The following is a 288,358-nucleotide window of genomic DNA, read 5'->3' as shown; positions in this document are numbered from 1 at the left end:
AACACCACTGCACTACCATAAACCCTAAAACACTACCCCCAGCACAACCCCCTACAGTACACAAACACCACTGCACTACCCTAAACCCTAACACACTACCCCACCACGACCCCCTACACTACACAAACACCAATGTACTACCCTAAATCATGACGCCTACACTACACAAACACCACTGCACTACCCTAAACCACTACCACCAGCACGACTTTCTACACTACACAAACACCACTGTACTACCCTAAATCCTAAAACACGACCCCTACACTACACAAACACCACTGCACTACCCTAAATCCTAAAACACTACCCCCAGAATGTCCCCCTACTTCACACAAACACCACAAAACTACCCAAAAACACTACCCCAGCATGACCCCCTACACCACAAAAACACCACTTCAGTACCCTAAACCCTAAAACGCTATCCCCAGCATGACCCCTACACTACACAAACACTTCTGCACTACCCTAAACCCTAAAACACTACCCCCAGCATGAACCCCTACACTACTCAAACACCACTGTACTACCCTAAACCCTAAAACACTACCCCCAGCACGACCCCCTTCACTACCCAAACACAACTGCACTACTCTAAACCCAAAAACACTACCCTAGTACGACCCCCTACACTACCCAAATACCACTGCACTACCCTAAACCTTAAAACACTTACCCCAGCATGGCCCCCTACACCACACAAACACCACTGCAATATCCTAGACCCTAAAACACTACCCCCACAACGACCCCCTACACTACACAAACACCACAGCACTACCCTAAACCCTAAAACACAACCCCAGCACGACCCCCTATACTACCCAAAGAACACTCCACTACCCTAAACCCTAAAACACTTACCCCAGCACGACCCCCTACACTACACAAACACCACTGCACTACCCTAAACGCTAAAACACTACCCTCAGCACGACCCCCTACACTACACAAACACCACTGTACTACCCTAAACCCTAAAACACTGCCCCCAGCATGACCCCCTTCTTTACCCAAACACAACTGCACTACTCTAAACCCCAAAACACTACCCCAGTACGACTCCCTACACTACCCAAACACCACTGCACTACCCTAAACCCTTAAACACTACCCCTACACTACACAAACACCACTGCACTATCCTAAACCCTAAAACACTACCCCCAGCACGACCCCATACACTACACAAACACCACTGCACTACTCTAAACCCATAAACATTACCCCCAGCATGACCCCCTACACTACCCAAACACCACTGCACTACCCTTAACCCTAAAACACTACCCCTACACTACACAAACACCACTGCACCACCCTAAACCCTAAAACACTATCTCCAGCACGACCCCCTACACTACACGAACACCACTGTACTACCCTAAATCCTAAAACACGATCCCCTACACTACACAAACACCACTGCCCTACCCTAAACCACTACCCCAGCTCGACCCCCTACACTACACAAACACCACTGTACTACCCTAAATCTTATAACACGACACCCTATACTGCACAAACACCACTACACTGCCCTAAATCCGAAAACACTACCCCCAGAAAGACCCCCTACACTACACAAACACCACAGCACTACCCTAAACCCTAAACCCTAAAACACTACCCCAGCACGACCCCCTATACTACCCAAAGAACACTCCACTGCTCTAAACCCTAAAACAGTTACCCCAGCACGACCCCCTACACCACGCAAACACAACTGCACTACCCTAAACCCTAAAACACTATCCCCAGAATGAACCCCTACACTACACAAACACCACTGCACTACCCTAAAACACTACCCCCAGCACGACCCCTACACTACACAAACACTACTGCACTACCCTAAACCCTAAAACACTATCCCCAGTATGACCCCCTACACTACACAAACACCACTGTACTACCCTAAACCCTAAAATACTACCCCCAGCATAACCCCCTTCACTACCCAAACACAACTGCACTACTCTAAACCCCAAAACACTACCCCCAGTATGACCCCCTAACTACCCAACACCACTGCACTATCCTAAACCCTAAAACACTACCCCTACAATACACAAACACCACTGCACTATCCTAAACCCTAAAACACTACACCCAGCACGATCCCCTACACTACACAAACACCACTGCACTACTCTAAACCCATAAACACTACCCCCAGCATGACCCCCTACACTACCCAAACATCACTGCACTACCCTAAACCCTAAAACACTACCCCCAGCACTACCCCTACACTACCCAAACACCACTGCACTACCATAAACCCTAACACACTACCCCACCACGACCCCCTACACTACACAAACACCAATGTACTACCCTAAATCACTACCCCTACACTACACAAACACCACTGCACTACCCTAAACCACTACCACCAGCACGACTCTCTACACTACACAAACACCACTGCACTACCCTAAATCCTAAAACACTACCCCCAGAATGTCCCCTTACTTTACACAAACACCACAAAACTACCCTAAAACACTACCCCAGCACGACCCCCTATACTACCCAAACAACACTCCACTACACTAAACCCTCAAACACTTACCCCAGCATGACCCCCTACACCTCAAAAACACCACTTCAGTACCCTAAACCCTAAAACACTACCCCCAGCATGACCCCTACACTACACAAACACTACTGCACTACCCTAAACCCTAAAACACTACCCCCAGCATAACCCCTACACTACACAAACACCACTGTACTACCCTAAACCCTAAAACACTACCCCCTTCACGACCCCCTTCACTACCCAAACACAACTGCACTACTCTAAACCCAAAAACACTACCGTAGTACGACCCCCTACACTACCCAAATACCACTGCACTACCCTAAACCCTAAAACACTTACCCGAGCACGGCCCCCTACACCACACAAACACCACTGCAGTATCCTAGACCCTAAAACACTACCCCCACAACAACCCCCTACACTACACAAACACCACTGCACTACCCTAAACCCTAAAACACTACCCCCAGCACGACCCCATACACTACACAAAACCACTGCACTACTCTGAACCCATAAACATTACCCCCAGCACGACCCCCTACACTACCCAAACACCACTGCTCTACCCTTAACCCTAAAACACTACCCCTACACTACACAAACACCACTACACCACCCTAAACCCTAAAACCCTATCTCTAGCATGACCCCCTACACTACACGAACACCACTGTACTACCCTAAATCCTAAAACACGATCCCCTACACTACACAAACACCACTGCACTACCCTAAACCACTACCCCAGCTCGACCCCCTACACTACACAAACACCACTGTACTACCCTAAATCCTATAACACGACACCCTATACTGCACAAACACCACTACACTACCCTAAATCCTAAAACACTACCCCCAGAAAGACCCCCTACACTACACAAACACCACAGCACTACCCTAAACCCTAAAACACAACCCCAGCACGACCCCCTATACTACCCAAAGAACACTCCACTACACTAAACCCTAAAACACTTACCCCAGCAAGACCCCCTACACCACACAAACACAACTGCAGTACCCTAAACCCTAAAACACTATCCCCAGAATGAACCCCTACACTACACAAACACCACTGTACTACCCTAAAACACTACCCCCAGCACGACCCCTACACTACACAAACACCACTGCACTACCCTAAACCCTAAAACACTATCCCCAGTATGACTAGCTACACTACACAAACACCACTGTACTACCCTAAACCCTAAAATACTACCCCAGCACGACCCCCTTCACTACCCAAACACAACTGCACTATCCTAAACCCTAAAACACTACCCCCTACACTACACAAACACCACTGCACTATCCTAAACCCTAAAACACTACCCCAGCACCACCCCCTACACTACACAAACACCACTGCACTACTCTAAACCCATAAACACTACCCCCAGCATGACCCCCTACACTACGCAAACACCACTGCACTACCCTTATCCCTAAAACACTACCCCTACACTACACAAACACCAATGCACTACCCTAAACTCTAAAACACTATCCCCAGCACGACCCCCTACACTACACAAACACCACTGCACTACCCTAAACCACTACCACCAGCACGACTCTCTACACTACACATACACCACTGCACTACCCTAAATCCTAAAACACTACCCCCAGAATGTCCCCCTACTTTACACAAACACCACAAAACTACCCTAAAACACTACCCCAGCACGACCCCCTATACTACCCAAACAACACTCCACTACACTAAACCTTCAAACACTTACCCCAGCATGACCCCCTACACCACAAAAACACCACTTCAGTACCCTAAACCCTAAAACGCTACCCCCAGCATGACCCCTACACTACACAAACACTACTGCACTACCCTAAACCCTAAAACACTACCCCCAGCATGAACCCCTACACTACACAAACACCACTGTACTACCCTAAACCCTAAAACACTACCCCCTTCACGACCCCCTTCACTACCCAAACACAACTGCACTACTCTAAACCCAAAAACACTACCGTAGTACGACCCCCTACACTACCCAAATACCACTGCACTACCCTAAACCCTAAAACACTTACCCCAGCACGGCCCCCTACACCACACAAACACCACTGCAGTATCCTAGACCCTAAAACACTACCCCCACAACGACCCCCTACACTACACAAACACCACTGCACTACCCTAAACCCTAAAACACTACCCCCAGCACGACCCCCTACACTACACAAACACCACTGTCTTACCCCAAACCCTAAAACACTACCCCAGTACGACCCCCTACACTACCCAAACACCACTGCACTACCCTTATCCCTAAAACACTACCCCTACACTACACAAACACCACTGCACTACCCTAAACTCTAAAACACTATCCCCAGCACGACCCCCTACACTACATGAACACCACTGTACTACTCTAAATCCTAAAACACGATCCCCTACACTACACAAACACCACTGCACTACCCTAAACCCCTACCCCCAGCATGAACCCCTACACTACACAAACACCACTGTACTAAAACACTGCCCCCTTCACGACCCCCTTCACTACCCAAACACAACTGCGCTACTCTAAACCCAAAAACACTACCCTTGGTTGACCCCCTACACTACCCAAATACCACTGCACTACCCTAAACCCTAAAACACTTACCCCAGCACGGCCCCCTACACCACACAAACGCCACTGCAGTATCCTAGACCCTAAAACACTACCCCCACAACGACCCCCTACACTACACAAACACCACTGCACTACCCTAAAACAGTACCCTCAGCATGACCCTGCACTACACAAACACCACTGCACTACCCTAAACCCTAAAACACTACCCCCAGCACGACCCCCTACACTACACAAACACCACTGTCTTACCCTAAACCCTAAAACACTACCCTCTTCACGACCCCTTCACTACCCAAACACAACTGCACTACTCTAAACCCAAAAACACTACCCTAGTACGACCCCCTACACTACTCAAATACCACTGCACTACCCTAAACCCTAAAACACTTACCCCAGCACGGCCCCCTACACCACACCAACACCACTGCAGTATCCTAGACCCTAAAACACTACCCCCACAACGACCCTCTACACTACACAAACACCACTGCACTACCCTAAAACAGTACCCTCAGCATGACCCCTACACTACACAAACACCACTGTACTACCCTAAACCCTAAAACACTACCCCCAGCACGACCCCCTACACTACACAAACACCACTGTCTTACCCTAAACCCTAAAACACTACCCCCAGCACGGCCCCCTTCACTACCCAAACACAACTGCACTACTCTAAACCCAAAAACACGGCCCCCTACACTACCCAAAAACCACTACACTACCCTTGTCCCTAAAACACTACCCCTACACTACAAAAACACCACTGCACTACCCTTAACTCTAAAACACTATCCCCAGCACGACCCCCTACACTACATGAACACCACTGTACTACCCTAAATCCTAAAGCACGATCCCCTACACTACACAAACACCACTGCACTACCCTAAACCACCACCCCCAGCACGAACTCCTACACTACACAAGCATCACTCTACTACCCTAAATCCTATAACACGACCCCCTACACTGCACAAACACAACTGCACTACCCTAAATCCTAAAACACTACCCCAGAACGACCCCCTACACTACACAAGCACCACAGCACTACCCTAAACCCTAAAACACTACCCCCCGCACGAACCCTTATACACACCCAAACACTACTCCACTACCCTAAACCCTAAAACACTTACCCCAGCACAACCCTCTACACCAAACAAACACCACTGCAGTACCCTAAACCCTGAAACACTATCCCCAGAATGACCCCCTACACTACACAAACACCACTGCACTACCATAAAACACTACCCCCAGTACGACCCCTACACTACACAAACAGCAATGCACTACCCTAAGCCCTAAAACACTATCCCCAGTACGACCTCCTACACTACACAAACACCACTGTACTACCCTAAACACTAAAATACAACCCCCAGCACGACCCCCTTCACTACCCAAACACAACTGCACTACTCTAAACCCAAAAACACTGCCCCCAGTACGACACCCTAACTACCCAAACACCACTGCACTATCCTAAACCCTAAAACACTACCCCCTACACTACACAAACACCACTGCACTATCCTAAACCCTAAAACACTACCCCCAGCACGACCCCCTACACTCCACACACACCACTGCACTACACTAAATCCATAAAAACTACCCCAGCACAACCCCCTACACTACCCAAACATCACTGCTCTAACCTAAACCCTAAAACACTATCCCCAGCACTACCCCTACACTACCCAAACACTGCACTACTCGAAACCCTAAAACACTACCACCAGCATGACCCCCTACACTACACAAGCACCCCTGCACTACCCTAAACCCTAAAACACTACCCCCAGCATGACCCCCTACACTACACAAACACCACAGCACTACCCCTAAAACACTACAGCCAGCAGTACCGCCTACAATACCCAAACACAACTGCACTACCCTAAACCCTAAAACACTTCCCCCAGCATGACCCCCTACACTACACAAACACCACTGCACTACCCTACTGCACTATCCTAAACCCAAAAAGACTGCCCCAGTATGACCCCCTACACGACCCAAACACCACTGCACTACCCTAAACCCTTAAACACTACCCCTACACTAGACAAACACCACTGCACTATCCTAAACCCTAAAACACTACCCCCAGCACGACCCCCTACACTACACAACCACCACTGCACTACTCTAAACTCATAAACACTACCCCCAGCACGACCCCCTACACTACCCAAACATCACTGCACTACCCTAAACCCTAAAACACTACCCCCAGCACTACCACTACACTAACCAAACACCACTGCACTACCCTAAACCCTAAAACACTACCCCCAGCACAACCCCCTACACTACACAAACACCACTGCACTACCCTAAACCCTAAAACACTACCCCACCATGACCCCCTACACTACACAAACACCAATGTACTACCCTAATTCACGACCCCCTACACTACACAAACACCACTGGACTACCCTAAACCACTACCCCCAGCACGACTCTCTACACTACACAAACACCACTGTACTGCCCTAAATCCTAAAACACGACCCCTACACTACATAAACACCACTGCACTACCCTAAATCCTAAAACACTACACCCAGATTGCCCCCCTACTTTACACAAACACCACAAAACTACCCTAAAACACTGCCCCACCACCTCCCCCTACACTACAAAAACACCACTGGCACTTACCTAAACCCTAAATACCTACCCCCAGCACGACCCCCTACACTACCCAAACACCACTGCACTATCCTAATCCCTAAAACACTACCCCCAGCACAACCCCCTACACTACGCAAACACCACTGCACTACCCTAAATCATGACCCCATACACTACACAAACACCACTGCGCTACCCTAAACCACTACCCCAGCACGACTCTCTACACTACACAAACACCACTGTACTACCCTAAATCCTAAAACACAACCCCTACACTACACAAACACTACTGCACTACCCTAAATCCTAAAACACTACCCACAGAATGTCCCCCTACTTTACAAAAACACCACAAAACTTCCCTAAAACACTACCCCAGCACGACCCCCTATACTACCCAAACAACACTCCACTCCACTACACTAAACCCTAAAACACTTACCCCAGCATGACCCCTACACCACAAAAACGCCACTTCAGTACCCTAAACCCTAAAACACTACCCCCAGCATGACCCCTACACTACACAAACACTACTGCACTACCCTAAACCCTAAAACACTACCCCCAGCATGACCCCCTACACTAAACAAACACCACTGTACTACCCTAAACTCTAAAACACTACCCCAGCACGACCCCCTTCACTACCCAAACACAACTGCACTACTCTAAACCCAAAAACACTACCCTAGTACGACCCCCTACTCTACCCAAATACCACTGCACTACCCTAAGCCCTAAAACACTACCCCCTACACTACACAAACACCACTGCACTACCCTAAACCCCAAAACACTTTGTGGTGATGTGACTCAGTGATGTCATTTGGAACATTAGGTCATGATTCTAAGAATGTGAAGAAGTGGCAGTTATTATCTATGCTTTGGAGGTGCCTGGCACGGCTCTCTTCATCTCCCAATAAATCATCTTGCTTAAATGCTCAACTGCTGTGTCTGTGCCCCATTACTTCACTGGCGACAGAAGAAGGGATGCGAGTCTACATGGAGCTCAAAAAAGAAATCTCACTACATGGACCGGTACCTGCGCTGAACTTACTATGAAGAGAAGCGAGACTTTCGCATGTTTTATTTTTCTTCGCTTGCTGTAATTTGTGCCCTGAATAGAGGCCTCCTTGAGTCTGCGTTCTCCAGATCATTTGTGAGTAACTTTTACATTTAATCTCTGGGGCTTTCTTTGGGTGTTACGAGAGAGCCGCGCCGCGCCGGTACCTCAGAGTCATTTTTTTTTAGTAAGTGATTTATAGCGAGGAAACTTTTAAAGGAGACGACAACAAGTCGCATTTGGGTTCAGACGAAGCGCATTTCTAAGTGAGACTCGGCGCGAGGGAAATCTTACCCCATCAGCTCCATTTGAATTCTCGGGAGCTTGTTGAATCATCACGCCTTGCTACGCTGACGCGCACAACACTCGTGCGTCACTGCAATCACCAGTCGCACGGCACTGCATTCTTTAGTCGACTGAGACGTATTGGACTACACGCTGCGCTGACACGCACAGCATTTGCGTGTCACGTTTTGAATGCTTGGATGGTTGTCATAGCGACATAGCGAGCGGAAAAAAGGCGAAGTGAAGTTGGATTTTCACGCTGATACACACAGCCATAGTGTGTCAGTCAGAAAAAATAAAAGTTGACTCTTTTCTTCTTCTGCCTTACGCTGATACAGACAGCTCATCAAATCTGGTTAACTTCATTTTATAAAAAAAAAATGCAGTAAACGCAATGGGGCACAGTTTTTAACTCAATCAGCTCTGCATATAAATCGAACACACATGTGCATAACCTCAAGCAATTTTAAGCAACACTGCCACCTTGTGGTTAATTCATGGTGGTTTCTCTGTTAATTTTCATTAGTTACCCACAGCTTGTTTGTTTCTTTTGGTTTTAGATCATTCTCATTTTTTCAGTATTTTTTATCCATATTCTCAACATGCAGAGTTTTACACCACCGGCACCTTTCCTACAAGAACCTGGAGAACCACAACTTGAATGGAAGCTATGGATCAGGTCGTTCAAAGCGTATTTAGGTGCAATTGACGGTCAAAGATATAGACCAGAAAGAAAGAAAAATCTGATGTATTATCATCTGGGTGTAGAAGGACAAAATGTTTTTGATCATCTTCCTCCATTTGAACCTCCTGAGGGTCAAGACCCCGATGAATTTGAAACAGCTGTGTTACAATTAGATAAGTACTTCACCAAAACTAAAAACATTGTGGTACAAAGGTACAATTTTTTTACAAGAACACAAAAAGCCAACAAAAGCATAAACACGTTCATTACTGCGTTAAAAGTTCTCGCTGCAAAATGTGAATTTGAAAACTTCACTTCTCAACTAGTTAGGGATCAACTTGTTGCGCGATGTCACTGCAAAAAAGTGCAACAGAGGTTACTTACCTGTAAAGATCCGAGTTTAGATGAAGCTGTGGATATTGCTAAAAGTATTGAAGGTTCAATGGATGATGCTAAACAACTTGAGTCCGCTTTATCCAATACTACGATTTCTGGTGCTGTTTCTAATAAACCCTTTCCTCCTCCTTCCTTTACTAGAGGATCTTCTACTATACCAAGAGGGGGAAGAAATTTCAGAACTTTCAGAGGTGGAAAATCATTCACACCTAATAGACAGTACAACCAAAGAGTAAATTGTTACAGATGTGGATCTAACATGCATGTATCCTCTTTCAGAAATTGTCCAGCTTTAAATCAACAATGTGGTCACTGTGGCAAGTTTGGCCATTTTGCAAAAGTTTGCATGAGTGGAAATAGGAAGAATGTGAGTTGTGTACTCGATGATCATGGCGAACAATCTGTAGAGCAAAATACTGATGAGGTTACCAATCAGGAGTATGTGGTTGTAGTTAAAAGTGGTTCGGAGGAAAAAATACAACATATTCCTGATCCTGAAGTTGATGTAACCATTGATAGCAACCACATACAACTGCTTGTCGACACTGGAGCGCGTATCACTATTGTTTCTTATGATAAGTACATGAAATTTGGGTCTACCAAAAAGTTACTTCCACCTGATATACTCACTGTGGCCTTTGAAGGCAGTAAGATAGATTTACTTGGATATTTTTGGGCAAATATAAGTGTGTTTGGGAAAGACATTAATGGAAAGGTATATGTAGCCAAACGTGGGATTAACGTCCTTGGTCTTGTACACCAAGCTGAGTTTGGACTCACTATTAAACCTGGTTTATCTAATCCAGTTTTCATTGATCAGCAATTTAACATCAATTATTCTAGTTCCAACAATAGTATTAATTCACTATCTGCAGAGTCTCAGCACTTTTCTCATTGGGAACAAAAATACAGTAAAATTTTTGAAGACCGTCTTGGGAAAATTACGAACTTCCAACATTTAATTAAAATAAAGGAAAACGTTACTCCTGTTAAACATAGGTTAAGGAATGTTCCCTTGTCTATTAGAGGTGATCTCTCTAAACATCTTGAATCATTATGTAACCAAGGTATAATTGAGAAAGTTGAGTCCACTCTTTGGCTTTCTCCCATTGTTTTAGCCAAGAAGAGGTCTGGGGACCTGAGGATGTGTGTGGACTTGACAAAGCCATATGAGTTGACGGATTTCCTCTACCGCGTATTGAAGATCTTATTGCCAAAGTGGGTTCCTCCTCATGGTACACCAAACTTGACCTTAAGGCAGCTTATCACCAAGTCGAACTACATCCTCAGTCTCGACATCTCACAGCTTTTGTCACTCCTGATGGAGTATTTCAATTTTGTCGTCTTCCTTTTGGTCTGGCTTCCGCTGCTGCTATATTTCAAAGACTAATGACTGAAATGTTTTATCCCAATCCCAATGTCGTTGTTTTTCAAGATGATATTTTAATCTTTACTCATAGTGAAGCTGAGCATGATCTTGTACTTGATAAAGTATTCAATGTTTTAGCTAATAGAGGTGTAACCTTGCAAAAAAACAAGTGCACTTTCAAGGTCAAAGAAATCGAATACCTTGGTCATGTCATCTCTGAGAATGGTATTAAACCCAGACCTGGCCTTATAAAGAGTATAATTGATGCTCCTCCTCCACAAAACAAAGAACAACTAATGACTTTTCTTGGGCTATGCGAATTCTATTCTAAATTCATGAAAGACTTTGCAAAGACAACAGAGTGCTTTAGGGGATTATTAAAGAAAGGGTCAACCTTTGTATGGTCTGAGGAATGCAAAAAAGGTTTCCAATCCATCAAGGACCATATAGTTAAAGCTCCTGCGTTACAAGCTTTTGTTGAAGGGAGACAAACCATTGTCACTGTAGACGCTTCTGAATATGGTTTAGGTGCTGTCCTTTCTCAATGCTCAAATGGAAAAGAAGGTACTATTGGTTTTGCTTCCAGGACGCTTCGTCCTGTAGAAAGGAAGTATTCCGTGATTGAAAAAGAACTCTTAGCTTGTGTTTGGAGTATTGAAAAATGTAAGCAATATGTATGGGGTAGATCTTTCATCCTCAGAACGGACCATCGTCCCTTGGTGGACATCCTTTCGGGAAAGAAAATCAAGCGCACCACAGCCCGTATAGCACGTCTATCTACAAAACTATTAGAATACAGTTTCGATGTAGAATATATTCCAAGTGGAAAGAACTGCAGGGCAGATTGTCTTTCTAGACTTCCCATCCTGGACACAGATGACCATGATTGGGAAAGTGAAGTAGAGGAGTGTTTTATTGCTGTTATTAATCAAGAGAATTTATCGTTTGCAGAACAGGACTGGGTCATGCAGAGTGACAAAGATCCCACTCTCAAAGAGATATCCTCTTTGATTAAGAAGGGTTGGCCAAGGGAGAAAACCCTTTCACATGACCTTCAGATGTACTGGAAGGTTAATGATGAGCTATCACTACCCAAAACACTTTGTGGTGATGTGACTCAGTGATGTCATTTGGAACATTAGGTCATGATTCTAAGAACGTGAAGAAGTTGCAGTTATTATCTATGCTTTGGAGGTGCCTGGCACGGCTCTCTTCATCTCCCAATAAATCATCTTGCTTAAATGCTCAACTGCTGTGTCTGTGCCCCATTACTTCACTGGCGACAGAAGAAGGGATGCGAGTCTACATGGAGCTCAAAAAAGAAATCTCACTACATGGACCGGTACCTGCGCTGAACTTACTATGAAGAGAAGCGAGACTTTCGCATGTTTTATTTTTCTTCGCTTGCTGTAATTTGTGCCCTGAATAGAGGCCTCCTTGAGTCTGCGTTCTCCAGATCATTTGTGAGTAACTTTTACATTTAATCTCTGAGGCTTTCTTTGGGTGTTACGAGAGAGCCGTGCCGCGCCGGTACCTCAGAGTCATTTTTTTTTAGTAAGTGATTTATAGCGAGGAAACTTTTAAAGGAGACGACAACAAGTCGCATTTGGGTTCAGACGAAGCGCATTTCTAAGTGAGACTCGGCGCGAGGGAAATCTTACCCCATCAGCTCCATTTGAATTCTCGGGAGCTTGTTGAATCATCACGCCTTGCTACGCTGACACGCACAACACTCGTGCGTCACTGCAATCACCAGTCGCACGGCACTGCATTCTTTAGTCGACTGAGCCGTATTGGACTACACGCTGCGCTGACACGCACAGCATTTGCGTGTCACGTTTTGAATGCTTGGATGGTTGTCATAGCGACATAGCGAGCGGAAAAAAGGCGAAGTGAAGTTGGATTTTCACGCTGATACACACAGCCATAGTGTGTCAGTCAGAAAAAATAAAAGTTGACTCTTTTCTTCTTCTGCCTTACGCTGATACAGACAGCTCATCAAATCTTATAAAAAAAAAATGCAGTAAACGCAATGGTGCACAGTTTTTAACTCAATCAGCTCTGCATATAAATCGAACACACATGTGCATAACCTCAAGCAATTTTAAGCAACACTGCCACCTTGTGGTTAATTCATGGTGGTTTCTCTGTTAATTTTCATTAGTTACCCACAGCTTGTTTGTTTCTTTTGGTTTTAGATCATTCTCATTTTTTCAGTATTTTTTATCCATATTCTCAACATGCAGAGTTTTACACCACCGGCACCTTTCCTACAAGAACCTGGAGAACCACAACTTGAATGGAAGCTATGGATCAGGTCGTTCAAAGCGTATTTAGGTGCAATTGACGGTCAAAGATATAGACCAGAAAGAAAGAAAAATCTGATGTATTATCATCTGGGTGTAGAAGGACAAAATGTTTTTGATCATCTTCCTCCATTTGAACCTCCTGAGGGTCAAGACACCGATGAATTTGAAACAACTGTGTTACAATTAGATAAGTACTTCACCAAAACTAAAAACATTGTGGTACAAAGGTACAATTTTTTTACAAGAACACAAAAAGCCAACAAAAGCATAAACACGTTCATTACTGCGTTAAAAGTTCTCGCTGCAAAATGTGAATTTGAAAACTTCACTTCTCAACTAGTTAGGGATCAACTTGTTGCGCGATGTCACTGCAAAAAAGTGCAACAGAGGTTACTTACCTGTAAAGATCTGAGTTTAGATGAAGCTGTGGATATTGCTAAAAGTATTGAAGGTTCAATGGATGATGCTAAACAACTTGAGTCCACTTTATCCAATACTACGATTTCTGGTGCTGTTTCTAATAAACCCTTTCCTCCTCCTTCCTTTACTAGAGGATCTTCTACTATACCAAGAGGGGGAAGAAATTTCAGAACTTTCAGAGGTGGAAAATCATTCACACCTAATAGACAGTACAACCAAAGATTAAATTGTTACAGATGTGGATCTAACATGCATGTATCCTCTTTCAGAAATTGTCCAGCTTTAAATCAACAATGTGGTCACTGTGGCAAGTTTGGCCATTTTGCAAAAGTTTGCATGAGTGGAAATAGGAAGAATGTGAGTTGTGTACTCGATGATCATGGCGAACAATCTGTAGAGCAAAATACTGATGAGGTTACCAATCAGGAGTATGTGGTTGTAGTTAAAAGTGGTTCGGAGGAAAAAATACAACATATTCCTGATCCTGAATTTGATGTAACCATTGATAGCAACCACATACAACTGCTTGTCGACACTGGAGCGCGTATCACTATTGTTTCTTATGATAAGTACATGAAATTTGGGTCTACCAAAAAGTTACTTCCACCTGATATACTCACTGTGGCCTTTGAAGGCAGTAAGATAGATTTACTTGGATATTTTTGGGCAAATATAAGTGTGTTTGGGAAAGACATTAATGGAAAGGTATATGTAGCCAAACGTGGGATTAACGTCCTTGGTCTTGTACACCAAGCTGAGTTTGGACTCACTATTAAACCTGGTTTATCTAATCCAGTTTTCATTGATCAGCAATTTAACATCAATTATTCTAGTTCCAACAATAGTATTAATTCACTATCTGCAGAGTCTCAGCACTTTTCTCATTGGGAACAAAAATACAGTAAAATTTTTGAAGACCGTCTTGGGAAAATTACGAACTTCCAACATTTAATTAAAATAAAGGAAAACGTTACTCCTGTTAAACATAGGTTAAGGAATGTTCCCTTGTCTATTAGAGGTGATCTCTCTAAACATCTTGAATCATTATGTAACCAAGGTATAATTGAGAAAGTTGAGTCCACTCTTTGGCTTTCTCCCATTGTTTTAGCCAAGAAGAGGTCTGGGGACCTGAGGATGTGTGTGGACTTGACAAAGCCATATGAGTTGACGGATTTCCTCTACCGCGTATTGAAGATCTTATTGCCAAAGTGGGTTCCTCCTCATGGTACACCAAACTTGACCTTAAGGCAGCTTATCACCAAGTCGAACTACATCCTCAGTCTCGACATCTCACAGCTTTTGTCACTCCTGATGGAGTATTTCAATTTTGTCGTCTTCCTTTTGGTCTGGCTTCCGCTGCTGCTATATTTCAAAGACTAATGACTGAAATGTTTTATCCCAATCCCAATGTCGTTGTTTTTCAAGATGATATTTTAATCTTTACTCATAGTGAAGCTGAGCATGATCTTGTACTTGATAAAGTATTCAATGTTTTAGCTAATAGAGGTGTAACCTTGCAAAAAAACAAGTGCACTTTCAAGGTCAAAGAAATCGAATACCTTGGTCATGTCATCTCTGAGAATGGTATTAAACCCAGACCTGGCCTTATAAAGAGTATAATTGATGCTCCTCCTCCACAAAACAAAGAACAACTAATGACTTTTCTTGGGCTATGCGAATTCTATTCTAAATTCATGAAAGACTTTGCAAAGACAACAGAGTGCTTTAGGGGATTATTAAAGAAAGGGTCAACCTTTGTATGGTCTGAGGAGTGCAAAAAAGGTTTCCAATCCATCAAGGACCATATAGTTAAAGCTCCTGCGTTACAAGCTTTTGTTGAAGGGAGACAAACCATTGTCACTGTAGACGCTTCTGAATATGGTTTAGGTGCTGTCCTTTCTCAATGCTCAAATGGAAAAGAAGGTACTATTGGTTTTGCTTCCAGGACGCTTCGTCCTGTAGAAAGGAAGTATTCCGTGATTGAAAAAGAACTCTTAGCTTGTGTTTGGAGTATTGAAAAATGTAAGCAATATGTATGGGGTAGATCTTTCATCCTCAGAACGGACCATCGTCCCTTGGTGGACATCCTTTCGGGAAAGAAAATCAAGCGCACCACAGCCCGTATAGCACGTCTATCTACAAAACTATTAGAATACAGTTTCGATGTAGAATATATTCCAAGTGGAAAGAACTGCAGGGCAGATTGCCTTTCTAGACTTCCCATCCTGGACACAGATGACCATGATTGGGAAAGTGAAGTAGAGGAGTGTTTTATTACTGTTATTAATCAAGAGAATTTATCATTTGCAGAACAGGACTGGGTCATGCAGAGTGACAAAGATCCCACTCTCAAAGAGATATCCTCTTTGATTAAGAAGGGTTGGCCAAGGGAGAAAACCCTTTCACATGGCCTTCAGATGTACTGGAAGGTTAATGATGAGCTATCACTACCCAAAACACTTTGTGGTGATGTGACTCAGTGATGTCATTTGGAACATTAGGTCATGATTCTAAGAATGTGAAGAAGTGGCAGTTATTATCTATGCTTTGGAGGTGCCTGGCACGGCTCTCTTCATCTCCCAATAAATCATCTTGCTTAAATGCTCAACTGCTGTGTCTGTGCCCCATTACTTCACTGGCGACAGAAGAAGGGATGCGAGTCTACATGGAGCTCAAAAAAGAAATCTCACTACATGGACCGGTACCTGCGCTGAACTTACTATGAAGAGAAGCGAGACTTTCGTATGTTTTATTTTTCTTCGCTTGCTGTAATTTGTGCCCTGAATAGAGGCCTCCTTGAGTCTGCGTTCTCCAGATCATTTGTGAGTAACTTTTACATTTAATCTCTGGGGCTTTCTTTGGGTGTTACGAGAGAGCCGTGCCGCGCCGGTACCTCAGAGTCATTTTTTTTTAGTAAGTGATTTATAGCGAGGAAACTTTTAAAGGAGACGACAACAAGTCGCATTTGGGTTCAGACGAAGCGCGTTTCTAAGTGAGACTCGGCGCGAGGGAAATCTTACCCCATCAGCTCCATTTGAATTCTCGGGAGCTTGTTGAATCATCACGCCTTGCTACGCTGACGCGCACAACACTCGTGCGTCACTGCAATCACCAGTCGCACGGCACTGCATTCTTTAGTCGACTGAGACGTATTGGACTACACGCTGCGCTGACACGCACAGCATTTGCGTGTCACGTTTTGAATGCTTGGATGGTTGTCATAGCGACATAGCGAGCGGAAAAAAGGCGAAGTGAAGTTGGATTTTCACGCTGATACACACAGCCATAGTGTGTCAGTCAGAAAAAATAAAAGTTGACTCTTTTCTTCTTCTGCCTTACGCTGATACAGATAGCTCATCAAATCTGGTTAAATTCATTTTATAAAAAAAAATGCAGTAAACGCAATGGTGCACAGTTTTTAACTCAATCAGCTCTGCATATAAATCGAACACACATGTGCATAACCTCAAGCAATTTTAAGCAACACTGCCACCTTGTGGTTAATTCATGGTGGTTTCTCTGTTAATTTTCATTAGTTACCCACAGCTTGTTTGTTTCTTTTGGTTTTAGATCATTCTCATTTTTTCAGTATTTTTTATCCATATTCTCAACATGCAGAGTTTTACACCACCGGCACCTTTCCTACAAGAACCTGGAGAACCACAACTTGAATGGAAGCTATAGATCAGGTCGTTCAAAGCGTATTTAGGTGCAATTGACGGTCAAAGATATAGACCAGAAAGAAAGAAAAATCTGATGTATTATCATCTGGGTGTAGAAGGACAAAATGTTTTTGATCATCTTCCTCCACTTGAACCTCCTGAGGGTCAAGACCCCGATGAATTTGAAACAGCTGTGTTACAATTAGATAAGTACTTCACCAAAACTAAAAACATTGTGGTACAAAGGTACAATTTTTTTACAAGAACACAAAAAGCCAACAAAAGCATAAACACATTCATTACTGCGTTAAAAGTTCTCGCTGCAAAATGTGAATTTGAAAACTTCACTTCTCAACTAGTTAGGGATCAACTTGTTGCGCGATGTCACTGCAAAAAAGTGCAACAGAGGTTACTTACCTGTAAAGATCCGAGTTTAGATGAACCTGTGGATATTGCTAAAAGTATTGAAGGTTCAATGGATGATGCTAAACAACTTGAGTCCGCTTTATCCAATACTACGATTTCTGGTGCTGTTTCTAATAAACCCTTTCCTCCTCCTTCCTTTACTAGAGGATCTTCTACTATACCAATAGGGGGAAGAAATTTCAGAACTTTCAGAGGTGGGAAATCATTCACACCTAATAGACAGTACAACCAAAGAGTAAATTGTTACAGATGTGGATCTAACATGCATGTATCCTCTTTCAGAAATTGTCCAGCTTTAAATCAACAATGTGGTCACTGTGGCAAGTTTGGCCATTTTGCAAAAGTTTGCATGAGTGGAAATAGGAAGAATGTGAGTTGTGTACTCGATGATCATGGCGAACAATCTGTAGAGCAAAATACTGATGAGGTTACCAATCAGGAGTATGTGGTTGTAGTTAAAAGTGGTTCGGAGGAAAAAATACAACATATTCCTGATCCTGAAGTTGATGTAACCATTGATAGCAACCACATACAACTGCTTGTCGACACTGGAGCGCGTATCACTATTGTTTCTTATGATAAGTACATGAAATTTGGGTCTACCAAAAAGTTACTTCCACCTGATATACTCACTGTGGCCTTTGAAGGCAGTAAGATAGATTTACTTGGATATTTTTGGGCAAATATAAGTGTGTTTGGGAAAGACATTAATGGAAAGGTATATGTAGCCAAACGTGGGATTAACGTCCTTGGTCTTGTACACCAAGCTGAGTTTGGACTCACTATTAAACCTGGTTTATCTAATCCAGTTTTCATTGATCAGCAATTTAACATCAATTATTCTAGTTCCAACAATAGTATTAATTCACTATCTGCAGAGTCTCAGCACTTTTCTCATTGGGAACAAAAATACAGTAAAATTTTTGAAGACCGTCTTGGGAAAATTACGAACTTCCAACATTTAATTAAAATAAAGGAAAACGTTACTCCTGTTAAACATAGGTTAAGGAATGTTCCCTTGTCTATTAGAGGTGATCTCTCTAAACATCTTGAATCATTATGTAACCAAGGTATAATTGAGAAAGTTGAGTCCACTCTTTGGCTTTCTCCCATTGTTTTAGCCAAGAAGAGGTCTGGGGACCTGAGGATGTGTGTGGACTTGACCAAGCCATATGAGTTGACGGATTTCCTCTACCGCGTATTGAAGATCTTATTGCCAAAGTGGGTTCCTCCTCATGGTACACCAAACTTGACCTTAAGGCAGCTTATCACCAAGTCGAACTACATCCTCAGTCTCGACATCTCACAGCTTTTGTCACTCCTGATGGAGTATTTCAATTTTGTCGTCTTCCTTTTGGTCTGGCTTCCGCTGCTGCTATATTTCAAAGACTAATGACTGAAATGTTTTATCCCAATCCCAATGTCGTTGTTTTTCAAGATGATATTTTAATCTTTACTCATAGTGAAGCTGAGCATGATCTTGTACTTGATAAAGTATTCAATGTTTTAGCTAATAGAGGTGTAACCTTGCAAAAAAACAAGTGCACTTTCAAGGTCAAAGAAATCGAATACCTTGGTCATGTCATCTCTGAGAATGGTATTAAACCCAGACCTGGCCTTATAAAGAGTATAATTGATGCTCCTCCTCCACAAAACAAAGAACAACTAATGTCTTTTCTTGGGCTATGCGAATTCTATTCTAAATTCATGAAAGACTTTGCAAAGACAACAGAGTGCTTTAGGGGATTATTAAAGAAAGGGTCAACCTTTGTATGGTCTGAGGAATGCAAAAAAGGTTTCCAATCCATCAAGGACCATATAATTAAAGCTCCTGCGTTACAAGCTTTTGTTGAAGGGAGACAAACCATTGTCACTGTAGACGCTTCTGAATATGGTTTAGGTGCTGTCCTTTCTCAATGCTCAAATGGAAAAGAAGGTACTATTGGTTTTGCTTCCAGGACGCTTCGTCCTGTAGAAAGGAAGTATTCCGTGATTGAAAAAGAACTCTTAGCTTGTGTTTGGAGTATTGAAAAATGTAAGCAATATGTATGGGGTAGATCTTTCATCCTCAGAATGGACCATCGTCCCTTGGTGGACATCCTTTCGGGAAAGAAAATCAAGCGCACCACAGCCCGTATAGCACGTCTATCTACAAAACTATTAGAATACAGTTTCGATGTAGAATATATTCCAAGTGGAAAGAACTGCAGGGCAGATTGTCTTTCTAGACTTCCCATCCTGGACACAGATGACCATGATTGGGAAAGTGAAGTAGAGGAGTGTTTTATTGCTGTTATTAATCAAGAGAATTTATCGTTTGCAGAACAGGACTGGGTCATGCAGAGTGACAAAGATCCCACTCTCAAAGAGATATCCTCTTTGATTAAGAAGGGTTGGCCAAGGGAGAAAACCCTTTCACATGACCTTCAGATGTACTGGAAGGTTAATGATGAGCTATCACTAGAGGATGGTAAGGTTGTTAGAGGTGACAAACTCATTCCTCCATTTTGTTATCGTGAGAAGATCATTCAAGCTGCACATTCAGGCCATCTTGGTGCAACCATTACAAAGAGAAAGGTCAGAAATGACTTTTGGTGGCCCAGAATGGACATACAAGTTGACGAATTTGTAAAACAATGCTCATGATGTAATACCAGCGACAAGGTTCTTAAACTTGAGGGTGCAGTTGATCCTCCTGTACCTTCTCCTGATAGAGCGTGGCAAAAAATTGGCATGGACTTTCTGGGTCCTTTTCATGTTCTCCCTTCTAATTCAAAGTATTTTTTAGTTATCATTGACCATTTATCCAGGTGGGTAGAAGTTGAACCTATTTCTACACCCGATTCGAAGAGTGTCATCAGTTGTTTAGATGCTATTTTCCGCAGAGAAGGCAATCCAGAGGAGATTCTCACCGACAACGGTGTTCAATTTGTTTCTCATGAGATGACTTCCTTTTTGCATTCTTGCAATATCAAACATACGAGGACTCCACTCTATCATCCACAAAGTAATGGTAAAGCAGAAAGATTTAACAGAGTAGTTGTAGAGTGTGTGCAAGCAGCTTTTAGGTCTAGATCTTGTGTTTTTCAAGCTGTAAAAGATCTTGTGTGGTCATATCGCACTTCACCTCATGTGGCTACCAACTTTTCACCCTTTGAAATGATGAGAGGCAGAAATGCTCCATCTCCAGTCTATCCCTTTTGGATGGTTAATTGATTTCATCTCGGTTGCGACATGAGGTGTATGTGGTAATCGGCTAAGAAAACCTCGAATGAAGCTTCTTTGTTGTCTCAAACGTTTTCAAGTACGAAAGGTACATATAAACTTTGTGTAGGAGACTGGGTTAGAATAAAAAATCCAGTTCCAGTCAAAAAAGGATTTTCAAAGTTTCTCGATTCACAACAGATTATTGACATGCGTAAGAATGCTGTTAAATTATCTAATGGGAATTGGTGGAGCACCTCTCGTGTTGCGAAGGATCCTTCTCCTCCTCTCATTCTGCATGAAGCTGTCAAAATCAATCCTGAAAATTCAAGGGGGGGTAGTGTTAGGAAGAGCAGTAGAATGTGTACTAGACCACATAGATTACAAGATTATATCTGAGTTTATTGTGCTTATGTCCGAGTTTATAATGTTTATGTTCTTATGAAATTTCCTTTCTAGCTTTTCTCTACTCTTGTTTTTCTCTCTTCACTGTCTCATCTTTTGCTCGTTTTGACTTTCTCTTATTTTAACAAAAGGGGGGAGGTGTGGTGATGTGACTCAGTGATGTCATTTGGAACATTAGGTCATGATTCTAAGAATGTGAAGAAGTGGCAGTTATTATCTATGCTTTGGAGGTGCCTGGCACGGCTCTCTTCATCTCCCAATAAATCATCTTGCTTAAATGCTCAACTGCTGTGTCTGTGCCCCATTACTTCACACTTACCCCAGTATGACCCCCTACACTACCCAAACACCACTGCACTACCCTTATCCCTAAAACACTACCCCTACACTACACAAACACCAATGCACTACCCTAAACTCTAAAACACTATCCCCAGCACGACCCCCTACACTACACGAACACCACTGTACTACCCTAAATCCTAAAATACTACCCCCAGCACGACCCCCTTCACTACCCAAACACAACTGCACTACTATAAACCCAAAAACACTACCCCCAGTACGACCCCCTAACTACCCAAACACCACTGCACTATCCTAAACCCTAAAACACTACCCCCTACACTACACAAACACCACTGCACTATCCTAAACCCATAAACACTACCCCCAGCATGACCCCCTACACTACCCAAACATCACTGCACTACCCTATACCCTAAAACACTACCCCCAGCACGAACCCCTTCACTACCCAAACACAACTGCACTACCCTAAACCCTAAATTTACCCCAGCACTACCCCTACACTACACAAGCACCACTGCACTACCCTAAACCCTAAAACACTACCCCAGCACGACACCCTATACTACCCAAACATAACTGCACTACCCTAAACCCTAAAACACTACCACCAGCTCGACTTCCTACACTACACAAACACCACTGCACCACCCTAAACCCTTAAACCCTACCGCCAGCACAACTCCCTGCACTACACAAACACCACTGCACTACCGTAAACCCTAAAACACTACCCCAGCACAACCCCCTACACTACACAAACACCACTGTACTACTGCACTACTCTAAACCCAAAACACTACCCCCAGTACGACCCTCTAACTACCCAAACACCACTGCACTATCCTAAACCCTTAAACACTACCCCTACACTACACAAACACCACTGCTCTATCCTAAACCCTAAAACACTACCCCCAGCATGACCCCCTACACTACACAAACACCACTGTACTACTCTAAACCCATAAACACTACCCCCAGCACGACCCCCTACACTACCCAAACACCACGGCACTACCCTTAACCCTAAAACACTACCCCTACAATACACAAACACCACTGCACTACCCAAAACCCTAAAACACTACCCTCAGCATGACCCCCTACACTACACGAACACCACTGTACTACCCTAAATCCTGAAACAAGATCCCCTACACTACATAAACACCACTGCACTACCCTAAACCACTACCCCAGCACGGCCCCCTACACTACACAAACACCACTGCACTACCCTAAACCCTTAAACACTACCCCAGCACTACACCCTACACTACCCAAACACCACTGCACTACCCTCAACCCTAAAACACTACCCCTAGCACTACACCCTACACTACCCAAACACCACTGCACTACCCTAAACCCTAAAACACTACCCCCAACATGACCCCTACACTACACAAACACCACTGCACTACCCTAAACCCTAAAACACTACCCCCAACATGACCCCTACACTACACAAACACCACTGCACTATCCTGAACCCTAAAACACTACCCCCTACACTACACAAACACCACTGCACTATCCTAAACCCTAAAACACTACCCCCAGCACGACCCCCAACACTCCACACACACCACTGCACTACTCTAAACCCATAAACACTACCCCAGCACAACCCCCTACACCACCCAAACATCACTGCACTACCCTAAACCCTAAAACACTATCCCCTAGGATTTAGGGTAGTACAGTGGTGTTTGTGTAGTGTAGGGGGTCATGTTTTAGGATTTAGGGTAGTATAGTGAGTTTGTGCTGGGGTAGTGTTTTAGGGTTTAGAGTAGTGCAGCTATGTTTGGGTGGTGTAGGGTGTCATGCTGGGGGTAGTGTTTTAGGGTTTAGGGTTGTGCAGTGGTGATTGTGTAGTGTAGGGGGTCGTGCTGGGGTAGTGTTTTAGAGTTTAGAGTAGTGCAGTGTTTGGGTAGTGTAGGGGTAGTGCTGGGGATAGTGTTTTAGGGTTTAGGGTAGTGCAGTGATGTTTGGGTGGTGTAGGGGGTTGTGCTGGGGTAGTGTTTATGGGTTTAGAGTAGTGCAGTGGTGTGTGTGGAGTGTTGGGGGTCGTGCTGGGGGTAGTGTTTTAGGGTTTAGGATAGTGCAGTTGTGTTTGTGTAGTGTAGGGGGTAGTGTTTTAGGGTTCAGGATAGTGCAGTGGTGTTTGGGTAGTGTAGGGAGTCGTACTGGGGGCAGTGTTTTTCGGTTTAGAGTAGTGCAGTTGTGTTTGGGTAGTGAAGGGGTTCGTGCTGGGGTAGTGTTTTAGGGTTTAGGGTAGTGCAGTGGTGTTTGTGTAGTGTAGGGGTCATGTTGGGGGTAGAGTTTTAGGGTTTAGGGTAGTGCAGTGGTGTTTGGGTAGTGTAGGGTGTAGTGCTAGGGGTAGTGTTTTAGGGTTGGGGATAGTGCAGTGGTGTTTGGGTAGTGTAGGGTGTAGTGCTGGGGTAGTGTTTAAGGGTTTAGGGTAGTGCAGTGGTGTCTGTGTAGTGTAGGGGGTCGTGCTGGGGTAGTGGTTTAGGGTAGTGCAGTGGTGTTTGTGTAGTGTAGGGGATCTTGTTTCAGGATTTAGGGTAGTACAGTGGTGTTCGTGTAGTGTAGGGGGTCATGCTGAGGGTAGTGTTTTAGGGTTTTGGGTAGTGCAGTGGTGTTTGTGTAGTGTAGGGGTCATGTTGGGGGTAGTGGTTTAGGGTAGTGCAGTGGTGTTTGTGTAGTGTAGGGGATCTTGTTTCAGGATTTAGGGTAGTACAGTGGTGTTCGTGTAGTGTAGGGGGTCATGCTGAGGGTAGTGTTTTAGTGTTTAGGATAGTGCAGTGGTGTTTGTGTAGTGTAGGGGGTAGTGTTTTAGGGTTCAGGATAGTGCAGTGGTGTTTGGGTAGTGTAGGGAGTCGTACTGGGCGCAGTGTTTTTCGGTTTAGAGTAGTGCAGTTGTGTTTGGGTAGTGAAGGGGTTCGTGCTGGGGGTAGTGTTTTAGGGTTTAGGGTAGTGCAGTGGTGTTTGTGTAGTGTAGGGGTCATGTTGGGGGTAGTGTTTTAGGGTTTAGGGTAGTGCAGTGGTGTTTGGGTAGTGTAGGGTGTAGTGCTAGGGGTAGTGTTTTAGGGTTGAGGGTAGTGCAGTGGTGTTTGGGTAGTGTAGGGTGTAGTGCTGGGGTAGTGTTTAAGGGTTTAGGGTAGTGCAGTGGTGTTTGTGTAGTGTACGGGGTCGTGCTGGGGTAGTGGTTTAGGGTAGTGCAGTGGTGTTTGTGTAGTGTAGGGGATCTTGTTTCAGGATTTAGGGTAGTACAGTGGTGTTCGTGTAGTGTAGGGGGTCATGTTGAGGGTAGTGTTTTAGGGTTTTGGGTAGTGCAGTGGTGTTTGTGTATTGTAGGGGTCGTGCTGGGGGTAGTGTTTTAGGGTAGTGCAGTGGTGTTTGTGTAGTGTACTGCACTACCCTAAAACACTACCCCCAGCACGACTCCTACAATACACAAACACCACTGCACTACCCAAAACCCTAAAACACTACCCTCAGCATGACCCCCTACACTACACACACACCACTGTACTACCCTAAACCCTAAAACACTACCCCAGCACGAACCCCTTCACTACCCAAACACAACTGCACTACTCTAAACCCTAAAACACTATCCCCAGAATGACCCCCTACACTACACAAACACCACTACACTACGCTAAAACACTACCCCCAGCATGACCCCTACACTACACAAACACCCCTGCACTACCCTAAACCCTAAAACACTATCCCTAGTACGACCCCCTACACTACACAAACACCACTGTACTACCCTAAACCCTAAAACACTACTCCCAGCACCAACCCCTTCACTACCCAAACACAACTGCACTACTCTAAACCCCAAAACACTGCCCCCAGTACGACCCCCTACACTACCCAAACACCACTGCACTATTCTAAGCCTACAACACTACCCCTACACTACACAAACACCACTGCACTATCCTAAACCCTCAAAAACGACCCCAGCACGAACCCCAACACTCCACACACACCACTGCACTTCTCTAACCCCATAAACACTACCCCAGCACAACCCCCTACACTACCCAAACATCACTGCACTACCCTAAACCCAAAAACACTACCCCAGCACTACCCCTACACTACCCAAACACTGTACTACTCTAAACCCTAAAACACTACCCCCAGCATTAACCCCTACACTACACAAACACCACTGCACTACCCTACTGCACTATCCTAAACCCAAAAACACTGCCGCAGTATGATCCCCTACACGACCCAAATACAACTGCACTACCCTAAACCCTTAAACACTACCCCTACACTACACAAACACCATTGCACTATCCTAAACCCTAAAACACTACCACCAGCACGACCCCCTACACTACACAAACACCACTGCACTACTCTAAACCCATAAACACTACACCCAGCATGACCCCCTACGATACCCAAACATCACTGCACTACCCTAAACCCTAAAACACTACCCCCAGCACTACCCCTACACTACCCAAACACCACTGCACTACCCTAAACCCTAAAACACTACCCCCAGCACAACCCCCTACACTACACAAACACCACTGCACTACCCTAAACCCTAAAACACTACCCCAGCACAACCCCCTACACTACACAAACACCAATGTACTACCCTAATTCACGACCCCCTACACTACACAAACACCACTGCACTACCCTAAACCACTACCCTCAGCACAACTCTCTGCACTACACAAACACCACTGTACTACCCTAAATCCTAAAACACGACCCCTACACTACACAAACACCACTGCACCACCCTAAATCCTAAAACACTACACCCAGAATGTCCCCCTACTTTACACAAACACCACAAAACTACCCTAAAACACTGCCCCACCACAACCCCCTACACTACAAAAACACCACTGGCACTTATCTAAACCCTAAATAACTACCCCCAGCATGACCCCCTACAATACACAAACACCACTGCACTACCCAAAACCCTAAAACACTACCCTCAGCATGACCCCCTACACTACACACACACTACTGTACTACCCTAAACCCTAAAACACTGCCCCCAGCATGACCCCCTTCACTACCCAAACACAACTGCACTGCTCTAAACCCAAAAACACTACCCCAGTACGACTCTCTACACTACCCAAACACCACTGCACTACCCTAAACCCTTAAACACTATCCCTACACTACACAAACACCATTGCTCTATCCTAAACCCTAAAACACTACCCCCAGCACGACCCCCTACACTACAGAAACACCACTGTACTACTCTAAACCCATAAACACTACCCCCAGCACGACCCCCTACACAACCCAAACACCACGGCACTACCCTTAACCATAAAACACTACCCCTACACTACACAAAACCACTGCAATACCCTAAACCCTAAAATACTATCTCCAGCACGACCCCCTACACTACACAAACACCACTGTACTACCCTAAATCCTGAAACAAGATCCCCTACACTACACAAATACCACTGCACTACCCTAAACCACTACCCCAGCACGACCCCCTACACTACCCAAACACCACTGCACTACCCTCAACCCTAAAACACTATCCCTAGCACTACACCCTATACTACCCAAACACCACTGCACTACCCTAAACCCTAAAACACTACCCCCAGCATGACCCCTACACTACACAAACACCACTGCACTACCCTAAACCCTAAAACACTACCCCCAGCATGAACCCCTTCACTACCCAAACACAACTGCACTACTCTAAACCCAAAAACACTACCCCCTACACTACACAAACACCATTGCACTACCCTAAATCCTCTAACACGACCCCCTACACTGCACAAACACCCCTACACTACCCTAAATCCTAAAACACTACCCCCAGAAAGACCCCCTACACTACACAAACACCACAACACTACCCTAAACCCTAAAACACTACCCCCAGCAAGACCCCCTATACTACCCAGACAACACTCCACTACCCAAAACCCTAAAACACTTACCCCAGCAAGACCCTCTACACCACACAAACATAACTGCAGTACCCTAAACCCTAAAACACTATTCCCAGAATGACCCCCTACACTACACAAACACCACTACACTACGCTAAAACACTACCCCCAGCATGACCCCTACACTACACAAACACCCCTGCACTACCCTAAACCCTAAAACACTATCCCTAGTACGACCCCCTACACTACACAAACACCACTGTACTACCCTAAACCCTAAAACACTACTCCCAGCACGAACCCCTTCACTACCCAAACACAACTGCACTACTCTAAACCCCAAAACACTGCCCACAGTACGACCCCCTACACTACCCAAACACCACTGCACTATTCTAAGCCTACAACACTACCCCTACACTACACAAACACCACTGCACTATCCTAAACCCTAAAAAACGACCCCAGCACGAACCCCAACACTCCACACACACCACTGCACTTCTCTAACCCCATAAACACTAATCCAGCACAACCCCCTACACTACCCAAACATCACTGCACTACCCTAAACCCAAAAACACTACCCCAGCACTACCCCTACACTACCCAAACACTGTACTACTCTAAACCCTAAAACACTACCCCCAGCATTAACCCCTACACTACACAAACACCACTGCACTACCCTACTGCACTATCCTAAACCCAAAAACACTGCCGCAGTATGATCCCCTACACGACCCAAACACAACTGCACTACCCTAAACCCTTAAACACTACCCCTACACTACACAAACACCATTGCACTATCCTAAACCCTAAAACACTACCACCAGCACGACCCCCTACACTACACAAACACCACTGCACTACTCTAAACCCATAAACACTACACCCAGCATGACCCCCTACGATACCCAAACATCACTGCACTACCCTAAACCCTAAAACACTACCCCCAGCACTACCCCTACACTACCCAAACACCACTGCACTACCCTAAACCCTAAAACACTACCCCCAGCACAACCCCCTACACTACACAAACACCACTGCACTACCCTAAACCCTAAAACACTACCCCAGCACAACCCCCTACACTACACAAACACCAATGTACTACCCTAATTCACGACCCCCTACACTACACAAACACCACTGCACTACCCTAAACCACTACCCTCAGCACAACTCTCTGCACTACACAAACACCACTGTACTACCCTAAATCCTAAAACACGACCCCTACACTACACAAACACCACTGCACCACCCTAAATCCTAAAACACTACACCCAGAATGTCCCCCTACTTTACACAAACACCACAAAACTACCCTAAAACACTGCCCCACCACAACCCCCTACACTACAAAAACACCACTGGCACTTACCTAAACCCTAAATAACTACCCCCAGCATGACCCCCTACACTATCCAAACACCACTGCACTACCCTAAACCCTAAAAATTACCCCCAGCACGACCCCCTACACTACACAAACACCACCGCACTAACTGAAACCCTAAATAACAACCCCCAGCACGACCCGTACACTACCCAAACACCACTGCACTACCCTAAACCCTAAACCGTAAAAGACTACTGCCAGCATGACCCCCTACACTACACAAACACCACCCCACTACCCTAAACCCTAAAACACTACCCCCAGCACGACCCCCTATACTACCCAAACACCACCGCACTGCCCTAAATCCTAAAACACTACCCCAACACGACTCCCTACACTACACAAACACAACTGCATTACCCTAAACCCTAAACACTATACCAGCACGACCTCCTACACTACCCATACACCACATCACCACCCTAAACCCTAAAACACAACCCCCTACACTATCCAAACACCACTGCACTACACCAAGCCCAAAAACACTACCCCAGCACGACCCCTACACTACACAAACACCACTGCACTACCCTAAACCCTAAAACACTACCACCAGCATGAGTCCCTACACTACCCAAACGCCACTGCACTACCCTACACCCTAAAACACCAACCCAGCACGAACCCCTACACTACACAAACACCACTGCACTACCCTAAACCCTTAAACCCTACCCCCAGCACAGCCCCCTACACTACACAAACACCACTGCACTATCCTAAACCCTAAAACACTATCCCCAGCACGACCCCCTACACTACACAGACACAACTGTACTACCCTAAATCCTAAAACATGACCCCCTACACTACACAAACACCACTACCCTAAACCACTACCCCTAGCACGACCCCCTACACTACACAGACACCACTGTACTACCCTAAATCCTAAAACACGACCCCCTACACTACACAAACACCACTGCACTACCCTAAATCCTAAAACACTACCCCCAGAATGACCCCCTACACTACACAAACAACACAGCTCTACCCTAAACCCTAAAACATTACCCCCAGCACGACCACCTATACTACCCAAACAACATTCCACTACCATAAACCCCCAAAAACTTACCCCAGCACGACCCCCTACACCACACAAGCACCACTGCAGTACCCTAAACCCTAAAACACTATCCCCAGAACGGCCCCCTACACTACACAAACATCACTGCACTACCCTAAAACACTACCCCCAGCATGACCCCTACACTACACAAACACCACTGCACTACCCTAAACCCTAAAACACTATCCCCAGTACGACACCCTACACTACACAAACACCACTGTACTACCCTAAACCCTAAAACACTACCCCCAGCACGACCCCCTTCACTACCCAAAAACAACTGCACTACTCTAAACCCAAAAACACTACCCCCAGTACGACCCACTACACTGCCCAAACATCACTGCACTATCCTAAACTCTAAAACACTACCCCCTACACTACACAAACACCACTGCACTATCCTAAACCCTAAAACACTACTCCCAGCATGACCCCCTACACTGCACACATACCACTGCACTACTCTAAACCCATAAACACTACCCCCAGCACGACCCCCTACACTACCCAAACATCACTGCACTACCATACACCCTAAAACACTACCCCCATCACTACCCCTACACTACCCAAACACTGCACTACTCTAAACCCTAAACCACTACCCCAGCACCACCCCCTACACTACACAAGCACCACTGCACTACCCTAAACCCTAAAACACTACCCCCAGCATGACACCCTACACTACCCAAACATAGCTGCACTACTCTAAACCCTAAAACACTACCCCCAGCACAAACCCCTTTACTACACAAGGACCACTGCACTACCCTAAACCCTAAAACACTACCCCCAGCAGTACCCCTACACTACCCAAACATCACTGCACTACCCTAAACCCTAAAACACTACCCCCAGCATGACCCCCTACACTACCCAAACACCACAGCACTACCCTAAAACACTACCACCAGCACTACCCCCTACACTACCCAAACACAACAGCACTACCCTAAACCCTAAAACACTACCCCCAGCATGACCCCCTACACTATACAAACACCACTGCACTACCCTATTTGACTATCCTAAACCTTAAAACACTACCCGAGCACGATCCCCTACACTACCCAAACACCACTGCACTACCCTAAACCCTAAAACACTACCCCCAGCACGACCCCCTACACTACACAAGCACACCTGCTCTACCCTAAACCCTAAATCTACCCCAGCACACCCCTACACTACACAAACACCACTGCACTAACCTAAACCCTAAAACACTACTCCAAGCAGGCCACCGTACACTACACAAACACCACTACACTACCCTACTGCACTACCCTAAACCCTAAAACACTACCCCCAGCACAAAACCCTACACAACCCAAACATAACTGCACTACCCTACACCCTAAAACTCTAGCACCAGCACGACTCCCTGCACTACCCACACAGAACTGCACTACCCTAAACCCTAAATTTACCCCAGCACTACCCCTACACTACCCAAACACCACTGCACTACCCTAAACCCTAAAACACTACCCCCAGCATGACCCCCTTCACTACACAAGCACCACCTGCACTACCCTAAACCCTAAAACACTACCCCAGCATGACACCCTATACTATCCAAACATAACTGCACTACCCTAAACCCTAAAACACTACCACCAGTACAACTTCCTACACTACCCAAACACAACTGCACTACCCTACACCCTAAAACACTACCCCAGCACAAACCCCTACACTACACAAACACCCCTGCACTACCCTAAACCCTTAAACCCTACCTCCAGCACAACTCCCTGCACTACACAAACACCACTGCACTACCATAAACCCTAAAACACTACCCCAGCACAACCCCCTACACTACACAAACACCACAGTACTACCCTAAATCACGACCCCCCTACACTACACAAACACCACTTCACTACCATAAACCACTACCCCAGCACGACCCTCTACACTACACAAACATTACTGTACTACCCTAAATCCTAAAACACGACCCCCTACACTACACAAACACCACTGTACTACCCTAAATCCTAAAACACTACCCCCCGAACGACCCCTTACACTACACAAACACCACAGAACTACCCTATACCCTAAAACACTACCCCAGCACGACCTTTATACTACCCAAACAACACTCCACTACCCTAAACCCTAAAACACTTACACCAGCACGACCCCCTACACCACACAAACACCACTGCACTACCCAAAACCTTAAAACACTACCCCAGTACGACTCCCTACACTACCCAAACACCACTGCACTACCCTAAACCCTTAAACACTACCCCTACACTACACAAACACCACTGCACTATCCTAAACCCTAAAACACTACCCCAGCACGACCCCCTACACTTCACAAACACCACTACACTACTCTAAACCCATAAACACTACCCCCAGCACGACCCCCTATACTACTCAAACACCACTGCACTACCCTTAACCCTAAAACACTACCCCTACACTACACAAACACCACTGCAATACCCTAAACCCTAAAACACTATCTCCAGCACGACCCCCTACACTACACGAACACCACTGTACTACCCTGTTGGACTTGGCCCTTTTTGCAGGGTCATCCCTAAACTTTTTGCCTTCCTCCTGTATTTTTTCTGACCTGTTGTTGGCTGTTTTATGACTCTGGGCACCTTACCACTGCTGACCAGTGCTAAGGTGCATATGCTCTCCCTCTGGTAAAATGTATACATTGATTGGTGTCCATGTTTGGCTTATTGGATTTACTGTCAGTCCCCAGTAAAGTGCACCAGGAGTGCCAGGGCTTGTGAATGCCAATGCTGCTAGTGGGCCTGCAGCGCTGGTTGCGCCACCCACAGAAAGCAGCCTTGTAAAATGTGTCTAGGGTCTGCCACCGCAGACCCTGTGCGCGGTCTGGGATCGTCGCGCTGACTACGCAAGTGCCCCCACTTGCCAGTCCCTAAACCTTCCCTTACCTACATATTAGCCACCCCTCTGGTAGGCCCAAGGGCAGTGTGCATTGTAGGCATAAGGTAGGACATGCCCTGATGTGTGTGGCATGTCTTAGTAGTGAATTACAGCCATTTTCGTTTTTCACTATTGAAGGCTACCTGCTCTCCATAGGCCAGAATGGGCTGCTGGAGTCACTACACGCTGTGACCCCAGTGGACTCAGAGAGCATGGTAGAATGTCAAGTTTAGTATGCCTGAACTCAGAATAATAAAATACTTCTTGTAGTCAAGTTTATTTTAATATCCTGGGTTTGTAAATACTACTTTTAGAAAGTTAGTATTTACTGACCTGGCCATTTCAGTCCGCCTCTGCGGTGTGTGTGTGTTCTGGCTAGCAACAGTAAGGAGCAGGGTTGGGGAATCCCCAGAGACAGGCTGGCTGCCAGGTGGTAGGTAGAGAGATTACACCAGGATGGGTGGGAGGAGTACACCTTGACTCTTGAATAGACCTGTGCTCTGCCACCACAAAGCCGGCTCCGCCCCCTGTGGAGCGGCTGATGTCTCTGCCCTGCTGCTGAAAGGAAAGAGCAGAGTCACCATAACAAAGTGCTCCAGAACTGGACTGAGCCAGGCCCAGGCCCCCTGGCGCTAAAGAACAAAAGAATCACTGTATAAAAGTAGGAGCCTGGCTCCTAAGAAATCAGAATCCTGTTTTACCACAAAGAACCTCTGCCCGACTAGAAGGAGAAGAAGACGCTAGAGGAGCTGGCCTGCTGCTTGCCTTGCTGAGAAAGGAGAGGAAGAGACTACTGAAAAGACTTTGCTGCTTTGTGCTTTAAACATTCTCCAAGGGCTTGATCTGAGCTTGCCCCCTGAACTGAACCCCAGGACCAGTGGGTTCTCTGTGCTTTTGCTCGTCCTCCGATTCGAGCCGTGTGTGCATCCCGCTGGAAAGAGACTGCGCCCCTCAACGCCCCTCCTAGGGCCGTGACACTCAGGAGCTTGCCTGCCTCAACCCCGTGAGAGCCTCGCTCCGTCCGGAGCCGCTCTCTGTCCCCGGGCTAGGTTGCCTGCACCCCTGTCACCGCCTGCCACTGGAGCGCGCTGAACGCGCTATCACCCCTCCCGCCGGAAACCGTCCGACGACTGTGATCTACGCCGGGTCATCCAGCTGCACTGACCGTGCCCTGTGACCCCGCTTCGCTATCCCCGGACACCTCAGGCCGCGCCGCCCCCGCTGTGGAGACCCCCCCTGCACCGCCGTGCTGAGGGTCGCTGGCTGCGCCTGCCTACCTGCCCACACCCGCTGATCGAGGACCCAAGACCACTTCCCAAGCTGAGAGTCGCACCGACCTGTGCCGACTCTCCACATCACTGAAGAAGTTCCAGTATCGGGCTCGGGGCCCGCAACGCCTTATTTCCCCGTTCGCAGGAGTCGATCTCTGTAAGTACTGGAACCACAAGTAACATTTGCAAGAGACTACAAAGTATCCATTTGAAGCTACGAACAAAGAACATTTGCCTGCTTTACAACCTGGTGGCATAGCGAAAACGTTATTGGTCTTGTGATAAGTCTGCTGAGATATATATACCTATTTTTACATAAAGAAGCGTATTTTTCTACATATCCAAGTCTGGTGTCCGTTTCTGGGGGGATTGATGTGTTTACTGTATGTATGATTGTAAGTGCTTAACCAACAACGCCTGAGGAATCGCCTTGGCTGCTCACGCCACGCACCTAGAGGGTGAGCAAGGGTCATTCACGAGGGGTTATCCTGCGCCCTGACGTAGAGGAGAGGGTTCCTGCTTGACACAAGGGCAACCTTGCGCCAACCAGAGACCCCCAAGTCTAACATTGTTGGCAGCGGCTGGGATTTCGGATTTGCATTTGTAATTTGCATACAGTGAATTATTAATCACCAGATAGTGAGAGCAGACCAAGTAACGCAGCCACAGGTTTTTATTTTCTGAACTTTGTTGAGACATTGACCATTGCCTCAGCCATGCCTGGCTCACTCCCTGCTGGAAGAGCACTCTCTGTGATTTCTGGAATAGATGAGGTGGATTGGGAGAGACTGGAAGGTTATACAGCGGAGCAATTGAAAGGCTACAGTGTAAAATTCAGAGTTCCCCATGCTGGATTCAAGAAGAAGGTCCAGTACACCAAGGCGTTGAGAGCCTGGAAGGAGTCAAGAGACCCACAGAATGCGGGGGACATCGTTCCACCCGACAACCTTGGGGAGCCCAGCAGAGTCCTGTCGCCAGAGGAGCTGGCAGACAGGGCAGCAGACAGGGCGCATGCAATGGAGATGGCAAAGTTGGCAGGACAAATGGAAATGGAAAAGCAGAAGTTGGCCTTAGAGGCACAGCAACGCCAAATGGATCATGATCTAAAAATGAGGGAGTTGGATCTCAAGATCAAGAGTTTAGACCGCTCTCCCTCTGGTGGCAGCAATATTGAGTTTTACAGTGCTGAGAGAGTAGTACGCACACCCAGAGATGTGACGCCTGACTTGAAGGAGGGGGTTAACATACACCAGGAGGTTCAAGGTAGGCCTGGGCGGAAAATTCCGTTCCGCTCGCGGAATTTGCGGAATTTGCGTAATTTCGCGTTCCGCGGAGAACGCGAAATTGCTCAAAAGTCTGCTTTCCGCGATTTTGCAAAATTTTTGCTTGTTCGCGTTCTCAAAATGCGTGTTCGCGAGATATTTCTCCCCGAGCACGCAAACAGCAATTGTGAACAGGAAAAAAGCATCGCGAACAAGCAATTCCGCGTGTTCGCGGAATTTCTGCGTGTTCGCGGAGATTTTTTACCGTTTCGCGGAGATTTGCGTAAAGCAACTACGCAAATTCCGCCCACCCCTAGTTCAAGGGCATGAGGTAGCTCCAGTAGTGCGCAGTATCCCTGAAGGGAATAGGGTAACTGGCGCAGGGGTTCATAGTCCTAGTGGAGGGAGGGACACTCTACTGACTCTAGCTGAGAGGTACAGGGAGAGGGGTTCCCCCAAAATTGTAGTCCTGGTGGGTGAGTGTAAAGACCGCCCAGAAGAGTGTGGGTTGTGGGACAGAGACAGTCAGATACTGTCTTGCCAGTCTCAGGAGATTGGTGTGGAGTACGTGTGTGAGGCACTGGATGGTAAGGTGAAGGATAGTTTGGTTAACCCTGCTAGGGGGCTGTGTGATCCAATTGTGGGAGAGCATATTGTAAGTCCCTGTTTTCCAGAGCTATGCCAACACCTGTTGGAGAGTGAGTTCTCTGACCGCAGAGAACTCACATTGGAGGCAGACCTTTTGGTGGATTCCAGAGGGTCTGGAGAGGCATTGGGGAGTGACCCTGTGGGGAGAGGCTCAGGTATCTTCCAACCCAGAGTGGTGGAAGTGGTGCAGAGTAGCCCAGCTAGGTCCCCTGGTAGTGGGAGGGGTGTAGGGGCTCACGTCCTGTCTCAGTGGAGAAGGAGTGAGTGTGGGGCTGCGTGCCCCCAGGTGCCTGAAACCCAGTCTCAGAGCCTGGATGGTTCTTTAAGGGAACACCAGGCGGGGAGCCTAGGCTGTCCTGATGGGCTGCCCGTTGAGGGGGATCCCCTAGTGTCTGGTGAGCTGGGAGTGTCTGTAAGCAGGCCTCCATCAGTTCTGGTGCCTGGCAGTACCGCTCCAGTTGGGACGGTGCAGAGGTCCAGATTGAGGGGTGAGAGGGGGAAAGAGTCCCCAGTGGAAAAACCAGTGGGTCAGGGGCCAGCCAGAAGGGCTGCGTCACCCGTGAGTGACCATGGTGACACCACTTCTGTCCTGGGGGATCTTCAGACACTGTCAGATGGACAGGGGTCGGGAGATCAGCGCCAGGCAGACTGTCACACGACACATGAGTTATGTGTCACCCTCAGGGGGAGCATGCGTGCTCCCCGGGAAGTCCTGGTGCGCCAGGCGAGAGTTCAACTGCATGGGTTGGTCCCAGGGTTGGGAAGCCAGGTTCAGGTGTTGTCTGACCTGGAGGGTGGGACTACTGTAATCAGTGTCCTGACCCATGTTGCTTCTGGGGGTACCACGCCAGTTGGGAGTGGGCAGTACTCTGGAAGGGGGTGCAGAGGGAGGGAGTCCTCGCCTCTGACCCCGGCTCAACTGAAGGGTTTAGACCCTAGGTCGGAGGGCCAGGTTCAGGGTGTCCCCCCTGACCTGGACGCCCAGTTGCAGGATAGAACACCTGAACTGGTGGGCGAATTGCGCAGGACATCTGCCCCAGGTGCCCTGGCAATTCTGGAAGGGGGTACCACTCCAGGTGGGAGGGTACAGAGCCCCAAGGAGAAGGACCGGGTGTGGAGAGGCCACCCCAGTCTGGGGTCCTGCTGCCGGGTACAGTCCTGGGGCTGGTGGGTCAGTGCCAGGATGTCATACCTGACCTGTCAAGGGGGAGGATGGACAAAGGGTGCCAAGCACCTGGGGCTACTGCCCCCGCCCCCTGGCGCCACAGAGGATTGAGAGCCCTGAGAGGCATACGGCCTGGGTCTCATCCCTGACTACTGTCAGTGGCCACTGTAGCATTTTGTTGTCTGTCTGTTGGGACACACCTGTGGGCCAGTTAAGGTTAGGTGCTGCACAGGTGGTGTCCATAGGTGAGGAGAAGGGTTCCCCATGGATTGGCTTGGTGGGCCCTGAGAGTATGGACAGAGGGAGTCCCATAGGTTCAGATTGGCGTAGAAATGGAGTCTGCCCCTGCAATTGCGCGCCAGGTCCTTGTTCTATCGCCCCAAGCAGGGAAGACCATCACGGTTGTGATTGGTCTACCCTGCGTTTTGGCTGGAAGGGGGTTGTGTTGGACTTGGCCCTTTTTGCAGGGTCATCCCTAAACTTTTTGCCTTCCTCCTGTATTTTTTCTGACCTGTTGTTGGCTGTTTTATGACTCTGGGCACCTTACCACTGCTGACCAGTGCTAAGGTGCATATGCTCTCCCTATGGTAAAATGTATACATTGATTGGTGTCCATGTTTGGCTTATTGGATTTACTGTCAGTCCCCAGTAAAGTGCACCAGGAGTGCCAGGGCTTGTGAATGCCAATGCTGCTAGTGGGCCTGCAGCGCTGGTTGCGCCACCCACAGAAAGCAGCCTTGTAAAATGTGTCTAGGGTCTGCCACCGCAGACCCTGTGCGCGGTCTGGGACCGTCGCGCTGACTACGCAAGTGCCCCCACTTGCCAGTCCCTAAACCTTCCCTTACCTACATATTAGCCACCCCTCTGGTAGGCCCAAGGGCAGGGTGCATTGTAGGCATAAGGTAGGACATGCCCTGATGTGTGTGGCATGTCTTAGTAGTGAATTACAGCCATTTTCGTTTTTCACTATTGAAGGCTACCTGCTCTCCATAGGCCAGAATGGGCTGCTGGAGTCACTACACGCTGTGACCCCAGTGGACTCAGAGAGCATGGTAGAATGTCAAGTTTAGTATGCCTGAACTCAGAATAATAAAATACTTCTTGTAGTCAAGTTTATTTTAATATCCTGGGTTTGTAAATACTACTTTTAGAAAGTTAGTATTTACTGACCTGGCCATTTCAGTCCGCCTCTGCGGTGTGTGTGTGTTCTGGCTAGCAACAGTAAGGAGCAGGGTTGGGGAATCCCCAGAGACAGGCTGGCTGCCAGGTGGTGGGTAGAGAGATTACACCAGGATGGGTGGGAGGAGTACACCTTGACTCTTGAATAGACCTGTGCTCTGCCACCACAAAGCCGGCTCCGCCCCCTGTGGAGCGGCTGATGTCTCTGCCCTGCTGCTGAAAGGAAAGAGCAGAGTCACCATAACAAAGTGCTCCAGAACTGGACTGAGCCAGGCCCAGGCCCCCTGGCGCTAAAGAACAAAAGAATCACTGTATAAAAGTAGGAGCCTGGCTCCTAAGAAATCAGAATCCTGTTTTACCACAAAGAACCTCTGCCCGACTAGAAGGAGAAGAAGACGCTAGAGGAGCTGGCCTGCTGCTTGCCTTGCTGAGAAAGGAGAGGAAGAGACTACTGAAAAGACTTTGCTGCTTTGTGCTTTAAACATTCTCCAAGGGCTTGATCTGAGCTTACCCCCTGAACTGAACCCCAGGACCAGTGGGTTCTCTGTGCTTTTGCTCGTCCTCCGATTCGAGCCGTGTGTGCATCCCGCTGGAAAGAGACTGCGCCCCTCAACGCCCCTCCTAGGGCCGTGACACTCAGGAGCTTGCCTGCCTCAACCCCGTGAGAGCCTCGCTCCGTCCGGAGCCGCTCTCTGTCCCCGGGCTAGGTTGCCTGCACCCCTGTCACCGCCTGCCACTGGAGCGCGCTGAACGCGCTATCACCCCTCCCGCCGGAAACCGTCCGGCGACTGTGATCGGGTCATCCAGCTGCACTGACCGTGCCCTGTGACCCCGCTTCGCTATCCCCGGACACCTCAGGCCGCGCCGCCCCCGCTGTGGAGACACCCCCTACACCGCCGTGCTGAGGGTCGCTGGCCGCGCCTGCTTACCTGCCCACACCCGCTGATCGAGGACCCAAGACCACTTCCCAAGCTGAGAGTCGCACCGACCTGTGCCGACTCTCCACATCACTGAAGAAGTTCCAGTATCGGGCTCGGGGCCCGCAACGCCTTATTTCCCCGTTCGCAGGAGTCGATCTCTGTAAGTACTGGAACCACAAGTAACATTTGCAAGAGACTACAAAGTATCCATTTGAAGCTACGAACAAAGAACATTTGCCTGCTTTACAACCTGGTGGCATAGCGAAAACGTTATTGGTCTTGTGATAAGTCTGCTGAGATATATATACCTATTTTTACATAAAGAAGCGTATTTTTCTACATATCCAAGTCTGGTGTCCGTTTCTGGGGGGATTGATGTATTTACTGTATGTATGATTGTAAGTGCTTAACCAACAACGCCTGAGGAATCGCCTTGGCTGCTCACGCCACGCACCTAGAGGGTGAGCAAGGGTCATTCACGAGGGGTTATCCTGCGCCCTGATGTAGAGGAGAGGGTTCCTGCTTGACACAAGGGCAACCTTGCGCCAACCAGAGACCCCCAAGTCTAACATACCCTAAATCCTAAAACAAGATACCCTACACTACACAAACACCAATCACTACCCTAAACCACTACCCCAGCACGACCCCCTACACTACACAAACACCACTGTACTACCCTAAATCCTATAACACGACCCCCTACATTGCACATACACCATTAGACTACCCTAAACCCTTAAACCCTACCTCCAGCACAACTCCCTGCACTACACAAACACCACTGCACTACCATAAACCCTAAAACACTACCCCAGCACAACCCCCTACACTACACAAACACCACAGTACTACCCTAAATCACGACCCCCTACACTACACAAACACCACTTCACTACCATAAACCACTACCCCAGCACGACCCTCTACACTACACAAACATTACTGTACTACCCTAAATCCTAAAACACGACCCCCTACACTACACAAACACCACTGTACTACCCTAAATCCTAAAACACTACCCCCCGAACGACCCCTTACACTACACAAACACCACAGAACTACCCTATACCCTAAAACACTACCCCAGCACGACCTTTATACTACCCAAACAACACTCCACTACCCTAAACCCTAAAACACTTACACCAGCACGACCCCCTACACCACACAAACACCACTGCACTACCCAAAACCTTAAAACACTACCCCAGTACGACTCCCTACACTACCCAAACACCACTGCACTACCCTAAACCCTTAAACACTACCCCTACACTACACAAACACCACTGCACTATCCTAAACCCTAAAACACTACCCCAGCACGACCCCCTACACTTCACAAACACCACTACACTACTCTAAACCCATAAACACTACCCCCAGCACGACCCCCTATACTACCCAAACACCACTGCACTACCCTTAACCCTAAAACACTACCCCTACACTACACAAACACCACTGCAATACCCTAAACCCTAAAACACTATCTCCAGCACGACCCCCTACACTACACGAACACCACTGTACTACCCTGTTGGACTTGGCCCTTTTTGCAGGGTCATCCCTAAACTTTTTGCCTTCCTCCTGTATTTTTTCTGACCTGTTGTTGGCTGTTTTATGACTCTGGGCACCTTACCACTGCTGACCAGTGCTAAGGTGCATATGCTCTCCCTATGGTAAAATGTATACATTGATTGGTGTCCATGTTTGGCTTATTGGATTTACTGTCAGTCCCCAGTAAAGTGCACCAGGAGTGCCAGGGCTTGTGAATGCCAATGCTGCTAGTGGGCCTGCAGCGCTGGTTGCGCCACCCACAGAAAGCAGCCTTGTAAAATGTGTCTAGGGTCTGCCACCGCAGACCCTGTGCGCGGTCTGGGACCGTCGCGCTGACTACGCAAGTGCCCCCACTTGCCAGTCCCTAAACCTTCCCTTACCTACATATTAGCCACCCCTCTGGTAGGCCCAAGGGCAGGGTGCATTGTAGGCATAAGGTAGGACATGCCCTGATGTGTGTGGCATGTCTTAGTAGTGAATTACAGCCATTTTCGTTTTTCACTATTGAAGGCTACCTGCTCTCCATAGGCCAGAATGGGCTGCTGGAGTCACTACACGCTGTGACCCCAGTGGACTCAGAGAGCATGGTAGAATGTCAAGTTTAGTATGCCTGAACTCAGAATAATAAAATACTTCTTGTAGTCAAGTTTATTTTAATATCCTGGGTTTGTAAATACTACTTTTAGAAAGTTAGTATTTACTGACCTGGCCATTTCAGTCCGCCTCTGCGGTGTGTGTGTGTTCTGGCTAGCAACAGTAAGGAGCAGGGTTGGGGAATCCCCAGAGACAGGCTGGCTGCCAGGTGGTGGGTAGAGAGATTACACCAGGATGGGTGGGAGGAGTACACCTTGACTCTTGAATAGACCTGTGCTCTGCCACCACAAAGCCGGCTCCGCCCCCTGTGGAGCGGCTGATGTCTCTGCCCTGCTGCTGAAAGGAAAGAGCAGAGTCACCATAACAAAGTGCTCCAGAACTGGACTGAGCCAGGCCCAGGCCCCCTGGCGCTAAAGAACAAAAGAATCACTGTATAAAAGTAGGAGCCTGGCTACTAAGAAATCAGAATCCTGTTTTACCACAAAGAACCTCTGCCCGACTAGAAGGAGAAGAAGACGCTAGAGGAGCTGGCCTGCTGCTTGCCTTGCTGAGAAAGGAGAGGAAGAGACTACTGAAAAGACTTTGCTGCTTTGTGCTTTAAACATTCTCCAAGGGCTTGATCTGAGCTTGCCCCCTGAACTGAACCCCAGGACCAGTGGGTTCTCTGTGCTTTTGCTCGTCCTCCGATTCGAGCCGTGTGTGCATCCCGCTGGAAAGAGACTGCGCCCCTCAACGCCCCTCCTAGGGCCGTGACACTCAGGAGGTTGCCTGCCTCAAATCCGTGAGAGCCTCGCTCCGTCCGGAGCCGCTCTCTGTCCCCGGGCTAGGTTGCCTGCACCCCTGTCACCGCCTGCCACTGGAGCGCGCTGAACGCGCTATCACCCCTCCCGCCGGAAACCGTCCGACGACTGTGATCTACGCCGGGTCATCCAGCTGCACTGACCGTGCCCTGTGACCCCGCTTCGCTATCCCCGGACACCTCAGGCCGCGCCGCCCCCGCTGTGGAGACCCCCCCTGCACCGCCGTGCTGAGGGTCGCTGGCTGCGCCTGCCTACCTGCCCACACCCGCTGATCGAGGACCCAAGACCACTTCCCAAGCTGAGAGTCGCACCGACCTGTGCCGACTCTCCACATCACTGAAGAAGTTCCAGTATCGGGCTCGGGGCCCGCAACGCCTTATTTCCCCGTTCGCAGGAGTCGATCTCTGTAAGTACTGGAACCACAAGTAACATTTGCAAGAGACTACAAAGTATCCATTTGAAGCTACGAACAAAGAACATTTGCCTGCTTTACAACCTGGTGGCATAGCGAAAACGTTATTGGTCTTGTGATAAGTCTGCTGAGATATATATACCTATTTTTACATAAAGAAGCGTATTTTTCTACATATCCAAGTCTGGTGTCCGTTTCTGGGGGGATTGATGTATTTACTGTATGTATGATTGTAAGTGCTTAACCAACAACGCCTGAGGAATCGCCTTGGCTGCTCACGCCACGCACCTAGAGGGTGAGCAAGGGTCATTCACGAGGGGTTATCCTGCGCCCTGACGTAGAGGAGAGGGTTCCTGCTTGACACAAGGGCAACCTTGCGCCAACCAGAGACCCCCAAGTCTAACATACCCTAAATCCTAAAACAAGATACCCTACACTACACAAACACCAAGCACTACCCTAAACCACTACCCCAGCACGACCCCCTACACTACACAAACACCACTGTACTACCCTAAATCCTATAACACGACCCCCTACATTGCACATACACCACTAGACTACCCTAAATCCTAAAACACTACCCCCAGAAAGACCCCCTACACTACACAAACACCACAGCACTACCCTAAACCCTAAAACACTACCCCCAGCACGACCCCCTATACTACCCAAAACACACTCCACTACCCTAAACCCTACAACACTTAACCCAGCTTGACCCCCTACACCACACAAACACAACTACAGTACCCTAAACCCTAAAACACTATCCCCAGAATGACCCCCTACACTACACAAACACTACTACACTACCCTAAAACACTACCCCCAGCACGGCCCCTACACTACACAAACACCACTGCACTACCCTAAACCCTAAAACACTATTCCCAGTACGACCCCCTACACTACACAAACACCACTGTACTACCCTAAACCCTAAAACACTACCCCCAGCACGAACCCCTTCACTACTGTTAGATCTGGGGGTCTCTAGTTGGCAGAGGTAAGTACTTTAGACCAAATAGGGACCCTTGCTTCTAGTCAGGGTACAGGGACAAACACGGTAGATAACCCCTGCTCACCCTCTAGGTAGCTTGGCTCGAGGAGACAGGCTTATCTCCAAGGCAATGTATAACGTATTTGCAAGTAACAACCACAATGACCCCCCCCCCCCGGTACACCACAAATGTAGACCACACAGGTGAGTATGTCAAAAATATAACTTTATCTAGTGTAGCAGGAGAAAAGACGATCACTTACAGGGTAATTGCACATAAGCTTAATGGTTCCACTAGGTTACTAGGAAGTTTCTTCTATGTTAAGAACAGTCTCAAGTCTCTACTCGCTATCATAGGGGGTATTACAGCAGGGCTGTAATACCCAGTCAGCTCTTCTCACTGTGCGCGTCAAGCCGCAGCTTCAGCGTGGGCAGATTCTTCCTTGACAACCCCGGCCTGTCCCGTCCGCCCTTCCGCCCGCTCTCGACAATCCAACGAGCGGCGGAAAGGCAGTGCGGCCCTTCTCTTCCTGGGTTCACAGGCTGGGGGCACGCTGGAGGCACTCGCTGCTCCTTCGATGAAGACGGGTCACGCAGGTGACTCGGGCACCACTCCGCCGGCTTCTCGGGACGTCCTGATGTCACTGGCCAATCCCGGCTTCAGCGAGGGGGGCTCGATCCTCTCAACCAATGAGAGGGCAGCAGCGTCTCAGGATGTCTCGATGACGCTGGCCAATCCCAGCGCGGCGTTAGTGAGGGGGCTCCACCCTCTCAACCAATGAGAGGGCAGCGGGCTCGATCTTCGCGTCGGGAGCGTCGGCAAGGTATGGCGAGATTGCGGGGCGATGTGCGGCCCTCAGACGGTGCAAAACTCTTACGGCAACAGGGATTAGAGGGTGCTGGACACGGCCGGGCCGCCCTCAGGGTCTCCGTTGATGGTGCAAGGCAGGATTCATGAGGGGAGGCCACACAGTCCTCCGATCCTCGCAAAAGCCGTGTGTCGATGCGCACACCGATCGGGAGTTTCAGCAGTCGTTGGCAAGTTTACGCTCCAGGCCGGTACAGCGCGATCTTAATAGCGTAGTTCAGTTTCTGGGGAACCTTTTAACCCTGGGTTCCAGGACAGGAGACCAGCTCTTCTCAGGCCCTTGGAGATTCAGTTGTAGACACAGCACACAGCAAAGTCTTAGTAGTTGCAAGTAGGCAGGGGCACAGCACACAGCAAGCCCTTCTTCTCTCCTTCAGTTGAACAGCAGAATAGGTCAGCCCTTGAAGCACACAGCAAGGCAATCTTCCTTCAGTTCTTCAGCGGTCCTTCTTCTGGCAGAGGTTCCTCTTGGACGTAGAATCTAAAAATCTGTTGTCAGGGGTCCTGTACTTATACCCCTAAAAGTCTTTGAAGTCTTTGTGCAAGTGGGTCCTGAGCCCGGTCTGATCCAGTTCTGGGTGTTGCTGGAGCACTTTGTTTTCCTGGCTTCTTCTTTCCTTTCAGAGTGAGGGGCAGAGTCGTCAGCCGCCCAGCAGGAGGTGGAGCCAGCAGTGTGGCAGGCAGGCACAGCCCTATTCACTCCCAGGTGCTATCTCCTCCCTCCACTCTACTTGCAAATACATTCATTCAGCAAAGGGCTGACTCATCCAACCTCCTGGGGGCTCCCCAGCTCCTGTCACTCTCAAACCAGACAGTCAATCCACAAGCATGCCCAGGCACACAGAAGAGTCAGACAAGAGAACAGCTACTCTCTAAAAAGTACTGTTCTCCAACTCAGGATTTAAAAACAACCTCTCCTAAAAGATGTGTTATTAAATGCTGAGCTCAGGGATATCAAACACTCATGTCTTATCTTGTTCCTATGAGAAGATAGGCTGATGGCCATTGGCACCAGCCTCCCCCATGTTAGCCTATGGAGCAAGATAACCTTGCAGCAGTGAACACACAAAATGGCCGCTGTTCACTACCAGAGCATGATACCTGCACTAGTACATGCTCTACCTTTTACATACACTGCACCCTGCCCAGGGGGGTACCTTGGGCCTTCCATAGGGATGACTGATGTGCAAAAAAAGGGAAGGGTTAGGCCCGGCCGGTGTGGACACTGGCCGTGAGGACATGGCAGTCCAGGGACTGCAGGCAGGCCTGCGGTGGCAGACCTGAGACACAGTTTAGGGCTACTCGTGTGGGTGGCGCAATCAGCGCTGCAGGCCCACTAGTAGCATCTGTCATCACCAGCCCTGGCACACACAGTGCACTTTACTAGGGACTTCATGGTGATACAAATATGCCAATCAGGTATATCCAATCAATACAATATTTTACACAGGGAGCACTTACACTCTGGCACTGATTAGCAGTGGCAGAGTGTCCAAAGCATCTAAACCAGCAAAAATCCAGGTAGCAGAGGCAAAAGATAGGGGAAAAACCCACACCAAGGATGTCAGGTCTAACACGTGTCCCCTCCAGCTGAAAGTGGGAGAACTACCCACCCTCTTGGGAGTTCTCATCACTAAGGCGGAAAAACCTGGACAGACCATCAGCATTGGCGTGTTCGGTACCGGGACGGTGTTCCACCGTGAAGTCCATTCCCTGTAGGGAGATGGACCACCTCAACAGTTTTGGATTCTCACCCCTCATCTGCATTAACCATCTGAGGGGCCTGTGGTCGGTCTGAACACGGAAGTGAGTCCCAAACAGATAAGGCCTCAGCTTCTTCAGGGCCCAGACCCAGGGCCCAGACCACAGCAAATGCTTCCCTTTCAATAGCACTCCACCTCTGTTCCTTGGGGAGTAGCCTCCTACTAATGAAAGCTACCGGTTGGTCCCCGCCCTCGTCGTCCATCTGTGAGAGTACTGCTCCCACACCTTGCTCTGAAGCATCTGTTTGCACTATGAACTCACTGGAAAAGTCAGGTGCCTTAAGCACTGGTGCTGTGCACATTGCAGTTTTCAGGGCATCAAAAGCAGTTTGACAGGCCTCGGTCCAATTCACTTTCCTGGGCTGATTTCTAGAGGTTAGTTCTGTCAAGGGGGCAACAATGGTGCCATATCCCTTGATGAACCGTCTGTAATACCCGGTGAGTCCTAGAAAGGCTCTCACCTCTGCCTGGGTCTTGGGGGGTTCCCAAGCCAGAATGGTATCAATCTTCGCCTGTAGGGGTGCCACCTGGCCGCTCCCCACCTGGTGTCCCAAATACACCACTGATCCCTGCCCTATCTGGCACTTGCTGGCCTTGATAGTGAGGCCTGCCTTCTGCAGAGCCTTCAACGCTTCACAGAGGTCTTGCAAGTGTTCCTCCCAAGTGGAGCTGAACACAGCAATGTCATCCAAGTATGCGGCGCTGAATTGCTCCAGCCCGGTCAGTACCCGGTTGACCAATCTCTGGAAGGTGGCAGGGGCATTTTTCAATCCAAAGGGCATGACGCGAAACTTGAAATGCCCCTCTGGTGTTGAAAATGGTGACCTCTCTTTTGCCCCCTCAGTTAAGGCAATCTGCCAGTACCCTGAAGTCAAATCAAAGGTGCTGAGATATCTGGCAGCTCCCAACCGATCCACAAGCTCGTCCGCTCTGGGGATGGGGTGCGCGTCAGTCTTGGTGACCGCATTGAGCCCACGGTAGTCCACGCAAAACCGAAGTTCTGGCGGGCCACCGGGTGTAGTAGCTTTCTTGGGAACTAAGACCACTGGGCTAGCCCAGGGACTGCTGGAGGGCTCAATTACCCCTAACGCCAACATCTTGGAAACTTCTTCCTTGATGCTGGCCCTGACCTTGTCAGCTACTCTGTAAAACTTCTGTTTCACCGGTAGACTATCTCCAGTGTCCACATCATGGACGCACCAATTGGTGACACCTGGGGTCAGGGAGAACAGGGAGGCAAACTGACCCAACACCTGGCGACAGTCTCTCTGCTGTTCTGGGGTCAGGGTGGGCGAGAGGACCACACCATCCACAGACCCGTCTTGCTCCTTGGCTGCCAGGAGGTCAGGGAGAGGATCGCTATCCTCTTCCCCTCCATCATCTATAGCCATGAGCATTGTCACTTCAGACCTCTCAAAGTGGGGCTTGAGGCGGTTCACATGCAAGACTCTCAGGGGCTGCCTAGGAGTCTTCATGTTGATCAGGTAGGTCACCTCACTCTTGCGCTCTACCACCTCGTATGGCCCGGTCCACTTGTCACGGAGCGCACAAGGCTCCACCGGCGCCATCACCCACACTTTCTGCCCAGGATGAAATTCAACCAGAGTGGTATTCTGGTCGTACCATCTTTTCATCTCTTCCTGGCTGGCTTCTAGGTTCTCCTGAGCGAGCTTCCTGAAGCGCTGTGTCTGGTTGCGGATGGCCAGCACATAGCTGAACACATCCTGGGGGGTTTCCCCACGGGATTTCTCCCACCCCTCCTTCACCAGTGTGAGAGGTCCTCTAACAGGGTGGCCATACAGCAGTTCAAAGGGACTGAACCCTAAGGACTTCTGAGGCACCTCCCTGTAGGCAAACAACAGGCATGGTAACAAGACGTCCCACTTCCGTCTCATGGGCTCCGCTAGGCCCATAATCATACCTTTCAGGGTGCGGTTGAACCTTTCAACCAACCCATTTCCTTGAGGGTGGTAAGGTGTGGTGAACTTATAAGTTACCCCACACTCCTCCCACAGAGACTTCATGTACCTAGAGATGAAGTTGGTACCCCGGTCGGAGACCACCTCTCTGGGGAACCCCACGCGGGAAAAGATCCCCATCAATGCACGGCCCACCACGGGGGCTGTGATTGTCCTGAGAGGGACTGCTTCCGGGTACCGGGTGGCGTGGTCCACCAAGACCAGGATGAACCTGTTGCCTAAGGCAGTCTTGGGGACCAAGGGCCCTACGATATCAATGCCCACCCGCTCAAAAGGGGAGCTCACCACAGGAAAAGGTTGGAGGGGTGCCACGCACTTTCCTCCGCTCTTACCACTGGCTTGGCATGTTTGGCAAGACTTACAAAAGGTACTGACGTGCTTCTTCATCTGGGGCCAGTAAAAGTGGGTGACAAGCCTGTGATAGGTTTTGTCTTGCCCCAGATGTCCTGCGAGAGGCACGTCATGAGCCAGACCCAGTAAGAAGTTCCTGAAGCGCTCGGGTACCACCAGCACACGGGCTGCACCGGGCTCAGCAAACTTAGGCTCACTATAAAGTAAGTCATCCTCCCAGTAAATCAAATGTTCCTTGGACCCTAGGCCTGCTGCCTGGTCTGCAGCCTGCTGCCGCACACCAATGAGAGAAGGGCACTCCTTCTGAGCCTGGCAGAATTCCTCCCTGGAGGGACCACCCTCTTGCTGCCAATGGGTCTGCTCAGGCAATTCCCCCAGTTCGGCCACCTGTTCCCCTGTAGGTTCCAGGGCATCCCCTTCAGGTTCTGCTTCCTCCTGGACCGTGGGAACAGTGGGGGCCGGTTTCCCACGCCCTCTGCCCCTTCCTCTCCTGGCAGGTTCCTGGGCCATTGTTCCAGGCTCCAGTTCTACTGATCCACCCTTACTGGCTGTCATGGCACGTGTGGATACACAGATCCACACTGGCAGACCTAACATTTCCAAGTGAGTTCTGTGCTCTACGTCCTTCCATGGAGAACTCTCCAGGTCGTTACTCAACAGACAATCTACCGGCAAGGCATCACTGACACAGACTTCCAAGGTACCAGAGACCGCCCCCCCATGTAAAGGGAACACGCGCCATCTTGCAGAGGCACACTGAGGTGTCAGCTGCCACTACTGGGCGGAGTACATTGGGAATGACTTGCTCTTCAGGCACCCACTGGCACCGGACAGATGTCACACTGGCCCCGGTGTCTCTCAGAGCCTCTATCTCCCTCCCATTGATGGTCACCTTCTGCCCGTATTTTTTAGTGTTAGCGGGTATCAAGGTATCCTGGACCATCTCTTGGTCTCCTAAAGAGACAAGGGTCATCATAGCTAATCCCTCCTCCCCACTGGAAATCAAATCCCCTCCCAAAGCTACACTAGCTAACCCTGGGACTGGAGCAGCAGCTGGTGCTGGGGGTTTCTTGGGACATTTAGGGGCGATGTGCCCCACTTCCCTACAAGCATAGCAAGTAGGCGGTGGTCTGTTGTCCTGTCTGCCCTTATGGGGCCAAGACTTCTTAGGCTTGGGGGCTTGGGACTCCTTTTCCTGGGAACTGTTTTGGGGCCCTTTAGAGAACTCCTTACTGTTACCCTTGTCCTCCCCACCTTTCTGCTGGGGACCCTGTCCACCCTTGGCTGGGATACTTACCACCCCTTTGTTGACCCTGGTGCTAGTCCAGCGGTCTGCCTCTTTAGCAAGCTCACTGGGATCAGTTAACTTGCTGTCTAAAAGATGCTGGCGCAGCTCTGGAACACATAGACTACTCAAGTGCTCCCAACTAATCAAGTGACACAACCCCACATAATCAGTAACTTTGCTGCCCTTTATCCAACCTTCCAGTGCACGCGTGTACATACTCACACACTCCACCCAAGTACTTGAATCAAGTTTCTTGAAGTTCCTAAACTTCTGGCGGTACTGTTGTGGTGTAAGCCCATACCTGAGGCATAAGGCCACCTTCATAGTGGGGTAGATTAAGGTACCTGCTGCTTCTAAGGGTGCTAAGACATCCCTCCCAGTGGCCTCAAAATGCTTCCACAAACCTGCCCCCCAACTCTTTTCAGGCACTTCATTCATCTTCAAGGCAAGCTCAAAGGATCTAAACCATGCATAGATATCTTCACCCCTCTGATAATTCTGCACCAAATCTTTTGGTATGTATACTTTACCCGCCTGTACTGGTTGTGCGCTGCCACCATTAGGACTGGAATCCACCTGTTTGGCTTTAATGTCCAGCTCTCTCATGCTCAACTCATGAGCCAACTGGAGTTTTCTCTCTTCCAAAGCGAGAGCATTCCGCCTCTCTTTCGCCTTCTTCTCACTGTCAAGGCGCAATTTTCTTTCCTCCGCTTGAGCTTTGAGTTTAAAAAGTTCAATCTCATGGGCCCTAATCCTCTGATTCTCCTCCAGCTCCTCTGGAGAGAGGCCCCTACTGGAAGGGGTGCTGCCAGCCCTAGATGCTGGCCTATTCACTGGCAAATCACTGGATCCAAATCCATGCTCCTGTGCACCGTCCTCTCCAGTCAAATCCTCTGGCGCAACATGTTTGGCCTCCCACCAGGCCCTTAGAGCTTTCTGTAGCTCTTCTTTGTTAGTGCTGCCCTTCACTGGGCATCCTAGCTGCTTGCAGAATTGCTTCAGCTGCTCCTTTTTGTATGTGAGCAACTCCTTTACTTCAAATTGCAATTCCATCTCCTCGCCTACTCCGTTCAGAGACATGATGCTTCCTAGGTCTTCCAAAAATAGGTTTCAAAAAAACTTTGTGCAATATGTAACTGCTAACTAGACTAGTGATGTACAGAGAATCACTGCAGGTCAAGTGCAAATACTGGTTCTAATCCGCACCGCTGACCACCAATGTTAGATCTGGGGGTCTCTAGTTGGCAGAGGTAAGTACCTTAGACCAAATAGGGACCCTTGCTTCTAGTCAGGGTACAGGGACACACACGGTAGATAACCCCTGCTCACCCTCTAGGTAGCTTGGCTCGAGCAGACAGGCTTATCTCCAAGGCAATGTGTAACGTATTTGCAAGTAACAACCACAATGACCCCCCCCGGTACACCACAAATGTAGACCACACAGGTGAGTATATCAAAAATATAACTTTATCTAGTGTAGCAGGAGAAAAGACGATCACTTACAGGGTAATTGCACATAAGCTAAATGGTTGCACTAGGTTACTAGGAAGTTTCTTCTATGTTAAGAACAGTCTCAAGTCTCTACTCGCTATCATAGTGGCTATTACAGCAGGGCTGTAATACCCAGTCAGCTCTTCTCACTGTGCGCTCCAAGCTGCAGCTTCAGCGTGGGCAGATTCGTCCTTGACAACCCCGGCTTGTCCCGTCCGCCCTTCCGCCCGATCTCGACAATCCAACGAGCGGCGGGAAGGCAGTGCGGCCCTTCTCTTCCTGGGTTCACAGGCTGGGGGCACGCTGGAGGCACTCGCTGCTCCTTCGATGAAGACGGGTCACGCAGGTGACTCGGGCACCACTCTGCCGGCTTCTCGGGACGTCCTGATGTCACTGGCCAATCCCAGCGCGGCTTCAGCGAGGGGGGCTCGATCCTCTCAACCAATGAGAGGGCAGCGGCTTCTCAGGATGTCTCGATGACGCTGGCCAATCCCAGCGCGGCGTTAGTGAGGGGGCTCGATCCTCTCAACCAATGAGAGGGCAGCGGGCTCGATCTTCGCCTCGGGAGTGTCGGCAAGGTACGGCGAGATTGCGGGGCGATGTGCGGCCCTCAGACGGTGCAAAACTCTTACGGCAACAGGGATTAGAGGGTGCTGGACACGGCCGGGCCGCCCTCAGGGTCTCCGTTGATGGTGCAAGGCAGGATTCACGAGGGGAGGCCACACAGTCCTCCGACCCTCGCAAAAGCCGTGTGTCGATGCGCACACCGATCGGGAGTTTCAGCAGTCGTTGGCAAGTTTACGCTCCAGGCCGGTACAGCGCGATCTTAATAGCGTAGTTCAGTTTCTGGGGAACCTTTTAACCCTGGGTTCCAGGACAGGAGGCCAGCTCTTCTCAGGCCCTTGGAGATTCAGTTGTAGACACAGCACACAGCAAAGTCTTAGTAGTTGCAAGTAGGCAAGGGCACAGCACACAGCAAGCCCTTCTTCTCTCCTTCAGTTGAACAGCAGAACAGGTCAGCCCTTGGAGCACACAGCAAGGCAATCTTCCTTCAGTTCTTCAGCGGTCCTTCTTCTGGCAGAGGTTCCTCTTGGACGTAGAATCTAAAAATCTGTTGTCAGGGGTCCTGTACTTATACCCCTAAAAGTCTTTGAAGTCTTTATGCAAGTGGGTCCTGAGCCCGGTCTGATCCAGTTCTGGGTGTTGCTGGAGCACTTTGTTTTCCTGGCTTCTTCTTTCCTTTCAGAGTGAGGGGCAGATTGGTCAGCCGCCCAGCAGGAGGTGGAGCCAGCAGTGTGGCAGGCAGGCACAGCCCTATTCACTCCCAGGTGCTATCTCCTCCCTCCACTCTACTTGCAAATGCATCCATTCAGCAAAGGGCTGACTCATCCAACCTCCTGGGGGCTCCCCAGCCCCTGTCACTCTCAAACCAAAACCAAATAGTCAATCCACAAGCATGCCCAGGCACACAGAAGGGTCAGACAAGAGAACAGCTACTCTTTAAAAAGTACTGTTCTACAACTCAGGATTTAAAAACAACCTCTCCTAAAAGATGTGTTATTAAATGCTAAGCTCAGGGATATCAAACACTCATGTCTTATCTTGTTCCTATGAGAAGATAGGCTGATGGCAGGGGCATTTTTCAATCCAAAGGGCATGACGCGAAACTGGAAATGCCCCTCTGGTGTTGAAAATGCCGACCTCTCTTTTGCCCCCTCAGTTAAGGCAATCTGCCAGTACCCTGAAGTCAAATCAAAGGTGCTGAGATATCTGGCAGCTCCCAACCGATCCACAAGCTCGTCCGCTCTGGGGATGGGGTGCGCGTCAGTCTTGGGGACCGCATTGAGCCCACGGTAGTCCACACAAAACCGAAGTTCTGGCGGGCCACCGGGTGTAGTAGCTTTCTTGGGAACTAAGACCACTGGGCTAGCCCAGGGACTGCTGGAGGGCTCAATTACCCCTAACACCAACATCTTGGAAATTTCTTCCTTGATGCTGGCCCTGACCTTGTCAGCTACTCTGTAAAACTTCTGTTTCACCGGTAGACTATCTCCAGTGTCCACATCATTGACGCACCAATTGGTGACACCTGGGGTCAGGGAGAACAGGGAGGCAAACTGACCCAACACCTGGCGACAGTCTCTCTGCTGTTCTGGGGTCAGTGTGGGCGAGAGGACCACACCATCCACAGACCCGTCTTGCTCCTTGGCTGCCAGGAGGTCAGGGAGAGGATCGCTATCCTCTTCCCCTCCATCATCTATAGCCATGAGCATTGTCACTTCAGACCTCTCAAAGTGGGGCTTGAGGCGGTTCACATGCAAGACTCTCAGGGGCTGCCTAGGAGTCTTCATGTTGATCAGGTAGGTCACCTCACTCTTGCGCTCTACCACCTCGTATGGCCCGGTCCACTTGTCACGGAGCGCACAAGGCTCCACCGGCGCCATCACCCACACTTTCTGCCCAGGATGAAATTCAACCAGAGTGGTATTCTGGTCGTACCATCTTTTCATCTCTTCCTGGCTGGCTTCTAGGTTCTCCTGAGCGAGCTTCCTGAAGCGCTGTGTCTGGTTGCGGATGGCCAGCACATAGCTGAACACATCCTGGGAGGTTTCCCCACAGGATTTCTCCCACCCCTCCTTCACCAGTGTGAGAGGTCCTCTAACAGGGTGGCCATACAGCAGTTCAAAGGGACTGAACCCTAAGGACTTCTGAGGCACCTCCCTGTAGGCAAACAACAGGCATGGTAACAAGACGTCCCACTTCCGTCTCATGGGCTCCGCTAGGCCCATAATCATACCTTTCAGGGTGCGGTTGAACCTTTCAACCAACCCATTACCTTGAGGGTGGTAAGGTGTGGTGAACTTATAAGTTACCCCACACTTCTCCCACAGAGACTTCATGTACCTAGAGATGAAGTTGGTACCCCGGTCGGAGACCACCTCTCTGGGGAACACCACGCGGGAAAAGATCCCCATCAATGCACGGCCCACCACGGGGACTGTGATTGTCCTGAGAGGGACTGCTTCCGGGTACCGGGTGGCGTGGTCCACCAAGACCAGGATGAACCTGTTGCCTAAGGCAGTCTTGGGGTCCAGGGGCCCTACGATATCAATGCCCACCCGCTCAAAAGGGGAGCTCACCACAGGAAAAGGTTAGAGGGGTGCCACGCACTTTCCTCCGCTCTTACCACTGGCTTGGCATGTTTGGCAAGACTTACAAAAGGTACTGACGTGCTTCTTCATCTGGGGCCAGTAAAAGTGGGTGACAAGCCTGTGATAGGTTTTGTCTTGCCCCAGATGTCCTGCGAGAGGCACGTCATGAGCCAGACCCAGTAAGAAGTTCCTGAAGCGCTCGGGTACCACCAGCACACGGGCTGCACCGGGCTCAGCAAACTTAGGCTCACTATAAAGTAAGTCATCCTCCCAGTAATTCAAATGTTCCTTGGACCCTAGGCCTGCTGCCTGGTCTGCAGCCTGCTGCCGCACACCAATGAGAGAAGGGCACTCCTTCTGAGCCTGGCAGAATTCCTTCCCGGAGGGACCACCCTCTTGCTGCCAATGGGTCAGCTCAGGCAATTCCCCCAGTTCGGCCACCTGTTCCCCTGTAGGTTCCAGGGCATCCCCCTCAGGTTCTGCTTCCTCCTGGACCGTGGGAACAGTGGGGGCCGGTTTCCCACGCCCTCTGCCCCTTCCTCTCCTGGCAGGTTCCTGGGCCATTGTTCCAGGCTCCAGTTCTACTGATCCACCCTTACTGGCTGTCATGGCACGTGTGGATACACAGATCCACGCTGGCAGACCTAACATTTCCAAGTGAGTTCTGTGCTCTACGTCCTTCCATGGAGAACTTTTCAGGTCGTTACCCAACAGACAATCTACCTGCAAGGCATCACTGACACAGACTTCCAAGGTACCAGAGACCCCCCCCCATGTAAAGGGAACACGCGCCATCTTGCAGAGGCGCACTGAGGTGTCAGCTGCCACTACTGGGCGGAGTACATTGGGAATGACTTGCTCTTCAGACACCCACTGGCACCGGACAGACGTCACACTGGCCCCGGTGTCTCTCAGAGGCTCTATCTCCCTCCCATTGATGGTCACCTTCTGCCCGTATTTTTTAGTGTTAGCGGGTATCAAGGTATCCTGGACCATCTCTTGGTCTCCTAAAGAGACAAGGGTCATCATAGCTAATCCCTCCTCCCCACTGGAAATCAAATCCCCTCCCAAAGTTACACTAGCTAACCCTGGGACTGGAGCAGCAGCTAGTGCTGGGGGTTTCTTGGGACATTTAGGGGCGATGTGCCCCACTTCCCTACAAGCATAGCAAGTAGGCGGTGGTCTGTTGTCCTGTCTGCCCTTATGGGGCCAAGACTTCTTAGGCTTGGGGGCTTGGGACTCCTTTTCCTGGGAACTGTTTTGGGGCCCTTTAGGGAACTCCTTACTGTTACCCTTGTCCTCCCCACCTTTCTGCTGGGGACCCTGTCCACCCTTGGCTGGGATACTTACCATCCCTTTGTTGACCCTGGTGCTAGTCCAGCGGTCTGCCTCTTTAGCAAGCTCACTGGGATCAGTTAACTTGCTGTCTAAAAGATGCTGGTGCAGCTCTGGAACACATAGACTACTCAAGTGCTCCCAACTAATCAAGTGACACAACCCCACATAATCAGTAACTTTGCTGCCCTTTATCCAACCTTCCAGTGCACGCGTGTACATACTCACACACTCCACCCAAGTACTTGAATCAAGTTTCTTGAAGTTCCTAAACTTCTGGCGGTACTGTTGTGGTGTAAGCCCATACCTGAGGCATAAGGCCACCTTCATAGTGGGGTAGATTAAGGTACCTGCTGCTTCTAAGGGTGCTAAGACATCCCTCCCAGTGGCCTCAAAATGCTTCCACAAACCTGCCCCCCAACTCTTTTCAGGCACTTCATTCATCTTCAAGGCAAGCTCAAAGGATCTAAACCATGCATAGATATCTTCACCCCTCTGATAATTCTGCACCAAATCTTTTGGTATGTATACTTTACCCGCCTGTACTGGTTGTGCGCTGCCACCATTAGGACTGGAATCCACCTGTTTGGCTTTAATGTCCAGCTCTCTCATGCTCAACTCATGAGCCAACTGGAGTTTTCTCTCTTCCAAAGCGAGAGCATTCCGCCTCTCTTTCGCCTTCTTCTCACTGTCAAGGCGCAATTTTCTTTCCTCCGCTTGAGCTTTGAGTTTAAAAAGTTCAATCTCATGGGCCCTAATCCTCTGATTCTCCTCCAGCTCCTCTGGAGAGAGGCCCCTACTGGAAGGGGTGCTGCCAGCCCTAGATGCTGGCCTATTCACTGGCAAATCACTGGATCCAAATCCATGCTCCTGTGCACCGTCCTCTCCAGTCAAATCCTCTGGCGCAACATGTTTGGCCTCCCACCAGGCCCTTAGAGCTTTCTGTAGCTCTTCTTTGTTAGTGCTGCCCTTCACTGGGCATCCTAGCTGCTTGCAGAATTGCTTCAGCTGCTCCTTTTTGTATGTGAGCAACTCCTTTACTTCAAATTGCAATTCCATCTCCTCGCCTACTCCGTTCAGAGACATGATGCTTCCTAGGTCTTCCAAAAATAGGTTTCAAAAAAACTTTGTGCAATATGTAACTGCTAACTAGACTAGTGATGTACAGAGAATCACTGCAGGTCAAGTGCAAATACTGGTTCTAATCCGCACCGCTGACCACCAATGTTAGATCTGGGGGTCTCTAGTTGGCAGAGGTAAGTACCTTAGACCAAATAGGGACCCTTGCTTCTAGTCAGGGTACAGGGACACACACGGTAGATAACCCCTGCTCACCCTCTAGGTAGCTTGGCTCGAGCAGACAGGCTTATCTCCAAGGCAATGTGTAACGTATTTGCAAGTAACAACCACAATGACCCCCCCCGGTACACCACAAATGTAGACCACACAGGTGAGTATATCAAAAATATAACTTTATCTAGTGTAGCAGGAGAAAAGACGATCACTTACAGGGTAATTGCACATAAGCTAAATGGTTGCACTAGGTTACTAGGAAGTTTCTTCTATGTTAAGAACAGTCTCAAGTCTCTACTCGCTATCATAGTGGCTATTACAGCAGGGCTGTAATACCCAGTCAGCTCTTCTCACTGTGCGCTCCAAGCTGCAGCTTCAGCGTGGGCAGATTCATCCTTGACAACCCCGGCTTGTCCCGTCCGCCCTTCCGCCCGATCTCGACAATCCAACGAGCGGCGGGAAGGCAGTGCGGCCCTTCTCTTCCTGGGTTCACAGGCTGGGGGCACGCTGGAGGCACTCGCTGCTCCTTCGATGAAGACGGGTCACGCAGGTGACTCGGGCACCACTCTGCCGGCTTCTCGGGACGTCCTGATGTCACTGGCCAATCCCAGCGCGGCTTCAGCGAGGGGGGCTCGATCCTCTCAACCAATGAGAGGGCAGCGGCTTCTCAGGATGTCTCGATGACGCTGGCCAATCCCAGCGCGGCGTTAGTGAGGGGGCTCGATCCTCTCAACCAATGAGAGGGCAGCGGGCTCGATCTTCGCCTCGGGAGTGTCGGCAAGGTACGGCGAGATTGCGGGGCGATGTGCGGCCCTCAGACGGTGCAAAACTCTTACGGCAACAGGGATTAGAGGGTGCTGGACACGGCCGGGCCGCCCTCAGGGTCTCCGTTGATGGTGCAAGGCAGGATTCACGAGGGGAGGCCACACAGTCCTCCGACCCTCGCAAAAGCCGTGTGTCGATGCGCACACCGATCGGGAGTTTCAGCAGTCGTTGGCAAGTTTACGCTCCAGGCCGGTACAGCGCGATCTTAATAGCGTAGTTCAGTTTCTGGGGAACCTTTTAACCCTGGGTTCCAGGACAGGAGGCCAGCTCTTCTCAGGCCCTTGGAGATTCAGTTGTAGACACAGCACACAGCAAAGTCTTAGTAGTTGCAAGTAGGCAAGGGCACAGCACACAGCAAGCCCTTCTTCTCTCCTTCAGTTGAACAGCAGAACAGGTCAGCCCTTGGAGCACACAGCAAGGCAATCTTCCTTCAGTTCTTCAGCGGTCCTTCTTCTGGCAGAGGTTCCTCTTGGACGTAGAATCTAAAAATCTGTTGTCAGGGGTCCTGTACTTATACCCCTAAAAGTCTTTGAAGTCTTTATGCAAGTGGGTCCTGAGCCCGGTCTGATCCAGTTCTGGGTGTTGCTGGAGCACTTTGTTTTCCTGGCTTCTTCTTTCCTTTCAGAGTGAGGGGCAGATTGGTCAGCCGCCCAGCAGGAGGTGGAGCCAGCAGTGTGGCAGGCAGGCACAGCCCTATTCACTCCCAGGTGCTATCTCCTCCCTCCACTCTACTTGCAAATGCATCCATTCAGCAAAGGGCTGACTCATCCAACCTCCTGGGGGCTCCCCAGCCCCTGTCACTCTCAAACCAAAACCAAATAGTCAATCCACAAGCATGCCCAGGCACACAGAAGGGTCAGACAAGAGAACAGCTACTCTTTAAAAAGTACTGTTCTACAACTCAGGATTTAAAAACAACCTCTCCTAAAAGATGTGTTATTAAATGCTAAGCTCAGGGATATCAAACACTCATGTCTTATCTTGTTCCTATGAGAAGATAGGCTGATGGCAGGGGCATTTTTCAATCCAAAGGGCATGACGCGAAACTGGAAATGCCCCTCTGGTGTTGAAAATGCCGACCTCTCTTTTGCCCCCTCAGTTAAGGCAATCTGCCAGTACCCTGAAGTCAAATCAAAGGTGCTGAGATATCTGGCAGCTCCCAACCGATCCACAAGCTCGTCCGCTCTGGGGATGGGGTGCGCGTCAGTCTTGGGGACCGCATTGAGCCCACCGTAGTCCACACAAAACCGAAGTTCTGGCGGGCCACCGGGTGTAGTAGCTTTCTTGGGAACTAAGACCACTGGGCTAGCCCAGGGACTGCTGGAGGGCTCAATTACCCCTAACACCAACATCTTGGAAATTTCTTCCTTGATGCTGGCCCTGACCTTGTCAGCTACTCTGTAAAACTTCTGTTTCACCGGTAGACTATCTCCAGTGTCCACATCATTGACGCACCAATTGGTGACACCTGGGGTCAGGGAGAACAGGGAGGCAAACTGACCCAACACCTGGCGACAGTCTCTCTGCTGTTCTGGGGTCAGTGTGGGCGAGAGGACCACACCATCCACAGACCCGTCTTGCTCCTTGGCTGCCAGGAGGTCAGGGAGAGGATCGCTATCCTCTTCCCCTCCATCATCTATAGCCATGAGCATTGTCACTTCAGACCTCTCAAAGTGGGGCTTGAGGCGGTTCACATGCAAGACTCTCAGGGGCTGCCTAGGAGTCTTCATGTTGATCAGGTAGGTCACCTCACTCTTGCGCTCTACCACCTCGTATGGCCCGGTCCACTTGTCACGGAGCGCACAAGGCTCCACCGGCGCCATCACCCACACTTTCTGCCCAGGATGAAATTCAACCAGAGTGGTATTCTGGTCGTACCATCTTTTCATCTCTTCCTGGCTGGCTTCTAGGTTCTCCTGAGCGAGCTTCCTGAAGCGCTGTGTCTGGTTGCGGATGGCCAGCACATAGCTGAACACATCCTGGGAGGTTTCCCCACAGGATTTCTCCCACCCCTCCTTCACCAGTGTGAGAGGTCCTCTAACAGGGTGGCCATACAGCAGTTCAAAGGGACTGAACCCTAAGGACTTCTGAGGCACCTCCCTGTAGGCAAACAACAGGCATGGTAACAAGACGTCCCACTTCCGTCTCATGGGCTCCGCTAGGCCCATAATCATACCTTTCAGGGTGCGGTTGAACCTTTCAACCAACCCATTACCTTGAGGGTGGTAAGGTGTGGTGAACTTATAAGTTACCCCACACTTCTCCCACAGAGACTTCATGTACCTAGAGATGAAGTTGGTACCCCGGTCGGAGACCACCTCTCTGGGGAACACCACGCGGGAAAAGATCCCCATCAATGCACGGCCCACCACGGGGACTGTGATTGTCCTGAGAGGGACTGCTTCCGGGTACCGGGTGGCGTGGTCCACCAAGACCAGGATGAACCTGTTGCCTAAGGCAGTCTTGGGGTCCAGGGGCCCTACGATATCAATGCCCACCCGCTCAAAAGGGGAGCTCACCACAGGAAAAGGTTAGAGGGGTGCCACGCACTTTCCTCCGCTCTTACCACTGGCTTGGCATGTTTGGCAAGACTTACAAAAGGTACTGACGTGCTTCTTCATCTGGGGCCAGTAAAAGTGGGTGACAAGCCTGTGATAGGTTTTGTCTTGCCCCAGATGTCCTGCGAGAGGCACGTCATGAGCCAGACCCAGTAAGAAGTTCCTGAAGCGCTCGGGTACCACCAGCACACGGGCTGCACCGGGCTCAGCAAACTTAGGCTCACTATAAAGTAAGTCATCCTCCCAGTAATTCAAATGTTCCTTGGACCCTAGGCCTGCTGCCTGGTCTGCAGCCTGCTGCCGCACACCAATGAGAGAAGGGCACTCCTTCTGAGCCTGGCAGAATTCCTTCCTGGAGGGACCACCCTCTTGCTGCCAATGGGTCAGCTCAGGCAATTCCCCCAGTTCGGCCACCTGTTCCCCTGTAGGTTCCAGGGCATCCCCCTCAGGTTCTGCTTCCTCCTGGACCGTGGGAACAGTGGGGGCCGGTTTCCCACGCCCTCTGCCCCTTCCTCTCCTGGCAGGTTCCTGGGCCATTGTTCCAGGCTCCAGTTCTACTGATCCACCCTTACTGGCTGTCATGGCACGTGTGGATACACAGATCCACGCTGGCAGACCTAACATTTCCAAGTGAGTTCTGTGCTCTACGTCCTTCCATGGAGAACTTTTCAGGTCGTTACCCAACAGACAATCTACCTGCAAGGCATCACTGACACAGACTTCCAAGGTACCAGAGACCCCCCCCCATGTAAAGGGAACACGCGCCATCTTGCAGAGGCGCACTGAGGTGTCAGCTGCCACTACTGGGCGGAGTACATTGGGAATGACTTGCTCTTCAGACACCCACTGGCACCGGACAGACGTCACACTGGCCCCGGTGTCTCTCAGAGGCTCTATCTCCCTCCCATTGATGGTCACCTTCTGCCCGTATTTTTTAGTGTTAGCGGGTATCAAGGTATCCTGGACCATCTCTTGGTCTCCTAAAGAGACAAGGGTCATCATAGCTAATCCCTCCTCCCCACTGGAAATCAAATCCCCTCCCAAAGTTACACTAGCTAACCCTGGGACTGGAGCAGCAGCTAGTGCTGGGGGTTTCTTGGGACATTTAGGGGCGATGTGCCCCACTTCCCTACAAGCATAGCAAGTAGGCGGTGGTCTGTTGTCCTGTCTGCCCTTATGGGGCCAAGACTTCTTAGGCTTGGGGGCTTGGGACTCCTTTTCCTGGGAACTGTTTTGGGGCCCTTTAGGGAACTCCTTACTGTTACCCTTGTCCTCCCCACCTTTCTGCTGGGGACCCTGTCCACCCTTGGCTGGGATACTTACCATCCCTTTGTTGACCCTGGTGCTAGTCCAGCGGTCTGCCTCTTTAGCAAGCTCACTGGGATCAGTTAACTTGCTGTCTAAAAGATGCTGGTGCAGCTCTGGAACACATAGACTACTCAAGTGCTCCCAACTAATCAAGTGACACAACCCCACATAATCAGTAACTTTGCTGCCCTTTATCCAACCTTCCAGTGCACGCGTGTACATACTCACACACTCCACCCAAGTACTTGAATCAAGTTTCTTGAAGTTCCTAAACTTCTGGCGGTACTGTTGTGGTGTAAGCCCATACCTGAGGCATAAGGCCACCTTCATAGTGGGGTAGATTAAGGTACCTGCTGCTTCTAAGGGTGCTAAGACATCCCTCCCAGTGGCCTCAAAATGCTTCCACAAACCTGCCCCCCAACTCTTTTCAGGCACTTCATTCATCTTCAAGGCAAGCTCAAAGGATCTAAACCATGCATAGATATCTTCACCCCTCTGATAATTCTGCACCAAATCTTTTGGTATGTATACTTTACCCGCCTGTACTGGTTGTGCGCTGCCACCATTAGGACTGGAATCCACCTGTTTGGCTTTAATGTCCAGCTCTCTCATGCTCAACTCATGAGCCAACTGGAGTTTTCTCTCTTCCAAAGCGAGAGCATTCCGCCTCTCTTTCGCCTTCTTCTCACTGTCAAGGCGCAATTTTCTTTCCTCCGCTTGAGCTTTGAGTTTAAAAAGTTCAATCTCATGGGCCCTAATCCTCTGATTCTCCTCCAGCTCCTCTGGAGAGAGGCCCCTACTGGAAGGGGTGCTGCCAGCCCTAGATGCTGGCCTATTCACTGGCAAATCACTGGATCCAAATCCATGCTCCTGTGCACCGTCCTCTCCAGTCAAATCCTCTGGCGCAACATGTTTGGCCTCCCACCAGGCCCTTAGAGCTTTCTGTAGCTCTTCTTTGTTAGTGCTGCCCTTCACTGGGCATCCTAGCTGCTTGCAGAATTGCTTCAGCTGCTCCTTTTTGTATGTGAGCAACTCCTTTACTTCAAATTGCAATTCCATCTCCTCGCCTACTCCGTTCAGAGACATGATGCTTCCTAGGTCTTCCAAAAATAGGTTTCAAAAAAACTTTGTGCAATATGTAACTGCTAACTAGACTAGTGATGTACAGAGAATCACTGCAGGTCAAGTGCAAATACTGGTTCTAATCCGCACCGCTGACCACCAATGTTAGATCTGGGGGTCTCTAGTTGGCAGAGGTAAGTACCTTAGACCAAATAGGGACCCTTGCTTCTAGTCAGGGTACAGGGACACACACGGTAGATAACCCCTGCTCACCCTCTAGGTAGCTTGGCTCGAGCAGACAGGCTTATCTCCAAGGCAATGTGTAACGTATTTGCAAGTAACAACCACAATGACCCCCCCCGGTACACCACAAATGTAGACCACACAGGTGAGTATATCAAAAATATAACTTTATCTAGTGTAGCAGGAGAAAAGACGATCACTTACAGGGTAATTGCACATAAGCTAAATGGTTGCACTAGGTTACTAGGAAGTTTCTTCTATGTTAAGAACAGTCTCAAGTCTCTACTCGCTATCATAGTGGCTATTACAGCAGGGCTGTAATACCCAGTCAGCTCTTCTCACTGTGCGCTCCAAGCTGCAGCTTCAGCGTGGGCAGATTCATCCTTGACAACCCCGGCTTGTCCCGTCCGCCCTTCCGCCCGATCTCGACAATCCAACGAGCGGCGGGAAGGCAGTGCGGCCCTTCTCTTCCTGGGTTCACAGGCTGGGGGCACGCTGGAGGCACTCGCTGCTCCTTCGATGAAGACGGGTCACGCAGGTGACTCGGGCACCACTCTGCCGGCTTCTCGGGACGTCCTGATGTCACTGGCCAATCCCAGCGCGGCTTCAGCGAGGGGGGCTCGATCCTCTCAACCAATGAGAGGGCAGCGGCTTCTCAGGATGTCTCGATGACGCTGGCCAATCCCAGCGCGGCGTTAGTGAGGGGGCTCGATCCTCTCAACCAATGAGAGGGCAGCGGGCTCGATCTTCGCCTCGGGAGTGTCGGCAAGGTACGGCGAGATTGCGGGGCGATGTGCGGCCCTCAGACGGTGCAAAACTCTTACGGCAACAGGGATTAGAGGGTGCTGGACACGGCCGGGCCGCCCTCAGGGTCTCCGTTGATGGTGCAAGGCAGGATTCACGAGGGGAGGCCACACAGTCCTCCGACCCTCGCAAAAGCCGTGTGTCGATGCGCACACCGATCGGGAGTTTCAGCAGTCGTTGGCAAGTTTACGCTCCAGGCCGGTACAGCGCGATCTTAATAGCGTAGTTCAGTTTCTGGGGAACCTTTTAACCCTGGGTTCCAGGACAGGAGGCCAGCTCTTCTCAGGCCCTTGGAGATTCAGTTGTAGACACAGCACACAGCAAAGTCTTAGTAGTTGCAAGTAGGCAAGGGCACAGCACACAGCAAGCCCTTCTTCTCTCCTTCAGTTGAACAGCAGAACAGGTCAGCCCTTGGAGCACACAGCAAGGCAATCTTCCTTCAGTTCTTCAGCGGTCCTTCTTCTGGCAGAGGTTCCTCTTGGACGTAGAATCTAAAAATCTGTTGTCAGGGGTCCTGTACTTATACCCCTAAAAGTCTTTGAAGTCTTTATGCAAGTGGGTCCTGAGCCCGGTCTGATCCAGTTCTGGGTGTTGCTGGAGCACTTTGTTTTCCTGGCTTCTTCTTTCCTTTCAGAGTGAGGGGCAGATTGGTCAGCCGCCCAGCAGGAGGTGGAGCCAGCAGTGTGGCAGGCAGGCACAGCCCTATTCACTCCCAGGTGCTATCTCCTCCCTCCACTCTACTTGCAAATGCATCCATTCAGCAAAGGGCTGACTCATCCAACCTCCTGGGGGCTCCCCAGCCCCTGTCACTCTCAAACCAAAACCAAATAGTCAATCCACAAGCATGCCCAGGCACACAGAAGGGTCAGACAAGAGAACAGCTACTCTTTAAAAAGTACTGTTCTACAACTCAGGATTTAAAAACAACCTCTCCTAAAAGATGTGTTATTAAATGCTAAGCTCAGGGATATCAAACACTCATGTCTTATCTTGTTCCTATGAGAAGATAGGCTGATGGCAGGGGCATTTTTCAATCCAAAGGGCATGACGCGAAACTGGAAATGCCCCTCTGGTGTTGAAAATGCCGACCTCTCTTTTGCCCCCTCAGTTAAGGCAATCTGCCAGTACCCTGAAGTCAAATCAAAGGTGCTGAGATATCTGGCAGCTCCCAACCGATCCACAAGCTCGTCCGCTCTGGGGATGGGGTGCGCGTCAGTCTTGGGGACCGCATTGAGCCCACCGTAGTCCACACAAAACCGAAGTTCTGGCGGGCCACCGGGTGTAGTAGCTTTCTTGGGAACTAAGACCACTGGGCTAGCCCAGGGACTGCTGGAGGGCTCAATTACCCCTAACACCAACATCTTGGAAATTTCTTCCTTGATGCTGGCCCTGACCTTGTCAGCTACTCTGTAAAACTTCTGTTTCACCGGTAGACTATCTCCAGTGTCCACATCATTGACGCACCAATTGGTGACACCTGGGGTCAGGGAGAACAGGGAGGCAAACTGACCCAACACCTGGCGACAGTCTCTCTGCTGTTCTGGGGTCAGTGTGGGCGAGAGGACCACACCATCCACAGACCCGTCTTGCTCCTTGGCTGCCAGGAGGTCAGGGAGAGGATCGCTATCCTCTTCCCCTCCATCATCTATAGCCATGAGCATTGTCACTTCAGACCTCTCAAAGTGGGGCTTGAGGCGGTTCACATGCAAGACTCTCAGGGGCTGCCTAGGAGTCTTCATGTTGATCAGGTAGGTCACCTCACTCTTGCGCTCTACCACCTCGTATGGCCCGGTCCACTTGTCACGGAGCGCACAAGGCTCCACCGGCGCCATCACCCACACTTTCTGCCCAGGATGAAATTCAACCAGAGTGGTATTCTGGTCGTACCATCTTTTCATCTCTTCCTGGCTGGCTTCTAGGTTCTCCTGAGCGAGCTTCCTGAAGCGCTGTGTCTGGTTGCGGATGGCCAGCACATAGCTGAACACATCCTGGGAGGTTTCCCCACAGGATTTCTCCCACCCCTCCTTCACCAGTGTGAGAGGTCCTCTAACAGGGTGGCCATACAGCAGTTCAAAGGGACTGAACCCTAAGGACTTCTGAGGCACCTCCCTGTAGGCAAACAACAGGCATGGTAACAAGACGTCCCACTTCCGTCTCATGGGCTCCGCTAGGCCCATAATCATACCTTTCAGGGTGCGGTTGAACCTTTCAACCAACCCATTACCTTGAGGGTGGTAAGGTGTGGTGAACTTATAAGTTACCCCACACTTCTCCCACAGAGACTTCATGTACCTAGAGATGAAGTTGGTACCCCGGTCGGAGACCACCTCTCTGGGGAACACCACGCGGGAAAAGATCCCCATCAATGCACGGCCCACCACGGGGACTGTGATTGTCCTGAGAGGGACTGCTTCCGGGTACCGGGTGGCGTGGTCCACCAAGACCAGGATGAACCTGTTGCCTAAGGCAGTCTTGGGGTCCAGGGGCCCTACGATATCAATGCCCACCCGCTCAAAAGGGGAGCTCACCACAGGAAAAGGTTAGAGGGGTGCCACGCACTTTCCTCCGCTCTTACCACTGGCTTGGCATGTTTGGCAAGACTTACAAAAGGTACTGACGTGCTTCTTCATCTGGGGCCAGTAAAAGTGGGTGACAAGCCTGTGATAGGTTTTGTCTTGCCCCAGATGTCCTGCGAGAGGCACGTCATGAGCCAGACCCAGTAAGAAGTTCCTGAAGCGCTCGGGTACCACCAGCACACGGGCTGCACCGGGCTCAGCAAACTTAGGCTCACTATAAAGTAAGTCATCCTCCCAGTAATTCAAATGTTCCTTGGACCCTAGGCCTGCTGCCTGGTCTGCAGCCTGCTGCCGCACACCAATGAGAGAAGGGCACTCCTTCTGAGCCTGGCAGAATTCCTTCCTGGAGGGACCACCCTCTTGCTGCCAATGGGTCAGCTCAGGCAATTCCCCCAGTTCGGCCACCTGTTCCCCTGTAGGTTCCAGGGCATCCCCCTCAGGTTCTGCTTCCTCCTGGACCGTGGGAACAGTGGGGGCCGGTTTCCCACGCCCTCTGCCCCTTCCTCTCCTGGCAGGTTCCTGGGCCATTGTTCCAGGCTCCAGTTCTACTGATCCACCCTTACTGGCTGTCATGGCACGTGTGGATACACAGATCCACGCTGGCAGACCTAACATTTCCAAGTGAGTTCTGTGCTCTACGTCCTTCCATGGAGAACTTTTCAGGTCGTTACCCAACAGACAATCTACCTGCAAGGCATCACTGACACAGACTTCCAAGGTACCAGAGACCCCCCCCCATGTAAAGGGAACACGCGCCATCTTGCAGAGGCGCACTGAGGTGTCAGCTGCCACTACTGGGCGGAGTACATTGGGAATGACTTGCTCTTCAGACACCCACTGGCACCGGACAGACGTCACACTGGCCCCGGTGTCTCTCAGAGGCTCTATCTCCCTCCCATTGATGGTCACCTTCTGCCCGTATTTTTTAGTGTTAGCGGGTATCAAGGTATCCTGGACCATCTCTTGGTCTCCTAAAGAGACAAGGGTCATCATAGCTAATCCCTCCTCCCCACTGGAAATCAAATCCCCTCCCAAAGTTACACTAGCTAACCCTGGGACTGGAGCAGCAGCTAGTGCTGGGGGTTTCTTGGGACATTTAGGGGCGATGTGCCCCACTTCCCTACAAGCATAGCAAGTAGGCGGTGGTCTGTTGTCCTGTCTGCCCTTATGGGGCCAAGACTTCTTAGGCTTGGGGGCTTGGGACTCCTTTTCCTGGGAACTGTTTTGGGGCCCTTTAGGGAACTCCTTACTGTTACCCTTGTCCTCCCCACCTTTCTGCTGGGGACCCTGTCCACCCTTGGCTGGGATACTTACCATCCCTTTGTTGACCCTGGTGCTAGTCCAGCGGTCTGCCTCTTTAGCAAGCTCACTGGGATCAGTTAACTTGCTGTCTAAAAGATGCTGGCGCAGCTCTGGAACACATAGACTACTCAAGTGCTCCCAACTAATCAAGTGACACAACCCCACATAATCAGTAACTTTGCTGCCCTTTATCCAACCTTCCAGTGCACGCGTGTACATACTCACACACTCCACCTAAGTACTTGAATCAAGTTTCTTGAAGTTCCTAAACTTCTGGCGGTACTGTTCTGGTGTAAGCCCATACCGGAGGCATAAGGCCTCCTTCATAGTGGGGTAGGTTAAGGTACCTGCTGCTTCTAAGGGTGCTAAGACATCCCTCCCAGTGGCCTCAAAATGCTTCCACAAACCTGCCCCCCAACTCTTTTCAGGCACTTCATTCATCTTCAAGGCAAGCTCAAAGGATCTAAACCATGCATAGATATCCTCACCCCTCTGATAATTCTGCACCAAATCTTTTGGTATGTATACTTTACCCGCCTGTACTGGTTGTGCGCTGCCACCATTAGGACTGGACTCCACCTGTTTGGCTTTAATGTCCAGCTCTCTCATGCTCAACTCATGAGCCAACTGGAGTTTTCTCTCTTCCAAAGCGAGAGCATTCCGCCTCTCTTTCGCCTTCTTCTCACTGTCAAGGCGCAATTTTCTTTCCTCCGCTTGAGCTTTGAGTTTAAAAAGTTCAATCTCATGGGCCCTAATCCTCTGATTCTCCTCCAGCTCCTCTGGAGAGAGGCCCCTACTGGAAGGGGTGCTACCAGCCCTAGATGCTGGCCTATTCACTGGCAAATCACTGGATCCAAATCCATGCTCCTGTGCACCGTCCTCTCCAGTCAAATCCTCTGGCGCAACATGTTTGGCCTCCCACCAGGCCCTTAGAGCTTTCTGTAGCTCTTCTTTGTTAGCGCTGCCCTTCACTGGGCATCCTAGCTGCTTGCAGAATTGCTTCAGCTGCTCCTTTTTGTATGTGAGCAACTCCTTTACTTCAAATTGCAATTCCATCTCCTCGCCTACTCCATTCAGAGACATGATGCTTCCTAGGTCTTCCAAAAATAGGTTTCAAAAAAACTTTGTGCAATATGTAACTGCTAACTAGACTAGTGATGTACAGAGAATCACTGCAGGTCAAGTGCAAATACTGGTTCTAATCCGCACCGCTGACCACCAATGTTAGATCTGGGGGTCTCCAGTTGGCAGAGGTAAGTACCTTAGACCAAATAGGGACCCTTGCTTCTAGTCAGGGTACAGGGACACACACGGTAGATAACCCCTGCTCACCCTCTAGGTAGCTTGGCTCGAGCAGACAGGCTTATCTCCAAGGCAATGTGTAACGTATTTGCAAGTAACAACCACAATGACCCCCCCGGTACACCACAAATGTAGACCACACAGGTGAGTATATCAAAAATATAACTTTATCTAGTGTAGCAGGAGAAAAGACGATCACTTACAGGGTAATTGCACATAAGCTTAATGGTTGCACTAGGTTACTAGGAAGTTTCTTCTATGTTAAGAACAGTCTCAAGTCTCTACTCGCTATCATAGGGGGTATTACAGCAGGGCTGTAATACCCAGTCAGCTCTTCTCACCGTGCGCTTCAAGCTGCAGCTTCAGCGTGGGCAGATTCGTCCTTGACAACCCCGGCTTGTCCCGTCCGCCCTTCCGCCCGATCTCGACAATCCAACGAGCGGCGGGAAGGCAGTGCGGCCCTTCTCTTCCTGGGTTCACAGGCTGGGGGCACGCTGGAGGCACTCGCTGCTCCTTCGATGAAGACGGGTCACGCAGGTGACTCGGGCACCACTCCGCCGGCTTCTCGGGACGTCCTGATGTCACTGGCCAATCCCAGCGCGGCTTCAGCGAGGGGGGCTCGATCCTCTCAACCAATGAGAGGGCAGCGGCTTCTCAGGATGTCTCGATGACGCTGGCCAATCCCAGCACGGTGTTAGTGAGGGGGCTCGATCCTCTCAACCAATGAGAGGGCAGCGGGCTCGATCTTCGCCTCGGGAGCGTCGGCAAGGTACGGCGAGATTGCGGGGCGATGTGCGGCCCTCAGACGGTGCAAAACTCTTACGGCAACAGGGATAAGAGGGTGCTGGACACGGCCGGGCCGCCCTCAGGGTCTCCGTTGATGGTGCAAGGCAGGATTCACGAGGGGAGGCCACACAGTCCTCCGACCCTCGCAAAAGCCGTGTGTCGATGCGCACACCGATCGGGAGTTTCAGCAGTCGTTGGCAAGTTTACGCTCCAGGCCGGTACAGCGCGATCTTAATAGCGTAGTTCAGTTTCTGGGGAACCTTTTAACCCTGGGTTCCAGGACAGGAGTCCAGCTCTTCTCAGGCCCTTGGAGATTCAGTTGTAGACACAGCACACAGCTACGTCTTAGTAGTTGCAAGTAGGCAAGGGCACAGCACAAAGCAAGCCCTTCTTCTCTCCTTCAGTTGAACAGCAGAGCACACAGCAAGGCAATCTTCCTTCAGTTCTTCAGCGGTCCTTCTTCTGGCAGAGGTTCCTCTTGGACGTAGAATCTAAAAATCTGTTGTCAGGGGTCCTGTACTTATACCCCTAAAAGTCTTTGAAGTCTTTGTGCAAGTGGGTCCTGAGCCCGGTCTGATCCAGTTCTGGGTGTTGCTGGAGCACTTTGTTTTCCTGGCTTCTTCTTTCCTTTCAGAGTGAGGGGCAGAGTCGTCAGCCGCCCAGCAGGAGGTGGAGCCAGCAGTGTGGCAGGCAGGCACAGCCCTATTCACTCCCAGGTGCTATCTCCTCCCTCCACTCTACTTGCAAATGCATTCATTCAGCAAAGGGCTGACTCATCCAACCTCCTGGGGGCTCCCCAGCCCCTGTCACTCTCAAACCAAAACCAAATAGTCAATCCACAAGCATGCCCAGGCACACAGAAGGGTCAGACAAGAGAACAGCTACTCTTTAAAAAGTACTGTTCTCCAACTCAGGATTTAAAAACAACCTCTCCTAAAAGATGTGTTATTAAATGCTGAGCTCAGGGATATCAAACACTCATGTCTTATCTTGTTCCTATGAGAAGATAGGCTGATGGCCATTGGCACCAGCCTCCCCCATGTTAGCCTATGGAGCAAGATAACCTTGCAGCAGTGAACACACAAAATGGCCGCTGTTCACTACCAGAGCATGATACCTGCACTAGTACATGCTCTACCTTTTATATACACTGCACCCTGCCCAGGGGGGTACCTTGGGCCTTCCATAGGGATGACTGATGTGCACAAAAAGGGAAGGGTTAGGCCTGGCCAGTGTGGACACTGGCCGGGAGGACATGGCAGTCCAGGGACTGCAGGCAGACCTGCGGTGGCAGGCCTAAGACACCGTTTAGGGCTACTCGTGTGGGTGGCGCAATCAGCGCTGCAGGCCCACTAGTAGCATCTGTCATCACCAGCCCTGGCACACACAGTGCACTTTACTAGGGACTTCATGGTGATACAAATATGCCAATCAGGTATATCCAATCAATACGATATTTTACACAGGGAGCACTTACACTCTGGCACTGATTAGCAGTGGCAGAGTGTCCAAAGCATCTAAACCAGCAAAAACGAAATCCAGCACAGCATCAAAAATCCAGGTAGCAGAGGCGAAAGATAGGGGAAAAACCCACGCCAAGGATGTCAGGTCTAACAACTACCCAAACACAACTGCACTCCTTTAAACCCCAAAACACTGCCCCCAGTTTGACCCCCTACACTACCCAAACACCACTGCACTATCCTAAACCCTAAAACACTACCCCCTACACTACACAAACACCACTGCACTATCCTAAACCCTAAAACACTACCCCCAGCACGACCCCCATCACTCCACACACACCACTGCACTACTCTAAACCCATAAACACTATCCCAGCACAACCCCCTACACTACCCGAACATCACTGCACTACCCTAAACCCTAAAACACTACCCCCAGCACTACCCCAACACAACCCAGACATAACTGCACTACCCTAAACCCTAAAACACTAGCCCCAGCATGACCCCCTACACTACACAAACACCACAGCACTACCCTAAAACTCTACCACCAGCAGTACCCCCTACACTACCAAAACACAACTGCACTACCCTAAACCCTAATACACTACCCCCAGCATGACCCCCAACACTACACAAACACCACTTCACTACCCTACTGCACTATCCTAAACCCTAAAACAATATACCCAGCACGATCCCCTACACTACCCAAACACCACTGTACTACCCTAAATCCTAAAACAAGATCCCCTACACTACACAAACACCACTGCACTACCCTTAAACCACTACCCCAGCACGACCCCCTACACTACACAAACACCACTGTACTACCCTAAATCCTATAACACGACCCCCTACACTGAACAAACACCACGACATTACCCTAAATCCTAAAACACTACTCCCAGAAAGACCCCCTACACTACACAAACACCACAGCACTACCCTACACCCTAAAACACTACCCCCAGCACGACCCCCTATACTACCCAAACAACACTCCACTACCCTAAACCCTAAAACACTTACCCCAGCACGACCCCCTACACCACACAAACACAACTGCAGTACCCTAAACCCTAAAACACTATCCCCAGAATGACCCCCTACACTACACAAACACCACTACACTACCCTAAAACACTACCCCCAGCATGACCCCTACACTACACAAACACCACTGCACTACCCTAAACCCTAAAACACTACCCTCAGCACGAACCCCTTCACTATTCAAACACAACTGCACTACTCTAAACCCAAAAACACTGCCCCAGTACGACCCCCTACACTACCCAAACACCATTGCACTATCCTAAACCCTAAAACACTACCCCCTACACTACACAAACACCACTACACTATCCTAAACCCTAAAACACTACCTCCAGCACGACCCCCAACACTCCACACACACCACTGCACTACTCTAAACCCATAAACATTACCCCAGCACAACCCCCTACACCACCCAAACATCACTGCACTACCCTAAACCCTAACACACTACCCCCAGCACTACCCCTACACTACCCAAACACTGCACTACTCTAAACTCTAAAACACTACCCCAGCACGACCCCCTACACTACACAATCACCACTGCACTACCCTAAACCCTAAAACACTACCCCCAGCACGACACCCTACACCACCCAAACATAGCTGCACCACTCTAAACCCTAAAACACTACCCCAGCGCTAACCCCTTCACTACACATGCACCACTGTACTACCCTAAACCCTAAAACACTACTCCCAGCAGCACCCCAACCCTACCCAAACATAACTGCACTACCCTAAACCCTAAAACACTACCCCCAGCATGACCCCCTACACTACACAACAGCACTACCCTAAAACACTACCGCCAGCAGTACCCCCTACACTACCCAAACACAACTGCACTACCCTAAACCCTAATACACTACCCCCAGCATGACCCCCAACACTACACAAACACCACTTCACTACCCTACTGCACTATCCTAAACCCTAAAACACTACCCCAGCACGATTCCCTACACTACCCAAACACCACTGCACTACCCTAAACCCTAAAACACTACCCCCAGCAAGACCCCCTACACTACACAAGCACCACTGCACTACCCTAAACCCTAAATCTACCCCAGCACCACCCCTACACTACACAAACACCACTGCACTACCCTACTGCACTACCCTAAACCCTAAAACACTACCCCAGCACAACACCCTACACCACCCAAACATAACTGCACTACCCTAAACCCTAAAACACTAGCACCAGCACGACTTCCTACTCTACCTAAACACAACTGCACTACCCTAAACCCTAAATCTACCCCAGCACTTCCCCAAAACTACACAAAAACCACTGCACTACTCTAAACCCTAAAACAATACCCCCAGCACCACCCCTTCACTACACAAGCACCACTGCACTACCCTAAACCCTAAAACACTATCACCAGCACGACTTCCTACACTACCCAACCACCACTGCACTACCCTACACCCTAAAACACTACCCCAGAGTGCACCGCTACACTACACAAACACCACTGCACTAACCTAAACCCTTAAACCCACCCCCAGCACAACCCCCTACACTTCACAAACCCCACTGCACTACCCTAAACCACTACCCCCAGCACGGCCCTCTACACTACACAAACAGCACTGTACTACCCTAAATCGTAAAACAGGACCCCCTACACTACACAAACACCAATGCACTACCCTAAATCCTTAAATACCACCCCCAGAACGACCCCCTACACTACACAAACATCACAGAACTACCCTAACCCCTAAAATACTACACCAGCACGACCCCTATACTACCCAAACAACACTCCAAGACCCTAAACCCTAAAAAACTTACCCCAGCATGACACCCTACACTACACAAACACCACTGCATTACCCTAAACCCTAAAACACTACCCCCACAACGACCCCCTACACTACACAACCACCACTGCACTACCCTAAACACTAAAATATTACCCCCAGCACGACCCCTACACTACACAAACACCACTGCACTACCCTAAACCCTACAACACTACTCTCAGCACGACCCCTTACACTTCAGAAACACCACTGTACTACCCTAAAACACTACCCCCAGCACGACCCCTACACTACACAAACACCACTGCACTACCCTAAACCCTAAAATACTACCCTCAGCACTACCCCTTATGCTTCATAAACACCACTGCACTACCCTAAACCCTAAAACACTACCCCCAGCATGACCCCCTTCACTACCCAAACACAACTGCACTACTCTAAACCCAAAAACACTACCCCAGTACGATCCCCTACACTACCCAAACACCACTGCACTACCCTAAACCCTAAAACACTACCCCCAGCACTACCCCTACACTACCCAAACACCACTGCACTACCCTAAACCCTAAAACACTACACCCAGCACGACCCCCTACACTACACAAACACCACCACACTAACCAAAACCCTAAATAACTACCCTCAGCACGACCCGGTACACTACCCAAACACCACTGCACTACCCTGAACCCTAAACCCTAAAATACTACTGCTAGCACGACCCCCTAAACTACACAAACACCACCGCACTACCCTAAACTCTAAAACACTACCCCAACACGGCCCCCTACACTACACAAACACAACTGCACTACCCTAAACCCTAAAGCACTACCCCAGCACGACCTCCTACACTACCCATACACCACATCACCACCCTAAACCCTAAAACACGACCCCCGACACTATCCAAACACCACTGCACTACACCAAGCCCTAAAACACTACCTCCAGTACGACCCCTACACTACACAAACACCAGTGCACTACCCTAAACCCTAAAACACTACTACCAGCATGACTACCTACACTACCCAAACACCACTGCACTACCCTACACCCTAAAACACCACCCCAGCACGAACCCCTACACTACACAAACACCACTGCACTACCCTAAACCCTTAAACCCTACCCCCAGCACAGCCCCCTACACTACACAAACACCACTGCACTACCCTAAACCCTAAAACACTATCCCCAGCATGACCCCCTACACTACACAGACACCACTGTACTACCCTAAATCCTAAAACATGACCCCCTACACTACACAAACACCACTGCACTACCCTAAACCACTACCCCAGCACGACCCCCTACACTACACAAACACCACTGTACTACCCTAAATCCTTAAAACACGACCCCCTACACTACACAAATCCCACTGCACTACCCTAAATCCTAAAACACTAGCCCCAGAACAACCCCCTACACTACACAAACATCACAGCTCTACCCTAAACCCTAAAACACTACCCTCAGCACGACCACCTATACTACCCAAACAACATTCCACTACCCTAAACCCTAAAAAACGTACCCCAGCACGACCCCCTACACCACACAAAAACCACTGCAGTACCCTAAAACACTACCCCCAGCATGACCCCTACACTACACAAACACCACTGCACTACCCTAAATCCCTAAAACACTATCCCCAGTACGACCCCCTACACTACACAAACACCACTGTACTACCCTAAACCCTAAAACACTACCCCCAGCACGACCCCCTTCACTACCCAAACACAACTGCACTACTCTAAACCCAAAAACACTACCCCAGTACGACCCACTACACTGCCAAAACATCACTGCACTATCCTAAACCCTAAAACACTACCCCCTACACTACACAAACACCACTGCACTATCCTAAATCCTAAAACACTACCCCCAGCACGACCCCCTACACTACCCAAACATCACTGCACTACCCTAAACCCTAAAACACTACCCCCATCACTACCCCTACACTACCCAAACACTGCACTACTCTAAACCCTAAAACACTACCCCCAGCACCACCCCCTACACTACACAAGCACCACTGCACTACCCTAAACCCTAAAACACTACCCCCAGCATGACACCCTACACTACCCAAACATAGCTGCACTAATCTAAACCCTAAAACACTACCCCCAGCACGAACGCCTTTACTACACAAGCACCACTGCACTACCCTAAACCCTAAAACACTACCCCCAGCAGTACCCCTACACTACCCAAACATCACTGCACTACCCTAAACCCTAAAACACTACCCCCATCATGACCCCCTACACTACCCAAACACCACAGCACTACCCTAAAACACTACCACCAGCAGTACCCCCTACACTACCCAAACACAACTGCACTACCCTATACCCTAAAACACTACCCCCAGCATGACCCCCTACACTATACAAACACCACTGCACTACCCTACTTGACTATCCTAAACCCTAAAACACAACCCCCAGCATGATCCCCTACATTACCCAAACACCACTACACTACCCTAAACCCTAAAACACTACCCCCAGCACGACCCCCTACACTACACAAGCACACCTGCACTGCCCTAAACCCTAAATCTACCCCAGCACTACCCCTACACTACACAAACACCACTGCACTAACCTAAACCCTAAAACACTACCCCTACACTACACAAACACCACTGCACTACCCTACTGCACTACCCTAAACCCTAAAACACTACCCCAGCACAGCTCCCTACACTACCCAAAGACAACTGCACTTCCCTAAACCCTAACGTTACCCCAGCACTACCCCTACACTACACAAACACAACTGCACTACCATAAACCCTAAAACACTGCCCCCAGCACGACCCCCTTCACTACACAAGCACCACTGCACTACCCTAAACCCTAAAACACTACCCCAGCACAACACCCTATACTACCCAAACATAACTGCACTACCCTAAAACCTAAAACACTACCACCAGCACGACTTCCTACACTACCCAAACACAACTGCACTACCCTAAACCCTTAAACCCTACCCCCAGCACAACCCCCTACACTACACAAACACCAATGTACTACCCTAAATCATGACCCCCTACACTACACAAACACCGCTGCACAACCATAAACCACTACCCCCAGCACGACCCTCTACACTACACAAACTTTACTGTACTACCCTAAATCCTAAAACACGACCCCCTACATTACACAAACACCTCTGTACTACCCTAAATCCTAAAACACTACCCCCAGAACGACCCCCTACACTAAACAAACACCACAGAACTACCCTATACCCTAAAACACTACCCCAGCACGACCTTTATACTACCCAAACAACACTCCACTGCCCTAAACCCTAAAACACTTACGCTAGCACGAGCCCCTACACCACACAAACACCACTGCAGTACCCTAAACCCTAAAACACTACCCCCACAATGACCCCCTACACTACAAAAACACCACTGCACTACCCTAAAACACTACCCCCAGCACGACCCCTACAATACACAAACACTACTGAACTACCCAAAACCCTAAAACACTACCCTCAGCATGACCCCTACACTACACAAACACAACTGTACTACCCTAAACCCTAAAACACTGCCCCCAGCACAACCCCCTTCACTACCCAAACACAACTGCACTACTCTAAACCTAAAAACACTACCCCAGTACGACTCCCTACACTACCCAAACACCACTGCACTACCCTAAACCCTTAAACACTACCCCTACACTACACAAACACCACTGCACTATCCTAAACCCTAAAACACTACCCCCAGCACGACCCCCTACACTACACAAACACCACTGCACTACTCTAAACCCATAAACACTACCCCCAGCACGACCCCCTACACTACCCAAACACCACTGCACTACCCTTAACCCTAAAACACTACCCCTACACTACACAAACACACTGCAATACCCTAAACCCTAAAACACTATCTCCAGCACGACCCACTACACTACACGGACACCACTGTACTACCCTAAATCCTAAACAAGATACCCTAAACTACACAAACACCACTGCACTACCCTAAACCACTACCCCAGCACGACCCCCTACACTACACAAACACCACTGTACTACCCTAAATCCTATAACACGACCCGCCACACTGCACAAACACAGCTAGACTACCCTAAATCCTAAAACACTACCCCCAGAAAGCCCCCTACACTACACGAACACCACTGTACTACGCTAAATCCTAAAACAAGATACCCTAGACTACACAAACACCACTGCACTACCCTAAATCACTACCCCAGCACGACCCCCTACACTACACAAACACCACTGTACTACGTAAATCCTATAACACGACCCCCTACACTGCACAAACACCACTAGACTACACTAAATTCTAAAAGTCTACCCGCAGAAAGACCCCCTACACTACACAAATACCACAGCACTACCCTAAACCCTAAAACACTACCCCCAGCATGACCCCCTATACTACCCAAACAACACTCCACTGCCCTAAACCCTAAAACACTTACCCCAGCACGACCCCCTACACCACACACACACACAACTGCAGTACCCTAAACCCTAAAACACTATCCCCAGAATGACCCCCTACACTACACAAACACCACTACACTACCCTAAAACACTACCCCCAGCACGAACCCTACACTACACTAACACCACTGCACTACCCTAAACCCTAAAACACTATCCCCAGTACGACCCCCTACACTACACAAACACCACTGTACTACCCTAAACCCTAAAACCCTACCCCAGCACGAACCCCAACACTCCACACACACCACTGCACTACTCTAAACTCATAAACACTACCCCAGCACAACCCCCTACACTACCCAAACATCACTGCACTGCCCGAAACCCTAAAACACTACCCCCAGCACTACCCCAACACTACCCAAACATAACTGCACTACCCTAAACCCTAAAACACTACCCCCTACACTACACAAACACCACTGCACTCTCCTAAACCCTAAAACACTACCCCCAGCACGACCCCCAACACTCCACACACACCACTGCACTACTCTAAACCCATAAACACTACCCCAGCACAACCCCCTACACTACCCAAACATCACTGCACTGCCCGAAACCCTAAAACACTACCCCCAGCACTACCCCAACACTACCCAAACATAACTGCACTACCCTAAACCCTAAAACACTACCCCCAGCATGACCCCCTACACTACACAAACACCACAGCACTACCCTAAAACACTGCCACCAGCAGTACCACCTACACTTCCAAAACACAACTGCACTACCCTAAACCCTAATACACTACCCCCAGCATGCCCCCAACACTACACAAACACCACTTCACTACCCTACTGCACTATCCTAAACCCTAAAACACTATCCCCAGCACGATCCCCTACACTACCCAAACACCACTGCACTACCCTAAACCCTAAAACACTACCCCCAGCACGACCCCTATACTACACAAGCACCACTGCACTACCCTAAACCCTAAATCTATGCCAGCACTACCCCTACACTACACAAACACCACTGCACTACCGTACTGCACTACCCTAAACCCTAAAACACTACCCCAGCACAACACCCTACACTACCCAAACATAACTGCACTACCCTAAACCCTAAAACACTAGAACCAGCACGACTCCCTACTCTACCCAAACATAACTGAACTACCCTAAACCCTAAATCTACCCCAGCACTACCCCTACACTACACAAAAAACACTGCACTACCCTAAACGCTAAAACACTACCCCCAGCACCACCCCCTTCACTACACAAGCACCACTGCACTACCCTAAACCCTAAAACACTACCCCCAGCACGACAATCTACACTGCCCAAACATAACTGCACTACTCTAAACCCTAAAACACTACCACCAGCACGACTTCCTGCACTACCCAAACACCACTGCACTACCCTACACCCTAAAACACTACCCCAGCGTGAACCCCTACACTACACAAACACCACTGCACTAACCTGAACCCTTAAACCCTACCCCCAGCACAACCCCCTACACTACACAAACACCACTGCACTACCATAGACCCTAAAACACTACCCCAGTACGACTCCCTACACTACCCAAACACCACTGCACTACCCTAAACCCTAAACACTACCCCTACACTACAGAAACACCACTGCACTATCCTAAACCCTAAAACACTACCCCCAGCACGACCCCTAGAATACACAAACACCACTGCACTACTCTAAACCCATAAACACTACCCCCAGCACGACCCCCTACACTACCCAAACACCACTGCACTACCCTTAACCCTAAAACTCTACCCCTACACTACACAAACACCACTGCAGTACCTTAAACCCTAAAACACTATCACAAGCACGACCCCCTACACTACACGAACACCACTGTACTACCCTAAATCCTAAAACAAGATACCCTACACTACACAAACACCACTGCAATACCCTAAAGCACTACCCCCCACGACCACCTACACTAAATAAACACCACTGTACTACCCTAAATCCTATAACACGACCCCCTACACTGCACAAACACCACTGGACTACCCTAAATCCTAAAACACTACGCCCAGAAAGACCCCCTACACTACACAAACACCACAGCACTACCCTAAACCCTAAAACACTGCCCCCAGTACGATCCCCTACACTACACAAACACCACTACACTACCCTAAAACACTACCCCCAGCACGACCCCTACACTACACAAACACCACTGCACTACCCTAAAACCTAAAACTCTATCCCCAGTATGATCCCCTACACTACACAAACACCACTGTACTACCCTAAACCCTAAAACACTACCCCCAGCACGAACCCCTTCACTACCCAAACACAACTGCATTACTCTAAACCCAAAAACACTGCCCCCAGTACGACCCCCTACACTACCCAAACACCACTGCACTATCCTAAACCCTAAAACACTACACCCTACACTACACAAACACCACTGCACTATCCTAAACCCTAAAACACTACCCCCAGCATGACCCCCAACACTCCACACACACAACTGCACTACTCTAAACCCATAAACACTACCCCAGCACAACCCCCTACACTACCCAAACACCACTGCACTACCCTAAACCCTAAAACACTAACCCCAGCACTACACCAACACTGCCCAAACATAACTGCACTACCCTAAACCCTAAAACACTACCCCCAGCATGACCCCCTACACTTCACAAACACCACAGCACTACCCTAAAACACTGCCACCAGCAGTACCACCTACACTACCAAAACACAACTGCACTACCCTAAACCCTAATACACTACCCCCAGCATGACCCCCAACACTACACAAACACCACTTCACTACCCTACTGCACTATCCTAAACCCTAAAACACTATCCCCAGCACGATACCCTACACTACCCAAACACCACTGCACTACCCTAAACCCTAAAACACTACCCCCGGCACGACCCCCTATACTACACAAGCACCACTGCACTACCCTAAACCCTAAATCTACGCCAGCACTACCCCTACACTACACAAACACCACTGTACTACTGTACTGCACTACCCTAAACCCTAAAACACTACCCCAGCACAACATCCTACACTACCCAAACATAACTGCACTACCCTAAACCCTAAAACACTAGAACCAGCACGACTCCCTACTCTACCCAAACACAACTGAACTACCCTAAATCCTAAATCTACCCCAGCACTACCCCTACACTACACAAAAACCACTGCACTACCCTAAACCCTAAAACACTACCCCCAGCACCACCACCTTCACTACACAAGCACCACTACACTACCCTAAACCCTAAAACACTACCCCCAGCACGACACCCTACACTACCCAAACATAACTGCACTACTCTAAACCCTAAAACACTACCACCAGCACGACTTCCTGCACTACCCAAACACCACTGCACTACCCTACACCCTAAAACACTACCCCAGCGTGAACCCCTACACTACACAAACACCACTGCACTAACCTGAACCCTTAAACCCTACCCCCAGCACAACCCCCTATACTACACAAACACCACTGCACTATCATAGACCCTAAAACACTACCCCAGTACGACTCCCTACACTACCCAAACACCACTGCTCTTCCCTAAACCCTTAAACACTACCCCTACACTACACAAACACCACTGCACTACTCTAAACCCATAAACACTACCCCCAGCTTGACCCCCTACACTACCCAAACACCACTGCACTACCCTTAACCCTAAAACACTACCCCTACACTACACAAAAACCACTGCAATACCTTAAACCCTAAAACACTATCTCAAGCACGACCCCCTACACTACACGAACACCACTGTACTACCCTAAATCCTAAAACAAGATACCCTACACTACACAAACACCACTGCACTACCCTAAAGCACTACGACCCCCTACACCACACAAACACCACTAGACTGCCCTAAATCCTAAAACACTACCCCAAGAAAGACCCCCTACACTACACAAACAACACAGCACTACCCTAAACCCTAAAACACTGCCCCCAGTACGATCCCCTACACTACACAAACACCACTACACTACCCTAAAACACTACCCCCAGCACGACCCCTACACTACACAAACACCACTGCACTACCCTAAACCCTAAAACTCTATCCCCAGTATGATCCCCTACACTACACAAACACCACTGTACTACCCTAAACCCTAAAACACTACCCCAGCACGAACCCCTTCACTACCCAAACACAACTGCATTACTCTAAACCCAAAAACACTGCCCCCAGTACGACCCCCTACACTACCCAAACACCACTGCACTATCCTAAACCCTAAAACACTACCCCCTACACTACACAAACACCACTGCACTATCCTAAACCCTAAAACACTACCCCCAGCACGACCCCCAACACTCCACACACACCACTGCACTACTCTAAACCCATAAACACGACCCCAGCACAACCCCCTACACTACCCAAACATCACTGCACTACCCTAAACCCTAAAACACTAACCCCAGCACTACACCAACACTGCCCAAACATAACTGCACTACCCTAAACCCTAAAACACTACCCCCAGCATGACCCCCTACACTACACAAACACCACTTCACTACCCTACTGCACTTTCCTAAACCCTAAAAGACTACCCCCAGCACCAACCCCTTCACTACACAAGCACCACTGCACTACCCTAAACCCTAAAACACTACCCCCAGCACGACACCCTACACTACCCAAACAAAACTGCACTACCCTAACCCTAAAACACTACCACCAGCACGACTTCCTACACTACCCAAACACCACTGCACTACCCTAAACCCTAAAACACTACCCCCAGCAGGACCCCCTATACTACACAAGCATCACTGCACTACCCTAAACCCTAAATCTACCCCAGCACTACCCCTACACTACACAAACACCACTACACTACCCTACTGCACTACCCTTAACCCTAAAACACTACCCCAGCACAACGCCCTACACTACCCAAACATAACTGCACTACCCTAAACCCTAAAACACTAGCACCAGCATGACTCCCTACTCTACCCAAACACAACTGCACTACCCTAAACCCTAAATCTACCCCAGCACTACCCCTACACTACACAAAAACCACTGCAATACCCTAAACCCTAAAACACTACCCCCAGCACCACCCCCTTCACTACACAAGCACCACTGCACTACCCTAAACCCTAAAACACTACCCCCAGCATGACACCCTACACTACCCAAACATAACTGCACTACCCTAAACCCTAAAACACTACCACCAGCACGACTTCCTACACAACCCAAACACCACTGCACTACCCTACACCCTAAAACACTACCCCAGTGTGAACCCCTACACTACACAAACACCACTGCACTAACCTGAAACCTTAAACCCTACCCCCAGCACAACCCCCTACACTACACAAACACCACTGCACTACCGTAAACCCTAAAACACTACCCCAGCACGACCTGCTATACTACACAAACACCACTGCACTACCCTAAATCACTACCCCAAGCAAGGTCCTCTACACTACACAAACAGCACTGTACTACCCTAAATCCTAAAACACTACCCCCTACACTACACAAACACCACTGCACTACCGTAAACCCTAAAACACTACCCCAGCACGACCCCTATACTACCCAAACAACACTCCTCTACCCTAAACCCTAAAACACTTACCCCAGCATGACCCCCTACACTACACAAACACCACTACATTACCCTAAACCCTAAAACACTACCCCCACAACGACCCCCTACACTACACAAACACCACTGCACTACCCTAAACCTTAAAACACTACCCCAGTACGACCCCCTACACTACCCAAACACCACTGCACTACCCTAAACCCTTAAACTCTACCCCTACACTACACCAACACCACTGCACTATCCTAAACCCCAAAACACTACCCCCAGTACGACCCCCTACACTACACAAACACCACTGCACTACTCTAAACCCATAAACACTACTCCCAGCATGACCCCTACACTACCCAAACATCACTGCACTACCCTAAACCCTAAAACACTACCCCCAGCACTACCCCTATACTACCCAAACACCACTGCACTACCCTAAACCCTAAAACACTTATCCCAGCATGACCCCCTACACTACAAAAACACCACTGCATTACCCTAAACCCTAAAACACTACCCCCACAACGACCCCCTACACTACACAAAAACCACTGCACTACCCTAAACCCTAAAACACTAGCACCAGCATGACTCCCTACTCTACCCAAACACAACTGCACTACCCTATACCCTAAATCTACCCCAGCATAACCCCTACACTACACAAAAACCACTGCATTACCCTAAACCCTAAAACACTACCCCCAGCACCACCCCCTTCACTACACAAGCACCACTGCACTACCCTAAACCCTAAAACACTACCCCCAGCATGACACCCTACACTACCCAAACATAACTGCACTACCTTAAACCCTAAAACACTACCACCAGCACGACTTCCTACACTACCCAAACACAACTGCACTGCCCTACACCCTAAAACACTACCCCACTGTGAACCCCTACACTACACAAACACCACTGCACTAACCTGAAACCTTAAACCCTACCCCCAGCACAACCCCCTACACTACACAAACACCACTGCACTACCGTAAACCCTAAAACACTACCCCAGCACGACCCCCTATACTACACAAACACCACTGCACTACCCTAAACCACTACCCCCAGCACGGCCCTCTACACTACACAAACAGCACTGTACTACCCTAAATCCTAAAACACTACCCCCTACACTACACAAACACCACTGCACTACCGTAAACCCTAAAACACTACCCCAGCACGACCCCTATACTACCCAAACAACACTCCTCTACCCTAAACCCTAAAACACTTACCCCAGCATGACCCCCTACACTACACAAACACCACTGCATTACCCTAAACCCTAAAACACTACCCCCACAACGACCCCCTACACTACACAAACACCACTGCACTACCCTATACCCTAAAACACTACCCCAGTACGACCCCCTAAACTACCCAAACACCACTGCACTTCCCTAAACCCTTAAACTCTACCCCTACACTACACAAACACCACTGCACTATCCTAAACCCCAAAACACTACCCCCAGTACGACCCCCTACACTACACAAACACCACTGCACTACTCTAAACCCATAAACACTACTCCCAGCATGACCCCCTACACTACCCAAACATCACTGCACTACCCTAAACCCTAAAACACTACCCCCAGCACTACCCCTATACTACCCAAACACCACTGCACTACCCTAAACCCTAAAACACTTATCCCAGCATGACCCCCTACACTACACAAACACCACTGCATTACCCTAAACCCTAAAACACTACCCCCACAACGACCCCCTACACTACACAAACACCACTGCACTACCCTAAAACACTACCCCCAGCGCGACCCATACACTACACAAATCTCACTGCACTACCCTAAACCCTAAAACACTACCCTCAGCATGACCCCTTACACTACACAAACACCACTGTACTACCCTGAACCCTAAAACACTACCCCCAGCAAGACACCCTACACTACCCAAACATAACTGCACTACCCTAAACCCTAAAACACTACCCCCAGCACTACCCCTGCACTACCCAAACACCTCTGCGCTACCCTAAACCCTAAAACTCTACCCCTAGCATGACCCCCTACACTGCACAAACACCACTGCACTACCCTAAACCCTAAAACACTACCCCCAGCATGACACCCTACACTACCCAAACATCACTGCACTACCCTAAACCCTAAAACACTACCCCAGCACAACCCCCTACATTACACAAGCACCACTGCACTACGCTAAACCCTAAAACACTACCCCCAGCAAGACACCCTACACTACCCAAACATAACTGCACTACCCTAAACCCTAAAACACTGCCCCCAGTATGATCCCCTACACTACACAAACACCACTACACTACCCTAAAACACTACCCCCAGCACGACCCCTACACTACACAAACACCACTGCACTACCCTAAACCCTAAAACTCTATCCCCAGTATGATCCCCTACACTACACAAACACCACTGTACTACCCTAAACCATAAAACACTACCCCCAGCACGAACCCCTTCACTACCCAAACACAACTGCATTACTCTAAACCCAAAAACACTGCCCCCAGTACGACCCCCTACACTACCCAAACACCACTGCACTATCCTAAACCCTAAAACACTACCCCCTACACTACACAAACACCACTGCACTATCCTAAACCCTAAAACACTACCCCCAGCACGACCCCCAACACTTCACACACACCACTGCACTACTCTAAACCCATAAACACGACCCCAGCACAACCCCCTATACTACCTAAACATCACTGCACTACCCTAAACCCTAAAACACTAACCCCAGCACTACACCAACACTGCCCAAACATAACTGCACTACCCTAAACCCTAAAACACTACCCCCAGCATGACCCCCTACACTACACAAACACCACTTCACTACCCTACTGCACTTTCCTAAACCCTAAAAGACTACCCCCAGCACCAACCCCTTCACTACACAAGCACCACTGCACTACCCTAAACCCTAAAACACTACCCCCAGCACGACACCCTACACTACCCAAACAAAACTGCACTACCCTAAACCCTAAAACACTACCACCAGCACGACTTCCTACACTACCCAAACACCACTGCACTACCCTAAACCCTAAAACACTACCCCCAGCAGGACCCCCTATACTACACAAGCATCACTGCACTACCCTAAACCCTAAATCTACCCCAGCACTACCCCTACACTACACAAACACCACTACACTACCCTACTGCACTACCCTTAACCCTAAAACACTACCCCAGCACAACGCCCTACACTACCCAAACATAACTGCACTACCCTAAACCCTAAAACACTAGCACCAGCATGACTCCCTACTCTACCCAAACACAACTGCACTACCCTAAACCCTAAATCTACCCCAGCACTACCCCTACATTACACAAAAACCACTGCAATACTCTAAACCTTAAAACACTACCCCCAGCACCACCCCCTTCACTACACAAGCACCACTGCACTACCCTAAACCCTAAAACACTACCCCCAGCATGACACCCTACACTACCCAAACATAACTGCACTACCCTAAACCCTAAAACACTACCACCAGCACGACTTCCTACACTACCCAAACACCACTGCACTACCCTACACCCTAAAACACTACCCCAGTGTGAACCCCTACACTACACAAACACCACTGCACTAACCTGAAACCTTAAACCCTACCCCCAGCACAACCCCCTACACTACACAAACACCACTGCACTACCGTAAACCCTAAAACACTACCCCAGCACGACCCCCTATACTACACAAACACCAATGCACTACCCTAAATCACTCCCCAAGCACGGCCCTCTACACTACACAAACAGCACTGTACTACCCTAAATCCTAAAACACTACCCCCTACACTACACAAACACCACTGCACTACCGTAAACCCTAAAACACTACCCCAGCACGACCCCTATACTACCCAAACAACACTCCTCTACCCTAAACCCTAAAACACTTACCCCAGCATGACCCCCTACACTACACAAACACCACTGCATTACCCTAAACCCTAAAACACTACCCCCACAACGACCCCCTACACTACACAAACACCACTGCACTACCCTAAACCCTAAAACACTACCCCAGTACGACCCCCTACACTACCCAAACACCACTGCACTACCCTAAACCCTTAAACTCTACCCCTACACTACACAAACACCACTGCACTATCCTAAACCCCAAAACACTACCCCCAGTACGACCCCCTACACTACACAAGCACCACTGCACTACTCTAAACCCATAAACACTACTCCCAGCATGACCCCCTACACTACCCAAACATCACTGCACTACCCTAAACCCTAAAACACTACCCCCAGCACTACCCCTATACTACCCAAACACCACTGCACTACCCTAAACCCTAAAACACTTATCCCAGCATGACCCCCTACACTACTCAAACACCACTGCATTACCCTAAACCCTAAAACACTACCCCCACAACGACCCCCTACACTACACAAAAACCACTGCACTACCCTAAACCCTAAAACACTAGCACCAGCATGACTCCCTACTCTACCCAAACACAACTGCACTACCCTAAACCCTAAATCTACCCCAGCATAACCCCTACACTACACAAAAACCACAGCACTACCCTAAACCCTAAAACACTACCCCCAGCACCACCCCCTTCACTACACAAGCACCACTGCACTACCCTAAACCCTAAAACACTACCCCCAGCATGACACCCTACACTACCCAAACATAACTGCACTACCCTAAACCCTAAAACACTACCACCAGCACGACTTCCTACACTACCCAAACACCACTGCACTGCCCTACACCCTAAAACACTACCCCACTGTGAACCCCTACACTACACAAACACCACTGCACTAACCTGAAACCTTAAACCCTACCCCCAGCACAACCCCCTACACTACACAAACACCACTGCACTACCGTAAACCCTAAAACACTACCCCAGCACGACCCCCTATACTACACAAACACCACTGCACTACCCTAAACCACTACCCCCAGCACGGCCCTCTACACTACACAAACAGCACTGTACTACCCTAAATCCTAAAACACTACCCCCTACACTACACAAACACCACTGCACTACCGTAAACCCTAAAACACTACCCCAGCACGACCCCTATACTACCCAAACAACACTCCTCTACCCTAAACCCTAAAACACTTACCCCAGCATGACCCCCTACACTACACAAACACCACTGCATTACCCTAAACCCTAAAACACTACCCCCACAACGACCCCCTACACTACACAAACACCACTGCACTACCCTAAACCCTAAAACACTGCCCCAGTACGACCCCCTAAACTACCCAAACACCACTGCACTACCCTAAACCCTTAAACTCTACCCCTACACTACACAAACACCACTGCACTATCCTAAACCCCAAAACACTACCCCCAGTACGACCCCCTACACTACACAAACACCACTGCACTACTCTAAACCCATAAACACTACTCCCAGCATGACCCCCTACACTACCCAAACATCACTGCACTACCCTAAACCCTAAAACACTACCCCCAGCACTACCCCTATACTACCCAAACACCACTGCACTACCCTAAACCCTAAAACACTTATCCCAGCATGACCCCCTACACTACACAAACACCACTGCATTACCCTAAACCCTAAAACACTACCCCCACAACGACCCTCTACACTACACAAACGCCACTGCACTACCCTAAAACACTACCCCCAGCCCGACCACTACACTACACAAACCTCACTGCACTACCCTAAACCCTAAAACACTACCCTCAGCATGACCCCTTACACTACACAAACACCACTGTACTACCCTGAACCCTAAAACACTACCCCCAGAATTACCCCCTTCACTACCCAAACACAACTGCACTACCCTAAACCCTAAAACACTACCCCCAGCACCACCCCCTTCACTACACAAGCACCACTGCACTACCCTAAACCCTAAAACACTACCCCCAGCAAGACACCCTACACTACCCAAACATAACTGCACTACCCTAAACCCTAAAACACTACCCCAGCAGGACCCCCTACACTACACAAGCATCACTGCACTACCCCAAACCCTAAATCTACCCCAGCACTACCCCTACACTACACAAACACCACTACACTACCCTACTGCACTACCCTTAACCCTAAAACACTACCCCAGCACAACGCCCTACACTACCCAAACATAACTGCACTACCCTAAACCCTAAAACACTAGCACCAGCATGACTCCCTACTCTACCCAAACACAACTGCACTACCCTAAACCCTAAATCTACCCCAGCACTACCCCTACACTACACAAAAACCACTGCACTACCCTAAACCCTAAAACACTACCCCCAGCACCACCCCCTTCACTACACAAGCACCACTGCACTACCCTAAACCCTAAAACACTACCCCCACCACGACACCCTACACTACCCAAACATAACTGCACTACCCTAAACCCTAAAACACTACCGCCAGCAAGAATTCCTACACTACCCAAACACCACCTCACTACCCTACACCCTAAAACACTACCCCAGTGTGAACCCCTACACTACACAAACACCACTGCACTAACCTGAAACCTTAAACCCTACCCCCAGCACAACCCCCTACACTACACAAACACCACTGCACTACCGTAAACCCTAAAACACTACCAAAGCACGACCCCCTATACTACACAAACACCACTGCACTACCCTAAACCACTACCTCCAGCACGGCCCTCTACACTACACAAACAGCACTGTACTACCCTAAATCCTAAAACACTACCCCCTACACTACACAAACACCACTGCACTACCGTAAACCCTAAAACACTACCCCAGCACGAACCCTATACTACCCAAACAACACTCCTCTACCCTAAACCCTAAAACACTTATCCCAGCATGACCCCCTATACTACACAAACACCACTGCATTACCCTAAACCCTAAAACACTACCCCCGCAACGACCCCCTACACTACACAAACACCACTGCACTACCCTAAACCCTAAAACACTACCCCAGTACGACCCCTACACTACCCAAACACCACTGCACTACCCTAAACCCTTAAACTCTATCCCTACACTACACAAACACCACTGCACTATCCTAAACCCTAAAACACTACCCCAGTACGACCCCCTACACTACACAAACTCCACTGCACTACTCTAACCCATAAACACTACTCCCAGCATGACCCACAAACTAGCCAAACATCACTGCACTACCCTAAACCCTAAAACACTACCCCCAGCACTACCCCTATACTACCCAAACACCACTGCACTACCCTAAACCCTAAAACACTTATCCCAGCATGACCCCTACACTACACAAACACTACTGCATTACCCTAAACCCTAAAACACTACCCCCACAACGACCCCCTACACTACACAAACACCACTGCACTACCCTAAAACACTACCCCCAGCGCGACCCCTACACTACACAAACCTCACTGCACTACCCTAAACCCTAAAACACTACCCTCAGCATGACCCCTTACACTACACAAACACCACTGTACTACCCTGAACCCTAAAACACTACCCCCAGAATTACCCCCTTCACTACCCAAACACAACTGCACTATCCTAAACCCTAAAACTCTACCCCCAGCACCACCCCCTTCACTACACAAGCACCACTGCACTACCCTAAACCCTAAAACACTACCCCAGCACGACACCCTACACTACCCAAACATAACTGCACTAACCTAAACCCTAAAACACTACCACCAGCACGACTTCCTACACTACCCAAACACCACTGCACTACCCTAAACCCTAAAACACTACCCCAGCAGGACCCCCTACACTACACAAGCATCACTGCACTACCCTAAACCCTAAATCTACCCCAGCACTACCCCTACACTACACAAACACCACTACACTACCCTACTGCACTACCCTTAACCCTAAAACACTACCCCAGCACAACGCCCTACACTACCCAAACATAACTGCACTACCCTAAACCCTAAAACACTAGCACCAGCATGACTCCCTACTCTACCCAAACACAACTGCACTACCCTAAACCCTAAATCTACCCCAGCACTACCCCTACACTACACAAAAACCACTGCACTACCCTAAACCCTAAAACACTACCCCCAGCACCACCCCCTTCACTACACAAGCACCACTGCACTACCCTAAACCCTAAAACACTACCCCCACCACGACACCCTACACTACCCAAACATAACTGCACTACCCTAAACCCTAAAACACTACCACCAGCACGAATTCCTACACTACCCAAACACCACTTCACTACCCTACACCCTAAAACACTACCCCAGGGTGAACCCCTACACTACACAAACACCACTGCACTAACCTGAAACCTTAAACCCTACCCCCAGCACAACCCCCTACACTACACAAACACCACTGCACTACCGTAAACCCTAAAACACTACCCCAGCACGACCCCCTATACTACACAAACACCACTGCACTACCCTAAACCACTACCCCCAGCACGGCCCTCTACACTACACAAACAGCACTGTACTACCCTAAATCCTAAAACACTAACCCCTACATCATACAAACACCACTGCACTACCGTAAACCCTAAAACACTACCCCAGCACGACCCCTATACTACACAAACAACACTCCTCTACCCTAAACCCTAAAACACTTACCCCAGCATGACCCCCTACACTACACAAACACCACTGCATTACCCTAAACCCTAAAACACTACCCCACAACGACCCCCTACACTACACAAAAACCACTGTGCTACCCTAAACCCGAAAACACTACCCCAGTACGACCCCCTACACTACCCATACACCACTGCACTACCCTAAACCCTTAAACTCTATCCCTACACTACACAAACACCACTGCACTATCCTAAACCCTAAAACACTACCCCCAGTACGACCCCCTACACTACACAAACACCACTGCACTACTCTAAACCCATAAACACTACTCCCAGCATGACCCCCTACACCACCCAAACATCACTGCACTACCCTAAACCCTAAAACACTACCCCCAGCACTACCCCTATACTACCCAAACACCACTGCACTATCCTAAACCCTAAAACACTTATCCCAGCATGACCCCCTACACTACACAAACACCACTGCATTACCCTAAACCCTAAAACACTTTACCCCACAACGACCCCCTACACTACACAAACACCACTGCACTACCCTAAAACACTACCACCAGCGCGACCCCTACACTACACAAACCTCACTGCACTACCCTAAACCCTAAAACACTACCCTCAGCATGACCCCTTACACTACACAAACACCACTTTACTACCCTGAACCCTAAAACACTACCCCCAGAATTACCCCCTTCACTACCCAAACACAACTGCACTACTCTAAACCCAAAAACACTACCCCAGTATGACCCCCTACACTACCCAAACACCACTGCACTACCCTTATCCCTAAAACACTACCCCTACACTACACATACAGCACTGCACTACCCTAAACCCTAAAACACTATCCCCAGCACGACCCCCTACACTACACAAACACCACTGTACTACCCTAAATCCTAAAACACGATCCCCTACACTACACAAACACCACTGCACTACCCTAAACCACTACCCCCAGCACAACCTCCTACACTACACAAACACCACTGTACTACCCTAAATCCTATAACACGACCCCCTACACTGCACAAACACCACTGCACTACCCTAAATCCTAAAACTCTACCCCAGATCGACTCCCTACACTACACAAACACCACTGTACTACCCTAAACCCTAAAACACTTACCCCAGCACGACCCCTTACACCACACAAACATAACTGCAGTACCCTAAACCCTAAAACACTACCCCCAGCACGATCCCCTTCAGTACCCAAACACAACTGCACTACTCTAAACCCCAAAACACTGCCCCAGTACGACCCCCTACACTACCCAAACACCACTGCACTATCCTAAGCCCTAAAACACTACCCCCTATACTACACAAACACCACTGCACTATCCTAAACCCTAAAACACTACCCCAGCACGAACCCCAACCCTCCACACACACCACTGCACTACTCTAAACCCATAAACACTACCCCAGCACAACCCCCTATACTACCCAAACATCACTGCACTACCCTAAACCCTAAAACACTACCCCCAGCACTACCCCTACACTACCCAAACACTGCACTACTCTAAACCCTAAAACACTACCCCCAGCATGACCCCCTACGCTACACAAACACCACAGCACTACCCTAAAACACCACTGCCAGCAGTACCGCCTACAATACCCAAACACAACTGCACTACCCTAAACCCTAAAACACTACCCCCAGCATGAACCCCTACACTACACAAACACCACTGCACTACCCCAAACCCTTAAACACTACCCCTACACTACACAAACACCACTGCACTATCCTAAACCCTAAAACACTACCCCCAGCACGACCCCCTACACTACACAAACACCACTGCACTACTCTAAACCCATAAACACTTCCCCCAGCACGACCCCCTACACTACCCAAACATCACTGCACTACCCTAAAACACTACCCCCAGCACTACCCCTACTCTACCCAAACACCACTGCACTACCCTAAACCCTAAAACACTACCCCAGCACAACCCCCTACACTACACAAACACCACTGCACTACCCTAAACACTAAAACACTACCCCAGCACGACCCGCTACACTACACAAACACCAATGTACTACCCTAATTCATGACCCCCTACACTACACAAACACCACTGCACTACCCTAAACAACTACCCCCAGCACGACTCTCTACACTACACAAACACCACTGTACTACCCTAAATCCTAAAACACAACCCCTACACTACACAAACACCACTGCACTACCCTAAATCCTAAAACACTGCACCCAGAATGTCGCCCTACTTTACAGAAACACCACAAAACTACCCTAAAATACTGCCCTACCACACCCCCCTACACTACAAAAACACCACTGGCACTTACCTAAACCCTAAATAACTACCCCCAGCACGACCCCCTACACTACCCAAACACCACTGCACTACCCTAAACCCTAAAAATTACCCCCAGCACGACCCCCTACACTACACAAACACCACCGCACTAACCGAAACCCTCAATAACTACCCCCTGCACGACCCCGTTGAAGAACCAGGGCCTTATTTGCCTGGCGGCGCAGGGCACGCCTTAATCTCCTGAGTTCACCTGCTTTGTTGAACAGAGACACAGGACATTCTGTTGAGCGTAGAGGATCAGGTTTATTAGCTGCAGCTAAGTACAGTTGTCCCAGAAGTACACTCAGTATGATCTTAGGAGACTGCCACTTTTCTCCGTGGCGCACAATCTTTTATAGCGCATAGATTCACCAAGAACACTCTCAATGCATACATGATCATCCAATGAAAAGAGTTTGAAAACAAGATATAACCAATGAGAAAAGTTTGAAAACAAGATATCAAATAACCCAAATAAACCTCTCTTCCAACTGTTTTTGTCACCCCTCCCCACAAGTTAATCAGTGGTGGTGTCTACAACTCAACTTGCAGGTGGCAGGACATATTTGTATGCTTTGGAGGACAGTTGTGAAATGAGAGAATACAAGTAGAGAACAGCGAAGGCCAGAAGATGAGATAAAGTCATGAAAGAATGGTGCGAACCAACAGACTGTCGAGACAGGGTTTAGTCAAACCAGACGAGGATTAGTGGACTCAGCCAGTCCCTGACATTAGTTTCGTAAACAGAGGCAGGAGGTTATTTTGACACATCGCAGTAAGATCAGCAAAAAATACTTCGTTCATTGTGCTGCCTGAGTGAGGGCAACAAAATGGCGACAGAATACAGAATGGAGTTAAAACTGAATTACCTCAGACCCTCCTTTTGCCATTACTCAGGCAAATCCTAATTCATTGCTAGGTGAGCATTTTCCATTCTACACATTTCATTTAAGCAGGTATATGTAAACTATCAACAGGGATACAAAGAGAACAAAGCATCGAGTCATAATTAACATTCAGATAGCAGAAGAAAGTAATGACCATTATTACAAACAGGATCATAATTTTTTCACAACCCTAGTCAAAAACAAATCCTAAAATTATTTAGCAAACCTTTTCAGGGCTCTTATGCATTTCAGTGACTATTGTATACTCAGGTGAAACAGTGGCGATCCTTATCAATGCTCTCAGGTTAAATGGGGATACTCTTCAACAGAGGATAGACCTCATTCTGCTTTTACTAAACAGAATACTACTCTAAAACAATGCCAGCAAAACAATAAGAATCAGTCTCCTAACACCCATTCTATGCAATTGCACGGGAACCACTTGTGCAACCATAACTATGCCAAAGTCCGTTCTAAGCCTCTCTGGTAGGCTTCTATCGTCCATCAAATCTGCTTCTGTTGTTTTCTTCTGCATTGGGCCTCTTCATTCAGGCCTTCCTTGAAAATAGTGCTTCTCAGTATCCGTTGGAGTGCCCTCCTGGCAAACACTCACAGCTCACTCGAAAGTCTCAATGTCTCAAGGAAGTGCACCAATATATTTCCTCTGTGGCAGGCACTACAGATATTGTGCTCTTCGTTGGTCATGGGCACAGATCATCTCGTGCAGACCCAAGTACTATTAATCGGAAAGAGCAACAGACTTTCACGCTCAGCAACACTTTCAGGCTCCAACACTCGCTATTCAGTGTCAGAGGATGTTTGGGCTGCTCTTTCATTTAATTTTCCTTTCATCATGTAGTGCCTTAGATCCTCCGGTGCACTGCCCTTCCGTTGGAGCAAAGAAAAGAGGGGGGTTGACCAAAACTCAGGCCAAGGGGCTCAAGGGACTGCACACTGTCAGAGGTTACCAGCACATGACAGGTAGAAAACTGAAGCCTCAAACCAGCCCTGCCATCAACAACAGGGATCCTTCTCTTTCGCTCTTTTACACTGAAACTCTGGTTTTGTGATGTCCAACGCCGTCTGATGGAGCAAGTACGATGCTTTGGAGATACCATTGATGGCGCGCTGGCGATCGCTGTCCATCCTTGCTACTTTCTGGGTGCTGGGACTGTAGGGCCAAGACATCCGTCTTTCATCTGTAGCTGTCACTGATGGGAATTAGGCTTAAATCAGTGTTCTGCAGGTTATTATGACTTAATTCCCGCCGAATCTAGTGACGTAGGAAATGTGACACAGTTGTTTGTTTCCCTCAGTTTAGTATAAAAACAGTTCATTGTATTTAACAATAGGACTGCAGGCAGGTGGCCTGCAATCTTCAAGGGAGTGGCCAGAAGCCATGGGACAACTCTGGTTTAGAATGCACTGTCACTCTCATAAGATGCAAAGGCAAAGGCAGTACTTCTAGTTCAGGGGTCTCCAACGAGTAGCTCGGGAGCCACTGGTAGCTCGCCAGTACCTTCAAAGTAGCTCTCTATGGTGAAGTTAAGCCCAGAATCAATTTCAGAGTAGGTGCCTATTAAAGAAGGCAGCACTGATCATCTCAAGACCCTAAGAGTGACAGCTAGCCAAACGTATCACAGTAACTCATACTAACACTCAAACACACAGTGTGCCAGCCTATAGGATCTGCTACATGACAGTCTGTATCCAATCTCAATATAATTAAGCCACAAGGAGATTGACCATGTTGCAGTCTCTCCTTTATCAGTCACAACATGTGTGTGAACATTGTACCATCAAAAAGGTATGGCAGCAGTAGCCTGAGCTGTAATCAGTGCTGACCCACCAAAATGCGGGACTGCAGGAGTCAGAGTGAAAATGTGTCAGTTAGATGCATGATCAGCTCAAAACCTGAGGAGAACAGGGTATGATACAGACCAGAGAAAACTAAGAGACTTTTAGAACAGATCACCATATTAAATGCTCCTAATAGAGAAAGAGGTTGCTCCAAGGGGAGTGTGAAAAAAGAAAGTGCTCATGAGGTAGGACAGATATAAAGGAGGGGAATCCAAAAGGCAAATTCAATAACCAATCAATTAAACATTCTGATATCATTAGTAAAACTGGACGTGGTTCATAGTGGCACCAGTTTTACAGATAGGCCAGTCCCTTATGGATTTACAAATATTCATTTCATGATTTTCTAATGGGATAAACATCTCTTAAATTACTACATCTGTGTGTTCCTACTTTCCTTATCTAGAACACCTCAAAAGGGGAAACGCATGATACAAATTATCAGGGGCATGCAGATACCTCCCTTTAATAATTGTGCAGCAAGTGCACCATGCAATACACAGGCTAAACAATATCTCCTCATGATCACTGAGAATACCTGTCACCGGTTGGAGGAGCCTAGCGCGCATCCAAGATGGTCGCGTGAGCACAGGGCTCCCCGGACCCTCTCTGCTCCTCGGAATTTATCCTGAGAATATCCTGACGTGGCTTATGGAATCTGGGAGATAAAGACCAGCTGAGCGTATATCTCTTTTCAAAACTCAAATCGGACCTGGGAATCCTGAGTTGTCGTCGTCGGAACTTTTGGGACCCACCCGACGGAGGTGACCGGGGTGAAGGTGACCCGAGGGACCGGGCTGCAATTGAACAACAGCGGCTTCAGCGCGGTGCCAGCTGCCGATCCACCACTTTCGGTTTCGGTTTTGCACTTCAGGAGACCGGCAGGGAGGTGCGCTCGGGGTGGGGAGGTGCTTCCTGGGCCTCTGCATGAGGTTTTCTTTCATCTGCCCCTAGAGCGCCTATCGCCTCGGACCCCCTATACCGACATTTTGTGGACTTCTTGCTGGTGCCTTACACCTCTTGATTGGAGGTCCCCTCGGGTGACCGTGTTCACATGGGGGGCAAAGGGGGTCCCGAGGGCCGCAAGACCAAGGCTTCCCTCCGCGGGGGGGCAGTCCAGAGCAATAACATGGACCGCTACACCCAGGGCAGGGGGCCCTCTGGCGCTGCTGGCCTCCCCTCGGATACTGCGGAAGGAGGCGCGACCGCCACTACGGAACTATCCTTGCAGGACATTATGGGCGCCATTGATGGCATCAGGGAAACCATCGCGACGCAATATGAGGCCCTGGCCCGTAAGATTGACACTGTCGCGATCGATGTCACCCTGATCCGGGCCGACCTCTCCAAAACTAACGAGAAGGTCCAGGCTCTCGACGCACGGACCTCCACCCTCGGTGCGGAGGTGTCGGATCTGCGGGCCGCGCTTGGAGACATCAGGGTGGTTAACGACCATATGGCCCGGCGGCTTGAGGACTTCGAGGGACGGGCCCGACGCAACAACATCCGCGTCATAGGTGTACCGGAGTCCTCTGACGGCCGCCCGGTTGACCTCGTGGTCGAGGAACTTATCCTGAAACAGTTGTCCTCGGCTGGCCTAAGTAAGTTCTTTGCCGTGGAGCGGGCCCATCGAGTTCCGGGCGGTCGGCCACGGCCGGGGGCCCCCCCGAGGCCTATCGTGGCCAAACTGTTCTACTACAGGGACCGCGACGCTATTCTGCAGGCCTCACGGACCCACGGCCCGGTTCGTCATGAGAACTCGACCATCAATTTTTACCCGGACTTCACGCAACTGGTCCAGAAACAACGGATGGGATTCCAAGGGGTGAAGCGTCGTCTCCGTGAGCTGGGCCTAAAGTATTCGATGCTCTACCCTGCAAAACTCCGAGTGGAACAGGGGGATCGGACAGCCTTTTTTGACTCTCCTGTGGCTGCAAGTGACTGGCTGGACTCTCTGCCGGACGGAGGTGGCCGTCCCGGACCCTCTGCGGGCACCGCAGGTGATGGGTCCCCTTTAGAATGACTTTTGGTCCTTGATTTTGCCTTTTTGCACTGTACAGTCGGGTCTTATTTCATTTGCATATTGTGTTTTACCAGGACCGGTGAGGGGGGCGGGCGGGGACGGGTCCCTTACCTCCTCTGGGTTCTTTTCGTAGAATGGGGTTAGTGGGGCGACAGGCACACTGCAAGTTGGGGGGGTTTTTTGGCCCGCAGGGGTGCAGGGTGGGGGGAGTTGGTCCTGGGGTGGGGTTGGGGGGGAGGAGGGTTTGTTTTGCTGTGTGTTTTTTGTTTACAGGGCGAGGTACTGATTTTTGTCCACATTTGGGAACTGTGCTGCAGGCTGGGGGACCCTTGATCTATTGGGGGGGATGGGGGGGGACGGGTTGAGGCTTATGTCATGGAACGTTAATGGGTTGGGGGACCGTATCAAGCGGGGTGTAGTACTGCAATATTTGCGTCGTTTGACTCCTGATGTGGTGTTTCTCCAGGAGACGCATCTGGTTGGCAATGTTTGTCATGCAATGAACAGGGGGGGATACCGCCTCGTGGCCCATTCTGGTTTCACAACTGGTTCCAGGGGGGTGGGCATTCTGCTGCGAACCTCACTCCCGGTGGAGATCACTAAGATAGTCTCGGATGACAGAGGGCGCTATGTGTGTTTGATTGGGAGGTGGGAGGGGCAGCCCCTTGCCCTGGTTTCAGTCTACGTCCCCCCGGGCCTCCAGAACTCCACCTTCACTGACTTGGGTCGAATGCTGCTTGACCTTCCGGACAGCCTCCTGCTCATGGGCGGGGACTTTAATTCTGTGGTTTCGGGTGAACTGGATCGTCACCCACCAAGGACCCTCCCCGCTGCCCAGGCATGGCTGGGTGGGATGCTGGAGACCTTCGGCCTGGTGGATAGTTGGAGATTAATGCATCCGACCCAATGCCAATTCACCTTTCACTCGGGGGCGCATGGGAGTCTCTCTAGGTTAGACTACTTCCTTATGCCCGCGGCGCAGACTGGTCGGATTCGAGAGGTCAGGCACCTGGCGCGGGGTATCTCCGACCATTCTCCGCTGTGGCTTGTTTTTGACACCGGGCAGCGGTCTGCAGGGCGGATCGCTCCCATTAACCCATGGTACCTGCGAGACCCTACGACTCGTGACAGCCTGGTTAAGGCTATGGACCAATACTTCCTGGATAACGAGGGGTCGGTGTCTTCTGCAATGTCCCTGTGGGAAGCCTTTAAAACCGTGATCCGCGGACACGCCCTTTCCCAGATAGTGGTGGCTAAGAGGGTCAAGAGTGAGGCAGTGGTGAGGCTGGAGACTGACATCTTGGGGCTGGAGTCGGCCTTGGAGGCGAATGTTACTCCGGACGGGCTCCATGCCCTCAGCCTGAAACAGTTTGAATATAGGTCCCTGGTCACTGACGCTGCCAAAACTATGTATAGGGAGCAGCAGGGTCGACTGTACGATGCCGGGGACAAGGCGGGAAAGTTGATCGCGTGGCTGGACAGGAAGGAGAGAGTGAATCGTGTGGTCCCGGAGTTGCGTGCTGCTGATGGTGTGTGTGTGACGGAGCCTGACGAGATTGTGGAATGTTTTGCCGACCACCTCCGGGCTGTGTACTCCCCAGTGACTGACAGGGATGAGGACGACTCTCGCCTTCTACTGAGGGATATCGCCTTGCCCTGCCTGTCCGTTGAGGACCGTGAGCGGCTGGACGCCCCCTTGTCGGTGGATGAAATAGCGACCGCGATCCGCTCCCTTCGCTCGGGCAAGGCTATGGGTCCCAACGGTCTGCCCATTGAGCTATATAAATTGCGCCCTGAAAAGCTTGCGCCCTTCCTCAGTCGCATGTTCCGTGAGTCTCTGGCGGCGGGTTCCCTCCCGGCCGATCAGCGTTTGGCCACGATAGTCGTTATCCCCAAGGAGGACAAGCCGCGAGATCGCTGTACTTCTTACCGGCCTATTTCACTGCTAAATGCGGAGCCTAAGATCCTGGCGAAAGTCCTTGCCAATCGTCTGTTGAGCGTCGTGTGCGATCTGATTCATCCGGACCAATGCGGATTCATCCCGCATCGTAACACCGCTCTTAACTTGCGGCGTCTTCATGGCGCCCTTGCCAGGGCGGAGCTCCTCTCCGAACCGGCCGTGCTGGTTTCTTTGGATGCCACGATGGCTTTTGACACCATCGAGTGGCCATTCCTCTGGGCTGTCTTGGCTAAATTTGGCTTTGGGGAAGGATTTATTGGCTGGGTGAAGCTTCTGTACACGGGACCCATGGCTCAGGTGGTGGTGAACGGGCGGGTCTCTCGGCCCTTTGCCCTCGGCAGGGGCACGAGGCAGGGATGCCCGTTGTCCCCTTTGCTCTTCGCTCTCGCCCTGGAGCCACTCGCGGCTTGGCTCCGCTGGGAGCCCTCGCTTCGAGGGATCCGGTGGGCCCCGGGCTTTGAAGATCGGGTTTCGCTGTATGCGGACGATATTCTCCTATATCTCACCTCACCGCGGCAGTCGCTCAACGTCCTCTTTGACGTTCTGACTTCCTTTGGGAATAATTCGGGTCTCACGATCAATTGGTCTAAATCCTGCGTCTATCCGATCTCCGGTGGTCCTCCACTCCTACCGCCTCGGCTTCCGATCCAGGTATCACTGAGCGGCTTTAAGTACCTGGGGATATACGTTTCGCTGGACCCGGTGGCTCGCTATGAGCTGAATCTCCTGCGTCCGCTTCGGCGATTGCGAGAGGATACGGCCCGGTGGTGCAGGCTGCCCCTGTCCCCGCTGGGTCGGGCCGCGCTGTTCAAAATGATGTCCCTTCCCAGGTTCCTCTATGCACTCCAGAATTCCTTCGACGTCATCCCAGTGGCCTACTTTCGGGAGGTAGAGAGCCTGCAGAGGAGACTGGTGTGGGACGGGCGGGCGCGTATTGCTCTTGCTAAGCTTACCCTCCCCTGGTATGACGGGGGCATCGCGCTTCCCGACATTCGCAGGTATTATTGGGCCGCGCAGCTTTCGGCCATCAACCATGCCACGTATGCGCCTGGCCTGAACCCGGCGTATGAGATGGACAAGTTCCTGCTTCCCGGCGGGGACTATAACAGGGCGCTGTACTCCCGCTCGGCTGGCCGGACCCTTACGGGTCCTACTAAGATTGCTGTGCGGACCTGGAGGGCCGCCACTGCGGCCACGGGCTGGGGTGAGCGACTGACATGTGCTACTCCTTTGTTTGCCTCCGATCGCCTGGGGAGCCTCTGGACTACGAAGGGGTTTGACCAGTGGGACACGATTGGTATCAGCAAAGTGGGAGACCTGTGGCATAAGGGCGCGGTTAAGACTTTCGCGGCTCTTCAGGCCGAATATGAGCTTACGGACAGGGAGTTCTTCCGCTATGCCCAGGTTCGACACGCCCTGCTCTCGGTCTTTGGAGAGGGGACCACGATCCCGGTTTCCTCGCCCCTCGAGGACCGCATACTTGACGGACATGTCCCGGACAGCACTATTTCTTTAATTTATAAGAAACTGATTAATCATCGGGCTGACCTCTTGGTGCGCCTTCGGGAGGCTTGGACGGGGGATGGGGTGGAATTGGACGACGAGGACTGGCAGTCTGCACTGTCGTCCCCCAAAGAGGTCGCCATTCCGGCCCGTCTCCGGTTGGTACAGCTTAAGATTCTTCACCGGGTGTATGTGACAGGTCCTCGCTTGGTCTCGATGGGATATTCCGACGATGGGCTCTGTAAGCGGGGTTGTGGGCTCAGTGCCACCTTTCTCCATATCCTGTGGGAGTGCCGCGAGGTGGCGGACTACTGGCGCCGGGTACATACGGTTATGGGACAGGTCACGGGGGTTGTGCTGCTGCCGGAGGTGCGTCGCTGTGTCCTGAATGTGTGGGAGCCCAATGATTATAGCGCGGCTCAGACTCGGTGGGCGGCCCTGGGGAACATGATTGCCAAGAGAGATATAGCGCAGCTTTGGGGTGCCCAGCGGCCGCCCACCGTGTCAGTATGGAAGGAGAATATGGACTGGTGTATGTTCAGGGAGAAGACTGTGTATGTTGCCCGTGGTAAGCCGGGGACATGGGGCAGAATCTGGGGGCAATGGAATGCATATCGCGGGGGTATTTGTACGCCCCCCCTGGTGGACACCGATATCGCCATGTCCCCCTGACCCTTGACGGTTCCTGGCACCTTTTGGAATGACTACATATGGACGTTCAGTTCCCTTGGCCCCCCCCCCCCGTCCCCAGCATCCCGGTACTCCTTCCTTTCGTGTGCTGCTTAATGGTCTGACCTGGAGTACCCCGGAGGAAGCCTGACCTGCGCCGTTTGTCTTTATGCCTCGCCTTTTGTTTTTCTTTTAGTTTTCTGTGTTTTTTTTTTGGATCTAAGTCTCCTGTCCCTCTAGAACTATCCGGACTCACTACGGGGCCGACCCCCGGGAACCGACTGCAGCTTTGATAAATGTATATTTCATTCTGTACTTAGCGGCCGGCCCTGGTGGTTGTAGGCCCGTGCTTGTAATCGAATTATTGTTCAATAAAAACTTTTAAAAAAAAAAAAAAAAAAAAAAAAAAAAAAAGAATACCTGTCACCCTAGTCTAATAATTCTCAGGTCTCTGGTGTCTGATCTACAATTTTTCCTTTCCCTTGTCACCTGTCCGGAGGGGGCACTATACCCACTTAAAATCTCAATCCTGCTACTCAGGACAGCAAATAAGAAACTCTTGGTGTCTCTTATGACTACATGTAGAAGTGCAATATCATAAGGAAAGTTAGGTCACCTTTTGCAAGAGCCACAGATTTATAATTCATCCTTAGGGTCTAATCAGGGAACATCAATCTAGGCTGCTCGTCCCTTAAAGGAAGGAGCAGTAACATGACTAACTGCAGGTGACACACTTTTAATCCTGTATACCTCTTTTGTTTATTTTTTATCAATACCATTATAGCCAAATAGACATGCACTGGCGAAGTGTTGTCTGTCATATTCACAGCATGAAATATCATATCTGTGAAATTTAGTAACCAGAACAAGTCCAACCAACTGTTGCGTAGCGATGGGCATCGTCATGACCATCCCCTCACAACACAGAGGAGCTTGTAACAGTATTAAAAGCAAAAGCGTAAACACAACGCAAAAACAAAAAACGTGCATAAAATAAAAACACACATGCCAAGCCATCAGGTATACTTGCTGTACACCAAGTACAGAAAGCATAGACAAATTTCAATATCATATGTAAATGAACGGTGACGCACAACACTATGTCATGCACTTTATGCACAATGAACCTGCAACCCAACAACTAATATTCTGGCCTGCTTAATTTGTCAGGCTCAAAAATAATATTCCATTTCCTTACTCCCCACTTTTGACAGGAGGTGACCAAAGTGGTGACCGGCTGTCAAAACAACTGACTGTGTCGCTTCTGACACACAGGACCAGCAGGAACAATTCATAGAAAGACAAAATGCACAAAAATAAACACAAACATTTCTTTCCAAAGAAGTTATGCAAAAACACATCTGTTTCAACACACAGCTGACAGCACCCTCCTTTTTGAAATTTGCACATTGATTAGGTCCCACAGGGACATATGGAACACTCGTTCCACCACCTCATGATATGGACCATCGCTGTTTTGTTGGCTGTTAACCCCTGCTTTTTCACTACTCCTCTTCACCTACTGTAACATTCTCAGTCCTTTCTAGTCTTCTCTCACCCTGATTTCCTGCCTATAGCCATTCAGGGCGCTCATTTCACCATTATTCCTTCACAACTGACATCTTTGTCAAACCAACTCACATGTCCAACTGTAGTCTTGTCAGCCCTCGAACCACCCAGAACAATCCATGAATGATCTGTGGGCAGAAGCAAAAAAAATACACAACACACAAAAGAAAAACACTGCACATAACACACAAAAATATCAACTATAACTTTTAATCAGGAAACAAGACATAACACACATTAACAAAACACAAAAAATAAAAAATACAAACCTAGTGGTACTTAACTGTAACCATCTTGTCAACTTTGCAATGACTAAAACATGTAAGCATGTTAAGCCACCTTAATTTTAACTGTCTAAAAGGAAAACATTTTCACAGACACTCTGTGTTCCCTTGCGCCACAATTCCTCCTGTGAAAAATGAATCTTAATTTGCTGATCGTTTTTACCTAGGCATGTAGCCCACAAAATTCTAAGAAAGAGCTTCATCTTACTTATTGTCTGAGGCTAATGCCACATTTGTTAAATGAAGGCAACTACGTGGACATTATTTTTCAAAAGCAGAAATACCAATGTATCATTTTCTTCTCAGCACCCCTTTTTTTTATTTTGTCTTGAACAATATGGGAACAGACAGGGCTCCGTAACGATTCTCGGCTGTCCTATCTTATCAGAAAAGCTAAAAATAGCACCTCAGCGCGGAACCTGCCACTGCGAGCACTCCTGGCCCCCACCTCTTTCCAAGGCTCTCCTGCTGCAAGCATTACACATTTTCATGTCAGAGAAGCTTTCTAAGCAGTGATTTCACCTCCTGGTTTACTCGCTCCTATTTCTAGCCCCCACCTTACAGGCTTCAAGGTCAAAATTTTCCTTCAATTTCTGCATCTCATGCTGCGCTCTTTAGCCCTGTCTCTCTCCTCACCCTGAGGCTTGTCACAGACAAAAAAACCTTCCTAACTCTTCCTAACCTGCAATAATTAACCCTTTTTAAAAACACGTTATATACATTACTTCTTTTAGGGGCTACAATTTATTTCTACTCTTCAATTATTAAAAACATTTACTGTGAATAACTCACAGAACATAATAACATAACATACTAGCTTTAGAACAAATGTTTGTTACTACCCTATGCAACGGTACTTAGTTCATCAACCTTAAAAGGATGAACGTCTCAGTAGGTCTAGCTAGAGTTATAATCTTCAATCTTGATATTAAACCCAAACCTCTGCACTGGGCACATTGGCTCACTGAGACATTAAAAGCAACCCCAAATGGGAACAACCTGCAAATTTATATTATACCTAAATATATGCATTTACTGAAGCCTAAGGCACTTTAAAGCTATTGTAAAGGGCAAGAATGCTGTTAAATAGTCTATTTTACCCAATTTCGACCTTGATATTTGGGGCACTTAAAAATAAATATCCTATAATTGTGCTACATATTAATCATCCTCAGAATGTTCTTTACAGATTGCAGATATTGGACATTAGACATATCTCTTGCAAATCCTTTAGGAACATGAGTTTTTTTAAGCCTGCACCAAGTGAAATTCCATATACAAATGTCCTCACTATGCAGTACAACACAACTTAAATTAAATTATAATGCTAGCAGGTCACAGTATGAGTGTTAAGCTTTATAAATAGTAAAAAAAATAATTTAGAAGTACTTATTTTTAATTATTATTTTTCATAATTAATAATTATTTTTGATAAACCCAATCATTTTTGATAATTTCACATATAAAAGCAAGCTGCATCCCTTGCCTATCATTTAAGATGCATTCATTAAGCACAGAAGCCTAATTTAAAACATGACAAATTTTTGCGCCACTTTTTTTTTTTTAACAGAACTATTATTTTAACATTAGAACCACGAATATTCTTATAAAAATGCTTAAAGAGAGGAAACCCTTAATTGAAATGTCTTCCTGTAATACAAAATAATGAACCTTAGTTTTGGAACCTTTTTAAAACAACATTTTGAAATGCAAAGTTTCACCCGTGTTCAACTGAGGGCGAAGTCCTGGCTGAGTAAACATTCCTGTCTATTAGAGCTGCTTGCTTAGCGACAATAAAAGCTAGTCTCTCAGTGTTGTAACATGAGCACGGTGGCAGTCTTTTTCAAACTAAGACATATCAATGCGTGTTGCGTTTGAGTTCAGCAAAAATTTACTTCAGCTGAAGTGTTTGCCTGTTAATATCTAATACAATGTATGTAAGTAAAAAAGTACTATAAGTTTATTTTTCTACAAAACACACAATTTCGTTTTTGAGGCCATTGTATTCCTAGTGAATGTAAATTTTAATTTTATTTTTTTAAGCATTTAACAGTTTGTACATGTGCATAATTGCTTACTCTATAAATTATAAAGCAACATATAGCTATTTAGCATATCACATGGTTCATTTCTGGAATTTTATTTAATTTCTACTTAATATTAGTTAACTGACATTTTGCTTAACAGACTGAAAACATCAAGAAAAACCACAAACACACATTGAGCTCATTTCAGACATAAACAGAAAGGGGTCAAACACTCAGGACACATACATTTAACCCACAGAAACACACATTTTAACCCACAGATCAACACTTAGGACAGAAACAAAGGACAGCCCACAGACTGTACTTAAACCAAACCATTTGTAAATACTAGTTGCAAGTCATATTTACAAGAAACGCTTCTTAATAGTGTTCCAAAAGACTGCAAAAAAAACAGCCCAACAGACTGCTATATGTCCTGCCATACGATGTTGTCTATCTAAAACCTCAATTGTATAATCATTCTCATTAACTTTAAACTGCTGGGCAGCCTGTATAACAGTCATGCCCCTTTCCTTCCTATCTCTTTTTGCTTGTCTTATTTCTTTCTGTTTGGCTTCCTTGCGCCAAAGGCGGAAAGAGTCAAACATTGCCGGCCGGGCTTTTCTTTTAAACAAAATTGCTTCCAAATTATCTAATATGTCAGGCTCAAAGCTACCATTCTTGGCCACTGTAGAACACCATCGTTCTTTGTGTATCGGATCCATGCCTCATTAAAGGCAATGGGGCCAACACCATGTTTAGAATAAAGCTCATAAGTGGGAGTTCCAACCGGAGGAATTGGACAAGAGTCTTCCAGCCGGGAATCCCTATCACAAACAAAACAACAAAAACTTTCTATACTTACTCAGACCAGGCATGGTTATTTCACTGGACTGTTCACAAACATCAAGGGGTTAAATCAAATAACACAGCACAAACGTACTCACCCCTCGGCTTCGGCTTTTGCAATAGCCGAATCAAAGACCCAAATCAACACAAAATAGTGGGAGCTACCCACCAATACTTAACTAAGTGTCTTCTAACGCCAACAGAGGCCCGTCTAACATCTCGTGATACCATACATCACCAAAAAGGGCCAAAGCAAGGCGGAAGGAGAAACCGCGCTGAAAAAGACCTTCGGACCACTTCGAAATACAGGGGTCGCTTGACGTGGTTCGCGATTCCTCCAGAATTTTCATGCGGGGTTCCTCACGACCCTCAGGCAAAAACTGCTACCTCTGAAGCCGCCTCACAGAGGGCACCAGTTGAAGACCCAGGGCCTTATGGGCCTGGCGGCGCAGGGCACACCTTAATCTCCTGAGTTCACCTGCTTTGTTGAACAGAGACACAGGACATTCTGTTGAGCGTAGAAGATCAGGTTTATTAGCTGCAGCTAAGTACAGTTGTCCCAGAAGTACACTCAGTATGTTCTTAGGAGACTGCCACTTAACTCCGTGGCGCACAATCTTTTATAGCGCATAGATTCACCAAGAACACTCCCAATGCATACATGATTATCCAATGAGAAGAGTTTGAAAACAAGATATAACCAATGAGAAAAGTTTGAAAACAAGATATCACGTAACCCAAATAAACTTCTCTTCCAACTGTTTTTGTCACCCCTCCCCACAAGTTAATCAGTGGTAGTGTCTACAACTCAACTTGCAGGTGGCAGGACATATTTGTATGCTTTGGAGAACAGTTGTGAAATGAGAGAATACAAGTAGAGAATAGCGAAGGCCTGAAGATAAGATAAAGTCATGAAAGAATGGTGCGAACCAACAGACTGTCGAGACAGGGTTTAGTCAAACCAAACGAGGATTAGTGGACTCAGCCAGTCCCTGACATTAGTTTCATAAACAGAGGCAGGAGGTTATTTTGACACGTCGCAGTAAGATCAGCAGAAAAAACTTCGTTCATTGTGCTGCCTGAGTGAGGGCAACAAAATGACGACAGAATACAGAATGGACTTAAAACTGAATTACCTCACCGTACACTACCCAAACACCACTGCACTACCCTAAACCCTAAAAGACTACCGCCAGTACGAACCCCTATACTACACAATCACCACCGCACTACCATAAACCCTAAAAAACTACACCCAGCACGACCCCTACACTACCCAAACACAACTGGACTACCCTAAACCCTAAAGCACTACCCCAGCATGACCTCCTACACTACCCATACACCACAGCACCACCCTAAACCCTAAAACACAACCCCCTACACTATCCAAACGCCACTGCACTACACCAAACCCTAAAACACTACCCCCAGCACGACCCCTACACTACATAAATACCACTGCACTACCCTAAACCCTAAAACACTCCCACCAGCATGACTCCCTACACTACCCAAACACCACTGCACTACCCTACACCCTAAAACACCACCCCAGCACGAACCCCTACATTACACAAACACCACTGCACTACCCTAAACCCTTAAACCCTACACCCAGCACAGCCCCCTACACTACACAAACACCACTGCACTACCCTAAACCCTAAAACACTATCCCCAGCAGTACCCCTACACTACCCAAACATCACTGCACTACCCTAAACCCTAAAACACTACCCCCAGCATGACCCCCTACACTACCCAAACACCACAGCACTACCCTAAAACACTACCGCCAGCAATACCCCCTACACTACCCAAACACAACTGCACTACCCTAAACCCTAAAACACTACCGCCAGCATGGCCCCCTACACTATACAAACACCACTGGACTACCCTACTTGACTATCCTAAACCCTAAAACACTACCCCCAGCACGATCCCCTACACTACCCAAACACCACTGCACTACTCTAAACCCAAAAACACTACCCCCAGCATGACCCCCTACACTACACAAGCACACCTGCACTACCCTAAACCCTAAATCTACCCCAGCACTACCCCTACACTACACAAACACCACTGCACTAACCTAAACCCTAAAACACTACCCCCAGCACGCCACCCTACACTACACAAACACCACTGCACTACCCTACTGCACTACCCTAAACCCTAAAACACTACGCCCAGCACAACACCATACACTACCCAAACACAACTGCACTACCCTAAACCCTAAATTTACCCCAGCACTACCCCTACACTACACAAACACCACTGCACTACCCTAAACCCTAAAACACTACCCCCAGCATGACCACCTTCACTACACAAGCACCACTGCACTACCCTAAACCCTAAAACACTACCCCAGCATGACACCCTATACTATCGAAACATAACTGCACTACCCTAAACCCTAAAACACTACCACCAGCACGACCTCCTACACTACCCAAACACCACTGCACTACCCTACATCCTAAAACACTACCCCAGCACGAACCCCTACACTACACAAACACCACTGCACTACCCTAAACCCTTAAACCTTACCCCCAGCACAACTCCCTGCACTACACAAACACCACTGCACTACCGTACCCCCTAAAACACTACCCCAGCACAACCCCCTACACTACACAAACACCACTGTACTACCCTAAATCACGACCCCCTGCACTACACAAATACCACTGCACTACCCTAAACCACTACCCCAGCACGACCCTCTACACTACACAAACATTACTGTACTACCCTAAATCCTAAAACACGACCCCTACACTACACAAACACCACTGTACTACCCTAAATCCTAAAACACTACCCCCAGAACGACCCCCTACACTACACAAACACCACAGAACTACCCTATACATTAAAACACTACCCCAGCACGACCTTTATACTACCCAAACAACACTCCACTGCCCTAAACCCTAAAACACTTACGCCAGCATGACCCCCTACACCACTGCAGTACCCTAAACCCTAAAACACTATCCTCAGCACGACCCCCTATACTACACAAACACCACTGCACTACCCTAAACCCTAAAACACTGCCCCCAGCATGACCCCCTTCACTACCCAAACACAACTGCACTACTCTAAACCCAAAAATACTGCCCCAGTACGACTCCCTACACTACCCAAACACCACTGCACTACCCTAAACCCTTAAACACTACCCCTACACTACACAAACACCACTGCACTACTCTAAACCCATAAACACTACCCCCAGCACGACCCCCTACACTACCCAAAACCACTGCACGACCCTTAACCCTAAAACACTACCCCTACACTATACAAACACGACTGCAATACCCTAAACCCTAAAACACTATCTCCAGCACGACCCCTTACACTACACAAACACCACTGTACTACCCTAAACCACTACCCCAGCACGACCCCCTACACTACACAAACACCACTGTAGTACCCTAAATCCTATAACACGACCCCCTACACTGCACAAACACCACTAGACTACCCTAAATCCTAAAACACTACCCCCAGAAAGACCCCCTACACTACAAAAACACCACAGCACTACCCTAAACCCTAAAACACTACCCCCAGCACGACCCCCTATACTACCCAAACAACACTCCACTACCCTAAACCCTAAAACACTTACCCCAGCATGACACCCTACACAACACAAACACAACTGCAGTACCCTAAACCCTAAAACACTATCCCCAGAATGACCCCCTACACTACACAAACACCACTACACTACCCCCAGCACAAACCCTACACTACACAAACACCACTGTACTACCCTAAACCCTAAAACACTATCCCCAGTACGACCCCCTACACGACACAAACACCACTGTACTACCCTAAACCCGAAAACACTACCCCCAGCATGACACCCTACACTACCCAAACATAGCTGCACTACTCTAAACCCTAAAACACTACCCCCAGCACGAACCCCTTTACTACACAAGCACCACTGCACTACCCTAAACCCTAAAACACTACCCCCAGCAGTACCCCTACACTACCCAAACATCACTGCACTATCCTAAACCCTAAAACACTACCCCCAGCATGACCCCCTACACTACCCAAACACCACAGCACTACCCTAAAAACTACCGCCAGCAGTACACCCTACACTACCCAAACACAAATGCACTACCCTAAACCCTAAAACACTACCACCAGCATGACCCCCTACACTATACAAACACCACTGCACTACCCTACTTGACTATCCTAAACCCTAAAACACTACCCCAGCACGATCCCCTACACTACCCAAACACCACTGAACTACTCTAAACCCAAAAACACTACCCCCAGCACGACCCCCTACACTACACAAGCACACCTGCACTACCCTAAACCCTAAATCTACCCCATCACTACCCCTACACTACACAAACACCACTGCACTAACCTAAACCCTAAAACACTACCCCCAGCACGCCACCCTACACTACACAAACACCAATGCATTACAATACTGCACTACCCTAAACCCTAAAACACTACGCCCAGCACAACACCCTACACTACCCAAACACAACTGCACTACCCTAAACCCTAAATTTACCCCAGCACTACCCCTACACTACACAAACACCACTGCACTACCCTAAACCCTAAAACACTACCCCCAGCATGACCACCTTCACTACACAAGCACCACTGCACTACCCTAAACCCTAAAACACTACCCCAGCACGACACCCTATACTATCCAAACATAACTGCACTACCCTAAATCCTAAAACACTACCACCAGCACGACCTCCTACACTACCCAAACACCACTGCACTACCCTACATCCTAAAACACTACCCCAGCACGAACCCCTACACTACACAAACACCACTGCACTACCCTAAACCCTTAAACCTTACCCCCAGCACAACTCCCTGCACTACACAAACACCACTGCACTACCGTACACCCTAAAACACTACCCCAGCACAACCCCCTACACTACACAAACACCACTGTACTACCCTAAATCACGACCCCCTGCACTACACAAACACCACTGCACTACCCTAAACCACTACCCCAGCACGACCCTCTACACTACACAAATATTACTGTACTACCCTAAATCCTAAAACACGACCGCCTACACTACACAAACACCACTGTACTACCCTAAATCCTAAAACACTACTCCCAGAACAACCCCCTACACTACACAAACACCACAGAACTACCCTATACATTAAAACACTACCCCAGCACGACCTTTATACTACCCAAACAACACTCCACTGCCCTAAACCCTAAAACACTTACGCCAGCATGACCCCCTACACCACACAAACACCACTGCAGTACCCTAAACCCTAAAACACTATCCTCAGCACGACCCCCTATACCACACAAACACCACTGCACTACCCTAAACCCTAAAACACTGCCCCCAGCATGACCCCCTTCACTACCCAAACACAACTGCACTACTCTAAACCCAAAAATACTACCCCAGTACGACTCCCTACACTACCCAAACACCACTGCACTACCCTAAACCCTTAAACACTACCCCTACACTACACAAACACCACTGCCCTACTCTAAACCCATAAACACTACCCCCAGCACGACCCCCTACACTACCCAAACACCACTGCATGACCCTTAACCCTAAAACACTACCCCTACACTACACAAACACCACTGCAATACCCTAAACCCTAAAACACTATCTCCAGCACGACCCCCTACACTACACGAACACCACTGTACTACTCTAAATCCTAAAACAAGATACCCTACACTACACAAACACCACTGTACTACCCTAAACCACTACCCCAGCACGACCCCCTACACTACACAAACACCACTGTAGTACCCTAAATCCTATAACACGACCCCCTACACTGCACAAACACCACTAGACTACCCTAAATCCTAAACACTACCCCCAGAAAGACCCCCTACACTTCAAAAACACCACAGCACTACCCTAAACCCTAAAACACTACCCCCAGCACGACCCCCTATACTACCCAAACAACACTCCACTACCCTAAACCCTAAAATACTTACCCCAGCATGACACCCTACACAACACAAACACAACTTCAGTACCCTAAACCCTAAAACACTATCCCCAGAATAACCCCCTACACTATACAAACACCACTACACTACCCCCAGCACGAACCCTACACTACACAAACACCACTGCACTACCCTAAACCCTAAAACACTATCCCCAGTATGACCCCCTACACTACACAAACACCACTGTACTACCCTAAACCCTAAAACACTACCCCAGCACGAACCCCTTCACTTACCAAACACAACTGCACTACTCTAAACCCAAAAACACTGCCCCCAGTACGACCCCCTACACTACCCAAACACCACTGCACTATCCTAAACCCTAAACACTACCCCCTACACTACACAAACACCACTGCACTATCCTAAACCCTAAAACACAACCCCCAGCACGACCCCAACACTCCACACACACCACTGCACTACTCTAAACCCTAAAACACTACCCCCAGCATGACCCCCTACACTACCCAAACATCACTGCACTACCCTAAACCCTAAAACACTACCCCCAGCACTACCCCAACACTACCCAAACATAACAGCACTACCCTAAACCCTAAAACACTACCCCCAGCATGACCCCCTACACTACACAAACACCACAGCACTACCCTAAAACATTACCGCCAACAGTACCCCCTACACTACCAAAACACAACTGCACTACCCTAAACCCTAATACACTACCCCCTGCATGACCCCCAACACTACACAAATACCACTTCACTACCCTACTGCACTATCCTAAACCCTAAAACACTACCCCAGCACGATCCCCTACACTACCCAAACACCACTGCACAACCCTAAACCCTAAAACACTACCCCCAGCACGACCCCCTACACTACACAAGCACCACTGCACTACCCTAAACCCTAAATCTACCCCAGCACTACCCCCACACTACACAAACACCACTGTACTACCCTAAACCCTAGAACACTACCCCAGCACAACACCCTACACTACCCAAACATAACTGCTCTACCCTAAACCCTAAAACACTAGCACCAGCACGACTCCCTACTCTACCCAAACACAACTGCACTACCCTAAACCCTAAATCTACCCCAGCACTACCCCTACACTACACAAAAACCACTGCACTACCCTAAACCCTAAAACACTACCCCCAGCACGACACCCTACACTACCCAAACATAACTGCACTACCCTAAACCCTAAAACACTAACACCAGCACAACTTCCTCCACACTACACAAACACCACTGCACTAACCTGAACCCTTAAACCCTACCCCCAGCACAACCCTCTACACTACACAAACACCACTGCACTACCGTAAACCCTAAAACACTACCCCAGCACGACCCCCTATACTACACAAACATCACTGCACTACCCTAAACCACTACCCCCAGGACGGCCCTCTACACTACACAAACAGCACTGTACTACCCTAAATCCTAAAACACGACCTCCTACACTACACGAACACCACTGCAATACCCTAAATCCTTAAACACTACCCCCAGAACGACCCCCTACACTACACAAACACCACAGAACTACCCTAAACCATAAAACACTACCCCAGCACGACCCCTATACTACCCAAACAACACTCCACTACCCTAAACCCTAAAACACTTACCCCAGCATGACCCCCTACACTACACAAACACCACTGCATTACCCTAAACCCTAAAACACTACCCCCACAACGACCCCCTACACTACACAAACACCACTGCACTACCCTAAAACACTACCCCCAGCGCGACCCCTACACTACACAAACACCACTGCACTACCCTAAAACACTACCCTCAGCATGACCCCTTACACTACACAAACACCACTGTACTACCCTAAACCCTAAAACACTACCCCCAGCATGACCCCCTTCACTACCCAAACACAACTGCACTACTCTAAAACCAAAAACACTACCCCAGTACGACCCCCTACACTACCCAATCACCACTGCACTACCCTAAACCCTTAAACTCTACCCCTACACTACACAAACACCACTGCACTATCCTAAACCCTAAAACACTACCCCCAGCACGAACCCCTACACTACACAAACTCCACTTCACTACTCTAAACCCATAAACACTATTCCCAGCATGACCCCCTACACTACCCAAACATCACTGCACTACCCTAAACCCTAAAACACTACCCCCTGCACTACCCCTACACTACCCAAACACCACTGCACAACCCTAAACCCTAAAACACTACCCCTAGCATGACCCCCTACACTACACAAGCACCACTGTACTACCCTAAACCCTAAACACTACCCCCAGCACGACCCCTTCACTACCCAAACACAACTGCACTACTCTAAACCCAAAAACACTACCCCAGTATGAACCCATACATTTCCCAAACACCACTGCACTACCCTTATCCCTAAAACACTACCCCTACACTACACATACACCACTGCTCTACCCTAAACCCTAAAACACTATCCCCAGCACGACCCCCTACTTTACACACACACCACTGTACTACCCTAAATCCTAAAACACGATTCCCTACACTACACAAACACCACTGCACTACCGTAAACCACTACCCCCAGCACAACCTCCTACACTACACAAACACCACTGTACTACCCTAAATCCTATAACACGACCCCCTACACTGCACAAACACCACTAGACTACCCTAAATCCTAAAACACTACCCCCAGAAAGACCCCCTACACTTCAAAAACACCACAGCACTACCCTAAACCCTAAAACACTACCCCCAGCACGACCCCCTATACTACCCAAACAACACTCCACTACCCTAAACCCTAAAACACTTACCCCAGCATGACACCCTACACAACACAAACACAACTTTAGTACCCTAAACCCTAAAACACGATCCCCAGAATGACCCCCTACACTATACAAACACCACTACACTACCCCCAGCACGAACCCTACACTACACAAACACCACTGCACTACCCTAAACCCTAAAACACTATCCCCAGTACGACCCCCTACACTACACAAACACCACTGTACTACCCTAAACCCTAAAACACTACCCCCAGCACGAACCCCTTCACTAACCAAACACAACTGCACTACTCTAAACCCAAAAACACTGCCCCCAGTACGACCCCCTACACTACCCAAACACCACTGCACTATCCTAAACCCTAAACACTACCCCCTACACTACACAAACACCACTGCACTATCCTAAACCCTAAAACACAACCCCCAGCACGACCCCAACACTCCACACACACCACTGCACTACTCTAAACCCTAAAACACTACCCCCAGCATGACCCCCTACACTACCCAAACATCACTGCACTACCCTAAACCCTAAAACACTACCCCCAGCACTACCCCAACACTACCCAAACATAACAGCACTACCCTAAACCCTAAAACACTACCCCCAGCATGACCCCTACACTACACAAACACCACTGCATTACCCTAAACCCTAAAACACTATCCCCAGCACGACCCCCTACTTTACACACACACCACTGTACTACCCTAAATCCTAAAACACGATCCCCTACACTACACAAATACCACTGCACTACCCTAAACCACTACCCCCAGCACAACCTCCTACACTACACAAACACCACTGTACTACCCTAAATCCTATAACACGACCCCCTACACTGCACAAACACCACTGCACTACCCTAAATCCTAAAACACTACCCCCATATCGACCCCCTACACTACAAAAACACGCCTGTACTACCCTAAACCCTAAAAAACTGCCCCCAGCACGACCCCCTTCACTACCCAAACACAACTGCACTACTCTAAACCCAAAAACACTACCCCAGTACGACTCCCTACAATGCACAAACACCACTGCACTACCCTAAACCCTTAAACTCTACCCCTACACTACACAAACACCACTGCACTATCCTAAACCCTAAAACACTATCCCCAGCATGACCCTCTCCACTACCCAAACACCACTGCACTACCCTAACCCTAAAACACTACCCCTACACTACACGAACACCACTGTACTACCCTAAATCCTAAAACAAGATCCCCTACACTACACAAACACCACTGCACTACCCTAAACCACTACCCCAGCTCGACCCTCTACACTACACAGACACCACTGTCCTACCCTAAATCCTATAACACGACCCCTTCACTGCACAAACACTACTACACTACCCTAAATCCTAAAACACTACCCCCAGAAAGACCCCCTACACTACACAAACACCACAGCACTACCCTAAACACTAAACCACTACCCCAGCACGACCCCCTATACTACCCAAACACCACTGCACGACCCTTAACCCTAAAACACTACCCCCCCTACACTACACAAACACCACTGCAATACCCTAAACCCTAAAACACTATCTCCAGCACGACCCCCTACACTACACGAACACCACTGTACTACCCTAAATCCTAAAACAAGATACCCTACACTACACAAACACCACTGTACTACCCTAAACCACTACCCCAGCACGACCCCCTACACTATACAAACACCACTGTAGTACCCTAAATCCTATAACACAACCCCCTACACTGCACAAACACCACTAGACTACCCTAAATCCTAAAACACTACCCCCAGAAAGACCCCCTACACTACAAAAACACCACAGCACTACCCTAAACCCTAAAACACTACCCCCAGCATGACCCCCTATACTACCCAAACAACACTCCACTACCCTAAACCCTAAAACACTTACCCCAGCATGACACCCTACACAACACAAACACAACTGCAGTACCCTAAACCCTACAACACTATCCCCAGAATGACCCCCTACACTACACAAACACCACTACACTACCCCCAGCACGAACCCTATACTACACAAACACCACTGCACTACCCTAAACCCTAAAACACTATCCCCAGTACGACCCCCTACACTACACAAACACCACTGTACTACCCTAAACCCTAAAACACTACCCCCAGCACGAACCCCTTCACTAACCAAACACAACTGCACTACTCTAAACCCAAAAACACAGCCCCCAGTACGACCCCCTACACTACCCAAACACCACTGCACTATCCTAAACCCTAAACACTACCCCCTACACTACACAAACACCACTGCACTATCCTAAACCCTAAAACACAACTCCCAGCACGACCCCAACACTCCACACACACCACTGCACTACTCTAAACCCTAAAACACTACCCCCAGCATGACCCCCTACACTACCCAAACATCACTGCACTACCCTAAACCCTAAAACACTACCCCCAGCACTACCCCAACACTACCCAAACATAACTGCACTACCCTAAACCCTAAAACACTACCCCCAGCATGACCCCCTACACTACACAAACACCACAGCACTACCCTAAAATACTACCGCCAACAGTACCCCCTACACTACCAAAACACAACTGCACTACCCTAAACCCTAATACACTACCCCCAGCATGACCCCCAACACTACACAAACACCTCTTTACTACCCTACTGCACTATCCTAAACCCTAAAACACTACCCCAGCACGATCCCCCACACTACCCAAACACCACTGCACTACCCTAAACCCTAAAACACTACCCCCAGCACGACCCCCTACACTACACAAGCACCACTGCACTACCCTAAACCCTAAATCTACCCCAGCACTACCCCTACACTACACAAACACCACTGTACTACCCTAAACCCTAAAACACTACCCCAGCACAACACCCTACACTACCCAAACATAACTGTTCTACCCTAAACCCTAAAACACTAGCACCAGCACGACTCCCTACTCTACCCAAACACAACTGCACTACCCTAAACCCTAAATCTACCCCAGCACCACCCCTACACTACACAAAAACCACTGCACTACCCTAAACCCTAAAACACTACCCCCAGCACCACCGCCTTCACTACACAAGCACCACTGCACTACCCTAAACCCCAAAACACTACCCCCAGCACGACACCCTACACTACCCAAACATAGCTGCACTACCCTAAACCCTAAAACACTAACACCAGCACAACTTCCTCCACATTACCCAAACACCACTGCACTACCCTACACCCTAATACACTACCCCAGCGTGAACCCCTACACTACACAAACACCACTGCACTAAGCTGAACCCTTAAACCCTACCCCAGCACAACCCTCTACACTACACAAACACCACTGCACTACCGTAAACCCTAAAACACTACCCCAGCACGACCCCCTATACTACACAAACATCACTGCACTACCCTAAACCACTACCCCCAGCACGGCCCTCTACACTACACAAACAGCACTGTACTACCCTAAATCCTAAAACACGACCTCCTACACTACACAAACACCACTGCAATACCCTAAATCTTTAAACACTACCCCCAGAACGACCCCCTACACTACACAAACACCACAGACCTACCCTAAACCATAAAACATTACCCCAGCACGACCCCTATACTACCCAAACAACACTCCACTACCCTAAACCCTAAAACACTTACCCCAGCATGACCCCCTACACTACACAAACACCACTGCATTACCCTAAACCCTAAAACACTACCCCCACAACGACCCCCTACACTACACAAACACCACTGCACTACCCTAAAACACTACCCCCAGCGCGACCCCTACACTACACAAACACCACTGTACTACCCTAAACCCTAAAACACTACCCTCAGCATGACCCCTTACACTACACAAACACTACTGTACTACCCTAAACCCTAAAACACTACCCCCAGCATGACCCCCTTCACTACCCAAACACAACTGCACTACTCTAAAACCAAAAACACTACCCCAGTACGACCCCCTACACTACCCAATCACCACTGCACTACCCTAAACCCTTAAACTCTACCCTTACACTACACAAACACCACTGCACTATCCTAAACCCTAAAACACTACCCCCAGCACGAACCCCTACACTACACAAACACCACTTCACTACTCTAAACCCATAAACACTACTCCCAGCATGACCCCCTACACTACACAAACACCACTGCACTACCCTAAAACACTACCCCCAGCGCGACCCCTACACTACACAAACACCACTGTACTACCCTAAACCCTAAAACACTACCCTCAGCATGACCCCTTACACTACACAAACACTACTGTACTACCCTAAACCCTAAAACACTACCCCCAGCACGACCCCTTCACTACCCAAACACAACTGCACTACTCTAAACCCAAAAACACTACCCCAGTATGAACCCATACATTTCCCAAACACCACTGCACTACCCTTATCCCTAAAACACTACCCCTACACTACACATACACCACTGCACTACCCTAAACCCTAAAACACTATCCCCAGCACGACCCCCTACTTTACACACACACCACTGTACTACCCTAAATCCTAAAACAAGATCCCCTACACTGCACAAACACCACTGCACTACCCTAAACCACTACCCCCAGCACAACCTCCTACACTACACAAACACCACTGTACTACCCTAAATCCTATAACACGACCCCCTACACTGCACAAACACCACTGTACTACCCTAAACCCTAAAACACTACCCCCAGCACATCCCCTTCACTACCCAAACACAACTGCACTACTCTAAACCCAAAAACACTACCCCAGTATGAACCCATACATTTCCCAAACACCACTGCACTACCCTTATCCCTAAAACACTACCCCTACACTACACATACACCACTGCACTACCCTAAACCCTAAAACACTATCCCCAGCACGACCCCCTACTTTACACACACACCACTGTACTACCCTAAATCCTAAAACACTATCCCCTACACTACACAAACACCACTGCACTACCCTAAACCACTACCCCCAGCACAACCTCCTACACTACACAAACACCACTGTACTACCCTAAATCCTATAACACGACCCCCTACACTGCACAAACACCACTGCACTACCCTAAATCCTAAAAAACTACCCCAATATCGACCCCCTACACTACACAAACACGCCTGTACTACACTAAACCCAAAAACACTACCCCAGTACGACTCCCTACACTACCCAAACAGCACTGCACTACCCTAAACCCTTAAACTCTACCCCTACACTACACAAACACCACTGCACTATCCTAAACCCTAAAACACTATCCCCAGCATGACCCCCTACACTACACAAACACCGCTGCACTACTCTAAACCCATAAACTCTACCCCCAGCACGACCCTCTCCACTACCCAAACACCACTGCACTACCCTTAACCCTAAAACACTACCCCTACACTACACAAACACCACTGCAATACCCAAAACCCTAAAACACCATCTCTAGCACGACCCCCTACACTACACGAACACCACTGTACTACCCTAAATCCTAAAACAAGATCCCCTACACTACACAAACACCACTGCACTACCCTAAACCACTACCCCAGCTCGACCCCCTACACTACACAGACACCACTGTACTACCCTAAATCCTATAACATGACCCCTACACTGCACAAACACTACTACACTACCCTAAATCCTAAAACACTACCCCCAGAAAGACCCCCTACACTACACAAACACCACAGCACTACCCTAAACACTAAACCACTACCCCAGCACGACCCCCTATACTACCCAAACACCACTGCACGACCCTTAACCCTAAAACACTACCCCTACACTACACAAACACCACTGCAATACCCTAAACCCTAAAACACTATCTCCAGCACGACCCCCTACACTACACGAACACCACTGTACTACCCTAAATCCTAAAACAAGATACCCTACACTACACAAACACCACTGTACTACCCTAAACCACTACCCCAGCACGACCCCATACACTACACAAACACCACTGTAGTACCCTAAATCCTATAACACGACCCCCTACACTGCACAAACACCACTAGACTACCCTAAATACTAAAACACTACCCCCAGAAAGACCCCCTACACTACAAAAACACCACAGCACTACCCTAAACCCTAAAACACTACCCCAAGCACGACCCCCTATACTACCCAAACAACACTCCACTACCCTAAACCCTAAAACACTTACCCCAGCATGACACCCTACACAACACAAACACAACTGCAGTACCCTAAACCCTAAAACACTATCCCCAGAATGACCCCCTACACTACACAAACACCACTACACTACCCCCAGCACGAACCCTACACTACACAAACACCACTGCACTACCCTAAACCCTAAAACACTATCCCCAGTACGACCCCCTACACTACACAAACACCACTGTACTACCCTAAACCCTAAAACACTACCCCCAGCACGAACCCCTTCACTAACCAAACACAACTGCACTACTCTAAACCCAAAAACACTGCCCCCAGTACGACCCCCTACACTCCCCAAACACCACTGCACTATCCTAAACCCTAAACACTACCCCCTACACTACACAAACACCACTGCACTATCCTAAACCCTAAAACACAACCCCCAGCACGACCCCAACACTCCACACACACCACTGCACTACTCTAAACCCTAAAACACTACCCCCAGCATGACCCCCTACACTACCCAAACATCACTGCACTACCCTAAACCCTAAAACACTACCCCCAGCACTACCCCAACACTACCCAAACATAACTGCACTACCCTAAACCCTAAAACACTACCCCCAGCATGACCCCCTACACTACACAAACACCACAGCACTACCCTAAACCACTACCGCCAACAGTACCCCCTACACTACCAAAACACAACTGCACTACCCTAAACCCTAATACACTACCCCCAGCATGACCCCCAACACTACACAAACACCACTTCACTACCCTACTGCACTATCCTAAACCCTAAAACACTACCCCAGCACGATCCCCTACACTACCCAAACACCACTGCACTACCCTAAACCCTAAAACACTACCCCCAGCACGACCCCCTACACTACACAAGCACCACTGCACTACCCTAAACCCTAAATCTACCCCAGCACTACCCCTACACTACACAAACACCACTGTACTACCCTAAACCCTAAAACACTACCCCAGCACAACACCCTACACTACCCAAACATAACTGCTCTACCCTAAACCCTAAAACACTAGCACCAGCACGACTCCCTACTCTACCCAAACACAACTGCACTACCCTAAACCCTAAATCTACCCCAGCACTACCCCTACACTACACAAAAACCACTGCACTACCCTAAACCCTAAAACACTAACCCCAGCACCACCACCTTCACTACACAAGCACCACTGCACTACCCTAAACCCTAAAACACTACCCCCAGCACGACACCCTACACTACCCAAACATAACTGCACTACCCTAAACCCTAAACCACTAACACCAGCACAACTTCCTCCACATTACCCAAACACCACTGCACTACCCTACACCCTAAAACACTACCCCAGCGTGAACCCCTACACTACACAAACACCACTGCACTAACCTGAACCCTTAAACCCTACCCCCAGCACAACCCTCTACACTACACAAACACCACTGCACTACCGTAAACCCTAAAACACTACCCCAGCACGACCCCCTATACTACACAAACATCACTGCACTACCCTAAACCACTACCCCCAGCATGGCCCTCTACACTACACAAACAGCACGGTACTACCCTAAATCCTAAAACACGACCTCCTACACTACACAAACACCACTGCAATACCCTAAATCCTTAAACACTACCCCCAGAACGACCCCCTACACTACACAAACACCACAGAACTACCCTAAACCATAAAACACTACCCCAGCACGACCCCTATACTACCCAAACAACACTCCACTACCCTAAACCCTAAAACACTTACCCCAGCATGACCCCCTACACTACACAAACACCACTGCATTACCCTAAACCCTAAAACACTACCCCCACAACGACCTCCTACACTACACAAACACCACTGCACTACCCTAAAACACTACCCCCAGCATGACCCCTACACTACACAAACACCACTGCACTACCCTAAACCCTAAAACACTACCCTCAGCATGACCCCTTACACTACACAAACACCACTGTACTACCCTAAACCCTAAAACACTACCCCCAGCATGACCCCCTTCACTACCCAAACACAACTGCACTACTCTAAAACCAAAAACACTACCCCAGTACGACCCCCTACACTACCCAATCACCACTGCACTACCCTAAACCCTTAAACTCTACCCCTACACTACACAAACACCACTGCACTATCCTAAACCCTAAAACACTACCCCCAGCACGAACCCCTACACTACACAAACACCACTTCACTACTCTAAACCCATAAACACTACTCCCAGCATGACCCCCTACACTACCCAAACATCACTGCACTACCCTAAACCCTAAAACACTACCCCCAGCACTACCCTTACACTACCCAAACACTACTGCACAACCCTAAACCCTAAAACACTACCCCTAGCATGACCCCCTACACTACACAAGCACCACTGTACTACCCTAAACCCTAAAACACTACCCCCAGCACGGCCCCTTCACTACCCAACACAACTGCACTACTCTAAACCCAAAAACACTACCCCAGTATGAACCCATACATTTCCCAAACACCACTGCACTACCCATATCCCTAAAACACTACCCCTACAGTACACATACACCACTGCACTACCCTAAACCCTAAAACACTACCTCCACTACGACCACCGACACTACACAAACACCACTGCACTACCCTAAAACACTACCCCCAGCACGACCCCTACACTACACAATCACCACTGTACTACCCTGAATCCTAAAACACGACCCTCTATACTACACAAACACCACTGCACTACCCTAAATCCTAAAACACTACCCCCAGAACGACCCCCTACACTACACAAACACCACAGAACTACCCTAAACCCTAAAACACTACCCCAGCATGACCCCTATACTACCCAAACAACACTTCACTACCCTAAACCCTAAAACACTTACCCTAGCACGACCCCCTACACTACAAAAACACCACTGCACTACCCTAAACCCTAAAACACTACCCCCACAACGACCCCCTACACTACAAAAACACCACTGCACTACCCTAAAACACTACCCCAGCACGACCCCTACACTACACAAACACCACTGCACTACCCTAAACCCTAAAACACTACCCTCAGCACGACCCCCTACACTAAACAAACACCACTGTACTACCCTAAACCCTAAAACACTACCCCCAGCGCGACCTCCTTCACTACCCAAACACAACTGCACTACTCTAAACCCAGAAACACTACCCCAGTACGACCCCCTACACTACCCAAACACCACTGCACTACCCTAACCCGTAAACACTACCCCTACACTACACAAACACCACTGCACTATTCTAAACCCGAAAACACTACCCCCAGAACGACCCCCTACACTACATAAACACCACTGCACTACTCTAAACCCATAAACACTACCCCAGCATGATCCCCTACACTACCCAAACATCACTGCACTACCCTAAACCCTAAAACACTACCCCCAGCACTACCCCTACACTACCCAAACACCACTACACCACCCTAAACCCTAAAACACTACCCCTAGCATGACCCCCTACACTACCCAAACATCACTGCACTACCCTAAACCCTAAAACACTACCCCAGCACAGCCGCCTACACTACACAAACACCAATGTACTACCCTAAATCACGACCCCTAAACTACACAAACACCAATGCACTACCCTAAACCCTAAAACACTACCCCCAGAATGACCCCCTACTCTATACAAACACCACAAAGTTACCCTAAAACACTACCCCAGCACGACCCCTATACTACCCAAACAACACTCCACTACCCCAAACCCTAAAACACTTACCCCAGCATGACCCCCTACTCCACACAAACACCACTGCAGTACCCTAAACCCTAAAACACTACCCCCAGCATGACCCCTGCACTACACAAACACCACTGCACTACCCTAAACCCTAAAACACTACCTCCAGCATGACCCTCTACACTACACAAACACCACTGTACTACCGTAAACCCTAAAACACTATCCCCAGCACGACCCCCTTCCCTACCCAAACACAACTGCACTACTCTAAACCCAAAAACACTACCCTAGTATGACACCCTACACTACCCAAATACCACTGCACTACCCTAAACCCTAAAACACAACCCCCTACACTAAACAAATACCACTGCACTACCCTAAACCCTAAAACACTTACCCCTGCATGACCCCCTACACCACACACATACCACTCCAGTACCCTAAAATCAAAAACACTACCCCCACAACGACCACCTACACTACACAAACACCACTGCACTACGCTAAAACACTACCCCAGCACGACCCCCTACACTACACAAACACCACTGTACTACCCTAAACCCTAAAACACTACCCCCAGCACAACCCCCTTCATTACCCAAACATAACTGCACTACTCGAAACCCTAAAACACTACCCCAGTATGACCCCCTACACTACCCAAACACCACTGCACTACCCTTATCCCTAAAACACTACCCCTACACAACACAAACACCAATGCACTACCCGAAACCCTAAAACACTATCCCCAGCATGACCCCCTATACTACACGAACACCACTGTACTACCCTAAATCCTAAAACACGATCCCCTACACTACACAAACACCACTGCACTACCCTAAACCACTATCCCCAGCACGACCTCCTACACTACACAAACACCACTGTACTACCCTAAATCCTATAACATGACCCCCTACACTGCACAAACACCACTGCACTACCCTAAATCCTAAAACACTACCCCCAGAACGACCCCTACACTACACAAACACCACAGCACTACCCTAAACCCTAAAACACTACCCCCAGCATGAACCCCTATACTACCCAAACAACACTCCACTACCCTAAACACTAAAACACTTACCCCAGCACAACCCCCGACACCAAACACTACACAAACACCACTGCACTACCCTAAAACACTACCCTCAGCATGACCCCTACACTACACAAACACCACTGTTCTACCCTAAACCCTAAAACACTATCCCCAGTATGACCCCCTACACTACACAAACACCACTGTACTACCCTAAAACACTACCCCCAGCACGACTCCTACACTACACAAACACCACTGTACTACCCTAAATCCTAAAACACGACCCCCTACGCTACACAAACACCACTGCACTACCCTAAATCCTAAAACACTACCCCCACAACGACCCCCTACACTACACAAACACCACTGCACTACCCTAAAACACTACCCCCAGCACAACCCCTACACTACACAAACACCACTGCACTACCCTAAACCCTAAAACACTACCCTCAGCACAACCCCCTACACTACACAAACACCACTGTACTACCCTAAACCCTCAAACACTACCCCAGCATGACCCCCTTCACTACCCAAACACAACTGCACTACTCTAAACCCCAAAACACTACCCCAGTATGACCCCCTGCACTACCCAAACACCACTGCACTACCCTAAACCCTTAAACACTACCCCTACACTACACAAACACGACATCACTATCCTAAACCCTAAAACACTACCCCCAGCACGACCCCCTACACTACACAAACACCACTGCACTACTCTAAACCCATAAACACTACCCCCAGCACGACCCCCTACACTACCCAAACATCACTGCACTACTCTAAACCCAAAAACACTACCCCCAGTACTACCCCTACACTACCCAAACACAACTGCACTACCCTAAACACTAAAACACTACCAGCAGCACAACCCCCTACACTACACAAAACACCACTGCACTACCCTAAACCCTAAAACACTACCCCAGCACAACCCCCAACACTACACAAACACCAATGTACTACCCTAAATCACGACCCCCTACACTACACAAACACCACTGCACTACCCTAAACCACTACCCCCAGCACGACTCTCTACACTACACAAACACCACTGTACTACCCTAAATCCTAAAACACGACCCCTACACTACACAAACACCACTGCACTACCCTAAATCCTAAAACACTACCCCCAGAATGTCCCCCTACTTTACACAAACACCACAAAACTACCCTAAAACACTACCCCCTATACTACCCAAACACCACTGTACTACCCTAAACCCTAAAACACTATCCCCAGTATGACCCCCTACACTACACAAACACCACTGTACTACCCTAAAACACTACCCCCAGCACGACTCCTACACTACACAAACACCACTGTACTACCCTACTGCACTACCCTAACCCTAAAACACTACCCCCAGCATGACCCCTTACACTACCTAAACACCACTGCACTACCCTAAACCCTAAAACACTAACCCCAGCATGACTCCCTGCACTACCCAAACACCACTGCACTACCCGAAACCCTAAAACGCTACCCCCAGCACGACCCCCTACACTACACAAATACCACAGCGCTACCCTAAACCCTATATCTATCCCCAGCATAACCCCCTACACTACCCAATGACCACTGCACTACTCTAAACCCTAAACCTCTACCCCCAGCACAAACCCCTTCACTACACAAGCACCACTGCACAAACCTAAACCCTAAAACACTACCCCCAGCAGTACCCCTGCACTACCCAAACATAACTGCACTACCCTAAAACCTTAATCTACCCCCAGCAGTACCCTCAACACTACCCAAACACCACTGCACTACCGTAAACACTAAAACACTACCCCCAGCATGACCCCCTACACTACACAAACACCACGGCACTACCCTAAACCCTAAAACACTATCCCCAGCAGTACCCCCTACACTACCTAAACACAACTGCACTACCCTAAACCCTAAAACACTACCCCCAGCATGACCGCCTACACTACACAAACACCACTGCACTACCCTACTGCACTACCCTAACCCTAAAACACAACCTCCTACACTACCTAAACACCACTGCAGTACCCTAAACCCTAAAACACTAACCCCAGCATGACTCCCTGCACTACCCAAACACCACTGCACTACCCGAAACCCTAAAACGCTACCCCCAGCACGACCACCTACACTACACAAATACCACAGTGCTACCCTCAACCCTATATCTATCCCCAGCATGACCCCTACACTACCCAAAGACCACTGCACTACCCTAAATCCTAAACACTACACCCAGCACAACCCCCTACACTACACAAACACCACTGCACTACCCTAAACCCTAAAATACTACCCCCAGCACGACCCCCTACACTACACAAACACCACTGCACTACCCTAAACCACTACCCCAGCCCAACCCCCTACACTACACAAACACTACTGCACTATCCTAAATCCTAAAACACTATCCCCAGGTCGACCCCCTACACTACACAAACACGACATCACTATCCTAAACACTAAAACACTACCCCCAGCACGACCCCCTATACTACCCAAACAACACTCCACTACCCTAAACCCTAAAACACTTACCCAAGCACGACCCCCTACACCACACAAACACCACTGCACTACCCTAAACCTAAAACTCTAACCCCACATCGACCCCTACACTACACAAACACCACTGCACTACCCTAAAACACTACCCCCAGCACGACCCCTACACCACACAAACACCACTGCACTATCCTAAACCCTAAAACACTACCTCCAACATGACCACCTACACTACACAAACACCACAGCACTACCCTAAACCCTAAAACACTATCCCCAGCAGTACCCCCTACACTTCCTAAACACAACAGCACTACCCTAAACCCTAAAACACTACCCCCAGCATGACCCCCTACACTATACAAACACCACTGCACTACCCTACTGCACGACCCTAACCCTAAAACACTACCCCCAGCATGACCCCTTACACTACCTAAACACCACTGCACTACCCGAAACCCTAAAATGCTACCCCCAGCACGACCCCCTACACTACACAAATACCGCAGCGCTACCCTAAACCCTATATCTATCCCCAGCATGACCCCCTACACTACCCAAAGACCACTGCACTACCCTAAACCCTTAAACCCTACACCCAGCACAACCCCCTACACTACACAAACACCACTGCACTACCCTAAACCCTAAAATACTACCCCCAGCACGACCCCCTACACTACACAAACACCACTCCACTACCCTAAACCACTACCCCCAGCCCAACCCCCTACACTACACAAACACTACTGCACTACCCTAAATCCTAAAACACTATCCCCAGGTCGACCCCCTACACTACACAAACACAACAGCACTATCCTAAACACTAAAACACTACCCCCAGCACGACCCCCTATACTACCCAAACAACACTCCTCTACCCTAGACCCTAAAACACTTACCCCAGCACGACCCCCTACACCACACAAATACCACTGCACTACCCTAAACCCTAAAACTCTATCCCCAGATCAACCTCCTACACTACACAAACACCACTGCACAACCCTAAAACACTACCCCAGCACGACCCCTACACCACACAAACACCACTGCACTACCCTAAACCCTAAAACACTACCTCCAGCATGACCACCTAAACTACACAAACACCACTGTACTACCCTAATCCCTAAAACACTACCCCCAGCACGACCCCCTTCACTACCCAAACACAACTGCACTACTGTAAACCCTAAAACACTACCCACAGCATGACCCCCTACACTACACAAACACCACGGCACTACCCTACTGCATTACCCTAACACTAAAACACTACCCCCAGCATGACCCCCTACACTACCTAAACACAACTGCACTACCCTAAACCCTAAAACACTAACCCCAGCACGACTCCCTCCACTACCCAAACACCACTGCACTACCCGAAACCCTAAAACACTACCCCCAGCACGACCCCTTACACTACACAAACACCACTGCGCTACCCTAAACCCTATATCTATCCCCAGCATGACCCCCTACACTACCCAAAGACCACTGCCCTACCCTAAACCCTAAATCTACCCCCAGCATGACCCCCTACTCTACACAAACACCACTGCGCTACACTAAACCCTAAAACACTACCACCAGCACGACCCCTTACACTACCCGAACACCACTGCACTTCCCTAAACACTAAAACACTACCCCCAGCCTGACCCCCTACACTACCTGAACACCACTGCACTACCCTAAACCCTAATTCTACCCCAGCACAAACCCCTACACTACACAAACACCACTGCACTACCCTCAACCCTAAAACACTACCCCTAGCACTACGCCCTACACTACCCAAACACAACTGCACTACCCTAAACCCTAAATCTACCCCCACCACAACCCCTACACTACCCAAACATAACTGCACTACCCTAAACCCTAAAACACTACCCCCAGCATGACCCGCTACACTACACAAACATCACGGCACTACCCGAAACCCTAAAACACTACCACCAGCAGTACCCCCTACACTACCCGAACACAACTGCATTACCCTAAACCCTAAAACACTACCCCCAGCATGACCCCCTACACTACACAATCACCACTGCACTACCCTACTGCACTACCCTAAACCCTAAAACACTACACCCATCACGACCCCTACACTACACAAGCAAGACTGCACTACCCTAAACACTAAAATACTACACCCAGCACTACACCCTACACTACCCAAACATAGCTGCACTACCCTAAACCCTAAAACACTACCCCAGCACGAACCCCTTCACTACACAAGCACCACTCCACTACCCTAAACCCTAAATCTACCCCAGCATGATCTCCTACACAACACAAACACCACTGCACTACCCTAAACCCTAAAACACTACCACCTACACTACACAAACACCAGTAAACTACCCTAAACCCTAAAACACTACCCCAGCACGATCCGCTACACTACACAAACACCACTGCACTACCCTCAACCCTAAAACACTACCCCCAGCACTACACCCTACACTACCCAAACACCACTGCACTACCCTAAACCCTAAAACACTATCCCCAGCACTATTCCCTACACTACACAAACACCTCTGCACCACCCAAAACCCTAAAACACTACCCCCAGCAGTACCCCCTACACAACCCAAACACCACTGCCCTACCCTAAACCCTAAAACACTACTCCCAGCCTGACCCCCTACACTACACAAACACCACGATACTACACTAAACCCTAAAACACTACCACCAGCATGGCCCATTACACTACCCAAACACCACTGCGCTTCCCTAAACCCTAAAACACTACCCTCAGCCTGACCCCCTACACTACCTGAACACCACTGCACTACCCTAAACCCTAAATCTACCCCCAGCACAAACCCCTACACTACACAAACACCACTCCACTACCCTAAACCCTAAAACACTACCCCCAGCACAACCCCCTTCACTACACAAACACCACTGCACTGCCGTAAACCCTAACACACTACCCCCAGCAGGACCCCTATACTACACAAACACCACTTTACTTCCCTAAATCTACCCCCAGCATGACCCCCTACACTACACAAACACCACTGCACTACCCTAAACCCTAAACACTACCCCCAGCACGACCCCCTTCACTACCCAAACACCACTGCACTACCCTAAAACACAACCCCCTACACTACCCAAACATAACTGCAATACCCTAAACCCTAAAACACTACCACCAGCATGACTCCTTACACTACCCAAACACCACTGCACTACCCAACACCCTAAAACACTAACCCAGCATGAACCTCTATACTACACAAGCACCACTGCACTACCCTAAACCCTTATCCCTACCCCCAGCACAACCCCCTACACTACACAAACAGCACTGCACTACCCTAAACCCTAAAACACTATCCCCAGCACGACCCCCTACACTACACAAAAACCGCTGCCACTACCCTAAACCCTAAAACACTACCCCTAGCACGACCCCCTACACTACACAAACACCACTGCACTACCCTAAAACACTACCCCAGCATGACCCCCTACACTACCCAAACACCACTGCGCTACCCTAAACCCTAAAACACTAACCCCAGCACGACCCCTACCCAAACACCACAGCGCTACCCTAAACCCTAAAACCCTACCCCCACCACGACCCCCTATACTACACAAACACCACTTCCCTACCCTAAACCCTAAAACACTGCCCCCAGCATGACCCTCTACACTACACAAACACCACTGCACTACCCTAAAACACTGCCCCCACCACGACCCCCTACACTACACAAATACCACTGCACTACCCTAAACCCTAAAACACTACCCCCAGCACGACCCCCTACAGTACAAAAACACCACTGGCACTAACCTAAACCCTAAATAACTACCGCCAGCACGACCCCCTACATTACTTAAACACCACTGCACTACCCTAAACCCTAAATAACTACCCCAGCACAACCCCCTACACTACACAAACACTACTGCACCACCCTAAAGCCTAAAAGACCACCCCCAGCACGACCCCCTATGCTACTCAAACACCACCGCACTACCCTAAATCCTAAAACACTACCCCCAACACAACCCCCTGCACTACACAAACACCACTGCGCTACCCTAAACCCTAAAGCACTACACGAGCACGACCTCCTACACTACCCACACACAACAGCACCACCCTAAACCCTAAAACACGACCACCTACACTATCCAATCACCACTGCTCTACCCTAAACCCTAAAACACTACCCCCAGCATGACCCCTACACTACACAAACACCACTGCACTACCTTAAACCCTAAAACACTACCACCAGCACGACTCCATACACTACACAAACACCACTGCACTACCCTACACCCTAAAACATCACCCCAGCACGAACCCCTGCACTACACAAACACCACTGCACTACCCTAAACCCTTAAACCGTACCCCCAGCACAGCCCCCTACACTACACAAACACCACTGCACTACCCTAAACCCTAAAACACCATCCCCAGCACGACCCCCTACACTACACAGACATCACTGTACTACACTAAATCCTAAAACACGACCCCCTACACTACACACACACCACTGCACTACCCTAAACCACTACCCCAGCACGACCCCCTACACTACACAAACACCACTGAACTACCCTAAATCCTAAAACACTACCCCCAGAATGACGCTCTATACTACACAAACACCACAGCACTACCCTAAACCCTAAAACACTACCCGCAGCACGACCCCTATACTACCCAAACAACACTCCACTACCCTAAACCCTAAAACACTTACCCCAGAACGACCCCCTACACCACACAAACAACACTGCAGTACCCTAAACCCTAAACCACTATCCCCAGAGCGACCCCCTACACTACACAAACATCACTGCACTACCCTAAAACACTAACCCCACCACGACCCCTACACTATCCAATCACCACTGCACTACCCTTAACCCTAAGACACTACCCCCAGCACGACCCCTACACTACACAAACACCACTGCACTACCCTAAACCCTAAAACACTACCACCAGCACAACTCCATACACTACACAAACACCACTGCACTACCCTACACCCTAAAACATCACCCCAGCACGAACCCCTACACTACACAAACACCACTGCACCACCCAAAAACCTTAAACCCTACCCCCAGCACAGCCCCCTACACTACACAAACACCACTGCACTACCCTAAACCCTAAAACACTATCCCCAGCACGACCCCCTACACTACACAGACATCACTGTACTACACTAAATCCTAAAACACGACCCCCTACACTACACACACACCACTGCACTACCCTAAACCACTACCCCAGCACGACCCCCTACACTACACAAACACCACTCTACTACCCTAAACCCTAAAACACGACCCCCTACACTACACAAACACCACTGCACTACCCTAAATCCTAAAACACTACCCCCAGAATGACCCTCTACACTACACAAACACCACAGCACTACCCTAAACATTAAAACACTACCCCCAGCATGACCCCTATACTACCCAAACAACACTCCACTACCCTAAACCCTAAAACACTTACCCCAGAACGACCCCCTACACCACACAAACACCACTGCAGTACCCTAAACCCTAAACCACTATCCCCAGAGCGACCCCCTACACTACACAAACATCACTGCACTACCCTAAAACACTAACCCCAGCACGACCCCTACACTACACAAACACCAATGCACTACCCAAAACCCTAAAACACTCTCCCCAGTATGACCCCCTACACTACACAAACACCACTGTGCTACCCTAAACCCTAAAACACTACCCCCGGCACGACCCCCTTCACTACCCAAACACCACTGCACTATCCTAAACCCTAAAACACTAACCCCAGTCCGACCCCCTACACTCCACACACCACTGCACTACTCTAAACCCATAAACACTACCCCAGCACGACCCCCTACACTACCCAAACATCACTGCACTACCGTAAACCCTAAAACACTACCCCATCACTATCCCTACACTACCCAAACACTGCACTACTCTAAACCCTAAAACACTACCCCCAGCACGACCCCCTATAGTAAACAAGCACCACTGCACTACCCTCAACCCTAAAACACTACCCCCAGCACTACACCCTACACTGCCCAAACACCACTGCACTACCCTAAACCCTAAAACACTATCCCCAGCACTATTCCCTACACTACACAAACACCTCTGCACCACCCTAAACCCTAAAACACTACCCCCAGCAGTACCCCCTACACAACCCAAACACCACTGCCCTACCCTAAACCCTAAAACACTACTCCCAGCCTGACCCCTACACTACACAAACACCACGACACTACCCTAAACACTAAAACACTACCCCCAGCAGTACCTCCTACACTACCTAAACACAACTGCACTACCCTAAACCCTAAAACACTATCCCCAGCATGACCCCCTACAGTAAACAAACACCACTGCATTACCCTACTGCACCACCCTAAACCCTAAAACACTACCCCCAGCATGACCCCCTATACTACCTAAACACCACTGCACTACCCTAAACCCTAAAACACTAACCCAGCATGACTCCCTGCATGACCCAAACACCACTGCACTACCCGAAACCCTAAAACACTACCCCAGCACGACCCCCTAAACTACACAAATACCACTGTGCTACCCTTAACCCTAAATCTATCCCCAGCATGACCCCCTACACTACCCAAAGACCACTGCACTACCCTACACCCTAAATCTACCTCCCCGCATGATCCCTTACTCTACACAAACACCACTGTTCTACCCTAAACCCTAAAACACTACCACCAGCATGACCCATTACACTACCCAAACACCACTGCACTACCCAACACCCTAAAACACTACCCCAGCATGAACCTCTATACTACACAAGCACCACTGCACTACCCTAAACCCTTATCCCTACCCCCAGCACAACCCCCTACACTACACAAACAGCACTGCACTACCCTAAACCCTAAAACACTATCCCCAGCACGACCCCCTACACTACACAAAAACCGCTGCCACTACCCTAAACCCTAAAACACTACCCCTAGCACGACCCCCTACACTACACAAACACCACTGCACTACCCTAAAACACTACCCCAGCATGACCCCCTACACTACCCAAACACCACTGCGCTACCCTAAACCCTAAAACACTAACCCCAGCACGACCCCTACCCAAACACCACAGCGCTACCCTAAACCCTAAAACCCTACCCCCACCATGACCCCCTATACTACACAAACACCACTTCCCTACCCTAAACCCTAAAACACTGCCCCCAGCATGACCCTCTACACTACACAAACACCACTGCACTACCCTAAAACACTGCCCCCACCACGACCCCCTACACTACACAAATACCACTGAACTACCCTAAACCCTAAAACACTACCCCCAGCACGACCCCCTACAGTACAAAAACACCACTGGCACTAACCTAAACCCTAAATAACTACCGCCAGCATGACCCCCTACATTACTTAAACACCACTGCACTACCCTAAACCCTAAATAACTACCCCAGCACAACCCCCTACACTACACAAACACTACTGCACCACCCTAAAGCCTAAAAGACCACCCCCAGCACGACCCCCTATGCTACTCAAACACCACCGCACTACCCTAAATCCTAAAACACTACCCCCAACACAACCCCCTGCACTACACAAACACCACTGCGCTACCCTAAACCCTAAAGCACTACACGAGCACGACCTCCTACACTACCCATACACCACAGCACCACCCTAAACCCTAAAACACGACCACCTACACTATCCAATCACCACTGCACTACCCTAAACCCTAAAACACTACCCCCAGCATGACCCCTACACTACACAAACACCACTGCACTACCTTAAACCCTAAAACACTACCACCAGCATGACTCCATACACTACACAAACACCACTGCACTAGCCTACACCCTAAAACATCACCCCAGCACGAACCCCTGCACTACACAAACACCACTGCACTACCCTAAACCCTTAAACCGTACCCCCAGCACAGCCCCCTACACTACACAAACACCACTGCACTACCCTAAACCCTAAAACACTATCCCCAGCACGACCCCCTACACTACACAGACATCACTGTACTACACTAAATCCTAAAACACGACCCCCTACACTACACACACACCACTGCACTACCCTAAACCACTACCCCAGCACGACCCCCTACACTACACAAACACCACTGAACTACCCTAAATCCTAAAACACTACCCCCAGAATGACGCTCTACACTACACAAACACCACAGCACTACCCTAAACCCTAAAACACTACCCGCAGCACGACCCCTATACTACCCAAACAACACTCCACTACCCTAAACCCTAAAACACTTACCCCAGAACGACCCCCTACACCACACAAACAACACTGCAGTACCCTAAACCCTAAACCACTATCCCCAGAGCGACCCCCTACACTACACAAACATCACTGCACTACCCTAAAACACTAACCCCAGCACGACCCCTACACTATCCAATCACCACTGCACTACCCTAAACCCTACGACACTACCCCCAGCACGACCCCTACACTACACAAACACCACTGCACTACCCTAAACCCTAAAACACTACCACCAGCACGACTCCATACACTACACAAACACCACTGCACTACCCTACACCCTAAAACATCACCCCAGCACGAACCCCTACACTACACAAACACCACTGCACCACCCTAAACCCTTAAACCCTACCCCCAGCACAGCCCCCTACACTACACAAACACCACTGCACTACCCTAAACCCTAAAACACTATCCCCAGCACGACCCCCTACACTACACAGACATCACTGTACTACACTAAATCCTAAAACACGACCCCCTACACTACACACACACCACTGCACTACCCTAAACCACTACCCCAGCACGACCCCCTACACTACACAAACACCACTCTACTACCCTAAACCCTAAAACACGACCCCCTACACTACACAAACACCACTGCACTACCCTAAATCCTAAAACACTACCCCCAGAATGACCCTCTACACTACACAAACACCACAGCACTACCCTAAACATTAAAACACTACCCCCAGCATGACCCCTATACTACCCAAACAACACTCCACTACCCTAAACCCTAAAACACTTACCCCAGAACGACCCCCTACACCACACAAACACCACTGCAGTACCCTAAACCCTAAACCACTATCCCCAGAGCGACCCCCTACACTACACAAACATCACTGCACTACCCTAAAACACTAACCCCAGCACGACCCCTACACTACACAAACACCACTGCACTACCCAAAACCCTAAAACACTCTCCCCAGTATGACCCCCTACACTACACAAACACCACTGTGCTACCCTAAACCCTAAAACACTACCCCCGGCACGACCCCCTTCACTACCCAAACACCACTGCACTATCCTAAACCCTAAAACACTAACCCCAGCCCGACCCCCTACACTCCACACACCACTGCACTACTCTAAACCCATAAACACTACCCCAGCACGACCCCCTACACTACCCAAACATCACTGCACTACCGTAAACCCTAAAACACTACCCCATCACTATCCCTACACTACCCAAACACTGCACTACTCTAAACCCTAAAACACTACCCCCAGCACGACCCCCTATAGTAAACAAGCACCACTGCACTACCCTCAACCCTAAAACACTACCCCCAGCACTACACCCTACACTGCCCAAACACCACTGCACTACCCTAAACCACTATCCCCAGCACTATTCCCTACACTACACAAACACCTCTGCACCACCCTAAACCCTAAAACACTACCCCCAGCAGTACCCCCTACACAACCCAAACACCACTGCCCTACCCTAAACCCTAAAACACTACTCCCAGCCTGACCCCTACACTACACAAACACCACGACACTACCCTAAACACTAAAACACTACCCCCAGCAGTACCTCCTACACTACCTAAACACAACTGCACTACCCTAAACCCTAAAACACTACCCCCAGCATGACCCCCTACAGTAAACAAACACCACTGCATTACCCTACTGCACCACCCTAAACCCTAAAACACTACCCCCAGCATGACCCCCTATACTACCTAAACACCACTGCACTACAATAAACCCTAAAACACTAACCCAGCATGACTCCCTGCATGACCCAAACACCACTGCACTACCCGAAACCCTAAAACACTACCCCAGCACGACCCCCTAAACTACACAAATACCACTGTGCTACCCTTAACCCTAAATCTATCCCCAGCATGACCCCCTACACTACCCAAAGACCACTGCACTACCCTACACCCTAAATCTACCTCCCCGCATGATCCCTTACTCTACACAAACACCACTGTTCTACCCTAAACCCTAAAACACTACCACCAGCATGACCCATTACACTACCCAAACACCACTGCGCTTCCATAAACCCTAAAACACTACCCTCAGCCTGACCCTCTACACTACCCGAACACCACTGCACTACCCTAAACCCTAAATCTACCCCCAGCACAAACCCCTTCACTACCCAAACACCACTGCACTACCGTAAACACTAAAACACTACCCCCAGCATGACCCCCTACACTACACAAACACCACGGCACTACCCTAAACCCTAAAACACTATCCCCAGCAGTACCCCCTACACTACCTAAACACAACTGCACTACCCTAAACCCTAAAACACTACCCCCAGCATGACCGCCTACACCACTGCACTACCCTACTGCACTACCCTAACCCTAAAACACAACCTCCTACACTACCTAAACACCACTGCAGTACCCTAAACCCTAAAACACTAACCCCAGCATGACTCCCTGCACTACCCAAACACCACTGCACTACCCGAAACCCTAAAACGCTACCCCCAGCACGACCACCTACACTACACAAATACCACAGTGCTACCCTCAACCCTATATCTATCCCCAGCATGACCCCTACACTACCCAAAGACCACTGCACTACCCTAAATCCTAAACACTACACCCAGCACAACCCCCTACACTACACAAACACCACTGCACTACCCTAAACCCTAAAATACTACCCCCAGCACGACCCCCTACACTACACAAACACCACTGCACTACCCTAAACCACTACCCCAGCCCAACCCCCTACACTACACAAACACTACTGCACTATCCTAAATCCTAAAACACTATCCCCAGGTCGACCCCCTACACTACAAAAACACGACATCACTATCCTAAACACTAAAACACTACCCCCAGCACGACCCCCTATACTACCCAAACAACACTCCACTACCCTAAACCCTAAAACACTTACCCCAGCACGACCCCCTACACCACACAAACACCACTGCACTACCCTAAAACTCTAACCCCACATCGACCCCTACACTACATAAACACCACTGCACTACCCTAAAACACTACCCCCAGCACGACCCCTACACCACACAAACACCACTGCACTACCCTAAACCCTAAAACACTACCTCCAACATGACCACCTACACTACACGAACACCACCGTACTACCCTAAACCCTAAAACACTACCCCCAGCACAACCCCCTTCACTACCCAAACACAACTGCACTACTGTAAACCCTAAAACACTACCCACAGCATGACCCCCTACACTACACAAACACCACGGCACTACCCTACTGCATTACCCTAACCCTAAAACACTACCCCCAGCATGAGCCCCTACACTACCCAAACACAACTGCACTACTCTAAACCCAAAAACACTACCCCAGTACGACCCCCTAACTACCCAAACACCACTGCCCTATCCTAAACTCTAAAACACTACCCCTACACTACACAAACACCCCTGCACTATCCTAAACCCTAAAACACTACCCCCAGTATGACCCCCTAACTACCCAAACACCACTGCAATATCCTAAACTCTAAAACACTACCCCCTACACTACACAAACACCACTGCACTACCCTAAACCCTAAAACACTATCCCCAGCAGTACCCCCTACACTTCCTAAACACAACTGCACTACCCTAAACCCTAAAACACTACCCCCAGCATGACCCCCTACACTATACAAACACCACTGCACTACCCTACTGCACGACCCTAACCCTAAAACACTACCCCCAGCCTGACCCCTTACACTACCTAAACACCACTGCACCACTCTAAACCCTAAAACACTAACCTCAGCATGACTCCCTGCACTACCCAAACACCACTGCACTACCCGAAACCCTAAAACGCTACCCCTACACTACACAAACACCACTGCACTATCCTAAACCCTAAAACACTACCCCCAGCATGACCCCCTACACTACACAAACACCACTGCACTACCCTAAATCCTAAAACACTATCCCCAGGTCGACCCCCTACACTACACAAACACAACAGCACTATCCTAAACACTAAAACACTACCCCCAGCACGACCCCCTATACTACCCAAACAACACTCCTCTACCCTAAACCCTAAAACACTTACCCCAGCACGACCCCCTACACCACACAAATACCACTGCACTACCCTAAACCCTAAAACTCTATCCCCAGATCAACCTCCTACACTACACAAACACCACTGCACAACCCTAAAACACTACCCCCAGCACGACCCCTACACCACACAAACACCACTGCACTACCCTAAACCCTAAAACACTACCTCCAGCATGACCACCTAAACTACACAAACACCACTGTACTACCCTAATCCCTAAAACACTATCCCCAGCACGACCCCCTACACTACACAGACATCACTGTACTACACTAAATCCTAAAACACGACCCCCTACACTACACACACACCACTGCACTACCCTAAACCACTACCCCAGCACGACCCCCTACACTACACAAACACCACTGAACTACCCTAAATCCTAAAACACTACCCCCAGAATGACGCTCTACACTACACAAACACCACAGCACTACCCTAAACCCTAAAACACTACCCGCAGCACGACCCCTATACTACCCAAACAACACTCCACTACCCTAAACCCTAAAACACTTACCCCAGAACGACCCCCTACACCACACAAACAACACTGCAGTACCCTAAACCCTAAACCACTATCCCCAGAGCGACCCCCTACACTACAAAAACATCACTGCACTACCCTAAAACACTAACCCCAGCACGACCCCTACACTATCCAATCACCACTGCACTACCCTAAACCCTAAGACACTACCCCCAGCACGACCCCTACACTACACAAACACCACTGCACTACCCTAAACCCTAAAACACTACCACCAGCACGACTCCATACACTACACAAACACCACTGCACTACCCTACACCCTAAAACATCACCCCAGCACGAACCCCTACACTACACAAACACCACTGCACCACCCTAAACCCTTAAACCCTACCCCCAGCACAGCCCCCTACACTACACAAACACCACTGCACTACCCTAAACCCTAAAACACTATCCCCAGCACGACCCCCTACACTACACAGACATCACTGTGCTACACTAAATCCTAAAACACGACCCCCTACACTACACACACACCACTGCACTACCCTAAACCACTACCCCAGCACGACCCCCTACACTACACAAACACCACTCTACTACCCTAAACCCTAAAACACGACCCCCTACACTACACAAACACCACTGCACTACCCTAAATCCTAAAACACTACCCCCAGAATGACCCTCTACACTACACAAACACCACAGCACTACCCTAAACATTAAAACACTACCCCCAGCATGACCCCTATACTACCCAAACAACACTCCACTACCCTAAACCCTAAAACACTTACCCCAGAACGACCCCCTACACCACACAAACACCACTGCAGTACCCTAAACCCTAAACCACTATCCCCAGAGCGACCCCCTACACTACACAAACATCACTGCACTACCCTAAAACACTAACCCCAGCACGACCCCTACACTACACAAACACCACTGCACTACCGAAAAACCCTAAAACACTCTCCCCAGTATGACCCCCTACACTACACAAACACCACTGTGCTACCCTAAACCCTAAAACACTACCCCCGGCACGACCCCCTTCACTACCCAAACACCACTGCACTATCCTAAACCCTAAAACACTAACCCCAGCCCGACCCCCTACACTCCACACACCACTGCACTACTCTAAACCCATAAACACTACCCCAGCACGACCCCCTACACTACCCAAACATCACTGCACTACTCTAAACCCTAAAACACTACCCCCAGCACGACCCCCTATAGTAAACAAGCACCACTGCACTACCCTCAACCCTAAAACACTACCCCCAGCACTACACCCTACACTGCCCAAACACCATTGCACTACCCTAAACCCTAAAACACTATCCCCAGCACTATTCCCTACACTACACAAACACCTCTGCACCACCCTAAACCCTAAAACACTACCCCCAGCAGTACCCCCTACACAACCCAAACACCACTGCCCTACCCTAAACCCTAAAACACTACTCCCAGCCTGACCCCTACACTACACAAACACCACGACACTACCCTAAACACTAAAACACTACCCCCAGCAGTACCTCCTACACTACCTAAACACAACTGCACTACCCTAAACCCTAAAACACTACCCCCAGCATGACCCCCTACAGTAAACAAACACCACTGCATTACCCTACTGCACCACCCTAAACCCTAAAACACTACCCCCAGCATGACCCCCTATACTACCTAAACACCACTGCACTACCCTAAACCCTAAAACACTAACCCAGCATGACTCCCTGCATGACCCAAACACCACTGCACTACCCGAAACCCTAAAACACTACCCCAGCACGACCCCCTAAACTACACAAATACCACTGTGCTACCCTTAACCCTAAATCTATCCCCAGCATGACCCCCTACACTACCCAAAGACCACTGCACTACCCTACACCCTAAATCTACCTCCCCGCATGATCCCTTACTCAACACAAACACCACTGTTCTACCCTAAACCCTAAAACACTACCACCAGCATGACCCATTACACTACCCAAACACCACTGCGCTTCCATAAACCCTAAAACACTACCCTCAGCCTGACCCTCTACACTACCCGAACACCACTGCACTACCCTAAACCCTAAATCTACCCCCAGCACAAACCCCTTCACTACACAAACACCACTGCAGTGCCGTAAACCCTAACACACTACCCCCAGCAGGACCCCCTATACTACACAAACACCACTTTACTTCCCTAAATCTACCCCAGCATGACCCCCTACACTACACAAACACCACTGCACTACCCTAAACCCTAAACACTACCCCCAGCACGACCCCCTTCACTACCCAAACACCACTGCACTACCCTAAAACACGACCCCCTACACTACCCAAACATAACTGCAATACCCTAAACCCTAAAACACTACCACCAGCATGACTCCTTACACTACCCAAACACCACTGCCCTACCCAACACCCTAGAACACTACCCCAGCATGAACCTCTATACTACACAAGCACCACTGCACTACCCTAAACCCTTATCCCTACCCCCAGCACAACTCCCTACACTACACAAACAGCACTGCACTACCCTAAACCCTAAAACACTATCCCCAGCACGACCCCCTACACTACACAAACACCACTGTACTACCCTAAACCCTAAAACACTATCCCCAGTATGACCCCCTACACTACACAAACACCACTGTACTACCCTAAAACACTACCCCCAGCACGACTCCTACACTACACAAACACCACTGTACTACCCTACTGCACTACCCTAACCCTAAAACACTAGCCCCAGCATGACCCCTTACACTACCTAAACACCACTGCACTACCCTAAACCCTAAAACACTAACCCCAGCATGACTCCCTGCACTACCCAAACACCACTGCACTACCCGAAACCCTAAAACGCTACCCCCAGCACGACCCCCTACACTACACAAATACCACAGCGCTACCCTAAACCCTATATCTATCCCCAGCATAACCCCCTACACTACCCAAAGACCACTGCACTACTCTAAACCCTAAAACTCTACCCCCAGCACAAACCCCTTCACTACACAAGCACCACTGCACAAACCTAAACCCTAAAACACTACCCCCAGCAGTACCCCTGCACTACCCAAACATAACTGCACTACCCTAAAACCTTAATCTACCCCCAGCAGTACCCTCAACACTACCCAAACACCACTGCACTACCGTAAACACTAAAACACTACCCCCAGCATGACCCCCTACACTACACAAACACCACGGCACTACCCTAAACCCTAAAACACTATCCCCAGCAGTACCCCCTACACTACCTAAACACAACTGCACTACCCTAAACCCTAAAACACTACCCCCAGCATGACCGCCTACACTACACAAACACCACTGCACTACCCTACTGCACTACCCTAACCCTAAAACACAACCTCCTACACTACCTAAACACCACTGCAGTACCCTAAACCCTAAAACACTAACCCCAGCATGACTCCCTGCACTACCCAAACACCACTGCACTACCCGAAACCCTAAAACGCTACCCCCAGCACGACCACCTACACTACACAAATACCACAGTGCTACCCTCAACCCTATATCTATCCCCAGCATGACCCCTACACTACCCAAAGACCACTGCACTACCCTAAATCCTAAACACTACACCCAGCACAACCCCCTACACTACACAAACACCACTGCACTACCCTAAACCCTAAAATACTACCCCCAGCACGACCCCCTACACTACACAAACACCACTGCACTACCCTAAACCACTACCCCAGCCCAACCCCCTACACTACACAAACACTACTGCACTATCCTAAATCCTAAAACACTATCCCCAGGTCGACCCCCTACACTACACAAACACGACATCACTATCCTAAACACTAAAACACTACCCCCAGCACGACCCCCTATACTACCCAAACAACACTCCACTACCCTAAACCCTAAAACACTTACCCCAGCACGACCCCCTACACCACACAAACACCACTGCACTACCCTAAACCCTAAAACTCTAACCCCACATCGACCCCTACACTACACAAACACCACTGCACTACCCTAAAACACTACCCCCAGCACGACCCCTACACCACACAAACACCACTGCACTACCCTAAACCCTAAAACACTACCTCCAACATGACCACCTACACTACACGAACACCACCGTACTACCCTAAACCCTAAAACACTACCCCCAGCACAACCCCCTTCACTACCCAAACACAACTGCACTTCTGTAAACCCTAAAACACTACCCACAGCATGACCCCCTACACTACACAAACACCACGGCACTACCCTACTGCATTACCCTAACCCTAAAACACTACCCCCAGCATGAGCCCCTACACTACCCAAACACAACTGCACTACTCTAAACCCAAAAACACTACCCCAGTACGACCCCCTAACTACCCAAACACCACTGCCCTATCCTAAACTCTAAAACACTACCCCCTACACTACACAAACACCCCTGCACTATCCTAAACCCTAAAACACTACCCCCAGTATGACCCCCTAACTACCCAAACACCACTGCAATATCCTAAACTCTAAAACACTACCCCCTACACTACACAAACACCACTGCACTACCCTAAACCCTAAAACACTATCCCCAGCAGTACCCCCTACACTTCCTAAACACAACTGCACTACCCTAAACCCTAAAACACTACCCCCAGCATGACCCCCTACACTATACAAACACCACTGCACTACCCTACTGCACGACCCTAACCCTAAAACACTACCCCCAGCCTGACCCCTTACACTACCTAAACACCACTGCACCACTCTAAACCCTAAAACACTAACCTCAGCATGACTCCCTGCACTACCCAAACACCACTGCACTACCCGAAACCCTAAAACGCTACCCCTACACTACACAAACACCACTGCACTATCCTAAACCCTAAAACACTACCCCCAGCATGACCCCCTACACTACACAAACACCACTGCACTACCCTAAATCCTAAAACACTATCCCCAGGTCGACCCCCTACACTACACAAACACAACAGCACTATCCTAAACACTAAAACACTACCCCCAGCACGACCCCCTATACTACCCAAACAACACTCCTCTACCCTAAACCCTAAAACACTTACCCCAGCACGACCCCCTACACCACACAAATACCACTGCACTACCCTAAACCCTAAAACTCTATCCCCAGATCAACCTCCTACACTACACAAACACCACTGCACAACCCTAAAACACTACCCCCAGCACGACCCCTACACCACACAAACACCACTGCACTACCCTAAACCCTAAAACACTACCTCCAGCATGACCACCTAAACTACACAAACACCACTGTACTACCCTAATCCCTAAAACACTACCCCCAGCACGACCCCCTTCACTACCCAAACACAACTGCACTACTGTAAACCCTAAAACACTACCCACAGCATGACCCCCTACACTACACAAACACCACGGCACTACCCTACTGCATTACCCTAACACTAAAACACTACCCCCAGCATGACCCCCTACACTACCTAAACACAACTGCACTACCCTAAACCCTAAAACACTAACCCCAGCACGACTCCCTCCACTACCCAAACACCACTGCACTACCCGAAACCCTAAAACACTACCCCCAGCACGACCCCCTACACTACACAAACACCACTGCGCTACCCTAAACCCTATATCTATCCCCAGCATGACCCCCTACACTACCCAAAGACCACTGCCCTACCCTAAACCCTAAATCTACCCCCAGCATGACCCCCTACTCTACACAAACACCACTGCGCTACACTAAACCCTAAAACACTACCACCAGCACGACCCCTTACACTACCCGAACACCACTGCACTTCCCTAAACACTAAAACACTACCCCCAGCCTGACCCCCTACACTACCTGAACATCACTGCACTACCCTAAACCCTAATTCTACCCCAGCACAAACCCCTACACTACACAAACACCACTGCACTACCCTCAACCCTAAAACACTACCCCCAGCACTACACCCTACACTGCCCAAACACCACTGCACTACCCTAAACCCTAAAACACTATCCCCAGCACTATTCCCTACACTACACAAACACCTCTGCACCACCCTAAACCCTAAAACACTACCCCCAGCAGTACCCCCTACACAACCCAAACACCACTGCCCTACCCTAAACCCTAAAACACTACTCCCAGCCTGACCCCTACACTACACAAACACCACGACACTACCCTAAACACTAAAACACTACCCCCAGCAGTACCTCCTACACTACCTAAACACAACTGCACTACCCTAAACCCTAAAACACTACCCCCAGCACGACCCCCTACAGTACAAAAACACCACTGACACTAAACTAAACCCTAAATAACTACCGCCAGCACGACCCCCTACATTACTTAAACACCACTGCACTACCCTAAACCCTAAAAGACTATCCCCAGCACGACCCCCTACACTACACAAACACCACTGGCACTAACCGAAACCCTAAATAACTACCCCAGCACGACCCCTACACTACCCAAACACTACTGCACCACCCTAAAGCCTAAAAGACTACCGCCAGCACGACTACCTACACTACACAAACACCACCGCACTACCCTAAACCTAAACACCACTGCACTACCCTAAACCCTAAAACACTAACCCAGCATGACTCCCTGCATGACCCAAACACCACTGCACTACCCGAAACCATAAAACACTACCCCAGCACGACCCCCTAAACTACACAAACACAACTGTGCTACCCTTAACCCTAAATCTATCCCCAGCATGACCCCCTACACTACCCAAAGACCACTGCACTACCCTACACCCTAAATCTACCTCCCCGCATGATCCCTTACTCTACACAAACACCACTGCTTTACCCTAAACCCTAAAACACTACCACCAGCATGACCCATTACACTACCCAAACACCACTGCGCTTCCCTAAACCCTAAAACACTACCCTCAGCCTGACCCTCTACACTACCCGAACACCACTGCACTACCCTAAACCCTAAATCTACCCCCAGCACAAACCCCTTCACTACACAAACACCACTGCAGTGCCGTAAACCCTAACACACTACCCCCAGCAGGACCCCCTATACTACACAAACACCACTTTACTTCCCTAAATCTACCCCAGCATGACCCCCTACACTACACAAACACCACTGCACTACCCTAAACCCTAAACACTACCCCCAGCACGACCCCCTTCACTACCCAAACACCACTGCACTACCCTAAAACACGACCCCCTACACTACCCAAACATAACTGCAATACCCTAAACCCTAAAACACTACCACCAGCATGACTCCTTACACTACCCAAACACCACTGCCCTTCCCAACACCCTAGAACACTACCCCAGCATGAACCTCTATACTACACAAGCACCACTGCACTACCCTAAACCCTTATCCCTACCCCCAGCACAACCCCTACACTACACAAACAGCACTGCACTACCTTAAACCCTAAAACACTATCCCCAGCACGACCCCCTACACTACACAAAAACCGCTGCCACCACCCTAAACCCTAAAACACTACCCCTAGCACGACCCCCTACACTACACAAACACCACTGCACTACCCTAAAACACTACCCCAGCATGACCCCCTACACAACCCAAACACCACTGCGCTACCCTAAACCCTAAAACACTACCCCCAGCACGACCCCTACCCAAACACCACAGCGCTACCCTAAACCCTAAAACACTACCCCCACCATGACCCCCTATACTACACAAACACCACTTCCCTACCCTAAACCATAAAACACTGCCCCCAGCATGACCCCCTACACTACACAAACACCACTGCACTACCCTAAAACACTTCCCCACCACGACCCCCTACACTACACAAACACCACTGCACTACCCTAAACCCTAAAACACTACCCCCAGCACGACCCCCTACAGTACAAAAACACCACTGACACTAAACTAAACCCTAAATAACTACCGCCAGCACGAACCCCTACATTACTTAAACACCACTGCACTACCCTAAACCCTAAAAGACTACCCCCAGCACGACCCCCTACACTACACAAACACCACTGGCACTAACCGAAACCCTAAATAACTACCGCAGCACGACCCCTACACTACCCAAACACTACTGCACCACCCTAAAGCCTAAAAGACTACCGCCAGCACGACTACCTACACTACACAAACACCACCGCACTACCCTAAACCCTAAAACACTACCCCCAGCACGTCCCCTATGCTACCCAAACACCACCGCACTACCCTAAATCCTAAAACACTACCCCAACACAACCCCCTACACTACACAAACACCACTGCGCTACCCTAAACCCTAAAGCACTACACCAGCACGACCTCCTACACAACCCACACACCACAACACCACCCTAAACCCTAAAACACGACCACCTACACTAACCAATCACCACTGCACTACCCTAAAACCTAAAACACTACCCCCAGCACGACCCCTACACTACACAAACACCACTGCACTACCCTAAACCCTAAAACACTACCACCAGCACGACTCCCTACACTACACAAACACCACTGCACTACCCTAAACCCTAAAACACTATCCCCAGCACGACCCCCTACACTACACAGACATCACTGTACTACCCTAAACCACTACCCCAGCACAACCCCCTACACTACACAAACACCACTGTACTACCCTACACCCTAAAACATCACCCCAGCACGAACCCCTACACTACACAAACACCACTGCACTACCCTAAAACCTTAAACCCTACCCCCAGCACAGCCCCCTACACTACACAAACACCACTGCACTACCCTAAACCCTAAAACACTATCCCCAGCACGACCCCCTACACTACACAGACATCACTGTACTACCCTAAACCACTACCCCAGCACAACCCCCTACACTACACAAACACCACTGTACTACCCTAAACCCTAAAACACGACCCCCTACACTACACAAACACCACTGCACTACCCTAAACCCTAAAACACTACCCCCAGCACAACCCCCTATACTACACAAACAACACTCCACTACCCTAAACCCTAAAACACTTACCCCAGCATGACCCCCTACACCACACAAACACCACTGCAGTACCCTAAACCCTAAAACTCTATCACCAGAACGACCCCCTACACTACACAAACATCACTGCACTACCCTAAAACACTACCCCCAGCATGACCCCTACACTACACAAACACCACTGCACTACCCTAAACCCTAAAACACTATCCCCAGTACGACCCCCTACACTACACAAACACCACTGTCCTACCCTAAAGCCTAAAACACTACCCCAGCACAGCCCACTACACAAACACCACTGCACTACCCTAAACCCTAAAACACTACCCCAGCACACCCCCTACACTACACAAACACAACTGCACTAACCTACTGCACTACCCTAAACCCTACAACACTACCCCCAGCACAACACCCTACACTACCCAAACATAACTGCACTACCCTAAACCCAAAAACACTAGCACCAGCATGACTCCCTACACTACCCATACACAACTGCACTACCCTAAAGCCTAAATCTACCCCAGCACTACCCCTACACTACACAAACATCACTGCACTACCCTAAACCCTAAAACTCTACCCCCAGCATGACCCCCTTCACTACACAAGCACCACGGCACTACCCTAAACCCTAAAACACTACCCCAGCACGACACCCTACACTACCCAAACATCACTGCACTACCCTAAACCCTAAAACACTACCACCAGCACGACATCCTACACTACCCAAACACCACTGCACTACCCTAAACACTAGCCCAGCACGAACCCCTACACTACACAAACACCACTGCACTACCCTAAACCCTTTAACCCTACCCCCAGCACAACCCCCAGCACCACCCCCTACACTACACAAACACCACTGCACTACCGTAAACCCTAAAACACTACCCCAGCGCAACCCCCTACACTACACAAACACCACTGTACTACCCTAAATCACGACCCCCTACACTACACAAACACCACTGCACTACCCTAAACCACTACCCCCAGCATGACCTTCTACACTACACAAACACCACTGTACTACCCTAAATCCTAAAACACGACCCCCTACACTACACAAACACCCCTGTACTACCCTAAATTCTAAAACACTACCCCCAAAATGATCCCCTACACTACACAAACACCACAGAACTACGCTAAAACACTACTCTGGTATGACCCCTATACTACCCAAACAACACTCCACTACCCTAAACCCTAAAACACTTACCCCAGAACGACCCTCTACACCACACAAACACCACTGCAGTACCCTAAACCCTAAACCACTATCCCCAGAGCGACCCCCTACACTACACAAACATCACTGCACTACCCTAAAACACTAACCCCAGCACGACCCCTACACTATCCAATCACCACTGCACTACCCTAAACCCTAAGACACTACCCCCAGCACGACCCCTACACTACACAAACACCACTGCAATACCCTAAACCCTAAAACACTACCACCAGCACGACCCCCTACACTACACAGACATCACTGCACCACCCTACACCCTAAAACATCACCCCAGCACGAACCCCTACACTACACAAACACCACTGCACCACCCTAAACCCTTAAACCCTACCCCCAGCACAGCCCCCTACACTACACAAACACCACTGCACTACCCTAAACCCTAAAACACTATCCCCAGCACGACCCCCCACACTACACAGACATCACTGTACTACACTAAATCCTAAAACACGACCCCCTACACTACACACACACCACTGCACTACCCTAAACCACTACCCCAGCAAGACCCCCTACACTACACAAACACCACTGTACTACCCTAAACCCTAAAACACGACCCCCTACACTACACAAACACCACTGCACTACCCTAAATCCTAAAACACTACCCCCAGAATGACCCTCTACACTACACAAACACCACAGCACTACCCTAAACATTAAAACACTACCCCCAGCATGAACCCTATACTACCCAAACAACACTCCACTACCCTAAACCCTAAAACACTTACCCCAGAACGACCCCCTACACCACACAAACACCACTGCAGTACCCTAAACCCTAAACCACTATCCCCAGAGCGACCCCCTACACTACACAAACATCACTGCACTACCCTAAAACACTAACCCCAGCACGACCCCTACACTACACAAACACCACTGCACTACCCAAAACCCTAAAACACTCTCCCCAGTATGACCCCCTACACTACACAAACACCACTGTGCCACCCTAAACCCTAAAACACTACCCCCGGCACGACCCCCTTCACTAACCAAACACAACAGCACTACTCTAAACCCTAAAACACTACCCCCAGTATGAACCCCTACACTACCCAAACACCCCTGCACTATCCTAAACCCTAAAACACTAACCCCAGCCCGACCCCCTACACTCCACACACCACTGCACTACTCTAAACCCATAAACACTACCCCAGCACGACCCCGTACACTACCCAAACATCACTGCACTACCGTAAACCCTAAAACACTACCCCATCACTATCCCTACACTACCCAAACACTGCACTACTCTAAACCCTAAAACACTACCCCCAGCACGACCCCCTATAGTACACAAGCACCACTGCACTACCCTCAACCCTAAAACACTACCCCCAGCACTACACCCTACACTACCCAAACACCACTGCACTACCCTAAACCCTAAAACACTATCCCCAGCACTATTCCCTACACTACACAAACACCTCTGCACCACCCTAAACCCTAAAACACTACCCCCAGCAGTACCCCCTACACAACCCAAACACCACTGCCCTACCCTAAACCCTAAAACACTACTCCCAGCCTGACCCCTACACTACACAAACACCACGACACTACCCTAAACACTAAAACACTACCCCCAGCAGTACCTCCTACACTACCTAAACACAACTGCACTACCCTAAACCCTAAAACGCTACCCCCAGCATGACCCCCTACAGTAAACAAACACCACTGCACTACCCTACTGCACCACCCTAAACCCTAAAACACTACCCCCAGCATGACCCCCTATACTACCTAAACACCACTGCACTACCCTAAACCCTAAAACACTAACCCAGCATGACTCCCTGCATGACCCAAACACCACTGCACTACCCGAAACCCTAAAACACTACCCCAGCACGACCCCCTAAACTACACAAATACCACTGTGCTACCCTTAACCCTAAATCTATCCCCAGCATGACCCCCTACACTACCCAAAGACCACTGCACTACCCTACACCCTAAATCTACCTCCCCGCATGATCCCTTACTCTACACAAACACCACTGCTCTACCCTAAACCCTAAAATACTACCACCAGCATGACCCATTACACTACCCAAACACCACTGCGCTTCCCTAAACCCTAAAACACTACCCTCAGCCTGACCCTCTACACTACCCGAACACCACTGCACTACCCTAAACCCTAAATCTACCCCCAGCACAAACCCCTTCACTACACAAACACCACTGCAGTGCCGTAAACCCTAACACACTACCCCCAGCAGGACCCCCTATACTACACAAACACCACTTTACTTCCCTAAATCTACCCCAGCATGACCCCCTACACTACACAAACACCACTGCACTACCCTAAACCCTAAACACTACCCCCAGCACGACCCCCTTCACTACCCAAACACCACTGCACTACCCTAAAACACGACCCCCTACACTACCCAAACATAACTGCAATACCCTAAACCCTAAAACACTACCACCAGCATGACTCCTTACACTACCCAAACACCACTGCCCTACCCAACACCCTAGAACACTACCCCAGCATGAACCTCTATACTACACAAGCACCACTGCACTACCCTAAACCCTTATCCCTACCCCCAGCACAACCCCCTACGCTACACAAACAGCACTGCACTACCCTAAACCCTAAAACACTATCCCCAGCACGACCCCCTACACTACACAAAAACCGCGGCCACCACCCTAAACCCTAAAACACTACCCCTAGCACGACCCCCTACACTACACAAACACCACTGCACTACCCTAAAACACTACCCCAGCATGACCCCCTACACGACCCAAACACCACTGCGCTACCCTAAACCCTAAAACACTACCCCCAGCACGACCCCTACCCAAACACCACAGCGCTACCCTAAAACACTACCCCCACCATGACCCCCTATAATACACAAACACCACTTCCCTACCCTAAACCCTAAAACACTGCCCCCAGCATGACCCCCTACACTACACAAACACCACTGCACTACCCTAAAACACTGCCCCCACCACGACCGCCTACACTACACAAACACCACTGCATTACCCTAAACCCTAAAACACTACCCCCAGCACGACACCCTACAGTACAAAAACACCACTGGCACTAAACTAAACCCTAAATAACTACCGCCAGCACGACCCCCTACATTACTTAAACACCACTGCACTACCCTAAACCCTAAAAGACTACCCCCAGCACGACCCCCTACACTACACAAACACCACTGGCACTAACCAAAACCCTAAATAACTACCCCAGCACGACCCCCTACACTACCCAAACACTACTGCACCACCCTAAAGCCTGAAAGACTACCGCCAGCACGACTACCTACACTACACAAACACCACCGCACTACCCTAAACCCTAAAACACTACCCCCAGCACGTCCCCTATGCTACCCAAACACCACCGCACTACCCTAAATCCTAAAACACTACCCCCAACACAACCCCCTACACTACACAAACACCACTGCGCTACCCTAAACCCTAAAGCACTACACCAGCATGACCTCCTACACAACCCACACACCACAGCACCACCCTAAACCCTAAAACACGACCACCTACACTAACCAATCACCACTGCACTACCCTAAACCCTAAAACACTACCCCCAGCACGACCCCTACACTACACAAACACCACTGCACTACCCTAAACCCTAAAACACTACCACCAGCACGACTCCCTACACTACACAAACACCACTGCACTACCCTACACCCTAAAACATCACCCCAGCACGAACCCCTACACTACACAAACACCACTGCACTACCCTAAAACCTTAAACCCTACCCCCAGCACAGCCCCCTACACTACACAAACACCACTGCACTACCCTAAACCCTAAAACACTATCCCCAGCACGACCCCCTACACTACACAGACATCACTGTACTACCCTAAATCCTAAAACACGACCCCCTACACCACACACATGCCACTGCACTACCCTAAACCACTACCCCAGCACAACCCCCTACACTACACAAACACCACTGTACTACCCTAAACCCTAAAACACGACCCCCTACACTACACAAACACCACTGCACTACCCTAAATCCTAAAACACTACCCCCAGAATGACCCTCTACACTACACAAACACCACAGCACTACCCTAAACATTAAAACACTACCCCCAGCATGACCCCTATACTACCCAAACAACACTCCACTACCCTAAACCCTAAAACACTTACCCCAGAACGACCCCCTACACCACACAAACACCACTGCAGTACCCTAAACCCTAAACCACTATCCCCAGAGCGACCCCCTACACTACACAAACATCACTGCACTACCCTAAAACACTAACCCCAGCACGACCCCTACACTACACAAACACCACTGCACTACCCAAAACCCTAAAACACTCTCCCCAGTATGACCCCCTACACTACACAAACACCACTGTGCTACCCTAAACCCTAAAACACTACCCCCGGCACGACCCCCTTCACTACCCAAACACAACAGCACTACTCTAAACCCTAAAACACTACCCCCAGTATGAACCCCTACACTACACAAACACCACTGCACTACCCTAAACCCTAAAACACTATCCCCAGCACGACCCCCTACACTACACAGACATCACTGTACTACCCTAAATCCTAAAACACGACCCCCTACACCACACACATGCCACTGCACTACCCTAAACCACTACCCCAGCACAACCCCCTACACTACACAAACACCACTGTACTACCCTAAACCCTAAAACACGACCCCCTACACTACACAAACACCACTGCACTACCCTAAACCCTAAAACACTACCCCCAGCACAACCCTCTATACTACACAAACAACACTCCACTACCCTAATCCCTAAAACACTTACCCCAGCATGCCCCCCTACACCACACAAACACCACTGCAGTACCCTAAACCCTAAAACACTATCACCAGAACGACCCCCTACACTACACAAACATCACTGCACTACCCTAAAACACTACCCCCAGCACGACCCCTACACTACACAAACACCACTGCACTACCCTAAACCCTAAAACACTATCTCCAGTACGACCCCCTACACTACACAAACACCACTGTCCGACCCTAAAGCCTAAAACACTACCCCCAGCACAGCCCACTACACAAACACCACTGCACTACCCTAAACCCTAAAACACTACCCCCAGCACACCCCCTACACTACACAAACACCACTGCACTAACCTACTGCACTACCCTAAACCCTACAACACTACTCCCAGCACAACACCCTACACTACCCAAACATAACTGCACTACCCTAAACCCGAAAACACTAGCACCAGCATGACTCCCTACACTACCCATACACCACTGCACTACCCTAAACCCTAAAGCACTATCCCCAGCATGACCCCCTTCACTACACAAGCACCACGGCACTACCCTAAACCCTAAAACACTACCACAGCACGACACCCTACACTACCCAAACATCACTGCACTACCCTAAACCCTAAAACACTACCACCAGCACGACATCCTACACTACCCAAACACCACTGCACTACCCTAAACACTACCCCAGCACGAACCCCTACACAACACAAACACCACTGCACTACACTAAACCCTTTAACCCTACCCCCAGCACAACCCCCAGCACAACCCCCTACACTACACAAACACCACTGCACTAACGTAAACCCTAAAACACTACCCCAGCACAACCCCCTACACTACACAAACACCACTGTACTACCCTAAATCACGACCCCCTACACTACACAAACACCACTACACTTCCCTAAACCACGTTACCCAGCATGACCTTCTACACTACACAAACACCACTGTACTACCCTAAATCCTAAAACACGACCCCCTACACTACACAAACACCCCTGCACTACCCTAAATTCTAAAACACTACCCCCAAAACGATCCCCTACACTACACAAACACCACAGAACTACCCTAAACCCTAAAACACTACTCTGGTATGACCCCTATACTACCCAAACAACCCTCCACTACCCTAAACCCTAAAACACCTACCCCAGCACGACCCCCTACACCACACAAACACCACTGCAGTACCCTAAACCCTAAAACACTACCCCCGCAATGACCCCCTACACTACACAAACACCACTGCACTACCCTAAAACACTACCCCCAGCACGACCCCTACACTACACAAACACGACTGCACTACCCTAAACCCTAAAACACTACCTCCAGCACAACCCCCTACACTACACAAACACCACTGTACTACCCTAAACCCTAAAACACTACCCCCAGCACGACCCCTTCACTATCCAAACACAACTGCACTACTCTATACCCAAAAACACTACCCCAGTACGACCCCCTACACTACCCAAACACCACTGCACTACCCTAAACCCTAAAACACTACCCCCAGCACAGCCCATTACACAAACACCACTGCACTACCTTAAACCCTAAAACACTATCCCCAACACGACCCCCTACACTACACAGACACCACTGTACTACCCTAAATCCTAAAACACGACCCCCTACACTACACAAACACCACTGCACCACCCTAAACCCTAAAACACTACCCCCAGCACAACCCCCTATACTACACAAACAACACTCCACTACCCTGAACCCTAAAACACTTACCCCAGCATGACCACCTAGACCTCACAAACACCACTGCAGTACCCTAAACCCTAAAACACTATCACCAGAACGACCCCCTACACTACACAAACATCACTGCACTACCCTAAAACACTACCCCCAGCACGACCCCTACACTACACAAACACCACTGCACTACCCTAAACCCTAAAACACTATCCCCAGTATGACCCCCTACACTACACAAACACCACTGTCCTACCCTAAACCCTAAAACACTACCCCCAGCACGACCCCCTTCACTGCCCAAACACAACTGCACTACTCTAAACCCAAAAACACTTACCCCAGTACGAATCCCTACACCACACAAACACCACTGCAGTACCCTAAACCCTAAAACACTACCCCCTCAATGACCCCCTACACTACACAAACACCACTGCACTACCCTAAAACACTACCCCCAGCACGACCCCTACACTACACAAACACGACTGCACTACCATAAACCCTAAAACACTACCCCCAGCATGACCCCCTACACTACACAAACACCACTGTACTACCCTAAGCCCTAAAACACTACCCCCAGCAAGACCCCTTCACTATCCAAACACAACTGCACTACTCTAAACCCAAAAACACTACCCCAGTACGACCCCCTACACTACCCAAACACCACTGCACTACTCTAAACCCTAAAACACTACCCCAGCACAGCCCACTACACAAACACCACTGCACTACCCTAAACCCTAAAACACAATCCCCAGCACGACCGCCTACACTACAGAATCCTCCTGAGGCGAAAAGCCGGGAGCAACGTCAGCTAGAATTTTTAATATTATATCGTGATTACTCTGTATTTTTAAACTCACCTACTTCTTGGGCACTCATCTCTGTAGCCACAGACATCCACAGACATCCCTGCACAGCGGATTTAGCGCTGTTACGGGTGAGTGTTTGTATTTCTGCCGCCATTTCCTGGTCCCCCCGGACACGCCCACTTGGGCTGGCCACTCTCCCCCTTCAATCATCCTCTCCACTTCCTTAAATTATGTACACCCACTGGAAGCGCAGCGGACGAGCGCAGCGGGCGCGACGATTGCGCGCCTTCGGCGCGCTTCAGGCAAGCTCGTCTGCGCTCGTCTGCGCTCGTCTGCGCCGAGACCGGGCCCAGGGCCACTTCCCCTGACCCTGTTGTGCCGTGCCCCGCTCAAACTCCAACTTTGCTCAAATATTCCTCCGCTCAACTTCGAAATCTTAAACCTCCGGCAAATCTCCTACATTCTGTAACTCATCTGCTGCATACTGACCCTATGGTAGGTCCTAATAAATGTCCTACATGTACTACTCCTACTCCTTCGGCCAACTCCCCCCCTCAGATCCGGGCCGCACTTATTAATGTACGCTCCGTTCCTAAACACAAAACCGAGATCCTGGAATTTATTGAGTCACATAACCTTGATCTATTGTTCGTTACCGAGACCTGGGGTGATGACGCCTCAGGCCCGGATTTCAAAGCGGCCACCCCCGAAGATTACTGCGTGCACAGACTAGACAGAATCAAAAGGAAGGGTGGAGGGATAGCCATTTTCTATAGGAATTGCTTCAAAGTTAAAATCACCGATTTTAAATATAATGACTGTGAAGCCTTTTCCTTTTCCATCTGCTTCTCCGGCAAACAATCATTCATAGGAATCTTACTCTATCGCCCGCCTGGATCCAGATCTAAATTCCTAAACAACCTTAACAACTTAATAGAGATCACAGCTGGAGCTCCACATTTTACCATACTGGGAGACTTCAATTTCCATCTGGAATCCACTGGTGACCCTGATACCATCGCGCTAACTAACGATCTATTAGCCGCCGGCCTTCAGCAAACTGTTAATCAGCCTTAGCACAAGGACGGCCATATCCTAGATGGGATATTCACCAGTAATCCGCATATCTTGATCTTAGATGTGATCCCTCTTATCTGGACGGATCATGCAGCAGTCTGCTTCTCCATTAAGCTTAAATCCCCTCCATCTTCTATCACTTCATCCTCTCCTATCTCCTCTAGAGACTGGAAAAATATCAATACTTCTCATCTCGCCTCAATGCTGTCCGACAACATCAGCACTACTGAATCGGACCCGTCGTTAGCCTCTAGTAATTACCTCAACAGCCTAGAAATGGCTTGTTACAAACTAGCACCTTTAAAAACTTCCCAACGCAGCAGAAAGCTCTCTTCCGCCCCTTGGTTTACGGAATCCCTACGTCTTCAGAAACAACACTGCAGAAATTTGGAACGACATTGGCGCCGCTATTACAACCCCACTGATAAAATCTAATAGAAATGCGCCCTCTCCAAATATAAATTTCTCATCACCGCTGAAAAAACGAGGTATTACACCTCCCAAATCAATCAGGCAAAAAATTCTGCAAGAGAACTGTTTCAAGTAGTTACTCATCTTTCCAATCCCCCTGTCCCTCGCCCCGACGTATCTCAAGCCCTCTGTAGCTCCCTTGCTAATTTCTTTGAAGATAAAGTTACCTCTATTTTTTCAGCTTTCACCCTTAAATCTTCCCCCACTACTATTACCAATCAACCTCTGCCTACCAATGCCCCTATTCTCTCGGTCTTCGAGGCGACCACCGAGGAACAAGTCCGACGCCTAATTTCCGGCACAAAATCAGGATCACCCTTAGATCCATGCCCTCCTGCCATTCTCAATCTCATTCCAGAAGCCATATCCCCCGCATTGATGAACATTTGCAATGCTATGTTCACCACCGGACTATATCCTTCAGTCTGGAAAGAGGCCATCATTAAGCCACTCCTAAAAAAAAACACTCTGGATCCCCTTCTCCCAGCTAGCTATCGACCTATTGCATGTCTCCCCTTCCCAGCTAAAATATTTGAAAAAACTATGAATATTCAACTTTCCAAATTCATAGATAATAACAACTTATTGGACGAAACCCAATTTGGGTTTAGACAGGGGCATGGAACCGAAACTGCTTTAATAAAAGCGGCAGATGAAATAAGGATGACATTGGACAAAGGAGGAGCGGCAGTATTAATACTGCTAGATCTCTCCGCAGCCTTTGACACGGTCGATCATGCCACCTTGATCGACCGTGTCTCAGCTATAGGCATTCAGAACAAGGATAAAGAACTTCTTGCCTCCTTCTAAGCTAACCGTTCACAGACAGTAAAAATGGGCCCTTTCACCTCCGATACTTTCACCCTCCCTTGCGGAGTACCACAGGGTTCCTCGCTAAGTCCGACACTGTTTAACATTTATGTTTCAGACTTAGCGAGGGTGATAAAGTCATATGGCATTGCTCTTACGACCTACGCCGATGACACCCAATTGGTGCTTTCCGTACACAATGACGGAGCGACAGTTGCAGCAAACTTTCAAAAAGGAATGCTGGAAATCAGTTCCTGGATGTCATCAAACTGTCTCAAATTAAACTCTGACAAGACAGAGGTGATGACATTCGGGAAACTGGAACCTACGTGGTCCCTCCAATGGTGGCCAACTGAGATGGGGCCTCCACCGGAACCGGTCACCAAGGTTCGTAATCTTGGAGTTACGTTTGACAATAAAATGACTTTCCATCACCAAGTCAACTCCGTGGTCTCCTCATCCTTTTTCACCTTGAAAAAAATCAAAAAACTTTTGCCCTATCTTCCCACTTCAGCCGGCAAAACCCTAATTAGCACTTTGGTTTTTGCCAAAACTGACTATTGTACCGCCCTTCTTTTGAATGCCCAGGATAATGTCCTTAACAGGCTACAGTTAGTTCAGAATGCCTCAGCTAGAATCTTATTGGGCATTCCTAAGTTCACTTCCATCTCTCCGTATATCAAACAACTGCACTGGCTCCCAGTAAGGAGCCGCACAAAGTTTAAGGCATTGTGCATTGCCTATAAAGCCATTAACACCTTAGGCCCACAGTTTCTTAAAAACGCCCTCTGCCCTCTTGAAAATCCTAGAACGCTACGCTCCTCCTCAGCTTGTCTGCTCAAAGTTCAACGAACAAAAAAAGCCAACTGGTGTGACAGATGCTTCACGATCTCCACAGCTAGACTTTGGAACGCACTTCCCCTTCACATCAAAACGACCCCTACGCTTATCAGCTTCAGGAAGAAATTAAAAACTTGGTTATTCTCATATTAAAATTCACCATAGCTAACGTTCTGCATACTGAGCGCCGAGACACCCTCGGGTTGTTGCGCGCTATAAAAATTGCAAGAAACATAAACATAAACATACACTACACAGACACCACTGTACTACCCTAAATCCTAAAACACGACCCCTACACTACACAAACACCACTGCACCACCCTAAATCCTAAAACACTACCCCCAGAACAACCCCTACACTACACTAAACACCACAGCACTACCCTAAACCCTAAAACACTACCCCCAGCACAACTCCCTATACTACCCAAACAACACTCCACTACCCTAAACCCTAAAACACTTACCCCAGCATGACCCCTACACCACACAAACATCACTGTACTACCCAAAAACACTACCCCCAGCACGACCCCTACACTACACAAACACCTCTGCACTACCCTAAACCCTAAAACACTATCCCCAGTACGACCCCCTACACTACACAAACACCACTGTCCTACCCAAAACGCTAAAACAGTACCCCCAGCACGACCCCCTTCAGTGCCCAAACACAACTGCACTACTCTAAACCCAAAAACACTACCCCCAGCACGACCCCCTACACTACCCAAACACAACTGCACTATCCAAAATCCTAAAACGCTACCCCCTACACTACACAAACACCACTGCACTATCCTAAACCCTAAAAAACTATCCCCAGCAAGACCCTCTACACTCCACACACACCACTGCACTACTCTAAACCCATAAACACTACCCCCAGCACGACCCCCTACACTACCTAAACATCACTGCACTACCCTAAACCCTAAAACACTACCCCATCACTACCCCTACACTACCCAAACACTGCACTACTCTAAACCCTAAAACACTACCCCCAGCATGACCCCCTACACTACACAAGCACCACTGCACTACCCTAAACCCTAAAACACTACCCCCAGCACGACACCGTACACTACCCAAACATAGCTGCACTACTCTAAACCCTAAAACACTACCCCCAGCACGAGCCCCTTCACTACACAAGCACCACTGCACTACCCTAAACTCTAAAACACTACCCCCAGCAGTACCCCTGCACTACCCAAACATATCTACACTACCTTCAACCCTAAAACACTACCCCCAGCATGACCCGCTACACTACCCAAACACCACAGCACTACCCTAAAACACTACCGCCAGCAGTACCCCCTACATGACCCAAACACAACTGCACTACCCTTAGCCCTAAAACACTATCCACAGTACACTACACAAACACCACTGCACTACCCTACAGCACTATCCTAAACCCTAAAACACTACCCCAGCATGATCCCCTACACTACCCAAACACCATTGCACTACCCTAAACCCTAAAACACTACCCCCATCACGAACCCTCCACTACACAAGCACCACTGCAATACCCTAAACCCTAAATCTACCCCAGCACTACCCCTACACTACACAAACACCTCTGCACTACCCTTAACCCTAAAACACTACCCCCAGCCCGCCCCTACACTACACAAACACCACTGCACTACCCTACTGAACTACCCTAAACCCTAAAACACTACCCCCAGCACAACACCCTACACTACCCAAGCCTAACTGCACTACCCTAAACCCTAAAACACTAGCACCAGCACGACTCCATACACTACCCAAACACAACTGCACTACCCTAAACCCTAAATCTACCCCAGCACTACCCCTACACTACACAAACACCACTTCACTATCCTTAACCCTAAAACACTACCCCAGCACGACCCCAATTCAGGACACAAGCACCACTGAACTACCCTAAACCATAAAACACTACCCCAGCACGCCACCCTACACTACCCAAACATCACTGCACTACCCTAAACCCTAAAACACTACCACCAGCATGACTTCCTACACTACCCAAACACCACTGCACTACCCTACATCCTAAAACACTACCCCAGCACGAACCCCTCCACTACACAAACACCACTGCACCACCCTAAACCCTTAAACCCTACCCCCAGGAAATCCCATACACTACACAAAGACCACTGCACTACCGTAAACCCTAAAACACTACCCCAGCACAACCCCCTACACTACACAAACACCACAGGACTACCCTAAACCCTAAAATACTACCCCAGCATGACCCCTATACTACCAAAACAACACTCCACTTCCCTAAACCCTAAAACACTTACCCCAGCACGACCCCCTATACCACACAAACACCACTGCAGTACCCTAAACCCTAAAACACTACCCCCACAATGACCCCCTACACTACACAAACACCACTGCACTACCCTAAAACACTACCCCCAGCACGACCCCTACACTACGCAAACACCACTGCACTACCCTAAACCCTAAAACACTACCCCCAGCACGACCCCCTACACTACCCAAACACCACTGCACCACCCTTAACCCTAAAACACTACCCCTACACTTCACAAACACTACTGCACTACCCTACACCCTAAAACACTATCCCCAGCACGACCCCCTTCACTACCCAAACACAACTGCACTACTCTAAACCCAAAAACACAACCCCCAGTACGACCCCCTACACTACCCAAACACCACTACACTAACCTAAACCCTAAAACACTACCCCCTACACTTTACAAACACCACTGCACTATCCTAAACCCTAAAACAATACCCCCAGCACGACCCCCTACACTCCACACACACCACTGCAATACTCTAAACCCCAAAACACAACCCCCAGTACGACCCCCTACACTACCCAAACACCACTACACTAACCTAAACCCTAAAACACTACCCCCTACACTTTACAAACACCACTGCACTATCCTAAACCCTAAAACAATACCCCCAGCACAACCCCCTACACTCCACACACACCACTGCAATACTCTAAACCCATAAACACTACCCCCAGCACAACCCCCTACACTACCCAAACATCACTGCACTACCCTAAACCCTAAAACACTACCCCCAGCACTACCCCTACACTACCCAAACACTGCACTACTCTAAACCCTAAAACACTATCCCCAGCACGACCCCCTACACTACACAAGCCCCACTGCACTACCCTAAACCCTAAAACACTACCCCCTGCACGACACCCTACACTACCCAAACATAGCTGCACTACTCTAAACCCTAAAACACTACCCCAGCACCAACCCCTTTACTACTCAAGCACCACTGTACTACCCTAAACCCTATAACACTACCCCCAGCAGTAACCCTACACTACCCATACACAACTGCACTACCCTAATCCCTAAATCGACCCCAGCACTACCCCTACACTACACAAAAACCACTGCACTACCCTTAACCCTAAATCACTACCCCCAGCACGACCCCCTTCACTACACAAGCACCACTGCACTACCCTAAACCCTAAAACACTACCCCAGCACGACACCCTACACTACCCAAACATCACTGCACTACCCTAAACCCTACAACACTACCACCAGCACAACTTCCTACACTACCCAAACACCACTGCACTACCCTACACCCTAAAACACTACCCCAGCACGAACCCCTACACTACACAAACACCACTGCACCACCCTAAACCCTTAAACCCTACCCCCAGCACAACCCCCTACACTACACAAACACCACTGTACTACCATATGTCACGACCCCTACACTACACAAACACCACTGCACTACCCTAAACAACTACCCCCAGCACGACCCTCTACACTACACAAACACCACAGTACTACCCTAAATCCTAAAACATGACCCCCTACACTACACAAACACCACTGCACTACCCTAAATCCTAAAACACTACCCCCATAACGACCCCCTACACTACACAAACACCACAGAACAACCCTAAAACACTACCCCAGCACGACCACTATACTACCCAAACAACACTCCACTTCCCTAAACCCTAAAACACTTACCCCAGAACGACCCCCTACACTACACAAACACCACAGAACAACCCTAAAACACTACCCCAGCACGACCACTATACTACCCAAACAACACTCTACTTCCCTAAACCCTAAAACACTTACCCCAGCATGACCCGCTGTAACACACAAACACCACTACAGTACCCTAAACCACTACCCCCACAATGACACCCTACACTAAACAAACACCACTGCACTACCCTAAAACACTACCCCCAGCACGACCACTACACTACACAAACACCACAGCACTACCCTAAACCCAAAAACACTACCCCAGCATGACCCCATTCACTACCCAAACACAACTGCACTTCTCTAAACAAAAAACACTACCCCAGTACGACCGCCTACACTACCCAAACACAACTGTACTACCCTTAACCCTAAAACACTATCCCCACACTACACAAACACCCCTGCACTACCCTAAACCCTAAAACACTATCACCAGCACGACCCCCTACACTACACGAACACCACTGTACTATCCTAAATCCTAAAACACGATCCCCTACACTACACAAACACCACTGCACTACCCTAAACCACTACCCCCAGCATGACCCCCTACACTACACAAACACCACTGTACTACCCTAAACCCTAAAACACTATCCCCAGCACGACCCCCTACACTACACGAACACCACTGTACTACCCTAAATCCTAAAACACGATCCCCTACACTACACAAACACCACTGCACTACCCTAAACCGCTACCCCCAGCACGACCCCCTTCACTACCCAAACACAACTGCACTACTCTAAACCCAAAAACACTACCCCCAGTACGACCCCCTACACTACCCAAAGACCACTGCATTATTCTATATCCTAAAACACTACCCCCTACACTTCACAAACACCACTGCACTATCCTAAACCCTAAAACACTACCCCAGCACAACCCCCTACACTCCACACACACCACTGCACTACTCTAAACCCATAAACACTACCCTCAGCACAACCCCCTACACTACCCAAACATCACTGCACAACCCTAAACCCCAAAACACTATTCCCAGCATGACCCCCTTCACTACCCAAACACAACTGCACTACTCTAAACCCAAAAACACTACTCCCAGTACGAACCCCTACACTACCCAAACGCCACTACACTATCCTAAACCCTAAAACACTACCCCCTACACTTTACAAACACCACTGCACTATCCTAAACCCTAAAACACTACCCCCATCACGACCCCCTACAATCCACACACGCCACTGCAATACTCTAAACCCATAAACACTACCCCCAGCACTACTCCCTACACTACCCAAACATCACTGCACTACCCTAAACCCTACAACACTACCCCCAGCACAACCCCTACACTACCCAAACACTGCACTACTCTAAACCCTAAAACACTACCCCAGCACGACCCCCTACACTACACGAGCACCACTGCACTACCCTAAACCCTAAAACACTACCCCCTGCACGACACCCTACACAACCAAAACATAGCTGCACTACTCTAAACCCTAAAACACTACCCCCAGCACGAACCCCTTTACTACACAGGCACCACTGTACTACCCTAAACCCTAAAACACTACCCCCAGCAGTATCCCTACACTACCCAAACACAACTGCACTACCCTAATCCCTAAATCTAACCCAGCACTCCCTCTACACTACACAAACACCACTGCACTACCCTTAACCCTAAAACACTACCCCCAGCACGACCCCCTTCACTACACAAGCACCACTGCACTACACTACACCCTAAAACACTACCCCAGCACGAACCCCTACACTACACAAACACCACTGCACCACCCTAAACCCTTAAGCCCTACCTCCAGCACAACCCCCTACACTACACAAACACCACTGCACTACCGTAAACCCTAAAACACTACCCCAGCACAACCCCCTACACTGCACAAAAACCACTGTACTACCCTAAATCACGACCCCCTACACTACACAAACACCACTGCACTACCCTAAACAACTACCCCCAGCACAACCCTCTACACTACACAAACACCACTGTACTACCCTAAATCCTAAAACACGACCCTCTACATTACACAAACACCACTGCACTACCCTAATTCCTAAAACACTACCCCCATAACGACCCCTACACTACACAAACACCACAGAACTACCCTAAACCCTAAAACACTACCCCAGCACGACCCTTATACTACCCAAACAAAACTCCACTTCCCTAAACCCTAAAACACTTACCCCAGCACGACCCCCTACACCACACAAACACCACTGCATTACCCTAAACCCTAAACCACTACCCTCACAATGACCCCCTACACTACACAAACACCACTGCACTACCCTAAAACACTACCCCCAGCACGACCCCTACACTACACAAACACCACAGCACTACCCTAAACCCTAAAACACTACCCCCAGCACGACCCCCTTCACTACCCAAACACAACTGCACTTCTCTAAAACCAAAAACACTGCCCCCAGTACGACCCCCTACACTACCCAAACACCACTGCACTATCCTAAACCCTAAAACACTACCCCTACACTACACAAACACCACTGCACTACCCTAAACCCAAAAACATGATCCCCTTACACTACACAAACACCACTGCACTTCCCTAAACCACTACCCCCAGCATGACCCCCTACACTACACAAACACCACTGCACTACCCTAATCCCTAAAACTCTACCCCCATCACGACCCCCTACACTTCACAAACACCACTGCACTAACCTAAACCCTAAAACACTACCCCAGCACAACACCCTACACTACCGAAACATAACTGCACTACCCTAAATCCCAAATCATTAGCACGAGCACGACTCCCTACTCTACCCAAACACAACTGCACTACCCTAAACCCTAAATCTACCCCAGCACTACCCCTACACTACACAAACACCACTGCACTACCCTAAACCCTAAAACACTACCCCCAGCACGACCCCTTCACTACACAAGCACCACTGCACTACCCTAAACCCTAAAACACTACCCCAGCACGACACCCTACACTACCCAAACATAACTGCACTACTCCAAACCCTAAAACACTACCACCAGCATGACTTCCTACACTACCCAAACACCAGTGCACTACCCTACACCCTAAAACACTACCCCAGCACGAACCCCTACACTACACAAACACGACTGCACTACGTTAAACCCTTAAACCCCACCCCCAGCACAACCCCCTACACTACACAAACACCACTGCACTACCGTAAACCCTAAAACACTACCCTAGCACAACCCCCTACACTACACAAACACCACTGCAGTACCCTAAACCCTAAAACACTACCCCCAGCATGACCCCTACACTACACAAACACCACTGCACTACCCTAAACCCTAAAACACTACTCCCAGCATGACCCCCTACACTACACAAACACCACTGTACTTCCCTAAACCCTAAAACACTACCCCAGCACGACCTCCTTCACTACCCAAACACAACTGCACAAGTCTAAACCCAAAAACACTACCCTAGTAAGACCCCTACACTACCCAAACACCACTGCACTACCCTAAACCCTAAAACACTATCCCCACACTACACAAACACCCCTGCACTACCCTAAACCCTAAAACACTATCACCAGCACGACCCCCTACACTACACGAACACCACTGTACTATCCTAAATCCTAAAACACGATCCCCTACACTACACAAACACCACTGCACTACCCTAAACCACTACCCCCAGCATGACCCCCTACACTACACAAACACCACTGTACTACCCTAAACCCTAAAACACTATCCCCAGCACGACCCCCTACACTACACGAACACCACTGTACTACCCTAAATCCTAAAACACGATCCCCTACACTACACAAACACCACTGCACTACCCTAAACCGCTACCCCCAGCACGACCCCCTTCACTACCCAAACACAACTGCACTACTCTAAACCCAAAAACACTACCCCCAGTACGACCCCCTACACTACCCAAAGACCACTGCATTATTCTATATCCTAAAACACTACCCCCTACACTTCACAAACACCACTGCACTATCCTAAACCCTAAAACACTACCCCAGCACAACCCCCTACACTCCACACACACCACTGCACTACTCTAAACCCATAAACACTACCCTCAGCACAACCCCCTACACTACCCAAACATCACTGCACAACCCTAAACCCCAAAACACTATTCCCAGCATGACCCCCTTCACTACCCAAACACAACTGCAATACTCTAAACCCAAAAACACTACTCCCAGTACGAACCCCTACACTACCCAAACGCCACTACACTATCCTAAACCCTAAAACACTACCCCCTACACTTTACAAACACCACTGCACTATCCTAAACCCTAAAACACTACCCCCATCACGACCCCCTACAATCCACACACGCCACTGCAATACTCTAAACCCATAAACACTACCCCCAGCACTACTCCCTACACTACCCAAACATCACTGCACTACCCTAAACCCTACAACACTACCCCCAGCACAACCCCTACACTACCCAAACACTGCACTACTCTAAACCCTAAAACACTACCCCAGCACGACCCCCTACACTACACGAGCACCACTGCACTACCCTAAACCCTAAAACACTACCCCCTGCACGACACCCTACACAACCAAAACATAGCTGCACTACTCTAAACCCTAAAACACTACCCCCAGCACGAACCCCTTTACTACACAGGCACCACTGTACTACCCTAAACCCTAAAACACTACCCCCAGCAGTATCCCTACACTACCCAAACACAACTGCACTACCCTAATCCCTAAATCTAACCCAGCACTCCCTCTACACTACACAAACACCACTGCACTACCCTTAACCCTAAAACACTACCCCCAGCACGACCCCCTTCACTACACAAGCACCACTGCACTACACTACACCCTAAAACACTACCCCAGCACGAACCCCTACACTACACAAACACCACTGCACCACCCTAAACCCTTAAGCCCTACCTCCAGCACAACCCCCTACACTACACAAACACCACTGCACTACCGTAAACCCTAAAACACTACCCCAGCACAACCCCCTACACTGCACAAAAACCACTGTACTACCCTAAATCACGACCCCCTACACTACACAAACACCACTGCACTACCCTAAACAACTACCCCAGCACAACCCTCTACACTACACAAACACCACTGTACTACCCTAAATCCTAAAACACGACCCTCTACATTACACAAACACCACTGCACTACCCTAATTCCTAAAACACTACCCCCATAACGACCCCTACACTACACAAACACCACAGAACTACCCTAAACCCTAAAACACTACCCCAGCACGACCCTTATACTACCCAAACAAAACTCCACTTCCCTAAACCCTAAAACACTTACCCCAGCACGACCCCCTACACCACACAAACACCACTGCATTACCCTAAACCCTAAACCACTACCCTCACAATGACCCCCTACACTACACAAACACCACTGCACTACCCTAAAACACTACCCCCAGCACGACCCCTACACTACACAAACACCACAGCACTACCCTAAACCCTAAAACACTACCCCCAGCACGACCCCCTTCACTACCCAAACACAACTGCACTTCTCTAAAACCAAAAACACTGCCCCCAGTACGACCCCCTACACTACCCAAACACCACTGCACTATCCTAAACCCTAAAACACTACCCCTACACTACACAAACACCACTGCACTACCCTAAACCCAAAAACACGATCCCCTTACACTACACAAACACCACTGCACTTCCCTAAACCACTACCCCCAGCATGACCCCCTACACTACACAAACACCACTGCACTACCCTAATTCCTAAAACTCTACCCCCATCACGACCCCCTACACTTCACAAACACCACTGCACTAACCTAAACCCTAAAACACTACCCCAGCACAACACCCTACACTACCGAAACATAACTGCACTACCCTAAATCCCAAATCATTAGCACGAGCACGACTCCCTACTCTACCCAAACACAACTGCACTACCCTAAACCCTAAATCTACCCCAGCACTACCCCTACACTACACAAACACCACTGCACTACCCTAAACCCTAAAACACTACCCCCAGCACGACCCCTTCACTACACAAGCACCACTGCACTACCCTAAACCCTAAAACACTACCCCAGCACGACACCCTACACTACCCAAACATAACTGCACTACTCCAAACCCTAAAACACTACCACCAGCATGACTTCCTACACTACCCAAACACCAGTGCACTACCCTACACCCTAAAACACTACCCCAGCACGAACCCCTACACTACACAAACACGACTGCACTACGTTAAACCCTTAAACCCCACCCCCAGCACAACCCCCTACACTACACAAACACCACTGCACTACCGTAAACCCTAAAACACTACCCTAGCACAACCCCCTACACTACACAAACACCACTGCAGTACCTTAAACCCTAAAACACTACCCCCAGCATGACCCCTACACTACACAAACACCACTGCACTACCCTAAACCCTAAAACACTACTCCCAGCATGACCCCCTACACTACACAAACACCACTGTACTTCCCTAAACCCGAAAACACTACCCCAGCACGACCTCCTTCACTACCCAAACACAACTGCACAAGTCTAAACCCAAAAACACTACCCTAGTAAGACCCCTACACTACCCAAACACCACTGCACTACCCTAAACCCTAAAACACTACCCCCTACACTACACAAACACAACTGCACTACCCTAAACCCTAAAAAACTTACCCCAGCACAACCCCCTACACCACACAAACACCACTGCACTACCCTAAACCCTAAAACACTACTCCCAGCATGACCCCCTACACTACACAAACACCACTGTACTTCCCTAAACCCTAAAACACTACCCCAGCACGACCTCCTTCACTACCCAAACACAACTGCACAAGTCTAAACCCAAAAACACTACCCTAGTAAGACCCCCTACACTACCCAAACACCACTGCACTACCCTAAACCCTAAAACACTACCCCCTACACTACACAAACACCACTGCACTACCCTAAAACACTACCCCCAGCACGACCCCTACACTACACAAACACCACTGCACTACCCTAAACCCTAAAACACGATCCCCTACACTACACAAACACCACTGCACTACCCTAAACCGCTACCCCCAGCACGACCCCCTTCACTACCCAAACACAACTGCACTACTCTAAACCCAAAAACACTACCCCCAGTACGACCCCCTACACTACCCAAAGACCACTGCATTATTCTATATCCTAAAACACTACCCCCTACACTTCACAAACACCACTGCACTATCCTAAACCCTAAAACACTACCCCAGCACAACCCCCTACACTCCACACACACCACTGCACTACTCTAAACCCATAAACACTACCCCCAGCACAACCCCCTACACTACCCAAACATCACTGCACTACCCTAAACCCCAAAACACTATTCCCAGCATGACCCCCTTCACTACCCAAACACAACTGCACTACTCTAAACCCAAAAACACTACTCCCAGTACGACCCCCTACACTACCCAAACGCCACTACACTATCCTAAACCCTAAAACACTACCCCTTACACTTTACAAACACCACTGCACTATCCTAAACCCTAAAACACTACCCCCATCACGACCCCCTACAATCCACACACGCCACTGCAATACTCTAAACCCATAAACACTACCCCCAGCACTACTCCCTCCACTACCCAAACATCACTGCACTACCCTAAACCCTAAAACACTACCCCCAGCACAACCCCTACACTACCCAAACACTGCACTACTCTAAACCCTAAAACACTACCCCAGCACGACCCCCTACACTACACGAGCACCACTGCACTACCCTAAACCCTAAAACACTACCCCCTGCACGACACCCTACACTACCCAAACACAGCTGCACTACTCTAAACCCTAAAACACTACCCCCAGCACGAACCCCTTTACTACACAGGCACCACTGTACTACCCTAAACCCTAAAACACTACCCCCAGCAGAATCCCTACACTACCCAAACAAAACTGCACTACCCTAATCCCTAAATCTAACCCAGCACTCCCTCTACACTACACAAACACCACTGCACTACCCTTAACCCTAAAACACTACCCCCAGCACGACCCCCTTCTCTACACAAGCACAACTGCACTACCCTACACCCTAAAACACTACCCCAGCATGAACCCCTACACTACACAAACACCACTGCACCACCCTAAACCCTTAAACCCTACCTCCAGCACAACCCCCTACACTACACAAACACCACTGCACTACCGTAAACCCTAAAACACTACCCCAGCACAACCCCCTACACTACACAAAAACCACTGTACTACCCTAAATCACGACCCCCTACACTACACAAACACCACTGCACTACCCTAAACAACTACCCCCAGCACAACCCTCTACACTACACAAACACCACTGTACTACCCTAAATCCTAAAACACGACCCCCTACACTACACAAACACCACTGCACTACCCTAATTCCTAAAACACTACCCCCATAACGACCCCTACACTACACAAACACCACAGAACTACCCTAAACCCTAAAACACTACCCCAGCACGACCCCCTACACCACACAAACACCACTGCAGTACCCTAAACCCTAAACCACTACCCCTACAATGACCCCCTACACTACACAAACACCACTGCACTACCCTAAAACACTACCCCCAGCACGACCCTCTACACTACACAAACACCACAGCACTACCCTAAACCCTAAAACACTACCCCCAGTACGACCCCCTACACTACCCAAACACCACTTCACTATCCTAAACCCTAAAACACTACCCCTACACTACACAAACACCACTGCACTACCCTAAACCCAAAAACACTATCACCAACACGACCCCCTACACTACACGAACACCACTGTACTACCCTAAATCCTAAAACACGATCCCCTTACACTACACAAACACCACTGCACTACCCTAAACCACTACCCCCAGCATGACCCCCTACACTACACAAACACCACTCTACTACCCTAAACCCTAAAACACTATCCCCAGCACGACCCCCTACACTACACGAACACCACTGTACTACCCTAAATCCTAAAACACGATCCCCTACACTACACAAACACCACTGCACTACCCTAAACCACTACCCCAGCACGACCCCTTCACTACCCAAACACAACTGCACTACTCTAAACCCAAAAACACTACCCCCAGTACGACCCCCTACACTACCCAAAGACCACTGCATTATCCTAAATCCTAAAACACTACCCCCTAAACTTCACAAACACCACTGCACTATCCTAAACCCTAAAACACTACCCCCAGCACGACCTCCTACACTCCACACACACCACTGCACTACTCTAAATCCATAAACACTACCCCCAGCATAACCCTCTACACTACCCAAACATCACTGCACTATCCTAAACCCCAAAACACTACCCCCAGCACTACCCCTACACTACCCAAACACTGCACTACTCTAAACCCTAAAACACTACCCCCAGCACGACCCCCCTACACTACACAAGTACCACTGCACTACCCTAAACCCTAAAACACTACCCCCTGCACGACACCCTACACTACCCAAACATAGCTGCACTACTCTAAACCCTAAAACACTACCCCAGCACGAACCCCTTTACTACACAAGCACCACTGTACTACCCTAAACCCTAAAACACTACCCCCAGCAGTATCCCTACACTACCCAAACATAACTGCACTACCCTAACCCTAATACACTACCCCAGCATGACCCCCTACACTACACATACACCACTGCACTACCCTACTGCACTATCCTAAACCCTAAAACACTACCCCCAGCACGATCCCCTACACTACCCAAACATCACTGGACTACCCTAAAACCTAGAACACTACCCCCAGCACGACACCCTACACTACACAAGCACCACTGCACTACCCTAAATCTACCCCAGCACTACACCTACACTACACAAACATCACTGCACTACCCTAAACCCTTAAATACTACCCCCAGCACGACCCCCTACACTACACAAACACCACTGCACTACCCTACAGCACTACCCTAAACCCTAAAACACTACCCCCAGCACAACACCCTACACTACCGAAACATAACTGCACTACTCTAAATCCTAAAACATTAGCACAAGCATGACTCCCTACTCTACCCAAACACAACTGCACTACCCTAAACCCTAAATCTACCCCAGCACTACCCCTACACTACACAAACACCACTGCACTACCCTAAACCCTAAAACACTACCCCAGCACGACCCCTTCACTACACAAGCACCACTGCACTACCCTAAACCCTAAAACACTACCCCAGCACGACACCCTACACTACCCAAACATAACTGCACTACTCCAAACCCTAAAACACTACCACCAGCATGACTTCCTACACTACCCAAACACCATTGCACTACCCTACACCCTAAAACACTACCCCAGCACGAACCCCTACACTACACAAACACCACTGCACTACGTTAAACCCTTAAACCCCACCCCCAGCACAACCCCCTACACTACACAAACACCACTGCACTACCGTAAACCCTAAAACACTACCCCAGCACAACCCCCTACACTACACAAACACCACTGCAGTACCCTAAACCCTAAAGCACTACCCCCAGCATGACCCCTACACTACACAAACACCACTGCACTACCCTAAACCCTAAAACACTACTCCCAGCATGACCCCCTACACTACACAAACACCACTGTACTTCCCTAAACCCTAAAACACTACCCCCTACACTACACAAACACCACTGCACTACCATAAACCCTAAAAAACTTACCCCAGCACGAACCCCTACACCACACAAACACCACTGCACTACCCTAAACCCTAAAACACTACCCCCAGCACGACCCCTTCACTACACAAGCACCACTGCACTACCCTAAACCCTAAAACACTACCCCAGCACGACACCCTACACTACCCAAACATAACTGCACTACTCCAAACCCTAAAACACTACCACCAGCATGACTTCCTACACTACCCAAACACCATTGCACTACCCTACACCCTAAAACACTACCCCAGCACAAACCCCTACACTACACAAACAACACTGCACTACGTTAAACCCTTAAACCCCACCCCCAGCACAACCCCCTACACTACACAAACACCACTGCACTACCGTAAACCCTAAAACACTACCCCAGCACAACCCCCTACACTACACAAACACCACTGCAGTACCCTAAACCCTAAAACACTACCCCCAGCATGACCCCTACACTACACAAACACCACTGCACTACCCTAAACCCAAAAACACTACCCTAGTAAGACCCCCTACACTACCCAAACACCACTGCACTACCCTAAACTCTAAAACACTATCCCCAGTATGACCCCCTACACTACACAAACACCACTGTACTACCCTAAAACACTACCCCCAGCACGACTCCTACACTACACAAACAGCACTGTACTACCCTAAACACTAAAACACTACCCCAGCATGACTCCTTTCATTACCCAAACACCACTGCACTATCCTAAACCCTAAAACGCAACCCCCTACACTACACAAACACCACTGCACTACCCAAAACCACTACCCCCAGCACGACCCCCTACACTACACAAATACCAATGCACTTCCCTAAATCCTAAATACTACCCCCAGAACGACCCCCTACACTACACAAACACCACAGCACTACCCTAAACCCTAAAACACTTACCCCAGCACAACCCCCTACACCACACAAACACCACTGCAGTACCCTAAACCCTAAAACACTACCCCCACAATGACACCCTACACTACACAAACACCACTGCACTACCCTAAAACACTACCCCCACAATGACCCCCTACACTACACAAACACCACTGCACTACCCTAAAACACTACCCCCAGCACGACCCCTACACTACACAAACACCACTGCACTACCCTAAACCCTAAAACACTACCCCAGCACGACCCCCTACACTACACAAACATAACTGTACTACCTTAAACCCTAAAACACTACCCCCAGCAAGACAACATTCACTACCCAAACACAACTCCACTACTCTAAACCCAAGAACACTACCCCAGTATGACCCCCTACACTACCCAAAGACCACTGCACTACCCTAACCCTAAAACACTACCCCTATACTACACAAAAACCACTGCACTACCCTAAACCCTAAAACACTATCCCCAGCACGACCCCCTACACTCCACGAACACCACTGTACTACCACAAATCCTAAAACACGATCCACTACACTACACAAACACCACTCCACTACCCTAAACCACTATCTCCAGCACGACCCCCTACACTACACAAACACCACTGTACTACCCTAAATCCTATTACACGACCCTCTACACTGCACAAACACCACTGCACTACCCTAAATCCTAAAACACTACCCCACAGAACGACCCCCTACAGTACACAAACACCACAGCACTACCCTAAACCCTAAAACAATACCCCAGCACGACCCCATATACTACCCAAACAACACACCACTACCCTAAACCCTAAAACACTTACCGCAGCATTACCCCCTACACCACACAAACACCACTGCAGTACCCTAAACCCTAAAACACTATCCACAGAATGACCCCCTACACTACACAAACACCACTGCACTACCCTAAAACACTACCCCCAGCACAACCCCTACACTACACAAACACTACTGCACTACCCTAAACCCTAAAACACTATCCCCAGTACGACCCCCTATTCAACACAAAGACCACTGTACTACCCTAAACCCTAAAACACTACCCCCAGCACGACCCCCTTCACTACCCAAACACAACTGCACTACTCTAAACCCAAAAACACTACCCCCAGTACGACTCCCTAACTACCCAAACACCACTGCACTAACCTAAACCCTAAAACACTACCCCCTACACTACACAAACACCACTGCACTATCCTAAACCCAAAAACACTACCCCCAGCACGACCTCCTACACTCCACACACACCACTGCACTACTCTAAACCGAAAAACACTACCCCAGCACAACCCCCTACACTACCCAAACATCACTGCTCTACCCTAAACCCTAAAACACTACCCCCAGCACTACCCCTACACTACCCAAACATTGCACTACTCTAAACCCTAAAACACTACCCCCAGCACGAACCCCTACACTACACAAGCACCACTGCACTACCCTAAACCCTTAAACCCTACCCCCAGCACAACCCCCTACACTACACAAACACCACTGCACTACAGTAAACCCTAAAACACTACCCCAGAATGACCCCCTACACTACACAAACACCACTTTACTACCCTAAATCACGCGCCCCTACACTACACAAACACCACAGCACTACCCTAAACTACTTTTCCCAGCACGACCCTCTACACTACACACACAACACTGTACTACCCTAAATCCTAAAACACGACCCCCTACACTACACAAACACCACTCCACTACCCTAAATCCTAAAACACTACTCCCAGAATGACCCCCTACACTACACAAACACCACAGAACTACCCTCAGCCCTAAAACACTACCCCAGCACGACCCCTATACTACCCAAACAACACTCCACTACTCTAAACCCTAAAACACTTACCCCAGCATTACCCCTACACTACACAAACACTACTGCAGTACCCTAAACCCTAAAACACTACCCCCACAACAACCCCATCCACTATCAAAACACCACTGCACCACCCTAAAACATTACCCCAGCACGACCCCTACACTACACAAACACCACTGCACTACCCTAAACCCTAAAACACTATCTCCAGCACGACCCCCTTCACTACCCAAACACAACTGCACTACTCTAAACCCAAAAACAGTACCCCAATACGATCCCCTATACTACCCAAACACCACTGCACTACCCTAAACCCTAAAACACTACCCCTACACTACACAAACACCAATGCACTATCCTAAACCCTAAAACACTACCCCCATCATCACCCCCTACACTACACAAATACCACTGCACTACTCTAAACCCATAATCACTACCCCCAGCATGACCCCCTACACTATCCAAACATCACTGGACTACCCTAAACCCGAAAACACTACCCCCAGCAACACCCCCTACACTACCCAAACACCACTGCACTACCCTAAACCCTAAAACACTACCCCTAGCATGACCCCCTACACTACACAAGCACCACTGCACTACCCTAAACCCTAAAACACTACCCCCAGCACCACACCCTACACTACCCAAACATCACTGCACTGCCCTAAACCCTAAAACACTACCCCCAGCACAGCCCCCTACACTACACAAACACCACTGCACTACCCTAAACCCTAAACCACTACCTCAGCACGACCCCCTACACTACACAAACACCACTGTACTACCCTAAATCACGACCCCTACACAACACAAACACCGCTGCACTACCCTAAATCCTAAAACACAACCCCTACACTACACAAACATCACTGCACTACCCTAAATACAAAAACACTACCCCAGCACGAAGCCCTACACTACCCAAATATAGCTGCAATACCCTACACCCTAAAACTCTACCACCAGCACGACTCCCTACGCTACACGTACACCACTGCACAACCCTAAATCCTAAATCTACCCCCAGTATGACCCCCTACACTACCCAAACACCACTGCGCTACCCTAAACCCTAAAATACTATCCCCAGCCCGACCCCTATACTACCCAAACACCACTGCACTACACTAAACCCTAAAACACTACCCCAGCATGACCCCCTATACTACCCAAACACCACTGCATTACCCTAAACCCTAAAACACTACCACAGCATGACCCGCTACACTACCCAAACACCAGTGCACTACCCTAAACCCTTAAACCCTACCCCCAGCACAACCCCCTACACTAAACAAACACCACTTCACTACCGTAAACCCTAAAACACTACCACAGCACAACCCCCTACACTACACAAACACCACTGCACTACCCTAAACCACTACCCCTAGCACGACCCTCTACACTACACAAACACCACTGCACTACCCTAAATCCTAAAACACTACCCCCAGAATGACCCCTACACTACACAAACACCACAGAACTACCCTAAACCCTAAAACACTACCCCAGCACGACCCCTATACTACCCAAACAACACTCCACTACCCAAAACCCTAAAACACTTACCCCAGCAGGACCCCCTACACTACACAAACACCACTGCAGTACCCTAAAACACTACCCCCAGCACGACCCCTACACTACACAAACACCACTGCACTACCCTAAACCCTAAAATACTACCCTCAACACGACCCCCTATACTACCCAAACAACACTCCACTACCCTAAACCCAAAAACACTACCCCAGTACGACCCCCTGCACTACACAAACACCACTGCACTACCCTAAACCACTACCCCTAGCACGACTCTCTACACTACACAAACACCACTGTACTACCCTAAATCCTAAAACACGACCCCTACACTACATAAACACCACTGTACTACCCTAAACCCTAAAACACTGTCCCCAGCACTGTAGGAAGGTGGATATCTGACTATGGTTGCCCCCAACTTTTTGCCTAGTATCTAGCTGGTTTTTCGACTTAGTTGGCCTGAGATCCTGCCATTCAGGGTCTCAGGCTGTCTGCTCTCTCTTTAAAATGGACTCCATGTACCCTAGGTACATACACAATTGGTAAGGATCACCTTATTGGACCCTGTACAGTGTACCCTAGGTACCCAGGGCATAGGTGTACCCTAGGCCTCCCAGGGGCTGCAGCATGTATTATGCCACCCCTGGTCTGGCCTTCCAATCAGACACAACTGGCTGATCACTCAGCTGGGGCAAGGTTGTGTAATCACCCCTTGCTTAGATATAGTATACCTATATCTACCCTTAATATAGACACATGTGTACCTATCAGCCACTCCTATGGCAGGCCTTAACCATCCTGGAGGCAGAGTGCTTGGTAACATGTGAGATGGTGCTCTAGCATGAGCTGAGCCTGTCTGCAGCTTTCGGAACCATGTCCTTATAGCTGTTCTATGATATAACCTACCATATACTCTTAAAGTGCCTTATAATCTTAAACGGTTATGGTAACTATGGTTTGGCGTTATCAAAACATGTCGTGTAAGGTGTCTAACACTTTGGAATAATACCCCCATACCATTTCTGGTGATGAGGATATTATTCCTCCCTTCTAGAGGGAGAGACATGTTAAAATCCTACTTTGCTGTTTAACTCTAACCAAAGCCTCAGCATCACAAAATGGATGCTGCTGCCACAGACACGAGTCTGACCTCCTGCTGCTGGGAGTGATCCCAGCAAGGGAGGCTTGGACAATAGGTTTCCTGCTTGGGGAGGTGCTAGCACCTCCCCAGACAGACTTTAGTGTATTGGGGCAGGGAGGGCTGAAAGGAATGAGACATTCCTGGGGCACACAAGGTGTCCCATGCATAGTCCAGTTCAAACCGGTGCTGGGGCACTCCAGCCCCAGTCCTGGCGCGAAACTGGACAAAGGGAAGGGGGTGTAACCACCCCCCCTCCCAGGTCCCACCCATAAGGCGTGACCTAGCAGGTAACCCAGCCCCCCAGATTTGGATAAGAGTGGTAGCTGGGCCCCAGGAGATTAGATTATCCTGAACCTGCAACTTGAACAGAAACTCTGGACCTTCGACATTCGACGAAAGAAGAAGACTGAAGAATCTCCCTTTTGGCCAAGGAGTGGCTACTCTGTGCAAACAGGCACCATCAAGAGACTACCCCTTTCTTTGCTGAAGTTCTACGAGGGACCGACTGCAGAGCCCGACCAGAGCCTTGACTTCCAGACTTCTCCGACCCTGATCCACATCCACAGCCGAGCTGAGATCCGTGGAGGCGACGAGAGACGTGGGACCGGCTACCTGGGAAAAGTGGCTAGTATCTTCCAGCGCAGCTTCTGAGGCACCCTCGAAGTTGTGCACCGGGAATTGAGAAGCCCCAACCCCAAGCACCATCTGCACTGAAGATCAGCCCCCCACACTCCACGAGTCCTGCGTGGGGCCCTTCTGCATTTTCCTGCTTGCCGCGTCTGTCCGGTTGCTTGCCCGTTGGCTAGTGGCCTTTGTGACGACGCATCCAGAAATCTTCACTGCTGGTTTGGCTCCTCCAGACTGGCTCCCGCTTCCCTGCAAAAGAGAAGCACCCCAGACCTTCCTGGTCTGCACCAGAAGCAAGTCCTCCGTTCTTCGTGGGTTCCGCTTGCCAAGGCTTGGTGAGTCCTAGTCCAACAGCAAGAGCCTTCGTGGGACAGCTCGCCTCCTGGTCCTGGTCGTCCTCGACGTTCCCTGGTCCTCGTGGCTGCAGCGACTAACTTCACCTTCACCTGCAATCTTCACGACATCACCTGGTTCCTTCCTGGTTCCACGTGGTCACTGGCTAGTGACCTTGACTCTGTCCCTTCTGCTTGCAGGTCTCCTCTCTTCTTGATCCCAGCCTTGGGATCCACCGGACACTCTTCACTGACTGCCTGTCAGCAACTTTCCTTCAGGCATCCATAGAAGTCCACGACGAAACCCGACGCAAGTTCACACCTATGCACTCGCAGTCCGTGGGCTAGGTAACTTGGGTACTTCGGTGCTCACGAGGGTAGTGACTATCCTAGGGTCTAGTTTCCGAGTCTCGACTCTCTAGCTGCTTCAGAAGTGTCCTTAAACTGTTAATTGCTAACAACTACTATTTCTATCGACTTTTACGCATTACGCGTGAGTGTTTCCACTCTGCACCTGAATCCCGTGGGCCTCCCACTTCCTAACTGTTGCTAGTGTAGTGTAGCCCCAGCGATTCCCTAGGCCTAGGCCTATCCTATTTCCGTGACAGTGGTCCTTATACCACTTCTTTAGTATATGGTTTGCGTGGCCCCTAGGGCCTAACTGTATTACTTACCTGTGTGACTTAATGTATGCTTAAATAAGACTGTGTTGTACTTACCTCTAATCTCATAAAGAGTGCTGAGGGTTTGACTAGAATAAATACACTTTATTTTATATATATATCTGTTGTGGTGTCCTTTCATTTGGTATTCAAGGGATTATATATGGTATCACAGCTGGCTTCACATGCCATTCAGAGTTTAGCCTAAGACTGCTCTTGTCCATGCTACCACTAGGATAGCTGGTCTATAAGGTTGACTTTACAACCAATCACCATAAGGGTATTTGGACTGATATAAGGTGTACACTAGAACTAGTGACATCATACATCAGGCCAACTTCTCACAAGCACGACCCCCTTCACTACCCAAACATAACTGCACTACTCTAAACCCAAAAACACTACCCCAGTACGACCCCCTACACTACACAAACACCACTGCACTATCCTAACCCCTAATACACTACCCCCAGCACGACCCCCTACACTACACAAACACCACTGCACTACTCTAAACCCATAAACACTACCCCCAGCACGACCCCTACACTACCCAAACATCACTGCACTACCCTAAACCCTGAAACACTACCCCCAGCACTACCCCTACACTACCCAAACACCTCTGCGCTACCCTAAACCCTAAAACACTACCCCCAGCACAACACCCTACACTACCCAAACATCACTGCACTACCCTGAACCCTAAAACACTACCCCAGCACAACCCCCTACACTACACAAACACCAATGCACTGCCCTAAACCCTAAAACACTATCCCAGCACGACCCCCTTAACTACACAAACACCACTGCACTACCCTAAACCACTACCGCCAGCACGACTCTCTACACTACACAAACACAACTGTACTCCCCTAAATCCTAAAACACGACCCCTACACTACACAAACACCACTGCACTACCCTATATCCTAAAACACTAATCCCAGAATGACCCCCTACTTTACACAAACACCACAAAACTACCCTAAAACACTACCCCTAGCACGACCCCCTATACTATCCAAACACCACTGCAGTAGCCTAAACCCTGAAACACTACCCCCAGCATGACCCCCTACACTACACAAACACCACTGTACTACCCTAAACCCTAAAACACTAGCCCCAGCACGACCCCCTTCACTACCCAAACACAACTGCACTAGTCTAAACCCAAAAACACTACCCTAGTAAGACCCCCTACACTACCCAAACACCACTGCACTACCCTAAACCCTTAATCACTACCCCTACACTACACAAACAACACTCCACTAACCTAAACCCTAAAACACTTACCCCAGCATTACCACTACACTACACAAACACTACTGCAGTACCCTAAACCCTAAAACACTACCCCCACAACAACCCCATACACTATCAAAACACCACTGCACTACGCTAAAACACTACCCCCAGCACGACCCCTACACTACACAAACACCACTGCACTACCCTAAACCCTAAAACACTACCTCCAGCACGACCCCCTACACTACACAAACACCGCTGTACTACCCTAAACCCTAAAACACTACCCCCGGCATGACCCCCTTCACTACCCAAACACAACTGCACTACTCTAAACCCAAAAACAGTACCCCAATACGATCCCCTATACTACCCAAACACCACTGCACTACCCTAAACCCTAAAACACTACCCCTACACTACACAAACACCAATGCACTATCCTAAACCCTAAAACAGTACCCCCATCATGACCCCCTACACTACACAAATACCACTGCACTACTCTAAACCCATAAACACTACCCCCAGCACGACCCCCTACACTATCCAAACATCACTGGACTACCCTAAACCCGAAAACACTACCCCCAGCACTACCCCCTACACTACCCAAGCACCACTGCACTACCCTAAACCCTAAAACACTACCCCCAGCACGACAACCTACACTACCCAAACATCACTGCACTGCCCTAAACCCTAAAACACTACCCCCAGTACAACCCCCTACACTACACAAACACCACTGCACTACCCTAAACCCTAAAATACTACCTCAGCACGACCCCCTACACTACACAAACACCACTGTACTACCCTAAATCACGACCCCCTACACAACACAAACACCGCTGCACTACCCTAAATCCTAAAACACAACCCCTACACTACACAAACACCACTGCATTACCCTAAATACAAAAACACTACCCCAGCACGAAGCCCTACACTACCCAAATATAGCTGCAATACCCTACAACCTAAAACACTACCACCAGCACGACTCCCTACGCTACACATACACCACTGCACAATCCTAAATATTAAATCTACCCCCAGTATGACCCCCTACACTACCCAAACACCACTGCGCTACCCTAAACCCTAAAATACTATCCCCAGCCCGACCCCTATACTACCCAAACTCCCCTGCACTACACTAAACCCTAAAACACTACCCCAGCATGACCCCTATACTACCCAAACACCACTGCATTACCCTAAACCCTAAAACACTACCACAGCACGACCCGCTACACTACCCAAACACCAGTGCACTACCCTAAACCCTTAAACCCTACCCCCAGCACAACCCCCTACACTAAACAAACACCACTGCACTACCGTAAACCCTAAAACACTACCACAGCACAACTTCCTACACTACACAAACACCACTGCACTACACTAAACCACTACCCCTAGCACGACCCTCTACACTACACAAACACCACTGCACTACCCTAAATCCTAAACCACTACCCCAGAACGACCCCCTACACTACACAAACACCACAGAACTACCCTAAACCCTAAAACACTACCCCAGCACGACCCCTATACTACCCAAACAACACTCCACTACCCAAAACCCTAAAACACTTACCCCAGCAGGACCCCCTACACTACACGAACACCACTGCACTACCCTAAAACACTACCCCCAGCACGACCCCTACACTACACAAACACCACTGCACTACCCTACACCCTAAAATACTACCCTCAACACGACCCCCTATACTACCCAAACAACACTCCACTACCCTAAACCCAAAAACACTACCCCAGTACGACCCCCTGCACTACACAAACACCACTGCACTACCCTAAACCACTACCCCCAGCACGACTCTCTACACTACACAAACACCACTGTACTACCCTAAATCCTAAAACACGACCCCTACACTACATAAACACCACTGTACTACCCTAAACCCTAAAACACTGTCCCCAGCACGACCCCCTTCACTACCCAAACATAACTGCACTACTCTAAACCCAAAAACACTACCCCAGTACGACCCCCTACACTACACAAACACCACTGCACTATCCTAAACCCTAAAACACTACCCCAGCACGACCCCTACAATACCCAAACATCACTGCACTACCCTAAACCCTAAAACACTACCCCCAGCACTACCCCTGCACTACCCAAACACCTCTGCGCTACCCTAAACCCTAAAACACTACCCCTAGCATGACCCCCTACACTGCACAAACACCACTGCACTACCCTAAACCCTAAAACACTACCCCCAGCATGACACCCTACACTACCCAAACATCACTGCACTACCCTAAACCCTAAAACACTACCCCAGCACAACCCCCTACACTACACAAACACCACTGCACTACCCTAAACCCTAAAACACTATCCCAGCACGACCCCCTTCACTACACAAACACCACTGCACTACCCTAAACCACTACCGCCAGCACAACTCTCTACACTACACAAACACAACTGTACTCCCCTAAATCCTAAAACACGACCCCTACACTACACAAACACCACTGCACTACCCTAAATCCTAAAACACTACTCCCAGAATGACCCCCTACTTTACACAAACACCACAAAACTACCCTGAAACACTACCCCCAGCACGACCCCCTATACTATCCAAACACCACTGCAGTACCCTAAACCCTAAAACACTACCCCCAGCATGACCCCCTACACTACACAAACACCACTGTACTACCCTAAACCCTAAAACACTACCCCCAGCACGACCCCCTTCACTACCCAAACACAACTGCACTAGTCTACACCCAAAACACTACCCTAGTAAGACCCCCTACACTACCCAAACACCACTGCACTACCCTAAACCCTTAATCACTACCCCTACACTACACAAACAACACTCCACTACCCTAAACCCTAAAACACTTACCCCAGCATTACCCCTACACTACACAAACACTACTGCAGTACCCTAAACCCTAAAACACTACCCCCACAACAACCCCATACACTATCAAAACACCACTGCACTACCCTAAAACACTACCCCCAGCACGACCCCTACACTACACAAACACCACTGCACTACCCTAAACCCTAAAACACTACCTCCAGCACAACCCCCTACACTACACAAACACCGCTGTACTACCCTAAACCCTAAAACACTACCCCCAGCATGACCCCCTTTACTACCCAAACACAACTGCACTACTCTAAACCCAAAAACAGTACCCCAATACGATCCCCTATACTACTCAAACACCACTGCCCTACCCTTAACCCTAAAACACTTACCCCAGCATTACCCCTACACTACACAAACACTACTGCAGTACCCTAAACCCTAAAACACTACCCCCACAACAACCCCATACACTATCAAAACACCACTGCACTACCCTAAAACACTACCCCCAGCACGACCCCTACACTACACAAACACCACTGCACTACCCTAAATCCTAAAACACTACCTCCAGCACGACCACCTACACTACACAAACACCGCTGTACTACCCTAAACCCTAAAACACTACCCCCAGCATGACCCCCTTTACTACCCAAACACAACTGCACTACTCTAAACGCAAAAACAGTACCCCAATACGATCCCCTCTACTACCCAAACACCACTGCACTACCCTAAACCCTAAAACACTACCCCTACACTACACAAACACCACTGCACTATACTAAACCCTAAAACACTACCCCATCATGGCCCCCTACACTACTCAAATACCACTGCACTACTCTAAACCCATAAACACTACCCCCAGCACGACCCCCTACACTATCCAAACATCACTGGACTACCCTAAACCCGAAAACACTACCCCCAGCACTACCCGCTACACTACCCAAACACCACTGCAGTACCCTAAACCCTGAAACACTACCCCCAGCATGACCCCCTACACTACACAAACACCACTGTACTACCCTAAACCCTAAAACACTAGCCCCAGCACGACCCCCTTCACTACCCAAACACAACTGCACTAGTCTAAACCCAAAAACACTACCCTAGTAAGACCCCCTACACTACCCAAACACCACTGCACTACCCTAAACCCTTAATCACTACCCCTACACTACACAAACAACACTCCACTAACCTAAACCCTAAAACACTTACCCCAGCATTACCACTACACTACACAAACACTACTGCAGTACCCTAAACCCTAAAATACTACCCCCACAACAACCCCATACACTATCAAAACACCACTGCACTACCCTAAAACACTACCCCCAGCACGACCCCTACACTACACAAACACCACTGCACTACCCTAAACCCTAAAACACTACCTCCAGCACGACCCCCTACACTACACAAACACCGCTGTACTACCCTAAACCCTAAAACACTACCCCCAGCATGACCCCCTTTACTACCCAAACACAACTGCACTACTCTAAACTCAAAAACAGTACCCCAATACGATCCCCTATACTACCCAAACACCACTGCACTACCCTTAACCCTAAAACACTACCCCTACACTACACAAACACCACTGCACTATACTAAACCCTAAAACACTACCCCCATCATGGCCCCCTACACTACTCAAATACCACTGCACTACTCTAAACCCATAAACACTATCCCCAGCACGACCCCCTACACTATCCAAACATCACTGGACTACCCTAAACCCGAAAACACTACCCCCCGCACTAACCGCTACACTACCCAAACACCACTGCAGTACCCTAAACCCTAAAACACTACCCCCAGCATGACCCCCTACACTACACAAACACCACTGTACTACCCTAAACCCTAAAACACTACCCCCAGCACAACCCCCTTCACTACCCAAACACAACTGCACTAGTCTAAACCCAAAAACACTACCCTAGTAAGACCCCCTACACTACCCAAACACCACTGCACTACCCTAAACCCTTAATCACTACCCCTACACTACACAAACAACACTCCACTACCCTAAACCCTAAAACACTTACCCCAGCATTACCCCTACACTACACAAACACTACTGCAGTACCCTAAACCCTAAAACACTACCCCCACAACAACCCCATACACTATCAAAACACCACTGCACTACCCTAAAACACTACCCCCGGCACGACCCCTACACTACACAAACACCACTGCACTACCCTAAACCCTAAAACACTACCTCCAGCACGACCCCCTACACTACACAAACACCGCTGTACTACCCTAAACCCTAAAACACTACCCCCAGCATGACCCCCTTTACTACCCAAACACAACTGCACTACTCTAAACCCAAAAACAGTACCCCAATACGATCCCCTATACTACCCAAACACCACTGCACTACCCTAAACCCTAAAACACTACACCTACACTACACAAACACCACTGCACTATACTAAACCCTAAAACACTACCCCCATCATGGCCCCCTACACTACTCAAATACCACTGCACTACTCTAAACCCATAAACACTACCCCCAGCACGACCCCCAACACTAGTTAAACATCACTGGACTACCCTAAACCCGAAAACACTACCCCCAGCACTACCCGCTACACTACCCAAGCACCACTGCACTACCCTAAACCCTAAAACACTACCCCCAGCACGACACCCTACACTACCCAAACATCACTGCACTGCCCTAAACCCTAAAACACTACCCCCAGCACAACCCCCTACACTACACGAACACCACTGCACTACCTTAAACCCTAAAACACTACCTCAGCACGACCCCCTACACTACACAAACACCACTGCACTACCCTAAATCCTAAAACACAACCCCTACACTACACAAACACCACTGCACTACCCTAAATACAAAAACACTACCCCGGCACGAAGCCCTACACTACCCAAATATAGCTGCAATACCCTACACCCTAAAACACTACCACCAGCACGACTCCCTACGCTACACATACACCACTGCACAACCCTAAATATTAAATCTACCCCCAGTATGACCGCCTACACTACCCACACACCACTGCGCTACTCTAAACCCTAAAATACTATCCCCAGCCCGACCCCTATACTACCCAAACACCACTGCACTACACTAAACCCTAAAACACTACCCCAGCATGACTCCCTATACTACCCAAACACCACTGCATCACCCTAAACCCTAAAACACTACCACAGCACGACCCGCTACACTACCCAAATACCAGTGCACTACCCTAAACCCTTAAACCTTACCCCCAGCACAACCCCCTACACTAAACAAACACCACTGCACTACCGTAAACCCTAAAACACTACCACAGCACAACCCCTCTACACTACACAAACACCACTGCACTACCCTAAACCACTACCCCTAGCACGACCCTCTACACTACACAAACACCACTGCACTACCCTAAATCCTAAAACACTACCCCCAGAACGACCCCCTACACTACACAAACACCACAGAACTACCCTAAACCCTAAAACACTACCCCAACACGACCCCTATACCACCCAAACAACACTCCACTACCCAAAACCCTAAAACACTTACCCCAGCAGGACCCCCTACACTACACAAACACCACTGCACTACCCTAAAACACTACCCCCAGCACGACCCCTACACTACACAAACACCACTGCACTACCCTAAACCCTAAAATACTACCCTCAACACGACCCCCTATACTACCCAAACAACACTCCACTACCCTAAACCCAAAAACACTACCCCAGTACGACCCCCTGCACTACACAAACACCACTGCACTACCCTAAACCACTACCCCCAGCACGACTCTCAACACTACACAAACACCACTGTACTACCCTAAATCCTAAAACATGACCCCTACACTACATAAACCCCACTGTACTACCCTAAACCCTAAAACACTGTCCCCAGCACGACCCCCTTCACTACCCAAACATAACTGCACTACTCTAAACCCAAAAACACTACCCCAGTACGACCCCCTACACTACCCAAACACCTCTGCGCTACCCTAAACCCTAAAACACTACCCCTAGCATGACCCCCTACACTGCACAAACACCACTGGACTACCCTAAACCCTAAAACACTACCCCCAGCACGACACCCTACACTACCAAAACATCACTGCACTACCCTAAACCCTAAAACACTACCCCAGCACAACCCCCTACACTACACAAACACCACTGCACTACCCTAAACCCTAAAACACTATCCCAGCACGACCCCCTTCACTACACAAACACCACTGCACTACCCTAAACCACTACCGCCAGCACGACTCTCTACACTACACAAACACAACTGTACTCCCCTAAATCCTAAAACACGACCCCTACACTACACAAACACCACTGCACTACCCTAAATCCTAAAACACTACTCCCAGAATGACCCCCTACTTTACACAAACACCACAAAACTACCCTAAAACACTACCCCCAGCACGACCCCCAATACTATCCAAACACCACTGCAGTACCCTAAACCCTAAAACACTACCGCAGAATGACACCTACACTACACAAACACCACTGTACTACCCTAAACCCTAAAACACTACCCCCAGCACGACCCCCTTCACTACCCAAACACAACTGCACTAGTCTAAACCCAAAAACACTACCCTAGTAAGACCCCCTACACTACCCAAACACCACTGAACTACCCTAAACCCTTAATCACTACCCCTACACTACCCAAACAACACTCCACTACCCTAAACCCTAAAACACTTACCCCAGCATGACCCCCTACACTATACAAACACCACTCCATTACCCTAAACCCTAAAACACTACCACAGCACGACCCGCTACACTACCCAAACACCAGTGCACTACCCTAAACCCTTAAACCCTACCCCCAGCACAACCCCCTACACTAAACAAACACCACTGCACTACCGTAAACCCTAAAACACTACCACAGCACAACTCCCTACACTACACAAACACCACTGCACTACACTAAACCACTACCCCTAGCACGACCCTCTACACTACACAAACACCACTGCACTACCCTAAATCCTAAACCACTACCCCAGAACGACCCCCTACACTACACAAACACCACAGAACTACCCTAAACCCTAAAACACAACCCCAGCACGACCCCTATACTACCCAAACAACACTCCACTACCCAAAACCCTAAAACACTTACCACAGCAGGACCCCCTACACTACACGAACACCACTGCACTACCCTAAAACACTACCCCCAGCACGACCCCTACACTACACAAACACCACTGCACTACCCTAAACCCTAAAATACTACCCTCAACACGACCCCCTATACTACCCAAACAACACTCCACTACCCTAAACCCAAAAACACTACCCCAGTACGACCCCCTGCACTACACAAACACCACTGCACTACCCTAAACCATTACCCCCAGCACGACTCTCTACACTACACAAACACCACTGTACTACCCTAAATCCTAAAACACGACCCCTACACTACATAAACACCACTGTACTACCCTAAACCCTAAAACACTGTCCCCAGCACGACCCCCTTCACTACCCAAACATAACTGCACTACTCTAAACCCAAAAACACTACCCCAGTACGACCCCCTACACTACACAAACACCACTGCACTATCCTAAACCCTAAAACACTACCCCAGCACGACCCCTACAATACCCAAACATCACTGCACTACCCTAAACCCTAAAACACTACCCCAGCACTACCCCTGCACTACCCAAACACCTCTGCGCTACCCTAAACCCTAAAACACTACCCCTAGCATGACCCCCTACACTGCACAAACACCACTGCACTACCCTAAACCCTAAAACACTACCCCAGCACGACCCCCTTCACTACCCAAACATAACTGCACTACTCTAAACCCAAAAACACTACCCCAGTACGACCCCCTACACTACACAAACACCACTGCACTATCCTAAACCCTAAAACACTACCCCAGCACGACCCCTACAATACCCAAACATCACTGCACTACCCTAAACCCTAAAACACTACCCCCAGCACTACCCCTGCACTACGCAAACACCTCTGCGCTACCCTAAACCCTAAAACACTACCCCTAGCATGACCCCCTACACTGCACAAACACCACTGCACTACCCTAAACCCTAAAACACTACCCCAGCACAACACCCTACACTACACAAACACCACTGCACTACCCTAAACCCTAAAACACTATCCCAGCACGACCCCCTTCACTACACAAACACCACTGCACTACCCTAAACCACTACCGCCAGCACAACTCTCTACACTACACAAACACAACTGTACTCCCCTAAATCCTAAAACACGACCCCTACACTACACAAACACCACTGCACTACCCTAAATCCTAAAACACTACTCCCAGAATGACCCCCTACTTTCCACAAACACCACAAAACTACCCTGAAACACTACCCCCAGCACGACCCCCTATACTATCCAAACACCACTGCAGTACCCTAAACCCTAAAACACTACCCCCAGCATGACCCCCTACACTACACAAACACCACTGTACTACCCTAAACCCTAAAACACTACCCCCAGCACGACCCCCTTCACTACCCAAACACAACTGCACTAGTCTAAACAGAAAAACACTACCCTAGTAAGACCCCCTACACTACCCAAACACCACTGCACTACCCTAAACCCTTAATCACTACCCCTACACTACACAAACAACGCTCCACTACCCTAAACCCTAAAACACTTACCCCAGCATTACCCCTACACTACACAAACACTACTGCAGTACCCTAAACCCTAAAACACTACCCCCACAACAACCCCATACACTATCAAAACACCACTGCACTACCCTAAAACACTACCCCCAGCACGACCCCTACACTACACAAACACCACTGCACTACCCTAAATCCTAAAACACTACCTCCAGCACGACCACCTACACTACACAAACACCGCTGTACTACCCTAAACCCTAAAACACTACCCCCAGCATGACCCCCTTTACTACCCAAACACAACTGCACTACTCTAAACGCAAAAACAGTACCCCAATACGATCCCCTCTACTACCCAAACACCACTGCACTACCCTAAACCCTAAAACACTACCCCTACACTACACAAACACCACTGCACTATACTAAACCCTAAAACACTACCCCCATCATGGCCCCCTACACTACTCAAATACCACTGCACTACTCTAAACCCATAAACACTACCCCCAGCACGACCCCCTACACTATCCAAACATCACTGGACTACCCTAAACCCGAAAACACTACCCCCAGCACTACCCGCTACACTACCCAAACACCACTGCAGTACCCTAAACCCTAAAACACTACCCCCAGCATGACCCCCTACACTACACAAACACCACTGTACTACCCTAAACCCTAAAACACTACCCCCAGCACGACCCCCTTCACTACCCAAACACAACTGCACTAGTCTAAACCCAAAACACTACCCTAGTAAGACCCCCTACACTACCCAAACACCACTGCACTACCCTAAACCCTTAATCACTACCCCTACACTACACAAACAACACTCCACTACCCTAAACCCTAAAACACTTACCCCAGCATTACCCCTACACTACACAAACACTACTGCAGTACCCTAAACCCTAAAACACTACCCCCACAACAACCCCATACACTATCAAAACACCACTGCACTACCCTAAAACAATACCCCCAGCACGACCCCTACACTACACAAACACCACTGCACTACCCTAAACCCTAAAACACTACCTCCAGCACAACCCCCTACACTACACAAACACCGCTGTACTACCCTAAACCCTAAAACACTACCCCCAGCATGATCCCTTTACTACCCAAACACAACTGCACTACTCTAAACCCAAAAACAGTACCCCAATACGATCCCCTATACTACCCAAACACCACTGCACTACCCTAAACCCTAAAACACGACCCCTACACTACACAAACACCACTGCACTATACTAAACCCTAAAACACTACCCCCATCATGGCCCCCTACACTACACAAATACCACTGCACTACTCTAAACCCATAAACACTACCCCCAGCACGACCCCCTACACTATCCAAACATCACTGGACTACCCTAAACCCGAAAACACTACCCCCAGCACTACCCGCTACACTACCCAAGCACCACTGCACTACCCTAAACCCTAAAACACTACCCCCAGCACGACACCCTACACTACCCAAACATCACTGCACTGCCCTAAACCCAAAAACACTACCCCCAGCACAACCCCCTACACTACACAAACACCACTGCACTACCTTAAACCCTAAAACACTACCTCAGCACGACCCCCTACACTACACAAACACCACTGCACTACCCTAAATCCTAAAACACAACCCCTACACTACACAAACACCACTGCACTACCCTAAATACAAAAACACTACCCCAGCACGAAGCCCTACACTACCCAAATATAGCTGCAATACCCTACACCCTAAAACACTACCACCAGCACGACTCCCTACGCTACACATACACCACTGCACAACCCTAAATATTAAATCTACCCCCAGTATGACCGCCTACACTACCCACACACCACTGCGCTACTCTAAACCCTAAAATACTATCCCCAGCCCGACCCCTATACTACCCAAACACCACTGCACTACACTAAACCCTAAAACACTACCCCAGCATGACTCCCTATACTACCCAAACACCACTGCATCACCCTAAACCCTAAAACACTACCACAGCACGACCCGCTACACTACCCAAACACCAGTGCACTACCCTAAACCCTTAAACCTTACCCCCAGCACAACCCCCTACACTAAACAAACACCACTGCACTACCGTAAACCCTAAAACACTACCACAGCACAACCCCTCTACACTACACAAACACCACTGCACTACCCTAAACCACTACCCCTAGCACGACCCTCTACACTACACAAACACCACTGCACTACCCTAAATCCTAAAACACTACCCCCAGAACGACCCCCTACACTACACAAACACCACAGAACTACCCTAAACCCTAAAACACTACCCCAACACGACCCCTATACCACCGAAACAACACTCCACTACCCAAAACCCTAAAACACTTACCCCAGCAGGACCCCCTACACTACACAAACACCACTGCACTACCCTAAAACACTACCCCCAGCACGACCCCTACACTACACAAACACCACTGCACTACCCTAAACCCTAAAATACTACCCTCAACACGACCCCCTATACTACCCAAACAACACTCCACTACCCTAAACCCAAAAACACTACCCCAGTACGACCCCCTGCACTACACAAACACCACTGCACTACCCTAAACCACTACCCCCAGCACGACTCTCAACACTACACAAACACCACTGTACTACCCTAAATTCTAAAACATGACCCCTACACTACATAAACACCACTGTACTACCCTAAACCCTAAAACACTGTCCCCAGCACGACCCCCTTCACTACCCAAACATAACTGCACTACTCTAAACCCAAAAACACTACCCCAGTACGACCCCCTACACTACACAAACACCTCTGCACTATCCTAAACCCTAAAACACTACCCCCAGCACGACCCCTACACTACCCAAACATCACTGCACTACCCTAAACCCTAAAACACTACCCCCAGCACTACCCCTACACTACCCAAACACCTCTGCGCTACCCTAAACCCTAAAACACTACCCCTAGCATGACCCCCTACACTGCACAAACACCACTGCACTACCCTAAACCCTAAAACACTACCCCCAGCACGACACCCTACACTACCAAAACATCACTGCACTACCCTAAACCCTAAAACACTACCCCAGCACAACCCCCTACACTACACAAACACCACTGCACTACCCTAAACCCTAAAACACTATCCCAGCACGACCCCCTTCACTACACAAACACCACTGCACTACCCTAAACCACTACCGCCAGCACGACTCTCTACACTACACAAACACAACTGTACTCCCCTAAATCCTAAAACACGACCCCTACACTACACAAACACCACTGCACTACCCTAAATCCTAAAACACTACTCCCAGAATGACCCCCTGCTTTACACAAACACCACAAAACTACCCTAAAACACTACCCCCAGCACGACCCCCTATACTATCCAAACACCACTGCAGTACCCTAAACCCTAAAACACTACCCCAGCATGACCCCTACACTACACAAACAGCACTGTACTACCCTAAACCCTAAAACCCTACCCCCAGCACGACCCCCTTCACTACCCAAACACAACTGCACTAGTCTAAACCCAAAAACACTACCCTAGTAAGACCCCCTACACTACCCAAACACCACTGCACTACCCTAAACCCTTAATCACTACCCCTACACTACACAAACACCACTGCACTAGGCTAAACCCTAAAACCCTAACCCCAGCAAGACCCCCTACACCACACAAACACCACTGCAGTACCCTAAACCCTAAAACACTACCCCCAGCACGACCCCTACACTACACTAACACCACTGCACTACCCTAAACCCTAAAACACTACCCCAGCACGACCCCCTACACTACACAAACACCACTGTACTACCCTAAACCCTAAAACACTACCCCCAGCAAGACTCCCTTCACTACCCAAACACAACTGCACTACTCTAAACCGAAAAACACTACCCCAGTACGACCCCCTACACTACCCAAACACCACTGCACTACCCTTAACCCTAAAATACTGCCCCTACAGTACACAAACACCACTTCACTACCCTAAACTCTAAAACACGATCCCCAGCACGACCCCCTACATTACACGAACACCACTGTACTTCCCTAAATCCTAAAACACGAACCCCTACACTGCACAAACACCACTGCACTACCCTAAACCACTACCCCAGCCCAACCCTCTACACTACACAAACACCACTGTACTACCCTAAATCCTAAACACGACCCCCTACACTGCAAACACACCACTGCACTACCCTAAATCCTAAACCACTACCCCACAGAACGACCCCCTACACTACACAATTACCACAGCACTACCCTAAACCCTAAAACACTACCCCAGCACGACCCCCTATACTATCTAAACAACGCTCCAATACCCTAAACCCTAAAACACTTACCGCAACATGACCCCCTACACCACACAAACACCACTGCAGTACCCTAAACCCTAAAACACTATCCCCAGAACGACCCCCTACACTACACAAACACCTCTGCACTATCCTAAAACACTACCCCCAGCACGACCCCTACACTACACAAACACCACTGCACAACCCTATACCCTGAAACACTACCCACAGTACGACCCCCTCACTACCCAAACACCACTGCACTATCCTAAACCCTAAAACACTACCCCCTATTCTGCACAAACACCACTGTACTACCCTAAACCCTAAAACACTACCCCCAGCACGACCCCCTTCACTACCCAAACACAACTGCACTACTCTAAACCCAAAAACACTACACCCAGTACGACCCCCTAACTATCCAAACACCACGGCACTATGCTAAACCCTAAAACACTGCCCTACACTTCACAAACACCACTGAACTATCCTAAACCCAAAAACACTACCCCCAGCACGACCCCCTACACTCCACAGACACCACTGCACTACTCTAAACCCATAAACACTACCCCAGCACTACCCCTACACTACCCAAACACTGCACTACTCTAAACCCTAAAACACTTCCCCCAGCACGACCCCCTACACTACACAAGCACCACTGCACTACCCTAAACCCTAAAACACTACCCCCAGCACGACCCCCTACACTACACAAACACCACTGCACTACCCTAAACCCTAAATCTACCCCAGTATGACCACCTACACTACCCAAACACCACTGCGCTACCATAACCCCTAAAATACTATTTCCAGCACGTCCCCCTATACTACTCAAACACCACTGCACTACACTAAACGCCTAAAACACTACCCCAGCATGACCCCCATACTACCCAAACACCACTGCATTACCCTAAACCCTAAAACACTACAGCAGCACGACCCGCTACACTATCCAAACACCAGTGCACAACCCTGAACCCTTAAACCCTACCCCCAGCACAACCCCCTACACTACACAAACACCACTGCACTACCGTAAGCCCTAAAACACTACCCCAGCACAACACCCTACACTACACAAACACCACTGCACTACACTAAACCCTAAAACACTACCCCCAGAATGACCCCCTACGCTACACAAACACCGCTGCACTACCCTAAAACACTACCCCCAGCACGACCCCTACACTACACAAACACCACTGCACTACCCTAAACCCTAAAAGACTACCCCCAGCACGATCCCCTACACTACACAAACACCAATGTACTACCCTAATGCACTACCCAAAAACCTAAAACACTACCCCCAGCACAAACCCTACACTACCCAAACATAACTGCACTACCCTAAACCCTAAAACACTAGCACCAGCACGACTCCCTACACTACCCAAACACAACTGCACTACCCTAAACACTAAATCTACCCCAGCACTACCCCTACACTACACAAACATCACTGCATTTACCCTAAACCCTAAAACACTACCCCCAGCACGACCCCCTTCACTACAAAAGCACCACTGTACTACCCTAAACCCTAAAAGACTACCCCAGCACTACCCCTACACTACACAAACACCACTGCATTTACCCTAAACCCTAAAACACTACCCCCAGCACGACCCACTTCACTACACAAACACCACAGCACTACCCCAAACCCTAAAACACTACCCCAGCACGACCCCTTATACTACCTAAACAACTCTCCACTACCCTAAACCCTAAAACACTTACCGCAGCCCGACCCCCTACACCACACAACCACCACTGCAGTACCCTAAACCCTAAAACACTACCCCCAGCACGACCCCCTACACTATCCAAACATCACTGGACTACCCTAAACCCGAAAACACTACCCCCAGCACTACCCGCTACACTACCCAAACACCACTGCAGTACCCTAAACCCTAAAACACTACCCCCAGCATGACCCCCTACACTACACAAACACCACTGTACTACCCTGAACCCTAAAACACTACCCCCAGCACGACCCCCTTCACTACCCAAACACAACTGCACTAGTCTAAACCCAAAACACTACCCTAGTAAGACCCCCTACACTACCCAAACACCACTGCACTACCCTAAACCCTTAATCACTACCCCTACACTACACAAACAACACTCCACTACCCTAAACCCTAAAACACTTACCCCAGCATTACCCCTACACTACACAAACACTACTGCAGTACCCTAAACCCTAAAACACTACCCCCACAACAACCCCATACACTATCAAAACACCACTGTACTACCCTAAAACACTACCCCCAGCAAGACCCCTACACTACACAAACACCACTGCACTACCCTAAACCCTAAAACACTACCTCCAGCACGACCCCCTACACTACACAAACACCGCTGTACTACCCTAAACCCTAAAACACTACCCCCAGCATGACCCCCTTTACTACCCAAACACAACTGCACTACTCTAAACCCAAAAACAGTACCCCAATACGATCCCCTATACTACCCAAACACCACTGCACTACCCTTAACCCTAAAACACTACCCCTACACTACACAAACACCACTGCACTATACTAAACCCTAAAACACTACCCCCATCATGGCCCCCTACACTACTCAAATACCACTGCACTACTCTAAACCCATAAACACTACCCCCAGCACGACCCCCTACACTATCCAAACATCACTTGACTACCCTAAACCCGAAAACACTACCCCCCGCACTACCCGCTACACTACCCAAACACCACTGCAGTACCCTAAACCCTAAAACACTACCCCCAGCATGACCCCCTACACTACACAAACACCACTGTACTACCCTAAACCCTAAAACACTACCCCCAGCATAACCCCCTTCACTACCCAAACACAACTGCACTAGTCTAAACCCAAAAACACTACCCTAGTAAGACCCCCTACACTACCCAAACACCACTGCACTACCCTAAACCCTTAATCACTACCCCTACACTACACAAACAACACTCCACTACCCTAAACCCTAAAACACTACCCCAGCACAACACCCTACACTACACAAACACCACTGCACTACACTAAACCCTAAAACACTACCCCCAGAATGACCCCCTACGCTACACAAACACCGCTGCACTACCCTAAAACACTACCCCCAGCACGACCCCTACACTACACAAACACCAATGTACTACCCTAATGCTCTACCCTAAACCCTAAAACACTACCCCCAGAACAACACCCTACACTGCCCAAACATAACTGCACTACCCTAAACCCTAAAACACTAGCACCAGCACGACTCCCTACACTACCCAAACACAACTGCACTACCCTAAACCCTAAATCTACCCCAGCACTACCCCTACACTACACAAACACCACTGCATTTACCCTAAACCCTAAAACACTACCCCCAGCACGACCCACTTCACTACACAAACACCACAGCACTACCCCAAACCCTAAAACACTACCCCAGCACGACCCCTTATACTACCTAAACAACTCTCCACTACCCTAAACCCTAAAACACTTACCGCAGCCCGACCCCCTACACCACACCACCACCACTGCAGTACCCTAAACCCTAAAACCCTATCCCCAGAACGACCCCCTACACTACGCAAACACCACCGCACTACCCTAAAACACTACCCCCAGCACAACCCCTACACTACACAAACACCACTGCACTACCCTAAACCCTAAAACACTATCCCCAGTACGACCCCCTACTTTACACAAACACCATTGTACTACCCTAATCCCTAAGACACTACCCCCAGCACGACCCTCTTCACTACCCAAACACAACTGCACTACTCTAAACCCAAAAACACTACCCCCAGTATGACCCCCTAACTACCCAAAAACCACTGCACTATCCTAAACCCTAAAACACTACCCCTACACTACACAAACACCACTGCACTACCCTAAATCCTAAAACACTACCTCCAGCACGAACCCCCACACTACACAAACACCGCTGTACTACCCTAAACCCTAAAACACTACCCCCAGCATGACCCCCTTTACTACCCAACCACAACTGCACTACTCTAAACGCAAAAACAGTACCCCAATACGATCCCCTCTACTACCCAAACACCACTGCACTACCCTAAACCCTAAAACACTACCCCTACACTACACAAACACCACTGCACTATCCTAAACCCTAAAACACTACCCCCATCATGGCCGCCTACACTACTCAAATACCACTGCACTACTCTAAACCCATAAACACTACCCCCAGCACGACCCCCTACACTATCCAAACATCACTGGACTACCCTAAACACGAAAACACTACCCCCAGCACTACCCGCTACACTACCCAAACACCACTGCAGTACCCTAAACCCTAAAACACTACCCCCAGCATGACCCCCTACACTACACAAACACCACTGTACTACCCTGAACCCTAAAACACTACCCCCAGCACGACCCCCTTCACTACCCAAACACAACTGCACTAGTCTAAACCCAAAACACTACCCTAGTAAGACCCCCTACACTACCCAAACACCACTGCACTACCCTAAACCCTTAATCACTACCCCTACACTACACAAACAACACTCCACTACCCTAAACCCTAAAACACTTACCCCAGCATTACCCCTACACTACACAAACACTACTGCAGTACCCTAAACCCTAAAACACTACCCCCACAACAACCCCATACACTATCAAAACACCACTGTACTACACTAAAACACTACCCCCAGCAAGACCCCTACACTACACAAACACCACTGCACTACCCTAAACCCTAAAACACTACCTCCAGCACGACCCCCTACACTACACAAACACCGCTGTACTACCCTAAACCCTAAAACACTACCCCCAGCATGACCCCCTTTACTACCCAAACACAACTGCACTACTCTAAACCCAAAAACAGTACCCCAATACGATCCCCTATACTACCCAAACACCACTGCACTACCCTTAACCCTAAAACACTACCCCTACACTACACAAACACCACTGCACTATACTAAACCCTAAAACACTACCCCCATCATGGCCCCCTACACTACTCAAATACCACTGCACTACTCTAAACCCATAAACACTACCCCCAGCACGACCCCCTACACTATCCAAACATCACTGGACTACCCTAAACCCGAAAACACTACCCCCCGCACTACCCGCTACACTACCCAAACACCACTGCAGTACCCTAAACCCTAAAACACTACCCCCAGCATGACCCCCTACACTACACAAACACCACTGTACTACCCTAAACCCTAAAACACCACCCCCAGCATAACCCCCTTCACTACCCAAACACAACTGCACTAGTCTAAACCCAAAAACACTACCCTAGTAAGACCCCCTACACTACCCAAACACCACTGCACTACCCTAAACCCTTAATCACTACCCCTACACTACACAAACAACACTCCACTACCCTAAACCCTAAAACACTTACCCCAGCATTACCCCTACACTACACAAACACTACTGCAGTACCCTAAACCCTAAAACACTACCCCCACAACAACCCCATACACTATCAAAACACCACTGCACTACCCTAAAACACTACCCCCAGCACGACCCCTACACTACACAAACACCACTGCACTACCCTAAACCCTAAAACACTACCTCCAGCACGACCCCCTACACTACACAAACACCGCTGTACTACCCTAAACCCTAAAACACTACCCCCAGCATGACCCCCTTTACTACCCAAACACAACTGCACTACTCTAAACCCAAAAACAGTACCCCAATACGATCCCCTATACTACCCAAACACCACTGCACTACCCTAAACCCTAAAACACTACCCCTACACTACACAAACACCACTGCACTATACTAAACCCTAAAACACTACCCCCATCATGGCCCCCTACACTACTCAAATACCACTGCACTACTCTAAACCCATAAACACTACCCCCAGCACGACCCCCTACACTATCCAAACATCACTGGACTACCCTAAACCCGAAAACACTACCCCCAGCACTACCCGCTACACTACCCAAGCACCACTGCACTACCCTAAACCCTAAAACACTACCCCCAGCACGACACCCTACACTACCCAAACATCACTGCACTGCCCTAAACCCTAAAACACTACCCCCGGCACAACCCCCTACACTACACAAACACCACTGCACTACCTTAAACCCTAAAACACTACCTCAGCACGACCCCCTACACTACACAAACACCACTGCACTACCCTAAATCCTAAAACACAACCCCTACACTACACAAACACCACTGCACTACCCTAAATACAAAAACACTACCCCAGCACGAAGCCCTACACTACCCAAATATAGCTGCAATACCCTACACCCTAAAACACTACCACCAGCACGACTCCCTACGCTACACATACACCACTGCACAACCCTAAATATTAAATCTACCCCCAGTATGACCGCCTACACTACCCACACACCACTGCGCTACTCTAAACCCTAAAATACTATCCCCAGCCCGACCCCTATACTACCCAAACACCACTGCACTACACTAAACCCTAAAACACTACCCCAGCATGACTCCCTATACTACCCAAACACCACTGCATCACCCTAAACCCTAAAACACTACCACAGCACGACCCGCTACACTACCCAAACACCAGTGCACTACCCTAAACCCTTAAACCTTACCCCCAGCACAACCCCCTACACTAAACAAACACCACTGCACTACCGTAAACCCTAAAACACTACCAGAGCACAACCCCTCTACACTACACAAACACCACTGCACTACCCTAAACCACTACCCCTAGCACGACCCTCTACACTACACAAACACCACTGCACTACCCTAAATCCTAAAACACTACCCCCAGAACGACCCCCTACACTACACAAACACCACAGAACTACCCTAAACCCTAAAACACTACCCCAACACGACCCCTATACCACCCAAACAACACTCCACTACCCAAAACCCTAAAACACTTACCCCAGCAGGACCCCGTACACTACACAAACACCACTGCACTACCCTAAAACACTACCCCCAGCACGACCCCTACACTACACAAACACCACTGCACTACCCTAAACCCTAAAATACTACCCTCAACACGACCCCCTGTACTACCCAAACAACACTCCACTACCCTAAACCCAAAAACACTACCCCAGTACGACCCCCTGCACTACACAAACACCACTGCACTACCCTAAACCACTACCCCCAGCACGACTCTCAACACTACACAAACACCAGTGTACTACCCTAAATCCTAAAACATGACCCCTACACTACATAAACACCACTGTACTACCCTAAACCCTAAAACACTGTCCCCAGCACGACCCCCTTCACTACCCAAACATAACTGCACTACTCTAAACCCAAAAACACTACCCCAGTACGACCCCCTACACTACACAAACACCTCTGCACTATCCTAAACCCTAAAACACTACCCCCAGCACGACCCCTACACTACCCAAACATCACTGCACTACCCTAAACCCTAAAACACTACCCCCAGCACTACCCCTACACTACCCAAACACCTCTGCGCTACCCTAAACCCTAAAACACTACCCCTAGCATGACCCCCTACACTGCACAAACACCACTGCACTACCCTAAACCCTAAAACACTACCCCCAGCACGACACCCTACACTACCAAAACATCACTGCACTACCCTAAACCCTAAAACACTACCCCAGCACAACCCCCTACACTACACAAACACCACTGCACTACCCTAAACCCTAAAACACTATCCCAGCACGACCCCCTTCACTACACAAACACCACTGCACTACCCTAAACCACTACCGCCAGCACGACTCTCTACACTACACAAACACAACTGTACTCCCCTAAATCCTAAAACACGACCCCTACACTACACAAACACCACTGCACTACCCTAAATCCTAAAACACTACTCCCAGAATGACCCTGTACTTTACACAAACACCACAAAACTACCCTAAAACACTACCCCCAGCACGACCCCCTATACTATCCAAACACCGCTGCAGTACCCTAAACCCTAAAACACTACCCCAGCATGACCCCTACACTACACAAACACCACTGTACTACCCTAAACCCTAAAACACTACCCCCAGCACGACCCCCTTCACTACCCAAACACAACTGCACTAGTCTAAACCCAAAAACACTACCCTAGTAAGACCCCCTACACTACCCAAACACCACTGCACTACCCTAAACCCTTAATCACTACCCCTACACTACACAAACACCACTGCACTAGGCTAAACCCTAAAACCCTAACCCCAGCAAGACCCCCTACACCACACAAACACCACTGCAGTACCCTAAACCCTAAAACACTACCCCCAGCACGACCCCTACACTACACTAACACCACTGCACTACCCTAAACCCTAAAACACTACCCCAGCACGACCCCCTACACTACACAAACACCACTGTACTACCCTAAACCCTAAAACACTACCCCCAGCAAGACTCCCTTCACTACCCAAACACAACTGCACTACTCTAAACTGAAAAACACTTCCCCAGTACGACCCCCTACACTACCCAAACACCACTGCACTACCCTTAACCCTAAAATACTGCCCCTACAGTACACAAACACCACTTCACTACCCTAAACTCTAAAACACGATCCCCAGCACGACCCCATACACTACACGAACACCACTGTACTACCCTAAATCCTAAAACACGAACCCCTACACTGCACAAACACCACTGCACTACCCTAAACGACTACCCCCAGCCCAACCCTCTACACTACACAAACACCACTGTACTACCCTAAACACGACCTCCTACACTGCAAACACACCACTGCACTACCCTAAATCCTAAACCACTACCCCACAGAACGACCCCCTACACTACACAATTACCACAGCACTACCCTAAACCCTAAAACACTACCCCAGCACGACCCCTTATACTATCTAAACAACGCTCCAATACCCTAAACCCTAAAACACTTACCGCAACATGACCCCCTACACCACACAAACACCACTGCAGTACCCTAAACCCTAAAACACTATCCCCAGAACGACCCCCTACACTACACAAACACCACTGCACTACCCTAAAACACTACCCCAAGCATGACCCCTATACTTCCCAAACACCACTGCATTACCCTAAACCCTAAAACACTACCGCAGCACGACTCGCCACACTACCCAAACACCAATGCACTATCCTAAACCATAAAACACGATCCCCTACACTCCACAAAAACCACTGCACTACCCTTAACCAGAAAACACTACCACCAGCATGACCCCCTACACTACACAAACACAACTGCACTACCCTAAACCCTAAGACACTACCCTCAGCACGACCCCCTGCACTACACAAACACCACTGCACTACCCTCAACCCTAAAACACTACCCCCAGCATGAACCCCCAAACACTACCCAAATACCACTGCACTACCCTAAAACCTAAATCTACCCCCAGCATGACCCCCTACTCTACACAAACACCACTGAACTACCTAAACTCTAAATGTACTCCCAGCACGACCCCTTACACTACACGAACACCACTACGCTTCCCTAAACCCTAAGACACTTCTCCCAGCATGACCCATTACACTACACAAAAACCACTGCACTACCCTAAACCCTAAAACACTACCCCCTTCCTGACCCCCTAGACTACCCGAACACCACTGTACTACCCTAAACCCTAAATCTCCCCCAGCAGAAACCAATACACTACACAAACAGCACTGCACTACCGTAAAACACTACCCCCAGCACAACCCCCTTCATTACACAAACACCACTGCACTGCCTTAAACCCTAAAACACTACCCCCAGCACGACACCCTACACTACCCAAACATAGCTGCACTACCCTAAACCTTAAAACACTACCACTAGCACAACTCCCTACACTATCCAAACACCACTGCACTACCCTCAATCCTAAAACACTACTCCCAGCACTACGCCCTACACTACCCAAACACCACTGCACTACCCTAAACCCTAAATCTACCCCCACCACTACCCCCTACACTACACAAACACCACTGCACTACCCTAACCCCTAAGACACTAAACCCAGCACGACCCCCTTCACTACACAAGCACCACTGCACTAAACTAAACCCTAAAACACTACCCCCAGCAGTACCCCTACACTACCCAAACATTACTGCACTACCCTAAACCCTAAAACACTACCTCCCAGCATGCCCCCTACACTACACAAACACCAAAGCACTACCCTAAACCGTAAAACACTACCACCAGCAGTACCCCCTACACTACCCGAACACAACTGCACTACCCTAAACCCTAAAATACTACCCCCAGCATGACCCCCTACACTGCACAGACACCACTGCACTACCCTACTGCACTACCCTAAACCCTAAAACACTACCCCCAGCATGACCTCCTCCATTACACAAACACCACTGCACTGCCCTAAACCCTAAAACACTACCCCCTACACTACACAAACACCAGTAAACTACCCTAAACCCTAAAACACTACCCCCAGGACGACCCCCTATACTACACAAACACCACTGCACTACCCTGAACCCTAAACACTACCCCCAGCACTAAGCCCTACACTACCCAAACACCACTGCACTACCCTAAACCCTAAAGCACTATCCCCAGCACTATTCCCTACACTACACAAACACCACTGCACTACCCTTAACCCTAAAACACTACCCCCAGCATGACCCCCTACAGTACACAAACACCACTGTACTACCATAAACCCTAAAACACTACCCCCAGCACGACCCCCTTCACTACCCAAACACAACTGCACTAGTCTAAACCCAAAAACACTACCCTAGTAAGACCACCTACACTCCCCAAACACCACTGCACTACCCTAAACCCTAAAACACTGCCCCTGCACTGCACAAACACCACTGCACTAGGCTAAACCCTAAAACACTTACCCCAGCACAACCCCCTACACCACACAAACACCACTGCAGTACCCTAAACCCTAAAACACTACCCCCACAACGACCCCCTACACTACACAAACACCACTGCACTTCCCTAAAAAACTACCCCCAGCACGACCCCTACACCACACAAACACCACTGCACTACCCTAAACCCTAAAACACTACCCCAGCACGACCCCCTTCACTACACAAACACCACTGTACTTCCCTAAACCCTAAAACACTACCCCCAGCAAGACCCCCTTCACTACCCAAACACAACTGCTCTACTCTAAACCCAAGAACACTACCCCAGTATGACCCCTACACTACCCAAACACCACTGCACTAACCTTAACCCTACAGCACTACCCCTACACTACACAAACACCACTGCACTACCCTAAACCCTAAAACACTATCCCCAGCATGACCACCTACACTACACGAACACCACTGTACTACCCTACATCCTAAAACACAATCCCCTACACTACACAAACACTACTGCACTACCCTAAACCACTACCCCCAGCACGACCCCCTACACTACACAAACACCACTGTACTGCCCTCAATCCGATAACACGACCCCCTACACAGCACAAACACCACTGCACTACCCTAAATCCTAAAACACTAGCCCACAGAACGACCCCCTACAATACACAAACAACACAGCACTACCCCAAACCCTAAAACACTACCCCAGCACGACCCCCTATACTACCCGAACAACACTCCACTACCCTAAACCCTAAAACACTTACCGCAGAACGACCCCCTACACCACACAACCACCACTGCAGTACCCTAAACCCTAAAACACTATCCCCAGAACGACCCCCTACACTACACAAACACCACTGCACTACCCTAAAACACTACCCCAGCATGACCCCTACCCTACCCAAACACCACTGCACTACCCCAAACCCTAAAACATCACCACCAGCACAACCCCCTTCACTACACAAGCACCACTGCTCTGCCCTAAACCCTAAAACACTACCCCCAGCACGACACCCTACACTACCCAAACATAGCTGCACTACCCTAAACCTTAAAACACTACCACCAGCACAACTCCCTACACTACCCATACACCACTTCACAACCCTAAATCTACCCCAGCTCTACCCCCTATACTATACAAACACCACTGCACTACCCTCAATCCTAAAACACTACCCCCAGCACTAGGCCCTACACTACCCAAACACCACTGCACTACCCTAAACCCTAAAAAACTACCCCCAGCACTACACCTTACACTACCCAAACACCACTGCACTACCCTAAACCCTAAAACACTACCCCCAGCACGACCCCCTACACTACACAAACACCACTGCACTACCCTAAACCCTAAAACACTACCCCCAGCACTACCCCCTACACTACCCAAACACCACTGCACTACCCTCAACCCTAAAACACTACCCCCAGCACTATGCCCTACACTACCCAAACACCACTGCACTACCCTAAACACTAAAACAATATCCCCAGCACTATTCCCTACACTACACAAACACCACTGCACTACCCTTAACCCTAAAACCCTACCCCCAGCATGACCCCCTACAGTACACAAACACCACTGTACTACCCTAAACCCTAAAACACTACCCCCAGCACGACCCCCTTCACCACCCAAACACAACTGCACTAGTCTAAACCCAAAAACACTATCCTAGTAAGACCCCCTACACTCCCTAAACACCACTGTACTACCCTAAACCCTAAAACACTACCCCTACACTACACAAACACCACTGCAATAGGCTAAACCCTAAGACACTTACCCCAGCACGACCCCCTACACTACACGAACACCACTGTACCACCCTAAATCCGATAACACGAGCCCCTACACAGCACAAACACCACTGCACTAGCCTAAATCCTAAAACACTAGCCCACAGAACGACCCCCTACAATACACAAACACCACAGCACTACCCTAAACCCTAAAACACTACCCCAGCATGACCCCCTATACTACCCAAACAACACTCCACTACCCTAAACCCTAAAACACTTACTGCAGAACGACCCCCTACACCACACAACCACCACTGCAGTACCCTAAACCCTAAAACACTATCTCCAGAACGACACCCTACACTACACAAACACCACTGCACTACCCTAAAACACTACCCCCAGGACGACCCCTATACTACCCAAACACCACTGCACTACCCTAAACCCTAAAACACTACCACCAGCACAACCCCCTACACTACACAAGCACCACTGCTCTGCCCTAAACCCTAAAACACTACCCCCAGCACGACACCCTACACTACCCAAACATAGCTGCACTACCCTAAACCTTAAAACACTACCACCAGCACAACTCCCTACACTACCCATACACCACTTCACAACCCTAAATCTACCCCAGCTCTACCCCCTATACTATACAAACACCACTGCACTACCCTCAATCTATCCCAGCTCTGCCCCCTATACTACACAAACACCACTGCACTACCCTCAGTCCTAAAACACTGCCCCCAACACTACGCCCTACACAACCCAAACACCACTGCACTAGCCTAAACCCTAAATCTACCCCACCACAACCCCCTACACTACACAAACAACACTGCACTACCCTAACACCTAAAACACTACCCCCAGCACGACCCCCTTCACTACACAAGCACCACTGCACTACCCTAAACCCTAAAACACTACCTCCCAGCATGACCCCCCTACACTACACAAACACCACAGCACTAACCTAAACCCTAAAACACTACCACCAGCAGTACCCCCTACACTACCCAAACACAACTGCACTACCCTAAACCCTAAAATACTACCCCCAGCATGACCCCCTACACTGCACAAATACCACTGCACTACCCTACTGCACTACCCTAAACCCTAAAACACTACACCCAGCATGACCTCCTACACTACACAAACACAACTGCACTGCCCTAAACCCTAAAACACTACCCCCTACACTACACAAACACCAGTAGACTACCCTAAACCCTATAACACTACCCCCAGCACGACCCCCTACACTACACAAACACCACTGCACTACCCTAAACCCTATAACACTACCCCAGCACTACCCCCTACACTACCCAAACACCACTGCACTACCCTAAACCCTAAAACACTATCCCCAGCACTATTCCCTACACTACACAAACACCACTGCACTACCCTTAAACCTAAAACACTACCCCAGCATGACCCCCTACAGTACACAAACACCACTGTGTAACTCCCCTAAACCCTAAAACACTATCCCCAGCACGACCCCCTTCACTACCCAAACACAACTGCACTACCCTAAACCCTAAAACACTACCCCTACACTACAAAAACACCACTGCGCTAGACTAAACCCTAAAACACTTACCCCAGCACGACCCCTTACACCACACAAACACCAATGCAGTACCCTAAACCCTAAAACACTGCCCCCACAACGACCCCCTACACTACACAAACACCACTGCACTACCCTAAAAAACTACCCCCAGCACTACCCCTACACTACACAAACACCACTGCACTACCCTAAAACCTAAAACACTACCCCAGCACGACCCCCTACACTACACAAACACCACTGTACTACCCTAAACCCTAAAACACTACCCCCAGCAAGACCTCCTTCACTACCCAAACACAACTGCACTACTCTAAACCCAAGAACACTACCCCAGTATGACCCCCTACACTACCCAAACACCACTGCACTACCCTTAACCCCACAACACTACCCCTACACTACAAAAACACCACTGCACTATCCTAAACCCAAAAACACTACCCCCAGCACGACCCCCTATACTCCGCACACACCACTGCGCAACTCTAAACCCATGAACACTACCCCAGCGCAACCCCCTCCACTACCCAAATATCACTGCTCTACCCTAAACCCTAAAACACTACCCCCAGCACTACCCCTACACTACCCAAACACTGCACTTCTCTAAACCCTAAAACACTACCCCCAGCACAACCCCCTAGACTACACAAGCACCTCTGCACTACCCTAAACCCTAAAACACTACCACCAGCACGACACCCTATACTACCCAAACATAGCTGCACTACTTTAAACCCTAAAACGCTACCCCAGCACGAACCCCTACACTACCCAAACACCACTGCACTACCCTTCACCCTAAAACACTACCCCAGCATGAACCCCTCCACTACCCAAACATCACTGCTCTACCCTAAACCCTAAAACACTACCCCCAGCACTATGCCTACACTACCCAAACATTGCACTACTCTAAACCCTAAAACACTACCCCAGCACGAACCCCTACACTACACAAACACCACTGCACTACCCTAAACCCTAAAACACTACCCCAGCACGACCCCCTACACTACACAAACACCACTGTACTACCCTAAACCCTAAAACACTACCCCCAGCAAGACCTCCTTCACTACCCAAACATAACTGCACTACTCTAAACCCAAGAACACTACCCCAGTATGACCCCCTACACTACCCAAACACCACTGCACTACCCTTAACCCTACAACACTACCCCTACACTACACAAACACCACTGCACTATCCTAAACCCAAAAACACTACCCCCAGCACGACCCCCTATACTCCACACACACCACTGCACAACTCTAAACCCATAAATACTACCCCAGCACAACCCCCTCCACTACCCAAATATCACTGCTCTACCCTAAACCCTAAAACACTACCCCCAGCACTACCCCTACACTACCCAAATACTGCACTTCTCTAAACCCTAAAACACTACCCCCAGCACAACCCCCTAGACTACACAAGCACCACTGCACTACCCTAAACCCTAAAACACTACCTCCAGCACGACACCCTATACTACCCAAACATAGCTGCACTACTTTAATCCCTAAAACGCTACCCCAGCACGAACCCCTACACTACCCAAACATAACTGCACTACCCTAAACCCTAAAACACTACCACCAGCACGACTTCCTACATTACCCAAACACCATTGCACTACCCTTCACCCTAAAACACTACCCCAGCATGAATCCCTCCACTACCCAAACATCACTGCTCTACCCTAAACCCTAAAACACTACCCCCAGCACTACCCCTACACTACCCAAACATTGCACTACTCTAAACCCTAAAACACTACCCCCAGCACGAACCCCTACACTACACAAACACCACTGCACTACCCTAAACCCTTAAACCCTACCCCCAGCACAACCCCCTACACTACACAAACACCACTGCACTACCGTAAACCCTAAAACACTACCCCAGAACGACCCCCTACACTACACAAACACCACTGTACTCCCCTAAATCACGCGCCCATACACTACACAAACACCACAGCACTACCCTGAACCACTACCCCCAGCACAACCCTCTACACTACACAAAAACCACTGTACTACCCTAAATCCTAAAACACGACCCCCTACACTGCACAAACACCACTCCACGACCCTAAATCCTAAAACACTACCCCCAGAATGACCCCCTGCACTACACAAACACCACAGAACTACCCTCAACCCTAAAACACTACCCCAGCACGACCCTCTACACTACACAAACACTACTGCAGTACCCTAAACCCTAAAACACTACCCCCACAACGACCCCCTACACTATCAAAACACCACTGCACTACCCTAAAACCCCACCTCCAGCATGACCCCTACAGTACACAAACACCACTGCACTACCCTAAACCCTAAAACACTACCTCCAGCACGACCCCCTACACTACACAAACACCACTGTACTACCCTAAAACACTACCACCAGCACGACCCCCTTCACTACCCAAACACAACTGCACTACTCTAAACCCCAAAACACTACCCCAGTACGACCCCCTATGCTACCCAAACACCACCGCAGGACCCTTAATCCTAAAACACTATCCCCAACACGATACCCTACACTATGCAAACACCTCTGCACTACCCTAAACACTAAAGCACTACCCCAGCACAACCTCCTACACTACCCATACACCACAGCACTACCCTAAACCCTAAAACACGACCCCATACACTATCCAAACACCACTGCACTACCCTAAACCCTAAAACACTACCCCCAGGACGACCCCTACACTACACAAATACCACTGCACTACCCTAAACCCTAAATCTACCCCAGCACGACCCCCTACACTACCAAAACACCACTGCACTACCCTAAACCCTATATCTACCCCCAGCACGACCCCCTACACTACCAAATCACCACTGCACCTCCCTAATCCCTAAAACACTACACCAGCATGTCTCCATACACTACACAAACACCACTGCACAACCCTAAACCCTAAACACTACCCTCTTCCTGACCCCCCTAGACTACCCGATCACCACTGTACTACCCTAAACCCTAAATCTACCCCAGCACAGACCCCTAGACTACACAAACACCAATGTACTACCCTAAAACACTACTCCCAGCACGACCCCCTTCACTACCCAAACACAACTGCACTACCCTAAACCCAAAAACACTACCGCCAGCATGACCCCTACACTACACAAACACCACTGCACTACCCTACTGCATTAAACTAAACCCTAAAACACTACCCCCAGCACAACACCCTACACTACCCAAACATAACTGCACTACCCTAAACCCTAAAACACTACCCCCAGCACTACCCCCTACACTACCCAAACACCACTGCACTACCCTAAACCCTTAAACACTACCCCAGCACGACCCCCTACACTACACAAACACCACTGTACTACCCTAAATTGAAGTACTGGGAATTTTAAGCCCAGCGGTGCAGGGGAACACACCCTAAGACTTCGGGTTCTTTCCTGTTTCAGACCTACAGAAACACAGAGTCTTCTGGGTGAAGTCAAAGATCAGTTTATTGGCTGCAGACCAATTACAGGTATCCGAGAAGTACAACAGCATGTATGTTCTCAGGAGACTGCTTAAAGTTACAGAAACGGGCTTCTCCTTAAATACAAAATATCATGCTTCAGGCACACATTCCTTGTTTTACGATATGGTCATTCACATGTATACATTACAAACGAAAAGGCAGAGTCATGATGACCATCCCACATTCCAGTTAAGCCAGCCCACAATTATTTACCCAGCGAGGCTCAGATCCCACATCAGATATCAACAGGCCCCAATAAACACGGGCATCTCCTGTTTGGAAAACAAGCCATAAAGCAGGAAGAGTCAGGTGTGAAAGAGATTAGACGGAGGCTTGTGTGGGATGAAAAGGCTTTATGGTGTGTCAAACCCTGATGCTAATCACAGGTGGCCGTAGGACGGGGAGCTCGTGAGACCGGACTGACCTGGGGCAGCGGAGCCAAGCTGCCCAGGTCACAGAGAAGTCAAAGGAAGGCACATGTGCTTTAAAGGCCCGTATTTGCTTCATAATATGTAGCCTATGTGAGGGCAACCATAAGATGGCCACCGCTCTAAGATGGAACCCACGTAGTCAATGTATAATAACATGTACACAGTGCATTTATCGCTAAAACGTTACACAAAGCACTTGTACATACCGCATTGACCATTCGCGGTTCGCTAATACCGGAATAGACAGGGGTAGGGCCCTGTCTCCCACGCGGTCCCAAATTTCAGTACCACAGACCCTCCTTTTGCCCTTACATAGGCAATAACTATACTCACATCAATCCGAGTCTAGGTCAATATTCACGAAGTCATGGAGATGTGGCTGTAGCATCATCCTATTACTTAGCTCGTCCCTCGATACAGGTTTCCTTACACATAATGTAGCAGAGAGGCCACATATCGCAGGAGCACACTGTATGCACAGACAGAACAGGAAAAGAATGGCTAAGATCATTCCAATGACCATCAGAACTTTCCAACCCCAGGCAGATATCAGTTCCCAGAACCACCCCACCAGTGACCAATCTCCCTTATCCACGTGTATGGATTCAGATATTTTATGCAGTTTGGAGATGGCTTGATAAACTGTTGGAGCGTTATCTGGTATGAAAATGCAACAACTAGATTGGATAACCTTACATACCCCACCGCGGTCTGCAAGTATGATGTCTAGAACCATACGGTTCTGCAAAGTCATGAGGCGATCCGCTTGGAGCTCAGCTGTCAAATTACCAAGGGCACCAGCCATAACATTAACAGTGGATTCAACCACACGAGTCAGCTGTCTCAGGTTCCTACTATTGACCATAGGTCCCCAAAACGGCAGGAAACCCAAAAAGAAGTCTCCTGCTTCCTGACCGGCAGTATCCTCCTTACTAATCACGCCTCTTACCACTCTGGTCTTGTGATAGTCAGAGGCAGCCGTAAATGTCGGCGGTAGCAGATTTGCAATATAACATGTGCCCGAGAAATCAGGGGGCAACCATGTATATGCTCGGTCAATGCAGACAAAATATGTACCCTTGGCAGCCAAAAACGCAGGGGAAAACTGTGATGGAAAAGTGTACGTTTCAGTACAGTCACTTCTCCCCAGTTGAGCTCCTGGATTCTGACCATTACCTTGCAAACAGAACCGACCTATGTGGGGTACGACCCAGATTGGGGATGAAATTTTTCGCTGCCTTTCACCCAGACTAATACTACACCCCGTCGCGTTCCATCCTACATAAGCTCTCAATTCTTCTTTGGGAATAGATGAGTATGTGTCGATATCTCTGCTCATATCGGCAACTCCTTTCATTAAAGCTTTATTATTTGTGCTAGGTCTGATGGAACGCGGTTGTCGCGGGGAGTAGGCGTCTAATGCAAAGAGAAACATGGTCTGGAATGCCCATGACGATCCATTGTAACTAAACGGCAGCACTAGATAAGGAATACCCTTGTTAATGGTATGTGGCATTAAACCACACACCCAGCAATTGGTCGTATTCATGACTAGTTGGTGCTGGTGCAGGAGCTGAATAAACGAGTTGTTTACAAACTCTGATCGTCTAGCTTGTTCATGTTCAGGCAGAGGGTGAAAAGAGTGCGAGGAGACAGTAGGAGGAGGTATAGGCTGTACAGTGGGTGCAATGGGCTCTTGAGAGGAGAAGAATACAAATCCTACGGTAAACACTATCATACTACATAGTATAAACAGACATAATAATAAAAAACGTTTGCTCTTCATTATTTTACATATTTTTGCTTTAAAGTTCATTTCCTCAGCGAGTCTCTCCATCTTGAAAAACTCCATCCTCTAATCGTGCCGCTCGCGGCGGGTGAGTTTCTTCTGCTAAGGAGTACGCCTGTCGGTCCAGGGAACGCCCTAGACCAACCAGAACCGTTGACCTAACGTCTTCGGCCTGTACCCCAAAGTCTTGGCACCGCGACCCTGCGGCTGAACCCGGATGGTGGTTCGAAAAACAAAAATCAAGAAAGTCCTTCAGATGGGAGAGCTATGATATCAAAAACAAAAGGTAAGGAAAAAGAATATTTATTTGTCCATAGGCCTTGGTCTCAAGTTATAATGGAAACGGCCAGGTACTGTCTGATCTTGAAACAAGAGTTCAGGCTCTGTGGTGTCCAATCGAATTGACGGTGGCACAGCTTCTTGCAAAATATCATCACTCTGTTGTGCTGAAGTTGTGCCTCTTACGCGTGCATCACTGAATGGTACAAAACGAGGTACAGTGTCTGTTTCAGAACCGGCGATACCCTCCTGGACCCACTGGTCATACGGTAGAGGCAAAGGTATCCTCTTGATGTGGGCGCCGTGGATCCAATTCTTTTTCCCCTTTACTCGAACAGCTGATCTTGTAGACAGAAGTACGAGGTGAGGGCCAATCCAACGGGGCTCATCGTTGCTCTTCCGCTGGAAATTCTTGATGAGCACCCACATGCCAGGGTCGATAGGGTGTCCTGGAGCCTCAGAGGCCTGGGGGAGAGTATCATGCACCTGTTGGTGTAAAACACGCAATTTAGCCGTCAATTCATACAAGTAATCAAGCAGTACTGGATGTTCGATTTTGCTGAATTTCGTCGGTCTTGGCACACCCCATACATTGGCCGGGCGGCCAAAAATTATTTCATAGGGGCTAAGTCCCACTCGTGAATGCACGGTCACACGGTCATTCTGGTGGATAGGAGCGCTAGAGGCAGAGCGTCAGGCCATTTAAGACCGGAGCTCGCCTGGATTTTGGCCAGCTTGAGTTTTAGAGCGCCATTGTAGCGCTCTACTAATCCAGCTGATTGGGGGTGATTTGCAGCGTGGAACTTTTGCTTTATCCCTAACCCCTCACACACATTCTTCATCACTCGACCCACAAACTCACTCCCATTATCACTCCACACCATTCTCGGCATTCCAAACCTAGGAAAAAATTCCTTCACAAGGGCTTTGGCTGTGGATAAAGCAGTGTTGTCCTTTAGGGGATATGCTTCTATCCATTTTGAAAAAGCGCAAACAACAACCAATACATACTTCAAGTTATTGCACCTTTCCATGTGGATAAAATCTAGCTGCAAAACTTCAAATGGATATGATGGAGGCGCAAAATGACCAGCTGGAGTTGGGGTTCCCCTACCAGGGTTGTATTTCAAACATACCATACAATTCTTGACCACATTCTCCGCACACTTGGGAATTCCAGCATTCTGCCATACTGGAGCCAACAACTTACAGATTCCTTTCATACTGATATGTGCCATTCCATGTGCCATAGTAACCACTGGCAGCACATATGCATCAGGTAACAACCATCGCCGATGTTCTGACAGATCAATCCAACAACCATTCTCATCCAATTTACCCGTACTTTCTCTCCACTTGCTCAACTCTTTCTCTGTGGCTTCAGCCTGAAGGGACTTCACGCTCTCTATTGTGTTTTCACACATTCCAACATCACCAACCCATCTTGCAGGGCCTGCAACATACATTCGAGTCTTCACATCTTTTGCTGTTTCTTTCGCGATTTCATCAGCAAACGCATTACCACGACCAACATCATCATTGACTTTCTTGTGCGCACTGCATTTCATAATCGCAACTTGTAACGGTAGGGTCAGCGACTCAAGGAGATCATTCACCAACTTGCCATTCTGAATCTTAGCTCCATGCGAAGTCAGGAACCCACGTTCTTTCCACAATCGCCCAAAACTATGAGCCACGCCAAAGGCGTACTGGCTATCCGTATATATGTTCACTTTCATTCCTTCAGACAACACACATGCTCTTGTAAGGGCAATTAATTCTGCTGCTTGGGCCGAATTATGTGGCACACGTGCAGTTTCCACAATCGTGTGCAAAGTCGTGATAGCAATGCAGCAGTCGTATCACCATTCAAAAGCTTGAAACACGAACCATCCACCCATAAGGTACCATCACACTCAGTCAGGGGAGTATCTTTAAGATCCACTCTCCCTTTCGTCTCTTCTTCTGTTCTGAACAGACAGTCATGTTGCTCAATCTCATCTAGGTCTGCTGGAATTGGCAATAATGTAGCTGGATTCAACGTGTTGCATCTCTTTATGTGTATATGATTTGCTAACAGTGTCAACTCATATCCGGATAATCGCGCACTAGTTAAGTGCTGTGTCTTGGTGCTGTTTAACAATGTGTCCACAGCGTGTGGAACCATAACAATCAATGTATTATCCATTACTAGTCCAGCAGACTGTCGAATAGACATAGCTGCGGCGGCTGTAGCTCTCAGACAACTTGGCAATGCCCTCGCTACCGGGTCCAAGGTTGACGAAAAATATGCGCATGGACGCGGTCTGTCGCCAAAAGGCTGTGTCAACACTGATAATGCGCAACCTTCTTTTTCATGAACATACAATGTAAAAGGCTTGCTGTAGTCAGGGGTACCCAACACAGGAGCTGAACACAATGCATTACGCAATTCCAAAAAACTTTTCTGACACTCTTCAGACCATGGGATAGGATTCGGTGTGTCTTTACATGTTAATGCTAACAAAGGTTTTGCCAGCAAAGAAAAATTTGGTATCCAGTGCCTACAGTATGAAGTAATGCCCTAGAAAGCACGCACTTCTCTCTGTGTTCTAGGCACACTCAATTATGCAATGGCTTGAATTCTTTCTGGGGTCAGTTTCCTTCCCTCCTTCGATAAGAGATGACCTAAGTAGGTCACTTCTTGTCGACAATATTGCATCTTTGAGAGAGACACTTTGTGACGGAAGGCAGACAAATGATGCAACAATGACAATGTAGCGTCTTTACAAATCTTTTCAGTATCCGCGGCGGTTAGCAAATCGTCAACATACTGAATGAGGGTAGCACCACTAGGTAAAACAAGTGCATCAAGCTGCGCTTTCAAAGCCTGACTGTATATTGATGGACTTTCACAGTAGCCCTGTGGAGCGCGTTTAAAGCGGAAGCTGCGACCTCCTAAACTGAAGCCAAAAATGTCTCTGCTCTCCTCTGCAATTGGGATGCTAAAGAAAGCATTCTTTAGATCGATCACTGAGAACCATGCAGCGGAGGCTGGAATCATAGTTAACAAGGCAGTTATATCAGGGACAACTGGAAACTGTGGCACAACAATTTTATTAACCTCTCTAAGATCAATCACAAATCTGTAAACAGGTGGCTGTGAAGGGTCCGTTCGTTTTAAGACAGGTAAAACAGGACTATTGCAAACGTTGCCTCTTGTCTCTTCAATTACACCCTTTTTAATCAAATCACTGACAATTGCTAACAACGCTTTCTGACCTTCATTGGAGATCTTATACTGGGGAATACGTGGGAATCTGACATTGGCTTTTAAAGTGACCACGTATGGCGGTATTTCCAGGAGACCCACGTCATTGGGACCAGTAGCCCAAAGGACATCCGGAAGGGATGACAACTCAGGTGGCATTGCATTCTTAGACAAATACATCGGGGAAATCACTTTCTTACCTAATGTAAGTTGCACTCCTGAGGGAGAACAATATAGCGTTGCATGCAATCTTTTTAGCAAATCTAATCCTAGCAAATTTTCACCACAACCTGTCGTTAGGATGAGGGGTGCTTTTAGCTCACAAGGTCCAACAGAAAGTGACATAGGACTAGAAATCGGGTTCCTAACTGGGGCGCCAGAAAAACCTACTGAGACATTCATTTCGCCAGACAAAGGCGCGCCAGGGAGTTTTCAATGCATAATTGAACTCTTTGCAGCACCAGTATCCAGCAGAAAGGGCTCCGTTACATTTGCTGTAGTCACCTTAACATACGGTCCACTCTGATCCACTGGCACTGAAACAACTCCCTCTCTCTGTCTACGGCTGTCCTAGTAATCATTACCTTCCACATTGTCGTCTTCTGCATAATAATCATTATTGTAGTACTGAGCTGTATTACCAGTTGCATTGGCTTGCTGATCAAAGCTATTTATCATATTTTGAGGCGGAAGAGGACGCACGTTCTGGGGAGCATTTCCACGCCCCCTACCTCTAGGAGCTTGTCGACCACCTCTGCCTCTTGCGCCATACGCATTACTAGTACGCTGCATTAATTTAGGACAACTATACTTGAAATGACCTTCCTCTCTGCAATATGAACATTGATTGGGACCTACAGGGATGCGTGGTTGATAATACTCATACATTTGCTGGTTATTCTGAAACTTTTGGGGCTGCTGATATATACCTTGGGTTTGCCTATAATTATTCTGTCCTCCACGTGGCGGATAAGCCTGCTACAAGAGGACCTTTGTTTTCAGTTCTTTCGTTTTCTTATCTGTTCTATCCTTCTCATCTTTATCTCTATTTTCATAATACTGTGCAGTAGCCAGTATTTGCGCTGAAGAGGAAACAGCCCAGGAACTTTCTGAATCTTTTAATTTCTTACACAACTCGGGAAGTAGATTCTGCACAAATGTATCCACAAATAACCGTTGGCCACCTTCAGTACTCATGTCTTGACCACTGTGGTCGATAAACGTTTCTTCAAACCTTGTAAAGAAATCGGACACTGTCTCATCTTTCTTCTGCCTACATGCGGATAGTTTATCCCAATTTACGCGCATCGCGGGCATTATAGTCTTCATGTAGGTAATAATTCTACCAGGGAGTTCTGCTACCAAAGGGTCAGGCTTCGCACCACCAACTTGGCCAGCATCTGCAGCAATGATATTAGCCCATGTGTTACCCAATTCTGCAGCGTGATCTACATTACGAATGGATCCCCATAAAGGCTGTGGAACCACATTCCCAAACAACATATCTATGTCAGCCAGATTCATTACACACGATTCTGCAGTTTGTGATAACTCCTTATAATATCCTGTAGGGTTTTTACGGGGGTCAGGCAATGTCTGCTTAAGCGCTAACACCTCAGAACGTTTCCAAGGGACATGCACCCAAACACGCTGAAAATATGGCTGAACAGGTGGGTTAGCAGCCAAATCACCAGGTCTCCAAACTGGAGGAACCTCACGCATTGGATATTGGCGTGCTTTTACCTTTTTCCCCACAGGGAAATCCTGCTCAAACAACGATTGCTGGCAATCATCATTTCTGAAGGATAGTAAAGTCGCAACTGCTTCATCTTTGGGACCCACAATTGTACCTGTTCCAAAATCCAAGCGCAATCGACACATCTCCTGTGGGTTTGGGTTTGAACCATTATCCTCCAATTCCTCACAGAGGAATTCACACATTTTATCAAAGACATACCTCTGTTTTGGGGCATCCCATTGGTGAAAAACGTTAACAACTGATTCCACATTATAGAGTGAAGGGAAACCAATCCACCTACGCGCCAGATGATCTAACACCTCCTTCTAGTCAGAACCAGGCAGCTGACTACGCAATTGCTTACGCTGTAAGCCAGGAGTCGCACTAGATGACCCAAAGAGAGGCGACATTAAACTAGTAACTACATTATCTAGTCGTTGTCGTGCTGAAGGGGAAGTTGAGGCGAAAAGGGGGGGATAGACAGAGGGAAGAAAAGCGGAGTCAGATACAGGTACCTGGGTAGTGTAAGAAGGAGCGCCAGGGGAGGCAGCTGATGTGCTAGGCAAAGTCGCAGGAAGCGCGGGGGCAACAGGTAACAAAACTGGCGGCCCTTGAGAGGGCTGCACTATAGGGGTAGGAGCCAGCTGAGGAGGAGCTGGCGGTTGTGGGAAGGCTTGCGGCATATTTACTGGAGGCTGCACATTTACAAGCTGTGGAGGCGCTGTGGCATTCTGCGCATACAGGGGTGGCGAACTTAGCAAATGGGACATTAGGGAATCTTTCTCTTTCTCTTTTGTCTCATCTTGCACAAGGGGTGACAAAACAGGGTAACATTTATCAATCCCTAGTTTGCGCTGTCTATGCAACTGCTCATTCATTTGTTCCTCCTCATTATCTTTAAATTGCACAGCTGCTTGCATCATTGACATACCTCTTTCTCTCTTATTCCTTTTTGCTAGCTTAATTTCCTTCTGTTTGGCTTCCTTTCGCCATAGGCGGAAAGAATCAAACATCGCCGGCCGGGCTTTCTTTTTAAACAATTTAACTTGCAAATTATCTAAGATATCTGTATCGAAACTACCATTTTGGGGCCACTTTAAAACACCGTCCTTTCTGGTGTATCGGATCCATACTTCATTATATGCAATGGGGCCCACGCCATGTTTTACATAAAGCTCATAAGTTGGAGTTCCAATTGGAGGAACCGGACATGAATCCTCCAACTGGAAATCCCTTCCACAACCCAAACAAAACAATCTTCCAAATACACTAGCACCAGGCATCTTCGCTCACTAGTCTAGTTTCAAACTTCAAAGGATTATCGATTACGATAGTCTCGTGAATACACGAGTCCTCTGGCTTTGGCGTTTGCAAACTCCAAATCAAAATGATCCCGAAGGATACCAAAAATCCCGAAGGATACCAAACAAACTGGGAGACGTTCCACTTATACTTAACTGAATATCGATGATCGATGGCGTCACCAGAAGACTCTCTCGATTGTTTCGCTCTACCAAAATCGTCAAGGGTCCAAAACAGGGCGATTAATCAGGGCAGCAGTCCTTCGTAGCCGTCGGGACGCGGAGAACCTCGCAGAAAAGACTTTCGGACCACGTCGACATGCAGGGGTCGATGAAGTGGCGGCCTTCCTCCGGAATTTCCACACGAAGCTCCTCACGAACCTCTGGCTTGGACTGGTACTGCTGAAATCATCCCGAGTTGGGCGCCAACTGAAGTACTGGGAATTTTAAGCCCAGCGGTGCAGGGGAACACACCCTAAGACTTCGGGTTCTTTCCTGTTTCAGACCTACAGAAACACAGAGTCTTCTGGGTGAAGTCAAAGATCAGTTTATTAGCTGCAGACCAATTACAGGTATCCGAGAAGTACAACAGCGTGTATGTTCACAGGAGACTGCTTAAAGTTACAGAAACGGGCTTCTCCTTAAATACAAAATATCATGCTTCAGGCACACATTCCTTGTTTTACGATATGGTCATTCACATGTATACATTACAAACGAAAAGGCAGAGTCATGATGACCATCCCACATTCCAGTTAAGCCAGCCCACAATTATTTACCCAGCGAGGCTCAGATCCCACATCAGATATCAACAGGCCCCAATAAACACGGGCATCTCCTGTTTGGAAAACAAGCCATAAAGCAGGAAGAGTCAGGTGTGAAAGAGATTAGCCGGAGGCTTGTGTGGGATGAAAAGGCTTTATGGTGTGTCAAACCCTGATGCTAATCACAGGTGGCCGTAGGACGGGGAGCTCGTGAGACCGGACTGACCTGGGGCAGCGGAGCCAAGCTGCCCAGGTCACAGAGAAGTCAAAGGAAGGCACATGTGCTCTAAAGGCCCGTATTTGCTTCATAATATGTAGCCTATGTGAGGGCAAAAATAAGATGGCCACCGCTCTAAGATGGAACCCACGTAGTCAATGTATAATAACGTGTACACAGTGCATTTATCGCTAAAACGTTACACAAAGCACTTGTACATACCGCATTGACAATTCGCGGTTCGCTAATACCGGAATAGACAGGGGTAGGGCCCTGTCTCCCATGCAGTCCCAAATTTCAAAGTACCACAAAATCACGACCCCCTACACTACACAAACACCACTGCTCTGCCCTAAACTATAAAACACTACCCCCAGCATGACACCCTACACTAACCAACCATAGCAGCACTACCCTAAACCTTAAAACACTACCACCAGCAAAACTCCCTACACTACCCATACACCACTGCACAACCCTAAATCTTCCCCAGCTGTAGCCCCTACACTACACAAACACCACTGCACTACCCTCAACCCTAAAACACTACCCCTAGCACTACGCCCTACACTACCCAAACACCACTGCACTAAACCCTAAATCTACACCCACCACAACTCCCTACACTACACAAACACCACTGCACTACCCTAAACCCTAAAACACTACCCCCAGCACGACCCCATTCACTACACAAGCACCACTGCACTACCCTAAACCCTAAAACACTACCCCCAGCTGTACCCCCTACACTACCCAAACATAACTGCCCTACCCTAAATCTTAAAACACTACCCCCAGCATGACCCGCTACACTACACAAACATCACAGCACTACCCTAAACCCTAAAACACTACCACCAGCAGTACCCCCTACACTACCCAAACACAACTGCACTACCCTAAACCCTAAAACACTACCCCCAGCATGACCTCCTACACTACACAAACACCACTACACTACCCTACTGCACTACCCTAAACCCTAAAACACTATCCCCAGCACGACCCTCTACACTACCCAAACACCACTGCACTACCCTAAACCCTAAGACACTATGCCCAGCACGAACCCCTACACTACACAAGCACCACTGCACTACCCTAAACCCTAAAATACTACACACAGCACGACACCCTACACTACCCAAACAGAGCTGCACTACCCTAAACGCTAAAACACTACCCCAGCACGAACCCCTTCACTACACAAGCACCACTGCAGTACCCTAAACCCTAAATCTATCCCCAGCATGACCTCCTACACTACACAAACACCACTGCACTACCCTAAAACCTAAAACACTACCCACTAAACTGCCCAAACACCAGTAAACTACCCTAAAACCCTAATACACTACCCCAGCACGATCCCCTACACTAAACAAACACCACTGCACTACCCTAACCCTATAACACTACCCCAGCACTACCCCTATACTACCCAAACACCACTGCACTAACCTCAAACCTAAAACACTACCCCCAGTACTACACCCTACACTATCCAAACACCACTGCACTACCCTAAACCCTAAAACACTATCCCCAGCACTATTCCCTACACTACAGAAACACCACTGCACCACCCTAAACCCTAAAACACTACCCCCAGCAGTACCCCCTACAAAACTCAAACACCACTGCACTATCCTAAGCCCTAAAACACTACTCCCAGCATGACCCCCTACACTACACAAACACCATGGCACTACCCTAAACCCTAAAACACTACCCCCAGCAGTACCTCTTACACAACCCAAACACCACTGCACTACCCGAAACCCTAAAACACTACCCCCAGCACGACCCCCTAAACTACACAAATACCTCTGTGCTACCCCTGACCCTAAATCTATCCCCAGCATGAACCCCTACACTACCCAAAGACCACTGCACTACCCTATACCCTAAATCTACCTCCCAGCATGACCCCCTACTCTACACAAACACCACTGCGCTACCCTAAACCATAAAACACTACCACCAGCATGACCCCTTACACTACCCGAACACCACTGCACTTCCCTAAACCCTAAAACACTACCCCCAGCCTGACCCCCTACACTACCCGAACACCACTGAACTACCCTAAACCCTAAATCTACTCCCAGCATAAACCCCTACACTACACAAACACCACTGCACTACCCTAAACCCTAAAACACTACCCCCAGCACAACCCCCTTCACTACACAAACACCACTGCACTGCCGAAAACCCTAACACACTACCCGCAGCAGGACCACCTACACTACACAAACAGCACTTTACTTCCCTAAATCTACCCCCAGTATGACCCCCTACACTACACAAACACCACTGCACTACCCTAAACCCTAAAACACTACCACCAGCACGAACCCTTACACTACCCGAACACCACTGCACTTCCCTAAACCCTAAAACACTACCCCCAGCCTGACCCCCTACACTACCCGAACACCACTGTACTACCCTAAACCCTAAATCTACCCCAGCACACACGCCTACACTACACAAACACCACTGCACTACCCTAAACCCTAAAACACTACCCCCAGCACAATCCCCTTCACTACACAAACACCACTGCACTGCCATAAACCCTAACACACTACCCCCCGCAGGACCACCTTCACTACACAAACACCACTGCACTGCCGTAAACCCTAACACACTACCCGCAGCAGGACCACCTACACTACACAAACAGCACTTTACTTCCCTAAATCTACCCCCAGTATGACCCCCTACACTACACAAACACCACTGCACTACCCTAAACCCTAAAACACTACCACCAGCACGAACCCTTACACTACCCGAACACCACTGCACTTCCCTAAACCCTAAAACACTACCCCCAGCCTGACCCCCTACACTACCCGAACACCACTGTACTACCCTAACCCCTAAATCTACCCCAGCACACACGCCTACACTACACAAACACCACTGCACTACCCTAAACCCTAAAACACTACCCCCAGCACAATCCCCTTCACTACACAAACACCACTGCACTGCCATAAACCCTAACACACTACCCCCCGCAGGACCACCTACACTACACAAACACCACTTTACTTCCCTAAATCTACCCCCAGCATGACCCCCTACACTTCCCAAACATAACTGCAATACCCTAAACCCTAAAACACTACCCCCAGCATGACCCCCTACACTACCGAAACACCACTGTGCTACCCTATATCCTAAAACACTATCCCCAGCATGACCCCATACAGTACACAAAAAACACTTCACTACCCTAAACCCTAAAACACTACCCCAGCACGACCCGCTATACTACCTAAACACCACTGCGCTACACTAAACCCTAAAACACTACCCCAGCATGACCCCCTATACTACCCAAACACAACTGCATTACCCTAAACCCTAACACACTACCCCAGCATGACCCCCTATACTACCCAAACACCACTGCACTACCCTAAACCCTAAATCTACCCCCAGCATGACCCCTACACTACCCAAACACCACTGCACTACCCTAAACCCTAAAACATGATCCCCTACACTCCACAAAGACCACTGCACTACCCTTAACCATAAAACACTACCCCCAGCATGAACCCCCAAACACTACCCAAATACCTCTGCAGTACCCTAAACCCTAAATCTACCCCCAGCACGACCCCCCACACTACACAAACACCACTGCACTACCCTAAATCCTAAATCACTACCTCTAGCACGAAACCCTGCACTACCCAAACACCACTGACTACCCTAAATCCTAAATCTATCCCCAGCACGACCCCCTACACTACCCAAAAACCACTGCACTACCCGTAACCCTTAATCTACCCCCAGCATGACCCCTACTCTACACAAACACCACTACTCTACCCTAAACCCTAAAACACCACCACAAGCACAACACTTCACTCAACCTGAACACCACTGCGCTTCCCTAAACCCTAAGACACTTCTCCCAGCATGACCCATTACCCTACACAAAAACCACTGCACTAAACTAAACCCTAAAACACTACGCCCAGTCTGACCCCCTGCACTACCCGAACAGCACTGCACTAAACCCTAAATCTACCCCAGCACAAACCCCTACACTACACCAACACCACTGCACTACCCCAAAACACTCCCCCCAGCACAACCCCCTTCACTACACAAAAACCACTGCACTGCCTTCAACCCTAAAACACTACCCCCAGCATGACCCCCTACACTACACAAACACCACTGCACTACCCTACTGCATTACACTAAACCCTAAAACACTACTCCAGCACGATCCCCTACACTACCCAAACACCACTGCACTACCCTAAACCCTAAGACACTACCCCCAGCACGACCCCCTACACTACATAAGCACCACTGCTCTACCCTCAACCCTAAAACACTACTCCCAACATGACCCCCTACACTGCACAAACACCACAGCACTACCCTAAACCGTAAAACACTACCCCCAGCAGTACCTCCTACACTACCTAAACACAACTGCACTACCCTAAACCCTAAAACACTACCCCCAGCATAACCTCCTACACTAAACAAACACCACTGCACTACCCTACTGCATTACCCTAAACCCTAAAACACTATCCCCAGCATGACCCCCTACAGTACCTAAACACCACTGCACTACCCTAAACCTTAAAACACTAACCCCAGCACGACTCCCTGCACTACCCAAACACCACTGCACTACCCAAAACCCTAAAACACTACCCCCAGCACGACCCCCTAAACTACACAAATACCACTGTACTACCCTTAACCCTAAATCTATCCCCAGCATGACCCCCTACACTACCCAAAGATCACTGCACTACCCTAAATCCTAAATCTACCTCCCATAATGACCCCCTACTCTACACAAACATCACTGCGCTACTCTAAACCCTAAAACACTACAACCAGCACAACCCCTTACACTATCCGAACACCACTGCGCTTCCCTAAACCCTAAAACACTACACCCAGCCTGACCCACTACACTACCCGAACAACACTGCACTACTCTAAACCCTAAATCTACCCCCAGCCCAAACCCCTACACTACACAAACACCACTGCACTACCATAAACCCTAAAAGACTACCCCCAGCACGACCCCCTACACCACATAAACAAACACCACATTACCCTAAACCCTAAAACAGTACCCCCAGCACGACCCCCTATGCTACCCAAACACCACCGCACTACCCTTAATCCTAAAACACTATCCCCAACATGACACCCTACACTACACAAACACCACTGCACTACCCTAAACCCTAAATCTACCCCCAGCATGACGCCTACACTACCCAAACACCACTGCCCTAAACCCTAAAACATGATCCCCTACACTCCACAAAGACCACTGCACTACCCTTAACCATAAAACACTACCACCAGCATGACCCCCTACACTACACAAACACCACTGCACTACCCTCAACCCTAAAAAACTACCCCCAGCATGAACCTTCAAACACTACCCAAATACCACTGCAGTACCCTAAACCCCAAATCTACCCCCAGCACGACCCCCTACACTACCAAAACACCACTGCACTACCCTAAACCCTAAAACACTACCCCCAGCACAACCCCCTTCACTACAAAAACACCACTGGCACTAACCTAAACCCTAAATAACTACCTCAGGCATGGCCCCCTACACTACCCAAACACTACTACACTACCCTAAACCCTAAAAGACTACCCCCAGCCCGAACCCCTACACAAACACCACCGCATTACCCTAAACCCTAAAACAGTACCCCCAGCACGACCCCCTATGCTACCCAAACACCACCGCACTACCCTTAATCCTAAAACACTATCCCCAACACGACACCCTACACTACACAAACACCACTGTACTACCCTAAACCCTAAAGCACTGCCCCAGCACGACCTCCTACACTACCCATACACCACAGCACTACCCTAAACTCTAAAACACGACCCCCTACACTATCCAAACACCACTGCACTACCCTAAACCCTAAAACACTACCCCCAGCATGATCCCTACACTACACAAATACCACTGCACTACCCTAAACCCTATATCTACCCCAGCACGACCCCCTACACTACCAAATCACCACAGCACTACCCTAAGCCCTAAAACACTACACCAGCATGTCCCCCTACACTACACAAACACCACTACACTACCCTAAACCCTAAAACACTACTCCCAGCATGACCCATTACACTACACAAAAACCACTGCACTACCCTAAACCCTAAAACACTACCCCCTTCCTGACCCCCTACACTATCCGAACACCACTGTAATACCCTAAACCCTAAATCTACCCCAGTTCAAACCCCTACACTACACAAACACCAATGCACTACCCTAAAACACTACCCCCAGCACAACCCACTTCACTACACAAACACCACTGCACTGCCTTAAACCCTAAAACACTGCCTCCAGCATGACCCCCTACACTACACAAACACCACTATACTACCCTAAATCTATCCCGAGCATGACACCCTACACTATACAAGCACGACTGAACTACCCTAAACCCTAAAACACTACCCCAAGCACGACCTCCTACACTACACAAACACCACTGTACTACCCTAAACCCTAAAATACTACCCCCAGCACGACCCCCTTCACTACCCAAACACAACTGCACTACCCTAAACCCAAAAATACTACCCCCAGCACGACACCCTACACTACCCAAACATAGCTGCACTACCATAAACCCTAAAGCACTACCACCAGTGCAACTCCCTACACTACCCATACACATCTGCACAACCTTAAATCTACCCCAGCACCAGCCCCTAAACTACACAAACACCACTGCACTACACTAAACCCTAAAACACTATCCCCAGCAAGACACCCTACACTACAAAATCAACACTGCACTACCCTAAACGCTAAAACACTATCCCCTACACTACACAAACACCACTGCACTACCCTAAACCCTAAAGGTCCACCCCCAGCATGACCCCCTACACTACACAAACACAACCGCACTACCCTAAACCCTAAAACACTACCCCCAGCACGACCCCTACACTACAAAAACACCACAGGCACTAACCTAAACCCTAAATAACTACCCCCAGCACAACCCCCTACACTACCCAAACACCACTGCACTACCCTAAACCCTAAAAGACCACCCCCAGCACGACCCCCTACACTACACAAACACCACTGCACTACACTAAACTCTATATATCTACACACAGCACGACCCCCTTCACTACCAAAACACCATTGCACTACCCTAAACCCTAAAACACTACCCCAGCACGTCCCCCTACACTACACAAACACCACTGCACTACCGTAATCCCCAAAACACTACTCCCAGCATGGCCCCCTACACTACACAAACACCACTGCACTACCCTAAACCCTAAAACACTACCCCCAGCGTGACCCCCTACGCTACCCAAAGACCACTGCACTACCCTAATCCCTAAAACACTAACCCAGCGCGACCCCCTACACTACAAAAACACCACTGCACTACCCTAAACCCTAAATCTACCCCCAGCTCAACCCCCTACTATACCCAAACACGACTGCACTGCCCTAAACCCTAAAACACTACCCCCGGGACGACCCCCTACAGTACACAAACACCACTGCACTGCCCTAAACCCTAAAACACTACCCTCAGCTTGACCCCTAAAACTACACAAACACCACTACACTAAACCCTAAAACACTATCCCAACACTACCTACACTACCCAAACATAACTGCACTACCCTAAACCCTAAAACACTACCCCAGCATGACCCCCCTACTCTACACAAACACTACGGCACTACCCTAAAACACTACCACCAGCAGTCTCCCTACACTACCCAAACACAACTGCACTACCTTAAACCTTAAAACACTACCACCAGCAGAACTCCCTACACTACCCATACACCACTGCACAAACCTAAATCTACCCCAGCTGTACCCCCTACACTACAGAAACACCACTGCACTACCCTCAACCATAAAACACTACCCCCAGCAATACGCACTACACTACCCAAACACCACTGCACTGCCCTAAACCTAACCCCAACACTACACCCTACACTACACAAACACCACTGCACTACCCTAAACCCTAAAACACTACCCCCAGCATGACCCCCTACACTACACAAACACCACTGCACTACCCTAAACCCTAAAACACTACCCCCAACACTACACAAACACCACTGAACTACCCTCAACCCTAAAACACTACACCCAGCACGACCCCCTACACTACCAAAACACCACTGCACTACCCTAAACACTAAAACAGTACCCCAGCGCAAACCCCTATTCTACACAAACACTACTGTGCTACCCTATACCCAAAAACACTACCCCCAGCACAACCCCCTTCACTACCCAAACACAACTGCACTACCCTAAACCAATAAACACTACCCCCTGCTCGACCCCCTAGACTACACAAACACCACGGCACTATGCTAAACCCTAAAACACGACCCCCCACACTACACAAACACTACTGCACTACCCTAAACCCTAAAACACTACCCCCAGCACAACCCCCTACACTACCCAAACATCACTGTACTACCTTAAAACACTACCTCCAGCACTGCCCCCTACACTACCCAAACACCACTGCAGTACCCTAAAACACTACCCCCTATACTACACAAACACCACTGCACTACCCTAAACCCTAAAACATGACCCCTAGCACGACCCCCTACACTACCCAAACACCACTGCACTACCCTAAACCCTACATCAACCCTCAGCACAACCCTCTACACTACACAAATACCACTGCACTTCCCTAAACCTTAAAACACTACCCCCAGCACGACCCCCTACACTACCCAAACACCACAGCACTACGCTAAACCCTAAAAAACAACCCCCTACACTACACAAACACCACAGCACTAATTTAAACCCTAAAACACTACCCCTACACTACACAAACACCACTGTACTACCCTAAAACACAACCCCAGCATTACCCGATACACTACACAAACTCCACTGCACTACCCTACACCCTTAAACACTACCCCCAGCATGACCCCCTACCCTACCCAAACACCTCTTCACTACCCTAAACCCTACATCCACCCCCAGGAAAACCCCCTACACTACACAAACACCACTGCACTACCCTAATCCCTAAAACTCTACCCCCATCACGACCCCCTACACTTCACAAACACCACTGCACTACCCTAAACCCTAAAACACTACCCCTAGTACGACCCCCTGCACTACCCAAACACCACTGCGCTACCCTAAACCCTAAATCTATCCCCAGCATGACCCCCTACACTACCCAAAAACCACTGTACTACCCGCAACCCTAAATCTACCCCCAGCATGACCCCCTGCACTACACAAACACCACTGCACTACCCTAAACCCTAAAACACTACCCCCAGCACGACCCCCTTAACTACCCAAACACAAATGCACTACCCTAAACCCAAAACTACTACCCCCAGCACGACACCCTACACTTCCCAAACATAGCTGCACTACACTAAACCCTAAAACACTACCACCTGCACAACTCCCTACACTACCCATACACAACTGCACAACCCTAAATCTACCCCAGCACTAGCCCCAACACTACACAAACACAACTGCACTACCCTAAACCCTAAAACACTACCCTCAGCAAGACACGCTACACTACACAAACACCACTGCACTACCCTAAACGCTAAAACACTACCCACTGCACTACACAAACACCACTGCTCTTCCATAAACCGTAAAACTTTACCCCAGCACGACCCCCCACACTACACAAAAACCACTACAAACAATAAACCCTAAAACACTATCCCAACACTACCTACACTACCCAAACATAACTGCACTACACTAAACCCTAAAACACTACCCCCAGCATGAACCCCCTACTCTACACAAACACTACGGCACTACCCAAAAACACTACAACCAGCAGTACCCCCTACACTACCCAAACACAACTGCACTACCTTAAACCTTAAAACACTACCACCAGCAGAACTCCCTACACTACCCATACACCACTGCACAAACTGAAATCTACCCCAGCTGTACCCTCTACACTACAGAAACACCACTGCACTACCCTCAACCCTAAAACACTACCCTCGGCAATACGCCCTACACTACCCAAACACCACTGCACTACCCTAAACCTACCCCCAATACTACCCCCTACACTACACAAACACCACTGTACTACCCAACACCCTAAAACACTACCCCCAGCATGACCCCCTACACTCACTACACAAACACCACTGCACTACCCTAAACCCTAAAACACTACCCCAACACTACACAAACACCACTGCACTACCCTCAACCCTAAAACACTACCCCAGCACTATGCCCTACACTACCCAAACACCACTGCACTACCCTAAACCCTAAATCTACCCGCAGCATGACCCCTACACTAACCCAAACACCACTGCACTACCCTAAACCCTAAAACATGATCCCCTACACTCCACAAAGACCACTGCACTACCCTTAACCATAAAACACTACCCCCAGCATGAACCCCCAAACACTACCCAAATACCACTGCAGTACCCTAAACCATAAATCTACCCCTAGCACGACCCCCCACACTACACAAACACCACTGCACTACCCTAAATCCTAAATCACTACCTCTAGCACGAAACCCTGCACTACCCAAACACCACTGACTACCCTAAATCCTAAATCTATCCCCAGCACGACCCCCTACACTACCCAAAAACCACTGTACTACCCGTAACCCTTAATCTACCCCCAGCATGACCCCTACTCTACACAAACACCACTACTCTACCCTAAACCCTAAAACACCACCACAAGCACAACACTTCACTCAACCTGAACACCACTGCGCTTCCCTAAACCCTAAGACACTTCTCCCAGCATGACCCATTACCCTACACAAAAACCACTGCACTAAACTAAACCCTAAAACACTACGCCCAGTCTGACCCCCTTCACTACCCGAACAGCACTGCACTAAACCCTAAATCTACCCCAGCACAAACCCCTACACTACACCAACACCACTGCACTACCCCAAAACACTCCCCCAGCACAACCCCCTTCACTACACAAAAAACACTGCACTGCCTTCAACCCTAAAACACTACCCCCAGCATGACCCCCTACACTACACAAACACCACTGCACTACCCTACTGCATTACACTAAACCCTAAAACACTACCCCAGCACGATCCCCTACACTACCCAAACACCACTGCACTACCCTAAACCCTAAGACACTACCCCCAGCACGACCCCCTACACTACATAAGCACCACTGCTCTACCCTCAACCCTAAAACACTACTCCCAACATGACCCCCTACACTGCACAAACACCACAGCACTACCCTAAACCGTAAAACACTACCCCCAGCAGTACCTCCTACACTACCTAAACACAACTGCACTACCCTAAACCCTAAAACACTACCCCCAGCATAACCTCCTACACTAAACAAACACCACTGCACTACCCTACTGCATTACCCTAAACACTAAAACACTATCCCCAGCATGACCCCCTACAGTACCTAAACACCACTGCACTACCCTAAACCTTAAAACACTAACCCCAGCACGACTCCCTGCACTACCCAAACACCACTGCACTACCCAAAACCCTAAAACACTAGGCCCAGCACGACCCCTAAACTACACAAATACCACTGTGCTACCCTTAACCCTAAATCTATCCCCAGCATGACCCCCTACACTACCCAAAGATCACTGCACTACCCTAAATCCTAAATCTACCTACCATCATGACCCCCTACTCTACACAAACATCACTGCGCTACTCGAAACCCTAAAACACTACAACCAGCACAACCCCTTACACTACCCGAACACCACTGCGCTTCCCTAAACCCTAAAACACTACACCCATCCTGACCCACTACACTACCTGAACACCACTGCACTACCCTAAACCCTAAATCTACCCCCAGCCCAAACCCCTACACTACACAAACACCACTGCACTACCATAAACCCTAAAAGACTACCCCCAGCACGACCCCCTACACTACATAAACAAACACCACATTACCCTAAACCCTAAAACAGTACCCCCAGCACGACACCCTATGCTACCCAAACACCACCGCACTACCCTTAATCCTAAAACACTATCCCCAACACGACACCCTACACTACACAAACACCACTGCACTACCCTAAACCCTAAATCTACCCCCAGCATGACGCCTACACTACCCACACACCACTGCCCTAAACCCTAAAACATGATCCCCTACACTCCACAAAGACCACTGCACTACCCTTAACCATAAAACACTACCACCAGCATGACCCCCTACACTACACAAACACCACTGCACTACCCTCAACCCTAAAAAACTACCCCCAGCATGAACCTTCAAACACTACCCAAATACCACTGCAGTACCCTAAACCCCAAATCTACCCCCAGCACGACCCCTACACTACCAAAACACCACTGCACTACCGTAAACCCTAAAACACTACCCCCAGCACAACCCCCTTCACTACAAAAACACCACTGGCACTAACCTAAACCCTAAATAACTACCTCCAGCATGGCCCCCTACACTACCCAAACACTACTACACTACCCTAAACCCTAAAAGACTACCCCAGCCCGAACCCCTACACAAACACCACCGCATTACCCTAAACCCTAAAACAGTACCCCCAGCACGACCCCCTATGCTACCCAAACACCACCGCACTACCCTTAATCCTAAAACACTATCCCCAACACGACACCCTACACTACACAAACACCACTGCACTACCCTAAACCCTAAAGCACTGCCCCAGCACGACCTCCTACACTACCCATACACCACATCACTACCCTAAACTCTAAAACACGACCCCCTACACCACAGCTTTCCAAACTTTTCATGTTGGTGACACACTTTTTGGAGATGCATCATTTTGGGACACAGTAAGGCAGTGTAGCGAGCCCAAACCACTAAAGGGAGGTTCGGGAGGGGTCTCTCCCCAGAAGAAAAGTTTGAAATAAAAGTGGGCAAATGGTGCATTTTCAAGCAAATTTGAGACCATGAGGTTGAATACAGGCCCCTGCAGCGGATGCCTTCGTTCACTGAGCCACCAGACCCGGCATACACATCTCTCTCTCTCTCTCTGTCTCCCTCCCTCTCTCTCTCTCCCTCTGTCTCACTCACTCTGTATATCTCCATCTCTCTCCCTCACTCTGTCTCCCTTCCTCTGTCTCCCTCCCTCTCTGTCTCTCCCTCTCTCTGTCTCCCTCTGTCTCCCTCCCTCCGTCTTCCTCCCTCTATCTCCCTCTGTCTGTCTCCCTCTGTCTGTCACCCTCTGTCACCTCACCCCAGCTTCCCGGGCACACACATAGAGGCACCCGAGTACTTTGCAGGTCTTTTAAAGACCATTTACTGGGAGACATTATGCAATATATGAGGCATAGTGAGAACAAAGCTTTCAAAGGAATGCCTCTTAATTAGCAGCAGGTATGTGCTAAGTGCCTGTTAATACCAGTGCCATCCTGTGACACACCCACCATTTGTAGGGGACACAGTACTGTGCCGGGACACACAGTTTGGAAAGCTCTGCCCTACACTATCCAAACACCACTGCACTACCCTAAACCCTAAAACACTACCCCCAGCATGATCCCTACACTACACAAATACCACTGCACTACCCTAAACCCTATATCTACCCCCAGCACGACCCCCTACACTACCAAATCACCACTGCACTACCCTAAGCCCTAAAACACTACACCAGCATGTCCCCCTACACTACACAAACACCACTACACTACCCTAAACCCTAAAACACAACTCCCAGCATGACCCATTACACTACACAAAAACCACTGCACTACCCTAAACCCTAAAACACTACCCCCTTCCTGACCCCCTACACTATCCGAACACCACTGTAATACCCTAAACCCTAAATCTACTCCAGTACAAACCCCTACACTACACAAACACCAATGCACTACCCTAAAACACTACCCCCAGCACAACCCACTTCACTACACAAACACCACTGCACTGCCTTAAACCCTAAAACACTGCCTCCAGCATGACCCCCTACACTACACAAACACCACTATACTACCCTAAATCTATCCCGAGCATGACCCCCTACACTACACAAGCACGACTGAACTACCCTAAACCCTAAAACACTACCCCAAGCACGACCTCCTACACTACACAAACACCACTGTACTACCCTAAACCCTAAAATACTACCCCCAGCACGACCCCCTTCACTACCCAAACACAACTGCACTACCCTAAACCCAAAAATACTACCCCCAGCACGACACCCTACACTACCCAAACATAGCTGCACTACCATAAACCCTAAAGCACTACCACCAGCACAACTCCCTACACTACCCATACACATCTGCACAACCTTAAATCTACCCCAGCACCAGCCCCTAAACTACACAAACACCACTGCACTACACTAAACCCTAAAACACTATCCCCAGCAAGACACCCTACACTACAAAATCACCACTGCACTACCCTAAACCACTACCCCCTACACTACACAAACACCATCGCACTACCCTAAACCCTAAAACACTACCCCCAGCATGACCCTTACACTACAAAAACACCACTGGCACTAACCTAAACCCTAAATAACTACCCCCAGCACAACCCCCTACACTACCCAAACACCACTGCACTACCCTAAACCCTAAAAGACCACCCCCAGCACGACCCCCTACACTACACAAACACCACTGCACTACCCTAAACTCTATATCTACACACAGCACGACCCCCTTCACTACCAAAACACCATTGCACTACCCTAAACCCTAAAACACTACCCCAGCACGTCCCCCTACACTACACAAACACCACTGCACTACCGTAATCCCTAAAACACTACTCCCAGCATGGCCCCCTACACTACACAAACACCACTGCACTACCCTGAAACCCTAAAACACTACCCCCAGCGTGACCCCCTACGCTACCCAAAGACCACTGCACTACCCTAATCCCTAAAACAATAACCCAGCGCGACCCCCTACACTACAAAAACACCACTGCACTACCCTAAACCCTAAATCTACCCCCAGCTCAACCCCCTACTATACCCAAACACGACTGCACTGCCCTAAACCCTAAAACACTACCCCCGGGACGACCCCCTACAGTACACAAACACCACTGCACTGCCCTAAACCCTAAAACACTACCCTCAGCTTGACCCCTAAAACTACACAAACACCACTACACTAAACCCTAAAACACTATCCCAACACTACCTACACTACCCAAACATAACTGCACTACCCTAAACCCTAAAACACTACCCCAGCATGACCCCCCTACTCTACACAAACACTACGGCACTACCCTAAAACACTACCACCAGCAGTCTCCCTACACTACCCATACACCACTGCACAAACCTAATTCTACCCCAGCTGTACCCCCTACACTACAGAAACACCACTGCACTACCCTCAACCCTAAAACACTACCCCCAGCAATACGCACTACACTACCCAAACACCACTGCACTACCCTAAACCTAACCCCAACACTACACCCTACAGTACACAAACACCACTGCACTACCCTAAACCCTAAAACACTACCCCCAGCATGACCCCCTACACTACACAAACACCACTGCACTACCCTAAACCCTAAAACACTACCCCCAACACTACACAAACACCTCTGAACTACCCTCAACCCTAAAACACTACACCCAGCACGACCCCCTACACTACCAAAACACCACTGCACTACCCTAAACCCTAAAACAGTACCCCAGCACAAACCCCTATTCTACACAAACACCACTGTGCTACCCTATACCCAAAAACACTACCCCCAGCACAACCCCCTTCACTACCCAAACACAACTGCACTACCCTAAACCAATAAACACTACCCCCTGCTCGACCCCCTAGACTACACAAACACCACGGCACTATGCTAAACCCTAAAACACGACCCCCCACACTACACAAACACTACTGCACTACCCTAAACCCTAAAACACTACCCCCAGCACAACCCCCTACACTACCCAAACATCACTGTACTACCTTAAAACACTACCTCCAGCACTGCCCCTACACTATCCAAACACCACTGCACTACCCTAAACCCTAAAACACTACCCCCAGCATGATCCCTAAACTACACAAATACCACTGCACTACCCTAAACCCTATATCTACCCCCAGCACGACCCCCTACACTACCAAATCACCACTGCACTACCCTAAGCCCTAAAACACTACACCAGCATGTCCCCCTACACTACACAAACACCACTACACTACCCTAAACCCTAAAACACAACTCCCAGCATGACCCATTACACTACACAAAAACCACTGCACTAACCCTAAACCCTAAAACACTACCGCCTTCCTGACCCCCTACACTATCCGAACACCACTGTAATACCCTAAACCCTAAATCTACTCCAGTACAAACCCCTACACTACACAAACACCAATGCACTACCCTAAAACACTACCCCCAGCACAACCCACTTCACTACACAAACACCACTGCACTGCCTTAAACCCTAAAACACTGCCTCCAGCATGACCCCCTACACTACACAAACACCACTATACTACCCTAAATCTATCCCGAGCATGACCCCCTACACTACACAAGCACGACTGAACTACCGTAAACCCTAAAACACTACCCCAAGCACGACCTCCTACACTACACAAACACCACTGTACTACCCTAAACCCTAAAATACTACCCCCAGCACGACCCCCTACACTACACAAACACCACTGCACTACCGTAAACCCTAAAACACTACCCCAAGCACGACCTCCTACACTACACACACACCACTGTACTACCCTAAACCCTAAAACACTACCCCAGTACGACCCCCTACACTACACAAACACCACTGCACTATCCTAAACCCTAAAACACTACCCCAGCACGACCCCTACAATACCCAAACATCACTGCACTACCCTAAACCCTAAAACACTACCCCCAGCACTACCCCTGCACTACCCAAACACCTCTGCGCTACCCTAAACCCTAAAACACTACCCCTAGCATGACCCCCTACACTGCACAAACACCACTGTACTACCCTAAACCCAAAAATACTACCCCCAGCACGACACCCTACACTACCCAAACATAGCTGCACTACCATAAACCCTAAAGCACTACCACCAGCACAACTCCCTACACTACCCATACACTTCTGCACAACCTTAAATCTACCCCAGCACCAGCCCCTAAACTACACAAACACCACTGCACTACACTAAACCCTAAAACACTATCCCCAGCAAGACACCCTACACTACAAAATCACCACTGCACTACCCTAAATGCTAAAACACTACCCCCTACACTACACAAACACCACCGCACTACCCTAAACCCTAAAACACTACCCCCAGCACGACCCTTACACTACAAAAACACCACTGGCACTAACCTAAACCCTAAATAACTACCCCCAGCACAACCCCCTACACTACCCAAACACCACTGCACTACCCTAAACCCTAAAAGACCACCCCCAGCACGACCCCCTACACTACACAAACACCACTGCACTACCCTAAACTCTATATCTACACACAGCACGACCCCCTTCACTACCAAAACACCATTGCACTACCCTAAACCCTAAAACACTACCCCAGCACGTCCCCCTACACTACACAAACACCACTGCACTACCGTAATCCCTAAAACACTACTCCCAGCATGGCCCCCTACACTACACAAACACCACTGCACTACCCTAAACCCTAAAACACTACCCCCAGCGTGACCCCCTACGCTACCCAAAGACCACTGCACTACCCTAATCCCTAAAACACTAACCCAGCGCTACCCCCTACACTACAAAAACACCACTGCACTACCCTAAACCCTAAATCTACCCCCAGCTCAACCCCCTACTATACCCAAACACGACTGCACTGCCCTAAACCCTAAAACACTACCCCCGGGACGACCCCCTACAGTACACAAACACCACTGCACTGCCCTAAACCCTAAAACACTACCCTCAGCTTGACCCCTAAAACTACACAAACACCACTACACTAAACCCAAAAACACTATCCCAACACTACCTACACTACCCAAACATAACTGCACTACCCTAAACCCTAAAACACTACCCCAGCATGACCCCCCTACTCTACACAAACACTACGGCACTACCCTAAAACACTACCACCAGCAGTCTCCCTACACTACCCATACACCACTGCACAAACCTAAATCTACCCCAGCTGTACCCCCTACACTACAGAAACACCACTGCACTACCCTCAACCCTAAAACACTACCCCCAGCAATACGCACTACACTACCCAAACACCACTGCACTACCCTAAACCTAACCCCAACACTACACCCTACACTACACAAACACCACTGCACTACCCTAAACCCTAAAACACTACCCCCAGCATGACCCCCTACACTACACAAACACCACTGCACTACCCTAAACCCTAAAACACTACCCCCAACACTACACAAACACCACTGAACTACCCTCAACCCTAAAACACTACACCCAGCACGACCCCCTACACTACCAAAACAACACTGCACTACCCTAAACCCTAAAACAGTACCCCAGCACAAACCCCTATTCTACACAAACACCACTGTGCTACCCTATACCCAAAAACACTACCCCCAGCACAACCCCCTTCACTACCCAAACACAACTGCACTACCCTAAACCAATAAACACTACCTCCTGCTCGACCCCTAGTCTACACAAACACCACGGCACTATGCTAAACCCTAAAACACGACCCCCCACACTACACAAACACTACTGCACTACCCTAAACCCTAAAACACTACCCCAGCACAACCCCCTACACTACCCAAACATCACTGTACTACCTTAAAACACTACCTCCAGCACTGCCCCCTACACTACCCAAACACCACTGCAGTACCCTAAAACACTACCCCCTATACTACACAAACACCACAACCCTCAGCACAACCCTCTACACTACACAAATACCACTGCACTTCCCTAAACCTTAAAACACTACCCCCAGCATGACCCCCTACACTACACAAACACCACAGCACTAATCTAAACCCTAAAACACTACCCCCTACACTACACAAACACCACTGTACTACCCTAAAACACAACCCCAGCATTACCCGATACACTACACAAACTCCACTGCACTAACCTACACCCTTAAACACTACCCCCAGCATGACCCCCTACACTACCCAAACACCTCTTCACTACCCTAAACCCTACATCCACCCCCAGGAAAACCCCCTACACTACACAAACACCACTGCACTACCCTAATCCCTAAAACTCTACCCCCATCACGACCCCCTACACTTCACAAACACCACTGCACTACCCTAAACCCTAAAACACTACCCCTAGTATGACCCCCTGCACTACCCAAACACCACTGCGCTACCCTAAACCCTAAATCTATCCCCAGCACGACCCCCTTCACTACCCAAACACAAATGCACTACCCTAAACCCAAAAATACTACCCCCAGCACGACACCCTACACTTCCCAAACATAGCTGCACTACACTAAACCCTAAAACACTACCACCTGCACAACTCCCTACACTACCCATACACAACTGCACAACCCTAAATCTACCCCAGCACTAGCCCCAACACTACACAAACACCACTGCACTACCCTAAACCCTAAAACACTACCCTCAGCAAGACACGCTACACTACACAAACACCACTGCACTACCCTAAACGCTAAAACACTACCCACTGCACTACACAAACACCACTGCACTTCCATAAACCGTAAAACATTACCCCAGCACGACCCCCCACACTACACAAAAACCACTACAAACAATAAACCCTAAAACACTATCCCAACACTACCTACACTACCCAAACATAACTGCACTACACTAAACCCTAAAACACTACCCCCAGCATGACCCCCCTACTCTACACAAACACTACGGCACTACCCTAAAACACTACAACCAGCAGTACCCCCTACACTACCCAAACACAACTGCACTACCTTAAACCTTAAAACACTACCACCAGCAGAACTCCCTACACTACCCATACACCACTGCACAAACTGAAATCTACCCCAGCTGTACCCTCTACACTACAGAAACGCCACTGCACTACCCTAAACCCTAAAACACTACCCTCAGCAATACGCCCTACACTACCCAAACACCACTGCACTACCCTAAACCTACCCCCAATACTACCCCCTACACTACACAAACACCACTGTACTACCCAACACCCTAAAACACTACCCCCAGCATGACCCCCTACACTCATTACACAAACACCACTGCACTACCCTAAACCCTAAAACACTACCCCCAACACTACACAAACACCACTGCACTACCCTCAACCCTAAAACTCTACCCCAGCACTATGCCCTACACTACCCAAACACCACTGCACTACCCTAAACCCTAAATCTACCCGCAGCACAACCCTCTACACTACACAAACACCACTGCACTACCATAAACCCTAAAACACTAACCCCAACATGACCTTCTTCACTACAGAAGCACCACTACACTACCCTCAACCCTAAAACACTACCCCCAGCATGGCCCCCCTACACTACACAAACACTACGGCACTACCCTAAAGCACTACCACCAGCAGTACCCCTACACTACCCAAACACAACTGCACTACCCTAAACCCTAAAACACTACCCCCGCATGACCCCCTACACTACACAAACACCACTGCACTACCCTACCGCACTACGCTAAACTTAAAAAACTACCCCAAGCACGACTCCCTACACTACCCAAACACAACTGCACTACCCTAAACCCTAAAATACTACCCCCAGCTCGACCCCCTACACTACACAAACACCACTGTACTACCCTAAATCTACCCAAAGCATGACACCCTACACTACACAAACACCACTGCACTACCCTACACCCTAAAACACTACCCCAAGCATGACCTCCTACACTACACAAACACCACTGCACTACCCTAAACCCTAAAACACTACCCCCAGCACCACTCCCTACACTACCCATATACAACTGCACAACCGTAAATCTACCCCAGCACTGCCCCTACACTACATTAACAACACTACCATAAACCCTAAAACACTACCCCCAGCAAGACACCCTGCACTACACAAACACCACTGCACTACCCTAAACGCTAAAACACTACCCCCTACACTACACAAACACCACGGCACTTCCATGAACCGTAAAACATTACCCCCAGCACGACCCCCCTCACTACACAAACACCACAGCACTACCCTAAACCCTAAAACACTACCCCAACACTACCCCATACACTACCAAAACACCACTGCACTACCCTAAACCCTAAAACACTACCCTCAGCATGACCCCCTACACTACACAAACACCACTGCACTACCCTAAACCCTAAAACACTACCCCCTACACTACACAAACACCACTGCACTACCCTCAACCCTAAAAGACAACCCCCAGCACTATGCCCTACACTACCCAAACACCACTGCACTACCCTAAACCCTAAATCTAACCCCAGCACAACCCCCTACACTACACAAACACAACTGCACTACCCTAAACCCTAAAACACTACCCCCAGCACGACCCTCTTCACTACACAAGCGCCACTGCACTACCCTAAACCATAAAACACTATCCCCTGTATGACCCCCTACACTACCCAAACATAACTGCACTATCCTAAACCCTAAAACACTACCCCCAGCATGACCCCCCTACACTACACAAACACTACGGCACTACCCTAAAACACGACCACCAGCAGTACCCCCTACACTACCCAAACACAACTGCACTACCTTAAACCTTAAAACACTACCACCAGCAGAACTCCCTACACTACCCATACACCACTGCACAAACCTAAATCTATCCCAGCATGACCCCTTACACTATACAAACACCACTGCACTACCTTCAACCCTAAAACACTAAACCTAGCACTACGCCCTACACTACCCAAACACCACTCCACTACTCTAAACCCTAAATCTACCCACAGCACAACCCTCTACACTACACAAACATCACTGCACTACCCTAAACCCTAAAACACAACGCCCAGCACGACCCCCTTCACTACATAAGCACCACTGCACTACCCTACACCCTAAAACACTACCCCCAGCACGACCCCCTATACTACCCAAACATAACTGCACTACCCTAAACCCTAAAACACTACCCCCAGCATGATCCCCCTACTCTACACAAACACTAAGGCACTACCCCAAAACACTACCACCAGCAGTATCCATAACACTACCCAAACACAACTGCAGTACCCTAAACCTTAAAACACTACCACCAGCACAACTAAACTACCTATACACCACACAAACCTAAATCTTCCCCAGCTGTACCTCCTACACTACAGAAACACCACTGCACTACCCTCAACCCTAAAACACTACCCCCATCAATACGCCCTACACTACCTAAACACCACTGCACTACCCTAAACCTACCCCCACCTCAACCCCGTACACTACACAAACACCACTGCACTACCCTTAACCCTAAAACACTACCCCCAGCAGTACCCCCTACACTACCCAAACATAACTGCACTACCCTAAACCCTAAAACACTACCCACAGCATGACCCCCTACACTACACAAACTCCATGGCACTACCCTAAACCCTAAAACATTACCACCAGCAGTACCCCCTACACTACCCGAACACAACTGCACTACCCTAAACCCTAAAACACTACCTCCAGCATGACCCCCTACACTACACAAGCACCAAAGCACTACCCTAAATCCTAAAACACTACCCCAGCACGACACCCTACATAACCCAAAAATAGTTGCACTACCCTAAACCCTAAAACACTACCCCAGCACGAACCCCTTCACTACACAAACACCGCTGCACTACCCTAAACCCTAAATCTACCCCCAGCATGACCTCCTACACTACACAAACACCACTGCACTACCCTAAACCCTAAAACACTACCCCCTACACTACACAAACACCAGTAAACTACCCTAAACCCTAAAACACTACCCCCAGCACGACCCCCTGCACTACACAAACACCACTGCACTACCCTAAACCCTATAACACTACCCCAGCACTATCCCCTACACTATCCAAACACCACTGCACTACCCTCAACCCTAAAACATTACCCCAGCACTACACCCTACACTACCCAAACACCACTGCACTACCCTAAACCCTAAAACACTATCCAAAGCACTATTCCATACACTACTGAAACACCACTGCACTACCCTAAACCCTAAAACACTACCCCCAGCATGACCCCTACACTACACAAACACCACGGCACTACCCTAAACCCTAAAACACTACCCCCAGCAGTACCTCCTACACTACCTAAACACAACTGCACTACCCAAAACCCTAAAACACTACCCCCAGCATGACCCCCTACACTAAACAAACACCACTGCACTACCCTAACCCTTAAAACACTACCCCCAGCATGACGCCCTACACTACCTAAACACAACTGCACTACCCTAAACCCTAAAACATTAACCCCCGCACGACTCCCTGCACTACCCAAACACCACTGCACTACCCGAAACCCTAAAACACTACCCCAGCACGACCCCCTAAGCTACACAAACGCCACTGTGCTACCCTAAACCCTAAATATATCCCCAGCCTGACCCCCTATACTACCCGAACACCACTGCACTACCATAAACCCTAAATCTACCCCAGCACAAACCCCTACACTACACAAACACCACTGCACTACCCTAAACCCTAAAACACTACCCCCAGCACAACCCCCTTCACTACACAAACACCACTGCACTGCCGTAAACCCTAAAACACTACCCCCAGCAGGACCCCCTACACTACACAAACACCACTTTACTACCCTAAATCTACCCCCAGCATGACCCCCTACACTACACAAACACCACTGCACTACCCTAAACACAACCCCCTACACTACCCAAACATAACTGCACTACCCTCCACCCTAAAACACTACCCCCAGCACGACCCCCTTCACTACCCAAACACCACTGCACTACCCTAAACACAACCCCCTACACTACCCAAACATAACTGCACTACCCTAAACCCTAAAACACTACCACCAGCATGACTCCCTACACTACCCAAACACCACTGCACTACCCTACACCCTAAAACTCTACCCCAGCATGAACCCCTACACTACACAAACACCACTGCACTACCCTAAACCCTTAAACCCTACCCCCAGCACAACCCCCTACACTACGCAAACACCACTGCACTACCCTAAGCCCTAAAACACTACTCCAAGAACGACCTCCGACACTACACAAACACCACTGTACTACCCTAAACCCTAAAACACTACCCCCAGCATGCCCCCCTTCACTACCCATACACAACTGCACAACCCTAAATCTACCCCAGTACTAGCCCCAACACTACACAAACACCACTGCACTACACTAAACCCTAAAACACTATCCCCAGCAAGACACCCTACACTACAAAATCACCACTACACTACCCTAAACGCTAAAACACTATCCCCTACACTACACAAACACCACTGCACTACCCTAAACCCTAAAGGTCTACCCCCAGCACGACCCCCTACACTACACAAACACCACCGCACTACCCTAAACCCTAAAACACTACCCCCAGCATGACCCCTACACTACAAAAACAGCACTGGCACTAACCTAAACCCTAAATAACTATCCCAGCACAACCCCCTACACTACCCAAACACCACTGCACTACCCTAAACCCTAAAACACCACCCCCAGCACGAACCCCTACACTACACAAACACCACTGCACTACCCTAAACTCTATATCTACACACAGCACGACCCCCTTCACTACCAAAACACCATTGCACTACCCTAAACCCTAAAACACTACCCCAGCACGTCCCCTACACTACACAAACACCACTGCACTACCGTAATCCCTAAAACACTACTCCCAGCATGGCCCCCTACACTACACAAACACCACTGCACTACCCTAAACCCTAAAACACTACCCCCAGCGTGACCCCCTACGCTACCCAAAGACCACTGCACTACCCTAATCCCTAAAACACTAACCCAGCGCGACCCCCTACACTACAAAAACACCACTGCACTACCCTAAACCCTAAATCTACCCCCAGCTCAACCCCCTACTATACCCAAACACGACTGCGCTGCCCTAAACCCTAAAACACTACCCCCGGGACGACCCCCTACAGTACACAAACACCACTGCACTGCCCTAAACCCTAAAACACTACCCTCAGCGTGACCCCTAAAACTGCACAAACACCACTACACTAAAACCTAAAACACTATCCCAACACTACCTATACTACCCAAACATAACTGGACTACCCTAAACCCTAAAACACTACCCCAGCATGACCCCCCTACTCTACACAAACACTACGGCACTACCCTAAAACACTACCACCAGCAGTCTCCCTACACTACCCAAACACAACTGCACTACCTTAAACCTTAAAACCCTACCACCAGCAGAACTCCCTACACTACCCATACACCACTGCACAAACCTAAATCTACCCCAGCTGTACCCCCTACACTACAGAAACACCACTGCACTACCCTCAACCCTAAAACACTACCCCCAGCAATACGCACTACACTACCCAAACACCACTGCACTACTCTAAACCCTAAAACATGATCCCCTACACTCCACAAAGACCACTGCACTACCCTTAACCATAAACACTACCCCCAGCATGAACCCCCAAACACTACCCAAATACCACTGCAGTACCCTAAACCGTAAATCTACCCCCAGCACGACCCCCCACACTACACAAACACCACTGCACTACCCTAAATCCTAAATCACTACCTCTAGCACGAAACCCTGCTCTACCCAAACACCACTGACTACCCTAAATCCTAAATCTATCCCCAGCACGACCCCCTACACTATCCAAAAACCACTGTACTACCCGTAACCCTTAATCTACCCCCAGCATGACCCCTACTCTACACAAACACCACTACTCTACCCTAAACCCTAAAACACCACCACAAGCACAACACTTCACTCAACCTGAACACCACTGCGCTTCCCTAAACCCTAAGACACTTCTCCCAGCATGACCCATTACCCTAAACAAAAACCACTGCACTAAACTAAACCCTAAAACACTACGCCCAGTCTGACCCCCTGCACTACCCGAACAGCACTGCACTAAACCCTAAATCTACCCCAGCACAAACCCCTACACTACACCAACACCACTGCACTACCCCAAAACACTCCCCCCAGCACAACCCCCTTCACTACACAAAAACCACTGCACTGCCTTCAACCCTAAAACACTACCCCCAGCATGACCCCCTACACTACACAAACACCACTGCACTACCCTACTGCATTAAACTAAACCCTAAAACACTACCCCAGCACGATCCCCTACACTACCCAAACACCACTGCACTACCCTAAACCCTAAGACACTACCCCCAGCACGACCCCCTACACTACATAAGCACCACTGCTCTACCCTCAACCCTAAAACACTACTCCCAACATGACCCCCTACACTGCACAAACACCACAGCACTACCCTAAACCGTAAAACACTACCCCCAGCAGTACCTCCTACACTACCTAAACACAACTGCACTACCCTAAACCCTAAAACACTACCCCCAGCATAACCTCCTACACTAAACAAACACCACTGCACTACCCTACTGCATTACCCTAAACCCTAAAACACTATCCCCAGCATGACCCCCTACAGTACCTAAACACCACTGCACTACCCTAAACCTTAAAACACTAACCCCAGCACGACTCCCTGCACTACCCAAACACCACTGCACTACCCAAAACCCTAAAACACTACCCCCAGCACGACCCCTAAACTACACAAATACCACTGTGCTACCCTTAACCCTAAATCTATCCCCAGCATGACCCCCTACACTACCCAAAGATCACTGCACTACCCTAAATCCTAAATCTACCTACCATCATGACCCCCTACTCTACACAAACATCACTGCGCTACTCTAAACCCTAAAACACTACAACCAGCACAACCCCTTACACTACCCGAACACCACTGCGCTTCCCTAAACCCTAAAACACTACACCCAGCCTGACCCACTACACTACCTGAACACCACTGCACTACCCTAAACCCTAAATCTACCCCCAGCCCAAACCCCTACACTACACAAACACCACTGCACTACCATAAACCCTAAAAGACTACCCCCAGCACGACCCCCTACACTACATAAACAAACACCACATTACCCTAAACCCTAAAACAGTACCCCCAGCACGACCCCCTATGCTACCCAAACACCACCGCACTACCCTTAATCCTAAAACACTATCCCCAACACGACACCCTACACTACACAAACACCACTGCACTACCCTAAACCCTAAATCTACCCCCAGCATGACGCCTACACTACCCACACACCACTGCCCTAAACCCTAAAACATGATCCCCTACACTCCACAAAGACCACTGCACTACCCTTAACCATAAAACACTACCACCAGCATGACCCCCTACACTACACAAACACCACTGCACTACCCTCAACCCTAAAAAACTACCCCAGCATGAACCTTCAAACACTACCCAAATACCACTACAGTACCCTAAACCCCAAATCTACCCCCAGCACGACCCCCTACACTACCAAAACACCACTGCACTACCGTAAACCCTAAAACACTACCCCCAGCACAACCCCCTTCACTACAAAAACACCACTGGCACTAACCTAAACCCTAAATAACTACCTCCAGCATGGCCCCCTACACTACCCAAACACTACTACACTACCCTAAACCCTAAAAGACTACCCCCAGCCCGAACCCCTACACAAACACCACCGCATTACCCTAAACCCTAAAACAGTACCCCCAGCACGACCCCCTATGCTACCCAAACACCACCACACTACCCTTAATCCTAAAACACTATCCCCAACACGACACCCTACACTACACAAACACCACTGCACTACCCTAAACCCTAAAGCACTGCCCCAGCACGACCTCCTACACTACCCATACACCACAGCACTACCCTAAACTCTAAAACACGACCCCCTACACTATCCAAACACCACTGCACTACCCTAAACCCTAAAACACTACCCCCAGCATGATCCCTACACTACACAAATACCACTGCACTACCCTAAACCCTATATCTACCCCCAGCACGACCCCCTACACTACCAAATCACCACTGCACTACCCTAAGCCCTAAAACACTACACCAGCATGTCCCCCTACACTACACAAACACCACTACACTACCCTAAACCCTAAAACACAACTCCCAGCATGACCCATTACACTACACAAAAACCACTGCACTACCCTAAACCCTAAAACACTACCCCCTTCCTGACCCCCTACACTATCCGAACACCACTGTAATACCCTAAACCCTAAATCTACCCCAGTACAAACCCCTACACTACACAAACACCAATGCACTACCCTAAAACACTACCCCCAGCACAACCCACTTCACTACACAAACACCACTGCACTGCCTTAAACCCTAAAACACTGCCTCCAGCATGACCCCCTACACTACACAAACACCACTATACTACCCTAAATCTATCCCGAGCATGACCCCCTACACTACACAAGCACGACTGAACTACCCTAAACCCTAAAACACTACCCCAAGCACGACCTCCTACACTACACAAACACCACTGTACTACCCTAAACCCTAAAATACTACCCCCAGCACGACCCCCTTCACTACCCAAACACAACTGCACTACCCAAACCCAAAAATACTACCCCCAGCACGACACCCTACACTACCCAAACATAGCTGCACTACCATAAACCCTAAAGCACTACCACCAGCACAACTCCCTACACTACCCATACACATCTGCACAACCTTAAATCTACCCCAGCACCAGCCCCTAAACTACACAAACACCACTGCACTACACTAAACCCTAAAACACTATCCCCATCAAGACACCCTACACTACAAAATCACCACTGCACTACCCTAAACGCTAAAACACTATCCCCTACACTACACAAACACCACTGCACTACCCTAAACCCTAAAGGTCTACCCCCAGCATGACCCCCTACACTACACAAACACCACCGCACTACCCTAAACCCTAGAACACTACCCCCAGCACGACCCCTACACTACAAAAACACCACTGGCACTAACCTAAACCCTAAATAACTACCCCCAGCACAACCCCCTACACTACCCAAAAACACCTGCGCTACCCTAAACCCTACAAGACCACCCCCAGCACGACCCCCTACACTACACAAACACCACTGCACTACCCTAAACTCTAAATCTACACACAGCACGACCCCCTTCACTACCAAAACACCATTGCACTACCCTAAACCCTAAAACACTACCCCAGCACGTCCCCCTACACTACACAAACACCACTGCACTACCCTATACCCTAAAACACTACCCCCAGCGTGACCCCCTACGCTACCCAAAGACCACTGCACTACCCTAATCCCTAAAACACTAACCCGGCGCGACCCCCTACACTACAAAAACACCACTGCACTACCCTAAACCCTAAATCTACCCCCAGCTCAACCCCCTACTATACCCAAACACGACTGCACTGCCCTAAACCCTAAAACACTACCCCCGGGACGACCCCCTACAGTACACAAACACCACTGCACTGCCCTAAACCCTAAAACACTACCCTCAGCTTGACCCCTAAAACTACACATACACCACTACACTAAACCCTAAAACACTATCCCAACACTACCTACACTACCCAAACATAACTGCACTACCCTAAACCCTAAAACACTACCCCAGCATGACCCCCCTACTCTACACAAACACTACGGCACTACCCTAAAACACTACCACCAGCAGTCTCCCTACACTACCCAAACACAACTGCACTACCTTAAACCTTAAAACACTACCACCAGCAGAACTCCCTACACTACCCATACACCACTGCACAAACCTAAATCTATCCCAGCTGTACCCCCTACACTACAGAAACACCACTGCACTACCCTCAACCCTAAAACACTACCCCCAGCAATACGCACTACACTACCCAAACACCACTGCACTACCCTAAACCTAACCCCAACACTACACCCTACACTACACAAACACCACTGCACTACCCTAAACCCTAAAACACTACCCCCAGCATGACCCCCTACACTACACAAACACCACTGCACTACCCTAAACCCTAAAACACTACCCCCAACACTACACAAACACCACTGAACTACCCTCAACCCTAAAACACTACTCCCAGCATGACCACCTACACTACCAAAACACCACTGCACTACCCTAAACCCTAAAACAGTACCCCAGCACAAACCCCTATTCTACACAAACACCACTGTGCTACCCTATACCCAAAAACCCTACCCCCAGCACAACCCCCTTCACTACCCAAACACAACTGCACTACCCTAAACCAATAAACACTACCCCCTGCTCGACCCCCTAGACTACACAAACACCACGGCACTATGCTAAACCCTAAAACACGACCCCCCACACTACACAAACACTACTGCACTACCCTAAACCCTAAAACACTACCCCCAGCACAACCCCCTACACTACCCAAACATCACTGTACTACCTTAAAACACTACCTCCAGCACTGCCCCCTACACTACCCAAACACCACTGCAGTACCCTAAAACACTACCCCCTATACTACACAAACACCACTGCACTACCCTAAACCCTAAAACATGACCCCTATCACGACCCCCTACACTACCCAAACACCACTGCACTACCCTAAACCCTACATCAACCCTCAGCACAACCCTCTACACTACACAAATACCACTGCACTTCCCTAAACCTTAAAACACTACCCCTAGCACGACCCCCTACACTACCCAAACACCACAGCACTACGCTAAACCCTAAAAAACAACCCCCTACACTACACAAACACCACAGCACTAATCTAAACCCTAAAACACTACCCCCTACACTACACAAACACCACTGTAACACCCTTAAACACTACCCCCAGCATGACCCCCTACACTACCCAAACACCTCTTCACTACCCTAAACCCTACATCCACCCCCAGGAAAACCCCCTACACTACACAAACACCACTGCACTACCCTAATCCCTAAAACTCTACCCCCATCACGACCCCCTACACTTCACAAACACCACTTCACTACCCTAAACCCAAAAACACTACCCCTAGTACGACCCCCTGCACTACCCAAACACCACTGCGCTACCCTAAACCCTAAATTTATCCCCAGCATGACCCCCTACACTACCCAAAAACCACTGTACTACCCGTAACCCTAAATCTACCCCCAGCATGACCCCCTACACTACACAAACACAAATGCACTACCCTAAACCCTAAAACACTACCCCCAGCACGACCCCCTTCACTACCCAAACACAAATGCACTACCCTAAACCCAAAAATACTACCCCCAGCACGACACCCTACACTTCCCAAACATAGCTGCACTACACTAAACCCTAAAACACTACCACCTGCACAACTCCCTACACTACCCATACACAACTGCACAACCCTAAATCTACCCCAGCACTAGCCCCAACACTACACAAACACCACTGCACTACCCTAAACCCTAAAACACTACCCTCAGCAAGACACGCTACACTACACAAACACCACTGCACTACCCTAAACGCTAAAACACTACCCACTGCACTACACAAACACCACTGCACTTCCATAAACCGTAAAACATTATCCCAGCACGAACCCCCCACACTACACAAAAACCACTACAAACAATAAACCCTAAAACACTATCCCAACACTACCTACACTACCCAAACATAACTGCACTACACTAAACCCTAAAACACTACCCCCAGCATGACCCCCCTACTCTACACAAACACTACGGCACTACCCTAAAACACTACAACCAGCAGTACCCCCTACACTACCCAAACACAACTGCACTACCTTAAACCTTAAAACACTACCACCAGCAGAACTCCCTACACTACCCATACACCACTGCACAAACTGAAATCTACCCCAGCTGTACCCTCTACACTACAGAAACGCCACTGCACTACCCTCAACCCTAAAACACTACCCTCAGCAATACGCCCTACACTACCCAAACACCACTGCACTACCCTAAACCTACCCCCAATACTACCCCCTACACTACACAAACACCACTGTACTACCCAACACCCTAAAACACTACCCCCAGCATGACCCCCTACACTCACTACACAAACACCACTGCACTACCCTAAACCCTAAAACACTACCCCCAACACTACACAAACACCACTGCACTACCCTCAACCCTAAAACTCTACCCCAGCACTATGCCCTACACTACCCAAACACCACTGCACTACCCTAAACCCTAAATCTACCCGCAGCACAACCCTCTACACTACACAAACACCACTGCACTACCATAAACCCTAAAACACTAACCCCAACATGACCTTCTTCACTACAGAAGCACCACTACACTACCCTCAACCCTAAAACACTACCCCCAGCATGGCCCCCCTACACTACACAAACACTACGGCACTACCCTAAAGCACTACCACCAGCAGTACCCCCTACACTACCCAAACACAACTGCACTACCCTAAACCCTAAAACACTACCCCCGCATGACCCCCTACACTACACAAACACCACTGCACTACCCTACCGCACTACGCTAAACTTAAAAAACTACCCCAAGCACGACTCCCTACACTACCCAAACACAACTGCACTACCCTAAACCCTAAAATACTACCCCCAGCTCGACCCCCTACACTACACAAACACCACTGTACTACCCTAAATCTACCCAAAGCATGACACCCTACACTACACAAACACCACTGCACTACCCTACACCCTAAAACACTACCCCAAGCATGACCTCCTACACTACACAAACACCACTGCACTACCCTAAACCCTAAAACACTACCCCCAGCACCACTCCCTACACTACCCATATACAACTGCACAACCGTAAATCTACCCCAGCACTGCCCCTACACTACATTAACAACACTACCATAAACCCTAAAACACTACCCCCAGCAAGACACTCTGCACTACACAAACACCACTGCACTACCCTAAACGCTAAAACACTACCCCCTACACTACACAAACACCACGGCACTTCCATGAACCGTAAAACATTACCCCCAGCACGACCCCCCTCACTACACAAACACCACAGCACTACCCTAAACCCTAAAACACTACCCCAACACTACCCCATACACTACCAAAACACCACTGCACTACCCTAAACCCTAAAACACTACCCTCAGCATGACCCCCTACACTACACAAACACCACTGCACTACCCTAAACCCTAAAACACTACCCCCTACACTACACAAACACCACTGCACTACCCTCAACCCTAAAAGACAACCCCCAGCACTATGCCCTACACTACCCAAACACCACTGCACTACCCTAAACCTACCCCCAATACTACCCCCTACACTACACAAACACCACTGTACTACCCAACACCCTAAAACACTACCCTCAGCATGACCCCCTACACTACACAAACACCACTGCACTACCCTAAACCCTAAAACACTACCCACTACACTACACAAACACCACTGCACTACCCTCAACCCTAAAAGACAACCCCCAGCACTATGCCCTACACTACCCAAACACCACTGCACTACCCTAAACCCTAAATCTAACCCCAGCACAACCCCCTACACTACACAAACACAACTGCACTACCCTAAACCCTAAAACACTACCCCCAGCACGACCCTCTTCACTACACAAGTGCCACTGCACTACCCTAAACCATAAAACACTATCCCCTGTATGACCCCCTACACTACCCAAACATAACTGCACTACCCTAAACCCTAAAACACTACCCCCAGCATGACCCCCCTACACTACACAAACACTACGGCACTACCCTAAAACACGACCACCAGCAGTACCCCCTACACTACCCAAACACAACTGCACTACCTTAAACCTTAAAACACTACCACCAGCAGAACTCCCTACACTACCCATACACCACTGCACAAACCCAAATCTATCCCAGCATGACCCCTTACACTATACAAACACCACTGCACTACCCTCAACCCTAAAACACTAAACCTAGCACTACGCCCTACACTACCCAAACACCACTCCACTACGGTAAACCCTAAATCTACCCACAGCACAACCCTCTACACTACACAAACATCACTGCACTACCCTAAACCCTAAAACACTACGCCCAGCACGACCCCCTTCACTACATAAGCACCACTGCACTACCCTACACCCTAAAACACAACCCCCAGCACGACCCCCTATACTACCCAAACATAACTGCACTACCCTAAACCCTAAAACACTACCCCCAGCATGATCCCCCTACTCTACACAAACACTAAGGCACTACCCCAAAACACTACCACCAGCAGTATCCATAACACTACCCAAACACAACTGCAGTACCCTAAACCTTGAAACACTACCACCAGCACAACTCCCTAAACTACCTATACACCACACAAACCTAAATCTTCCCCAGCTGTACCTCCTACACTACAGAAACACCACTGCACTACCCTCAACCCTAAAACACTACCCCCATCAATACGGCCTACACTACCTAAACACCACTGCACTACCCTAAACCTACCCCCACCTCAACCCCGTACACTACACAAACACCACTGCACTACCCTTAACCCTAAAACACTACCCCAGCAGTACCCCCTACACTACCCAAACATAACTGCACTACCCTAAACCCTAAAACACTACCCACAGCATGACCCCCTACACTACACAAACTCCATGGCACTACCCTAAACCCTAAAACATTACCACCAGCAGTACCCCCTACACTACCCGAACACAACTGCACTACCCTAAACCCTAAAACACTACCTCCAGCATGACCCCCTACACTACACAAGCACCAAAGCACTACCCTAAATCCTAAAACACTACCCCCAGCACGACACCCTACATAACCCAAAAATAGTTGCACTACCCTAAACCCTAAAACACTACCCCAGCACGAACCCCTTCACTACACAAACACCACTGCACTACCCTAAACCCTAAATATACCCCCAGCATGACCTCCTACACTACACAAACACCACTGCACTACCCTAAACCCTAAAACACTACGCCATACACTACACAAACACCAGTAAACTACCCTAAACCCTAAAACACTACCCCCAGCACGACCCCCTGCACTACACAAACACCACTGCACTACCCTAAACCCTATAACACTACCCCAGCACTATCCCCTACACTACCCAAACACCACTGCACTACCCTCAACCCTAAAACATTACCCTAGCACTACACCCTACACTACCCAAACACCACTGCACCACCCTAAACCCTAAAACACTATCCAAAGCACTATTCCATACACTACTGAAACACCACTGCACTACCCTAAACCCTAAAACACTACCCCCAGCATGACCCCTACACTACACAAACACCACGGCACTACCCTAAACCCTAAAACACTACCCCCAGCAGTACCTCCTACACTACCTAAACACAACTGCACTACCCAAAACCCTAAAACACTACCCCCAGCATGACCCCCTACACTAAACAAACACCGCTGCACTACCCTAACCCCTAAAACACTACCCCCAGCATGACGCCCTACACTACCTAAACACAACTGCACTACCCTAAACCCTAAAACATTAACCCCCGCACGACTCCCTGCACTACCCAAACACCACTGCACTACCCGAAACCCTAAAACACTACCCCAGCACGACCCCCTAAGCTACACAAACACCACTGTGCTACCCTAAACCCTAAATATATCCCCAGCCTGACCCCCTATACTACCCGAACACCACTGCACTACCATAAACCCTAAATCTACCCAAGCACAAACCCCTACACTACACAAACACCACTGCACTACCCTAAACCCTAAAACACTACCCCCAGCACAACCCCCTTCACTACACAAACACCACTGCACTGCCGTAAACCCTAAAACACTACCCCCAGCAGGACCCCCTACACTACACAAACACCACTTTACTACCCTAAATCTACCCCCAGCATGACCCCCTACACTACACAAACACCACTGCACTACCCTAAACACAACCCCCTACACTACCCAAACATAACTGCACTACCCTCAACCCTAAAACACTACCCCCAGCACGACCCCCTTCACTACCCAAACACCACTGCACTACCCTAAACACAACCCCCTACACTACCCAAACATAACTGCACTACCCTAAACCCTAAAACACTACCACCAGCATGACTCCCTACACTACCCAAACACCACTGCACTACCCTACACCCTAAAACTCCACCCCAGCATGAACCCCTACACTACACAAACACCACTGCACTACCCTAAACCCTTAAACCCTACCCCCAGCACAACCCCCTACACTACGCAAACACCACTGCACTACCCTAAGCCCTAAAACACTACTCCAAGAACGACCTCCGACACTACACACACACCACTGTACTACCCTAAACCCTAAAACACTACCCCCAGCATGCCCCCTTCACTACCCATACACAACTGCACAACCCTAAATCTACCCCAGTACTAGCCCCAACACTACACAAACACCACTGCACTACACTAAACCCTAAAACACTATCCCCAGCAAGACACCCTACACTACAAAATCACCACTGCACTACCCTAAACGCTAAAACACTATCCCCTACACTACACAAACACCACTGCACTACCCTAAACCCTAAAGGTCTACCCCCAGCATGACCCCCTACACTACACAAACACCACCGCACTACCCTAAACCCTAAAACACTACCCCCAGCACGACCCCTACACTACAAAAACACCACTGGCACTAACCTAAACCCTAAATAACTACCCCCAGCACAACCCCCTACACTACCCAAACACCACTGCACTACCCTAAACCCTAAAAGACCACCCCAGCACGAACCCCTACACTACACAAACACCACTGCACTACCCTAAACTCTATATCTACACACAGCACGACCCCCTTCACTACCAAAACACCATTGCACTACCCTAAACCCTAAAACACTACCCCAGCACGTCCCCCTACACTACACAAACACCACTGCACTACCGTAATCCCTAAAACACTACTCCCAGCATGGCCCTCTACACTACACAAACACCACTGCACTACCCTAAACCCTAAAACACTACCCCCAGCGTGACCCCCTAAGCTACCCAAAGACCACTGCACTACCCTAATCTCTAAAACACTAACCCAGCGCGACCCCCTACACTACAAAAACACCACTGCACTACCCTAAACCCTAAATCTACCACCAGCTCAACCCCCTACTATACCCAAACATGACTGCGCTGCCCTAAACCCTAAAACACTACCCCCGGGACGACCCCCTACAGTACACAAACACCACTGCACTGCCCTAAACCCTAAAACACTACCCTCAGCGTGACCCCTAAAACTGCACAAACACCACTACACTAAACCCTAAAACACTATCCCAACACTACCTACACTACCCAAACATAACTGCACTACCCTAAACCCTAAAACACTACCCCAGCATGACCCCCTACTCTACACAAACACTACGGCACTACCCTAAAACACTACCACCAGCAGTCTCCCTACACTACCCAAACACAACTGCACTACCTTAAACCTTAAAACCCTACCACCAGTAGAACTCCCTACACTACCCATACACCACTGCACAAACCTAAATCTACCCCAGCTGTACCCCCTACACTACAGAAACACCACTGCACTACCCTCAACCCTAAAACACTACCCCCAGCAATACGCACTACACTACCCAAACACCACTGCACTACCCTAAACCTAACCCCAACACTACACCCTACACTACACAAACACCACTGCACTACCCTAAACCCTAAATCTACCCCCAGCAGGACCCCTACACTACCCAAACACCACTGCACTATCCTAAACCCTAAAACATGATCCCCTACACTCCACAAAGACCACTGCACTACCCTTAACCATAGAACACTACCCCCAGCATGAACCCCCAAACACTACCCAAATACCACTGCAGTACCCTAAACCGTAAATCTACCCCCAGCACGACCCCCCACACTACACAAACACCACTGCACTACCCTAAATCCTAAATCACTACCTCTAGCACGAAACCCTGCTCTACCCAAACACCACTGACTACCCTAAATCCTAAATCTATCCCCAGCACGACCCCCTACACTACCCAAAAACCACTGTACTACCTGTAACCCTTAATCTACCCCCAGCATGACCCCTACTCTACACAAACACCACTACTCTACCCTAAACCCTAAAACACCACCACAAGCACAACACTTCACTCAACCTGAACACCACTGCGCTTCCCTAAACCCTAAGACACTTCTCCCAGCATGACCCATTACCCTACACAAAAACCACTGCACTAAACTAAACCCTAAAACACTACGCCCAGTCTGACCCCCTTCACTTCCCGAACAGCACTGCACTAAACCCTAAATCTACCCCCGCACAAACCCCTACACTACACCAACACCACTGCACTACCCCAAAACACTCCCCCAGCACAACCCCCTTCACTACACAAAAACCACTGCACTGCCTTCAACCCTAAAACACTACCCCCAGCATGACCCCCTACACTACCCAAACACCACTGCACTACCCTAAACCCTAAGACACTACTCCCAACATGACCCCCTACACTGCACAAACACCACTGCACTACCCTACTGCATTACACTAAACCCTAAAACACTACCCCAGCACGATCCCCTACACTACCCAAACACCACTGCACTACCCTAAACCCTAAGACACTACTCCCAACATGACCCCCTACACTGCACAAACACCACAGCACTACCCTAAACCGTAAAACACTACCCCCAGCAGTACCTCCTACACTACCTAAACACAACTGCACTACCCTAAACCCTAAAACACTACCCCCAGCATAACCTCCTACACTAAACAAACACCACTGCACTACCCTACTGCATTACCCTAAACCCTAAAACACTATCCCCAGCATGACCCCCTACAGTACCTAAACACCACTGCACTACCCTAAACGTTAAAACACTAACCCCAGCACGACTCCCTGCACTACCCAAACACCACTGCACTACCCAAAACCCTAAAACACTACCCCCAGCACGACCCCTAAACTACACAAATACCACTGTGCTACCCTTAACCCTAAATCTATCCCCAGCATGACCCCCTACACTACCCAAAGATCACTGCACTACCCTAAATCCTAAATCTACCTACCATCATGACCCCCTACTCTACATAAACATCACTGCGCTACTCTAAACCCTAAAACACTACAACCAGCACAACCCCTTACACTACCCGAACACCACTGTGCTTCCCTAAACCCTAAAACACTACACCCAGCCTGACCCACTACACTACCTGAACACCACTGCACTACCCTAAACCCTAAATCTACCCCCAGCCCAAACCCCTACACTACACAAACACCACTGCACTACCATAAACCCTAAAAGACTACCCCCAGCACGACCCCCTACACTACATAAACAAACACCACATTACCCTAAACCCTAAAACAGTACCCCCAGCACGACCCCCTATGCTACCCAAACACCACCGCACTACCCTTAATCCTAAAACACTATCCCCAACACGACACCCTACACTACACAAACACCACTGCACTACCCTAAACCCTAAATCTACCCCCAGCATGACGCCTACACTACCCACACACCACTGCCCTAAACCCTAAAACATGATCCCCTACACTCCACAAAGACCACTGCACTACCCTTAACCATAAAACACTACCACCAGCATGACCCCCTACACTACACAAACACCACTGCACTACCCTCAACCCTAAAAAACTACCCCCAGCATGAACCTTCAAACACTACCCAAATACCACTGCAGTACCCTAAACCCCAAATCTACCCCCAGCACGACCCCCTACACTACCAAAACACCACTGCACTACCGTAAACCCTAAAACCCTACCCCCAGCACAACCCCCTTCACTACAAAAACACCACTGGCACTAACCTAAACCCTAAATAACTACCTCCAGCATGGCCCCCTACACTACCCAAACACTACTACACTACCCTAAACCCTAAAAGACTACCCCCAGCCCGAACCCCTACACAAACACCACCGCATTACCCTAAACCCTAAAACAGTACCCCCAGCACGACCCCCTATGCTACCCAAACACCACCGCACTACCCTTAATCCTAAAACACTATCCCCAACACGACACCCTACACTACACAAACACCACTGCACTACCCTAAACCCTAAAGAACTGCCCCAGCATGACCTCCTACACTACCCATACACCACAGCACTACCCTAAACTCTAAAACACGACCCCCTACACTATCCAAACACCACTGCACTACCCTAAACCCTAAAACACTGCCTCCAGCATGACCCCCTACACTACACAAACACCACTATACTACCCTAAATCTATCCCGAGCATGACCCCCTACACTACACAAGCACGACTGAACTACCCTAAACCCTAAAACACTACCCCAAGCACGACCTCCTACACTACACAAACACCACTGTACTACCCTAAACCCTAAAATACTACCCCCAGCACGACCCCCTTCACTACCCAAACACAACTGCACTACCCTAAACCCAAAAATACTACCCCCAGCACGACACCCTACACTACCCAAACATAGCTGCACTACCATAAACCCTAAAGCACTACCACCAGCACAACTCCCTACACTACCCATACACATCTGCACAACCTTAAATCTACCCCAGCACCAGCCCCTAAACTACACAAACACCACTGCACTACACTAAACCCTAAAACACTATCCCCAGCAAGACACCCTACACTACAAAATCACCACTGCACTACCCTAAACGCTAAAACACTATCCCCTACACTACACAAACACCACTGCACTACCCTAAACCCTAAAGGGCTACCCCCAGCATGACCCCCTACACTACACAAACACCACCGCACTACTCTAAACCCTAAAACACTACCCCCAGCACGACCCCTACACTACAAAAACACCACTGGCACTAACCTAAACCCTAAATAACTACCCCCAGCACAACCCCCTACACTACCCAAACACCACTGCACTACCCTAAACCCTAAAAGACCACCCCCAGCACGACCCCCTACACTACACAAACACCACTGCACTACCCTAAACTCTATATCTACACACAGCACGACCCCCTTCACTACCAAAACACCATTGCACTACCCTAAACCCTAAAAAACTACCCCAGCACGTCCCCCTACACTACACAAACACCACTGCACTACCGTAATCCCTAAAACACTACTCCCAGCATGGCCCCCTACACTACACAAACACCACTGCACTACCCTAAACCCTAAAACACTACCCCCAGCGTGACCCCCTACGCTACCCAAAGACCACTGCACTACCCTAATCCCTAAAACACTAACCCAGCGCGACCCCCTACACTACAAAAACACCACTGCACTACCCTAAACCCTAAATCTACCCCCAGCTCAACCCCCTACTATACCCAAACACGACTGCACTGCCCTAAACCCTAAAACACTACCCACAGCATGACCCCCTACACTACACAAACTCCATGGCACTACCCTAAACCCTAAAACATTACCACCAGCAGTACCTCATACACTACCCGAACACAACTGCACTACCCTAAACCCTAAAACACTACCCCAGCACGTCACCCTACACTACACGAACACCACTGCACTACCGTAATCCCTAAAACACTACTCCCAGCATGGCCCCCTACACTACACAAACACCACTGCACTACCCTAAACCCTAAAACACTAGCCCCAGCGTGACCCCCTACGCTACCCAAAGACCACTGCACTACCCTAATCCCTAAAACACTAACCCAGCGCGACCCCCTACACTACAAAAACACCACTGCACTACCCTAAACCCTAAATCTACCCCCAGCTCAAACCCCTACTATTATTATTATTATTATTAACGAATTTTGTACCGCGCACGGTTACCCAGAGGCATCCCAGCGCTTATAGAGAATCAGAGCAAGCTGCCTGTGTGAAGCAGAACAGATTTAGAATTATTCTGGAAATAGATAAGTTTTCAAATGTTTCCTGAACCTGAGCAGGTTTGGTTCAGAGCGTAGTGAGAGTGGGAGGGAGTTCCAGGCGTGTGCAGTATGGATGGAAAAGCTCCTGCCACCTGAACGGGCTCTCCTAATTCTCTTTATCTGAAGGAGGTGTTTATTATCGGAGCGTAAGGCTCTGGTGGGCTTATAGGGCCGAATCATGTCCTTCAGAATAGCAGGTCCTTTCCCCTGAATGCTCTTGTGAGCAATACAGAGGGCTTTGCCCTAAACCCTAAAACACTACCCACAGCATGACCCCCTACACTACACAAACTCCATGGCACTACCCTAAACCCTAAAACATTACCACCAGCAGTACCTCATACACTACCCGAACACAACTGCACTACCCTAAACCCTAAAACACTACCTCCAGCATGACCCCCTACACTACACAAGCACCAAAGCACTACCCTAAATCCTAAAACACTACCCCCAGCACGACACCCTACATAACCCAAAAATAGTTGCACTACCCTAACCCCTAAAACACTACCCCAGCACGAACCCCTTCACTACACAAACACCACTGCACTACCCTAAACCCTAAATCTACCCCCAGCATGACCTCCTACACTACACAAACACCACTGCACTACCCTAAACCCGATAACACTACCCCAGCACTCTCCCCTACACTACCCAAACTCTACTGCACTACCCTCAACCCTAAAACATTACCCCAGCACTACACCCTACACTACCCAAACACCACTGCACTACCCTAAACCCTAAAACACTATCCAAAGCACTATTCCATACACTACTGAAACACCACTGCACTACCCTAAACCCTAAAACACTACCCCCAGCATGACCCCTACACTACACAAACACCACGGCACTACCCTAAACCCTAAAACACTACCCCCAGCAGTACCTCCTACACTACCTAAACACAACTGCACTACCCAAAACCCTAAAACACTACCCCCAGCATGACCCCCTACACTAAACAAACACCACTGCACTACCCTAACTCCTAAAACACTACCCCCAGCATGACGCCCTACACTACCTAAACACAACTGCACTACCCTAAACCCTAAAACATTAACCCCCGCACGACTCCCTGCACTACCCAAACACCACTGCACTACCCGAAACCCTAAAACACTACCCCAGCACGACCCCCTAAGCTATACAAACACCACTGTGCTACCCTAAACCCTAAATATATCCCCAGCCTGACCCCCTATACTACCCGAACACCACTGCACTACCATAAACCCTAAATCTACCCCAGCACAAACCCCTACACTACACAAACACCACTGCACTACCCTACCGCACTACGCTAAACTTAAAAAACTACCCCAGCACGACTCCCTACACTACCCAAACACAACTGCACTACCCTAAACCCTAAAATACTACCCCCAGCTCGACCCCCTACACTACACAAACACCACTGTACTACCCTAAATCTACCCCAAGCATGACACCCTACACTACACAAACACCACTGCACTACCCTACACCCTAAAACACTACCCCAAGCATGACCTCCTACACTACACAAACACCACTGTACTACCCTAAACCCTAAAACACTGCCCCCAGCACCACTCCCTACACTACCCATATACAACTGCACAACCGTAAATCTACCCCAGCACTGCCCCCTACACTACACAAACACCACGGCACTTCCATAAACCGTAAAACATTACCCCCAGCACGACCCCCCCACACTACACAAACACCACTGCACTACCCTAAACCCTAAAACACTACCCCAACACTACCCCATACACTACCAAAACACCACTGCACTACCCTAAACCCTAAAACACTAGCCCAGCATGACCCTCTACACTTCACAAACACCACTGCACTACCCAAAACCCTAAAACAATACCCCCTACACTACACAAACACCACTGCACTACCCTCAACCCTAAAAGACAACCCCCAGCACTATGCCCTACACTACCCAAACACCACTGCACTACCCTAAACCCTAAATCTAACCCCAGCACAACCCTCTACACTACACAAACACAACTGCACTACCCTAAACCCTAAAACACTACCCCCAGCACGACCCCCTTCACTACACAAGCGCCACTGCACTACCCTAAACCATAAAACACTACCCCCTGTATGACCCCCTACACTACCCAAACATAGCTGCACTACCCTAAACCCTAAAACACTACCCCCAGCATGACCCCCCTACACTACACAAACACTACGGCACTACCCTAAAACACGACCACCAGCACTACCCCCTACACTACTCAAACACAACTGCACTACCTTAAACCTTAAAACACTACCACCAGCAGAACTCCCTACACTACCCATAAACCACTGCACAAACCTAAATCTATCCCAGCATGACCCCTTACACTATACAAACACCACTGCACTACCCTCAACCCTAAAATACTACCCCCAGCACTACGCCCTACACTACCCAAACACCACTGCACTACCCTAAATCCTAAATCTACCCCCAGCACAACCCCCTACACTACACAAACATCACTGCACTACCCTAAACCCTAAAACACTACGCCCAGCATGACCCCTTCACTACATAAGCACCACTGCACTACCCTACACCCTAACACACTACCCCCAGCACGACCCCCTATACTACCCAAACATAACTGCACTACCCTAAACCCTAAAACACTACCCACAGCATGACCCCCTACACTAAACAAACACCACTGCACTACCCTAACTCCTAAAACACTACCCCCAGCATGACGCCCTACACTACCTAAACACAACTGCACTACCCTAAACCCTAAAACATTAACCCCCGCACGACTCCCTGCACTACCCAAACACCACTGCACTACCCGAAACCCTAAAACACTACCCCAGCACGACCCCCTAAGCTATACAAACACCACTGTGCTACCCTAAACCCTAAATATATCCCCAGCCTGACCCCCTATACTACCCGAACACCACTGCACTACCATAAACCCTAAATCTACCCCAGCACAAACCCCTACACTACACAAACACCACTGCACTACCCTAAACCCTAAAACACTACCCCCAGCACAACCCCCTTCACTACACAAACACCACTGCACTGTCGTAAACCCTAAAACACTACCCCCAGCAGGACCCCCTACACTACACAAACACCACTTTACTACCCTAAATCTACCCCCAGCATGACCCCCTACACTACACAAACACCACTGCACTACCCTCAACCCTAAAAAACTACCCCCAGCACGACCCCCTTCACTACCCAAACACCACTGCACTACCCTAAACACAACCCCCTACACTACCCAAACATAACTGCACTACCCTAAACCCTAAAACACTACCACCAGCATGACTCACTACACTACCCAAACACCACTGCACTACCCTACACCCTAAAACTCTACCCCAGCATGAACCCCTACACTACACAAACACCACTGCACTACCCTAAACCCTTAAACCCTACCCCCAGCACAACCCCCTACACTACGCAAACACCACTGCACTACCCTAAGCCCTAAAACACTACTCCAAGAACGACCTCCGACACTACACAAACACCACTGTACTACCCTAAACCCTAAAACACTACCCCCAGCATGACCCCCTTCACTACCCATACACACCTGCACAACCCTAAATCTACCCCAGTACTAGCCCCAACACTACACAAACACCACTGCACTACCCTAAACCCTAAAACACTACCCTCAGCAAGACACGCTACACTACACAAACACCACTGCACTACCCTAAACTCTAAAACACTCTCCAAACACTACCGCCACTACCCAAACATAACTGCACTACCCTAAACCCTAAAACACTACCCCCAGCCTGACCCCCCTACTCTACACAAACACTACGGCACTACCCTAAAACACTACCACCAGCAGTACCCCCTACACTGCCCAAACACAACTACACTACCCTAAACCCAATATTACTACCCCCAGCATGACACCCTACACTATCCAAACATAGCTGCACTACCCTAAACCCTAAAACACTACCACCAGCACCACTCCCTACACTACCCATATACAACTGCAGAACCCTAAATCTGCCCCAGCACTACCCCCTACACTATATTAACACCACTACCCTAAACCCTAAAAAACTACCCCCAGCAAGACACCCTGCACTACACAAACACCACTGCACTACCCTAAATGCTAAAACACTACCCCCTACACTACACAAACACCACAGCACTTCCATAAACCGTAAAACATTACCCCCAGCACGACCCCCCCACACTACAGAAACACCACTGCACTACCCTAAACTTACCCCCAACACTACCCCCTACACTACACAAACACCACTGTACTACCCTACACCCTAAAACACTACCCCCAGCATGACCCCTACACTTCACAAACACCACTGCACTACCCTAAACCCTAAAACACTACCCCCAACACTACACAAACACCACTGCATTACCCTCAACCCTAAAACACTACCCCAGCACTATGCCCTACACTACCCAAACACCACTGCACTACCCTAAACCCTAAATCTACCCCAGCACAACCCTCTACACTACACAAACACCACTGCACTACCCTAAACTCTAAAACACTAACCCCAGCATGACCTTCTTCCCTACAGAAGCACCACTACACTACCCTACCGCACTACGCTAAACTTAAAAAACTACCCCCAGCACGACTCCCTACACTACCCAAACACAACTGCACTACCCTAAACCCTAAAACACTACCCCGCATGACCCCCTACACTACACAAACACCACTGCACTACCCTACCGCACTACGCTAAACTTAAAAAACTACCCCCAGCACGACTCCCTACACTACCCAAACACAACTGCACTACCCTAAACCCTAAAATACTACCCCCAGCTCGACCCCCTACACTACACAAACACCACTGTACTACCCTAAATCTACCCCAAGCATGACATCCTACACTACACAAACACCACTGTACTACCCTACACCTTTAAACACTACCCCAAGCATGACCTCTTACACTACACAAACACCACTGTACTACCCTAAACCCTAAAACACTACCCCCAGCACCACTCCCTACACTACCCATATACAACTGCACAACCGTAAATCTACCCCAGCACTGCCCCCTACACTACATTAACACCACTACCATCAACCCTAAAACACTACACCCAGCAAGACACCCTGCACTACACAAACACCACTGCACTACCCTAAATGCTAAAACACTACCCCCTACACTACACAAACACCACAGCACTTCCATAAACCATAAAACATTACCCCCAGCACGACCCCCCCACACTACACAAACACCACTGCACTACCCTAAACCCTAAAACACTACCCCAACACTGCCCCATACACTACCAAAACACCACTGCACTACCCTAAACCCTAAAACACTACCCCCAGCATGACCCCCTACACTACACAAACACTACTGCACTACCCTAAACCCTAAAACACTACCCCCTACACTACACAAACACCACTGAACTACCCTCAACCCTAAAAGACAACCCCCAGCACTATGCCCTACACTACCCAAACACACCTGCACTACCCTAAAGCCTAAATCTAACCCCAGCACAACCCCCTACACTACACAAACACAACTGCACTACCCTAAACCCTAAAACACTACCCCCAGCACGACCCTCTTCACTACACATGCGCCCCTGCACTACCCTAAACCATAAAACACTACCCCCTGTATGACCCCCTACACTACCCAAACATAACTGCACTACCCTAAACCCTAAAACACTACCCCCAGCATGACCTCCCTACACTACACAAACACTACGGCACTACCCTAAAACACGACCACCAGCAGTACCCCCTACACTACCCAAACACAACTGTACTACCTTAAACCTTAAAACACTACCACCAGCAGAACACCCTACACTACCCATACACCACTACACAAACCTAAATCTATCCCAGCATGACCCCTTACAATATACAAACACCACTGCACTACCCTCAACCCTAAAACACTACCCCCAGCACTACGCCCTACACTACCCAAACACCACTGCACTACCCTAAACCCTAAATCTACCCCCAGCACAACCCCCTACACTACACAAACATCACTGCACTACCCTAAATCCTAAAACACTACGCCCAGCATGACCCCCTTCACTACATAAGCACCACTGCACTACCCTACACCCTAAAACACTACCCTCAGCACGACCCCCTATACTACCCAAACATAACTGCACTACCCTAAACCCTAAAAAACTACCCCCAGCATGACCCCCCTACTCTACACAAACACTAAGGCACTACCCTAAAACACTACCACCAGCAGTACCCATAACACTACCCAAACACAACTGCAGTACCCTAAACCTTAAAACACTACCACCAGCACAACTCCCTACACTACCTATACACCATACAAACCTAAATCTTCCCCAGCTGTACCTCCTACACTACAGAAACACCACTGCACTACCCTCAACCCTAAAACACTACCCCCATCAATACGCCCTACACTACCCAAACACCACTGCACTACCCTCAACCTACCCCCACCTCAACCCCGTACACTACACAAACACCACTGCACTACCCTTAACCCTAAAACACTACCCCCAGCAGTACCCCCTACACTACCCAAACATAACTGCACTACCCTAAACCCTAAAACACTACCCACAGCATGACCCCCTACACTACACAAACACCATGGCACTACCCTAAACCCTATAACATTACCACCAGCAGTATCCCCTACACTACCCGAACACAACTGCACTACCCTAAACCCTAAAACACTACCTCCAGCATGACCCCCTACACTACACAAGCACCACAGCACTACCCTAAATCCTAAAACACTACCCCCAGCACGACACCCTACACAACCCAAATATAGCTGCACTACCCTAAACCCTAAAACACTGCCACAGCACGAACCCCTTAACTACACAAACACCACTGCACTACCCTAAACCCTAAATCTACCCCAGCATGACCTCCTACACTACACAAACACCACTGCACTACCCTAAACCCTAAAACACTACCCCCTACACTACACAAACACCAGTAAACTACCCTAAACCCTAAAGCACTACCCCAGCACGACCCCCTACACTACACAAACACCACTGCACTACCCTAAACCCTATAACACTACCCCAGCACTATCCCCTACACTACCCAAACACCACTGCACTACCCTAAAACATTACCCCAGCACTACACCCTACACTACCCAAACACCACTGCACTACCCTAAACCCTAAAACAATATCCCCAGCACTATTCCCTACACTACCGAAACACCACTGCACTACCCTAAACCCTAAAACACTACCCCCAGCATGACCCCCTACAATACACAAACACCACGGCACTACCCTAAACCCTAAAACACTACCCCCAGCAGTACCTCATACACTACCTAAACACAACTGCACTACCCAAAACCCTAAAACACTACCCCCAGCTCGACCCCCTACACTACACAAACACCACTGTACTACCCTAAATCTACTCCAAGCATGACCTCCTACACTACCCAAACACCACTGCACTACCCTAAACCCTAAAACACTATCTCCAGCACTATTCCCTACACTACCGAAACACCACTGCACTACCCTAAACCCTAAAACACTACCCCCAGCATGACCCCCTACACTAAACAAACACCACTGCACTACCCTAACCCCTAAAACACTACCCCCAGCATGACCTCCTACACTACCTAAACACCACTGCACTACCCTAAACCCTAAAATACTACCCCCAGCTCGACCCCCTACACTACACAAACACCACTGTACTACCCTAAATCTACCCCAAGCATGTCCTCCTACACTACACAAACACCACTGTACTACCCTAAACCCTAAAACACTACCCCCAGCACCACTCCCTACACTACCCATATACAACTGCACAACCGTAAATCTACCCCAGCACTGCCCCCTACACTACATTAACACCACTACCATAAACCCTAAAACACTACCCCCAGCAAGACACCCTGCACTACACAAACACCACTGCACTACCCTAAACGCTAAAACACTACCCCCTACACTACACAAACACCACGGCACTTCCATAAACCGTAAAATATTACCCACAGCACGACCCCCCCACACTACAGAAACACCACTGCACTACCCTAAACCCTAAAACACTACCCCATACACTACCAAAACACCACTGCACTACCCTAAACCCTAAAACACTACCCCCAACATGACCCTCTACACTACACAAACACCACTGCACTACCCTAAACCCTAAAACACTACCCCCTACACTACACAAACACCACTGCACTACCCTCAACCCTAAAAGACAACCCCCAGCACTATGCCCTACACTACCCAAACACCACTGCACTACCCTAAACCCTAAATCTAACCCCAGCACAACCCCCTACACTATCCAAACACCACTGCACTACCCTAAACCCTAAAACACTATCCCTAGCACTATTCCCTACACTACAGAAACACCACTGCACTACCCTTAACCCTAAAACACTACCCCCAGCAGTACCCCCTACACTACCCAAACATAACTGCACTACCCTAAACCCTAAAACACTACCCACAGCATGACCCCCTACACTACACAAACTCCATGGCACTACCCTAAACCCTAAAACATTACCACCAGCAGTACCCCCTACACTACCCGAACACAACTGCACTACCCTAAACCCTAAAACACTACCTCCAGCATGACCCCCTACACTACACAAGCACCACAGCACTACCCTAAATCCTAAAACACTACCCCCAGCACGACACCCTACACAACCCAAAAATAGCTAAGCTACCCTAAACCCTAAAACACTACCACAGTACGAACCCCTTCACTACACAAACACCACTGCACTCCCCTAAACCCTAAAACAATACCCCCTACACTACACAGACACCACTGCACTACCCTCAACCCTAAAACACTACCCCAGCACTACCCCCTACACTACCCAAACACCACTGCACTACCCTCAACCCTAAAACATTACCCCAGCACTACACCCTACACTAACCAAACACCACTGCACTACCCTAAACCCTAAAACACTATCCCCAGCACTATTCCCTACACTACCGAAACACCACTGCACTACCCTAAACCCTAAAACACTACCCCCAGCATGACCCCCTACACTACACAAACACCACGGCACTACCCTAAACCCTAGAACACTACCCCCCAGCAGTACCTCCTACACTACCTAAACACAACTGCACTACCCAAAACCCTAAAACACTACCCCCAGCATGACCCCCTACACTAAACAAACTACACTGCACTACCCTAAACCCTAAAACACTACCCCCAGCATGACCCCCTACACTAACTAAACAACACTGCACTACCCTAAACCCTAAAACATTAACCCCCGCACGACTCCCTGCACTACCCAAACACCACTGCACTACCCGAAACCCTAAAACACTACCCCAGCACGACCCCCTAAACTACACAAACACCACTGTGCTACCCTAAACCCTAAATATATGCCCAGCCTGATCCCCTACACTACCCGAACACCACTGCACTACCATAAACCCTAAATCTACCCCCAGCACAAACCCTTACACTACAAAAACAACACTGCACTACCCTAAACCCTAAAACACTAACCCGAGCAGGACCCCCTACACTACACAAACACCACTTTACTACCCTAAATCTACCCCCAGCATGACCCCCTACACTACACAAACACCACTGCACTACCCTCAACCCTAAAACACTACCCCCAGCACGACCCCCTTCACTACCCAAACACCACTGCACTACCCTAAACACAACCCCCTACACTACCCAAACATAACTGCACTACCCTAAACCCTAAAACACTACCACCAGCATGACTCCCTACACTACCCAAACACCACTGCACTACCGTACACCCTAAAACTCTACCCCAGCATGAACCCCTACACTACACAAACACCACTGCACTACCCTAAGCCCTAAAACACTACTCCAAGCACGACCTCCTACACTACACAAACACCACTGTACTACCCTAAACCCTAAAACACTACCCCCAGCACGACACCCTACACTACCCCAACATAGCTGCACTACCCTAAACCCAAAAACACTACCACCAGCACAACTCGCTACACTACCAATACACAACTGCACAACCCTAAACCCTAAAACATTAACCCCCGCACGACTCCCTGCACTACCCAAACACCACTGCACTACCCGAAACCCTAAAACACTACCCCAGCACGACCCCCTAAACTACACAAACACCACTGTGCTACCCTAAACCCTAAATATATGCCCAGCCTGATCCCCTACACTACCCGAACACCACTGCACTACCATAAACCCTAAATGTACCCCAGCACAAACCCCTACACTACAAAAACAACACTGCACTACCCTAAACCCTAAAACACTACCCCCAGCACAACCCCCTTCACTACACAAACTCCACTGCACTGCCGTAAACTCTAAAACACTACCCCCAGCAGGACCCCCTACACTACACAAACACCACTTTACTACCCTAAATCTTCCCCCAGTATGAGCCCCTACACTACACAAACACCACTGCACTACCCTCAACCCCAAAACACTACCCCCAGCACGCCCCCCTTCACTACCCAAACACCACTGCACTACCCTAAACACAACCCCCTACACTACCCAAACATAAATGCACTACCCTAAACCCTAAAACACTACCACCAGCATGACTCCCTACACTACCCAAACACCACTGCACTACCCTACACCCTAAAACTCTACCCCAGCATGAACCCCTACACTACACAAACACCACTGCACTACCATAAACCCTTAAACCCTACCCCCAGCACAACCCCCTACAGTACACAAACACCACTGCACTACCCTAAGCCCTAAAACACTACTCCAAGCACGACCTCCTACACTATACAAACACCACTGTACTACCCTAAACCCTAAAACACTACCCCCAGCATGACCCCCTTCACTACCAAAACACAACTGTACTACCCTAAACCCAAAAATACAACCCCCAGCACGACACCCTACACTACCCCAACATAGCTGCACTACCCTAAACCCAAAAACACTACCACCAGCACAACTCCCTACACTACCAATACACAACTGCACAACCCTAAATCTACCTCAGCACTAGCCCCTACACTACACAAACACCACTGCACTTCCCTAAACCCTAAAACACTACCCCTAGAAAGACACCCTACACTACACAAACACCACTGCACTACCCTAAACGCTAAAACAATACCTCCTACACTACACAAACACCACTGCACTTCCATAAACCGTAAAACATTACCCCCAGCATGACCCCCACACTACACAAACACCACTGCACTACCCTAAACCCTAAAACACTATCCCAACACTACCCCCTACACTACACAAACACCACTGCACTACCCTAAACCCTAAACCACTACCCCCAGCATGACCCCCTACACTACACAAACACCACTGCACTACCCTAAACCCTAAAAACACTACCCCCAACACTACACAAACACCACTGCACTACCCTCAACCCTAAAACACTACACCCAGCACTACGCCCTACACTACCCAAACACCACTGCACTACCCTAAACCCTAATTCTACGCCCAGCACAACCCTCTACACTACACAAACACCACTGCACTACCCTAAACCCTAAAACACTACCCCCAGCATGACCCCCTTCACTACACAAGCATCACTGCACTACCCTAAACCTTAAAACACTACCCCGAGCACGACCCCCTAGACTACCCAAGCATAACTGCACTACCGTAAACCCTAAAACACTACCCCCAGCATGAACCCCCTACACTACACAAACACTACGGCACTACCCTAAAACACTACCATGAGAAGTACCCCCTACACTACCCAAACACAACGGCACTACCCTAAACCCTAAAACACTACCCCAAGCATAACTCCCTACACTACACAAACACCACTGCACTACCCTACCGCACTACGCTAAACTTAAAACACTACCCCCAGCACGACCCCCTACACTACCCAAACACAACTGCACTACCCTAAACCCTAAAACACTACCCCCAGCTCGACCCCCTACACTACACAAACACCACTGTACTACCCGAAATCTACCCCAAGCATGACACCCTACACTACACAAACACCACTGTACTACCCTAAACCCTAAAACACTACCCCCAGCACGACCCCCTTCACTACCCAAACACAACTGCACTACCCTAAACCCAATATTACTACCCCCAACATGACACCCTACACTATCCAAACATAGCTGCACTACCCTAAACCCTAAAACACTACCACCAGCACCACTCCCTACACTACCCATATACAACTGCAGAACCCTAAATCTACCCCAGCACTACCCCCTATACTACATTAACACACTACCCTAAACCCTAAAACACTACCCCCAGCAAGACACCCTGCACTACACAAACACCACTGCACTACCCTAAATGCTAAAACACTACCCCCAGCACGACCCCCCCACACTACACAAACACCACTGCACTACCCTAAACCCTAAAACATTACCCCAACACTACCCCATACACTACCAAAACACCACTGCACTACCCTAAACCCTAAAACACTACCCCCAGCACTACGCCCTACACTACCCAAACACCACTGCACTACCTTAAACCCTAAATCTACCCCCAGCACAACCCCTACACTACACAAACATCACTGCACTACCCTAAACCCTAAAACACTACGCCCAGCACCACCCCCTTCACTACACAAGCACCACTGCACTACCCTAAACCCTAAAACACTACCCCAGCACGACCCCCTATACTACCCAAACATAACTGCACTACCCTAAACCCTAAAACACTACCCCCAGCATGACCCCCCTACTCTACTCTACACAAACACTACGGCACTACCCTAAAACACTACCACCAGCAGTACCCCCTACACTACCCAAGCACAACTGCACTACCTTAAACCTTAAAACACTACCCCCAACACTACACAAACACCACTGCACTACCCTCAACCCTAAAACACTACCCCCAGCACTATGCCCTACACTACCCAAACACCACTGCACTACCCTAAACCCTAAATCTACCCCCAGCACAACCCTCTACACTACACAAACACCACTGTACTACCCTAAACCCTAAAACACTAACCCCAGCATGACCTTCTTCACTACAGAAGCACCACTACACTACCCTACCGCACTACGCTAAACTTAAAAAACTACCCCCAGCATGACCCCCCTACACTACACAAACACTACGGCACTACCCTAAAGCACTACCACCAGCAGTACCCCCTACACTACCCAAACACAACTGCACTACCCTAAACCCTAAAACACTACCCCCGCATGACCCCCTACACTACACAAACACCACTGCACTACCCTACCGCACTACGCTAAACTTAAAAAACTACCCCAGCACGACTCCCTACACTACCCAAACACAACTGCACTACCCTAAACCCTAAAATACTACCCCCAGCTCGACCCCCTACACTACACAAACACCACTGTACTACCCTAAATCTACCCCAAGCATGACACCCTACACTACACAAACACCACTGCACTACCCTACACCCTAAAACACTACCCCAAGCATGACCTCCTACACTACACAAACACCACTGTACTACCCTAAACCCTAAAACACTGCCCCCAGCACCACTCCCTACACTACCCATATACAACTGCACAACCGTAAATCTACCCCAGCACTGCCCCCTACACTACACAAACACCACGGCACTTCCATAAACCGTAAAACATTACCCCCAGCACGACCCCCCCACACTACACAAACACCACTGCACTACCCTAAACCCTAAAACACTACCCCAACACTACCCCATACACTACCAAAACACCACTGCACTACCCTAAACCCTAAAACACTAGCCCAGCATGACCCTCTACACTTCACAAACACCACTGCACTACCCAAAACCCTAAAACAATACCCCCTACACTACACAAACACCACTGCACTACCCTCAACCCTAAAAGACAACCCCCAGCACTATGCCCTACACTACCCAAACACCACTGCACTACCCTAAACCCTAAATCTAACCCCAGCACAACCCTCTACACTACACAAACACAACTGCACTACCCTAAACCCTAAAACACTACCCCCAGCACGACCCCCTTCACTACACAAGCGCCACTGCACTACCCTAAACCATAAAACACTACCCCCTGTATGACCCCCTACACTACCCAAACATAGCTGCACTACCCTAAACCCTAAAACACTACCCCCAGCATGACCCCCCTACACTACACAAACACTACGGCACTACCCTAAAACACGACCACCAGCACTACCCCCTACACTACTCAAACACAACTGCACTACCTTAAACCTTAAAACACTACCACCAGCAGAACTCCCTACACTACCCATAAACCACTGCACAAACCTAAATCTATCCCAGCATGACCCCTTACACTATACAAACACCACTGCACTACCCTCAACCCTAAAATACTACCCCCAGCACTACGCCCTACACTACCCAAACACCACTGCACTACCCTAAATCCTAAATCTACCCCCAGCACAACCCCCTACACTACACAAACATCACTGCACTACCCTAAACCCTAAAACACTACGCCCAGCATGACCCCTTCACTACATAAGCACCACTGCACTACCCTACACCCTAACACACTACCCCCAGCACGACCCCCTATACTACCCAAACATAACTGCACTACCCTAAACCCTAAAACACTA

Source organism: Triturus cristatus, chromosome 1_1 (assembly GCF_964204655.1).
Source record: "Triturus cristatus chromosome 1_1, aTriCri1.1, whole genome shotgun sequence".
Classification (NCBI taxonomy): domain Eukaryota; kingdom Metazoa; phylum Chordata; class Amphibia; order Caudata; family Salamandridae; genus Triturus; species Triturus cristatus.
Note: the sequence above shows the minus strand (reverse complement) of the source record.